The 267,330-nt window shown below is 40.7% G+C and overlaps 2 protein-coding genes across 3 annotated transcripts; both read left to right on the top strand.

Annotated features, from left to right (window-relative positions):
• The first annotated feature begins 21,692 nt into the window (after window positions 1-21,692).
• On the top strand, window positions 21,693-48,705 carry FOSL2 (FOS like 2, AP-1 transcription factor subunit). 2 transcript variants are annotated; one of them, XM_063304597.1, is made up of 4 exons: window positions 21,693-22,486; window positions 40,285-40,539; window positions 43,591-43,698; window positions 45,113-48,705. In XM_063304597.1, exons 1-4 carry the CDS (start codon window positions 22,388-22,390, stop codon window positions 45,620-45,622), a joined length of 972 nt encoding a protein of 323 aa, XP_063160667.1. In that variant the 5' UTR covers window positions 21,693-22,387; the 3' UTR covers window positions 45,623-48,705. The 2 variants fall into 2 exon arrangements, with proteins under 2 accessions (XP_063160667.1, XP_063160677.1); XM_063304607.1 differs by lacking the exon at window positions 21,693-22,486 and adding an exon at window positions 22,911-23,159 and having other exon boundaries at window positions 45,113-48,704.
• Window positions 48,706-123,007: 74,302 nt separating this feature from the next.
• PLB1 (phospholipase B1) lies at window positions 123,008-242,144 on the top strand. Its single transcript, XM_063304585.1, has 51 exons — window positions 123,008-123,086; window positions 123,522-123,573; window positions 125,743-125,817; window positions 128,403-128,465; window positions 130,264-130,346; window positions 135,079-135,157; window positions 137,539-137,643; window positions 139,870-139,965; window positions 144,522-144,590; window positions 147,745-147,825; window positions 148,032-148,098; window positions 150,418-150,476; window positions 157,585-157,658; window positions 159,049-159,092; window positions 161,270-161,378; window positions 165,706-165,757; window positions 167,593-167,673; window positions 170,081-170,146; window positions 171,716-171,816; window positions 173,123-173,204; window positions 175,779-175,883; window positions 178,858-178,953; window positions 180,145-180,216; window positions 181,429-181,552; window positions 183,188-183,246; window positions 184,600-184,673; window positions 186,324-186,367; window positions 187,950-188,058; window positions 190,373-190,424; window positions 192,263-192,343; window positions 193,736-193,801; window positions 199,991-200,091; window positions 203,196-203,277; window positions 203,604-203,708; window positions 205,304-205,399; window positions 205,841-205,912; window positions 208,223-208,300; window positions 211,105-211,165; window positions 211,865-211,923; window positions 212,349-212,416; window positions 216,937-216,980; window positions 219,866-219,965; window positions 225,301-225,352; window positions 228,800-228,880; window positions 230,159-230,224; window positions 231,152-231,246; window positions 232,198-232,279; window positions 233,532-233,636; window positions 236,188-236,283; window positions 240,216-240,290; window positions 241,729-242,144. Exons 2-51 carry the CDS (start codon window positions 123,559-123,561, stop codon window positions 241,948-241,950), a joined length of 4,023 nt encoding a protein of 1,340 aa, XP_063160655.1. The 5' UTR covers window positions 123,008-123,086; window positions 123,522-123,558; the 3' UTR covers window positions 241,951-242,144.
• Window positions 242,145-267,330: the final 25,186 nt, after the last annotated feature.

Below are 267,330 nucleotides of genomic sequence, written 5' to 3'. Positions count from 1 at the left end.
ATGTTTAAGGGACAAAAGAGTCAAAAGTGGAACTTTGGAGTTATATGAGGGAGGTTATCTCCGGAAGAAAGCAAAAGCTGCATTACATAGTTAAGAACTGGAGCATACTAGAGGTATTAAGTTTAATTACATAAATGTATTCCATGTGGCTTTGTGTACACTTGCTAAATTGTTGTATACTGTATATTCAACCAGTCTTATTCATCTGAGTAAGAGTCTGTGAGATAATAGTTAATACATTGCTTTTAAACAATAATGAAAAACAATCAGAAAATCAGAACATTGGAGTGCCAAAAGTATATATAGCAGTCACTAACTATATTGCCAAGGAGATTATTATTCCAGAAAAAAAAGGTAAGTATCAAATAAGCTAAAGTATTATACTGTTTAGCTTGGTAACTTGTGTGGGCCTTTACATCTGTGCAAATGAGATATAATTAGGCTTGCCTCTGGCTAGCTATAAACCTGCTGGACCTGTTTTTGCTTCTTCTGTATTATTGTGTATATTTTGCTCATCCGGAATGCTTATGGGCAGATAGAAATCTATATTACCTCTTACCATCAACCCAAACGATTGTTTTGCAAGAATGCACCTAACCACAGATAGAAATTATCACAAATACATAGATGGTGAAATGTAGGGCATGTTGCAATTTTATGGGTATATGTAACAGGGTTTGTATGGTATTGTAAACAAACTAACAAACAAAAAGGATAATGTGCATGAAGTCAAACATCCTTAAGAGAAAGGGAAAGAGCACTCACATTTCTATATAAAGCTATTTTTAGATTGTCACAGAGAAAAAAATTATCATTTCCTCCTGAGGTTGTAAATACTGATTCAGGAAATGATAGCTATTCTAGATCTGGGGTGAACAACTTTCCTTGGGCTGAGCATCACCCCAGCCTTTGAATGCCTTGTTGTGTAGAAAAAGAACGAATTTGCAAATCATTTTTTTAAATGGAATGAAAATGAAATTTAATTAAATATTACTATAACTTTTAATTAACATCACTGCTGAACTGTTACATTTTAATATGCACTTACATAAACAGAGATCTCCATCTCATCACATCCCAGTTGCTTCCCAGGTTTAGAATGAAGTAAGAAGTGTGTGACCATAAAACTCCCACCCCCATTGCCTCATATTCACCATCTCTCTTTCTCTTTTGCTGTCTCACACACACACAAGCACATGTCTTTTAAAGGGGAGAGGATGAGACAGAAAGGTGGCACTCCAGGAGTTTGTTGCTGGTAGGGTATAGAACCTAGGAGGATGTAGGGGAAGTAACTGAGATATGAGGGGGTTGATCAACTGGGTTACAAACTGAGTATTATGTGGAATCCCATATGTCAGGGGAAGGATGAAGAATTTTGCTTTTTAGGTACTGATTATGTGCCATCAAGTCATTTTTGACTCCTAGTGACCATAGATTTTCTTCATGACTTTTTAGATTTTTTTTTAATCTGTTCAATCTTGTCCAATTCTCCTAGACTGCCTGCACAAGTCCCTGCAGTTTTCTTGGCAAGGTTTTTCAAAAGTGGTTTGCCATTGCCTGCTTCCTAGGGCTGAGAGAAATTGACTGGTCCAAAGTCACCCAGCTGGCTTTGTGTCTAAGGTGGAACTAGAATTCATGGTCTCCTGGTTTCTAGCCTGGTGCTTTAACCACTACACCAAACTGGCTCTCTCTTAGATATTACTGATCTACAATTCCCATTCTCCCTCACTGTTCAGCACACTTGCTGGGGGGATGTTCACAAACATCCATAGGGCTACAGGTTTCCCACCCACCATAGAATGAGTTTCCTTTTCCTCTTAGTAAAGAGCTCTAATCATTTCCTCCTCCCACTATTCCCACCGCCACACGCACACACACACACAATAAATGACACCAGTCTAAGAACCCTAGTGAATGAGTGCCTGCCTGTTTTACCAGGTGAGGAACATGGATACTTCAGGCAGAAACATCTCTCTTGAGTGAAAATGGTCATCTAATTTGAGCAGTAAACTCACACAACAGCCTACAAGGAACACAGGAAGGAAGGTGGATGCAACTTGGGAGCAGGCAGAGGGGAGGATAGTTTTTCAGGTACATATTTAGAATTACGATTTTAGACTTCATCGCTGTCTCCTGCTGTTTTAATTACAAACAGCTTCTGTGGCCTAAGAATGAATGGCTGAGTGCCAAAATGTGGGTCAAACTATAAATATAGTCAAATATGTTGAATGTAGCTTCGTATTTAATCCTGCAGGATTTTTTGAATTGCAAATATCAAGATCACAGTGCCAGGAGAAACATTCACATACTGTGCTAAGTCAGGATGTCTTAACCCATGGTTTGTGGAACAAGCCGTAGTGATAGAATGCTAAGCTGTCATGGGATGGTTCATATATTATGGTAAGCCAAAACAGATGATGATTTAGTATGGTATATGAACCAAGTTTTTTAAGATGGGGTTTTTTACCCTTCATGTTTCTGACCTGAGGAAAATCCAGCTTCCAAAAGTATTTTATTTCAGGGAGAAAAGCCCATTGGTGTTGGTCACCATTTTGTTTTTTCAGGATTAAGGGTAAACATACACGTTATGTGGCAAACATAATGGTGGAAAATATAATTGGTATTATGCTGGGTTTCCTGCAACTTTGTGGACAGCATTCATGGGGGACACACATTTTTAGACCAGCCTTTCTCAACTTTTTGACCCTGGAAGAACCCTTTAAATATTTTTCAGGCCTTTGGGAACCCCTGTACATTCAAGCTCAAATGTAGGCCAGAAGTTACAAAATTATTATATTTGTTTCATGTGTAGGCCTGTATATATGCATTAACAGTGTTCTTAAACAAAAAATGAAGAATGAAACTTACCTCTTTAATGTGAAGTTGCCCAAATTCGAAATAATTTTTAAAATAAATTGTGATCTCCCAGGGAACCCCTAGGGAGCTCTCGTGGAACCCTGGTTGAGGAACCCGGTTTTAGACAGTGCCCTGGCAACCAGCTGGCTTGGATTCCCACATGAACATACTCAGTTGTCAAAAGATGTGGATAGGTAATGCAAGCCCATGGTATTGCAAGAGACTTCACTGGATAATCTACTTCACATAGTTGTGAAAATAAAATTAAGAGAAACCTTTTATTTGGAGGAACAGTAGGATAAAAAATTAAAATGACAACTGCTATAGAGTTACACTGACAAAAAGGACAAGTGCTTACAGTTTGTGTTAGCAGCCATGTTTGGGAATCTGTGGGTCAAGTCAGACTATTAAACAGGACTACAGGTTTTTAGCTCTACAAAATCTGGGATCAGAGAAGGACATTAGAGAAAGCAGCAGAACACAAACTTATCCTCAATGCCCTGCTAAAAGATTTAATAGTTTTGTATCCTTACCTCTGCATCAGAGGCTGTTTCATGATTTTATTCCCTTTAGATTTCACCATTATGCAGAGAGTTTGTCTGGAAGAATCAGCCATACAGTAATTCTAACCCATCAAGACTTCTCTATCTACTTCTATCTCTACTGCTAAATCCATTTAAAAGGAAAGTGATAATTGCTGAACCTTTGATATCAAGACAAAAATACATGGTACCTTCTCCCCAGCTGCAACTTTGTGTTTGTCAGTGGAAATTGCACAAATGGCATCACAGAAGCATTGCCATATGTCCATCAGCAGCGATGTGTCCACCAAGTTTATTCAAATATTATGCAAATTAAGTAAGGAGTGTATGCAAATAAGCTCTGCAAATTAGGTACGACCCTCTGTCTCACAATATGTGTTCTCCCCCAGTGAATCTCTCTCTGTGCTGAACTAATTGGCCATTTCAGGTGTTACCATTACTACAGTTTGGGATCGGAGTTGCATGCATGAGGCAGTGGGTGTATTTTAACAATGAACTCACATTTGATATGGGTGGAGACAATTGGGATTTGTGGGATGAAGCTGAAATACATCTTTGGCATTGGTTTCAAGAGGGTAAGACGGGGATGGAAGGCAATGTAGTGAACACTCCTGTGCCAGGGATTCTCCCAAATAAATTTTCTGACCTACCTCAAACTTCTTTTTTTTAATAGTAATTTTATTAAAAAGTACAATTAAAAAGATAAAAATACAGACTGATAAAAAATAAGAATATAGTAAAGAAAAAGAAAAGAACTATATCAAGAAGTGACTTCCCCCTTCATCACAACAATTTTAGCAACTTATTGCCTTCTCTTAAAATACAACAAATGATCTCTTCTTCCCATATCCCATCTCTTACCTATAAACAAATCCTTAAAGCCTTGTCATTCAGTCCTGATCAGTAAAAGTCTATTAAGGGTTACCAGAGATAAAAACATATCTATTTTAACCTTGATCAAATAAATCAACTTTATATTCCTTCCTTTTACTTTTAACAATCTTGATCTTTAGTCCCTTTGAATAATGTCCTAGAACTTTATTTCTTTTCATTTTTCTTTGTCCATTCTCAAAAAATTCTTCAAAGCTTTAACAAGTCTCTTTTGTGAATCCAATATAGGAAAGTTATCCAGGTCACTCTTTTGGTTTGTTAGTTGTATATCCCTTTTAATTATTAGCCGGTTTCATCAGTTGGTTTCATTTGTATGTCCAGTGTAGCATCTTTTTACATATCATTCTTGTAGCCTATCATTTTTAAATCTACTTTCAGATCAGTCTCTGTCTTGTCTGGTAAAACTTGTTCCTCTTCCATAACAACTTTTAAATACATTCTATCTATAAGGGCAGACACTCTTAAAATTAACTTCTGGGTCCATTGTTCAAAAATATCTTTCAGTATGTCCAAAGTTAAAATATTCTGCTCCATTCTGTATTAGTAAGTCAAATTTAAGTGTTCTTCTCATTTAATTGTAATCTTTAATTCCTTCTGGTTCCCTCCAGTATCCAACCTTCAAAGTCCCATCCTATCATATTTTTTTTAAAGAATTCAAAACAAAACTTTTCCATGGGAAAGATTCTTATAATTAATTCCAAAATCTTATTTCAAATCCATCTGGACCCTTAGTCCATTTGTAACTTTCTAAAATCAGAGTTCTAATCACCCTTTTGCTGTTTATTCCAAAAAATTTTTTTCAGTGCTTTAATTTGTATTTAAAACTTCTTTTGCTAAGGATTAAAGGAAACTCACTCGGTGCTGTAAAACTGGTTGATCCAAAGGTTCCTAATAGCAAAAAGTAGTTAACAAGCAATTTCTAAAAGTGATTAGGGAAGGAAGGATGCGAATCCAGTGTCCTTTTGAAGGCATTGGTTTGAGCAAAAAGATGGCTAATCCCTAGTCTCCCATAGCTCTAAACCTGCTGGGGACTGCTGTCTTGCAGTCTCCTTGCAGGGAGCAACTGTCTGGAGTACTGTACTTGTGGCCGAACTCAAGTCCTCTCCTTGTCCAGAGAGGAATTACGAAGAGCCAGTCTACTCATCAGCTCTTCATTCTGCCATGGTCATCAGCTCTGCTTTTAGCGAAGCCATCTTCAGTTCACCATTTCTTCCCCAGAAGTCCCTCTACCTCAAACTTCTTTAAAAACATGAGAGTACAAGTGAAATTAAAAGCTGAGAAATATAGAGAAAAAAGACAAGGACAGACAGAGGAAGGAGAAGGGGAAAAAGAATGGGAAGATAAGGATACTGCACTTCTACTTGTAGTCCCAAATATTAAAACTATTATTTTAATCTTCACACATCTCAGTAATCCTAGGTTTGATTAATATGCATACCACTGAAATTCTTTTAAGAAATAAATAAATTTGAAAATACACGAAGAACTTCATTAAGATCAATGAGGATCAGAAACTTCATTCTGCCTTTGTATTGCAAAGTTTCACTGACCCAGCAGAGTCTTAAAATGTGGAAATTTTCCTTCTGTTGGCATTCCTGGTTCTGTTACTTTGTTCAAGTTAAGAGCCTAATCTACCCATGATGTGAGGCCCTGAGTATATAGGAATGATCATTAATTAAAGTGATGGTATTATTTTAGTTATTTACTTAGTTCTGCAAGCTACACTTGTGTTCCTGGAACATGTAGCACCCAAGCTTCTCTCATTTGCCTGTCAGTGTTCCTCCCTTGCCCTGAAACTTGGGTCTTAACTTGTTTAATGTTCAGGCAAGATTGGACTGAGCAAGCATGCATGTTATCTCTTGTTTTTTAAGAAATAGATTGGGTTATTGCTCAACCCAGGCAGCTCTGAAGACATGTCTGGGATACTAAAAGACAGGCTTGTTTAAAACTTTGGCCAAGTAATTTATTGCAAGAGAACTTTATCACTACCAGATCTCAATATGTTACATGCAGCTGATTCTTTTCTCATGAGATGAACTGCTTTGTGTATGTGGTATGTATATGAGCGCTGGTCTCTAGGAAAAACAAGTCCAGCTCTTAACTTCAAAAGCAGCTGAAACCACTGGAATTTTTCAAATGCAATGTACTGTGAGAGATTACAGTCATTCTTTAGAGCCACAGCAGCTGTAGGGTGGGTATGCCTGCCAGTGACAGGAAAGCAATCGTTCTGAGTGCCTTTTGGAAAACCTCATTAAAAAGTATCTCAGTACCAATTAATATTTCTACCTGCAAACACCAATGAGGAAAGTAGGAACAGGATGGATTAGGCTACCGAAGCAATTTCTTCCACAGAGCAATTTTTCTAAATATGGATACATCTTCCACAGAATAAATAAGGTGCTTGCTTATGCACTGTCCAAAAGGGAAACCCAGAAGGAAGGCAAAAGGATGTATAATAATTATATGTCCTAGATGCTGAGTTTTTATGTATCAGAATTATTTTAGAAAAAAAGCTACTCTGTGTTATTACAGCGTCTTGTGTGCCTGCTCAGCCTGTATTCCTGGTGCTAAGAGTTGATAGACAAGTCCAAAAGTCATGCTCTCCCTTCTTATAATTCTTTACCTTTAAACTGTCCCAGCAAATGGCAACAGCTCACTGACTTTGGCTGATCTTTCTTCCCTAAACAGCTAAGCAATACACTTGTATTAAAATTGGCAAGGTATGCTGTAGTATTAAGATAGTCCCAACCACCATTTTCATAGTTATATTTTGAACTAGCTAAAGTAATCCTCTGATAGGGGTGTCCGCAGGGTAGGGTCAAAAAACTCAATGTGTGATTGAAGATCTGCTTGTGTTTTATGTGCATTTACATGGAATCCATACAAAAAACAGGTAGAGCTTCAATCACATCACTGCAGCTGCCATCTTCACTTTTTTTGACCACATCCTGCAGATAGTCTTGAGTCCTCAAAGGATGTCTGATGTACTACAAATCACAGTAACTTAAATCAGAGGTGGACATTTTTTCTGCTAGGCCCTCCTCCTCCTCCTCCTCGATCACCACTACCACTACCACTATTACTACTTTTTTGCGCCTGAAAGCTCAAGAGGACGTAGTAATTTTTTCAAGATTTTGGAAGTTTAAGAAAAATAGGTCTAGTACTGTAGAGGCTTAACCTTTCCAGTTTGCCTATGTATTAAAACAAAAATAACAAACAATGTTGCTGATTTTCAGCATATGAAGAGCTGCAAAAGCAGTTCTGAGTTGCATGTGGCTCACAGCATATAGATTGCCCACTCTTGTCTAAAGCAAGGATAGGCAATGAAGTGTCTTTTATGTGGTTTGGACCTTAGCTCCACACTATTGCTGCTACCTATGCTTATTGAACAGAGCCTGGGATTGCTAAAACAGAAAATCCAGTACCAAGCAGTATCTTACTTTTTTAAATCTAAAATGCCAAAATGCTCTGAGCAGTTTTCTAAGCCTTCTTTAAATGCCTATCAGATTCTACATAGACTTTTAAAACACTATGATATCAGCCTATGTCCATGAGTAATTCAGAATTCTTTTAACCATGGCATGTTTTTAAAATCTTGCTGGAGAGATTGCTGACACATTAGTGGAGGAGGTGTTTTTACCCCAGTAACACTTCTGGTGTATCCGCTAAGTGTGTGGCTATTCCTTTTACATCTTAGATAAATTTTCTTTTCGCTAGTACACAATTGTGTCAAGCAGACACAATTCCTGACTGCATGACATACAATCCAAAAGGAAAAAAAATGATGGTCTTATTGCAGTTCTTGCACCCTAAATATAATGCAAAAAGATTGCAGCAAATGGTCTATTTTTATAGAACTAAGCACACCTCCCCTAAAAATAGGCACTGCATGAAACAAAACAACTAATTTGGGACCAGATCTTTTTTAGACACTAGAAAACAAAACATCTGCCAAGCAAAGCACATCAATAGGAATTTGGTTCATAAAGAGGTGCTTAATCATATGCTAAAAGGTTTCAGCTTGATATAGTTGCTGTTTCAAATCAACACTCCAAAGTGAAGTGGAATATTTTCTTCAGCAATCTCTCCCAAAATAGAAAATAACAGGAAAAACACCTTTCTTTCTGTGTAAATTTATTGAAAAATATTATTCCATCTGGTGGGATCAGAGCCTAACGGGATCTGATTATTGAAATGTAGGTTTTTCAGTTTGCACAATAAAGGGATGGGCTAAGTGCTTGACGCTCCTCTACAGAAAGAGCAAAAATATTCCATCTTAAGATACCATTTTAATAGCCTCCAGAGAAGCAATGCTACTGTATTTTTATTTCTATATTATTTTCCTCACATAGTTTATTTTCACTTTATGTCATAATTCTTGTTGAATGCCATAGATGGTTTTAACCTTTCTCATCTGTAAAAAAAAAAAAAAGGTAAGTGGGCTGTTTCTAACACACATGTTGAGTTACACAACATCCAAAGCCAAAGCTGACCTCCATACCCTTATTGTTGAAAAAAACTAGAAAAATGTAGAAAAGACATACTTCCGAGCCAGAGTATTTCTGGAGCATTAATATATTGATCACAGTGGAAGCTGATGTGTACATTTCTTACATTATTTTCTATATGAATTGCCAACAGTACATTGATACCATCTCTATTTTTTATAGAAGTGACATCATCCAAGCATCATGCATTCTTAATTTATAATCAGTCAATAAATATACACTCTCTCTCAGCCCAACTCACCTCACAGGGTGGTTGTTCTGGGGAAAATAGGAGGAGGGAGGAGTATTAGGTATGTTCGCCACCTTGAGTTATTTATAAAAATAATGGGATAGAAAACAAACAAACAAATAAATAAAATACACGATTGATGTTGAGAACAGGAAATGTTTTTCTTGGCTTATATCCCAGAAGTTCCAAGGACAGCCCAAATAGTCAAATGATGCATTTAATACAACTTTAGATGAACAGAGGCCACAAAGCAATTATAAGAGAAAAATCCATTAAAAATTACTATAGTGCTTCATTCATACACACTAAAACATCTACAGGGATGGGAATAAGAAGGCGTTGATCCTGCTTTGTGATCTTCAGGTGGTATTGGACTACTATACTAGAATTTGGAATTCAAAGAACTGTAGCTCTAGCACATCTGGAAACATCAGGTGAGGAAGAATGGGCTAGAATTTTCTTTTGTTTTGCATCATTTTGACATCTTCTATTTGAGCTCTCTGGAAATCTGTCAAACAGTAAGTGGTCAGTTGATTGCTATCCCACCGCTACAGTAAATGCATTGGAGAAAATACATTTTGCCTCATGTGGAGCATCATTGAAGTAGCTGGTCACTAGTGTTTTTCCTAAATAAACTCTTTCTAGGTATTATGTAGGAAAATCATTATCACCTCACTAAAAAGATACTATCTTCCTCACAAAATCCTTTGGGTGAATGGATAGATTTTGAATGAAATATCAAATAATTTGAGCCTGCCTCTGGGTGAAAAAGTTTGGTCTAGTGGTTAAGGCAACAGGCTAGAAACCAGGAGACCGAGAGTTCTAGTCCTGCTTTAGGCAGGAAAGCCAGCTGGGTGACCTTGGGCCAGCCACTCTCTCTCAGCCCAACTCACAGGGTTGTTGTGGGGAAAATAGGAGGAAGAAGGAATATTAGGTATGTTTGCCGCCTTGAGTTATTTATAAAAATAATAAAAGTGGGATAGAAAATAAACAAACAAACAAATTTACAAGAATATGAAGGATTCCTGGGAGCACTCCCGCAGAGATAGCAACCATCTCAAAGTGTTGGATACTTCTAGAGAGAAATTAGGATTTGCTGTCCCAAGTGTCAAAAAGTAACTTTGGCAGTTGGTAATATTCACCTTGATTTTAAGAGACAGGAAAGGGCCATTTGCTTTTCTTCAGGGAACAGATGCTTAAGGAAGCATAAGTGAGCTAGGAGTGAATACAGGTAGTCCTTGCTTACCAACTGCGGTTTCAGCGACCAAAGTTACAACAGGCTGAAAAAGGAGATTTACAACCAGTCCTCAAACTTGCGGTCACCACAGTGTCCCCATGGTCATGTGATCGTGATTCATGCACATGGCAACCAGCATGCATTTACAATGGTCGCAGCATCCCATGGTCATGTGATTGTCATTTGTAACCTTCAAAGCTGGCTTTCAACAAGCAAAATCAATGGGGAAGCCAGCAGGAAGTTGCAAGTTGCGGCCATGTTACATTGCATTTAAAGACTCACAGTGATTCATATAACAACCCAGCCAGAACTGAAAAATTGACATCGTAAGACAGGCACTGTCACGTGATGTTTCACTTTACAACCGCATCACTTAGTGACAGTTGCCAGTCCCAATTGTAGTCAGTGTGGATTACCTGTGTGTGTGTGTGTAATGTATATATATATTACATTACCTAGCCACACAGAAGAAATACATTTATTTCACTATATTTGTACTTCATTCAATAGCCCAAGAAACAGTGGAATGTCAGTACTGTAAAACTAACCAAAATATCCCCATTCAGCTTGAGAATGGTAGATGGAGATTACAGGAGAAAGAAAGTAGGAAAAGACTGAACTTTGTGCTCTGTAAAAATGAAAGCCTTTCATGGTGCTGACATACCTTTCTGGGGGTTTGATAGAACATAGCAGATTTGCAATTTGTAAGAATGCTGAACGCTCAACCTTACTCAATTTTTGGAAAACCAATCAACCAACCACAACACCCTTAAATATGAGATCTCACCCTCCAAAGAAAACCAAACCCTTGTAACCACTGTCTGCCCCAGAAACCTTTCATTGCAAGCAGTCTGTATGCAATAAGAACATGGAGAATCTACAGCATGTTTATTGGCTTGGAATAACTGATCCCAGACTGACAGAAGCAGACTTAGTAACTTTCTAAATGAAAGCCAATCACAGAAATAAAACACCAGCTCCCAGGCATACGAAAAAAAAGAAACGGAAAGAGGAAACTTTAACACTTTTGGTGAAAATATACGACTGGGACAATGGGTGAAGGTATTTTTATTCTGTCAGATTTTGACTGTCATTTCTTCATTTGAAAATGGTTGAATAGAAATCATATATTCACCTTTTTATTGACTTTGTACATGTATTGATTTTGTACAGTATTCTATAATAATATATTTAAACTGCTGGTAAGTTGCTTAGTGCTGCCCAGTAACCATACTGGTTTAAAATGATGGCACCTGGAATCCATCACAATCAGATAGCACTAGATGAAGGAAAACAAAATAAAACCAAGGCTTTGCTGCTGGGTGCAAATTGTAATGAATGACCCCTTTCCAGATCTAATAAAAAGATTGTGTGTGAGTGTGAGTGATTGTGCTATTAAATCTAAATTAAAATGCACAACTGGGTATGCAATATGCATAGAAACAATGAATTTTTCCCCTACTTGTTCCAAGTTTTCAAAGACTGTTGCATTTGGATGGCTACAACTGAGAATCTTATAGGAAACGGTGTACTTTTGCAGAACCCTATGGACCCAATACTCCGAATTGCGTGCAGGAAACTGTGGGATGTTGTCACATCTAGTGCTAATAGAGTCACAATAGAGTCACAAGAAGTGTTCCTATATTTACTATCTCAGCTGTGAAGAGAAATGCTGATCTTTTTCATGTTCCTGTTCAGACACACCACATGCTGAAGTGACCTGCACTTGCCCGTGCTGACAAATCATTGGTCTCCATCGAAAGGAATCTAGCCATTCTTGCTGCCAAAGAGTGTTTATTTAAAATACTTAAGAGAAATGTGTAATTAAGAACCAGCTTTGTGCTCTAATAGGCCCCTTTGCTCCAAGCCCTTTGAAAAATTAATTAAGTGGCACTCTACCTCTTTGTGGTAATGTAGATATATTAATCTTCTAGAAGGGGAACCTCGGGCATAGAAGAGTGTGGGATTTGCCCAGGAGAAGCTACATCTTTGAGTGAGTTCCCAACTCCTTACTGTAATTTGCTCCTTGTAAATTGTGAACTAACTGGATTCATCACGTGCAAAACCTACAGAAATCCAGAAAAAGCAGTCTTCTTTATTCTCTTGGTATATACATCAACATCTGTGCTGGTTGGGATGGCTTGCAGACTTTTAAAACGCAGTATACAAAATTGCAAGGAAACTGTTTATTCCTCTTTTTGAATAATATTGGCCAGATTAAAAAGAACTTGCATTGTCATCAAAAAGAGCTTCAGAAATTTCTGGCAGATGGAGGTAATTCTGCAGCAGAGAAGCAGCAAATAAAAACAATATTCTCTATCCCTGTTTTTATACAGCTGCTTTAAGAACATAACATTGGCTGTAATGCTTCCAGTGTGGTTGATTTTGAGCCCTGTATTTTGCATGGTTCTCCTTTTAAATGTCTAGTTTGGCAAAGGGGCTGTGCTATGGACATTCTGTTCTGATCCGGTGGCTGGTGATATCCAGTCTCTGGAATTCTCTCTCAAGAGAGGTCTATGGTCTCTAAGAAACATTTCCTATGTTTGTCTCAATGGCATGGTTTTCAGCTGTCCAAGTAATTTATCTATATTTTGGTTTTGGTTTATTCTTTCTGCTGTTTTATTTCTGCTTGTTTTGAAATTCTCAACTATTTGAACCAGCTAAGTTAGCTAATTGATCACACAAAAGGTATGATACAAACGCTTTAAAACCAACATGATTTGATTTAATCAATCCAGCTTACAGCTGCCTCACTCTAGGTGGCTTACAATATATAAAAAATATAAAGCAACAATAGCTTATAACAGAATTAGCAAGCACCCACATTGGAAAACAAGAAAACCAATACAGAATCATAAAGGACAAAAAGCACTGGGACTTAATCTAAGTCAGCCTTCTCCAGTTGAAGCCTTCTAGATGTGTGGGGACTACAACTCCCAGAATTCACAAGCAGTGAACTGCCCATTCTTGAAAAGCCTTCTTGGACTGAGAGACTTCCACCAACTTCTGCCCAGTCACAAGTGCTTTTGAGAATGGCACCTGCATGTTTTAAGTGGGTTTGTTTCTTCTCAGAAAGAATGGATCCATAGTTTGGAGGTATCAGATGATTCCTCACCAATTTAATAATTGAAATCTGCACCCCAAACTATGGGGACTGAGTATAGCTCCTGTTCCTCAACCTGTGCTTCTCTATCCTACTGTAGAGTTATTATTTTTGGAAGATCAGGTGACCCCTATGTCCAGGAGCACCTGTTACCAGATTTTGGTAATATTATTTGTTAAACCATGCTTTTATACTCCTTCAATACTACCAACTCTGAGCAGCTCACAAGTAAAGAATACCGTAAGACCACACAATAGGGGAAAACATTATAATCATACCAACCAACACAGCAATCCACAAATGCCTCAGTCCTCACATGTTCTGTTAAAGAGCCAAGTTTTTTAAAGCTTCCTAATTAGGGAGCTGACCTTGCTTCTGGTGGAAGGAAATGCTAAGAGCAGGGAGCTCCAGCAGACAACACTTACTTTACACTCATTTTGCGGGTGAGTGGGACTTTCAGGAAGCACTCTCTGCAGTTTCTATCTGGCGTAAGCTTACAGACAGTCAGACCCCAAGTCGTTTAGGACTTTAAATGGAACCACCAGCACCTTGAACGGCACCCAGAAATAGACCAGCAACCAATACAGCTCTTACACTACTGGTGTTCCGCCAGGTAAGCTTCTAAATAACTTGAGACTGGATATTTGCACTGTACTGCACCAGACATGGTTGACCGCAGAGATCGACAGAGGAGATCCTAGTCCATGGGCAAGAGGGATTAAGTTTGTTCGCTAACTGTGGACAGGACTTCTTTGTGTTGGCACCTGCCACTTAGAACAATGTTTCTCAACCTTGGCAACTTTAAGATGTGTGGACTTCAACTCCCAGAATGAGGAAAGGCATGGCTGGCTGGGGAATTCTGGGAGTTGAAGTCCACACATCTTAACGTTGCCAAGATTGAGAAACACCGACCTAGAATATTCTCCCCTCCCCTCCCACAATATTTGTGAGGCACTTTTTTACATTTCATTTATTACATTCTTGTTGAAGATTGGTCTCTTCAACCAGGCATTCTCTTTATGAATGGTTTTGTTTTGAAACATCCCCCCCTCCACTCTATAGACACACTTTACCTTGTTCTGTTTTATTACCATTTTTAAAGAGTTTTACTGTAAACTTGCTTTGTCAACACTTGCGTGGAAAGTAGCCTAAAAAAATACTAAATAAAGTCAGCATCAGATCAGGAGAGACCCATCTAAATACAAAAAATTACGTGACTCCTCAGCATATGATTCCTGCTTATCTAGATCACACAGAAATCACCTGAAAGTTAGGATCATAGCGGCAAGCTGCTTGCTTGCTTAGTTCTGTCTCACTCACCTGGGTGAGTGGAGGTGAAAATTTTCTTTTCCCAGAGGTTAGGAATCACAGGTAAAAACCTTTTAAATAAATAGTTGTAAGGCTGGGCTAACCACAATGGACATATTGAGATGCAAGAGAACAGGAAACCTCCACACCATTGTCAGGCCCGAGATTCATAGGTAGCTGCCTTATACCAAGTCTGGTATTAAGATTATCATCAGGATGATAGGTCCCTAAGTGACTTGCAGTAGATCAGCAAGATTTTCAGACTGCCTACTGTTTCAGCAAAAAATATCTCACCTGACCCTTATTAGGCTACTGAAATGAAGAAAGCTAAGATTACACAATGAGATCTACTGGATCAGACCAAATTCTATCTAGTTCAGCATTCTGATTCCACATGGGCCAAAGCTCACTAGCAGGATATTTGTGAGCCCCCATGATTTCTATCCAGAAGCATTTTGTCCCAGAAACTGAAGTCAATCAATGGCAATCATAATTAGTAGTGAACAAGAAAAGCCTTGTTTTCTGTGAATGTTTCGGGTAATCAGGAATTGACTTTTTGGTCAGTTTAATTATGGCATTGGAGACAAATCTCCAGGTACAAAAGGGTCTGGTCCAAAGGGTATTGGATGATGTGAGGGCTTGGGCTTCTAATAATGAAAACAAATTAAATAGAACCCACCAGCCTCAATTCTGCCTGACCTTAATATTCAGTGTCTGGCAAGTGTCTCCTGGGGTTTAAAGAGGAACCTTTTCTTGATCTACCTGGAGATGCCAGGAGTAAATCTTGGGAACTTCAGTATGTAAAACATTGAGTCATGGCCCTCTGAAGAACTATTTGATAGTGAATCAATACATGGAAATCTGTGAGCCCTGAGTAGTGTCACGTTAGCTATTTTATCTCAGCTTAAGTCGCCATTCTACAAAATGCTGAGATGATTGATAAAACCCAGGTAAAATGACCTGTAATTTTACAGGCATGTAGATTTTATTTTGTCTGGCTATAGTTCCTACAGTAGTCTTGTATTTCATTCTACTCAGGTGGTAGGTAAAGGTTTCCCTTGACATTAAGTCCAGTCGTGTCCGACTCTAGGGGGCAGTGCTCATCTCCGTTCAAAGCCGAAGAGCCGGCATTTGTCCGTAGACACTTCCGTAGTCATATGGCCGGCATGACTACACAGAACGCCTTTACCTGCCCGCCGAAGCGGTACCTATTAATCCACTCACAGTTGCATGTTTTCGAACTGCTAGGTTGGCAGGAGCTGGAACTAGCAACAGGAACTCACCCCGTCACACGGATTCGAACTGCCGACCTTCCGATCGGCAAGCTCAGCAGCTCAGCGGTTTAATCTGCAGCGCCACCGCGGTCCCCACTCAGGTGGTTTATTCGTTTAGTCGCTTCTGACTCTTCGTGACTTCATGGACCAGCCCACGCCAGAGCTTCCTGTTGGTCAACACCCCCAGCTCCCCCAGGGACCTCCATCACCTCTAGAATATCATCCATCCACCTTGCCCTTGGTCGGCTCCTCTTCCTTTTGCCCTCTACTCTCCCTAGCATCAGCATCTTCTCCAGGGTGTCCTGCCTTCTCATTATGTGTCCAAAGTATTTCGGTTTTGCCTTTAATATCATTCCCTCAAGTGAGCAGTCTGGCTTTATTTCCTGGAGTATGGACTGGTTGAATCTTCTTGCAGTCCAAGGCACTCTCAGAATTTTCCTCCAACACCACAGTTCAAAAGCATCGATCTTCCTTCTCTCAGCCTTCCTTATGGTCCAGCTCTCACAGCCATATGTTACTACGGGGAACACCATTGCTTTAACTATGCGGGCCTTTGTTGTCAGTGTGATGTCTCTGCTCTTAACTATTTTATCGAGAGTTGCCATTGCTCTTCTCCCAAGGATTAAGCGTCTTCTGATTTCCTGACTGCAGTCAGCATCTGCAGTAATCTTCGCACCTAGAAATACAAAGTCTTTCACTGCTTCTACATTTTCTCCCTCTATTTGCCAGTTATCAATCAAGCTGGTTGCCATAATCTTGGTTTTTTTGAGGTTTAGCTGCAAGCCAGCTTTTGCACTTTCTTCTTTCACCTTCATCATAAGGCTCCTCAGTTCCTCTTTGCTTTCAGCCATCAAAGTGGTATCATCCGCATATCTGAGATTGTTAATGTTTCTTCCAGCGATTTTAACTCCAGCCTTGGATTCCTCAAGCCCAGCATGTCGCATGATGTGTTCTGCATACAAGTTGAATAGGTAGGGTGAGAGTATACAGCCCTGCCGTACTCCTTTCCCAATCTTAAACCAGTCCGTTGTTCCATGGTCAGTTCTTACTGTTGCTACTTGGTCATTATACAGATTCTTCAGGAGGCATACAAGATGACTTGGTTTCCCCATACCACTAAGAACTTGCCACAATTTGTTATGGTCCACACAGTCAAAGGCTTTAGAATAGTCAAACAGAAATAGATGTTTTTCTGAAACTCCCTGGCTTTTTCCATTATCCAGCAGATATTGGCAATTTGGTCCCTAGTTCCTCTGCCTTTTCTAAACCCAGCTTGTACATCTGGCAATTCTCGCTCCATGAATTGCTGAAGTCTACCTTGTGGGATCTTGAGCATTACCTTACTGGCATGTGAAATGAGTGCCACTGTTCAATAGTTTGAACATTCTTTAGTGTTTCCCTTTTTTGGTTTGGGGATATAAGTTGATTTTTTCCAATCTGATGGCCATTCTTGTGTTTTCCACATTTGCTGGCATATAGCATGCATTACCTTGACAGCATCATCTTGCAAGATTTTGAACAGTTCAGCTGGGATGCCGTCGTCTCCTGCTGCCTTGTTATTAGCAATGCTTAAGGCCCATTCAACCTCACTCTTCAGGATGTCTGGCTCTAGCTCACTGACCACACCGTCGGAGCTATCCCTGATATTGTTATTCTTCCTATACAGGTCTTCTGGATATTCTTGCCACCTTTTCTTGATCTCTTCTTCTTCTGTTAGGTCCTTGCCATCTTTGTTTTTGATCATACCCATTTTGGCCTGGAATTTTCCTCCGATGTTTCTAATTTTCTGGAAGAGGTCTCTTGTCCTTCCTATTCTATTGTCTTCTTCCACTTCCACGCATTGCTTGTTTAAAAATAATTCCTTATCTCTTCTGGCTAACCTCTGGAATTTTGCATTTAATTGGGCATATCTCCCCCTATCCCTGTTGCCTTTTGCTTTCCTTCTTTCTTGGGCTACTTCTAGTGTCTCAGCAGACAGCCATTTTGCCTTCTTGGTTTTCTCTTTCTTTGGGATGTATTTTGTTGCCGCCTCCTGAACAATGTTGCGAACTTCTGTCCAGAGTTCTTCTGGGACCCTATCTATTAAGTCCAGTCCCTTAAATCTATTCTTCACCTCCACTGCATATTCCTTAGGAATATTAGTGAGCTCATATCTAGCTGATCTGTGGGTCTTCCCTAATCTCTTTAGTCTGATCCTAAATTGTGCAAGAAGAAGTTCGTGATATGAACTACAGTCAGCTCCAGGTCTTGTTTTTACCGACTGTATAGATGTCCGCCACCTTTGGCTGCAAAGGATGTAGTCAATCTGATTTCGGTGTTGTCCATCTGGTGAAGTCCATGTATAAAGCCGTCTCTTAGGTTGTTGGAAGAGAGTGTTTGTTATGTAGAGTGAGTTGTCTTGGCAAAATTCTATCAGCCTATGTCCTGCTTCATTTTGTTCTCCCAGGCCATGCTTACCTGTAATTCCAGGTGTCATTTGACTGCCCACCTTAGCATTCCAGTCTCCTGTGATGAACATAACATCTCTTTTAGGCGTGTTGTCCAGTAGGTGCTGCAGATCCTCATAGAACTGCTCTACTTCAGCTTCTTCAGCATCTGTGGTTGGGGCATATATTTGGATCACTGTGATGTTAGATGGCTTGTCCTGAATTCGAATTGAGATCATTCTATCATTTTTTGGATTGTATCCAAGCACTGCTTTAGCCACTTTACTATTACTTATGAAGGCTACTCCATTTCTTCTGTGGTCCTCTTATCCACAGTAGTAGATCTGGTGGTCATCTGATGTGAAGTGGCCCATTCCAGTCCATTTCAGTTCACTGATGCCCAGAATGTCTATCTTTAATCTTGACATCTCACCAATAACCACATCCAATTTGTCCTGGCTCATAGATACTCAGGTGGTAGTGCAGCCAATTTAGAGAAGTGTGTGTTTCCCAGGAATTCTGGGAATTGTAGTCCCAACACCTCAACTCAGGTTGCAGAATGCTGTTTTACATTACTGCTACCAACTACAAAATAAGGTACTTGTATGGCAAATGTTACCCACTACAACGATATACTGATGTCACATCTTGTGAACAGTTCCTGACTCAACATGTGTATTAACGATTTCAAGTTGTAAAGCCAAGATGAGTGGAGGAGTATGTCCCTTTGAAAACTCCAACATATAACACCGTTTTGTGGAATTCATAGAGTTCCTTGCACAATATTTGAGTATTTCTTGCTCTTTATGCCGTTTCCAAGATGTCCAGCTTTCGTTTTGATCTACGCAGTGAGCTAGCAAATGGGGGGGGGGGGGGGGGCTAAATGCAGTTCATGTGATTTTCAGCGGGACCTCCGTCCCTTTTAAATACACATACCTTATGGTATCTGAAAGCCTAATTGGGGCAAATCAGCCTTCAAAACAAAAGAATAACTAAAATTTTTAAGGCGACACTCGAGCCACTTTGGGGTATGATTTCCACCGCCAGTTACTTTGCCACGATGGCAGCATTTTTACACAAAAGCAGGCGGTCCATTGCTTTGTAGACACTTCGGGATCCATCTGTGTCTTGCCCGAGATTTCCTCGTCCCCTCCGTTTTAATTATTTTGAACTACTGATATGATCTTTCCTTAAGCAAAACATAGTTTCCATATATACAGGGGTAGCCGTGCGCACCTAATTTCCTGGAGAGCTGCTTTTTCTAAAAACAAATATTCGGGCAGACGTAATTCTCAGCGGGAAATTCCATCTTCCGCCGCCCCCTCCCTCTCTCCCTCCCTTCCCGCAACTCCGGTCTGGGCTGAGCAGATCTTTGCCCCCGTTACATTTCCTGCCCGCTGCCTCCCGTCCTGGCAGCGTCACCGCTTCGCCTTTTCCTTCGCGGCGGGCGCTGCTCGCGCAACGCGTTGCAAGGTTGCATCACGGGCCGCCCAAATTCCTCAGAAACTCATTGATCTCTGGGGACTGGGCAGTAGCCACGTCACTTTACTGGAAGACAACCGACTCGGGTAACTCTGTCGGTGCGTGCAAAGCAGCACACAGCAGCAGCACAGCCGCTCCGCCTACAGGCTAGCCGGCCCTTACTGGAAGGGGCGTGGCTTTTGCAGCGAAGAAGGGGGAGTCTTTCTGGTCGGGCTCCAGACGAGGTTGGTCCGGGCCAAGCGCCCGACCGGAGCCGAGGAGAGCGTCGGCTCCCCCTTCCCTCGCTGCAACTTGTTTATAGTTTACGGTAGGCTGTCGGCCAGGATCGTAGGAATATGGGTCGTCTTGAAGCTCCGGCTCGGCTCTCCTCCATCTCAAAAGGCTTGCGCCGCTTGGCGGTAGTTAGGAACATATCCTGTAGCTCCGCGCCGAAGGGCGGAAAGGAAGGCGCCGGCAATTTACCCGTTCTGCGCACACGCGTTCCCAGATGCTCTTGCTGATGCGATTTTGTTCTTTTTGGCAATTCCAAGCCGATCCTGCGCCTCTTGTTTACTCCGAAATAACAGCAAATTTATTTATGTCTATTTATTTACCCTGGGCTCCGTGGAGTCCACGTGTTGCAACCTTAGGGTGCAATTCTGAACGTGCTTACTCGGAAATCGGTCTCCCTGAGTTCAACAGAGCAAAAAAGAATAATTGCAGCTTTGCATAACGAAGACACGCACACGCAACTATTCCGTTGAGTTTTTAATCCTTCAGACGAACCAAAGGGCGAATAAACGCCAGCGGCCGTCAAACAACAGATCGCATAACTTCCGAAAAGCAATAGCAGCAATAGGAATGAATCAAGAGCCCCGACAAGGCGCTGCTTAAAATAAAGCAGGCGAGCTCGGGAAATTAATTATGAGGTCAGAAGAACACACAAGCTCAGAAGCCTCGGATTATATGGCAACAAGAACAGTAATAATGCCTAGGGAGATGGGGTGTGTGTGGTTTGATGGAATTCTACGCGGAATGAAGCTTCGGCAAGGCTACCTGGGATGTTCCCATTGTTTCTCAACTCCACCGCCCTTTTCAGATACTCCTGTGGCTAGCACACCTACTGGAAACCCCCCTCCCCTTTAACATCCCACCTAAATTCAAAACTCCTTCGAGCAAGCCTCGCAGCATCCGGAACGCAACTTTTCCCCACTCCTTCTCGCCTGTCCCAGCTTCCCGAGTCGCCCTTGAGTTCTACAGTCGCTCCCGCGCAGCACGAGGTGCCCCGGGAAGAATTAGAGACGCTTCTTGAAACCGCCCCCTCCGCCTTTCCTGATAAGATTCGTCCCTTCACTGAGGTTCGATCTGTGGCAGGCGAGCAGGGAATCCCTCTCTGAACGCGTCATTCTAACCAAGGAAACCCGCGCTCGCGTAGTACAACGCAAATGACCATCTTTGGCAACCGCGACCTGCGACAATGGAATAGACTAAGCCGAGACATGGGGGGGGGGAGAAAAATAATTCCGGACCAGGCAACGGGCCGGGTGGCGTGGCGAGTGGGCGTGAGAACGCCTTTACGAGGCGCCTGCCTACCCGCCGTCAAACCGTCTGTGTTCAGTACACTGGGTCGGGTTTAATGGCCGAGTGATCCTGCCCTCCTCTCTCTCTTCCTCCTCCCCCCTACCAAGTGGGAGGCTCCGCGTTGCGAGGCAGGGCGTAGCTAAATTGCAAGCTTTGACGTTTGCAAATCCACATGGTACAGATCTTAAGAAGAGGCGATGCAATGAGATTCGGGATTTGAACTAATGCCATTGCACTGACTCATCCAGGGAGAGAAAAGGATACTAGATAGAGAGGCGCTCAAGGGAAAGAGAAGGGAGGGGGCGCGTGTAAGCAGGGGGAGAGACGAGCTCGCCTTCATGGCCGAGAAGGGCAAAATCAAGAGCTAGATCAATAATTCAGTCGAATCTTTTCAACAATAAGTAACTAAAGAGCCTCAAATCCCGGGCTGAGTCATCCAGTCCAGTTCGAGCAGGAAGACGGCACTTTTCTGAAGGGCTTAATTATACGGGAGGCAACGATCCTCCTTAAAAACTACAGAGAGATCGAGACCTTGATACCAGTAGGCAGGCAAAGTGGAAGGAAGGGAAACAAGACACGTCCAATTTTCTTTAGAAATAAAGTCGCATTTGGAAAGAACTCTTTTCTTTTTTTAAACCTGTTATAGTTATGCTGATGTTCTTAAGAGACTCAATGATTTGGCTCTACAGGGAGTGAATTTTACATTCTTATACGTGGGAGGTTTGGGATGGTTCTTCTTTTTTTAAATCCCACAGTCCTGTTTCGAGAAAAAAAGATCAGGGCTTGCTTAAAATAGAATCAAAATCCAAACCGCCAGCTACTTCCGTCTTCATCTGAGTGCGTGTGAAATCGAAGGTATCAGTTATACTATTGGAAACAAGACAGGAAGGGACAGAGCAAGTGGGAACGACGACTAGGAATATTTTTTTATTATTATTATCATTATTTCTCTCCTGCTTGCACCTCGGACAATGTACCAGGACTTCCCGGCAAATTTTGATACCTCCTCTCGGGGCAGCAGCAGCTCTCCAGGGCATCCGGAAACTTACTCGAGCATCACAACTCAACAGGTAGGGGCCAGTCCGAGCACCTTGTCGCGGAGTTACTAAGACCCGATTCTGGCATCCAGGCTCTCCCTTTACCAGGAGCTGCACTTTCTTCTCTCCTAGATTTATCCTCTCTCCCGTTGGTGATCCCGTAACAGCAATTTCCCTTGGGGAAAAAAGCCGCTTTCTTTCACTTTATTATCTGAGGAAATATACTGTGGCTTCGCGTGATTCGGCTCGCTGTTTTTCTTTTTAAATTGTTTCAATTATTGTCTCCCCCTCCTCAGCGCCTCTCCGTCGCACACTTTCCCCTCACCCTGCGAGCGCTCCCCCCCCCCCGCCTGCCTTCCGCGGCTCGCAGCAACTCCTTAATCAAATAGTAAAGTTCGCTGACCACACCCAGTCCACCTCCTGTGTGCGCGCCTCGACCTCTCCCTCAGTCGGAGATTAGAGGGGAGCAGCGGGCGACGCGTCTCCTTTGGCCTCCAGTCCAATAGCCGCCTCTCTGTGCGCTCACACCTTAAAAGGAGGCGGAAACGGCCGCCGCTTTGCAAGAGTTGGGGCGGTTGCGGGTGAGCGCGAGCAATTTCTTGGAAGCGGGAGAAAGCCTTTGGAAGTTGGTAGGCAAGAGAAAGCCTGGTCGGAGTGACAAGCCCAATGCGACGCTGAGCCACCGATTAGGCGGCGCGCCGTTTAAGTAAGCGGGGTTAGGGGCGGGCGGGTGAGCAGTTCTCTCCCTTGCCTTGTTTCCCTTTCTCCCTAGGAAAGGTCTCCACGGTTGTCCGTCCGCTTGTGATCCTTTTGCCAGGACTGCCGAGCCCTACGCCCCTTCTTTGGCTGTTTTGTTTTTCGCAGCTTGTGCTGGCCTCTGGTGGAGTCCAAGGCGATCAGGCAGAGGCGCGTGGTGGGGGGGAGCTTTGCTTCTCTTGGCTTCGGAGTCTCTTCTGGGGGGGAAGTGGTGTATCTTCGGTCCATTTTCCCCGGAGGAGTTCAGTGTCTCTTGAGTTCCTCCGACGGGGAATCGGGGGGAAGGGGAAACCTCCCTCGGCGAGAATCTGAAAATCCCGGGCGAAGAGAAATCCTGAGCGGCCATCTCAAAGTACACGGCCATACGCGCTAGAGCAAAGGGTTGGGTGGGTGCGACGGCCGGCGGCATGTTTTTCTGGGAATGAAATGTCTAAAGGGGAACAAAAGAGAGGAAATCATGACTAGTCTTGTGGAACTGTTAATACAGGATTCGACTGGAGTGTAAACAGTATAAAAGGGACATGTCCTCGCTCTTCAATCACTGCCATTGGGAAAGAATGCCAAAATGTCTGGTACCTCAGCTGGAGGAGGGCCAGAGAGAATTCAGTTTCTTCTTTAGACTTTTTAGGAGTGCAAACCTAAAAGATGAACTAAGTCCATCTTTGGGTTTGCTCAGTGGGATCCCAAAAGAAGTGAGTAGCTTGCAAACAGCAGGCTAAACATAGTTCTGGTAGTCTATAATGTTTACTTAGCTTGACTTCTTACTATGGTCTTTCCAAAAGTTCGGATTCTGTGGCTGTGGGGTGAGATTCCCTCTACAGAATAGCAAGTAATCAGCTCTGGTGATGGACCATTCACAAGAGCTGAATAAGCCAGGAGCCCCCAACCCTTTTAAGCCACTGGGCACATGTTGAGAGAAAGTTGTAGGTGCACTTAACAATTTGGAGAGGGCAGTAGCGCTTACCCATTCACAAAATGCCTGCCAAGATGGTTAGGGCCAGTCACAAAACTCCTATTTTACAGAACAAAGTGTAGGTTACCATGAACTTTATCTGTGAAGGCAAGAATAAACTCTGGACCTCAAAACACAACATTTCTGCTTTGAGCCCACAGACTTCTACTCCAGTTCCCATTTCACAGAGGGCAAATTGAAGAGGCTTAGGCTCAGAAATAAATAACTTTGCCAGATGACTACAATGCAGAGGTGTGGTCTGAATGTCAAGTGCCAAAACATGTATCTGCCTCCATGAAGCACAACAAAATACTTTTTTCACATAATGCAAACAGGTTATGTTTAAAGAAGCACACAGAGCATTATACTCCCACGTATAAGAAAATCTCAGACAAAAAGCACACCACACCAAAACACACAAATGAGCTAACATGCTTATACTGCATCACATGATGGGTTGGAAACTGGTGCTTTGCTTTGCAGCTATTTTCCAGCAGATGTTTAACTTAAAGAAAAAGTTGGTAAAAATGATTTTAAAATTAGGAGGGGCAATGAGCCTTAGTGCTTCTAAGGACACATCTGTGAGCCCAGTGGTATCCACATTGAAGGCCTCTATAACCCCAAGGAAGTTGAGGCTCACCTGAACCCTTGTTGTGAGAGTAAGTCACTCAATCAGGGTAAGAGAATGAGGGAATGAAGTCAGTTGCAGTTCATGTGACTTTATGGAGCGATGTATTTTCTTTATCTGGGTTGCTCACTCCTCTACCTAAGGTTCTTATCTCCTTATTTGAGAAACACACGTTTGGTGAGAGAGGGAATTGTGAAAGGCACCAGTTCTTGGGGACAGTCCAAGCCTTACATGTCTGTTCCTAGGAGGAGCCACATTGGGAGTCTCTTTGAACTGCTTTACTTCCTGAGTTTCTTCAACTCAGATTAGTTGGGTTTTTTCAAATAATATTTTTAGGGTTTGTGAAAAATAAAACATGAAAATAGAGATGCCTTCAAGAAATGTGCCAGCCTACATAACTGCCAAGACAGAATTAAAGGTTCAGGATGTGGCTGTAATATATTTGAAATACTATTGTGCAAATCTAGAAAAATGGAATCCACAACTGTAGTCTAGAAAATCATTTCAAAGTCCTGAAGAAATATAGGTTATTTTCATTATAGTTGGCCTGTGGGAAGGAGCTGGGCAAACTGTATGTAGACAAAATTAGGCTACTTGGGGCAGTTTACAAAAATTAGACATTTTTGTGAACATTTATTTAATGTGCTGGTTTTAGTTTTCAAAACTGAGAATAATGCACCTGCATTATTTTTGTTTTTGTATTGTCTAAACTGATTTTGTAACTAGGATGAAAAAGTATATATCAAAAGTTGTAAGACGTAGGAAAAGATTGGTTCAGTTGGGTGGGTTAGATGAAAATAGTGCACTTCTGCTCCACTTATTGGAAATGAGATGGCGTTCTCCCCCCACACACCCCCTTTTACAAATACTTGTCTTCAATTTTCCAAGATAATATTTCTAAAATGCAAAATGTTTCCTTAATATTTGTAAAGGCTTGCGTTTTTTACTATGACACCCACCCACTTTTATCAGTGCTTTACTTTGGTAAAAGTAGATTTGCAGTGGACAGAATTTGCACAGTTGTGGAAGTAATTTCTTCAGATTTCCAAAGAACCACACACTTCTTTTTCTAATTCTTCATCAAAATTGTTTCTGATTCCAGATTTCCCCCCCCCCATAATTATTTGTGCAAACAATTTCCATATTAAAATAAAAGTAGCGTTTTTAGGATTCCAAAGAGGCTGCGATGCTTTTGGTTCGAAAAGGCAGAAATTACAACTCTTATCAGAATAAGCTTGATTGAAATAATTAAATTTACTTCTCAAAATGGGTTTAATGTTAGTGTCATTAGCTTGACTTGTACCTTACCTTGACTCAAGTTGTCCCACTAGATATTATATACACAAAGCAGTATGGCTTTCTGAATGGAAAATTTAGAATCTAAATTCAAAATCTGATATGGGATTACACATATTCCTGTTTGTTTTTTTAATTTCAGTACCTTAATGATGGCAGACTTTCTGCGTGGTTTTGTAAATGCAGTGCAACACTTGCTTTATAATCCCATCTAATAAATGGTCTTACTACAAACCTAATTTACTGAAAAAAGTATTCTTGCAATGGATTGTAAATCATTATTACATCGAAAAAATGGAAAGAGAGTAAATGGTTTTTCTGCTTTAGCCGGAGCATATTACTGTCATTAGATTATTGCTGCATTGCAAATTAGTGAAATCTGCCAGGTGAATTCTACTTTTTAAAGTATGGATTCTCCCTCTCTCCTCTTCTCTTTTATTTTAGCTCGGATCGTTTGCCCTTCCATGAATTCTAATGCTATTTCACGTTACAATCTGTAGTTCTGTGCTGAAACGCTGTTTAAATGATAGTCATTTCCATAGGCAAAATACAATCCTTCCTGAATATTTCCTGTCCTTTCACAGGAGGCAATTCAGTTTGGTTTCTACTTTTTTTTAACAGTTTCTCCCAGAAGGAGTTGGAATGTCTTCTTGTATCTGCTCCATCTTCAGGAAAACAAGGGAGGGCAATTACTGTTTTCCTTTGGTATTCAGACATTCCTTGGCTTGTTGGTATTTATTGTTGATTGGGTTTTGACCTTCAGAATGCAAGTTCTTACAGGGTCTGAGCAATCTGGCTACATTTTTGGGATACTTTATTTTGGTCAGCGTCTGGTCTTGAATGATGTCAGAACTTGAAGAATGAGGAATATTTCCTGCTGGAACTGAAGTCTGATGGCTGGTTTTTTCCCCGCCTTTTTCTCTCAATTTGCATCTCTCCTTTTTCCCCCAGAAAGCTGCCTTTTCATTATAGGCAAAAATTATGGCTTCTGTGAAAGGCATTGCACAATCTCCTCAGTTACACAAACTTATGATATTTCATAACATGTTTACATCAGCTGTCCTTGCTTTTCTCCCCCTCCCCCCATGGCTTTCTTATTACTTGTGCGGTACGGGTATAAAGCAGCAAGAGGAGGAATACAGCATTTTTTTACAATAAGCTAGATGTGCTTTTTTGTGTCTGTGCTTAGATTTTTTTTTTAAAAAATTGCCCTGTGTTAAACGTTGCTAGTGATTCCAGTCTACGAGATTCCATACATCAAAGAACCTTTTTCCTTTTTACCAGAAATGACTCTCTGTGCATAGCAAAGATATCTCTTTGGTGCCCTCTTTAGGCTAATCCAAATAGATTTCCAAAGATTATAGATAATGGAAAGGAGTCACTTACAGGAAGCATGTGGAATGGGTGAGGAGTTTGTTTCAGATATACAGTATGTTAAAAATTCCCATGTGGCTCAAATTATTGCTGTTGAATTTCACAGTATTTATATACACGTTTGCCTCCAAGTTTCACCTTTTCTGAAAAAACTGTTCACTTATACCTAGGGGTTAAACTCATCCCTACACACTGTTGTAAAATCTGCTCTCTGTGACTGGAGCTGCTCCAGGTGCCTCTACCTCACTCAGTGAAGATACGGATTGTGCTCTTCAGATGACTGGCCAGGCAGCTGACCAGCTCTTGCCTTCTCATTTGCCCACTATTTGTTAGCAGTCTTCCAGCCTGTTGGACGTGGTGCAGGGTTGCAGCCTTCCGCACCATACATATGACCACACATCTGCCCATATTTCTTACCCAGCTTCAGGTGCAGATCCAGCAACTTTATTTACTTAGATGCTACCCTTAGCCAAAAGGCCAAGAAGTAACCCATTCTAACTGTGTTAGAGGTTTCCTTGTACAGTTAGAGGTCCTGAAATTCAATCTTGTCCGAAAGTTGTTCCTTCAGTGTTTGCTGGCAGTTCATGGTAATTGTAGCTGCATTCTAAGAGTATTTTTTTAAAAAGTGGGATTGAAATTTTATAAAGAAATGAAGAACAGCTTGGTCAGAGAAGGGTGCTGTGTATACACCCTAAGGCACTACTGTTATGTTCCAAGTTAAATCAAGACATGACAGTCATGTCAGAATAGATTCATGTATGGTTTACATCTGATTATTCATTGAGAATATGAGTTTCTGCAGTGTCTTTTGCTTTGATTCTTACAGATGTTGCAGATCAAGCAAATCTGATCTTCAACTCAAGAATTCATGTTTCATTACCTTCATACTTTATGTCAGTTGCCTGATAAGAGAGAAAATGTATTGAATTCCCCCATCTATCCTCAACCTTTTTTTTTTCCTTTCTGCATGCAAAGTGAGGCATCTTGTCTTTTGAAACTAAACCATTGTTGCCTTTTAATTGCTGCATTTGTAAAGTGCTCTGTTATAATAAGTTATATATGAAAATTATACTGTTCTCATAAACTCACAGTACAGATAAACTTGCGGTTAATGAATGTATTTTGATATTTTATCCTGGGACTTACCTTGAATATACCCTGCAAGATTAAGGATTTGAGCCAGAAATAGAATACTGTATCATAAGAGTTCAGATCAGATAAGAATTTATCTTTTAATTCAGTTTACTAATTACAGTAGTAAATGTGTGACCATCACTGTAGTTGGTGACAGGCTGAGCTTTTCAGTAAGAGTGCTGTCTCAAGTAATGTTGTGAAGCAATGGGAAGAATGCAACAGATCCATTCTGCCATGAGGCTGATGGGGTGGCCTCAGACAAGTCACTCATTTTCTGGCTAAGTATCCTCATGGAGTTGTTGTGATGGTAAATAAGATCATGCTAAGTAGAGTTGCAGAACACAGTTTGTGCAATAAATATGAGCCAAAAGGATGTTCAGGTTCTTCTTATCTTGCCATTGGCAATATCTCTTATTAAGAAGAATGGCCTCAAACATAGATGGTTACTTATCATGGTTATTAATTCTAGTGTCAAAAGAGTAGTACATCACTTACTAGTGGGTGCATAGACTAGGTGGCTACTATAGGACAGAATACAGGACAAGGCAAGTCTTTGGCCAGATCCAGCACTGTTTTCCCTACATTCCACAAATGCACAAAGACTCTTCTTTGCTTTGAGTTCTGTAGCTCCACGGTCTTCAATTTTGCATTCTGGTCTGATAGTTCTAGATTCTCCTCTGAATGAAAAAGATTTGCAGCTTGATGTTTTATAATTAAGATACTAACTTTTTCATCCTGGGGAAGGCTTGCTAAAGAATATCCATTTGGGCCTGAAGTGTGCTTCACTGAGGAAAAAAAATTCTACTGAAATGTGAAAGAAAAATAGTATTAAAAAGATTGGAATTTTTACAGCCAGATGTGCTGGGAATTAATATGTGTGTGTACATAAGGAGGGGTGTACATAACCAGTTTCAGATCAGGAACCTAATATGTGTTGGTGCAGGGTCAAATTTTCATATTATGATCTCATCTTTTTCTCATCTGTAGAAAAAGTGTCAAGTTATGCAAACAAGCTTGAGTTATAACAGGCAGTCTCAGAATCAATCCTGACTCAAATTCCTTCTACTTGGTTATGAGCTCTCTTGTTACTAGGGGCATTCCTATTTGCTGCTATGACAAGCTATTGTTGCAAGGGGATTATGTGCATACCTAAAAGGTCAACATTCAGATGTGTATATCTAAAAGGTATAACATACAGAAACATACAGATGTGTGTATCTAAAAGGTCAACATACAGACCATACTGAGCCAGTTTGGTCTGGTGGTTAAGGCAACGGGCTAGAAACCAGGAGACTGTGAGTTCTAGTCCTGCCTTAGGCATGAAAGCTGGCTGGGTGACTTTGGACCAGTCACTCTCTCTCAGCCCAACTCACCTCACAGGGTTGTTGTGGGGAAAATAGGAGGAGGAAGGAGTATTAGGTATGTTTGCCGCCTTCAGTTATTTATAAAAATAATAAAGGTGGGAAAGAAAATAAATAAATAAAATAAGGGCCATAACAGTAGTTGCAAAGAATACTACATCTGAGCCACTTCATTGATTTTTGTCCCACAGTTGTTTGGGAGATGTTTATTTCTGACTCCTCATCTAGGTAATTTAAATGACCTGTAGGATAGGAACTCCTGCCTTAACATCTGATGTCACATAGGAAGCGTAGTGGTGCTTCCATGATGGCTCTTAATCCCTTTTTCACTCTTGCCCAACTCAGTTCAGATGGGTTGGAACTAAATAAAGCAAAAATGCTCTCAAATTGAGCTCTACTCTTGGTGACTAGGTATACCTATCCATGCTGTTTCCTTGACAATAGTATAGAGATGATTTGTCATTGGCTTCTTCCAGGATATTGTTTTGACTTCCCAGTGGAGCCCACAGCCCTGGCCCTGCTTAGCCTCTAAGCCTTGATGAGGTCTGCTAGAATCTTAAAATCCTCAGTCCACTAGATTTGATTATGCGTCAGTGTCAGCTCTTAGCGACCACATAGATAGATTTTCTCCATGATGAGCTGTCTCTGACCTGGTCTTTCAGGTCTTCCCACTGTGTCAATGCTGTAACTGAGTCCATCCACCTTGTTGCTAGTCATCATCATCTTTTCTTTCCTTCTACCTTTCCCAGCATTAGAGCCTTCTGTAGAGAGCCAGGTTCTCACATAATAGATTTGTTTGATTGATTCGTTTTCTTGGCTCTCTATGGTATTCTCAGGAGTCTCAAGTCCCAATCCGCTGGAATCCCAATATATATAGAGAGAAAACCAGGTTTGGTCAGGCTGCTTATTTCATTGTCTAAAGCACACATATTAAGATGCTGAAACAGCTTGTATAGATTATTGGCTTTATGTCCTCATGTGAAAGAAAGGTGCATGTTCCAGCATTTGCATTGTATGTCTCCTTGGTTCATGTGACATCAGCCATGATTTTATAATATAACACCAAAGAGCAGCATTTAACTCCTAAATATGCTCACTTGGAGGTTCTGATGAATAACTTTCTTGTTGATTACAGGAGGGCAATTGGTTCTGGGAGTAGCAAGACTTCGAGTATTTTAAGCTGAAATCCATTGTTAACGCAGACTTCTGCTTTACAGTGGGGCTTTTTCCTTCCTTTGCAGTCCCTCCCACCCTTGGCTTTAACTACCGATTCTAAAATGTTGACCTTCCCAAGCAGGTTGTGTGGATAAGGAGAGGGAACTGCCATCTGTTTCTGTCACCACTGGCATAAGAGGAGTACAGTAGTCCATTCAATTCTCCCCTCCTTGTTATCTTGCTTATGTTGCATGAGCATTCTGGAAAATAAATGTGTGTTTTTCTCCTTATATCACGTACCTTAACAGTTAAGGCTATTGTCATCTCCACGGATCATTTGCATCTTCAAGAGACAAATTCTGTATAGGTAGTTGAACTTAGTTTGGATTTGCAGGACAGTTCTTCTGTTTTTGTTTAGTTAACTAGTTTATTTTACTTCCCTTAATGTCATTATATCAATCAGAACAGTGGGGATAATTTTCAAGTATTGCAAATACTTTCAGTTAAAGGGTTTAAAAACCCCATGCTGGGACATGATGGACCTGTAAGCCTAATCCAACATTTGTTGTCTCCTTTTTACAGAAAAGCATTCCTTTTCTTCTGTTCCACCCCCCCACCCCCCCACCCCGTTTCAGGGGCTGCCAATTGTTTTCTTTTATTTCCATTGCCCCAGCATTTGGTGCTAGCATAAGTTCCAAATTTAGGCTGAGAACAAGGTGGACTAGCATTCCTTTAATTTTATATTAAATTTAATTTAATTATACACACATGCACACACACACACACATGTACGTACACACACACATTTTTGAAAGAAATTATTACCTAGTGCCTTTTAAAAATCTCCTGTGTTTTGTCTAGACAGAGGAAAAACCTTCAGGGAATTTTTCTGATGTGAATCCCAAAACACTTTTTATAGGGTATTATTAAAGAATAGGCACATAAATCTGCTTCAGCTGGAGGCATCTTTACATTCTACTTTTAAAACTGTCTGTGAGGCTCCAGACTAGACGTGTTGAACAGCAGTACTTTAACTGGGACCATAGCTTAAAATCCCATGCCATATTGGTGGAACAGGCTCCTGTAAAACTTCATTTTATTTCATTTCATTTCATTTGCCATGCTTTGCCTCAGCTTGGAACATACAAAAAAAAGTATTTGTACCTTATCAGTTATTGACATTACAACTGATAAAGCAATAAATAGGAAAAGTTAGATAAACTACATTATTGGAATAATCTAAAACTGTCTCTTAAGGTTTGTTTTTTAAAGGCTATGTAGTGTTACAGTACAAGTATTGTTATTTTTCTTGCCAGTTTGGTCTAGTGGTTAAGGCTCTGGGCTAGAAACTGGGAGACTGAGAGTTCTAGTCCCATCTTAGGCAGGAAACCCGGCTGGGTGACCTGGGGCCAGTCACTGTCTCTCAGCCCAACTCACCTCACAGGGTGGTTGTTGTGGGGAAATTAGGAGGAAGAAGGAGTATTTGGTAGGTTCACCGCTTTGAGTTATTAATAAAAATAATAAAGGCGGGATAGAAAAATAAATATTGTTAAGCTTTTTTAGAAGGAAAGAAAGATTCCCTCAAGTTGAGCTGGACTCTTGGTAACTCTATGAATCAACCATTCAGCTTTCTTGGCAACAGTATGGAAGTTTTTGCTGTCGTTTTCTTCAGGGATGCTTTTGGACTTCCCAGTCCAGCCTACAACCCTGAGATTCCCTAGTAGTCTCCTGTCTTAGCAGACTAAGTCCCACTTAACTTCCAAGCTCAACGCCATTCAGATTCTGCCACCAACATAACCCTTCAGGAATATGTGCTTCTCAGTTTTAAATGTGAAATGGTTTGCTTAAGATTAGCCTCTCTTTTTGCCTTCTAAAGAGCCAGTGATATTCTTTACCTCATGCCAGTGTTTCCTTAAAGAGAGTTTTATCATTCCATGAGTCAGTCTGTTCTTTTGAGTTACTGTTTGGTATTCTAGGAACAGAAACAATTGAGTAGAATATGATTGGGTTGCATGCCGGAATTCTCTGGGATGAATGATTAGAAGACACTACTTTTTCCTCCCCCGCCCCCCAGGTATTGGCTGTTCAACATGTCACACAGAGTGAAGTTGTAATGAAGGGGGGCAAAAAGCACTCCCGGGGGTTTAGATAAGAAAGAGTTAAGGAAGAGTTAATAAAGCAGTCAATCTAGAGAGTGGACAGAGTCTATCAAGACCCAGGAAGCTCAAACTCTAAGCAACCAACCAAAAGCAAGCCAGTTTCCCTTCTCTCTCAGGTCAGTTTTTGAAAAGGGAGGAGCCCAACTCCATATATCCCTTCTTTTTTCATCTTCCATCAGGAGAAGAGGGAATCTCTCTCAGCTGGCTTAGCTCTGAAATGAAGATTGAGCAATCCAAAGAAATAGACATCAGTGGAAATGTGGAGCTAGAGGCAAATTAAGGTGTGTGTGTGAGTGAACTGATACACATGAATTGATCAGAGCTGTTTGTTGCTTTGTATCCTTAGTCATATTTTGTTTGTATGTGTGTCTGAATGTGTATTCATGCCTGGAAGACAGCTGTGAGTTAAACTCAGATTTTCAATTTGCTTCCTTTCATTGTCTTCAATTCTATATAATAAACAACTTGTCCCTTTTCCCAAACTCTGTAGTCTTATTTTGACAGGGAATTTAGCATACCAAGCATCCTAGCCATTCTTAGCTACAGAAGCCCAGACTGGGGGCAAATCTCACTTGCTTCGTCCTACTGAAAGCATAAGATAATTTTTTTCTTTGTAAAGAGTGGGGATAAAACTGACCAGACATCCCCCTTCCCCAAGTCTGGGGGAAGGACTCTGGAGGAAGGACTTAGGGAGACCAGAGGGCCAACCCACCACATCCTGGTAGATGTATGTGGAAGACCAAAATGGAAGAATTCTGCCCTCTTATTGCTTTAGGTTGGGGTGTGGACCTTCTGATTTTTTAAAATTCTATCTTTAAAAAATCTGCATACTGGAAAGCAATACTTGGCCACCTTTGGCCATATATGGACCTCCTAATGTTCTAGAGCAGCACCCAGAGTCTCTACCTGAGAATGAATGAATGAAAATAAATAAATAAAAAAAAGACATTTAGTATGCCTACTCCTGATATTTACCCAGGAATAAGTGCCATAGCTGTCCTGGTATATGTAAACGAGTGCTACATTTGTTCTTTAGACATTTAAAAAGTCAGATCCGAAGAATAATAGGAGATTATTCTTTGGGTGACAACAAAACCTTGTCTTTTAATAACACAGCTATCTCTATTTCTTCATTTACAAGCATCTGCTATTAATGACAGATGTGTCATCAAACTGCTGCAACGATGTACACATTATTCTTGAGTAACCCTTTATTCAGAAGTAACTTAATCCCTGCATCTCTCTGATTTAATTACTTTTTTCCCTCCAATACATGGTAGCTTCTGGTTGTGTTACCACTCTCCTACTATATGTTATCAGTAGTTTTATAAAATTCTATTTTGTTTCTTTGGTTGCAACATTTTATTGCATTTTCTATACTTCTGATGCTGGTTGTTTTCCAAAAGCTACAATTAGTTCTCTAGCTAGTTGTAGGTCTTTCTTATTGCTATGGTAAAGCCCTTTTATTTTATTTTATTTTTTATCCCTCCTTTATTATTATTCTTATAAATAACTCAAGGCAGCAAACAGACCTAATACTCCTTTGCCCTCCTATTTTCCCCACAACAACAACCCTGTGAGGTGAGTTGGGCTGAGAAAGAGTGACTGGGCCAAGGTCACCCAGCTGGCTTTCATGCCTAAGGCAGGAATAGAACCCACAGACTCCTGGTTTCTAGCCCAGCACCTTAACCACTAGACCGCTAACTCATTGCCACTAGTGTGCCCACTGGAAGGCCTTTGTACTTTTCTATCACCTGAGCAAGTTTCCACAAATCATTTTGCTTAACTTCCAAAAGTGGTAATGTAGTTGCTTCTTACAATGTTTTTTTTGTGTGTGTTTTTCTTGTTCTCAATTGTTCTGCACATTTTCTTCATTACATAGAGGATGTATCAAAGCCCTAATACTGGTAGTCTTGACTTTAAATGTCTGCCCATGAAAAGTTGGGCTGGTGATTTGCCAAAAGACTAAATCTGATTTAACTTTGACTTTTTAAACATCCTTTTAACAACATGCATTGCTCTTTCTGATATGCCATTTGACTAGGTATAATAAGAATTGGAAGTAGTATGTAGAAAACCCCATTCTTTTGCAAATTTACACTATTATTTTGAACTAATCTTAAGGCTATGGTTATTTACAACTTCATCTGCATTACCATGTCTAGTAGATAGTATCACTCCTTATTTTCTGCTGTAGTCTTTTTGGGAGTTCATAGTTTTTTCCCCATTGGTTATTTACAATTTTAGGATTTTGTTCCTTTTTCGCCCACCAATAAGTTTTGCATACCAATCAATTATATCCACTTATTTAGTCTGTCTTGTACTTTTCCCCCAACCAAGTGGGTTAGAGTTAGGGTTATCAATATTATCTTTGTGAAGTTATGTACCCATGCTGTGATTGCAACAAGGATATCGCAGCAATTGATTATGTCCACAGTGACCAAAGTCTTTTCTGACATGAGATTTTAACACTAGTGGCAGGCAAAAAAGGAATTAAGAGCCCATTTTTATTTTTATAACAAGTACATTTGAACTGTGGCCTTTATTTAAGCTCACATACCTAGCCAATCAATTGCATCTATGTCCCTGCTTTTACATTATTCTTAAATTATGCTCCTAACTTTGTTTAACAATTATTTTTTTAAGCAGACCCCATAGTAGTGCCACAAAATCTAAGAACTAATTATCTGTGTTACTACTATGAGATCTCTTTTAAAAACTAAGTCCTTGTAAATCCTTCTCTCTTTAGTTCCTGTGAGCAACATTCTGCTGGAAAATTATCTTTTTCTGAATTCACAATATTACCTTTCCAGAGCTGTAAAACACCATCCGACAACATAGCATCCTTGGAGTCTCTCAATTTAGAATCAGAAGTAAACAAATAAGATATCAACAAATAAACTACTAATTCAACTTTTGCAGTATCAAATCATCTGGATATTTTGTTTAGAGCTACTGGTATTGTTAATTTCTTCCTTTTTGTGTAAGTTTGTTTGTGTAAGCTTATTTTTCTGCAGAGTTAATAACCATCTGGTACAGTATATATTAACTTAAAATAGATTTTAAGCGTTTATGATCTGTCTTTGTCTTCACTGTTTTTTTTTAAATAAATAAACTGGTGACATTTTGTATAACTGAATACAATATCTAATGTTTCCTTCTCAAATTGTGAATAATTCTGCTATTAGCTATCATGGCCTCAAAAACATATACCACTGGTAAATTATCATAAATAAATGCTGCTTCCAAACCAAAATACATTGCTAGCATCCATAATGTAAAGGAGTGTGCACTTTAGCAAAGTAAGTAAAGAAAAGTGTTATCTCAAAATATCCTTATTCATATTCTTTGGATTGAAACAAATCCTAATTTGTTCTCTACTTGATTTTTTTTCCACATTTACTACAGCACCTTCATCTGTTTGAATACTCTTTACATCTTGGCTCTTAACATAAGAGATGTCTTTCTAGGAGCACAAATAATTGGATGGACCTTTGGATTTCATTTAATAGTATAATAACCTGGTAAACAACCCAGTCCTTGAAATACATCTTTATAATCTCCAAAACTACTATTGCTTTCTTTTATTACATTTACACATTGTAGAGTTCATTTCTGTCATCATCTCCGTACCTAAATCCTCTTTTGCATCAAAAATTGTTATCTGGAAAGAACAGTATGAAACTTTTATCTCTGTATTTTCAAAGAAGCTCACATTTCCTCCCATACTTAATTTCTGCCCAGAGTAGTAAGCAATCTTGTATTTGATTTTTCCCCCCAAAGATTTAATTTCAAGACATTATAAACATTTATAAACAAGATATTAACTTGTGCCCCAGTATCTATTTTAAAGCTTACCACTTTACAACTATTCACATTCAGTGAAACGTACTAGTCTTTGTCCAAATAATTAGAAAATGAAAGTTGTAGTTCTTCCTGATAATCTTTTTTCAGGCCATAATATATAAATTTCTTTAATTTGCAACTTTTTGCTCTTTGTCCTACATAGTTTTGCACTGGGAGCCAAGGATGTGTAGTGAGTTGGGCAAGGAGTAGAGAGGCCTAGGTTCTATTTTGCCCTTATCCACAAGGAGGATAGAGTACTCTGTGTACTGACTTGAATTCTTGATTTAAATTTCAGGATAGACACCTGAAAAATAAATAACATGATTAAGTTTCCCACATTTTCTACAATCTTTTTCTGTATTCTGGGCAAGCCTGAATAGTATAGTAAATAACACAGTGCTGCAAGGTTTCCTAACTCCTATTCTTAACTGTGGCGTTTGAAGTTGTTTAACTTTCAGTTTATTTCGATAACATCTGTAGTGTTAAGTTGTTTTTGTATAGTCCCAAGTGTACTCAGTAGATTTACTGCTATTTCTTCTGCTCAGAAATATCTATTGTGTGTTTTTCTTCCCAGAGTTAAGTCCCAGCCTCTTGGTAATCTTGCTTGTATTTTACTATCCTGTTTCCACAAACACAAGAGAGTCTTTCAACTGACAAAACTCACAAGTCTGTACTAATAGCTTTAAGTCAACCACATCAACACTGATTTCCCCCCCCTTCTTTACTGATATATCCATGTGACAAATGGATGCATTTCATAAGTAACCTCCTTTTTTGGTCCATAATATGCTTCAAACCTAAGAATCAAAACTTGTAACTTTTATCTGATTCTTCATCAAACTGGAAAAGCTCTGTGGGTTTTTCCCCCATCAACACTTAGGAATGTTGTTTGAAGTTTTTCAGTCTTCTTATCTCTACTAGCTACACCAAACAAATCTTTGCTTCCATGTTTTCCAGTTTTCTGCAACTTTACCTTCAAACATCAACTTACCTGGAGGCTTCAGCTAATCCATACGAGTGCAATCTACCCCAGCCATTCCTGACTTTGTGTTATGTTTGTTCTTTAGACAAACATTTTAAAAGGCAGATCCAAGTAATATGAAAAGGTTTATTCTTTAATTGGAAACAAAACGTATTTAATAACACAGCTGTCTTTATTTGTGTTACAGGCACATTGCTGTTAGTGACACAGGTGCCATCAAATTGCTAAAATAATTTACACATTATGTTTAACTATTACTAAAAACTAACCCAGTCATTATGGGGGAAGAGCGTTTGCTTCATCTAAGCACTTTGAAGAGGTTTTGTCAAGGCAAAGTGTCCCTAATGTGTAAGCTTCTGTTTTGAGTGAATTAGTTTAATTCACTATTAAAATTCAAGTGTATCCCTTGTCTTTTGTCCCTTAAATTGCTTTCTACAATAGTACATTTTAGCTGAAATACATGAAGATCAGTTAGTGCATCTATTTCGTATAAATTGTTAGCTAGTCATTTGCAAATTACAACGTATTATCGTGCCCAATGCTAAAAAGGAACCAAAGGCGTTTTTCTGTTTAAGTGTCTGCTCTCACTTCTGGATTTTTTTAAACAAACCATTGGCTGTTTCAATCTATAAAATGAGAATCAAAAGTGTCTAGTATTTAATGGGTCTAAAGATTTATGCTATATTGTTTCCCTTGCAAATAAATATCTTAGGGTTGTGTTTGTTTTTTAATTCATACACTAGAAAAGAAAATCCACACAAATAAACTCATAATAGAAAACAAGTCATGTGTGTATTCATATCCTACTATACAGTTGAATTTTAATATTTAAATCAATATTAACAGTGAGGAATATAAACATATAAAATAGGGAATGAAATACAGATTTTTAATTAGTCCTTCAATTATATACAATGCTTGTTCAGTTATAGAGGTCAGTTCTTCAGGTCATTGCAGAATAGGTAGATAATGGGTGTCCTTTCAAATACTTTAGGATTAATTGGCACGGTGAGCCACAGCAATGTCCGGAAGGATGAAATTGCATCTTAATAAACTTCCCTATTATTACAATAATAATATGCTCCTATATAAAGAATACTTCTGAGGAAATATTGTTTCTTTCTGCACATAGCATGAAAGCCGGCTGGGTGACCTTGGGCCAGTCTCTCTCTCTCAGCCCAACTCACCTCACAGGGTTGTTGTTGTGGGAAAAATAGGAGGAGGAAGGAGTATTTGGTAGGTTCTGTGCCTTGAGTTATTTATAAATATAATAAAGGTGGGATAAAAATAAATAATCATATTACTTATATGCAAATATGTAAAATATTATGTACTTATATATCTTCATCACGTATACATCTAAAGCTGCAAAATTTACCATTGTGTGTTAACATTACACAAAAGATCAACATTCAAAGAATAATTCCTCTCTGAACATCTCCTAGCTTAGCTGCTGAAGCACCAAAAAGTATGTCATAAGTATTAGAGTTGAAGATGGAGAAAGATACAGTTACACTGTGTTTAAACGTGGGAAGTGAATTCATTTAGACTGTTCCAAGGCCACAATCTAAATCCTAAAACTTTAAAAACCAGTGAAATATAATCTGTATCAAGTATAATATTCTTGATCTCACAGCCCAGACACTATATTTGTCTGGATAAAAATGTGCTGAAGAAAAATTAGGTCTACTTACTTGGAAAAAATGTATTGCATAAATTAGCTCTAAGTTGAAAACAGAAGTCAGAAAAAGCATACAACCATCACTTTAATTAAATTTAAATAATAAAATAAAACAAAATCTGACTAATGCTGAAATCATGCAGCAATATGGAAATGTCTGCTATCTCATGGAAATCTTACGAGATTTCATGTAATATTGTTGATCCCCAGCAATGAAAGATTTGCCAATTTCTTTATTTAAAGAGCTTGTACTTCTAGTAGTACAAAGCACATTCTTTGGTTATTAAGGTCCTGACTTAATCACTGGCATCTCCAGTTAAAAGTATTTTTCAGAGTCCTCTATTCCAGTTCATGAAAGGATGCTACTTTCAGCAGGGATGCACAGATGAATTAGATGCACATCATTTTCATTTGGTGAAAAAGCAGTGCATGAAATTGTACTGGTGTTCTTTGACATCACTGTGTTTTCATTTAAATAGGTTACTGATTTCTCTCTGTGTCTTCTAGAAATTCCGGGTCGATATGCCAGGATCGAGCAGCACATTTATTCCTACTCTGAACGCGATAACCACCAGCCAAGACCTACAGTGGATGGTTCAGCCCACTGTGATAACCTCCATGCCAAGTGCCTACTCTCGCTCACATCCCTACAGCCATGCACTGCCCAATCTATCTTCAGTTACTGGACACACAGCCCTACAGAGACCTGGTGTTATTAAAACCATTGGGACCACCGTGGGCAGGAGGAGAAGAGATGAGCAGGTAGCTCCACTATTTAAAGCAACTAGCAGAATGGAATTGATGCTGAATGCAACGTTTCTACGTCAGTAGCTTAATGCTTCAAGTGTTGGTGGCATCTAACAATAGGTTTATGGATTACATAAATCTAGTTTGAAGGGATACTATCTTATATTTCAGCATAAAAAATCTGTACAAATCATAGGTTACTAGTTCAGCACATTTTGGTGTGAGACCTTGCATTGTTCCCCAGATTTTCCAGTGAAGGAATCTTGAATAGCAAAGCTGGGAAGTACTGAAGATTTATAGAGTTAAGCTACAAAGTTGACACGGGCCGTGACTGACAGCTTTCAGCAAGCTAAATTTTTAGCCCAAACTGATGTGATACCTCTGCTTAAGTTTTCATTTGCTTTAAGGCTTTAATGGGGTCTCCTTCAGTGACAATTTACTGGAGTGAGTGGATTCCAAAAGCATTGGAAAGATTCACTATCTTGTTTTTCATTGCAGCTAAATTGTTGGTTGTGACTCATGTGTAAGGCTTAAAATAATGCAAAATGCCATTCATTGTTGCTTGGTGGATATCTACGCAATCCAGTAACAACTTAAGGGGAATCCAAGAATCTTTTGTTGAATAGTTACCAGGGATTCTGAGCAAAATGTAAGCTTGAAAGTCACTAAGTGGATTACTAAAGCCAGGTATTTGGCTTTATCACTGGACTAATATTTAACTTTTTTAAAAAAAACTTTCTCTGTTTGGAGATTCATAACTAAGAACTACAGATCTAGGGAGATGGAAATACAATATGAGGCTGCAAGTTCCGTCCTAGAAATGTAAGGACTGTTCTGCTGGAAATGCCCAAAGCATGCCAATCAGACCTTCCCACAGTAGCCAACCATATTCCTCTGGGTAATCCATAAGCAGGCAAGAGGTAATAGCAATCTCCTGCTGTTCCTGAGCAACTAATTTAGAAATAAATATATACCTGAACTTGAAGGTAACATGTTACTCATTATACTAAGGCATAATATGGTTTCTGTGCCTCTGGTTTAGTGTGTTGTGCAAACCTACCCATTATGGCATAAGGATATGTACAACCTCGGCCAATATCGCAAATTTAAACCATGATTAAAAGAAGACCTGGCTTATCATGATGGCTGAGTTCTGCCCTAACTGTTACAGCTGATCGTTACTGTGTGGTCCAGTGATGAAGATGTTGGACTAGGAGCAGGGCAACCCACAGTCTAGTCAACCATCGGTCACAGAAGCTCACTTACCTTGAGCCAGTTGCTCTCTCTCAGCCCAGCCTACCTCATAGACCGGCTGTTGTGGGGAAAATAGGAGAGAGCACTGTGTATATCACCTTGAGTTCTTGAATGAAAAGTAAGATATAATGTAAAGATATAAATCAAATAAATGAACAGTGGTGTTCTCCATGATCTAATCCAAAGCCATTAGGGCCCATAATTAGTGTGATTCCTTCTGATTTTTGAATTTATATGATTCCTGGTCAGTATAGTTGATAGCTGTGCTTTGGTCCAAAGAATCTGGAACCTGAGCATCCACAGAGGGTTCAAAATCTGCAAGATGGTGGGTGCAGTGTCCCAATCAAAGCTCTGCCCCTTTGACTGCAACCATCATCTTGCAGATTTTGATCCCCCACCCTCCACTGCTGATCTGGAATGGATCTGGTTGGACCTTACCTTGGCTATTCAGGCATAAGGAAAAGGATCAGAGAGCTAACAACAGGGATGAGAATAGGATAAAACCCAGCCCCTGGGCATGGGTACAGCTCAAGTCTTTTGCACTGGAGTCAAGTTTCTAATTTCCAGTTTATTACTGGATTCTACAAAGAAGTTTAAAGGATTAGATGCTTGACTAGAATAAGAAAACTTTTGGGTAATTTATTCCCTTTTCATTGGAGCAGATGGTTAACTATAAGTCAAGGAATTGCAGTAGTGTTAAGATAACTATTATCTCTGCCAAATGTACAGGTGGGAGGAGAGGGCAGAGAAGTTATTAGAAATCTGAGTTTATCTACAATCCAAAAAAGAATTAATCCTCCTCTCTGGGCTGTGCGGGGGCATAATGAAACACACTGCACCCTCCATGACATTTATTTCCTATTGCTTAAGGGCTGCCTGATGATGCAGGAAATGTAGTGTCTTATCTTAAAAATCAGAGAGGTAGGAGAGGAAAGAACTTAAAGGCAGCTCTTTTGATTTGATTAGGGTCATTCCAGTTTGTCCAGCCCCCACCCCCACCCCCCGACCTTGGCTTCTGACCTTCCAGTTAATGACTGTTGTCCTAGGAGAAGAAGCACATAGATTTTTTTTTCCTAAGAAAGAAAAACTTGCAACATCTTCCTATGCTCTTACCTCACAAACCACCCACATTGCGAAACTACTGGGAGACTTCTATCTTTGCATTCTGTCTTAATTGCAGATTCATTGTTTTCTTGCCCAATCTTCCTGTGGTTTCTTCACTCCTGTGCTCTCCCACCACCTTGCTATCACTTTTTCTTTCTCCCCAGTGGCTCCAGTGCTATATTATATCAAAGCCCTGATAATATCTTAAAGTTAGAAAGAGTTTTTCCTCAGAGCCCATGGATCCATATCAGGGAGCCTCAGGTCTGATATCCAGAATTGCATTATTCAGCTAGTAACAATATAGCTTTTGAAGCAACTAGCTTATCTTCATCAGTCCACAGGCCATAACTACTACCACCTTCCAGGCTAGTATAGTGCTTGAGGTTAAGAGGTTGGACAAAAACTGGGGAGACCCAGGTTCAAGTCCACCTTGAGTCATGGAAGTTCACTGGGTGACTTTGGGCCAGGCAAACTCTCTTAAACCAATTTGCCTTATAAAGTGGCTGTTGTGGGAAACAAATTGAGGTGGGAGTGTTGTGTATACACTGCCTTTTGCTCCTGATGGAAAAGCAGGATAAAAATCAGTCAAACAATAAATGAAAGGTGAAAACAAAACCATGTATTCATTGGTTGACTCACATTTTTCATTGATTCATCCCCCAAACTGCCACTTTGAACTGATGTTTTGTTCTTTTGTTTGTCATACAGTTGTCACCTGAAGAAGAGGAGAAGCGAAGAATTAGAAGAGAAAGGAACAAATTAGCAGCAGCTAAATGCCGTAACAGGCGCAGAGAGTTGACTGAGAAACTTCAGGCAGTATGTATTTGCATGAGTCCCCTCCTTTCTTGTCATGTCCATTGTTCTTTGAAGGATAAAGATGAAGCCTTAAGCTCAACACATGGTGACTTCATGGACTATCTATATCATTTTCTTGATAACATTATGGACATAGTTTGCCATTGACATCTTTTGTTTTTGACTTTTCACTCTAACCTATAGTCTTGGGATTTCCAAATAGCCTTCCATCCAAGTGCTAAAACCGGTCTACCTCTGCTTACCTTTTTGAGGTCAGCCAAGGTCAGCCAGGTGCTGCCATCAAGCCGGATAATCTTTGTAAACAGGGCATATAATACTCTGATTTTGTGGCCGCATGATACAAGGTGATCTAACGTTTTCTGGATTTTTGTTGGATACCATGACATTTCAAAAACACTAAAGGCTTGCTGAACTGCTGCTGATGTTGAGCGCTGCCTCCTGGGGATTCTTGCCATGGTTGGGTGGCTTTTGGTACATTGTAGAAGTTTTGGAGGAGAAGAGAAATTTATTGCAGGTCCAAATGGTTGTTCAAAAGCTGCACATCCAGTGTCTTCATTAGGGGATGGGGAAAGTGCTGGGAAACTGGTTAACAAAAGGAGAAGAGTAAAGTAGTAAAGCTGAATATGTATGAATAGTGATCTACCCACTTTTCCTCATGTTGCTTATACCAGGTATCATACAAGTGTGGCGGAGCAAACATCGAAGGTGTACCAAATTACCTAAAATACAAGCAAATGCTCCTGTTCCTCTCTGTTTTCTTCATGGCCAGCAAAGGAACTACAATTATCTCAAGCCTGTTTTGCATGCATATCTTTTTGGGGATCACAGTTTTCCTGAAAGAATGCATCCATGCTCAGTTGTAGCTAAAATGTGGTTGCACCCTTACTTGTAAGGCAAGTGAGGCCATTTATCTCACAGTCATTTTGATTTTTATCTATTAAATTTATACAAGATTTATCAATACAGTGAGTAGATGCATATGGATAATGGTAACAAGTGACAAAGGTGTTGTCTCTAGGGAAACTGAGTACTACTTTACTGTAAAACACACACACACAGCAATTTTTCTTGGGAATTAAAATTTTGTAAATTTTGAATATCCATGTTTTTACCATTAAAAAAATATAGTGAGCTTTCCTCAGCAAAGTTTTTGTGTTTTGATTGATTCAACTTATTTATGCTTTCAAATCTCTGTTTAGCCTTTAAATGGCCAGGCATCAGTCCCTAGGCAGTTAACAGAATCACTCAGAGCACCTAGTCTACCTCCCTCCCCTTTCTGCTGCCAATGCATAAAATATCCTGCCACAGTTGCTAGAAGTGAATTGAAGCCTGTTTATCTTGAAACCCCCTGCTTGGAATGCTAGTTGTTGTTGCTGTTTTTCTTGCTGACCACCTCCTTATCTTGGATCTACAGGAAACAGAGGAGCTGGAGGAGGAGAAATCAGTGCTGCAGAAGGAGATTGCTGAACTAGAGAAGGAGAAGGAGAAGCTGAAGTTCATGTTAATGGCTCACAGCCCCATGTGCAAGATCAGCCCCGAGGAGCACCGAACCCCTCCACCCCATAACCTCCAGGCCCTGCGGACTGGAATGAGCGGTGCTGTGGTGGTGAAGCAAGAGCCTGTGGAGGAAGAGATCCCCTCTTCCTCTTCTGATCCTGAAAAAGGGCAGAGATCTGTCATTAAGCCTATCAGCATTGTTGGGGGGTTTTATGGAGAAGAGCCACTCAACACACCCATTGTGGTGACTTCAACTCCTGCTGTCACCCCTGGAACATCCAACTTGGTCTTCACCTATCCCAGTGTGCTGGACCAGGAGTCACCACTCTCCCCATCAGAGTCCTGCTCCAAAGCCCACCGGAGGAGCAGCAGCAGCGGGGATCAGTCCTCTGATTCCTTGAACTCTCCAACTCTGCTGGCACTGTAACCCTTTAGCCACCACTCCACCCAGTTACTCTTGGGGGGAAAGCCCCACCTCAAGATCAGAGACAGCACAATGGCATTCAAGCACAAGGCCAAGAAGAGCCAGGAAAGGAAATGATGTTGCTCCAGATATTTCCTGAGACAGGAAGAATAGAACAAATGAAAGCCAGATCGGAGTGGAGTTGGTGAGCAGCAGTCACAATCCCAGGACCCAATGGTGAGGGGTTTCCCTCACTCACCAAGTACTACAGTGGATGTGACCGTCAGTAAATTGCTAGCCATTTTCCTGTTAGGCTGATGAATGGACTGTCTGACCTGGCTCCTCCTCCTGCGCTAAGTAGTACATTCCAGTTAGTTGATCTCATTTGGGCCTTAACATTTTCTTGATTTTTGTTGGATACCATGACATTTCGAAAACTCTAAAGGCTTGCTGAACTGTTGCTGATGTTGAGAGCTGCCTCCTGGGGATTCTTGCCATGGTTGGGTGGCTTTTGGTACATGGTGGAAGTTTTAGGGGAGAAGGGAAATTTATTACAGGTCCAAATGGTTGTTCAAAAGTTACACATCCAGTGTCTTCATTAGGGGATGGGGAAAGTGTTGGGAAACTGGTTAACAAAAGAAGAGTCTCCTTGAAGACAATAGAGAGCAGTGTGCTGTTTGTGTCTACAAAGGCTGTATCTGCAACATACCTTTGTCAGTGAGCCAGGAGTGGTGCCAAGAGGGCTGGGGAAATGCCAGAGTGGGTTTCCACTAAGCCTTTGTCTCTGGCATGAAGTCTTCTGTAATTAGTGTTTGTCAAATCTGTTGCTGGACCCTATGTTTTCTTTCCTTTTGGCTGCCAGCCACCTTGGGTGTGATGCTGCCTCCTCTGAAGTATGCCAGGCTCACGTGCTGGTGCTGTTTCTCAATCAAAGCCACCAGCTTCCAGGTTGCAGATGGTTGCCTTTGCACAGTGCTACCATTCTTCTCGTGATTGATCAGGAAAGGGGATTAATTGAGGGAGAATGTGCAGGAAGCTAGCTGGCAGCTCCCTTGGAGAATTTTTCCCCTTTGGCTGCATTTCACTCATCAGGGCCTGGCCAGGGTTGTGTGTATTGCTGTCTGATGGTATCATGCCAAGTTGGTCCTTTGCCCCTTTTCTGGTCCTAGAGACAACTGGAGAAAAATGGACTGTCGCACCTTGCCTCCTGCTGCACTTGGTCTCCAAACTCTTAACTAAATATGGCTGTTGAAAAACCTGTGCTCACTACTGAAAAAGGCAGCATGATTCACTTCTGTACATCCCCTGCAGTGCCAAGCAAAAACTTGTTTAATGTAACTTTACTTAAAGAATATGCAGCTTTTTGCAGGGATGCTCATAGATGACTTGGAGAGAGGTTTGCTAGATCTTCATGTGGTAGAAGACAGTTTTTACTCTAAAGCCTGTTCTTTGCAAAACACCTCATTTAGCTCAAGTTAATGACAAGCATATTAATGACTGGGCTCTGCTTTAATTTTCTTTTATGTGATCTCTGGGTGAACTAGGCGAGGAGGCTGAGGGATTTTTGACCCCATTGTGCTCTTCAGAGACCAGCTTTTTGAGTTTGGGCAGGACCATCTTCAAACCATGTTAGCTCCTATAGTGAGCATTCTTGCCTCCCTCCAAGCTTTGCCTTAACAGCTCCACTGATGTCAGTGACCACATTCCTGTTTATTTTTAATGCATCTGGATCACAGCCATATTTAAGAATATAATGCTAGGCTATTGGTACATAGAGTTTCTAGCTAATGAAAGTTTTTAGAATGATCTAGATTGTTTTTTTTCCAATAAGAAAAGTCAGATTCAGTGACCTGAATGAATTCCAGGGAATTTGAGTACTGTAAAGGTAGTGTTTCTTTCAAGTGGAGCTCAGCCCTTGGTTATTTTGTGGACATGTCTGTGTCATTTTCTGGACAACAATAGTGGCTTGCCTTCTTCAAGGATGGTTTTGAACTCTCCACTCTAATCTGCAACCCAGGTTTCCCTAGAGGTCTCCCAAATCCTGACTAGGTCCATCCAAACTCCACTTAGCTTCCAAGCCCAGAAATGGCTGGTAAATTTGTATTATCTATTTTTGCCTATGCTGGCCATAGGGCGGGAAATCTGGATTATTTCTGGCCACTGGTACTTGAGCTGAGTATGTCTAACTGCCAAATATGCCCTAGACACTATGTAACACTATCAAGTTTCTCTTTACAGCAATAAAAGCCAAACATTTGCTTATAGGGGGAAAAAAAGGCTGTACAAACTGATTTTTCTAGCTGTTATCTCCTATAACACACTCTGTTCATTGAAATAATTTAAACCAACCTTCCCAATTAATGCCCTACGTGCAACACCACGGTCTGAGCCAGAAGTCGTCTGGCAAACAATGACAGTTTTTCTCTAAATGTGTTGAGTTGTGTCAGGTTGAGGAAGGCTGATGTAAACCCAGAATAAAAAGTTTTGGCCTCTTCTTGCCAGCGCTTCTCTGCCTTAGTGGGTCAGAAATAAAACTGTGTCATGGCCCACTTGGCCCAGTCTCCATCTTCTTAAGTGTTAATGGAAAACTAAAGGGTAAATAAAATCAAATAATCTGACCTGCCAAGCTTGGAAGTTCAAGGATTATTGACAGAAGAGGATGATATTCCATGAATTTTCTTGTTCTATTAAGTGTGCAAATAGCATAGGTATACAGTTGCATGTTGAATCTATGATCTTGCCATCATTCTGCAGATAAACCCGCAGCTAATACATGCTTACCAAGGAGTGTTACTCCAGAAAACCTAGAGAATTGAAGAAAATACCTGAGTAGTGACCCTTTTGTTCTAGTTCAATAAAGCAGCAGATGATGGTGCTAAGATCAGTCAGTAGATGATAGGGGGAGTTTATGGAAGAGTTGCCTTTAAAAAATATTCCAAGCTTGGGTGAAGGAACAGCAGTCCTAAGTGATGTTTCTAGATACCTAGACTTCTGTAATTGGTTCTGGTAGTAGTCTCAGATCTCTCTCCAGATAATTTTAGCTTGCTTCTTGTTTCTTTTTTATACCAGTGGGTTTGTATGCTCCTGTTGGATGATGGTTCCTAGCAGCAGTAACTTTATGTTTTTGCTTCATCCAATCTTGCTGCTTCAAGCAGGTTGAAGTAAATCAAGCCGTTATACTCTTCCAGTAGATTATGCCTTTATGGCTAATACTTTCGGTCATCCTTATTGTACAATTGGTTCATTATTGTGTTCAGATTGAGCACTGCCATATTTTGGGTAGTCAAATCCAGCTTTCATTCCAGTTTTGGCTTTTGTTTGACATCTTTTTAAATATGTACATTTATTCATTTGAAATGGCATATTGTGCATCTTTCCTTCTGCTGTACAGGTGTAACTGCTGTAAAATGTTTGCATGGCACAGGCTGTTGTTTTTTAGCTTTTTCTTACTCTTTCTTCCACAAGCTTGTGGTCTACAGAACAATTGACAGAGACCTGTGTTTTATAATTGTCCCAACTCGCTGAAAGTGACATAGTAGTAGGAATAATTTAGCTTTTTGAAAGCAATACAGGATGGCATTTTATCCACAGCTGGTGGTGATAAGTAACATCTCAGTTTTAGTTGTCTGTGGCATAGTTCTATGGGTAACAAGCTTGTGTGTCAAGTCCCAATAACAGCTTTTGTGCAATAAAGCAAACTTGAGAAGTTTTGTAGATTAGATTGTACCCAAAGCTTTTACAATCTACAGGATTTATACCAAACTTGCAATGTTTAGGTCTCTGATCTGGCAATGTTTTGCCCAGCTACTTTAAAATTAAAGTCTTATATGCATGCCTTGATAGAAAGCAATTCCTATTTTTGCAGTATTTTGGAGAAAACATAGCATTTTTTTTTCAGAGAAAAAAATCTATTTGTCTCCCAACACTAATGCATTTTCTCACTCTCCTTAACCTCTTGCTTCCTACCAATTCCAGTTCTAATGTTTATACTTGACCTTTTCTTTCCATTAGAACACAATCCAGCAAACACTTTGCTTTGCAACTTCTGTTAATTTCAACCTATTTTGCCTTGATGACACAACTAGGGGTGGTGTAGTCACTGAGTTTGATGAATTTTGCTCATTAAACCAGCAGAGTACTTGTGATGTAACAGGACTCGAGGCATCATATCAGTATCAATTGGGTTTTTAAAAATTCTCTATCATATTGTTTTATTTAATTGATCCACTAAGTTCATCTGAACTTAGCAGTGTGCTGCTTCTGTATTCCACCCAATCCTAAAAACACTCATTGATTTCTTATTTATTGGCAAGCCAACATCTTTTGTGCCTGCTCCAGTGAATCTACCCACCATTAATTCAAACAACTTGTGTTCCTATTTTTTATGCCAAAATGAAATTAATCAGAGTGGGTCAAATATTTTAAGAAGATGCAAGTGATCCCATGACTTTCTCGTTTTATACATACACACACACACACACACACACATACATACATATGTAGTATATGTGTGTGTATATATATATCTAATGTTTGCATCTTTTTCTTTGCTACAGATCTGAATTTGAAAAAGTTATTTTTCCTACTGATCTTTTAAATTCTGATTTTTCTTTTTTGAATAAAAAATAATTACACATGGGTATGGGTTAATAATTTCTCCCCTTCCTTTTGTATAATTTTTCCATGAGTTGGCTCAGTGCTTCATTTTGGTTTTTGCTGTTGTTCAAATCTGCATGAATGTCTGTTCTTTTTAGAAATGGTGCACATATGGTTTACTAGTCCCAGTTTCATGTCCTTTTTATTCATGAGAATTAATTGTTTTCTTGGGGTGTTTTTCATTAAGCCATAAGTATCTAATGGTGTGCAATAAACACTAGGCAAGTACTTTAAAAAAGGGTCGGTATCTCATTCGTAAAGTATGTGCTTTGCAGGCAAAAGTCTCCAGGGCTTCTCTAGGTAGGACTGCCTCAATTGCTGAATGAAACTTAAGTCACTTTCTGTTTCCTCCAAAAATCTGTGGTTCCTATGACGGTGTCAACATTCCATTTAGGCGGCAGTTTTGCATATCAGTATAAATCCCAGTGCATGTTTTATTCCAATTCATTAAAAATCCATTCTGCGGACAGAAAGATCTGAATCGGCTAGCAGAATATGATTTAAATCCCACAGTGAGAGCAGAAATTGTGCCCTTCCATTATATACATTGGTTTCTTTTGTGTGAATAAGTTGGGTCTTTCTCATTAATGACAACATTGATATGATTTCATATTCAGGCTGGTAAAATAGATTTTCTAACATTTAGTGCACATCGTTGCTCTTGGCTTACACAGATGGAAAGAAAATCATGACAAAAAACGGGAAATCTGCAAGAACACCAAACTATACACGGTCATACATATTTTCTCATTCTGGAAAATGAAGCCAGAAGAACTGAAGGATGTAAATGTTTTTATGTCTCTCTCTGCAAACCTCATGAGATCAATAAGAACCATAAGGACTCGGGAGAAATTTGGAGGGAGAGAAGCCCAAAACTTTCTTACCTATATAGGTAGGGGGGATTCCCCAATATAAAATGTGGAGAGGAATGGTTTCTAAAGCTGCATTTTCAGTCTTATGCAGATCATAAGTTAGAGCAAGAAGAATTCTCCCTCAGTACAAGAGAGGAATCAAAACTACGTTTCTGCCCTAAAAATGGTCCTTCCTTCCCACCCTATTGAATTTTAAGACTGTTCTGATTTCTTCTTTGTGGCTGTTTTGATGTGGAAAAAAAAAACAATTATGTGTTGAAAATAGACATTTGGTCTGTCTCAGTGAGCGGATAAATGTTGTGTGTGTATATAGATTCTACGATGTAGTCCCAATAAATATTGGTCAGAAGTGCATCTTCGTTAGCACAGTAAATTAATGGTATAAAATGAAAGAATGCTTTCGGATAAAAGGGCCTGATTCTCTTTTTGTTTATGACTGTGATCTTAAATGCATTCACCTTAGATGTATGTACACCAGTGATAAAATCAGTAGAGAAAATTGTTTCAGTGATCCAATTTTTGCCACCATATATACAACTCCATAGAGATCTTTATATTTTTTTCCTTCCACAAATCCAAAGTTTTGTTTTCCTTTTTCCCCAATATGGGGTGAAATAAGTTTTGATAGGAGTTATTTAAATTGGGAGCCCTTTTCTGAATGTCTGTGTAGATCTCTCACTGGCAGAGAAGCTTGCCTGAGTGGTCATCTTCTTATTTTCTTGTAATGCAGGCCTACAATATTTGCACTAAAATTACAAAAATAATGGTATGGAGGTGGGTGAGAGAAAGCTTGCTGCTATGAAAGAAAGAACTTAAAATAATGGCCATGCTTTTACAGGTTTAATGTAGTACCATTTTGTAAAATGAAATCAATCTAGATGGAAAAGAATGAAGGTTTTATATATATGTGTGTGTATGTGTGTATAAAATTATAATTATTATTTTTTACTTGCTGTTCATTTCCACATCCCATTTGATTCTATTCTGTGTTCTTTCATTGCTACTTTTGTGATTGTGTTCATTAACTCCTGTCCCCAAGTTTAAACACTTGTAAATGATGCTTTCATGGCACTGCGGACACCTTTTTTGTTTGTATAGTGAGATCTAACTGGAGTTCTTCTCTCTCTTCAGTTGAATTCATTAAAAAATCTTTGTTATGACCAACTGAATGCTTACATTTTCCTTCTCTCTAAACAGGAATGGCTAATGTTGCCAGTTGCTTCTTGGTGTGGTAGTTCAGAGGGGATCGTTCATCCAAAGGAGGAGCCTCTGAAATTCAGGACTAAAGGTGATCTGGGAGATGCTAAATGCTTAAACTCTTACGTGTGACAGCATTTCACCAATATTTCTGCCTTTCTGTGCAGAACAGACAAGGGATAGTATAAGAAAGGTAGTGGCCTCATAATGGTTATCTGCACCATTGAAGCATCCCTGCAATCATAAAAGTTTTAAAAATGTAATTCATGGTGAAAATAACAAGTGCTCTATACAAGTCTGCATATCCGACATTCTTTCCTAAAGAAACAACCTTGTGTTTTGAATGGCTGCACAGGAGTGAGACAGACAACCAACACGTGTCCATTTTCTTGTCACTTGGATTTTTTTTCTGCTGCACAGCTTTTAAAGGCAGTAGAATCTAGGCCAAAAATATTTCCTCTCAATATCAGGGTTGGAGACTTTTATGCATGCGCACACATGCATACACACAGACATACCTCCATGACACATCTGGAAGGATGCAGGAATTTTTTTTTAAGAAGCTTGGGCAGCTGGGAATAAAGATGCTACCTTACACAAATTGTTTCTGTGATTTCTTGGTATCTGCAGAATTTGTTTTGCAGAAATGTGAAGGGCTCATTTTTAGAGTGTAAAGACGAAGTGCTCATCATTATAGATCAAGCGCATTTGGTGAAATCCTTTCTCTGCAATTCTTAAGAGTGTCTGAACCTGGTGATCCCAGTTAGTCATGCTGGATGCCATATGAGACTCAAAAGGAGTCAGTGGGTGACTTGTAGCAACCAGTATGTACATTTACACATTCCTTCAGAGGCAACTGTTGTGCCTGATGGTTGTGAGACTGAAAGTACTGGTATGCAGTACTATATGTGGAAAATCAGTGATTAACTTAGTTTTGATGGATCCTTTATGGCTTCTACTGGACCTGAGTTGCTATTCTTGGTGACAGTGGGTACCAGCAGATGATTGGAAGCCTGTTCAGCATTACCATATTGAGGGCCCTGTGGAGAAATGAAATGACATCTTTCCAAATTCTTTTTATTCAAAGGAGAGCTTGGAGCATGTGTTGACAATGGCTTGGCCCTGATGATGACCCAGGAAGCTCACTTGTTATGCTAAGTGCTGCTGCTGTGCTTGACAAATGACATTAAAACAGGAGCAGCAGGCCAAAGGACATACAGCGTTGCTACTAAATTTTTGGAGGGCAATAAGCACTTTGGTCTCTATTAAAAATGCTTCTCAAAACACCTTCAGAGGATGTCTGGGTGCGATGTACATGCTGTATTCTGTTCTGGCATCATTCCAGATGAAGCAGAAGTTGATGCCATTTCTAATCCAATTGTTTTTGACCATTCTAGGTAATGCAGGAAAGAAACTCTATGCTACTTAGCAAGTTGCTTGATAGCAGATCAAGCAAGTTATTTTTCTAATATTGTCTATTTAACTATTGTCTGGGAGAGATAACCATTACCTGCTCTTTTTTTAAGTCTAAAGATGTCATAACACTTTTTAGCACAATAAAAAAAAATCACCAAACTTAGTCCCACACCCCATGCCAAATTTAGCGTTCTCTGCTAACAGTAAGGATTGTACTGGTCAGATATGACACACTTGGCTTGTATGTCACAAGTGCAATCCATGTTTTGCCCTGGGTATGTCCCTTCTCTTCTAGGCAAGATAGGATTTCTAATCTAGAGACTACTTTGCAAGCCAACTTTTTGTCGCTTACATCTACCAACTAGAAGGCATATGCAATTTATACTCACTTAGAATTTAAGGAAAAAATGCTGTCCAGTTATTTCTGGATTCACTGATGCACACCATGTGCTCCACTTAGAGACCCTATTTGTCCAGAGTTTTCAAGTAGTGTCAAATTGTTTTTCTTTAAAGATTATAAGCATTATCTGCACAATTCCTACCTAAACTGTCTTATCAGCTTCAACATACAGTCCCACAAATTCTAGCATCTCAGCGCCGTTACTATAATTTGGATCTGAAGGATGAAATTATATGGCAGTGCAAACCTCATGATTTCAACCTCCTTTCTGTGGGAAGCTGAGTTAATCCACCACACTTTTCCTTCTCACAGGAGTGTTGTTATTTTGGTGCCTCCTTTTCTTCCTCTTCTTAATGCCCCAAATAAATATGAAAAAGGCTTTCTCATTAGCAGTTTGCTTTTGGAAACTGCTTATATTTACATTACTAACAAAGGATAAAATGATTCTATAGTTCCTGTTTGGATGGTGATTTTCAGTGCCTAGAGTTGACTGACTTGGAGTTTGGAAAAAAAATCTTGTCTTTTAAAAGATGCACACAAAACTTGATTTTTTGTAAGGAGCATCATAGCTTGCAGAAAGCCTGCTGTAATGGACCAGACAAAAATAAGGCCAACCAAAGTTTATCATGTAGCCTGCAACATTTCAAGATGCTTAGATTTTTTGTTTTAAAGACGGGTATTCAATAAACAATTTTAAAAGTGTCTAAAAACATACCGGACCAAAATCGTTACGAAGTTCTTGCTGCTTCATTCGTACAATTCAGTATTTGAATAATCCCCTGGATGATGCCACCTCCTGTTTGTCTGATGGAGCTTCTCAATTATTGTATGTAACAGGTGTTACTGTAATTAATTGTCCCAGTTAGAAGGGCTTGATGCATTTTTTAATATAAATAGTAAAATGGTCTTCATTTTGGGGAGGTGGAATAATTGTGGGCCATTTCCCAACCATTTCACTGAATATTAAGAAACTGGTATCTATCAGAAAACTATCTCAAAACTTGCTTTCAACACATGTATAACTTACACCTATTGGTTACTAGTGAATCAAAGATATGAAATTTTGTACATTGCTTGGCGATGTTCACGCAGCAGTTCACTGAGGTAGCTGCTCTTTCATTTCAGTGGTTCATCCCTTGCAAAGGATAATGGATGATGAGGCAGATAACAGATTATCTGATTTCTTAGTCCCCTTTAAAGGACAGTGGGAAGCGATCAAGGTGATCACCACTACACGGAGTCAGAAGGCTTATGCCTACTTCCTTTCTGCCCATTTTCCATAACTCAAATAGAAAAGAGAGAAAAAAATTGGGTGCCTAGAAAAGCTCCAATTTTTCACGGCTTTTCTAGGACAGTGCATCTCTTTTGAAAGTAAGAGGAGAATGCTAACAACCCACCCAACCCTGTTCAGACAACACAGTTGATCAACAAATTGGGGAAGAGTTCCAGGTCAATACTATTTAGGGCTTGAGATACAGAATAAGTATTGTGGGAAAACAGGAACAAAACAATTATATACAGATCCTCCAGACTGTAAATGCCACCACTTGTCAACTAGACCCATGCCCCTCCTGGCTGGTGAAGGCAGCCCAGGAGGGGACGTGTGGTTGGGTCCAAGTGATGGTAAATACTTCCTTGAGAGAGAGGGTATTCCCGGCAGCCCTCAAAGACTTTTGCCCAGTCTCCCACCTCCCCTTTTTGGTGAAAGTGATTGAGAAAGTGGTGGTGCTGCAGCTCCAGAGGACCCTGGATGAAATGGATTATCTAGACACCTTTCAGTCAGGTTTCAGGCCCGGTTATGGGATGGAAACCACAGTTAAGTCATAACCCATGGTTTCCAAATGACAGCTAGGGCCACATAATGGGGTTAGGCCAAATTTATAAATAAATTTATAAATAAATAAATAAATAAAATTATGTGCATAGTGCTCTGTAAGGCATACTGAAATCTCTCAATTTCTGGTTTTGAAATGTTTAGCTGTTGGTGGTTAAAACTGATCTGTTCTGTGTCAAGTTACTGGTACTAAAGGGCTGGTTTAGGGTGCTTGCATGGCATCCTAATGCCCTGATCCAGTTAAGTGTGTCATGTAAACAGGTCATTGTCAACATATGTAATTGCTACAAAATACTACATAGGGACAACATTCTAGAGCACAGAGTTAAAAAAGAAAAACAAAGGAGGTGCTTGTCAGCAGGATCAACTATAGTTTTCACTCTTGAAAATAGGGCAACAGCCATGGAAGTGCCACACCCATTTGGCCTGATTTCCTGTTTTGAAAGGTACCGAAGTCTCCTCCCTCAAAGTGGAGATATTAAAAAACCTATAACAGAAGCCTCCTCTCTCTTGCAGTCCTTTCATGATAAATCAGAGAAGATTAATGTAGCAGTGCAATATATTCTGGTCATCTCCTTGCTCAGCTGTGAGCACACATCTTTTTACTCTCTGCTGATAACTCAGATGGAATAACTGAACCTGAGCTATGTTATCTGGATGAAGTCACCATGCTGCACTCAAGGGTGGCTACTGTTTGGCTCTGTCTCTGTAGGAGATGTGGACTGGCAGAAATACCCTGATTAAATTAAGCCCAAAAGACAATTCAGATTAAGGTATTAATGTTAGCCTGAGCAGCCTCAAGACTTCTGAAAGAATGGTTGTGGGAAAACGGAAAGCATGTATCTGAAATTGCAGAATCTATCGTAATCAGGAAATAATACATTATTATGACAACATCTTCCATAAATCAAAGAACAAATCAGAGAACAAGCATGCTGATGATGCAAAGTCTGAACTTGTTAGTTACTCAGCTGAGACAAATCTGAATAACGGATGTTGATATTATTACCATTACTACTAAAATTAAATTAAAATTTTACTTTTATTCCAATAACTTTAGGGTAATGCCATTTAATCAAAATTCTTAAGGTAATTTAACATGAGAGTGACTGACCTACAGTAAGTAGCTCTATGACCTTCCCAGGTGAGCAGACACTTGAATTTTGACCACTGCAATCTTGCTGTGAACATGCTGTTGTCTGGTGAGTACTATTCTCATTATCATACAGGCATTAACATGACACACCCATTGAACCAAGGTTCATTTTAACCACAGTTGTTAAGTCATAACCCATGGTTTCCAAATGACAGTGGCTAGGGCCGCATAATGGGGTTAGGCCAAATTCAAACAAACAGCATTAGACCATAGCAGGATGTTTAAGCACCTGCACTGTGGAAGAACAAATAACACTCCAATTTTTTTAAACCAATTGATACTGAGATAAATGAATACAGTCCCCAAACAGCCAGATTTTGGAGTCATTCCTATGACAGTCCTTTCAGCTGGCCTTCTCCAACCAGATGTCCTCCAGATATGTAGGATTACGACTCCAAGAATCTCCAGCTGCTGGCCCTGCTTGCTGGGAGTTTGGGGGGATGCAATCAGGGTCATTTGAAGGAGGGGGGTTAAAATGGCAGTCTCAGCTATGCATATAAAATTCCACCTCTTTTTCATGTGCATCCCCACGCACGTAAAAAGGGATAGGGCTTTGGACACAGGGTCGTGACCACCATCTTGACTTTTTTGAACCCTCCTGCAGACAATTCTGGATGTGGGCCAACACCAGGTTAGGGAGGATTGTTTTAGGCATTTCCTTCCCGGAATGGAATGTTCCTCAGTATCTGGACAGACCTGCCAATGCTTCAGAATCAGAAATAGTAATCTACGAAAATAGAAATAGGGACATATTACCTCAATGTCTTATAAAGCACAGTGCATAAAACAGTTTCCCCTTCTATTTTTATCCTCCCCCCAGCATATGTTCTGTCTCTCAAGCTTTAAAGGAATGGTTTTCATATAATTCCAATCAAACAAGACATCCAAATATTTATTTCTTTTTGTGTACTTTATTATATTTATACTCAGGTTAAGGAACTTTCTACAGCTGAGTTCTGGGAAAGGTTTTGGGGGCCACATTTCAATTTCAGTGGCACTAAATCTGAAGGGGGAAAAGCCAAAAAGACACTCCTAAAATAATTAAGGGCATCAATTCTCCTTGAATGCCTACTCAGTAGTCAGAGCATATGTTGAGAAAAGATGCTTCTCTGCACACCTATTAGGAAATGAGTCTCCCTAGATTCAGGGCAGTGGATTCTCATGTTTGTATTTACTACATTGCAGCCTTCTTAAAGGGGATTAAACAACGAACATGCCACAGAAATAACACAACAGCCCCCTCCTTTTTTTTTCTGCCCAATATAAAACCATCTGTGGAGCATTTATTCCTCTATAGAATTCTCTGATAAATTGCTCTTTGCTCAAAGGTATCTATGTCTATTCATTGGTCAGTTCAACTAAGCTCAATGAGACTTAGTGCCAAGTAAAAAGCTATTTCAGCAATCCTAAACAGCATTAAACACCACCAAGCAAAATCAGAAGTACTGACTTCATGGCAACGGTTTCTGAAAAAAGATAATAATTCCTTTACCTCCATTCCTCTCTTCTGAACATTGTCTTATAATGTATAATACCATCAGGGACAACGTATTTATAACATATGCCTCATCAGAACTTTAAGATGGTTAAATTCACTCATAAATTTCCCTGCTCTGCCCCTTGCCATTGCTCAAGCAAATATTAAATTCCCAAATGTAAAGAGAATAGCAGCTCTAGACTACAGAAAGGAGATAATTGGTTAAGGTTGAAAATTCACTGTTACTGGGGCCTTTGCTCTGAACTGGCTTCAAAAAGAATATGCTTCCAGCAACAAGAGGAGATAAACTCTCCAGTAATAAAGTGGGCATCAAATGAACATGGCTTGAAGAAGCCTCCTGCAGAAAAAAAAAAAAAAATGTTTTGAAAAGCAAAGTATGGGGAAAACAGCAAGAAACATTTCTGAAATTATTGATTTTAGGTTTTTAGGGCCCAGGGTTTTCTAGAACAGTGTTTTGTTATGGGATTGCAATTTGAAAAGCATAATGGTCCTGCAGGAGCACCCACGTGTGTGTGTGTAAAAATAGGAAGATTGGCCACAACCAATCCAACGTGATCAAAGCCCTCCCCCCTTACATTGCATCACAATGCACAATAAAAAGGAGTGGAGCTTCTATCACAGAATCACAGATGCCATCTTGACATTTTTGATACACCCTGGTGGATGCCCTGGAAATGTGTAAGTTCGTTGGAACGAGATGTTCCACTTCCAACCAGTCATTCCGTGGTCTTCAGCCGTGTAGATAATAGCATGCTACTTAAAAGTCAGAAGGAAGAGCTAACTGTTGCATCACAGCTGACCTTTATCTATCAATCTGTTGCATCACAGCTCCAAGACCCAGACAGGTTGGGACTGACAGCTGCTCAGACCCACATGATCCTTTACTTCTGCCTAATTGCATGCTCCTTTTTCTGCCATGTCCTCACACCTTCCTCTGATCCCCAGCCAACCTGAAGCAGTCTTAACTCACCCTTACATAGGCTTTGCTATGGAAACAACCTGATGCCCTTTACCAACCATTTTGCCAGTGGGGCAGTCAGGTGACCCTAGAGGGCATACCTAGCACCTATGGCTACTGTAGGGTAGTGTGGGCATACCCCTCTCTGCCAGTGCTTGGGCCTGTCTTTCAAGGCCATTCTACTTTGGGCCCAGTTCTAACCACGTTGGCCCCCCCACCCCTGGTCCCCATGCTCACTAGATCTCTAAGCAATTCTCCAGCTAATAGACCTGAATCAATGATAACAGCAGCTGACCAGAGGTGTGGGGCAGGTGGAGGGGGGAGAAGGCAGAAGGCTGCAGAATGGAAGAGAAGAGAGAGACATTTGTTCTCTGTGGTGCAACTGCTCCTGTGTCTGTCAATTTGTTGTTCAGGCGATTCTTGAATGGTGCTAAACCCCTGTCCGCAAGGAACCTGATTATCAGCTCTTAAAAGCTCATCTGGGGCAGGTTCTGGATACCAATTTAGCGCTCTTTCAGAAGCGATTGTTGTCTTTCTTGTGCAAAACCAAAGTGAACTTTGATAGCTAGATAACCCTGCCAGATTAGCACTCTGACAAAACGCACCCTGCCAAGCCCATCCCCATCCCATTTTAAGGAGAATGATTCAGGGTTATTTCCCGACCAGCTGATGACATTTGTTGGTAGGGGAAGGAAACAGAGCTAGAGGAATCTACCAGTCCCTCTCCTTAGTGTGCCCTATATGCCTAAAGAAGGGTGGCATCATTTACTGGCATCATGCCTGTAGGACAGACATAATCAATGAGGTCAGCAAATTTTATGCCAATATAGTTTTCTGCCAGCTTAAGGGCTGGTGGATAGCACTTTAACTCAGCCATGAGAAAGAGATGTAAAATCAAAAGAAACTCCATGAGAAGGAGAATGTGAGAGAATGTGTTTATGCTTGGTATTTTTGTCCTGCTGTTCCTCCAGGACCTCAGGATGGCACATAAAGGTTTTCCCCCATTCAATTGTTTTCCTCACCTCAGTTCTGTAGTAGAGACTAATCTGTGTATTTCTCTGCATGATTGAATGGGAGACTTGAACCTGAATCTTCCGCTTTGGCCCTTTAGTTACAGTTTTCCATTGGCCTAGGATATCCTTTCATAGTTCATGCTGACCTCCATATGGAGAGAAGGCTTCCTGGAATGCCTTTTCAGTGATTTTTTTTAGGAGCACCTAAAGGTATCTTCAGGTAGCTTTAGTGGCATCCATAGTGTATAATCTAATATAATGTATAATCTAGGAAATTACTTGGCACTACTATTCAGGGCTTTAAGAATCATCTCCATGTTTTGGAAAAAAGGCTTTGGGATTTGCAAGCCAGATCTGAACTGAAAAGAAATTATGAGAGACTGATAGCTCTAGTGACATCTTCACTATTTCTTTACCCTGGCCTCAGAAGCTTCTAAAGTAGGGACTGTGACTATAGTTGCTAGAGCTGCCCAGCGCATAGTAGTCAGAGACAAAAAGTTGCTTGGGAACCTGTGTTGCTGAGAAAGTAGCATCTGTCTGCTACTCCTTAAAGCAGCTGTACCTTTCCATAGGATCATAGAGACGTCCACTTCAACTGCAATACAAACCCAGGAATATACAAGTGGGTTGAAGGAGTTGAAGACAGATGCTACATTTGGGCCCTCAGGCACTCCCTGAACAAATGACATCATCAAGGTGAGGAACAACAGGAGTTGACTATAGACCCTTTTTGAATTATGGGCCTGGAGAGCTCTGAATCTTGCTCTCATATGAATTCTCATACTGTCCAACCAGTTAGGAATATCTGCCAGGGGCAGGGATGGAAAAGATCATTTAAACAACCCCCTTTCTCTCATCCTTGGTCCATCTATCTGCAATACAGTGATAATAATACTGAGTTACCTTACAAAATGTTGTAAGGATTGCAAATTGCAGTAAGAAAATGCGGGTGAAATGCTTTATACATATAACAGAATGAGATACAAATGAGAATGAGATAATTGCCTCCTCAAGTGATAGAATTAACTGTAAAATGTTGCATTTTATAAAGGGAATCACCTTTTAAATATCTCCCTCCAGTAAAAACTTGTTTATGTAGCACATAATTGTGGGGAACAGGTTAGGTTAAAAAATCATCTTCCTCCGTGGTGTGCTAAATCAGGAGCAGGAAATCTGCAGTCTCTCGAAGATTAGAAAGGGCTTGTGAAGCCTCTTGGTCTCTTGTGAGTATATGTAATGTCTTAAAAAATCCAGTTCATGTTTTTGTAGCGTTGGTGACTGGGCAGAGTTTGGGATTCATCCAATCGAGATTGTAAAAGTAAAAATTAAGAGCAGGAGAAGAAGCTCAGTGACCAAGTGATATTTAATTCTGCTGAGAAAACATGTTTTTTCTCTTTTTACTGAATTCTCTCATTCTCACAGTACAAAAAAGTGCCTACAGATGGATAAAACTTTCTCTCTGGGAAAAAAAATCCCCCCCATTTAGAGGTTCTATCTTCTATGGTGCTGGATTTTCGTCATTTCTATATTGCAGCTTTTGTTTACTCGTTCTACAGAACATGCTTCTATTGCGGGTAGTCCATTTTGTGTCATCACACAATCATAATATGGAAGAAAATAATTCATTCAAAGGAGACTTCTTGATACCACCAAAGTGACATCACAGCTGCTTTTCCTGCCTGGTAGGATTGTCTGGAAAGTCATTCTGGTGTAGTGGTTAAGGCACAAGGCTAGAAACCAGGAGTCTGTGGGTTCTAGTCCTGCCTAAGGCACAAAGCCAGCTGGGTGACCTTGGGCCAGTCACTCTCTCTCAGCCCTAGGAAGGAGCCAATGGTAAACCAGTTCTGAAACCTTGCCAAGAAAACTGCAGGGACATGTCCAGGCAGTTGCCAGGAGTCAAAAACAGACTCAAAGCTCCCCCCTCCCAAAAGAAGGAGGAGGAGGAGGAGGTGGGGGAACTTCTGTGGATCTTCAGCTTGTCCTGTCGTTACAGACTTTATAGGAACTCTGGAGGAAAAAAATGCCCTGTCAGCATGGAAATGAAGTTGGTTGACATATAGAATTTTACCTGAGGAGTGCTATAAAGACAAACTCTCATGTCACCTTAACATAAGTTGTGTTCTGAGGTTTTGTGTTTGTAATGATTTAACTGAGGTGTTTATGGTTATTACATTTTAATTTACATTTGCTCTGCATCTCTTTTAGCAGAACAAATATCATCATCATCATCATCTAAAAATCTGAGATAGTCAACCTCTGAATGCTCCAATGTGTGTGGAAGGAGGAGAGAAAGGAAATCTTACACAAAGAAAGACAGTTTGTCCCAGAGAAGAACAGGTACCAAACCTTCTCTCTGATATCTATCTTATATGGGCAAGGATTTTATTTCTGAATATATTTTGGATGGAAGAACATTTATTCATCAAAAATGCTTGCAATAAACAAGGTTAGTAGCTTATCTGCTGTTGAATAAAACTGAGACAATGATTATCAGGATAGGCTGGGTGGTTTTCAGCTGGGAAGGGAACAAAGAATCCTCATGCGCAGCCTTTGAATTAAGGAAATACTTTGAGGTAGTTCTTCCCTTCTTCAGCTGCTTCCCCTTTCTTTGGAAGGAGGAAGCCTTTCAGAACCTGCAAACTTCAATGGGAGTAGAACTACTGTATCATCCTATTTCTTGAATTTTTCTCTATTCATCTTTCTATTATTTTGTGAATGGATACAACACTATGTCTTTGTGCATTCCAAGTCCTTATAGAATTTCCTGTACTGTACTTTAAGGGTGTCTGGTATGTGTGTCATGCAAAGCACATAAAAAAGAGTGGGGCTTTGAATGCACAATCACAGTTGTCATCTTGACTCTTTGACCTCCCTGATGCACCTGGCCTCACTTTGCCATGTCCCCTTCAGCCTGATGGAGCAACACTATGACATTACTACATCTTAGGCAGCTTTCTTACACTGAAGTAGACCATTGGCCCATCTAATTCAGAACTGTCACTATTGTGACTAGGAGAAACTCTATGGCTACTATCGGCATTGTCTGCAGATACCAGGGACTTAATTGAGGCCCTTTTGAATGCAAAGGGTAAGCATTACCCTTGGGTTACAGTCCTTCCTGTCTTCTTCCTTACCTAGGTAAAGAACAAATTTCTTCTCTTTCATTACAAAAAAGAAGTAACATCTTCATTTCACTGTTACTATGAAGACTAAGCCTGCTAAATTAGATGTCCTTATACACAAGGAACTTCTCTATCCATACAGGCAGCAAGCAGACTTCCTTGTGGCTTTGGTCTGGCCATGTCATCACTTCCAAACTTACTCTTGATAGTTTGAGGTTCTTCCTCAATAATGAGAGGAGAGCCTTTTGGCCTTAGGGTTTCATTACCTGGCCCCCCAAATTGTATAAATGTTTCAGCCATGTCCATACAATTTTCTTGGGAACAGTGCAGAAGGGATTTGTGATTGCCTCCTTCAGGCTTGATTTTGAATTCTTTCTCTTAAATGGGTTGGCTTCCTTTATGCCTACAGAACTCCACCAGCCCTCAACCACATTTAGGATTTCCCTTAACTTTACTCCTCCCCTTGCAACTTTTCTGGCAAGTCACCTTACCAGAAACATGTGCTCTCACCAACATAACTATCAATTAAAACTACTGAATTACACTATGTCAAGGTGGTACCCTTGGGAGGATCCATCTAATTAGGAATTTGCCAACAAAAGTAGGATGGAGTAGGGAAAAGTGGAAGAGGTACTTTACTTTTGCTTGTTTTGAGAGCAGATTGGGGGTTTGCACAGACCTGAACTGATAATACTAGGGAATTATCACTAACTCATCTTAATGCCTATATTGTAATACCTGCTGAGCTTGTATATTTGCAAATAAAGAGATTACAAGTTTGGTATTGAAGCTGATTTTACTGCTCTTCTCCCTATTATGTGGATTCATTTAAGCCTTGACCCAGCAAAATTTGGATATAAGCTGCACGTTGGAAAGACTTCATAAATCTTCAGTGTTTTGTTCCTCAAAGAAAACCAGTCATGAAAGACTGTCCTGAATTGTCTGCCCCTCAGGAAGAGAACAATATTCTTTCGAAAATAAATGCCTATAAAAATAGGCTCTATGATGTTAAATCTGCCTGGAAGTGACTCCAGTCTGCACTGGAAGTCTTGCAATCTTCCTTATTTATTTCATATGCTCACAACAGATCTCTAGAAACAAAGTCCAAGGCTAGCGCTGTGGAAAACCTTGGGTCACAGCAGCAAAAAAACCTCATAACACTTTAGAGACTCAGAGCCTGTTATTTGTTATTTACGCTGTTGTCTGAATAGCCCGGTAACCCCAATTTTAATCTCTGTTCTCTTGAGGCTGGTCTGGTCGTGTTCCCAGGCCCTGAATTATGCCAACTCATCCTGCTTTTTTCAGTACCACAAAACATCTGCAGGCAGCAAAACACAAGATAGAAAGGACAGTCAGGACAAGGCATCAGCTCTTTCAGCTGACACAACAAGGCCGGATTGCGCTAAGGATTGCTGGTGGCGAACAGCTCCTATGGAGTTGTTGTGGAATAAACTTCCTTGCCACAACAAATCTGCCAGTCCTTACAATGGTCTATGACCCTTTTGAAACCTTCTTTTCTCTAGAGGTTTTCCATGTTATGCTATTATCATCTTAAGATAGTGTTGCACACTCTGTCACCCACTTTCTTCTAAATTTAAATAGGAAGGAGCCATAGCATTTTTCAATTGTGACTAGCTGTTTTTGCATGGGGAAAAAATAATTTGTACAGCAACTAGGATTGGCACAGTATGTAATAGGGGAACCTTGTACTGTCAGTCTAAACACGTTAAGCATGTACTTCCTCATTTCTGAAATTTAACAATGAAATTCATTTTCCTCCTGATCTCGCTTAATTCCCAGCTTACATTAGTTCTTAGACTTGCCAAAGGGCAGTGAATTTCCAGCTCTACAAGGAAATCCTTAAGTGTAAAACACAAACAAAAATACTATTCCCATAATTTCTGCTTACAGGCCAGTACAATAAGCTCAGCAGTTTAATTGAATTTTTCTTTTAGGATGTCCCTCCTCTCTGCAAGTTCTCCTCCACTGAGACCTGCATTGCACAAACAACAGGGTGTGTTTAAACACATGCAGAGCAAAGCTGGGGGATGAGGATGTAATAAGCCCAGCACCAGAACAACAGGAAGTGTTGCAATTTGGGACGAAATAGGATAAATGGGCTGCTCACTGTGATGCAGAGAGAAGGTGAGGCTGCTGTAGCCGCTGGTGTTGCAACTCAGGGGTGAGGTTTCTTGGTTCAAGTATTGCAGGCTTTGAAAATGAGAACTGTACATTTGTTCTTGGCAAAGAGCAAGAGCTGAGTTACCTGCATCTGCACCTGAATGCATATAAACCCTCAAAGGTAGATGTTGGAAGTGAAGAGTGCAATTAAGGTGGCCAAATGGCCAGATTTTGCCCTCTCAGAATTATAAGATGCAGAACTAGAGAACTTTCCAGCTGATCTGGTTTTTCCTGTCAGTGCACATGCACAGCTGTGACTTGTCATAGGCCAGGCATGTACGTAAAGTTGTCACAGGAGAAAAGGAGAGGCAACATGTTTGTTACATTACACATGCTTGTTTAATGTTTCCCAGACAGGTCATCTAAGCTTCCTTCTCATTGGTAGGAAAATATTTTTGGATACCCTTCCCCTACTTTGAGCTGACCAGATATTTTAGATTTAGACCCCCATAGTTGATCATGTTGGCTGGAAGGTGACAGCAACTGTAGTACTATACATATGTAGGCCTGTTACACAGTAGTCCCACAGATTTGATCAATATTCACAAGGCATGACTTCTGGCCTCTGATTATTTCCCACTTTCAGAGCGCTCCCATGCAGAGGATTCATGGTGCTACTTGTCAGAAGACCCTGGGCAGTTATTCCCTCATTTTCTTTTGGTCCAGTGTATATGCATGAAAAGAAAGAAAGAAAAAGATTGAAGAAGCAGTGGTAAAACAGAGGAAGATTACAACTGGATATCTCAGCCCCAGGCAAAAAACCCCATGAATTAAGGCAGGGTTATTGCCCAACGAAAATATTGTCCTTAAGTACATGAAGACGGAAGAAAAACACTGCCCCGTTTCTGGTTTGTTCAGCACAGCTATAATTAAGGTTGGTGAGTTGACTGTACCTTCTCTATCTTACTAAAAAGCATTATATGGAAATCCTTGATTAACTAAAGCCATGATGGGTGGTATGGATCTGTGTATATAGGCCTATCTTGTGAAACTAGTTTTATCTGGGTTTCCTTTCCTTTTTCTCATCTCATACCTTACGTGTCTTTGGTTTATTATGTCTTACTCCTTTTCTGCCCTCTACAGAACACTGGTCATCCCCCAAGGGAAGAGAATGGATGGGTAGGTATGGATGCTTCTCTGTACCATAATTCACACAATCTCCATCAGGCTGAGGCCACGGTGAGCAATGTAGGGTGTGCTAGGGACTCACTCCCATATGTATATAGGCCCAATCCAAGAAGAGGGTAAGGCTGGGGAAAAACTAAATTTGATCTAATTTCTTTCTTCTATATTAACATTTATACCACACTGTTTTATATGGTAGTATATTATGTTACAGTCTACAGGGTTTTAATATCAATATCAATTACAATTTTACTTATAGGTTTTAGTGATAAAACCTATAAGTTTTGTAATTGATATTGATATTGTAACTTTGTGTTAGTAATTCTCATCTTCAGTTATTTTTTCCTTTTTATATATTTACATTTATACCACACTATATTACATGATATTACACTGTAGTTTACTCTTAATATTCACATACAGATTTCAATGGGGTGGTGATTTTACAGATTTGTGTTAGCAATTCTAATACATCACTATTTTTTCATAGCCTATAGTAGGTCCAGGGGGATTCAAACATTTTTAGGCCATGGAACTCAATTAGTTTAGTTTTTTGAAAAAGTCCTGAAATCCCTGAACAAGAGTCAAAACTCTAGTGATAGAAAATTGGCTATATTCAAGTGAACCCCATCAAATTCTCACTGAACATTAGATTTTCACAGAAAACAGTTTGAAAAACCCTGGTCTAGACTGTTCAAATTGGCATGGTTATAAAGTTTTATAGCTCTAATGTTATTTTAGGCTTGCCAATGACTGAAATAAAGAATCAGATTAAATTTTAATTCCTCAAGAGAAATCAGATATAACATGTTTTATAGATTGTTTACAACTCTGTCAGTAATCTCCAAGATAGACAAATCATCATTATAATAAATGTTGGAAATGCCATGATTCCTAAGCACCAGTTTTCTATAAGTGGTGCTCATGATAAATAACTCAGAAGTACTAGAAAGAAATATATTGTACTATTCAGAGAATTAAAAAAAAATAAATCTGAATTGAAACCACATTTTTTAAAAAATTAGGCATAATTCCAGGACATAACAACAAAAAATATCACAATTTATTAAGATACATGTTGACGGCTAAGAGGGTAAACTGAGCACAACATTGGAAGAGATAAGTTACCAACAGTATCGAATTGGGAACTTAAACTTGGAGAATATGCATCAATGGCAAAATTAACAGCATATATTCACAATAAAGGTTTGACCAAGTTCAAGTAAGAATGACTTCCAAACATATATATATATGCAGCAAGGCAAATTCAGAGTTTAGGGTATAAGTTTTAAAGGGGAAAAGAATTGATTAAAAAACTGAAGCGAGAAATATATGAAACTTTAAAACATTTATAAATATTCTATATCAGTCAGAGTACAACAAAGGGGGAGTTAAAAATTAAATATTTAGTCAATATTGTTTTTAGTAGATTTTCTTCTCCTTTTTTCTGTTAAGTGATTTATCTTTAAATAACAAAACAGTGGAGATATTGGCATTCAGAGATTTTAACCGACCTTTAAAATCCTTTTCCTTTTTATTAAAATAATGTATTCTGCTTTTTCATAATTAATTCTTCATCAACAATATACTGAACACCAACTGTACAACTTTTGCAGTTTCTTTGTCCACTTATAGATATTCTACCTTGGCATTATTATTTTTTCTTTTTTGCTTGTCTGTTTTTGATTTTTAAAAAAAAGATTAATTAAAAAAAGAATTTTAATTCCAACAATATTAAATTAAAATATTTAACTAGAGCTACAGTGATTGTGCCCACTACACAGTATGTAACAGCTGGCACATTAAAATGTTACAATTCAGTGGCAGGTTTTGCGGGTGGTTTCAGGAGAAGCCATTTCCAAGGCTTTTGATAGCTTCATACAGTCCTGGGCTGAGAAAATATACCCCCTGCATAATGTATGAATACACCTGTATACTGACCAACCAGAAATCTGCAAGCTGGTCATGGGGAAAGTGATGCTATGCCTCTGCTATTTCCAGTGCTGGTTGATGACTGAGAGACCCTTGTACAGGAGCATCTGTGATCAAAAAAGTCAAAATGGCACCCCTGACCATGCAGTCAAGGCCACAACCTTTTTTATGTGCATAAAAGGATTGGGGCTTTGATCTTATGTTGGTGGATATCATCTTGACTTTTCTGATTCCTCCTGTAGACATCTCTGTCCTTGAACCTGGAGACAATAGGCAGACATCATGAATATTGGCTATTGACACCATTATCCTTTTAACCTAGATAAGCTAGTGGCTATCGTTAGTGCTTAGAACGGTCTGTAAATTAGCTCCATGCTGCAGAACGATGTACCTGTTTTGGGCAGGCCTGAAACTCTTTCTGATCAGTTTTAATGGACGATTCCAGATTTTGGCTGGAGTGGGGGAAATGATTCTCTCTTGCCATTTTTTACATATCATGCTAATTTCATATGACTCAAACAAAGGAATGATTGTTTCCAAAATGGGCATGCTTAACCACACATCTCCTAAACTGAATGTAGGCAGATGGGAGTAGTTTTCCTTTGACATGTGTGGTTCCAGGGGAAATTCCATTGCGCATGCTTAGGAACCATACATAAATAGGTTCAGAACATTCTAGCCGTGCTTAAATATATTTTGGTCCTGTGATCAAGTAAAATAAATATTCATTTTAACTATTTGGGTATCAGCTTTCAAGACAGAATAGCTGAAATTCAATAGCCTGAGTTACATACCAGATTTGAAATGAAAACAAAGACACCACTAATCTTAACATGCCAGAATTATTTGTATCGATTTACAATAAGTACATCTTCCTGTTTCTGAGGTCTCCAGCAGCAATTTCCTTGCATTTGATGAATTGTGTGTTGCTTGTTTTCTAAGCCTGCATTGGCCACCTGTTTGTGGTGAGCTGGTATCATGACTCATCTACCAGAAGCAGAAGCTAAATTTTGCATCCCACAAAATTCTTCAGTGTGGGTTGGCTGATGGCTTGCAAAATATCAGTTTCTTCATGAAGCAAATGGCTTAAACAATGACTGGGACATGGACCAGGAACTAAAAGCTGGCCTATCTGGATTTACCATCACAATCCGAGGGCATGTTTGGAGATGCAGCTCAATGTTTCTTATTATGGGATGTATCATCCGACCATCTACTTCAGAGACTTGCTTCCCAAAGATGAAATGTAAAATAATTGCCGAAGTGGATTGCAGGTAGAAAAAAGTGAGTACAGAGCAGACCCACTGCTTTGAAGATGAAATCGAGGAAGGAGATAAAGCCAGAGATGAATATAAATTCGATGTAGTCACAAATGGCAATATGCTAATCACAAACAAGAAAACCACATGTTTGCTTAATGTATTGTGTGACTCCAGCCTGCCCAGAGCAACTTTTGGAAACTCTTCATACTCAGGAAATATTTAAACTTTTGGAGTTGCTTGTTTTCACACCCTATGCTATAGTGGTTAAAGGGTTGGACCAGGGCTGGAGAGACCCAGGTTCAAGCCCACCCTTTCAAACCTTGGACGCTTAGAAGAGTGAATGCTGCCTTGAGTTCCTACACAAAAGATGGGATATAAGTCTACAATATATGAATAAATAGTTTGCCATACCTTGTCCCAAAAGACTATGGCTACCATATCCAGGTGCAAAAAACTGCATACCACTAGACGGAAGCCAGGAGGTATGACTTTCTGTGCAGCTCAGAGAAGGTAACCCAATAGCAGTGTTTCTCAACCTTGGCAACTTTAAGATGGGTGGACTTCAACTCCCAGAATTCCCCAGCTAGCTGGTTGGGGAATTCTGGGAGTTGAAGTCCACCCATCTTACAGTTGCCAAGGTTGAGAAACATTGTCCTATAGAAGGCAAGGAAAAGAGCAGAGGCACCACCGAGGGGACTATGAGATCTAGAAAAAGTTGGGGCTGCCAGATCTATCTACTCCCTAGTGGTCATCCATTTTCTTGCAGTCCAACATGGTAGGAAATGGTTAACAGCACTATGTTGCTAAATTAAAGAGACTGAACACACTTCCAAATTTCCTATAAATATAGTTAAGTCTTTTGTTGTTTAATTGATTAATTACCAGCTGTGCTGCTGCTCCAGAAAAAATCCTGCAAAGAGAGCCCAGAAACATTGCCTTTCCCCAATGGCAACAACTCCCACCTCATGTCACCTGCTGGCTCCTTGGATTCCCTATTTCCTCCACAGGTCAAGACCACATCTTCTCTGGTGGATCTGTGGAGCATCTTAGCCTCTTGCCTGCCTAATGGATTTTTTTTTTCCATCTCATTGCAAAGCAAGTATGAGGAGGCAAAGTTGATGAAATGACATCATCATGGAGTCCTGGTCAACTCCTCCTATTCCTTGATAGCCCAGATTTGTAGGGGTGGGTGAGAAACGATGGTACTGTGAAAGTGCCTTTATATGCTTATAAGAGGATATAGGATTGCAATCTGAAGTTGTTTTTGCAGGATAAAGATGATATACAGTAGATATAGATATATAGATATAGATTCAGTTCCTATATGTGTGTCTTCATTATTAAATCAATATTTGTTTTTACATTTTCATTCAAAAGAGGCCTCTCAAGCACCACCAGGTATCCAACATTAAAGCAGATCCAGGCTAAAAGTCATTAGACAATCCAATTCGGTGCCTCTTTTTAAACTGAGCAACTAATCTTTCAAGCATGTGGAGGCTTAAGTCAATTATACTTAATGTTCATTTACTCAGATGAATACTCAAGGTGGCTAAACACATGAAAAGTTAGATTAATACTGAAATGAATAAAACTGAAAGACTGACAACAGTTGCATCTTGGTTGTTCTAAAGGCAGTTGTGATGATGCTCTTAAAACATTGGTTTACATGAAACAGTGTATTAGTTTCAAACAGCAGGGGAGGATGGGAAGAGAAGTAGCAAAAAAATGACATGGAGTTAATTCCTCCCCCATAATAAAGTGCCAACTTGGGTTGGAGACAGAGCAATATTAAGAGACAATAGAATGGAAATGGTGGAATGCAATATTTGAATGGATGCTGGGCTGGCCCCCCTCATGATGGCCTTGAAGGCAGTGAAGACCATCTTCTAGTGGCCCTTTAGGAATTGACTGAGCACTGTCTGGAACTGGATCTTATTTGTTAATGTGATCATTCTATGTTTTCTTTAACGTACTTTATTCTGATCTGCTGATATTGCAGTGGTTTTATTTGTTTTACTGAGTTATAAGCTGCTATGAGTTGACTATGGTCTGGCAGCATATATGTTCAAATAAATCAGAAAAATACAAATCTGTAGTGGAAAAAAGCCTTTAAGGAATCTCCTTACACTATTTATGCTGCACATGAATCAGTGGAGAGAATAAATCACATTCTTATAAGCCAGAACCTCTAATTACGAAAAGAGTCCGGATTTTATTGGAAATAATCTTCCCCTCTCCTCTATTCAAGGAATGTGATATGGCCAAATATGTCCCCACAGTTACTGCATGGATGATGACTCATTCTTTTGTCTTCCTATATTGTAGAAATGCCAGTTGTCTCCACTTTCAACAGGCCTGGTTCTAAGGAAACCCATTGTGGGCAAAGAATGCCTTGGAGTGCTTGGAGAATCGGGATGAAAAGGATTGTAACAATATATTACAACAACGCTGTCAAATCTCTGGCCATTGATTATGAGGACTTAACAGCACCATCCCCATCTAGGAAAGAGGAACTGGTGGAACCCAAATAACAAACATCTGTATGGGAACGAACAAATTGAGTGGAGGAGGGCAGGGAGAACTTCTTAGTGGGGAGTATGCATGCTCAGTGGATTCAAAAGCTTCACTGCAAAAAGAAAATGAAAAATGGGATGGGAAGGAGGGAGGGAGGGAGGGAGGATGGAGAGGTGGAAGAGGGTAAGGCTGAGGAAACTGAGTGGAAGAATGAATCAACTCCATACTACAACATCTTGTTGCAAATTCCACATATGTATGTGCCATTAATCCAAGAACAGCTTCCATGTTGCCCTGGAACAGAAATTATCCAAGTGGTAAGTTTTGGAATTAATCCATCCACAGATTCTCCAAGTGCCATGCAAAAAAAAAAAAAAAATGCAATGAGATATAGAACATCCATGAGTTGATGAAATTTAGTATCTGCTTTGTACTCTGTTATATGAATCACCTTTGCTTGGCCAAATTGTATCTTACATCAAGCAATATATGAAAAAAAAACCACATGAGAAAATTTTCCTTGGAATTACAAGATATGCTATTTACCTGAGAATTAAAATCAAATTAATCTTATGTTTGTTAGATGACAATCTCAAGTAGTTCATTAATTGTCCAGCTGTTCCAAAAGGCCAGGAAACACACACCTTGTCTCTATACTCCATGTTCCTGTTTAGCAAGGATATAACTCAGGGTGTGTGTCCCCAATCGAATGCCACACCTAGGGCGTAGTTGTGAAGACAGTGTATAATTATTAACCACACAGACTGACCCAAGGATTGCACAATCAACTCAAGCCCCATTTCAGAAGTGTGTTTTTCTTGTGCACTTTGAAATGCAAGGACAAAATAAAGCCTGTTTTAAAGTATACATCAAACAAATTGTCTCACTGAAATAGGTGTTCTTATAAGCTCTATTAGACATTGTAATACACACATACACACTGCATGATATAGAATATGGAAGATTATTCTATCTCCATTACCATTGTTGTTGCTGTCACTGTTGTCCTCCACGACTGTCGCCCTTCCCCTGTTTCACAGAAGCTCCCATATAGTTCAGAATCCAGGCTTTGGACAATGATGGGCCTCTGTTAGAATATCTAATAAAAGGCTTAAATCAGAATTTAAAAGCAGCCTCTTATGTACTTGCATTATTGTATATAGGCAGCTGGAAAAGTTAACAATAACAAATAGTACTGCAGTACTGCAGTACCACAGTACTCTTCTATTCTTCCTGTCCATAAGATCAGTGGTTGGTAGGTAGGTAGGTAGGTAGGTAGATTATTCCTAAATAATTCCAGGCATGGGTGTCCACAGCAACTGGAGGGTATACAAAAAGATGATAGAACATGCTTAATGATGGTGCGATGCAAGCTTTGCCTCTTACATACTCACATGGAACACCACAACACAGGTACACAAGCATCATGACCCATGCTTAATCATTTGCCCCCCTTGTTCCTCCAGTCTTAAAATCAGACTGGCCCTAGATGGGCCAGTAGCCTGGGACAAATCTTAATTAAGTGGGAATGTTCACTCTACTCCAATATATATCTTCTACCCAAGTTTTCTCAGGGAGCTGTGAATTTCTGAAAGAAATTTGAAAACCCTTTTTCTCAGTTAAAAAACAATAGCATCAAAAAGCAGCACTAACTGTGTAACCCTCTATATTCTGCTTCAAAATAAGCCACATTCAGAAAGAAAGTAAATCCCAAGATATCTATTTTGTGCACACTATTTGCACACTACCGACTGAGCTCAGTAGGAGCTATCATTGCTCTGAATTTTATCCTTTAGAAGTCTTAACCAAATGCCTTCCTTACTGGAGGTATGTAAGATATATACTAGGGGCTTTAGTACAATCATTGTATCTTGACTTTCAGAGTGACTGACACTAAGATTACAATCTTTCTGGTGCCAGGGTTATAACTTCTCTATTTGCCCTGGCACTGAAAGGTATATGTCAGCTCAACCTGCTGGACATTTTTACAGTCTTTTACTGCCTTTTAATCTGCAGTTCTTATAAAAGATATTATTCATCCCTCTGGATTCCACCAAACGAAAGGTTGTTTAGAAATATTGTACTCAGTTTGTAGATTTTCTTGAGCACAATTAATAGATGAAATTACTTCCATGTTATACAGCCTGAAATAACCAATACATGCTGAATTTTCATTAACCATGGTGCTTGATCAAAGTAGAAGTTGGTTGCTATTCATCATTCTATCTCTTTGCCCCAGCTCTACCTCCTACAATCCTATGCAAGAAGTGTTAAGCAAACTAGTCAAAAATAAATGCAGAATTGGGGTAATCAATACATGATCAGCTTTGAAAGTTTGAAGACATAGAAGCACATCAAATCTCAGCTTCCAGGAATGTTGAATAGTATTAATCAGTTCCCATTTTTTAGGAATTAACTAATTTATTGTCCTGATATCATGATGGAGCAGACAGTTTAACTTTTCTGCAGGAGCTTTTATAGAAAGCTCAAAGTTGTAAATGGGCTGCTTTTTAATCACCAAAAAAGGGGGTGATGAGAGATGTTCATTAGTTTCTCAAAACTGATAAATTAAAGAATCAAAAGGGCCTCAGGCTAAGTTAATACATTGCTTCAATGTTTATTTTTATTTTTATTTATTTATCTAATTTGTCCCCGCCCATCTCCTCCCATCGGGGGACTCTGGGTGGTTTACAACAATCGATTAAAAACAATAAAATACACAGAATAAAATGCAATAATAAATAATATAAATAAAGGTAAACATAAAGAAACCAGGTGGTGAAGAATCTAAAACAGTCCAAGTGTGGGAGGAGTGGTCTATAACAACCATCCCCATGTAGATCTATTCCCCTCTCCGCCCCGAGCAAGGCGGCAGAACCAGGTCTTCAAACTCCTCCAAAAGGCCAGGAGCAATGGGGCCAATCTCACCTCTGGGGGCAGCATGTTCCACAGGGCGGGCGCCACTGCAGAGAAGGCCTGCTTCCTGGACCCCACCAGATGAAATTCTCTTACAGACGGGGTCCGCAGCATGCCCTCTCTGCTTGATCAGGTGGGATGGGTTGATGTAATGGAGAAGAGGCGGTCCCTCAGGTAACCTGGCCCCATGCCATGTAGGGCTTTAAAGATAATAACCAACACCTTGAATTGGACCCGGAGGCAAACTGGTACCCAATGCAGCTCACGCACCAGTGGTGTTACATGTGCCCTTCTGGGGCACCAAAAAGAGCTCGTGCAGCTGCATTCTGGACCAGCTGGAGCTTCCAGATACTTTTCAAGGGTAGCCCCATGTAGAGCGCATTGCAATAGTCTATCTGAGAGATAACAAGGGTATGAGTGACTGTTCGAAGGGCCTCCCGGTCCAGGAAGGGGTGTAACTGGTGCACAGCACATAGCTGCACAAAGGCTCTCCTGGCCACGGCTGCCACCTGCTCTTCGAGCAAGAGTTGTGAGTCCAGGAGGACCCCCAAGTTACACACTGGGTCTGTCTGGGGCAGTGCAACCCCATCCAGAACCAGAGATGTTAATGTCCCGGATACAGAAGAACCATTAACCCATAGCCACTCAGCCTTACCAGGGTTCAGTTGAAGCCTGTGGTTCCCCATCCAGGCCCCCACAGCCCCCAGACACTCAGAGAGGGTAGTCATGGCATCACTTACTTCACCCGGGATGGAGATATACAATTGAGTATCATCAGCATACTGATGGTACCTCATCCCATGGTGACGGATGATCTCGCCCAGCGGTTTCATGTAGATGTTAAAAAGGAGAGGGGAGAATACTGATCCCTGTGGCACCCCACAAAGAAGGGGCTGTGGGGCCAATCTCTCCTCCCCTATCAACACCGACTGGGATTGGCCCTGGAGGAAGGAGGTGAACCAGAATAAAACTACATCACCCACCCCCAACTCCCTGAGCCGCCCCAAAAGGATACCATGGTTGATGGTATTGAAAGCCTCTGAGAGAGCAAGGAGAGCGAGGATGGATGCACTGCCTCCATCCCGCTCCCGCCAGAGATCATCCATAAGCGTGACCAATGCCATTTCTGTCCCATAACCGGGCCTGAAACCTGACTGAAAGGGGTCTAGATAATCAGTTTCCTCCAGGACCCTCTGGAGCTGCAGCACCACCACTTTCTCAACCCCCTTCCCCCAAAAGGGGAGGTGGGAGACTGGACAAAAATTGTCCAGAACAGTAGGGTCCAGTGATGGCTTCTTGAGGAGGGGGTGCACCAACACCTCTTTAAAAGTCGCCGGAAACACCCTCTCTCCCAAGGATGTATTAACCATTGCATGGACCCAACCACATATCACCTCCCGGGCTGCTTTTACTAGCCAGGAGGGGCACGGGTCTAGATGGCATGTGGTGGCATTTACTGTCCGTAGGATCCTGTCCACTTCCTCAGGTTCAACAGGATCAAACTGCTCCCAGATAACTGGGTAAGCCAGTTCCCCTGGTATCTCTCCAGACCAAGCCTCATGCCTGGAGTCCAACTTGGAGCAGATCTGAGTGATTTTGTCCTGCAGAAGCTCAGCAAATTCCTCTGCATGGTCCTGTAGGTGGGTCACTGAGCCCACCTTCCCCAAAAGGGATTGGGTGATCTTAAATAGGGTTGTTGGGCGGCATTCTGTGGATGCAATAAGAGCGGAGAAGTATTGACATTTCGCCGCTTTTATCGCCACAAGGTAGGCCTTAATAGCGGCTCTTATCTGTGTTCGGTCGAATTCAGTCTTTGTCTTCCTCCAGCAGTGCTCTAGGCATCTCTTAACCCTCTTCAGAACCCTCAACTCCTCCATAAACCACAGGGAGTGCTGGGTTCGATGGGACAAGAGAGGCAGCACAGGCGCAATCCTGTCCAACGCCCCGGCCGCCTCCCTATTCCAGGCTGCAGCTAGGGCCCCTACTGGACCATGCAGTAGATCACCAGGTATAACCCCCAGCTCCCTCTGAAACCCTACCCAGTCCATCAGTCACCAGGGGTGGACCAATCGAATGGGTCCTGCCTCCCTGCGGAGGGGGGTGGCATAAGAGAATCTCAGGGCCACCAGGGCATGGTCTGACCATGACAAAAGGGACAGCTGTAACTCTCCCCTCAGATCACATTGCTAGTGCTCTGACAAGAAAACCAAGTCTGGGGTGAGGCCACTGTCTCGAGGCAGGTCCTGAATTATCTGGGACAGGCCCATGGCTGCCATGGTAGCCATGAACTCCTGAGCTGCCTCCGAGGCACGCCCCAGGGATGGCAGGTTGAAGTCCCTCAGAACCATGAACCTTGGGAACTCCACCGCCAGCCCTGAGACAGCCTCGAGCAGCTCAGGCAGGGAGGCTGCCACACAGCAGGGAGGCTGGTACAGCAGCAACACTCCCAACTGTTCTCGGAAGCCCAACTTGAAGAACAGGGTCTCACAGCCAGCCACTTGTGGAGCAGGCCCCTGAAAGACACAAGAGACTCTCAGATGACAACAGCCACCCCTCCTCCCCTGCCCTGGAATCTCGGCTGGTGCCATACCGTAAACCCAGCTGGGCACATTTCCGAAAGGGGCACCCCCCCTTCAGGGCCCAGCCAGGTCTTGGTAATACATGCCAGGTCTGCCCCCTCCTCAGTGATCAAGTCACATATGAGGGGGGCCTTGTTATTAACTGACCTGGCATTAAAAAGCAGCAGCCGGAAACCAGGGCCCCTATGGATCTGCTGACCAGGGCCTGGGTCTGAGTGCAGAGGGCCGGAACACACCACCGGTAGCAAACACTGAGGGCGTCTTCCCCGAAGATGGCCTGCCCTCCGGCTCCTGCCATAACAGCCCCTACCCATCACCACCTGAATAATGTGCCCTGCCCTACAGCCCCCAGTGTCTCCTGATCCATTAGCCCCCACTCCTGGACCTCGGGAGTCTCTGGCTCTAAGTAGGGCTCCCTCCTTCCATTCATACATCCTTACTCACAATCACTCACCCACAGAGCGATGGTAGGCCCTCCGGCGCGCCACTTCCACTCTCGGCACCGTCAGAGCCCAACCATCACCCCCCCCCATTTGCTATGCCCCCCCCTTGAGCTCTCTCACTGCTCAACAGGGGGCACTCATTCATTCTTCACCCACCCCTTGTCTCTCACTCAGGGGGTGAGTGCCCTTTTACATAAAACACACTCCCAGACTCCCCCTCTCGTCTCTCACCCTGGGGAAGAGTCTCCCATTCACTCTGGAGGGCCCTCACAGCTTCCAGACACCTCAGGGGTGGTTGGGGGGGATGGGTAAGTTTTTATTACTAAACTCCCCACTCCTCACCAAGACGGTCTGCCACACCAAGGCCAACAACCGGTCACTTTCTTCTTCTCTGGTGCAGCCCGAAGCCCCTCTGGCTCACCGGGGCTCACCAAGGCCCGCGCCACCAGGGTTTGCGTTGTCAGCCAAAAAGGGGTCAAAAGATAGTCCCAGAAAGCCCCAGGCCCACAAACCGATGCCACCCCAGGTCACTTCGCCAAGGCTCCGTGTGGGTGAGGCCCTCCAGAGTCTGCCACACTGCCAGCCCAGTCTACTGCTGCACCGTCGACCCAGTTTGCTGCCGGTCCAGTCTGCCGCCACGTCACTGACCTGGTCTGCCACTGCACCGCCGGCCCGGTCCGCTGCCACGTCGCCTGCCCAGGATTAGATGCCAAAATGAATGTGAAGCATCTCCCACCTAAAGCAGCGACCAGCGTTTGCTCTCGGTCACCATCTTGGATTGTATGCTCAGTTCATACAATGCTCTGATCAAATGTTTCCTCCAAGCAGCATGAGAAAGGAGATTCACACATAAATGTCACTTAAATATATAATGCAGAAAAAGAAAGAATTAACTACGGCTTTGGGTTGTAGCAAACTCATCTTGTATCTCATCCTCATATAAATCTCTTACTCTACTGCATGTACTTGGGACAGGATTACTAGCAGAAAGAGTGCTGTTCCCTGGCACTACTGATGGCTGGAGGGAATCTTGCCACTGAAATAGGGACATTGCCCACCAATGTGATGAGGGGATCCATCCATATGTAGGATGGTCCACCAGAAAGCATTTTAGAGCAGGTCCTTTTCCTATTTGGCTGGAAGTGTAGCTTCTGTGCTTGTTCGTGCAGTTGGCAAGCACTACTTCTGCATTGCAAATATTGGTTCTCCTGCTGAGATAGCTGTATTATTGTTCCCAAAATACGGCTCAAATTTTATTTTCTGAAGCGGGTCCTTCAAGCAGAACTCCTACCCTCATTGGGGTACAGTAGATTTAACAGACCGTTTTCATTTCAGCAGGGATACTGTATTTGGGCTGCAAATGTTGGCCATTAGACAGAAACAAACAAAAACAGAGAATGACTTGTTGAGGTCATCTAGAGGTCATCTGGATCTTTGCAGGCCAGATCTGATAGTCCCAATTATAGCCCATTCAATAGGAAAGGCAGGGCTAAGCTTCAGGCCTGCAACCAATTTAAATATGCAGAGTGGGGATGACAGCCAATAATGTAGAAGATCTTTTAAAGATAACTTCAAATGTAGAGGGAGAAGAAAAAAATTAGATAGAGCCTGGCCTATCCTTAAGCAGAATAAAACGATTACCTGGGGCTATCATATCTGTTCTGTAACATTTGGGATGTCCACTAGATGACAACAGTTAGAATCCTATGTGTTTCTTTGCTACCATCTACTGGTCAACTGTATAATTGCAGCCCAGATATGGTTACAGAGGATGAGAGTAGCAGCATGATGCAGGAGGAGAGAAGTCCTGTACCCTATTCTGCCCCTTCACATGTCATGGAGAATTCTATCCCATGACTATAGTAATGTTGAAAGACCTATTTGCCAATTAATCTGCTTTTACACAGGGAATGGGAGGGAACGCTCTCTTGTCTTTTGCTCATAATGTACTGGGCTGATCTTATAGAGGGTGTAGTATGTATGTGTGAAGTAATTCAGTCACCTCAGTGGGTTAATCTAGTGACTTCTACATACGGCTAAACTGGCTGTCTTGCTGACCCTGAGGATTGTTGAGGTTCTTGGGTGATGATGGCTAGTCTGGAGATGCTTTGGGAGTAGCTAATTGAGTTCCTATAAGAGTAATTGTTTCTGCATTGATTGCTTGATCACTTCATTGTTTCTAGGGATACCCAAGATATCTATCAGTCTCATACCTGCTGCCCTTGGGTATTAGCTAATAGTCTTCCTGGGGTGTCTTTTGTCTTCAAAAGCAAAACAACCCCTTTTTTACTTCTCAATTGATAAGTACTGTTGGCAGGGCAAAAATTGATCTATAAGCACAGTCGGAAGAATTGCAAGGACTTTTGGAGTATTGAGAGGAATGCAGATAAATGCTATTGTTCCCCCCTCCCCCATTCAACTTTTCAGCAGAAATGCCTGTCTCTTCCATGAACCCTGAGCTGTGGGCAAGTGAACTTACTCACCCTCCTTAGAGCAGACTGCCAATGACGTACAGAAGGCATTAGTCACTCCTTGTGCATCACTCAGCTTTCCAGAAGTATGAGCAAGAAGGATATCAGGGCTCCACCAAGAAAGGGAAGTGTCGAGAGGCAAGTTCGGAGGTGCAGATCTCTTTATTAGTGCTACCCCTGCTGCAGATATTGCAATCTGGTGCTGTCTGCATGTTAATACACAGGGAAATTTTTTAAAACTTACCTTAGAGGTCTGTGCCCAGGGGCAAGGAAGAGCTCCTGAGTTCTTGAGAAGGGAAGCAGAGGACTGATGTACAGAAGGTTCACAGCTAAGGGTCCCATTTTGCAAGATATGAATATTATAGACAAGCCTGTGAAAAATAAGAGGCAAGTCTTCTCTCTCTCCTCTCTTTCTCTCTCTCTCTCTCTCTCACACACACACACATGTCAGCACAGACACAAAATGTTACTATGTGTAGGCTTATTACTGATCTCACTATCTCACTCAGAACCAAACAGCCAGATAAGATGTGGTATGAGAAATCTGTGGGAAAATATGAAGTAGTTTTGGTGGGGAGGGAACTGGGAATTTTCTGATCCAAAACCTGTAACTTCCTGCAGCCACCCTCAGTAAAATCATGAAGAAAATACTCTTGGGAAATCATGCACTACAGCATCATATCTCATCTGACCTTGGAAACAGGCCTAAAATAATGTCTTTGCTTAGTGAGCATTGCTAAAGGTTGGCCTTGTCAAGCACTGATTATTTATTTCACAGGCTGTGATAGATTGTACTCCAGGTATTGATCCCAGCCCTAATGAGATACTAGAACGATACTAGGCATACATGCGTGAAGGGAAATGGGATAACTCCACAGTTGTTCTTCAGCAAATCTCGCTGATCCCCATCTGTGGCAGAAATTCAATCATGCCCTTTTTGAGACCCAAAATACTCCCTTTTACGGTGTTCCTCTGATAATAGTTGCTTATGATTGAGGCGAAAATCTTCATAGAATCATAGAGTTGGAAGGGGGCATTTAAACATTAGGTGCAATATCCTGCTCAGTGAAATAATGTAGACATACCTGACAGAACACTGTCTAACTTCTACCTGAACACATATATGAAAGAGAGCCCATCTTCTCTCTGGCAAATTGATTCCACTTTCCAATGGCTCTTACTGCTGAGACGATTTTCCTAACATTTCATTAGAATCTGTACTTTTATACATTATTCTGAGTCCTACACTCTGAAACAGTAAAAAACCCCCAACAACCCTATTCTTTGATCTTTATCTGTGTAACATCCTTTCAGGTATTTTAAGATTCTATTGTGCTTGTGCCCCCACCCCCAAGCCCCCTGTCCTCTCTTTGAAGACAAAACATTGCCAATTTCTTCAATTTCTCTTCAGAGGGATATCCAAGAACTTTTTCACAAGGACTATTACCAAACATCCTCCATTAAGTGTCCTCCACCCTATGCCTGTTCATTTAATTTCTGTCTCCTAAGTGAAGAATTTTGCATTTGTATTTGTGAAGTTTCATTGTCTTGTTTTCAACCCAGTTCTTTAAACTGTCAAGGTAACTGAAAATTAGATTCTGTCTTTTAGAGCATTAGCTATAAAGATCAATTTGAATTTTATTTCTGCCTTCTAGGACATTAATATCCTATCCCATCCAATTTCATGTCGTCTGCTAATCTGATAAGCATTTGCTCCAGTTCTTCACTCCAGGAATCAATAAATGTATTGAAGAATGCAAGACTCACAGCTGAACTTTGTAGCACACTACTTGACACTTGTAACAGACCTGTAATTCTTGGTATGGCATAACAGTGCCCACAAAGCTTCTGATAAATTGTTCTCATACTAAAAAGCCTGACTCCACAGAATTCTGTTTAGATTCTGTTTTCCAGGGAGAAAAACTTCTGCCATGCAATCCCATTTATTCAGTGATACAACTGATGGTGACATGAGACTGAACCTCTATCATTCCACCAAGGGTCCTTAGGAAGACAGGTTTATTTAGTAAATAATAAAACAACAGCAGCGAGTCTGCCCCAAAATCTAGTTTTCCATTATCCTCTACATTCTATGGAATTGAGCTTAATGTTGCAAAAAGAAGGAAGAGGAAGAATGAGTAAAGAAGGTTTGCCTAACAACATTTAATTAGGAGGCCGCCAGGATCTCTCTCCAACTTCACTCTCTGCATGGAATCCTGAACCTGTGCTAAAATACAAGAATTTATTCAAGGAGGCAATAGGTAATTAGCTTAAAGAGGTTGAGTGCAATGATTTTATTGGGATTCTGTGTGTGATTGTTACCTTCCCTCATTTTTCTATATGTTTTTTCTCAATTAACTCCTTATTTCTAGAGATTTGGCTTAATAAGTGGATTTGTCATTAAAACCTCCCCTGTGGCAAAACTGTACAGTTACACCTTGGGTTTCAAGACTGGCACAAGGTTTGTTAAGTTCTGTTTTCTTAGATTTGAGCAGAAAGATTCCTTTCTATTTTCCTACAGTGTCATGTTCGCCATTTCAATGTGCTTAGTACATCGTAACGGTTCGCATGTCATTAAGCTGATGCGTGTTTCATCTTTGCAGGGAGGACAGTTCTTCCTACTAGAATGCTTATCTCTTGGCTGCAAGCTTGGAATGTATTTGGGTTATCTGATGTGTTCAAGGTTGCTTTCCCAGGCTAGAAGGGATGACGGTTAACAGCACCTGGGATGGGTGGTGTTGATGCTGCCAGGCGGGAGGAGGGGTTACGTTTGCAGCGAGGGTTTTTAGTTTGTATTTGGCGCGCTTTCTGTCATTCTCAGCTTTCTCTGTACTTGTCACAAGTTTCCTAATAAATCAGATTTCATTTAGCAACCTCTTGTGAGTCTGAGTATTTGGACTGGGCAAACATTACATACAGCTGGTCTGAAGAGATAGTTTCTTGAAGGAATGGCTAAAAACTGATGGACAGACTAGGGTTTTAGAAGGTTCAGCCTGACTGGTGGCAGCTAAACAGCAAACAAACAAGCAAATTATTTATAGCATACACCCCATTAAGCCACAGTCCAAGCCCAATCAAAACCAACCATAAGTATCATTTATTGGGAAATCCTTGGAAGAAGAGGTCTGCTAGGGAGCTTTTAAATTATCGCCACTCCAACCATATTCTTCAGCAAAGGATCATTACCTTGTCATGGTGCTGGAGCTTGAGCACCTCAATGATGCCATGAGCTAAACCGTGAAGGGCCACCCAAGACGGGAAGGTCATGACAGAGAGGTCAGACTAAATGTGATCCCTGGGGAAGGTAATGGCAACCCACCCCAGTATTCTTGCCATGAAAACTAAATGGATCAGTACAACCAGAGATATGTCGGTATACCATCGGCAGATGAGACCCCCAGGTCGGAGGATGGTCAAAATGCTACTGGGGGGGAACAGAGGATGAGTTCAACTAGCCCCAGACGTGATGACGCAGCTAGCTCAAAGCCGAAAGGACGGCTAGCGGCCGACGGTGCTGGTGGTGAACGGCGAATCCGATGTTCTAAGGATCAACACACCATTGGAACCTGGAATGTAAGATCTATGAGCCAGGGCAAATTGAATGTGGTTATTGGTGAGATGTCAAGATTTAAGATAGACATTTTGGGCATAAGTGAACTGAAATGGACTGGAATGGGCCACTTCACATCAAATGACCACCAGATCTACTACTGTGGACAAGAGGACCACAGAAGAAATGGAGTAGCCTTCATAATTAATAGTAAAGTGGCTAAAGCAGTGCTTGGATACAACCCCAAAAATGACAGAATGATCTCAATTCGAATTCAGGGCAAGCCATCTAACATCACAGTGATCCAAATATACGCCCCAACCACAGATGCTGAAGAAGCTGAAGTAGAGCAGTTCTATGAGGATCTGCCGCACCTACTGGACAACATGCCTAAAAGAGATGTTATTTTCATCACGGGAGACTGGAATGCTAAGGTGGGCAGTCAAATGACACCTCAAATTACAGGTAAGTATGGCCTGGGAGAACAAAATGAAGCAGGACATAGGCTGATAGAATTTTGCCAAGACAATTCACTCTGCATAACAAACACTCTCTTCCAACAACCTAAGAGACGGCTTTATACATGGACTTCACCAGATGGACAACACCGAAATCAGATTGATTACATCCTTTGCAGCCAAAGGTGGCGGACATCTGTACAGTCGGTAAAAACAAGGCCTGGAGCTGACTGTAGTTCAGATCACGAACTTCTTCTTGCACAATTTAGGATCAGACTAAAGAGATTAGGGAAGACCCACAGATCAGCTAGATATGAGCTCACTAATATTCCTAAGGAATATGCAGTGGAGGTGAAGAATAGATTTAAGGGACTGGACTTAGTAGATAGGGTCCCGGAAGAACTCTGGACAGAAGTTGGCAGCATTGTTCAGGAGGCGGCAACAAAATACATCCCAAAGAAAGAGAAAACCAAGAAGGCAAAATGGCTGTCTGCTGAGACACTAGAAGTAGCCCAAGAAAGAAGGAAAGCAAAAGGCAACAGTGATAGGGGGAGATATGCCCAATTGAATGCAAAATTCCAGAGGTTAGCCAGAAGAGATAAGGAATTATTTTTAAACAAGCAATGCGCGGAAGTGGAAGAAGACAATAGAATAGGAAGGACAAGAGACCTCTTCCAGAAAATTAGAAACATTGGAGGTAAATTCCAGGCAAAAAGGGGCATGATCAAAAACAAAGATGGCAAGGACCTAACAGAAGAAGAAGAGATCAAGAAAAGGTGGCAAGAATATACAGAAGACCTGTATAGGAAGGATAACAATATCGGGGATAGCTTTGACGGTGTGGTCAGTGAGCTAGAGCCAGACATCCTGAAGAGTGAGGTTGAATGGGCCTTAAGAAGCATTGCTAATAACAAGGCAGCAGGAGACGACGGCATCCCAGCTGAACTGTTCAAAATCTTGCAAGATGATGCTGTCAAGGTAATGCATGCTATATGACAGCAAATTTGGAAAACACAAGAATGGCCATCAGATTGGAAAAAATCAACTTACATCCCCATACCAAAAAAGGGAAACATGAAAGAATGTTCAAACTATCGAACAGTGGCACTCATCTCACATGCCAGTAAGGTAATGCTCAAGATCCTGCAAGGTAGACTTCAGCAGTTCATGGAGCGAGAATTGCCAGATGTACAAGCTGGGTTTAGAAAAGGCAGAGGAACTAGAGACCAAATTGCCAATATCCGCTGAATAATGGAAAAAGCCAGGGAGTTTCAGAAAAACATCTATTTCTGTTTTATTGACTATTCTAAAGCCTTTGACTGTGTGGACCATAACAAATTGTGGCAAGTTCTTAGCAGTATGGGGATACCAAGTCATCTTGTATGCCTCCTGAAGAATCTGTATAACGACCAAGTAGCAACAGTAAGAACAGACCACAGAACAACGGACTGGTTTAAGATTGGGAAAGGAGTACGGCAGGGCTGTATACTCTCACCCTACCTATTCAACTTGTATGCAGAACACATCATACGGCAAGCTGGCCTTGAGGAATCCAAGGCTGGAGTTAAAATCTCTGGAAGAAACATTAACAATCTCAGATATGCAGATGATACCACTTTGATGGCTGAAAGTGAAGAGGAACTGAGGAGCCTTATGATGAAGGTGAAAGAAGAAAGTGCAAAAGCTGGTTTGCAGCTAAACCTCAAAAAAACCAAGATTATGGCAACCAGCTTGATTGATAACTGGCAAATAGAGGGAGAAAATGTAGAAGCAGTGAAAGACTTTGTATTCCTAGGTGCAAAGATTACTGCAGATGCTGACTGCAGTCAGGAAATCAGAAGATGCTTAATCCTTGGGAGAAGAGCAATGACAAATTTCGATAAAATAGTTAAGAGCAGAGACATCACACTGACAACAAAGGCCCGCATAGTTAAAGCAATGGTGTTCCCTGTAGTAACATATGGCTGCGAGAGCTGGACCATAAGGAAGGCTGAGCGAAGGAAGATCGATGCTTTTGAACTGTGGTGTTGGAGGAAAATTCTGAGAGTCCCTTGGACTGCAAGAAGATCCAACCAGTCCATCCTCTAGGAAATAAAGCCAGACTGCTCATTTGAGGGAATGATATTAAAGGCAAAACTGAAATTCTTTGGCCACATACTGAGAAGACAGGACACCCTGGAGAAGATGCTGATGCTAGGGAGAGTGGAGGGCAAAAGGAAGAGGGTCCGGCCAAGGGCAAGATGAATAGATGATATTCTAGAGGTGACGGACTCGTCCCTGGGGGAGCTGGGGGTGTTGACGACTGACAGGAAGCTCTGGCGTGGGCTGGTCCATGAAGTCACGAAGAGTCGGAAGCGACTAAACGAATAAACAACAACCAACCATATTTCACTCCAGATCATTGAGGAAATAGATGAGTACTCTAAGCATGATTTTCAAGCCGGCTATTTATTTACTTAATTGCCATGCTATCCAACCCACATGTGACTAGTTTGCTCATTAGAACGTCAAAGGCAATTTTGTCAAATGTTTTGTAAAATCAAAATATATGATGTATACTACATTCCCACAGTCTACCAAGGAAGTTACTTGATCAAAAATGAGATAAGGCGAAGTCTGCCAAATGTGGTAATTGCCATGTTGTTTTCCAGATGCTTATAGATCGAGCTCTATGATCTGTATCAGTGTCAGAACGTCTATAGTTTCTGGGATCCATTCCCCCCTATTTTTGAAGAGAGGAACAACAAACAACATTTACTTTCATTTACAATCATCTGGTGCTTCATCAGTTCCACAGGGTTTCCCAGAGATAATACATAAAAAGTTGGACTAACCATTAACATGTTCCTTCAGTACCCAAGCATGTAATTCACCTGGCCCTTGAGGTTTAAAAAATGGTATTCAATATGTATCCTTTTTTACTTCAAAGCTGGCCCTTCAGTCTGCTTCTCACAGTTACCAGGTGCCTGGTGAAACACTTACCCTTACATGGGAGAAGCCTGCACAGAAACTGGATTTGAGTAGCTTTTCTTTCTTTCTTATCTGAATCGTTTTTCTGTCTTCACTAATCAAGCTTGTATATTGATCCTTTTCTCTTGATTTTATTTCAAACATATCTAAACACATTCATTGCCAGCTTCAGCTCATTTTGAGCGTTCACTTTCCTGATACCGTCTCTGTGTTTCTAGGCTAATGGTATCTTCCCTGACTTTCTTTTCACCTCCCATATGTGTCTTTTTTTGCTTTCAGATCAGCCCTATCCTTTTAGTATAGCTACAATGGTTTCTTCTGCTATCCTCTATTTACTCACCTTATTGGAATTGTTTGCAGATGGCAATTGTGTTTTTTAGTATCTCCTTTTTAGGAATTCCCACTATATTAAGCTCTGTCTTCCAATGGCTTCATCTCCCTAGAATCCTACTTAATGTTTTCAGTTAATTAAAATTCAATTTTAAAAGTGCAATATGTTCATTAGATTACTTTCAGCTTTAGTTTCCATTAAAAGCAAGAATTCCAGCATTAATTGATTTATTTGTTAGATTTATAGTATATTCTACTTTCCCACTAGGAAGTCAATGCAGGATACGCTGCACCATTTCCTCCTGTTTTTCTTAGAACAATCCTGTGGGTATGTTTGGAGAGAGAAATGTTTGGCACAAAGTAACCCAGTGAACCATGATTGATGGTGCTGTTCCTAGTCATAATCCAACATCTTAACCATGGTATTATGCTAGTTCTTTCATTTTCCTCACAGTTTCTGTTATTCCCACTTCTTTGATTGACAGCCAGTGTTGATCTAGGAACACTGATCCAAGTTAAGCTGTTGGACGAGGAACAAGGAGACCCAGGTTCCCTCAGCCATGGAAGCTCACCAAATGACTTTCAGTCAGTCATCCTCTCTCAGTCCAAACTACTTCACAGGGTGGTTATGGAAAAAAACAGATCTTGTACTGTGTTTACATACAAATGCCTATCAAAACAAAACAAAGCAAAACAAAACAATCCCAAAACCTAAATACCAGATTAGTATCAAGTGAGGACAGCTAATACTCCTGCTCCTTCCTCTACTTTCTGAAGGAGAAATTATCAGCAAGACAAGGCAGGAACGAAAGAATTCTTCTAAAAATGGGATGATCAAATTACCCCATTACTACTACTTACTCTTTGAAAGATCCGCAGTTTGTTTTGGAAGGCATCATTCATATCTCCATGGTTGGGGCAGGCAGTAGTACACACCATAAAGAGCATTAATTTATCTGTGTTCACCTTAAAATGTGCATTCCTATTACTACATTATTATTTGTATTCCTATGTAAAAATGTTTGTAGACTTTGCAAGTAAACGTAACTACAGAGTATTATAATTAAATATAGACCAGTTTTTTCCTGGATCCAACATGTAAGTATCTAAGCATTCCCCATGGGCATTGGAATAAATGCATTTGTACTGAATAAAAGTCCATGCTTATGTCCCATTGATTTTAGCTGGTTTAATGCTGAAACATGTGCTGAAGTGCCTCACTGTAGTGTGCATGTATGCCTAATTGCTTTGCTGGATGGCAACCCTAGACAAATGTCAGACAAATTACAATCATCTCCTCTTGGGGGCATGGTGACTCCCCATTTTTTTAAATAGATGAAGTAAGGAACAAGGAGATAGGCCACCAATCCCATTCTTGAACATGGACTGAAGATTTAATGTGAATAGACACACTTTTCACCAACCCAATGATCTTTTGATTTCATGTGAAACAAGCATCATTCTCTGGAATGTAGTTCAAATAGAAGAATGTGTCTTCTGTGTCTACATTCCATCTTGGGTGCCATGTGTGAGGTTACAACTGCTTGACCGTCCGTGATCTGACAGTATAGTGTCAGGCTGTCATTTTGTGTCATGTCATATTAGTAACAGGCTCTCAACAATTATGCAGCCATGTGAGGGAATCTCCCCTCCCACTACAGAGATGTGACAGCTAGACTGAGACCAAAAGGAGCTTTTAGTATCCCACACTAAGTAAAACTGGTGCTGCAACCTGGGATATCATGAAAGACAAGTGCCAGAGTGCAAAAAAAGGGCATTCTACTTTATCTGAATCTCTTTGCTAAATTTTCCGTATTTCCCACTTACTGTCCATGACATAGCTTCACATAAAGTTGGAAATATTTTTTTTAAAATAAATATACTGACATTCCCTTTTCAGAGGGGAAGGCATGTTAGTCTTTTGCAATAAAACAGTCCTCTGGCACTTTAGAAACTAAGTCATCCAACCAAAGTTTATGCCAGACTGCATTTATTTGTCTTTAAGGTGCAAAAATGCTCTTTGGAAATCCCCTTCAATTTTAATTCAAATATTCCTATCCTTGCACAAATGTAGTTCAAATGTAAAAGAAAATGTTATGAACAGACTTGAGATAATGTTAGTGGGCTTAACCCACCAAGAAAACCTAAAGAAAATAGTAGGGACAAAGCAATCACATAGACAGATTTTTTTCCATGAAAATCTGACCCTAACTTGGTCCTTTGGGCTTCCCAACAGTGCACCCATTACCACTGTAACTGAGTCCACCCACCTTGTGGCTGGTTGTCCTCTTCTCTTTCCTTCCACCTTTCCCAGCATTACAGCCTTCTCCAGAGACCTAGGTCTTCACATAATGTGTGAAAAATAAGATAATATGAGCCTGGTCATTTGTGCTTTGAGTGAGAACTCTGGCTTGTATATAATAATCTAGCCATTCTCTACAATAGTAAAATGAAGAAATTAAATTTAAATAGAGAAACTCTCCTCAAAGCAGCCCAAGGAGGAAAGAATGTGCTGAGTAGCTATGGAATGTGGACCAAGAAAAGCATAATTAGCTGAGTGCCCCATACTGCAATATTATGCTATGGGACTTCACTTAACATATTTCAAAGTCCCTTCCCCTGTAAAGAAGAAACACAACAACTTAATCAACGAGGAGGATTGAGAGAGCCAGCCCAAGACTAGGGATAGCCATATCTAAATCTTTAAAGATTTTTATGTTAAGTAATATTTAGTCTGATTTTATAACTGGATTCCATGTCCAGAGAGGGTTCACTAAGTGTTCTGTTTGCTTGTTACTATGCTATGCCTTTGTATCTTGCTTGCATGTTGGGTTTTGAAGGGGAAATGATGATTATGATATTGAAATAATTAATAATGACCTCAAGTTTGCTCCCGGAAAATCAATGGCTTGAACAAGGAGAAAGCTTCAGGAAGGTACAGGAAGACCATAAGGCCAGGTTGTATGAAAATCATTCTGTCCATTTGCAAAACTCAAAGGTTTGCATAACTTGATTCCCTTCTGTGTCTAAAGGGCCCATGCTGGTGCACAAGTCTAGGTTGCAGTCTCAGGACTTTTTGTCAAAATCCTGGATTCCCTGGTAAATGAAGCATGTGGAGAAAAGAGACCAGCCTTCAAAGAAACAATATAAATACAGATCAGATTTTATTAGGGAGCAGCAGGACTTCCCTGTGGCTACAAACTTATGGACTTGACAGACAATGAGTCAACCTGATGATTATTATTTTCCCTCCCTTTCTCTTTATCTCTGAGATAAAGAGATATTAACCTTTTCCTTTCTGCCTGTCAACAAGCATGATCCTTAAATCTGCTTTCTAAAGATTCATCCACATAATTTGGTTCAGGGTGTTCCACAAATGTACCAGAAGAGTGAATATGATAAGGCACGACAAGAGTGACCTGCAGAGCAGGTATCTTTGGGTGACTCAATAAATAAAGGGCAAACTAGAAGCAACACTAGAAAAAAAAAAAGAGTGGGAACTCATTCATGAGGTGGAATTGCTTTTGTGACGCACGTCCAGTTTAACTCCAATAAAAATAATTACCATCACCGTTGGGTATGTCCAAATGGCAAAGGATTTTGTACTGCCTCTGAAGAACCAGTCTGTAGGCATACAGAGGGAAATACACTGAGGCCATGATTATGGTAAGCGTCAAACCTTGTTTCAAAGTCTGACTATATGAGGAACTTCCTCCCTTCCCATTTTTGGTCCAAGAGGCACATTTGGAATCTGACAGCATATTGTGGATAGCCTTGCAAAGTGGTCGCTGTATGAGAGGGCCCGCATATTGACAAAATCATTACTATGGGGAAATAGGTAAGCTTGCTTATTGCCATCTCGAGCTTGCCTTTGTCATTTTCTGGATAGGATGGACCCACTTCCAGACAAAACCCAGGGCTGCAGCTACTCAGCAATTTTTTAAAGAATGCCTAGAAGCATTCCTGGAAATAAAGGTGGTTCTAGCAGCTGGCCGCCTGTTTCTCAGCTCATTATAGTGGCTTCTCCGAGTCACCTTCATGCAGCTAACTAGACTTTTGGCTGAAATTGTATCAGCTTATGCTTCCACATGTCAGAAAAGAAGGTTTGCCTACTTTTCAGAAGGGGGGAAATATATAACTGAAAATTCTACTGAACTTTGACATATATACATACATACATACTGCCATTCTTGGCTCAGGATTTAGAAAATATTGTGGTTTCCACCCACATTTAGAGATAACAAAGAGTCCTGTAGCAAGTTGATGATGTATGCATTTGCTATTGCAGAATTTTTTGTGGATAACAGTAGGTTATTTCAATAAGTCCAGAGGTACAATTCCTTCTTGTTTTTCATTTGAACCAGCTTTGATGTAGCAGAGTGACAAGCTTTTTGACAGCTGCAAGGGTATCTCTGGAACAGCTCTGTGTCAGGGCAGCCACGCTCAGAATAAGACTCAGACTCACTTAGAAGGTCTAAGGATTTCTGGTTTTATTTGAACGGTGTGCGTGCAAAGAGAAAGACGGGAATCCTTATGTGGTGACAGGGTGCCCCGTTTATACTTTGCTGGCAGACGTCGTGCTTCTCCACCCTCGGGCCAGGACTGGATGGGTGCTTGAGACCTCGATGTGTCAGCTGATGGGCGATCCTGGCGATCTCCTCTGTCTCCCTGTCTTCGTCCGGACCAGGTGTGTCCTCTGAAGGTGTTTCCCCGATCTTCTGATAGGCGTTAATTACTGCCTGATGGGTGCTCCCATTATGTTGGGCATTACTCTGTGGATATGCGTGCCTGAGGGAGGTGTGAATGCATCCCTGGGGGACATGGGAAGGCATTCCCCTTGCCTTTTGATGGGTGCTAAGTTTGGTCTGAAGGGCTTATCTATTGTGTTGGGGGTTCCCTTCTGGATTATGGGTGCTTGAGTGATTTAGGGATTATGTTTATCCCTTCTTCTTACCTAATGTGCATGTTCCCCGTTGTGATGCACATATGCCTTGCAATGGGGAACATGACATGCTGCCCCCCAAAGAAGATCTTAGGGTGCTGGTTTGGATGGGTATGCTTCATGGAAGTTCTTTACCAATCTTTTGGCTGAGACATGTTGGGCTTGGACCCACTCTGGGTGTGGGAAATGCCTCCATTTGACCAGGTATTGTAGCATGCCCCTTTGCCTCCTGGAGTCAAGTATTTCTTGGATTTCAAAATGCTGTTGCCCATCTATCATGATGGGTGGAGGCGGGGGGGTTTCTGTGTGCCATTTCAAAGGGGTGGCTGGTTTCAGGAGGGCGCAGTGGAAAACTGGGTGTATGCGCCTTAGATTGTGGGGTAAGTCCAGTTTGAAAGTGACTGGGTTAATGATTTCTGTGATGGGGAATGGTCCGATAAATTTGGGTGCCAATTTCTTGGAGGGCTGTGGGGATTTGATGAACTTAGTGGAGAGGTAGACCCTATCTCCCACTTTGTAGTTCGGTTGCACTGCCCTGTGATTGTCTGCAAACTTCTTGTATGTAGCTTGTGCATCTGCCAGGGCTAGCTGGATGATGGGCCAAACCATACCCAGTTGAGCTGCCCAGTCATCTGGAGAACAGGGTGGGGTGTCTGGTTGGGGCAGTTCTGGGATTGGCACAAAGTCTCTGCCATAAACCACCTTGAAGGGTGTGTGACCTGTGCTTTGGTGTACCGTGTTGTTGTAGGCCACCTCTGCAAAAGGAAGCAGTTTCACCCAATTGTCCTGTTGGTAGTTAATAAACGCCCACAGGAACTGTTCCAAGGTAGAGTTGAGGATCTCTGTAGAGCCGTCTGTGTGGGGGTGCCAAGCCGTTGACAGTGCTTGCTTCATGCCAATGAGGTTTAGGAACTCTTTCCAGAACCTGGAGGTAAATTGTGTGCCCCTATCTGTCACCAAACGGTAGGGGGTGCCATGGTGTCATGTTCGCCGTTTCAATGTCTTTGATACATCGTAACGTTTCGCATGTCATTAGCTGGATGCGTGTTTCATCTTTCTCGGGAGGATGGGAGTATTTATCTTTTGGCTTTGCTCTGGAATGTATTTGCATTATCTACTGCGTTCAAGGTTACTTTCCCAGGCTAGCAGCTCTGACGATTGCTAGCACCTGTGACGGGCGGGGCTGTTACGAGGGAGGTGGGATACGTTTGCACCAAGGGTTTAAGTTTGTATTTGGCGCGCTTTTGCTCATTCTCAGCTTTCTCTGTATTTGCCCTAAGTTCCTTAATAAATCAGATTTCATATAGCAGCCTCTTGTGAGTCTGAGTATTTGGGCTGGGGCAATCATTACATAAAGCTGAGAATCTAAGATCCCAACTCCGCTGGCCCCTGTCCAGGAAAAGGCAAGTTGTCTAACCCTGTGAGGGAGAGTGCCAGCGATGACCGAACCCGACATCGTGATGATGGAAGAAGGGGAACCGGACTCGACCATGAGGCGACCCGACCGACCGTCCCAAGTGGGGGAGCTGTCAGCCATCCTAGAAGAGGCGAGCTCCGAGTCGGAGGGTGAAGCTGGGGGCATGAAAACTGCCCCGGAGACTACCGTAACTTCTCCGGGTGAGCTGGTCACCTGGGATGAGACCCAAGGGGATGTCTCGGTGGCGGGGGCCCATCCTGGAGGCAGAGATACCCATTATCCCCCACAGTGGTTCAGGTGCAGCCAAGAGAAGGCTCCCCCACCCCGGATCGTATCCGAGTGCTGGAGTCAAAAATGGACTCGTTGGAAACTATACTGAAGCAGCTGAGTCTAGATGTGACCTCGTTGAGAGAAACCCGGGAAGGATCAAGCCAACGGCATTCGACCCCTTCGTCCCATGGGCAGTCCCCGGAGCGGCGACGGACGGTGCGGAGGCACGAGGGGGACCAGACGGTCCAGATGGAAATAGCAGCATCGCCGGAGCGGCCGCCCCCAGGCCCCGCGCCGCCGCTAGCCCGGGAAGCGCAAACCCCTGTAGCCCCGGTGGCGGGGTGCAGCCCGGCGGGGGGCGGGATGAGAGACTTCCCTGTCAAGTTTGATGGGGATCCGACCAAACTCTCATTTTTCCTGACGAATGCTAAAGCCTACATGGAAGAATGGGGGTCGCTTTTTCAATCGGAAAAGGCAAAGATCATCACCATTGCCACCAAACTGAAAGGGAGGGCGGCAGACTGGTATGTCCAGATGTGGACTGGAGAAATTCAACGAGTTTCTCTGGGCATTGAGGCAACACTTTGAGGATCCCCTGGCGAAAGAGAGGGCAAAGCGAGCTCTGAAAGAACTTAAGCAGGGGTCAAGATCCGTGGCTGATTACGCGCTAGAGTTTAAAGCGCTTGCTGGGAAGGTGGATGACTGGTCCCAAGCCACCATCATCGAGTTATTCAAGGACGGCCTGAACACAGAGGTGCTGCGCTGGTCCTTGGGGAGGGACGACCCCTATACGCTGTACGAATGGATCCAGCTGGCGGGAAGGGCTGAGCATGCCCATGAGATCTTCGCCCATCGAAAGATCGCCAAATTGGGGCGGGAGGTGAAGCCCAGTCGCCCACCGAGCACCGGGGGGCGACCAGGGCAACGACCCTGGGACGAGGAGCGAGAGAAGCGGTATGCAAAAGGCCAGTGTCTGCGATGTGGTAAGGAGGGGCATCGAGTGGCGGCGTGCCCGAAGGCAAAGGGAGCGGAACGGCTCGGCAAGCCGCCGACGAAGTCCCCTGCCCTGCCGAGGAAGCAGAAAGCCGCGGTGGCTGAAAGCGAGGGAGACGATGTGATGTTCTACGAGGATGAGGGTGAGCCCGAACTACTGCAGCCGGCGGGAAATGCCAGCCACCTGCTTTAAAGGGCGCCGCAGGGCAGGTGGTGGAAGAAGGGTGCGAGCCTTCATCGGTGAGTGGCAGTTACCGCATTCTCACGGTGAAGTTGAAGTTGGGCTCCCGATCCAAGACTGTAGAAGTATGGGCCATGATCGATTCGGGGTGTTCCCGGTGTCTAATGCACCCCGATGTGGTAGCGGCTCTGGAGCTACCTACTTTCCCTTTACAGCGACCCATTGCCTTTACACAGCTGGATGGGTCCATGGCAGGGGGCAAACCGGTCACCCATTTCACAGGGCGGGTAGCCTTGCAGCTGGGCAGCCATCAGGAAGGTTTGTCTTTTGTCGTGGCTCCAGTAGGGGGTCCCCTGGTGGTGTTGGGGGTGCCCTGGTTGGTTCAGCAAAATCCCCAAATAAACTGGGTCTACCGGACTATCACGTTTAGGGATGGGTTTTACCAAGCGACAGAAGGGAAGGGTGCCCCAGAGGAGATGGTGGGGGTTGCGGCAGCTGCGACTCTGCATTTCCCGGCCCCTCCTCTGGAAGGCTTGCCGCCGGAGTACCGGATGTTTGCTGATGTGTTTGGCGAAAAGGAAGCAGATCAATTGCCCCCTCATCGTAAAACGGATTGTGCCATTGAACTGGTGCCCAACACCCAATTGCCCAAGCCAAAGATTTATTCCATGACACAAAAGGAACTGACTCTGTTGAGAGACTTTGTGGACAAAAATTTGGCGCGCGGATTCATTGAGCCAGCGAATTCACCGGTGGGGGCGCTGGTTCTCTTCCGCCCAAAAAAGGATGGGACATTGAGACTTTGTACCGATTTCCGCGGATTAAATGCCGTCTCAGTTTCCAATAAATATCCCCTGCCATTGATCAAGGACATGTCACATCTGGCTAAGGGAAAAATCTTCTCTAAACTCGATTTAAGAGAAGCCTATTATCGTGTACGAATCAAGGAGGGCAATGAGTGGAAAACTGCCTTCAATTGCCCGTTGGGTGCATTCCAGTATAAGGTGTTACCTTTTGGTTTGGCCGGGGCCCCTGGGGTATTTATGCAATTGATCAATGAAGTACTGCATGAGCATCTGTTTAAGGGGGTATTGGTGTATTTGGATGATGTATTGATTTATACTGAAACCATGGAAGAGCATGTCTCTCTGGTGAAAAGGGTGCTGAGTAAACTCAGATCAGCAGAATTGTATGCCAAACTGTCTAAATGTGCATTTCACCAGACACAAATTGACTATTTGGGGTATAGAATTTCAGATAAAGGCATTGAAATGGACCCTGCTAAGGTGCAGGCTATCATGGACTGGGAAAGTCCCCGCACCCGCAGGCAACTTCAAAGTTTCCTGGGGTTCAGTAACTACTACAGATTATTCATAAGGGGATTCGCTGAAATTGCCTTGCCACTAACCAAATTGCTCCGAACCAAGGGTTTGGGAGACACTCGAAGAGTAAAGAATCCAGGGGCGCTGTTGCGCTGGACGCCTGCTTGTCAAACGGCGTTTGAGCGGCTCAAGGCAGCTTTTATCAAAGAGCCCATTTTGCAACATCCTGATCCCTCGAAACCTTTTGTGGTTCAGGCTGATGCCTCCGATTATTCCATTGGGGCATTGTTGATGCAACAAGACGGGACAGGATGCCTCAAGCCATGTGCCTACCTGTCCCGCAAATTCTCCGAGACTGAGCGACGTTGGCATGTATGGGAGAAAGAGGCATTCGCAGTAAAAGCCGCGTTAGAAGCTTGGCGGCATCTGTTAGAGGGGGCGAATCATCCCTTTGAGGTGTGGACTGACCATAAAAATTTGGAGGCTCTTAGCACCCCTCGAAAACTGAGCCCGAAACAAGTCCGTTGGGCTCAATTTTTTAATCGGTTCAATTTTCAATTGAAGTTTATTCCGGGGAAAAAGAATTTCCTGGCTGATGCGTTGTCAAGACAACCTCAGGACTCTGGGGCAGCGCCAGAAGTGGTTAGCACCCTGTGGATGGCACCCCAATTGGGTATGCAGGCTGTGACGCGTAGCCAAACGCGCGCGCAGCAGCCACCCGCTGCAGACGCCGCCCAGCCGAGCGCTTTGTCAATTCCTTCCCAGTTGCAACAAAAGTTTCTAAAAGAGCTGAAAACTGATACTTGGTTGCTTGCAAATAAAGACAATGTTACTTTTGACCAAGGCTTCGCTTGGAAATCTAACCGCCTCTATGTCCCTGAAAGCCTAAGAAAAGAGGTGTTACTACGTTCACACGATGACAAGCTAGCTGGTCACTTCGGGTTTGTTAAAACCTTACACCTTGTTTGGAGGCAGTTCTGGTGGCCCACATTACGCAAAGATGTCAAGGACTATATTGCCTCCTGCACTGTTTGTGCGATGTCTAAGCGCAAGGTGGGGAAGCCTCAGGGGCTGCTGCAGCCGGTGGCTGCCCCTTCTTGCCCCTGGGATGAAATTTCCATGGACTTTATTGTTGAATTACCACCCAGTCAACGCAAAACTGTCATTTGGGTGGTCAAAGACTATTTCTCAAAACAAGCCCACTTCATCCCTTGCGTGTCCATTCCGTCGGCACGTCAATTGGCCCGCCTATTTCTGGTACACGTGTACAGGCTACACGGATGTCCCTCCCGCTTGATTTCGGACAGGGGCACACAATTTACCTCACAATTTTGGCGGGCGTTCCTCAAATTGTTAGGAACAAAGCAAGCCCTGTGCACGGCGTGGCATCCCCAGACGGACGGGGCCACAGAGGCTTTAAATTCTACTCTGGAGCAGTACCTTCGAGCTTTTGTGAATTACCAGCAGGACAACTGGGTAGACCTCCTCCCTTTTGCTGAAGTGGCTTACAACAATGCGGTTCATCAAAGCACTGGCCAAACCCCATTTCGTGTTGCCCAAGGCAGAGACTTTGTACCTATCCCGGATCTACCGCAACCTCCAGGCAGATCAACCACTCCGGGTGATTGGGCAACGCAACTGGCAGACTCCTGGCCGATGATTCAAAAGGCACTAGCTGATGCACAATTGGATTATAAACAGTATGCTGATCGGAAGCGTGCCCCTCAGCCGGCATTTCAAGTTGGGGACTCGGTTTACCTTTCCACTAAGTTCATAAAGTCCTCACAACCTTCCAAGAAACTGGCTCCTAAATTTGTGGGTCCTTTCCCCATTACTGCTCAAATTAACCCTGTGACTTTTAAACTTGACTTGCCTCATAACCTCAAACGCTTACACCCTGTTTTTCATTGCAGTTTGCTCAAACCGACTATTCATTCTGACCGCTGGCATCGCCAACCTCCACCTCCAACCCCCATCATGATTGACGGTCAGCAACACTTTGAAGTTAAAGAAATTTTGGACTCTAGACGCCTTCGCAATACTCTGCAATACTTAGTTCGTTGGAAGCATTTCCCTCATCTGGAGTGGGTCGCTGCACCAGATGTGGCTTCCCCTGTCCTAGTTGCCCGTTTCCACTCTGCTTATCCCACTAAGCCGGGTCCCTAGGGGTATTTTTAGGGGGGCGGTATGTCATGTTCGCCGTTTCAATGTCTTTGATACATCGTAACGTTTCGCATGTCATTAGCTGGATGCGTGTTTCATCTTTCTCGGGAGGATGGGAGTATTTATCTTTTGGCTTTGCTCTGGAATGTATTTGCATTATCTACTGCATTCAAAGTTACTTTCCCAGGCTAGCAGCTCTGACGATTGCTAGCACCTGTGACGGGCGGGGCTGTTACGAGGGAGGCGGGATACGTTTGCACCAAGGGTTTAAGTTTGTATTTGGCGTGCTTTTGCTCATTCTCAGCTTTCTCTGTATTTGCCCTAAGTTCCTTAATAAATCAGATTTCATATAGCAGCCTCTTGTGAGTCTGAGTATTTGGGCTGGGGCAATCATTACACATGGATTTTGTAGATATGGGTGAGGAACAGGTGTGCCAGTTGCTGTGCAGAGGGGATGAATGCACAGGGTATGAAGTGTGCCTGCTTGGAAAAATAGTCTTTTACCACCCAGATTACGGTTTTCCTTTGGCTGGGTGGCAGGTCGACTATGAAGTCCATAGAAATCTCCTCCCAGGGGTGGGAGGGGCTTGCTACTTTCTGCAGCAGTCCTTGGGGTTTCCCCACCTTCTGTTTAGACCTTGCACATGTGGGGCAGGATGTTATGTAATCCTTGACGTCTTTTCTTAGGGTGGGCCACCAGAATTGCCTCCTGATTAAATGTAAAGTTTTTACGAACCCAAAATGTCCAGCTGTTTTATCATCGTGGGAGCGGTTTAACACCTCCGCTCTCAATGGTTCTGGTACGTATAGGGCTTTTTGTTTCCATGCGAGCCCATGCGTAATAGATACATGGTGTTGGTTGTTTTGCAACCATGTATCTTTTTCGAGGGCTTGGGCGAGTCTTTGTTGCCAGTCCTGTGAAATTGACCTGCACCTTCCCCCGTTTGCCGGTGGTTGCTCTGAGGCATGTCGGGTTTTAGTCTGGCTGCGTGTGACAGCAGGGCAGCCAAGCTGTGTGTCTGTCCATGCAGTCCCCACAATGTCCGGTGCTTGGCCAGCATCTTGAGGTCGTCGAGAAAGGGCATCTGCCAGGAATTTTTTCCTCCCCGGGATGAACTTAAGTTTAAACTTGAATCTGCTGAAGAATTGCGCCCAGTGTACTTGCTTTGGACTGAGGCGTTTCGGGGTGCTGAAAGCCTTTGCGAGGTGGGCTAGAATGTCCTTTATTATGGGCATGGGATATTTATTTGAAACGGACACGGCATTGAGCCCGTGGTAATCTGTGCAGAGCCAGAGGGACCCGTCCTTCTTTTCCCGAAAAAGGACCAGGGCTCCGACTGGCGAGTTAGCCGGTTCAATAAACCCCCATGCCAAATTCTTGTCAATAAAGTCCCTTAATGCCGCCAACTCCCTTTGTGTCATGGCATATATTTTAGGCTTTGGTAAGGTTGCCCCCGGGATCAGTTCAATGGTGCAGTCTGTTTTTCTATGGGGGCGGGGGGAGTTTGTCAGCCTCCTTTTCCCCGAAAACGTCAGCAAAGTCTTTGTATTTGGCAGGCAGACCCTCCGGGGTTTCTGCCTCCAGGTGCATTGAGGTCGTTGTCGCCCTCTCCATTGCAGCGCGGGGAACCCGATCTCCTGTGGGTGCTTTGTAACGCCCGTCCGAAAAGGTGATCTCTCTTGTTGCCCAATTTATTTGGGGGTTGTGATGCCCCAGCCACGGGATCCCTAGTATGAGTAGAGGTTGACCCACTGGTGCCATGATGAAAGGGAGGCTTTCCTCGTGGTTGCCGAGCCTCATCGCAACTCTCACTGTGTATTGGGTGACCGGGCCCCCTCCCGCTGCTGATCCATCCAACTGCGTGAACACCAGTTGGTGCTGAAGTGGATAGCAGCGGAGGTTAAGCGCGGCCAACAGGTCTGGGTGCATGAGGCATTTCGAACAACCCGAGTCGATCAGCGCCCAAACCTTCTCTATTTTCTCCCCGTGGGCCAGGGTGGCTCTCACATATAGGGTTGGGCAGTTGTCACTCACCCCAAAGTTGTTGTGCCCTTTGTTATCTTCCACCTGTCTTTTGGCGCTCTTCAAGGCAGGTGGCTGGTGTTTCCCACCGGTTCGTCGCTTCCGCTTTCCTCGTCATCGGTGATGTCAGGGAATTCCCTTGCCAAGGTTTCCCCCTCCGCGGCTGGCCTTTTCTTTGGCGTTGGGGCTGGTTTGTTGGGAACCTTTCCATGGCTGTCTCTTGTCTTTGCTTTCGGGCAAGCTGCCACCTTGTGGTTTGCCTCTCCACACTTGAAGCACTGCCCCTGGGCAAACCTGCGCTCTCGTTCCTCCCCCCAGGGTCGGGTCGCCGGTGTTGCTGGAGCACCGCCGGATCGGGGTCCTCTGGCTCTTGCTGCAGTTTGTAGGGACCTCTGGACGTGCTGAAAGGTTTCTTGAGCGTTCTCCGCCTTTCCTGCCAGCCAAATCCATTCGCGGAGGGTGGTGGGGTCATCCCGGTTTAGCGCCCACCTTAAAACATTTAAATTAAGTCCCTCCTTGAATTTTTCCATGAGGGTGGATTGTGACCAGTCCCGCACTTTGCCCGCAAGCGCTTGGAACTCGCTTGCGTAAGCCGCCACGGAGTGCTGTCCTTGCCTGATTTGCCATAGTGCTCTCTTCACCGTTTTGGTCTTGAGGGGGTCTCTGAAGTGGGAGTCCAGAGCAACCAGGAACGCGTCCACATGTTTGAGTTCTGGGGCGTCTGCCTGGCATAGATGGACGTACCAGTCAGCTGCCCTCCCCCTGAGTCTGTTGGCAATGGCGTTGATCTTTCCCTGTTCTGTCCGGAAGCAGGGTCCGTATTCAGCCATGTAGTTCCTCGTGTTGATGAGGAAGAACGACAACATGGCTGGGTCGCCATTGAATCTTGCCGCGAGGTCTCTCACTCCCATTGTGGGTGGGCTCCAGGGCGCCTCCAGATGCGTGGTCCTTCTCCCCTCTGGTAGGAAGCTGTCGTCCCGATGTGGGGATTCCCTCGCCCAGGCTCCAGGTGGTGTTGGCTCAGCATCCACTCGCCTCCAGCCTCTTCCCAGCTGACGCCCTGCAGAATGGGGGGGGGGGGAAGCCCTCTCCCAGGCAACCCAGTGCGGTGTGCTCTGGCGTGGTTGGCTCCCTCCTCCCGTGCTGTGCCCTGCCGCTGCAGCTGCCATGCTTCGGGGTCAAGCGGGGGTGGGGATGAGCTTCTGGCGCTCCATTCACACTCACCCCGGTTGCTGCCTCCGCGCTCCAACGCTAGTTCTGCAAGGAGCCTCTCGATCCGTGCCAGGCGTGCTTCCGTGGCTCCGCAGCACGAGTTCTCCGTGGCGCCTCCCACGGCTTGCCCGCTCTGCCGGCGATCTCCGCCCCTCGCTGTGGGTGTGTTCCATTGCTCCCACGCCACTTCGACCATCACGGGTAGGGATTCCCCCATCGCGTCAAGGGTGACCCATTCTGCCTGCGATGCACCGGTGGTCGCCCCGGTCACGTTGCAGCTGGGTTCCTCCCCCGCTGGGCATCTGCTGGTCCTTACCGCAAGGTAGCGGGTGCTGTCGCCGGTTCCCGGGTGCCGCTTCATTGCTGCGTTGATCCCTCACAGACAAGTCTGGAAAGGTGCTAGCGAAAAATTTTGGGGGGGATTCCCGTCTTTATGTCAGGGCAGCCATGCTCAGAATAAGACTCAGACTCACTTAGAAGGTCTAAGGATTTCTGGTTTTATTTGAACGGTGTGCGTGCAAAGAGAAAGACGGGAATCCTTATGTGGTGACAGGGTGCCCCGTTTATACTTTGCTGGCAGACGTCGTGCTTCTCCACCCTCGGGCCAGGACCGGATGGGTGCTTGAGACCTCGATGCGTCAGCTGATGGGTGATCCTGGCGATCTCCTTTGTCTCCCTGTCTTCGTCCGGACCAGGTGTGTCCTCTGAAGGTGTTTCCTCGATCTTCTGATAGGCGTTAATTACTGCCTGATGGGTGCTCCCATTATGTTGGGCATTACTCTGTGGATATGCGTGCCTGAGGGAGGTGTGAATGCATCCCCGGGGGACATGGGAAGGCGTTCCCCTTGCCTTTTGATGGGTGCTAAGTTTGGTCTGAAGGGCTTATCTATTGTGTTGGGGGTTCCCTTCTGGATTATGGGTGCTTGAGTGATTTAGGGATTATGCTTATCCCTTCCTCTTACCTAATGTGCATGTTCCCCGTTGTGATGCACATATGCCTTGCAACGGGGAACATGACACTCTGCTTGATTTAGCCTGTTCTATCTGACAGGCTATGTTAAACTCCCGGTACTTATTTTGCAAGAGTCAGCGTAACTCAGTCATTTATGTGATGGCTCCCTTAATTTTGGAAATGGCATACTAGTACTCCCTAACTCTTTCTAACAAACTGATGAGAGCCTAAATAAATAGAATTCAGCTCTCAAAAGCTCTCCATGTCATCCCATTTATGCAAGGCACAGTTGGTGAAAACTACATTGTGTCTTTATCATTCTGTCAAGGTTTGTTAAGAAAGTGGGATTAGGTGCTCGATAATTTCTGATTTACTGGTTAGAGCCAAGAAAGGCAGCAGTTTGCTCAGCTGGGCAAAACAACAGTTAGTTTACTGAAAGAGGCTGACTTTCAATTATCTTCCATATTTTATACCACTGAAAAAGTGTTTAAAGAAAAAAAAAAAAAGACATCTCTATTTCTTGGGTTTGGATAAGAAGATGTAAAGCACCTTCCTTTCTTCTTTTCCTAGGATTGGGCTGAAAGGAGAAGGGTGAAGAACTCCCCAGCTGGACAAACTTGGGGTGCCAGGAGATTCAGCCCAACTGGGGCAAGCTGTAAGTAATTTTTACTAAGGAACCGTTGGAAGGAGGAGTCTGCCAATGAAGTTTTTAACTTACAGTACACCCCATCCCAATCTATTGTAACTTAATAAAAGGACCAAGCAAATAATAGAAATCACTTGCAGATTCATTTTTGTTTATTCATGAGTACTTTATGCTTTGCATTTTCAACAAAGTCTCTAGAATTTTCCAAGATTTACCTACTATGATCAAGTAGGTTAAGGAGAATTAGCTACAGGACAAGGTGTTGATAGCAGAATGGCCATGGCTTGGTGAAAATTAACCACTTTTCTGTGCCTGGGTGGAACTTAAAAGTCCTTCCCTGTTCATCAAGATCTTGGGTTTACATCACAAAGTGGACTTGCTAGTACTACTTTTCCCCACTTTCAGCTCTTTTTCCATCTTATCACTGATCTGTTCTTCTGTAACTTCCAGATATCATTACTGCAACGTGCTTTTCATGTAGCTGCCTCAAAGATTGCTTAGTAACTTGAACTAATGCAGAATGCTCCTGACACCCATCAGAAGGTTAGATAAATATTTGCATCCTGCTCAGATTAAGGGTGTTAATTTTAAACACTTGCACAGTGTGAGAGATTTGTATCTTCAGTTAATCTCTCTCACTCTCTCCCCCTCTTCTCGACTCATCCACTTAGATAGTGACAGTCCCACAAGTGATTTACTTTTGCCCTACAACTTAAGAGCCATGGAAATCTTTGCTAGAATTTAGGGGCAAGGAGAGAATATTGCATGACACAGAATGTCTGTGGTTGAACTTATTAAGAAATTAACTTTGGATCCTAATTCAGCTTTCCATTCACAGAAGCATTTGTATCTAGCCAAGCAGCCTGCTGGGCAGAAGAGGGGGAGGAGGAAATTTCCATCAATTCTTTTCTGCTCCAGCACATTTCTCACATGTATGCCAATCCAGGTCTGCCTATCAATCACACAGTGATAGTTGTTCACTTCTTCTCCCATCTGAGCCTGACAATGACTCTAAAACTGGAGTAGGGACCATCCAGTTTATCAAGGTCTAGGTAAAGCCTTATTGAGTTCTAACACATGAAGACACACAGGGGGAGAGCTCCCTCCACTTTCCCAAAATTGTTTCCCATCCCTGAAATCCTTCCCCCAAAAGAGATCTCATCAAGGAGGACTCTGGACTTCAGCCCACTTTCGGTTTTGTTTCTGTCACACTCTTGTGTGTAGTTCACAGCAGAGTTCTCCTAGAATTTGCAAACCTCAATATACAAACTTATCTTGGCTTGGAACCTTGATCTTAAAGACCAGGGGCCAGTTAGCTAGAAGTCTGCATGCTGCTGCACAGAGTGGTGGCCTGCCACTGACCATTTCCATGCAACTGGGCAGTTGGGCATGGACCACGAAAAACTACAATTGATGAGAATGAGCCTTAGGGACAGGTACATGAGGTGAATCAGCTTTTACATTCCTCCTTTAAAAAATAATCAGTTCCATCCATTTTGAGAACTGCTACACTTTAAAGTAAATTGTCTCTGTAGTTGAGCTTAGCTCTTGGAAACTTCAGGGGCAAGTCCATGTCATTTTCTTAGCCAGAGCACAAAAGTGATTTGCTACTGCATCCTTCTGGAATACTTTTGACTCTTCAGTCTATCATATGGCCTTAGGATTTCCTGGTGGTTTCTCACCCAAGTTCAAACCAGGTCAGAGAAGAAAAGTTTGAAATAAAATAATGCACAAGTGACCTCTAGTGGGTACAAGTTGACTTTGAATTCACAATACTGAACCTGTATAATTTTGCTGACCTTTTAAATAAAACTTCCATTACCTATTAAAGGTATAATGATAAGAATGAAACTGCCTGAGAATCAAGGTATCACATAGGCTACTAGTAATTTCTTGTTGAAAGTAGATTGAAATGAAATTAATTTTCTATTTCCCATGGAATGAGTTGCACCTTTACATTGTAATAATTTACCACCTGTTTTTAGAGGGACTTGTTTGCTAAGTATGGTTCTCTCCATCTGGCCAAGCATCTAAAGAAGGGTTGCTGAAGATCTCCCCCCCCACCAGCAAAAGATACAGAGGTCATTCCACAGTAGCCCTCATGCTCTGGCATGCTCTGGCATGCTCTGCCCTTAGTGGTACACCTGGCTTCTACCCTTCAGTCATTCCCGAAGGTTCTGAAAACCATTTTGTTTCAAAGGGCCTTTGGTCCCTAGCAGGATGATGGGCAACCATCTAATTGTTACCATTATGTGGCTTGGATGACCCCAACCCTGTTGGCAATTTAGGCTAGAGAAGGAGAGAATAAAAAAGAATTCAGCTGAGTTAAACAAATTTGGGCCTCCAGGGCCAGATGGACTACATCCTAGGGTTTTGAAGGAATCAGAAATGATTGTAGGACTGTTCTTGGTTATCTTGGATTGCTCCTGGAGGGCCTGCGAAATCCCAGAAGACTAGAGGAGAGTAAATATTATCTCCTTCTTCAGAAAAGGGAAGTAGGAGGATTATAGACCTGACAACTTGACATATACACTGGGAAAGGCCTCAAATTATTAAGTAGCATTTTTGTGAGCACTTAGAGAGGCAGGGTACAATTAACAGGAGCCAGCATGAGTCTATCACAAACACATCATGCCAGATTAACCTTATCTCCTTATCCAATAGAGTTTCTAGATTAGTAGACTGGGGAATACTATAGGCATAGTATAGGTGTCTCACCAAAGCTATCGATGCAGTCTCTCATGGTAAAACAAGGGCTAGGTGATACTACTGTTAGATGGACTCACAATCAGCTGAATGACTACATCCAAAGAGTGCTCAATGATGCCTCCAGTTCAGCTTGGAGGGATATATCCACTGGAGTGCCACAGGGCTGTGTTTTGGGTCCTAGCCGGTTTGACAGCTTTATAAATGACTTGGATGAGGAGTGCTTACTGAATTTGCAGTTGATACGAAGATGAAACAGGTGCTAACCCTTCAGAAAAAGAGCGAGAGGATTGCAAAAGATCTATATAGGCTTGGGCAGTGGGCCGAAATGAATAGGATGACATTGAACAGGGAGAAATGTAAAGTCCTTGCATCTGAGTGAGAAAAAAATAAGGCACAAGCATAGGATGGGGGAAACCTGTCCTGGCTGTAGTACATGAGAAAAAGATCTGGGTGCCTTTGTCAACCTTGAGTTAAACATGAGCCAGCAGAGGGATGCAGCTGTTAAAAAAGTAAATAAGTGCATTAATACGAACATAGAGTCCAGATATTAGGATATAATTATTCTACTCTGCTCTTATCAGACCCCACTTGGAAGACTGTAGTCCAGTTCTGGGCATCACAGTTCCAAAAAGACAGTGATGAATTGGACAAGATTCACAGGAAGAGTACCAAGATGGTGGAAACCAAGTCCTATGGATCTGAGAACGTTTAGCCTATGAAAGATATGATTGAGATAAGATATGATATCAGTCTTCAAATATCAGAAGCAGTGTCACAAAGGAAAGGGAGTGGTCTTCTTGTTTGCTGCTGCAGAGGGCAGGGCCAGAAGCAATGGGTTAAAACTACAAGGAAGTAGGTTCAGTCTAGACATCAGGAGGAACTGCCTGACTGCACAAGCTGTAAGCCGGTGGAACAGGCTGTCACATGAAATGGTGAGTTCTCTTTTGCTGGAGGTTTTCAGACAGATGATGGATGGTCATCTGCCAAAGTTGTCTGAGAGTATGAGAGGAACTTGCAATGAGCAGGAAGTTGGACTAGATGACATCTAAGGTCCTTTTCAACCATGTGACTCTATGATTCTGTGTTTTTGATAATATAACTACTTTAAATCAGATCATTTAATAAACTCCAGCTTTATTAAAGGAGGAATTTAAACTGCAAAGTGTCAGAATATTCAGTTAAAATACTTCTTGAATTTGCAGTTTGGTTCAGATGTGTCTCCTGAACCTATACACTACTAAAATTTTCCTGTTTGTGTGTCAACTTTAACTGGGTGAAATGGTGCATTGTAGGGCAACAATTTTTGAACCAGGGTACCTCAAATGGGCTAACTTACTGACTGCGTCCAAAATCTGGGACCCATGACTCCCATGGAATTGAAATTTGGCAAATTTTATAAAACATTTTATGACATAATACAAAATGTCATAAAACATTTCCTGTGGTCAGCTCCTGATGTTTGACTGTGCTATTCAGTTCAGATTGGCTGCTTTCAAGCCAGATACACCTCTGAATATCTCCCTGAATTTTTAAGAACTTTTCCAATAGAAGCTCTGCCACTGTTGAAGGCATTGAGGAATCTGGTAAGGAAATATCTCTGAAATGATGACCCAACAGGTCATGGGTTGTCTAGTTATAATTACTAATGTAATGTATTGTAGTTATATCCACCCTTACATCAAATTTTAATATGAACAATTAAAGTTTATTTGTAAGGTAGAAATTAGTTATCTTCAAGAACTGAGGAATAAAGAGCTGGAATATCCTATACTAGTGATTCAGTGGCAAAGGTTCTTAACTTCTATTAAATACAGTATATCTCCTTTGATCATACGGTGAGACTAATTCAACCCAAACTTCTTTTCCATGTCTATTACATTCCACAGAGAATATTCCAAAAGAGCTGGTTACCAACTCCATTGTGTTGAAAGTGTAATATGGATGAGGACTTACGTACATAACATCGGTTAGTTCAATTAATATGATTTTGGTCTGGTATTCACAGATTTTAAATATGATGCTATAAAGAGCATTGTTGCTTAAACATACAAATATGTTTTTGACTTATAAACCAAAAATGTAGAATGGATCACTATATGAAGAATTACAGATACTCGTTCAGGGCTGGAAAGATAGTTAATCTGGAGCTACAAGGATACTGTATGCTCACTTCCTGTTTATGAATGGGTACTTTGTCAATGCAGTGAAAATATTGATCAACATTATTTCATGTGTCATTGTTTAATGAGTTATATAATTTAGGCTGAATGATACCTTTAGTATATACTGTAATATGTTCCCTCCCTCCCTTCCTTCCTTATTAAAGAAGAGTTAGAATCCTTAAACATGGAACAAGCCTTTGCAACGATGCTCGACCTGCATACATATCATATAACACAGAAGAGTGAAATATTTAGTCTGATGCCCATCAGGAGTGTGGCCTGAGGGCCATGTCCCAACTTACACCGAACCAAAAACATGCCTGGGCAGCATCTTTTTTTCAGCCATGGCCCCATGACATTACCTTCACCTCCTCCCCACCCTATGAGTGAGGCAGCTTCAAATCATCCTTAACTGCTTATTGGTGTTAAAGTAGTATTTTTCCTCTTGTTCTGGTTCAGGGTATCTTGTAGTGACTGGGAACAGAGGCAAGACAGGCAGGAGAGAGATTGGCAAATTACATGCTGCTGTAGTTTTTTGTTGACTCAAGGATGGGTGGAGAATACTACAGCTCAGCAGTGGGGAAAGGCCATCAATCTCTTCTCTTGGACAAAATGGTTTTTAAAAACTCATTTAGATGCTGTAAGTGTGTGTAAGGAAAGAGAAGAAGAGGACCACCAGCAGCAAGATGGCAATGGGGGTGCTGTGGGAAAAGCTAAAGGACCAGGTTAGTGACAGGTCATCATGGAGAAAATCTATCTACAGGTAGTTCTTGCTTGACAACAGTTGGGACCAGAATTTAGGTCACTAGGTGATGCAGTCATTAAGCAACTCCAGATCTGATTTTATGATCATTTTTGCAGTGGTCGTTAAATGAGTCACATGGTTGTTAAGCAAACCACATGGTGTTAAGCGAATTACATGGTTCCCTATTGATTTTGCTTATTGGAAGCCGGCTGGGAAGGTCGAAAATGGCAATCACATGACTGCAGGATGCTGTAACCATTGTAAATGTGAACTGGTTGCGAAGTGCCTGAATTGTTATCATGTGACTGTGGGGACGCTGCGACGGTCGTAAGCTGCAAGTTGTTTTTTTCAGTGCCATTATAACTCCAGAGTCACTAAATGGGTGGTCATTAAGCAATGACTACTTGTATGTGGTCCCTAAGAGTCGACACTGACTTGATGGCATGTAATCAATCAAATGTGTGTACAGGTAGTCCTCGCTTAACAATCATTCATTTAACGATGGTTCAGAGATATGATGGGGCTAAAAAAGTTACTTACGTCCCATCCTTGAAGTTATGACCATTGCAGCACTCCTGTGGTCACATGATTGCAATTTGGGTGCTTGGGAACTGGCTTGCATTTATAACCAGTTGTGGTGTCCTGCAGTCACATGATCGCAATTTGTGACCGTCCCAGCTGGCTTCCGACAAGCCGAGTCAATATGGAGCCATTGATTTGCTTAACAACTGCCGCAATTCGCTTAAGGACATGATTCACTTAACAACCAGGGTAAAAATGGTCATGTGTCATGTTCCCCGTTTCAATGGTTTGAATCCATCGTAACGTTTCCCATGTCACTTTCATGTTCCATGTCTGTCATCGGCGGGGAGGGGAATTTCAGCCGTGCCGGGCTGTAATCTCCATGCTGCTATGCAGGAATGTGTGTTTGGGTTATGACATGTATTCAAGGTTACTTTCCCAGGCCGATGTGGGACGGTTGCTAACACCTGGGAGGGGGTGGTCGCTATGCTGGGGCGAGGGGCGGGATTGGGTTTGAAGCGAGAGTATTTGGTTTGTATTTTGCACGCTTTTGCTCATTCTCAGCTTTCTCTGTATTTGCATACTATTCCTTTAATAAATCAGTTATCTTTAAGCTCGGGCTTGTGAGTGAGTATTTTGGAGTAAGCAACCATTACATCATGAAAATCAGGTCTGGTCATGTGATGCCTTGCTTAATGACTGCATCACTTAGTGACCAAAATGCCAGTCCCAGTTGTGGTAGTTAAGCGAGGACTACCTGTATGTGTGCATGTGTGAAAGCAATAGAGGGTAACATCAGCAGCACTCACTTATGTTACCCAGAATATCACTATGTCCCTTCCTCACAGAAAGGTTGTGCTAAGCTGGGATGAGCATCACACCTCTGCATCTCAGGATGCCATAGATCTTCCAGAGGGCTTTGCAAGCAGAGCTGGTTAACTCTGAGCTCTGCTGCACCTCCACATGAAACGCTACAGTATTTCGTCTGGAGCAGTGGGGTGGGGCAGTTTCCTGTGGAGAGGAAGTACCCATCTTGTCTCATCTTCCTACTCTTGTAATTTCCCTCCTTGTTTTAGATAGGAAAGCACTACTTTGCCTTGCCAGCCACCCTTTATTAGACAGGAGCAACAGAAGGCATAAAAGCAAGTGGGAAGCGAAGGGCTGTGGCTGATTTTTCTGTCTCCACATCGACCCACTCAATGATCTCTTAATCCTCCTCTTGTTTTCTCAGTCCCCTGTTGCAGAGGGTGCACAATGCAGCTGTTGGCAGTGTGGAAATACACTTTGTTTTTCTTTTTAATTGTGGGTGCAAAGCCGGCTCATTATGCATTTAACTTTTTGAGGCACCTGTGATTTTTCATTATGTGCAGCAGATGGCAGCAAAGTTCTTTGAATGTTCACTTCTGTTTGCACACTGGATGATTTTTTTTTGTTTTTGGCAGAGGAAAACAAACAAATAAATAAATCTGCCTTAGAAATCCATGACATGGCAATTAGGATAGTCTTATTGGTGATCTCTCTAAAATATACAAATATGATGCCCTTGGGATCCAGCAACCTCAAGTCATCATCCTTTAAGAAAGACCAGGTTGTGCTGTGTGCTGAATTTACTGTGGAAACATTGGTTCACATCTTCCCTCAACCATGAAGCTCAATGGTGGGTCTGGGGCCTCACTGATCCTACAAGGCTGTTGCAAGAGCTAGAAGGGGAGGTGCCAAACACATGTTGTCCTCAGCTTCCTGGAAGCAGAGTGGTGAGTGGTTTTCTTCAAACCTTTATAAATTTGAAAAAAAAAAAACCTGTCTGGCAAGATGTCCAAGATGGCCATTCCCTCTTTGGCCAGGACATCTGTGATCTTCTGCCACCAACTGGTTGGGTTAAGGGCTCATCTGAGGGTAGAGGCAGGTTGGATGACTTGAGTCCAAACTACATGTGGGAGAACCAGCTTGGAGGTAGGCCAGGCAGCCCTTCTTCTCTTGTTGATAGCAGTCCCTCCAGACACCTGCCAGATTCTTGAAGACCATGGAAGTACATGCAGTACATGCATCCTCAGGCATCAGCCAGAATGGTCCGCAGCATCCGAAACATTTGTTAAAATGACAAAAGCAGTGTTGTGCTGTTATGATGCAATCCCTGCCCCTTTTGAACATGTGGGTGACATTATGAAGCACATGCAAAAACATCAGAGCTTGGGTCACCATAGAACATCATTGCTTCTACCATTCACCCCTTTTGAGACAGAGAGGGAGAAAGAGAGAGAGATACATGAAAAGGAATGTCTACATTTGCATTTATTTTATAGGGTGTCCCATTCACTGAACTGGGGTGAGCAAGCCGCAGCCTCCCAGGACATTTTGGAAGTCTACAAAGTCTCTCTGGTTTGTGCTGCTAAAACATGGCCCTAGAATGCCAGTTTTAACACTGCATGCCCCCCTCCCCTTTTTGGAGGTTAGATTTAAAATCTAACTATCTATCTATCAAATTTTTATCACTGCCCATCTCCCCCACATGGGGGACCCTGGGCGGTTCACAATAAAAACGATTTAAATTTTCAATAAAGTCATAAATACAACCAATAATCAGTCAGCATAAAATGCAATAAACTCCAAGCCATGGCAGATCTAATTCAAACCATAAGGGAATAAAACTGGTCTTCAGCTGTTTTCTGAAGTCCAGGAGGGAGGGGGCTAACTACATCTTGAAAAGAGAAAGAGAGAAGGAAGAGATGGTCAGGAGAGAAACGGACTCCTGGCACTGGGTGAAGCTCCTTTATCTGTCTCACTGTCCTCCCTAGTGGCCAAAATAGACTCTCTGGAGCCAAGACTTGATGCCATCTCCTCCACCCTTAATTCTTCTCCCACTCTTCTAACCCATGTGAGCCCATGAACGGAAAAGGAAAGAAATAGTGGGGTTAGAGGGAGTGAGTGTTTCTGTATATACAGAACAAAAAACATAAGGACAATGTTAGTAAAAGCTTTTTTTAAAAAAGAAGATGGTTCTATCATATTCCAGATTCTTTAGCACAGCCCACTGTGAGGTTTGGAGCCCTTAAATTCATATTTTCCAGGTTATAAGATTGCCCTTTCAGTCAAATAACAGGAACTTCTCTTCAATAAATTCGATTTTCTTTTTTAAAACTGAATTAAGGGTTTGAATGCTGCAAAGACTCACCCCCATTGAGTGTGTTATATTTAAGCCCCTGTGTGCGCTGATACTATATTCCAATATTGTCACTGTATTCTATTGTTAGGCTTTAAACCCCATGTTTTGAAATATTATCTTACTGGGATGTTTTCTGCCTCTTGGGTTCTTTTCTCAGAAGTGATGTTTCCGGAAAGAATGAAGTAGGAAATGTCTAAACCACTATTGTGCCATTTTTGTTGTGTTCCTTGGCTCCTGACATTTCCTCTCTCTGTTGTCAAATACAGAGTGGAACTTGTACAAATTTCAGGTGAGTGTTGAGGGAAAGAAGCTGTTCTTATGCACTAAACTAGTAAGCAAACAAATTAATTTAGTGGGGATGATTGTGTGCTGCCTAAGTATAGTTGTGAAATGAATGGAAATCCTCAGGAAAAAAACAATAACAATGAAAAATGATTAATTAAATTTGCTGCCCTTTCGTGATGCCCAAAATTAGCTCCCTGTGAGGCCATTTGTAAGGAAAGCTTTAAAAGGTCAAGATGCATATAATAGTGCATATAAAAAAAAGGAGGGAACTTTGAACATAAGGTTGTAGCCATGCCAATGGTAAATTAAAAATGTATATAGTGAATAATCTTGAAACACGTGCCTTAAAGTGCACTGATTTCCTGACAAAAACTATTGCAGGAGAACAGCTGTTTTCTCCCAGGATATGTTATTTATTTTCCCCCTTCCCCTGAAGATATTGACTCTCCCAACTAAGGAAAGCAGGTTAGACTTGTTTTTTGGTGGTCTAAAAGGAATGGTCCTAGCAGTTAGGGAAATGATATTGCTTAGATGTCTATTCTGTACATCAGAAACATTGTGCATTTCATCCGGGAGGTAACAGTAGGAAAATGCCAGTACTTCCAAAAATCACCAGATTGAAGAAAGCTTTAGAGCAGTTGTATCCAGGAAAAGCTGATCTTGATATAAGTGAGGTTATTTATGTTCCTTGTTAAACAAGAGATATATTAAGAAGACATGGTTTACCAAAAAAAAAAATCTTGATCCTATCTTCTCAACTTCATATTATTTATAGATTTTCTCTATACTCCAATCTGACAGACTGACATCTGGCACTGGAAAAAATCAACAGTGGTGCTTCTGACGACATTGACTGATAATCCAATTTAACATACAAGAAAATAAGTGTGGAAATAATCTTATCTATAAGTTCTGCACAAGTGATATATTCACACAGGTTTATAGTTTGCGTTAATCAGACTCATGATACCGGATTTTTAGTATACTGAAGGTGTATGTATAGCAACAATATTCACTTCATTGTGTAGTTCTACAATATCCCCTCTCCACTTTTTAATTTAAGACCAGAACGGCAACCCCCCAGTAGCAGAGCCATTACCGTTATTTCTCTGAGAAGCAGAAAAAACATAGCTGTTTTCCAGCTAGGTGGAAGCACATAGCCAGCTTTGACTGATCTCAAAAGGCTAGGTAGGACCTAGTTAATAATTGTGAATTGTGAAGATGCACACTCTGCAAGTCTGGAGTAGCTATGTCCAAGAACTCAGTTTCCATCCAGAATTCAGATAAACAGTGCAAACTTTGCAAGAATTTAGCCATACCTCTATAGATAGATCTACAGAAGTTCTGTATCTTGGTATTTACAGATACCATTCAGGTTTTCCTCTATTAAATTCTCAGGAGATAGAGAAATGTAGTTCTCCGTTTTGTAATAGCATAACATCATAAAGCAGAAGTTTGCAAATACAAATGATCAAAGAAACATGCACTGAGGAAGCAGGTCTGCTTCAATCTGATGACTACAGAAAAGGGATTTTCCATAAAAAACATATAGAAAGATGGGAAATTACAAAGCATGGTTGGTTGCTAATTAAAGAGCACTTGTCCCTTTTTTATTCCTCCTTCAGGAAATAATGATGTATAAAGTACATAACACTTTTCTTCTTAGGCAGTGGCATTGAAATGTTAATATTTTATCACTTCACTTTTAAAGGCTGCACTTTCAAAAGAGAAAAGGGCAATAAATTTTATGACAGCTAAATTATCTGCTCACTATGTTATAAAAACTGCTAGAAGAGAAGACAATTTCTTGACCATATGTGAGTCATATGGTAAAGCAAAGCTAATACCGTTCCAGAAGTTTTCTTTCATAAAGGAGCAAAGCATGAAGGAGCTGCTGTTCTTCCTCTGGCTGCCCTTTTTCTTAGGTAAGGCACTGCCCTTTATACCTTTTCCAGATATAACCTGAAACATAATTTCAGCAATTCATCTGAAAGCGAAGACTGATAGGAACACCTCTGTGAGTAGAAGATGTGATGGTTCTATATGCTGAAGCAGATAAAACTTACTAAAAGAAATACGGTATGGCAAGGTAGATCCTATCTGTGAAAGGAGCTACTGTATGTCGAAGCATTAGAACTCTAAAGACAGGTGTGGGTGGTTTTCCGGGCTGATGAGAAATGTAGGGACATAGGAGTGATAGCAGTGAGGCACAGCTTCCTGAAAAAGATGCTTTCCCCAGCAAGATTTTGGATTGCCCGCTGCTGTTGGAATGAAATGCAGAAAACTCTCAGGTCACATAGCATTGTCTCTCCCGTCTTCATTGTTAGCAGAATGAAAGAGCAGGCAAGCTTTCATCTCACTAAAAAATAAAGCAAGCCTTCACTGCTGGTTGAGTTCACATGCTACCTCTGTGCTACTTATACACCATTACGACTGATGTGGTTTCTCTCCAAAAGAATCTGTTGATTGTACTGGATAAATACGAAGACTGGCAGACACCAGTCTCTTGGCCCTGGCAAAGGTGGTGCTGTGGGGTGTAAGTTCTACAATTAAGAGTTTGACAGCAGAAGTTCAAAATAATAGAATTTCAGTAATTTGTTGTAGACAATCTCCATTTTTACACATTCTATGCAATTGACACCCGCCCCCCGCCTGCCGAAGAGAGAAAGAGCAACAAGATCCTATGCAGGCTCCATTGATATTTTTAATGTAATTGTTTTAGATATCAGATGTTGTTATTGGAAGCATTTTTAAGCATTTTTAAGAATCCATAATCCAATCATTAGCAAGTGTATCTATTTAAACTTGCCCTATTGTTTGGGTAGAAAATGAACATTTACAGGCACAAAGCAACCATATGACTCAATCACTATGAATCAAAAGAAGGTCAGGGGAGCAAGGAATTTAATAATACATTTTTTCTTAAAGGGACTGCAGCTCATATTCTGACAATCAAGAATAAAATGAAAGAAGAAATGGAGCTGGAAGTAAGTCATTGTTTCTGCACAACTGCAAGATGGAAAAGGCTGTCTGACATCTTTCAGACTTGATCTCCATTTAAATGTGGCTCTTTGGGACTGGGAGAGCATATGCATGAAGCCAGAAAGGATAGTGCTCCCAGGCTCCTTACCTTCCACTGATCAAATCTGACTGGCCTGGCTGTTAAATTTAATTTCAACAACATGAGACAGCAGCCTCTATTAGTTAAGCAGGGCAAGCTAGTTTAGGGTTGTAAGACAGGTACATATACCAGTTTCTTCCACTCAAAGCTAGGCGCATCTTTATGTATAGTAAATCAGAAAATTATGGGAAGCAGTGGTGGTGGCATCTTCCTTGTAGATTTTTTCCTGACATTTTCTGGTTGCCCTGCTTTGTTTAGTTAAGTACACAGTACAACTTGTCTGAGGCATATTCTAGTAGCAGAATATTAGTATGAAAAAAATGTGGATTGGGAGGTAAAAGCCCAAAGCTGCCTTTAGTAAATAATGAAATTATTTGGGAAGTTTTAGCGACATGGTCTATTGGAAAATATTTCCTGGAAGAGTAGATGAACTTTCTTGTTTTAGTGCTGTGGATCTGATTGTCCATTCCATTTTTATTACGTGCCTGCATACTGTATACTTCAAGCGTTCAAATTTTCTAAAACACAACAATACATACTCTTTTTCCTACAGCCTCTAAGGGACTTATGGTACTCCTGCAAGTTAAAAAGTTCTTCTCTTCAAGCTTCATCTTCAGGTATTTATATCTAGGGAGCATATTCAAAGTAAAAGATAAGAGTTATCTTATTGGGTACAAAATATGGGAATCAAGTTTACTGTACTTATGCCATCCAAGTCCTAGATAAATCATCAGGGGAAAACTGTTATTCAGGCCATAAGAAAATGAGAAATAATGGGATTGTTCTTATTCCTTAACAATATTTTTGTTTTATTATTATAAAATATTTCAGAGCCATCCTTATTATTTAGAACGATTTCAATCAAATGTTATCTGCTTTGCACATAGTGTTTAAGTGTGTGTGTGTGTGTGTGTGTATGGGTGCGCAAACACAACATATACATACACTGTATCTACTTTCAGAATAAAGCAATATGCATGTTTAAAAAAATAATTGTATTTTTTTTTGCTTTGCCTTTATTTTAATTGAAATAAATGGAGATAAGGAAAACTATTACAGTACTTGGACAACTGATAGCTTATGTTTTATCTCTTCAGTTCACACCCTGCGACCATCAGACATTAAAGTAGCTGCTGCTATAGGAAGTTTGGGAAATGTGAGTATAGCAGTGAATTCTGTTGAAAAGGAATTTTGCGGAAATACAGTGGTCTTTACCCCGATAGAAAAACTGCCATTCAGCTGAATCCAAGCAAAGTTGCTGACTTATGAACTGGTTCCTGCAGCCCTGCTCAGGACTGCTTGATCTGCAGCATTCATTGTTTTTCTCTACCTATCTATCTGATATTTTCTCTTGCGTGAATTATTGGCATCTCAAACTCTAATCATCCAAAAGGATTTGTAAAACCTGCCTTTCTCTCATGCTCTCCTTTCTTCATACATTTTCTTTTTCTATTGGTAATATTGTAGTATATTAAAATGGCAGAAAATCTTGGCTTAACCCTTTAGTGCATGTGTCCTTTAATTCTCATATTCAGTCCAATGCCAACTAGTGTCTATTTTCAATGATTTCCAATGGAAAAATACAGTTCTTTCTCTTCGCTCGTTATGCAGAATATTTAATTCACAACCCAATCAATTTTCAACTTGACTTTCATATCTATTCAGGACTCTACCTCTAAAACAATTCACAGTGTTTGTCATTCCAGTCATGTTCCTGTGAAATGCCTATATATGCTTTGTTTCCATTCTCAGATTAAATACAAATAACTCAAGTCTGGTTTTCCAAGCCATCCATGATTTTGTTCCTGCTTTATTTTTCTGTTCATGTATCCCAGTCATCCCTGGCTAGAACCTTCATTTTTCCAGCTCCACCATTTTTAAAGAAATCTTGTCCCCCGCCCCTGAAAATTTGTCACCAGAACATATTTATGACACCTTCTCTCTTATTTTCTTCATATGGCTTCTCAAAAAATCAGCTTTTCCATAAAGAATAGTTTTTTTTTCTTCAAGGAAAATGACAAAATCTTTGTTAAGGAAGTACTTTTATTAGGTCAACTAAAGGTTACAAAATGGTGTGCAAGCTTTTGACATTACAAATTCTCTTCATTAGGCAAGTGTTTTTTGAAGTAGGAGACCAACCATTGTTTCTTCATCTCAGCAGTTCTTCTGGATGCGAACTGGCACCCTCTTCGTACTTCTTCTGCCTGGTCCTTGCTCTTCCTTTCTTCTCTTGGGGTTACAGATCACAATGCTGGAGCAGGCACAGAATTCATTGACATCATAGAATTCCCCTTCCATTGTAGACCTAGAAACTATGTCTCCCTGACTTTCTCCTTTTCCTCACCATTTCTTTTCTGGTAACAGTTCAAAAACAATGTTGCCCTCATCTTCCTTTTCATCTTTCTTTACAGATGGGACATTATGGAACAGAGCAAGCAGATCTCCTCCAAAGGTACTACCTTTTATTATGTTCATAAAACATGTTATTTCTTTTCCACCAATGTGCTTTGCAGATTTCCAGGTGCTTCCTTCACTTTAATAATAATGGAGCAAATCTGCCTGAGGCAGGAATCAGTGCAGAAGGAACACAATATTACAGCAAGAGACACCAGTTGCTGACAATCAGCACTTTCTGCAGGCCCAGTAAATGGAGCATATATATGACCAATCTAACTGGTGAGCTGTTCCAATAGAGAATAGCTAAATAATCAAATATATGCCATATATTAGGATAATATTTCCTTCATTTGTGACCGAACACTGGGCAAGGGTACTAATGCATCACATACTATCTGTTTCGTGTATCAGTGTAAAATATAAAATATACAAGTTTATCCAAATGTATTTTTAACATTATGTCAAAAATAGAAAATATTTGCTGGACAGCTTTGATAGCTATCATACAGTGTGTGAATTGAAACTCTACTGCAGCGGAGTCTACATACTGATATATATAAAAAAGTCTGCATATAACTTTATTGTAGTATTGAATTCTCTAGTTTCTTAATAGGAGTTATGAAAAATAAATAAAGCTAAAGGAATTCAGATCCAATGGGATATGGCACCAAGTGCATGAAGTGGTAGACTAATATCCGATTAGATGAGGAAAATGGAAGAAATGGTAAGATTGTGAGTAGAGACATGGGAAGGAGCAGTAACTTCCTTTCTCTGCTTCCTGATTCTAAATACAGCTGCCCCACATGCATCATCCTTCCCCCTATTTTTTTTACTATAAAAACCAAATAGACCTCCCAGGTGTGTGTATGTGTAAATATGGAGACAACTTAGAGCAGGGGATAAATATAAGGGGTGGGTGGGTGGGTGGCAATCTGCATTCCCTTCTTTTCTACAGCCCTTGGATTCATTTCTGATCATGATTTTTGAAAAATGCAATTTACTGCCAATTTTAAGTGGATTAATGAGTAGGGAACAGGGAATTTCTCTGCTCTCAATTGCCTTCATTGAAAGTTACCTTTTCTCATCCAAATGGCACAATAGACTATCCAAGGCCATCTGACATATTTTAAAGTAACATTTAGTGTGTCCTCCATTTCTACATTGAATAACAGAGATTGAGATTTTAATAGCCAGGAGGAAAAAATAGATGATTGTTAGACTCAAAAGTAATCCCTTTTAGGCCAGCTGTTTCTTTGTTAGGACAACCCACAATCAGAGTAACTGAGAACAGCTTTCAAAGGTAATATAGATATTATATGGAGGGGAGGGAAAAAAGATGAAGCTTAATATACAGCCACTGTGCCCTGGCTCCATTATTACTCTATTCAAAGGTATGATTAATTGGTATTTCTGTTTTTAGCACAGAACACGACTTTACTCAGGCGAGCATGAGAATACTAACAGGTATGTCTTAAATTCTTGACTGAACATTATGTTGCTTAGTGGTCAGTTAATTTTAAGAAGGGAAATGGTTCTTACCATTTTGCTTAGCCTCATTATCTTAGATAATTAAAGCTGATGCCAGTCTTGTAGTTAATCTAACTCATTCCTTTACTTTGTCCAGCAAATTTAGAACTAGAACAATGGTTCATGAGCATATTGAAGGTGGTCTGTGGGAAGCAAAAGAAGATAATGTAATAATACTAATACAATCCCATACACTCCTTTTTACATTATACTCAGTGTTACATTAATTGCAGTGTAGTTTGTTGTGCAGAGGGACGCGGTGGCGCTGCGGGTTAAACCGCTGAGCTGTCGATCGGAAGGTCGGCGGTTCGAAACCGCGCGGCGGGGTGAGCTCCCGTTGTTAATCCCAGCTCCTGCTCACCTAGCAGTTCGAAAACATGCAAATGTGAGTAGATCAATAGGTACCGCTTCGGCGGGAAGGTAATGGCGTTCCGAGTCGTCATGCTGGCCACATGACCCGGAAGTGTCTATGACAACGCCGGCTCCAAGGCTTAGAAACGGAGATGAGCACCGCCCCCTAGAGTTGGATTCGACTGGACTTTACGTCAAGGGAAACCTTTACCTTTACCTTAGTTTGTTGTGCAATATAATATTCTCTGAATTTAAGTAATGGTGAATCATTGTTCTTTGTACATGTGGGGTTAGAAGGTGGGAATCCAAACAGGGATTAGTGGATTTTAGCTGCTATAATTCAATGTTTAAAATTATTTATGTGGTGGTTTGTAGAAGCTTTTGATGACAATGAGTAGTCCATATAATGGAAAAGGCTGAGAACTGAGCGTTAGCTCTTCAAACACATACCACTAGTCTTTGTTTCTAGACCTTCAGCGTGGAAGAGTCATTGTCTCCCTAGAGAAGGTGTTTTATTACTGAAGTGGGTTTTCCATATTCAAGTCCATGTGATCCAGTCCTGACCTCTGGGGCAGTGGAAAAGAAGTCTTTGCTTATTTTTAAGTGACATTAGAAGAGGCATTAGAAGCATGCCATCATATCCTCCATTAATTCTTCTTTTTCTCCAGGCTGAATCTGTCTGTACCTTTTAATCTTCCCTCATAAAACTTGATTTGATTAATTTTTGCCCACCTTTACTGTCTGTCAAATTCATTAAAATTTCATTCATGTCGTTGGAAGTACTGATGAAACTTTACCCCGTTTTGTGTTGTCTGTAAATTTGATATATATTCTGTCCATCCCTTGATTGAACTTGAGAGCGGTGAACCTTTGGCCCTTCATCTATTGCTGAACTTAACTTCCAGCAGCTCTTCCTACTGAAAAATAGTGCCCAAAATACAGCCATATTTCACCCACTTTCCTTTAGCATGATGAAGAATCAGGAATCAGCACTCTGAATATGAACCAACTATACTTTTTGTCTGTTTTGCAATTCTTTTTCTTTTAGCATTCATTAAATAATATAAATCTCATCCTTAGCCAATCTCAAAAAGTTCCGCTGAGTTAAACTTGGTTAGTACTAGGATGAGAGATGAGTTAAAAATTCTAGGGTTGCAGACTAAGAAGAAGACCATGACAAACTATTTCCAGTTGTCGCAAAAAAAAATGACATGGATGTGGCCATGAAGCCTTCAGGGTTCAAGTTCAACTTAAAGGAAATATTGCTTCATTATATTAGAATTAATATTATTATTGCTTGCCATGGTAAAGCTCCCATTCTATTCTTCCTTCTATATCCATTAAAAAAAAACAACACTCCCACAAGGTGTTGCCCAATGGTTTCATTGTCATGTTTACATAAGCAATTCCAGAGTCTGTGAATAAACTGATCTAAGTTTTTGTCTTTCAGCTCTTATTAGGAAGTTTAATCCTTCCGTGCAATATTACTCTTCTTTGGGAAACAATGGGACCTTATCAAGAAATGGAACTACGTGAGTTCGTCTTTTATGTACAGGGTTGCTTCTTGTTCACCTGGGTATCACTATTTCAGTTATGAGTGATGCAGCAGATTACAATCCCATTGGAAATTTCATTTTTTTAAAATATGTTTGTCTAATTGATTTCATTTGGGCTATGAATGTTAATGGACATTTGATGAGAATTTATTTCATTTGGGTTATAAATTATATCAAGAAGTTGAAAAAGCATTGCAGAGAACCCAGATTCTCTCTCTGAATATTGCACATCTTTGTTCATCCTCTTTGCTTTTGGCTTCTGAAAACATCATTCAGGAAAGGGCCATTTCATGCTATGCAACAGCCTGGTTTCCATGAAAATAATTCAGGATAGATTAAAATTCATCTTTCTACCTGCAAAGAAAGAACATTTACCTGTTTGACCATTTCTCTCTCTGATTTGTGGCACAGTGATCTTTTGGATCAAGCAAAAGAACTTGTGGAGAGCATGAAGGAGATCCAGGTATGTGTATTATAACACATTACAGTAGAATAATCTGCTTATGTTTATAATAGCTTCTTGAATATTCAATGCTGGCCAAAAGCCTTTTCATCCCTGTAGCATATATGTCTCGTACAGCTAACACATGTCTTCCTGTGCATTGATCTCTCATGTCACAGTGCAACTTGTGTGAGAGGATGGGCCCTAATTAACTGTAACTTGAAATTCTACTTTGGATTCTCTGGATGGATGGGGACACTGACATTTTAAGTTTGACTTAGGGTACTGTTGGAAGAAAATCTTACCAAGTCCATTCTGAGCCAGGAATGAAAGTACTCAGATGATTGCTTGAACAGAGGTGAACTTTATTGTCCAACAGCATGGTACAAAGTCTGCTGGTCAGAAGTGGCCACATTTGTATTTTCCGCACAAGCCCCTTATATAGGAGAGCTTGGCTATTGTTATGCAAAAGTATTCCCGCCCTCTAGGAACTTCTGAAAAAGTGCACTTGGTTTCTTGGCAGGGAGCGCTGTCTATGAATTCTAGGAAAGTGCAATTCACCAGATTTCAGAGAGGAGGCGCTCTGTGGTCAGGCTCCCTGCTGTTTGTGGTTTCCTGTTCTCAGATAGTCAAGGTTCCCTGCTGGGGGGCGGTAGCTTTGTCTCCTAGCTTGGAATGTTCACCTTCGAAGGAATCTTTTGTTATTCGATTATGGAGATCTGTTTGGCTGGGGAAGAATGGTTACCTGGATGGGCTCTGCTAATTTCTGGAAAGAGCAACCTTTTATTTTACAAGGTCTCTGATTAAGTCTGAAGGGAATCTTTTGTCTAAATAGTTGGGGCTTCCTGTCACATTTTAATCTCTTGCATCCTCTTTGTATTGTATTGAACCCATTCTATTTTGTAACTTTTAACCTTACCTTGCTCAAGGAGGGGAAGCAATGTGCAAACAGTGTTTGAGGAAGACAGCATGGTGAGGAGGGAGAGATCTTTTAATTTCTTCTCACAGTACACAAAATGCTAAGGAAACAAAGACATGGAAGACTATCAGTTGAAGCTATAGTAATATTCCATTGTCTTTTGCTTTATCATAACATTATGGTGGTCAAACCTTAAAAATTAATATATTTATATAAGATGGGGGCTAGATGTATTTAATTCTTGATCAGATGGAACCAGAGCACACATTCATATTTTCCCTTTAATTCTGACAATTGTTCTGAAATTTTAAAAAGGCCAGCTAGCCTCTTCATTTATCCATTAACAAGACTACCTAAAATGTACTATGATAATGGAAAACATTTTTAAAGTATCAGGTATGTTAATATCCAGTTCCCAGCTGGTGGGAAATTTTGAAGACGTCTAGCTTGGTGGGAGCCATTCTCATTACATTCTTCTATGAGAGACCCCACTCTAATCACTCCCATCTTACCTGTGTACTATTCAACTGTTTTCATGACAGGAACTTTCAGATTGGAGTTTTTTCTAATACTTAAACAGATGTTGTTTTTACAAAGCTCAGACTATGAGGAATCTATTTTTTTCTGTGTTGGTTCTCCACAAAGGTTTTGGTAGAATTGTGGAGAGGATGCAATGCAATCCTTTGTGACTGTAACTTGAAGCCTTCATCCTGGTTTGTTGTTATCACTACCTTGATGTACCTTCTGTGCCTGTAGCCTCCTTGGGGCAATTTGATGACTAGGTCACTACCTACCAGCCATTTTGCCCTTCCCAACTTTAAACCGTATTTTTTGTTTTGGCCTTGATTTGTTGAACTTGTCCTAGTGCCCCAGTTCATATCATCATGCTGCCATGAACAATGGCTTACATACTGGCTGGGTTCATGGACTGGGCTGAACCAAAACCAGTCAAGTCGTATGGCTGCTGCTCCAACTCTCAATGGAAGACTCCTGGCATGAAAGAAAATAGGGCATTGTACCATAGCAAGTATAGTCAGCTTAGCTTAGCTCTGACACAAATCTTGAGGCATTTATATGGCCCACAACAAGACTGGGCTAGAAACCCTGCAGTAAGGAGGTTCAGCTGCTCATGTATTAATAGCTTAACACAGTTAAGTTTGCTAAGTTTATTGTCAGGGGTTGTGGCCGTTCAGAAACATTGAGGATGGATATCACTTGCTCCCTTTCTCCTCTTCAGCTGCATTGTGACAACTTGTGTTTTTTCCCTTTAGTCATTTGACTATCAAAATGATTGGAAGCTAATCACAGTTTTTCACCTGTGTTCTTCACAGAACTCTGACTCCCAGGTAAATAAGAGGCTTATGTTTACTTGACAAATTGACCAAGAGAATGGATTAAAGAACAATCAAATGGTGGATTTTGATGTTTCCTTGGGTGGCCCCAGCTTTCTTTAGAATATACAAGCCATTCTAGGTAGGAGTATCCAAAAGGGGCAAAAAAGTCAAGATGGCAGCCATGACTATGTGATCAAAGCCCTACAGTGCATGTAAAAAAGGGCTGGGGTTTTGATTACATGGTCATGGCTGCCATCTTGACTTTTTTGACCACTCCTACAGATGGCCCTGGATCTAGGCAGTGACATCTGCAGGGTCTTGCTGCTTTTGTCAGGATGATAAAAGCTGTGCTACTCATGCAAAATTGCAGTGCATGTAAAAATGTGTGGGGCTCCATTGCAATGCTATGAGACTGTTTTTCCTTCTCAAATAATGTTGTTTTTTTCCTTTAGTGGTATATTGCACATAATAGTTTGTTTTATTAAAAAAATATGTCATTTCCCTAAGTGATAAGCTCAGCAACTTTCTCTTCTTGGAGATTTAATCAAGTGTCTGCAAATTAAAATTTGTAGAGATAATAAACATTCTTAAATATGTGAATAGTAAATTACTTACCTCCCACATTTTCTAAAATGCTAGGAATACCACAGTTAATAACTTAATATGGAAATGTCCTTTCATTTATGCTTGCAGTCTGTCAGGTAAAATAGCAGGTAACAGATGAACCCAAGCTTCTCTCCTGCCTCTGTGTTTATGAACTTACATTTCTAGTCTAGCCCAATTTTGTTTTTGAGTTCTAAAACTCAAAGAAATTGAGCACATTTTTATATAATTAGGTATTTGCAGAATTATAGCACCTGAAGGTACACATAAAATACAAATAACAACTGGAAGATAATGCAAATCATATACTTTTGTCAAAATCTGCACTAAAGTCAACCACGTAGAAGATTCTGAAGCCAGTGCAATTCTCTCCAGTACTCAAAACAGTATGTAAAGCTGACTCAGAGCTTTTTCAGAGACAGAAGATACCAGTTAGTTTCTTGGGTACGGATATAAATTAAATCCCTGCCTATTGTCTCTCAGATAATCATTTCTAAGCCTGCTTGAGCAGAGGTCTTCATTTTCTTTGAAGGATGTGGTTGAGCATTTAAGAGGCAAATGGATGCTTTGTTCCATTTCACTCTTTTTAAAAACTCAACTTCTTCTCCCAAAGCAAGCCAGCAGCTTGCTTCAAGACACTGACACCTAGGAGACAGTGAAATGTAATCACTGTGGAATTAATCTGTCTGGCATTACCACCTTTAATACATTCACTTTTTACAAGGAATCCCGACAATACTCTTGCAAACTAGTTGGATCCATGCAAGTTCCCATTGCTGAACAAGACTTAGTGCTGACAAATGGAGATGGGGTGGGAATGGGAGTTGTGTGTTGGCTTGCTGTTAAGGAAAATGCCAGATGAAACTGCCCTTTAATTCCACTTTTTTTTCTTTTTGTTTTGTCCTGTCCTGTGCTGAAAAACTCTCCCTTGGCACTGCTCTAAATTGAAAAACAAATCCCCTTAAATCATAGATCAACTGATGGATAAAAAATGCTCTCAAATATCAGTAATCGATACCATCTCTTTCACATTACATCTATGTATAAATAAGTAATGTGCAAGAGATTGGCTTCTTATTTTCATCTTGTCTGAATGGACATTGAGACTTTTGTTCAGTCTCTTGCCATGCAAATTTGAAAGACAATCTATGATGGGACAGTGAATGAAGGATACGATTAGAAGTAGAGAGGGGAAATAACGATCCTTGGCCAATTGCAGGGCTGGGCCATTTGTAGCCTGCAAGCTTCATGCAACTATTTGGGGACTATCACCATTCTCTCTGAGTTTTGGATATCATACTGCTGAAATTCCACAGGAAATGATTTTCAACAGTATGATCTCTCTCTCTCTCTCTCTCTCTCTCTCTCTCTCTTGTGTTTAAATAAAAGGAATAAGAACTATATATTTAGGCTTAACATACCTACTTTGCTTGATACTATCCAAGTTGGTCCACCATCTTTGGTGTTGTCACTGCATTGTTGTCATGGCCTCTGAAGTTGATTTTCATTTTTTAAAAAAAAATTGTGCCAAGTCATAAAAAGATTGCTTGTCCCATACCTAACAAGTAGCACTTCATAGGTTATTGTGTAAACTAAGTCATAAGCCTTGGAATTTGTACATGATATTGGTCTTCACAAATCCATATTAAATATGTGTTCAAAATATAATTTTAGCACAAGGAAAATCTGACAGAGTCCCTGTAAAAAGTATCTGCTACAGTTAGGAATTAAGGTTTAGTCCTAATATTATTTAATGCAGGAAAGGAGATGGTTAATCCATAACCATATGTTTTAGTAATTAAGACTGTGACATGATAAAAAATGGAAGGTTCCCACTCTTTTCAAGACATATTTATAGAACGCTTGAGGTTCCTTTTCAGGCTGGTGAAATGACAGATATGGGAGGCAGAGATTATTTTGAAATGTTTGATTTAGAATGAAAAAGGATTGCATTCTTGGCCACTTTCTTATATAAATTGTTTTATTTTGAACAGGATATTTCCCGCCTCAAGAGCATAAAGAAACTTGAAGGAGTCTTGGATTTTTTATACAGAGAAGTATGAACATTTTCCCAGATTCAATACTGTTGAAATTCTGGAGTCATGCATATAAGCTTATGTATAAGTACAGTTATGGGACGTTATGGGATGCAGTGGTGCTGCGGGTTAAATTGCTGAGCTGCTAAGCTTGCCGATCGGAAGGTCGGCGGTCCAAATCTGCGTGACGGGATGAGCTCCCATTGCTAGTCCCAGCTCCTGCCAACCTAGCAGTTCGAAAACATGTAAATGTGAGTAGATTAATAGGTACCGCTTGGCGGGCAGGTAACGCGTTCCGTTTAGTCATGCCGGCCACATGACCACGGAAGTGTCTACAGACAAATGCCGGCTCTTCGGCTTTGAAATGGAGATGAGCACTGCCCCCTAGAGTCGGACACGACTGGACTTAATGTCAAGGGAAACCTTTACCTTTACATAAGTACTGTATATGCATATGCATATGTGTATGTGTGTGTATGTATGGGTGTGTATATATGTATGTGTGTGTGTGTGTGTGTGTATGTGTGTGTGTGTGTGACAGCCAGTGTGACATAGTAGTTAAGGGAGTGGGGAAACCCAGTTCTAGTTCTCCCTTAGGCATGGAAGGCAGCTAGGTGACATTGGGCCAGTCATTCTCCTGCTTTCAGCCCTAGACCGGAAAGTTGAAAAATACCCATCTACTAACCCGTCCTGGACCAGCAAAATAGATTTTGGTATATGACAGTGTTTCTCAACCTTGGCAACTTTAAGATGTGTGGATGCTGGCTGGGGAATTCTGGGAATTGAAGTCCACTTTTAAAGTTGCCAGGGTTGAGAAATACTGGTCTATAACCTTCAATCAAAGGGTATTCATCCTGTAGTGGATTGATTCAGGCTAATATTACTACTACTATTACTACTAACGCTATATACACACATATATACAGACATACAGATATAATCCTGCCCACTGTTCTATCTGTCCCAAGATGGTTTATAGTGCAGCAATAAATATTAGCTCAGTTCAAATTCTTGAACAAATAACTTTAATGAATCAAAAACCTGTAAAAAATGATAGTACTTATAATGCAGCCTCCTGCCCATTTATAACATCCCCAGTGGAAAAAACACCTGATTGCCTAATTTCCTCACACTGAATTACAGAGGCAGTTAAATGAAATGAAGTTAAATGCACATGTATTTGTGTGCATGGAACAGCCTTCCCCCTCAGGTTGGGGAAAGCTGTTTTGGAGCTTGAAAGAAAGGGAATAGGAACCAGTCTCAGTGTCACACAGCCTTCTCATTACACTTGTACATCACCTCTGTTGTATCTAGTTTCACCTACAGACAATTTGTGTTAATATCATTTCACTATACAGTACAACCCAAGAAACTTACAACTACATTATTGTCTGTGTACAGTTATGCCTATACATAAATGGCATGTTTAACCTGGATACTCAATTGTTCCATTTTCTGGGTTCACACAATACACTAAACTCACATGAACCAAATGGGTTGGGTGTGTGCAACCTGCTCAGAAACTAACCAAGAGTGATACCAACCAAGCTTAGCAAGTGGGTGAATCTATTTGGTAGGTCTTCACCTGACTTAGATGAACTGGTCATATGAATACTACCAGAGTTGCTCTTTCATTGACTAAATTAACATCTGCTGTCTTAGTGAAGCTTCTTTTCCCTTCCCCACTCCTGAAATAGTAAGCACGGGTGTGAGGCCACAATAGTTTTCATTGCGAGCAGTGAAGATTGGTGATAGAAATCCTTTTCTTTAATAGGAAATTATTAAAATCATTCATTTGGCTGTTCTTCTATCACTGCAGGTTCCTAAAGTCTTTGTCAATCTGGTGGATTTTACATTGCTCCCGGTCTCGTCTTGTTCACACACAGATCTGAATTATGTTAGGTAACCCAAATTTCTTCCATTTATAAACTGAGAGATTTTTTTCCCCCTTCCATTTTAGGTATGTATTGTTGTTTTCTACTTTCTTTTTTTTTCGGAGGCTTGTTCCAAAATATTTCTGTACAGTATGGTTTGGCAAATCGATTGTGATTCCAACAGAAGAGAATATCTATAGGTCAGGGTTGAACTGTGGAGTCCTTCGTGCCCTCTGAGCTTGGTTGTGCACTGATGATGTTACCTAGTTGGTTAATGAAACATCTGCAAGCAAACAGCCAAGCTCAGAGAACACCAAGGTCTCCATAAATTAATTGTGATTTAGGCTGTACTTGTAAAAGCTTTCACTCTGGGCCATTTTGCCCACTTCCATATTACCTTAACATGTATCTTATATACATATTAATTAGCACATGGTAGCTGAGCTTTCCTTAGTGTGGTGCCTTTCCAGAATTCCCAATTCGCAGCATGACAGTTGAGGAGTTCCCAAGTTAGGGAGTTTATTCTACTTTCTAAACATGTTGAACACAGGCTGTGTGATCATTGGCATCCAGTAGAAACCACAATGACTTATTGTGAATTATGATATTGTGTGAATGACAAATTATGAAGTTTGCATGATAACATGATTATATTCTGTGTAAGCTACTGAAAGTCTGTTTGATTACAGCAGGATAGAAACATATTTAATAAATAAAATAAATAAATGTCATTTCCCCCCTTGCTGTCTCTCTGGACATTTTGCTCTGTGGTATCAGATATCGGACTAGGATTGGTAGACCCAAGTTCAAGTCTGCTCACCACCATGGAAGTCCTTCAGCAAATATGGGCCAATCACTTTCTCTAAACAGAAGTATTCTTTTTTTTTTCAATAAGAATTTTATTAAGTTTAGAGCACAGATAAAAACTACAAAAAAGCAAAAAACTACAAAAAGAAAAAAAACTAAAAAAGTGAAAAAACAAAGATGAAAAAAAGATGTTTTAAATATCACATAAAGAGGTGACTTCCAACTTTTAACAGCAAAATACACAATTTCCCATAATCAATCCCTTACTCTATAATAGACCAAAATCACATTATTTCTATAAATCATTCCATTTGCAGATTATAAAGATCACTAAATACAATTGTTCCTTCCCCTCATACTAAAAGAAAAGAAAAGAAAATATATAAACCACCTAAACAACGTCCCCCCTAAAAACATTTATTTAATTCCTTCCTTCCTACCACTATTCTATACATTTCTGTTTACTATAATAAAGATCAAACTACAAAAACATATACATTTTCTGCTCTTATAATTAATATTTCAATTATTACAATCTTAATCAAATTAAACCTAAAACCAAACATATATTATTTACCTTATTAATCTTAATCCAAATCATTAAAGAAAAATAACATCAAACAAGCCTGAAAAGCAATCCAAATAAAGATTTTCAAACCCGTACCCCACTTCAAAATAAACCAAAGCATTCACATTTTTCCACAGTACACACAGGGCATTTTTCACAAAAAGACTGAACATCCCAACTGCCCCCCTTAAATACTCCAACTTCTCAGGAAAAAGCCTCCCATAGATAACAACCCCTTTCTTTCCATAACATTCCATCAGAACAGCAGCTTCACTGATAGTTTGCAATTTGATCTGTTCCTTTAAATTCCTCAAGTCAACCATCCAGCCAACATCTGGCATTTCAGCAAAAACTTTGATCTCACTGTTAATAGAAACATTTGTATCATTGCTAAGGTCTTCAGGATCTCCTTCCACAACATCTGCAGCCAGATGCCACATTTCAAGGCTGGTATTTTCTACAATGTCCCAAACATCTTGTATAATAGCTTGACAAGAATTGGAAAGAATCTGTTTGAGGTCTTGATGGAGCTCTGAGAATTGCTGCCTGAAATCTTCCATGTCTCATGCAGTAAATTATGGTGCTCCCTAAGTACTTAACCAGGGAAAGTAAAGGTGTAATGGAAAGTTTCCAGAACTTTTTACATATTAAGTAAAGGGCTGATAAGATGCAGTTCCCCAGGAAAAAATAGCAGCAGAAAACTGAAGAGTCAAAAAACAGCAGATTCAACATGTAGGAAAAATATTAAAACCTTACAGAAGTAATAACAGGGAGACAAAAATTACTTTTAATCCTCCTCAATATTTGGATGAAAACAAACCAAAACTTAAAAAGATTTTTTTAAAAAAATAGTTCCAGAAATAATGATAAGCACCAAGACAGTTCGCTTCTCCTTGCCATAAAAAGCCTCTCTTAGGGTACATAAACTTAAAAAGATAAAAATTGGCTGATTTAGAAATGGGGTGGCTGGTCTGAGTGTCCCTTTAAGGCTACAGCATGGCTTGGAAATGATGGCATCCCTGTCTCCCAGTGGCTCTTACCTGATTAGCATGAATGCTGTTTGTGATCCTCAGACTGCAAGTCGCCATTCCAGAGAACAAATGGGGTGATTTCGAGTGTTTTCTAGTCTGTGAAAATGCTCCTGGGCTTCAGGGAATGCCTGCCTGAGCCCAAAAAAGCTGCTGCGTTGTCAGTTCTGTCCATGGAGCCTGCGGACAAAGCTGTTTAGTCCACTATGTACCCCACTGGAAGCCCTACACAAGGGTATTCTTGAGGTGGAGGAAAATGAAAAGAGGGAGAACTTTATATGCTACTCTGAGGCCTGCCAAAAACATGAAATGTAAATAGAACAAACATGTATTTATGATAGATTCTGCTTCATTTGAAGAATGCTAATATCACTGGAACAACCCCCTCAAAGAACCCCACAACCCATTTTCTTCTAAGAAAAAGTGGGCTTTATTAGTAGTTATTTATTTTTGAAGAATAAAGATGCTTTTTAGTAGTGGAAATAAGAACTCTGTTTCAGGCCATTGGAAATAAACCTGCTGATTCCCAGGACCTTTTACAGCCTGTCACATTAATGTGTCATTTGGAAATTATTTTATATGGATTAAAAAAAAAACACCCTAATTATTCAATTTCCCAAATTTCCAATACTCATCTTTGGGATTCCTTCCATATTTGAATGGTAAGTTCATGTCTTTGGTGTATTTATTTATTTAACAGCAATTCTAGCCCTCCAGTCCCAAAAGACTCTGGGTGGCAAGTTGTCATCACTGGAGATGGAACCTGTTGGGTCAAAAAGCTGCTTTACATCACAATTAAGAGCACTTCTAGATGAGGTGGTTTTGCCTCTTCTATATTACCTCGGCATGGTTGATGTTTGAATTGATTTCCTTCTGACTCAGCTGAAGGGCTGGAGTTCTGGAAAAGTTGGGGGTGGGATATTTCCCTATTGAATGAAATTTTTCCTTCACGTTCTCTGGAGTCCTCCTAAGCTTAGGTCACTCTAGCCCAGAGCTTTCCAAACTTTTCATGTTGGTGACAGACTAATTGGCTGCAGGTGCAGCTGCGTCACCAGAAGTCATGTGGAATCAGCTGTTTTGACATGATTACGCATATTGCGCATGCGCAGTACTGGTATGATCCCTCAACCGCGTGACACATCTACACACTGCAGCCGACACACTAACGTGTCGCAACACACAGTTTGGAAAGCTCTGCTCTAGCACATCCTGCAAGGGGCACACTTGACAGACTGGCATTCCCCTCTCAGCAGTCCAGCCAAAGGAGCAAGGGAGAAAGTGACAAGATTCTCTTTCTTTTGGCCAGGAAGGAGCCCAATACAAAACATCCAGTGGCTTAGCCTTTTGCTCCCCTCCCCTTCCTTTTCATTTCTTTTCATGTGGAGTGGCTGTGTACTGATTTTTGCTGCTGCAAGATCTGTTCCTCCTTCTTGCTCCTTGTTCTCAGCATTGCAAAGCTGAGAGGTTTGAAAGTAATTGTAGACTGTCTTCAGATTGCTTTTGAAGAATTAGTAGATGGCTGAAGAAGGATTTTTAAAAATATGTGTTGGCTCTGTCTCTCTCTCCTCCCCCTCTCATTCTGCCTCAAAGAGTACACTGCAGTTACATATGTGATTGAACAGAAGGAAATACGGCTTGGATTTATAGCACCTTGGGTGTATGCTACATATCAAAGGGGTTTGGGTGAGATAAGCCTAGTAACCTGTAAACTGGCATATATGTTGTACATGACTATGCACGTGTATTGAATATAGCACACTGGAAGTTGTTTGTTTGTTTATGGTATCGACATTTGGGAATCTCAGGATTTCAACTATAAATAAATACATAGGAGATAATGCTACCAGATGAACTTTTATCAAGGAATTACCATGCCAGAAAAACAAAACAATACTAAGAGGAAAAGTAGTGATATGCAAAATATTTTGAATTTGAAATGTTTGGAGCTTGAAACTTCCTATTTCAAGTTAAAGGCAGCTGTTCTGACCTTCCTGGAGGTGTTCCCATTCTGTTCCAAAAACCTGGAAGTATTCCAAGCTTGAACAGCTCTCTGAATAATTGATTGGAATGATTGAAACAGCACTGGAATACTTCTGGGAAGATCATATCATCCAATTTTGAGCTTGAGATATTTCAAATTCAAAACATTTTGCACATTCCAGGGGAAAAGATAGATTAGCCAGTTATGCCAAGAAACTGCCTTCTGAAAACACCTACTTTTCCTTCGCTAGATTTCAGGAGACTTCATGTTTTAAATAAGGATTTTATGGCTTTGCATATTTTTGCTTTCCTATTGACATGTTTACTTTGCTTTCCTATTGACATGTTTACTTTGCTTTCCTATTGACATGTTCTAGGAATATAGTTCCTAATCCATGCATTTGTTTCAACAACTGTTCCAGACTGGATGAGTGTGTATGGAAATGGTCATATCAGGTGAGCAACATACTGGGTTTAGTGAAAAGAGAATGTTCCTCCAGTTGTATATTACAAACAAACAGACAGACAGACAGCTCTTTTTTAGTGTTTCATATTCCTTTCACATGGCATCATCCATTTCTACCAAGGAGCCTATTGTGGCCAGTTTGAGAGTATTTGGAACAAGATGCCAAAAGATTGTTGGTTGTGTATGTTACATTGAATCAATAGAGCCCAGATCAGACATTTCAATAAAGATGCTAGTAAGTCCAAGTATAGCATTTAGGAATCTTTATTTAAGAAACTATATGTAGCTTTTCTAAGCAGAAGTTTTCGTAAGGTGACCAACTCTTTAATGTATTGTTTAAAACTCTTTTTAAGCCAATATCTAAAGAGAATGAAGTAGAGCAGCATAAAATGAATCCTCAGACCCAGCATATAAAACAATAAATTCAATAATAGTGTTTGAACAAAGCATTCTCACACAAAGCAAATTCAATAGACCATACCTATCACATGACAGGACTCACATGTGTGACTTTAATATAGTTACTGTGCCTCTTACTCTATTTGTTTTAGTTTGGCTGACTTTAATTTTGCTGGGTTTTGACTGCAATAAAGTTTTCATAGTTTGAATTGAATCTCCCCTTTATTTGTTTTCAAAGCAAACCCATTCATTACACAAATAAATAAAAACCTGTCAAATCTATTAAAACCCACTGCCTGTAAGCACATGGTGTGGGAGAAAATAGAATGGAGGAAATTCAGAGAAAATTGGAACTGAAGCATTGGAATCCGTTTAGTAAGTTGCCATTCGTAGTGTCTCATCATTGGTCCAGCGAGCTCAGTACCATTGAGCTGGCTGGCAACAGCTCTCCAGGGTGTCATAGAAGTTCCTTTCCCAGCCCAGTTTAGTGGATTACATTAGCCCTTCAAAGTAGTCCAGAGAAGCCCAACCATGAGTACTAACTCTGTCTTTATTGTAAGGTTACATTAAGCAAATCTTGCAAGACTGAAGCTATTTCTCCCTTCCTTTACTTTTACTTTCCAGAAAACTAGGGAGGGCCCCTTCTGAAATGCTTCTCACACCTCTCCTCCTGCTGTGAGCTGAGATATCTTTTACATGCTGGTTATCCAGTCTGCGGCTCTTCCTCCTGTCCCCTGAGTCCATTCCCACATACCATTACGATTGCCTGGGAACCTGGGCTTGCAAAGCATGTACTTTGTCACCAAGGAAGCTTTGAGGAAAACGTTAGATGTCAGGGAGTTGATAGCTGTCCAGTGATAGTAACTGCAAAATAGGCATAGGGCTACTCAATATCCTACTCAGCTTCCCCAGAATATTAATACTATTAATACTGGACTAAGATATCTGGACTGCAAAGATTGGGGTGAGCAGAGAGCAGAGACCATCTCTGTTGGAGCAGAGAGTTACAAAAACCTAGCTCTTTACCGTCATTTCATGGCCATCCAGATTTTTTCAAGCCACATATGATAATCATAGTTTAGACATTCATAGGTGATGACAGTACAATAAAACTCTGGGCTTTTTGAAGTCCTTATTATACACATGGCTCTTCTACTGCTATATCTCTGTTACCCAGGCTTTGTTCTAATTTACATGCTAATGTACTACTTATATTCGCATGCCCAGCCTACAGTAAAGCAACAAACATTCCTGTCACGTCTTTAAAAATGGAAGCAGTCATTATTAAATAATACATTAAATAAAGGGTAAACGTTGGATTCATTCTAATTAGGGACAGATGAAATTCATTCCCCACTTTGCCTGTTTGAATACTTGCAGCTGGAGGGATCCTAGCTTCACTCCCTTGGGATTCTGAGCATGTTCATCAACGTACTGCATTTCTTATCAATGTTCATGAGCACTTCTTGCTAAGCTACATGCTACAATCATGATTTTTTCCCTGTCAGAGGAAAGCAATGCCTGTTTGTTAAAAACTTAAACCTGAGGTGAGAACTGAAAATATGGATCATGTTGGATGTAGCTAGCTTAGTTGCCAAGCTGATAAAATTGATGAAATCTGCTGCTAAATATGTCTGATTATTTAGAAGTGGCAAGAGCATCACTAGGATGTCCTCATTTCTGAAATCCCTCCAGGATATGGAAAGTCTAGTGTGAAATCCAATTGCCTTACTAGGCATATGCTTTTCTAAGAAAATAGATGTATGCAAAACATTTCATAGTTACTGGCTATTTTTAATGGTTATTTGAAATAGATTTTCCCCTATTTCTTTTATATTTTGACTATGTACTTTTATTATTCAGATTTATTAGGTGTAATAAATGGATTTTATTTAAATCAGGGAGAAATGTGTATATTGGACTCTGTTCTTTGTGATTAAGAAAAAAAAGCTCCTGTTATCCCTTTCTGCAGGATGCTTTGGAAAAGCTGCTGGCATCTGAAAAGTATGTCCTAAAGAATGATTTCACTGTGGTTCTCCAAATTTCATTTGAAGAAGCAGATATGCCTCTCACAACAGTAAGATTTGCAACTCTCTTCTTTTTGGGCCTTTGTGTATATGTGCGCCTTTGAGTCATTGTTGACTTCTGGCAACTGTCTGGACTAGTCCCTGCAGGTTTCTTGGTAAGATTTCAGAAGTGAAATTCTTGGCTCACCAGAGTTGAAGCCAAGGATCTTGCTAGACCTCATCTGCAGATGCCAGGAGCTGGTCTTTTGGCAAGGATGATTTAAGGCAGTGTTTCTCAACCTCTGCAACTTCCATACACCTTAAAGTTGCTGTGGTTGAGAAACACTGATCTGAGGAATTGGGTCCCAATGCAAGACAGGCTTAGAGCCACCACTTACTGTATGCACAACCCTGGAGTAACATTGCAAAGGAAGTCCTGGAAAATGAGATATTAAATCAAGATTTTTGGCATGGAGTACCCACAGAATCTGAATTAAAATTAAATCTAAAAGAAGCACATTGACCATAACATATATTACGATATGTGTTACCATAAAAATGGTAAAAAAAAATCAAATTCTTCTTTAGAGAGACATTTACTTCCCTGGGTAGAGAGAAGTTGCTGTTATTTCTAAATTGCAATTATCCATGCTTTCTGCACTTTATGCTTCTACAAAATGGCTGGTGAAATTGCCTCTATTTCAGCTACACAAAGAAAACAGAACAACAAATGTTCTATCATGATGTGAATCCTCCTGTTTCTCCAAATACCTAGGTGTCCAGTTAGTCCTATTCTCTGTTTTTTGTCCTTTAGCCAATTGCCTGTTAAATTTTTTATTTCCTTACCAAGTTCGTTTCTGAGCCGGGACCAAAGAAGCAGGCAATTGCATGAAGTTAAGTTCTTTATTCTTCACCCAAAAGCAAAAGCAATGACAGCAAGCTGTTAAGTGGGCGATCACGCAGGACCCCTTTCTTTCAGCACATTATATACGTTCCATGCAGACTTTTCCTCTGAACCCAGTGCTTCTACATTTAAACAAGAATGTCTAGGGATGGACTTTCTGAAAGTCCAAATGTACAACATCAACTGAGTCACCTTTATCCGCATGGCTGTTCAAATGCTCAGATGATGCTTACTGCCTCCTGCCTCCTGCCTCCCTCTCTCCCTCTGGGCACAGCGGGCAGAAAATGGGGTGCAGGAGGAGAGGGTTTTCTCTCCCTGTCCCCTGCCTCTGCAGCAGCGGCCATCCTTACACTTAGTGCCATAAGCCTCACACCATTCTGCTGCCTGCCTGGCCTTGTGCAGTCTGTATGTTCAGGAGCCTGTGCAGCTGTTGGTTCAGCCAGGAAGACAGTGAGTGGAGCAGGCATAAAGGAATGGCAGCACCAGCAGGTGGTAGGCAGAGCACAGGGAAGAGTGGTGTAGAAAGAGTCCCTGCTAAGCCCACCTTTTCTAGTCCCCCTTTTAAAGTCACCTTGGTCCTGGGTTTCTGCAGGACAAACTCTACTATTTATGAACACCCATTCTTGTTATAAGTCGGATGACTTATAAAAGGGTTGGAAAGTTAGATTCACCATCAGGAGGCACTTTGGGATTTGTTAGACATGGGTAGCCAGATGTTATTCTATGGGGTTCAACCCCTCTATCAGGCATTGAGCTCATGGGCCACTACACTTTAGAGGAGTATATACAGTGCATTAGCTTTAGGAGCTGTGGCGCTCACTTGCAGCAAGAGTTGGAAAGAAGACCATGAACTCCTAGGTGCCAAGTTGTCTAAGCTTTGCTGGCAGCACAACAGTCATGAATATTGTAGACTTTTATGACTGCAAAAAAACAGAAGAAAAAGGATACTAAAAGGCTGGAAGGACACCCATTCACCATACGATGGACTGAAAAAGCTGCTTCCTTTTCTAGATGAACAAGCTTTTTACTGCTGACAGCCCTGTTTGGAGGATTGTTTATAAGTTTATTAAATTTCCCATTTTTCTATTGTTAAGGAAAACAATTTAAATGTTAATAATTTAATTGTATAATGCAAGACACATGTTAGATTAATTTACATAGTATATATGAGATGCACATTTTTGTGGGTTTTTTTTATGTATATATATTTTTTTTACCAAGAAAAAGAGAGTTAGATTTTAGTCATGGGAAAATAATGTTGGAATCCAATTCTTCCAGTCTATTGCAATTAATGCATAAAGTACTTGGGTTGGCTGGGTTGCCTTTTAACTTGTTTTTGCCCATGAATGCAAAACTATCATTTGGTACTGCTCCATTCTTAATTATTTTGCAGGTTAAACATGATAATGATTATTCAGTGAAGGAGGCACTACTGAAAATCTCAGGGGAAATATGTGCTGCTGTAGGAGTAGGACTCTGGAACAATATGGTAAGAGGCATGAAAAGACATGGAAGACCTCACAGTTTTTCATTCTAAGGAGAGAACTGGAATAGGAATGGGTATGTCCCCTTTTTCATGATGACGCTTTGAGATAGTGGCTATTCAGAGACAGGTCGTCATACTTGGTTAATTTGAATTCAGGTATCCCTAAGCCAAATTTGTTGTTCAGACTACTATACCTCATTGGGTATAACTTCTTCAGCCTGGTTTCTTTTCGATGCATTACATTTCAACTCAGCTGCCTCATAAAACAGGTATTAGTGGCTTCTGCTGTTAAAAGATGAGCTCTAACTTTTTTTGAATGTGGAAGTCCTTCATTTTAATGACCCTTTTTATCTGATATGCTAGGACAAAAGTTTAATCCTTGAATCAAGGTTGCAATCTTGGATGACAAGAGCTGCCCTTGGTTATCTTGATCTCTCTCTCTCTTTTGTCCATAAACACACATAATGATGTCAAAGTTCTTGTCTCAGCCCTCCATTTATTGCAGGTCAGATGCCCTGATAAGGGAATAAAGGGTTGTATCCTAGATTATGTATGCCTCCTGAAGAATCTGTATAATGACCAAGTAGCAACAGTAAGAACAGACCACGGAACAACGGACTGGTTTAAGATTGGGAAAGGAGTACGGCAGGGCTGTATACTCTCACCCTACCTATTCAACTTGTACGCAGAACACATCATGCGACATGCTGGGCTTGAGGAATTCAAGGCTGGAGTTAAAATCGCTGGAAGAAACATTAACAATCTCAGATATGCAGATGATACCACTTTGATGGCTGAAAGCGAAGGGGAACTGAGGAGCCTTATGATGAAGGTGAAAGAAGAAAGTGCAAAAGCTGGCTTGCAGCTAAACCTCAAAAAAACCAAGATTATGGCAACCAGCTTGATTGATAACTGGCAAATGGAGGGAGAAAATGTAGAAGCAGTGAAAGACTTTGTATTTCTAGGTGTGAAGATTACTGCAGATGCTGACTGCAGTCAGGAAATCAAAAGATGCTTAATCCTTGGGAGAAGAGCAATGACCAATCTCGATAAAATAGTTAAGAGCAGAGACATCACACTGACAACAAAGGTCCGCATAGTTAAAGCAATGGTGTTCCCTGTAGTAACATATGGCTGCGAGAGCTGGACCATAAGGAAGGCTGAGAGAAGGAAGATCGATGCTTTTGAACTGTGGTGTTGAGGAAAATTCTGAGAGTGCCTTGGACTGCAGGAAGATCAAACCAGTCCATCCTCCAGGAAATAAAGCCAGACTGCTCATTTGAGGGAACGATATTCAAGGCAAAACTGAAATACTTTGGCCACATAATGAGAAGACAGGACACCCTGGAGAAGATGCTGATGCTAGGGAGAGTGGAGGGCAAAAGGAAGAGGGGCCGACCAAGGGCAAGGTGGATGGATGATATTCTAGAGGTGACGGACTCGTCCCTGGGGGAGCTGGGGGTGTTGACAACAGACAGGAAGTCTGGTGTGGGCTGGTCCATGAAGTCACAAAGAGTCGGAAGCGACTAAACGAATACAGAACAGCAACATCCTAGATTATTAAATTTGATTTGTTTTTTTTTTAAGGAGAGGATTCACTACACTTGAATTCTAATTCTAATTTAAAATCTGACATAGACGTTATGTGAGCTGGAGAACAGGTTGTTGAATCTCCCTCTCCTTTTTTTAACCCAATTAAAAAGTTTGTGATCGACCTTTTCCTGTATTTTAAAGGAAAAGCTTTTGTGTGAGATTATAAACCCCACATTTCCCAAGTGGCAATTTTCCATATCCTGTTCATATCTCCCTTTTAAGCCAGTTCTTACTCTTCTTTTCATAATTCTTCAATTCCATATGAGCACCTCTCTGGATGTTTCTGCATTAATGGCTTCTAATACTACTGATCAAGGGATATTATACAGCTGGCCTATATGTCCTCTCTTAACAGAATTATCACGATAGGAGAAAACCGAAGAGAAGCAGTATGAAAACAAGGGAGGCTGTTGCCAGATGAAGGCATTGCCCACAACATGCTATAAATGAGGCAGATTTTACAGACCTTGAGGCTGTTCTTGGACAATGTTGAAATAGGAGGGAGAACACTACTTTAACATGGTCCAAGAACTGTTGTGCTTCACTATCCAGGTTCTCTTACTTCCAGAAGAAATGATCAGAGGTTTTTCCTTTTGTGTTGTTTGCAAGGCTGTAATCTGTACAAGATGGTAAAATGTCTGATACTGTCAGAATTTTTTTTAAAAAAAAAACATGAAGGAGACCTTATCTGGTCAACTTGTCTGACAAAGCGGTGTGATTGCTCCAGGGAAAAGAAGTTCCTTGTGGAGAGTTTGTTTTTTCTTAGTTATTTATTAATTTTCATTTACTTATTTGTTACATTTTTGCACCACCTGGATCCTAGAGACAAATATCTTGTTCTATGAATGTAGCACATAGAAGAGAAAAAAAATAATCAGAAAAAGAAAAGTGATATCTGTCTATATCAGTGGTTCTTAAACTGGGGATAATTACTCCCCAAAAGGGTAATTTGGGCATATCCTGGGGTTAATGAATCAATTTATACCAAAGTGCTTTGTAAAACAGCAGAGTCTGGATTTTTTATGCAGGTAATGACATTGATTAAGACTGGGAAAGGGGTGATTGGGTCAGTTTAAGATATCTATATATCTGTATCTATATCTATCTATATCTATCACTGATCTTCATAATGACACTGATTTTCATGAATTCAAGCTTTCAATCTTGAATATTCATATACAAAATCATTTCTTAGATGTAGGTCTGTAATTCTGCTGGAATGAGACATAAACATGAAAGTGTTTGAGAAAACCCAATGTAGTTGATTCTGGATAATTCTCAGTTAAGAGCCATCACCTTCTTCTCTATTTCAAAGAGGTTAGAAATTCTAGAACAGTCACGTTCCCACCGGCTGCACTTTTCCCAGCTTCATCAGAGAAAAAGTGCTGTGATGAAGCGACCTTTGAGGAGATAAACACCTCTGTCCTCCTGCATACAAGAAGAGTAAAACGTGTTTGTCTGTGCAAATACCACTATGGTTTTTGCTTCTGTTGGCTGACATGCAAGTGCTTCACTGACAGCTCTTCTGTGGATCTAAGGACTTCAAATATTCTTCAGTTTAGAATGCTTTCTGAACCTAACTGGGTTTCTACTGGAAGTGCCTTAATCAACTCAGATTTCCTTCACACTGTAAACATGTCTCCTGACAGGATACCTACTAGTCTCCAACCATTGTTGTACCGAAATCACAGTAATGAGGACAGATTTTATATCACCTCAGTGATGGTTGGGTGATGCTAGAGAATGTTATAGGTCCCTAGTATGGATCCTGTCCAAGGCAGCATTACTAGTATATAGCACTATTTTCAGGCTGGAGGGAGGGGGAGATAGAAAAAGATTTACAGGGCCCCAAAAGAAAATGTTCCTCCAGGAACAAGGCTGAAAACTGGTGCATGTTTTTATTTTAAAGGAAAGATACGTTTTCTGCGAAGACTGAATGCTTGCTTCCTTAATTATTTAAATATCTGAGACTTATCTATAGGAGTTACAGCCACCATCAGGCACTACTTCCCACAGATTCAGTGCTTTCCACATGCCTTGCTTTCATTGGTATCAATTTTATAAGATCTTTATTTGACCATCAGGTCTTACATTCAGCTCTGTTCCTTTGTGCTGTGAACCTCAATGGTATACCTCAAGCAACTTCAGCTTTCTTTTTCAGTCTGCTCCTTAAAACACAGATAAGTCCCTGAAAATTATTTATGCCTCATAGCCTACTATCTTTAATTTCTTTGGATGGATCCCAAAATGTTGGGGAAGCGGGAAAGCAATTGTCACCCCTTAAGATACAAAGAGTGAAATGTAAACAATATAATAACTTTTTTGTTTGAGCCATAGTCTGTTATTTTGACACCAGCGTTTAGACTGGTGTGAGGCTCTTGACTTTATTTTTACCTTGCAAAGTGGGGAAAAGCACCTTTTTTCTATCTTCCTTAAACACATACCAGGAATGGAATTGTGGGAAGGGACAGGAGAAGAGGCATTCCTTTACTACCAGAAAGCAATGGTGTTAACATTCTCCAATTTAGTCCATTCTGTGTTTATTACTAAGGTCAGATTAATAGCAGAAGCAGAAAGGCTTCATATAAACTGATTTAAATAAATAAACATGGTATTCTCAACACTACTGGTGGAGTCTGGGATTTCAGGGATGGATACTTGTAATGTTCCTTCATCTCAGCATCATCAGGTTATATAAATTGTGGATGAAATTCTATGAAGAGTAGCTTGCTTTCACACTGAAAAACTAGTTTTCTATGTCAACAACTCATTCATTCATTTTCATTCATGTTAGGTTCATTTTAGTCAAGTGCTTCAGCTAAGAAACACCTATTGCTTGTATCATCAATGCTCAGAAGCAAGGGTGTTACCCTCATGATAGGGTTTGCAGGTTAGTCCTGCAAAGGAACAGGACTGAGCAACTGAGTAAACCTCACTTACTGTTTGCCTTCTGTTTTTAATTTTAGTTGACCTCAGTTGGTCAGAAGAAGCCTTATTACTTCACAGAAATACCTGATCCAAAATGTCCTTCTCAGGTAGGAGAATATTTTCTACATGCACTTTTAATATTACTGTATCTCTTTTTCCAGAGAAATACTTACTCTAACCCAGGTCGGGCAACCTGTGTGGCACTCTTATCTGTTAGTGAAGCACAATACCTAGTAACTACAGCTAACATGGCTGATGGCCAAGGATATTTGGTGTTCTATTTCGGCACTTACAAGATCAATTTCCACCCCTGCTTCAAACTAAGTTTTTTTATCTAGTACCTTCCAGATTTGTGGATGACCGAAATTATTCTCTAACACATCTGGTGGACATCAAGTTCAGGACGACTGATTTAAAGAAATTTAAAGTCTTCAAAGTCTGTATTATTTCTAAATATTGCAGATAATGTTAGAAAAAATCATTATTTGTGAATTTCTGTAGGAGTTAGCCTATTTGTATACCCCAGCGATATGCAGATAGGATTTTGCATTTTTCCCCATTTTGCAGTACTTTATTCACTAAAAAGAACGGCAATATGCACATAAAACATGTGGTTGAGGGCAAAATATATTTAGAAATGCATATTTAGAGGCTTTTTTTAAAGAGATAAATCTGAATGCATATTTGCATATAATTTTAGTACACTTTTAAATAAAAATCTAGGTTAATACAAGAATGGGACAAAATTGACAAACTACAACTCCAAAGAGAGAGAGAGAGAGAGAGATCCATCCATCCATCCATCCATCCATCCCTAAATGTATTCTGTAACTTAATTTCCTTTATGGAACAAGTAAATTGGCACATTGTATCCTCTGACCAGCATGATTTAATAACACTGCAGTATAGTCCAAAAACTAATAAACAGTTTAATTAATCCTAATGATTAAAGGAAAGCAATAATTTTCAAGCAATATACCCCTTGCTGTGGAGCAATAACAGGAGAAAGGTGTTATGTTTAAATCTTGATTCCAGTTTTTTTCAGAAACATCTGATTGGCCACTGTGGTGATATTATGCTCTCTTGTTCTGTAAAAATACTCCGTAGCAACCATTTTGAGCGTAACTGTTCTAGAGCCATTTCAGGCTGGCAATCCTGTAGTGATAGAACAATGCCATGTCCCTTCTTTCTTTGCTCATGCTTTGTGACTGGCTGATGTTTTGCGCTACAGAAAAAAGCCAGATAAGGCTGCTTAATCATGGCTTGGAGGTGAAAGAAGGCCAGCATCATGGGGACAGGGGGTAAAATTGGGGCTTTGTCATTCTAGTCATGCCGTAAGTAGCTAATGAAACAGGGTGGCAATCATCACTATGTGTTGTGATAAATGAATGTCCCAGAAGAGGAGCAGTGAATTCCAGTGTCTAACTCAGGACAACTGAACTTTTGTCAAGTCATTAACATTACAAGAACTCAAATTTTGGCAGCCAAGGTGGTGGCAATTTCTTTTTTTTTTTTTTAAATCCCATGAGAACATAGAAAGAACATAGAAAGTTAGCCAATTGTCTGTCTTGCCCAGGGTAATCTACAAAAACTGGCAGGATTCCCCAAAGTTTCACACAGGACTTTTCCAACCTCCCAAGAGATCCTGAGTCCTTCCTGTGCAGAGCATGTGCTTTACAACTGGGCTATTGCTTCTCTCCAACCATTTTGGTCAGAATTGCAGCAGCTGAACAGACAGAAAAAGCATGTTCCAGAGTAATCTCAGTGGGCTTTCAAATGTGTTCCCAAGGATGTTTGTTCATCAACAATGCATCACTTCTTCATGGTGCTAATGTGACATTGAAAATAGAAGAGGTGTTTTGTGCTCAGTTGTGCTTTCCAATCAATGTATATTTTTCATTTGCTATTCAGTTAAAGGACAGACAAAACTGGATCCAAAGGTCACATCTCAAAATGGTTCTATTAGAGTTGCTTGTTTTATCAGATGCTTATAAAACTGGTCTTCTAAGGGTTGTACTCTTCTTTAAAAATAGAAGAATAATGCCATAAAATAGAAGCAAACCTCTATAACGCAATAAAATTACAAATGCAAGATCCAATGTGATAAAAATTAAATGCTGAGTCAAAGTAATAAATATGAGGCTGTAAGCCCAGTCATGAAATAAAATAGCACTTAAAATCACTAGTGGTAGGTTAAATGGCAAAGATCTGAAATGATAAACTTAACTTGGCAATGAACAAAAGGAAAAAAAAAACACACCTTGAATTTCCCAGGGGAAAAGGTTCCATGATCACAGGGCCATCAGCAAGAAGCTCTTTCTTCTAGCAGCCTTCCCTCTGAGCTTTGAAATAAGGGGGGGAGGCACCTGAGAAATAGCCTCCCATGATTATTGATTATTGAGCTTGAGCATGCACATAGAAAAAGAGGCAGGTACTGAAGTCTAACCCATGAAGAACTTTAGAGAACCAAACCATCATTTGAGCTTGGAAAGGCAAACTTTGACACTTGGTTAAGTGTCACTACAAGCCACAGAGGATATTGTGATAGAGCACCTGATTCCAATTAAAATCTTGCCATCAGATTTTACATTAGCAGTTATTCCTGGATTATTCTTATGATAGCTCTGTGTACAAAAGCTGCTGACAAGTCAAAGAGAATCAGCCGAGTTGCACTTCCCTTGTCTCTTTCCAAGAAATATTCATCCTGTAGGGTGACAAGCCTCTTTCATTGCCAAATCCAGGTCTGTATCTGACCAAACTATCTCATTCAAGGAAGTTTAGTTCAACAATGCACCTTGAATAAAAAGTGGGGAGTTCACAAGGCTGATTTAAATTACAATTGCATTTTGAGAACAATTTAGCAAATTTTCCTAATCCATATAAACCAAGGTGTGGCAAAATAACTCTGTTTCACTGCTAAGACAAAGAAATATGGCTTGGGGAGTTGCATATATAAGAGAAGACTTCTGGGTGTTACGTTGTACTCATCTTTTTATATGGCATGTTCTGTCCCTTCCTAAGTGCATCTCTTCTGCATCTGGGCTGCTCTTACTGCTCAGTAGCCCTGACTTTCTCACAGACCTTGATCATCCATGGAGAAGTCGGATTGTGCATAATATACGTCTAACACTTGGACCTCTCTCTGGGGATTGACCATAGTCATTTTTCATCAGTTGAAATTATTGACTCTGCTCTGATGACTTCATCTGCGGTGCCAAATGATTACTTATTTCAACTGCTTTCACTATCTTATCTTTTCAGGAATACCAGTACATCTTCACATACAGGAATAGTAATTACTCACCTTTTCCTGTGGAGTCACAGACCGAAGCACAACCTCAAGTATGGAAAACATTGGTTGCACAATATTTTATTATTATTGCCCTTGATTGGAGATGAAAGGAGGTTTGGCACAAAAACATTTCATGCCTCATGAAATTCTTTCCTAAGGGGGAGACTACTTATCCTGTCTGTTCAATGCATTCATCTTTCCCTGTACAGGAATGTTGAAGGCCATCTAAAATTCATTATTTTGTGTCTCTTTTCAGGAAAAGAGCTTTGGGACTCTTATTCCATGTTCTGACCTCAGCCCCTCCAACACAGTTCCTATCTCAGGTACAGATTCTGTTTATGAGTTACTTCAGTCTGCAAGTTGAGGAATCTCTCAATATTTATTAAGACAAAGATGGGAATGTTTATTTATTTATGAGCTTGAGGAACACTAAGCAAGTATGTTGGGAATTGCCACCCAAACTTAGCACAACTATAAGTAAAAATATAAAGTCTTTTGATAGACTTTATAAAGTAGAATGCATTCCATATACGGAGGAACGAATATTGCTAATAGTTTCTATAGTAAAGAATAGTTGGTGCTGAGAACAGGAGATTTTTTAAAAGATTATTTATTTCATTTATATTCCCACTGCAATCAATATTACTCTTGACATAACTGTCTTTTAATACAAAATCTGTTCTCCTGTAAGTGACCTGAAAAATATATAATGGTGATTCCGGTTTCATTGAAATGCGGTCCTCCATTCATCCAACAATTTGATTCTCCACCATAGGTCACTCATCAAGAACTTGATATTTATTATGAGATCAAGGATGTGAACATATATGCTTAAAATTTAATACTACTTTAGATAAATCTCTGCTTCTGATGGGTCAAGGAGGATAGAAAATTGAGTGCATAATGTCATTACAGAGCACCATTTAATATTGCAAAATCTAAATGAGTTTGCTAAGCATAGAGGCTCAGGTTTTGAAAGTGTAATTATAGGTGGTTCTTGTAGAAAAGACATAGTGAGGATTATTGGCTTGAGTTACTCCCTTCTATAAATATACTTATAGGATAGATTAGTAGTTGTGTGCATCTTACACAAGTATTTATTTCTAACATTATCACAGTAGGACATTTGGTATCAAGATAAATCCTTGTCAGGTTGTGATGGCTGAGGATAATGGGAGCTGTAGCCCAAAGCAACATGAAAGGTCCCACATTAGGGAAGGTTTCTTTATTAAGAGAATGATCAATTATACTACTTCAGCTCATATAGGACAATTATGCTAGATAGAGTTGTTTCTCCAAAATACTGTAGTATACTAAAAATAATAATAATCCAGTACTGAGCAATAGGTCAGAAGGAAGAAGGAACAGCATTAACTGCTCCTCTTGTTTTGTTCTTGGTGAAAAAGAACTTCCACATGGTGAAGACTGCATCAGGTTGAAAGCTTTTCTAGACTTCTATGATACCATAACATTGAACAGGATCAAGACAGAGCCAATTAATTTCTTGCCTAGCTGTGGAGCATTTGAAACTACAGTAAAACTAGCTGTTCAGCTTAATTTTTAAAGAAAAGCAGCTTTGTAGAGCTTATGTGTAGCTCCTGCATTTCAGGTTTTTCAAGGACAAAAGTGCTGCAAAACCTTTGGGCTCATTATCTGCAGGGATTGCAGGGAATGGCAGGGATACATACATACATACTTACATCCATCCATCTCTAGACATTATATGAGGATGTGGATGGTGATGGCTGGGACAGTGCAAGCAATTTATTTTATTTCTCTTTTTCATGGAATGAGATTGAGGCTGCAGAATGGAAGTCCTTTGCCTGTTGTTTGAGGAATGTTTAGAAAGCTAGAGGGAGGGGGCCTAAGGTCAAACAGATGTTCAGTTCAAGATGCCCTACCTTATCATACATTCATTTTGCCCCATTGGGTGATTTCTATGTTGAAGAGTTCTGATTTTGGAAAGAGCCAAACAGGGATGGCTGCAAAGAGATAGGCAGCTCCAAAATTAGATGTCCTCTTCCAACTTTTGAGTGTGGGGGTGGGGGTGGGGGGAGGGGCAATCTGACCAACCCTGGGAATCCTGTACTGTAAAGCTATTCTAAGGAATATAAGATTGCTTCCTTTGATACATTTTAGGAATCTAAGCATTTATATGAATTTTCCCATTCAGTTAACATATTGTTAACTTGTTGAATTGCTAATGATACAAACTTGTTCTCAGATGTATGTTATATATTGACTTTCCAATGATTTTTATATAGAAAAAGGGGATTGAAAGGGTGATTTTGTATTTAAAAAGGTAGCTTTTTAAGAGATATTTTGGCTTCCTGCCAAAGGCTTCTAAATCATTGGCTAAAGACTGCCAAAAAACCAAACCATTTAATTTATTTGTTTTGTAAAAATATAACAAGCAAATTATTTCTTGAGTAATAGCTAGGATGTTGAATCAATTTCTTTGGAGGAAGAATTGGGGAGAATATGGTGTTCTGGTATGAAGCATGAGTTGCCACTGAGTTTCAAAGTTTAGCTGAACATGACTTTTAAATAACATTTCATGTTCTTACAAATTCTCCCAAAGAAGTATATTCCTAACTGTAAAGATTTTCTGAAACTTCTATCATTCTCTTTCTTTTTTATAGTTCATAACTTGAGGCCAGGAGACATAAAAGTTATAGGTGCCCTTGGGGACTCAATAACAGTAAGTGTGGACCACCAAATGTACAGTAGTCTATTAGACTGAGCAAAGTAAAAAGCATTTTTGAATTCTAATTTGAAAAAGGAGGAACAAATTATCTTCAAGGCCAATTGAATTTTCGAAGCTTTCTTCTGCTATACTCCCAGGATGCTGGGTTATTAATCTCCTTCAGGCTAGAAATGCCATCTCTCTTGGCTGTTTCCTATTTCCATGTGCTAACTAATATAGCATAATGGGCACTGCAAACATTTTTATAGCAATGAAAAATAAGCATCCTGACTATGTGGTAAATAACCTATCTGAGATAATTTTATCCTCAGTAAGTGGCAACTCTGTAACTACTAAGCAGACATTTATGTTGCTGAGAAGTTGTGTGAAGGTCAGTTTAGACATGCTGCTACTTTTGTATGGAACACAGACCTTACCTGTGAAGGCTTTGTGTGAGTGTCATAACATTAAAAAAAAGTCTGACATGAGCCAGCCCAGACACTTATCTGCCACCAGTGTGTAATCCAAATAGTAGAAATGCCAGTGTATGGGTATTGAATATACCCTTATTTCTTTTATCTCACCATCTCCTCCAGGGAGTTTAGAGTAGTATGTAAGATTATTTTCTTTCTTTTTATAAGAATTTTATTAGATTTAAGACAAAGATAAAAACTACAAAAAAAAAAAAAGAAAACTAAAGAAGTGTGAAAACACAAGATAATTTTTTTTTTTTTAGAAGTTACATAAAGATTCTGACTTTTAACAGCAAGGATATATAACGATCTTCCATAATCAATCCCTTACACTGTATTAAAACAAAATCACATTATTTCTATAAATCATTCCATTAGCACAATATAAATATCACTAAATACAATTGCTCCTTCCCCTTATTTTAATATATATATATATATATATATATATATATATATATATATATATAACAAGACATTTATTTAATTATTTCCTTCCTACCACCATTCTATACATTTCTGTCTACTATAATAAAGATCAAACTAAAAAGCATATAAATTATCTGCCATTATAATTAATAATACAACAATTATAATAATCTTCAGCAAAGGATCGTTACCTTGTCATGGTGCTGGAGCTTGAGCACCTCAATGACGACATGAGCTAAACCATGAAGGGCCACCCAAGATGGGAAAGTCATGACAGACAGATCAGACTAAATGCAATCCCTGGGGAAGGTAATGGCAACCCACCCCAGTATTCTTGCCATGAAACCAAATGGATCAGTACAACCAGAGATACGTCGTTATACCATCGGAAGATGAGACTCTTAGGTCGGAAAATGGTCAAAATGCTACTGGGGAGGAACAGAGGATGAGTTCAACTAGCCCCAGATGTGATGACGCAGCTAGCTCAAAGCCAAAAGGATGGCTAGCAGCCAACAGTGCTGGTAGTGAACGGCGAATCCGATGTTCTAAGGATTAAAACACCATTGGAACCTGGAATGTAAGATCTATGAGCCAGGGCAAATTGGATGTGGTTATTGGTGAGATGTCAAGATTCAAGATAGACATTTTGGGTGTCAGTGAACTGAAATGGACTGGAATGGGCCACTTCACATCAGATGACCACCAGATCTACAGATCTACTACTGTGGACAAGAGGACCACAGAAGAAATGGAGTAGCCTTCATAATTAATAGTAAAGTGGCTAAAGCAGTGCTTGGATACAATCCAAAAAAACGATAGAATGATATCAATTCAAATTCAGGGCAAGCCATCTAACATCACAGTGATCCAAATATATGCCCCAACCACAGATGCTGAAGAAGCTGAAGTAGAGCAGTTCTATGAGGATTTGCAGCACCTACTGGACAACACGCCTAAAAGAGATGTTATTTTCATCACGGGAGACTGGAATGCTAAGGTGGGCAGTCAAATGACACCTGGAATTACAGGTAAGCATGGCCTGGGAGAACAAAACGAAGCAGGACATAGGCTAATAGAATTTTGCCAAGACAACTCACTCTGCATAACAAACACTCTCTTCCAACAACCTAAGAGACGGCTTTATACATGGACTTCACCAGATGGACAACACCGAAATCAGATTGACTACATCCTTTGCAGCCAAAGGTGGCGGACATCTATACAGTTGGTAAAAACAAGACCTGGAGCTGACTGTAGTTCAGATCACGAACTTCCTATTGCACAATTTAGGATTAGACTAAAGGGATTAGGGAAGACCCAGATCAGCTAGATATGAGCTCACTAATATTCCTAAGGAATATGCAGTGGAGGTGAAGAATAGATTTAAGGGACTGGACTTAGTAGATAGGGTCCCGGAAGAACTATGGACAGAAGTTTGCAACATTGTTCAGGAGGCAGCAACAAAATACATCCCAAAGAAAGAGAAAACCAAGAAGGCAAAATGGCTGTCTGCCGAGACACTAGAAGTAGCCCAAGAAAGAAGGAAAGCAAAAGGCAACAGTGATAGGGGGAGATATGCCCAATTAAATGCAAAATTCCAGAGGTTAGCCAGAAGAGATAAGGAATTATTTTTAAACAAGCAATGTGCGGAAGTGGAAGAAGACAATAGAATAGGAAGGACAAGAGACCTCTTCCAGAAAATTAGAAACATCGGAGGTAAATTCCAGGCCAAAATGGGTATGATCAAAAACAAAGATGGCAAGGACCTAGCAGTAGAAGAAGAGATCAAGGAAAGGTGGCAAGAATATATGGATGACCTGTATAGGAAGGATAACAATATCGGGGATAGTTTTGACCATGTGGTCAGTGAGGTAGAGCCAGACATCCTGAAGAGTGAGGATGAATGGGCCTTGAGAAGTATTGCTAATAACAAGGCAGCAGGAGACGAACAGTGGCACTTATTTCACATGCCAGTAAGGTAATGCTCAAGATCCTGCAAGGTAGACTTCAGCCATTCATGGAGCGAGAATTGCCAGATGTACAAGCTGGGTTTAGAAAAGGCAGAGGAACTAGTCATCAAATTGCCAATATCCACTGGATAATGGAAAAAGCCAGGGAGTTTCAAAAAAATATCTATTTCTGTTTTATTGACTATTTGACTGTGTGGACCATAACAAATTGTGGCAAGTTCTTAGCAGTATGGGGATACCAAGTCATCTTTTCTGCCTCCTGAGGAATCTGTATAGCAACCAAGTAGCAATGGTAAGAACAGACCACAGAACAACAGACTGGTTTAAGATTGGGAAAGGAGTACGGCAGGGCTGTATACTCTCACCCTACCTATTCAACTTGTACACAGAACACATCTTGCGACGTGCTGGGCTTGAGGAATTCAAGGCTGGAGTTAAAATCGCTGGAAGAAACATTAACAATCTCAGATATGCAGATGATACCACTTTGATGGCTGAAAGCGAAGAGGAACTGAGGAGCCTTATGATGAAGGTGAAAGAAGAAAGTGCAAAAGCTGGCTTGCAGCTAAACCTCAAAAAAACCAAGATTATGACAACCAGCTTGATTGATAACTGGCAAATAGAGGGAGAAAACATAGAAGCGGTGAAAGACTTTGTATTTCTAGGTGCAAAGATTACTGCAGATGCTGACTGCAGTCAGGAAATCAGAAGATGTTTAATCATTGGGAGAAGAGCTGTCCTAACAGTCAGAAATCATGCTGAGACGAGGAGTGGGTCTCTAGTGTTTATTACTGCTACATGAAACAGAATCCTAACAAACTGAAGAAGCGCGGGAAAAACCCAGACAGATAAACCCCAAAAGTTAAGGCGGGTCTGATCTGTGTCTCTTTGAATGGCTGCTTAATTCCTCAGTACTGCGCATGCGTTTTCCACCCTGGATAGAGGCCCCTTCCAGCTCGCCATCAGTACTCACGACAAGAGCAATGACAAATCTCAATAAAATAGTTAAGAGCAGAGGCATCGCACTGACAACAAAGGTCCGCATAGTTAAAGCAATGGTATTCCCAGTAGTAACATATGGCTGCAAGAGCTGGACCATAAGGAAGGCTGAGAGAAGGAAGATAGATGCTTTTGAACTGTGGTGTTGGAGGAAAATTGTGAGAGTGCCTTGAACTGCAAAAAGATCAAACCAGTCCATCCTCCAGGAAATGAAGCCAGACTGTTCACTTGAGGGAATGATATTTAAGGCAAAACTGAAATACTTTGGCCACATAATGAGAAGACAGGACACCCTGGAGAAGATGCTGATGCTAGGGAGAGTGGAGGGCAAAAGGAAGAGGGGCCGACCAAGGGCAAGGCGGATGGATGATATTCTAGAGGTGATGGACTCGTCCCTGGGGGAGCTGGGGGTGGTGACGACCGACAGGAAGCTCTGGTGGGGGCTGGTCCATGAAGTCATGAATGAAGTCAAACAAGCCCTAAAAGCAATCCAGATTAAATATTCTTAAACGCTTACCCCACTTCAAAATAAACTAGAGCATTTACATATCCCCACAATACACACAGAGCTTTTTTCATAGAGAAATCAAACAGCCCAACTGCCCCCCTTAAAAACTCTGACTTCTCAACATAAAACCTCCCATACATAATAACCCCTTCTTTTCCATAACATTCCATCAGAAAATCAATTTCACCTATGGCTTGCAACTTGATCTGTCTCTTTAATTTCTTCAACTCGACTATCCAATCTTCATCTAGCGTTTCAACAGAAGCCCCAATCTCACTGTCAGAAGAAGCATTTCTATCACTATTAAGCTCTTCAATTTCTTCTACAACATCCCCAACCAAAATGACACATTTTAGACCTCATGTTTTCCACAATGTCCTGAATTCCTTGTATAAAAACATGACAGGAATCACAAAGAATCTGTTTAAAGTCTCACTGGAAATATGAGAAAGTCTGATTGAAATCCTCCATGTCTCATGCAATAGATTATGGCACCCCCTAGGTACTTAACCAGTGAAAGTGGGAGATAACAGAAAAATTCTGAAATGTGTTTACACAAGTGAAAATATGATAACAGGCAGTTCTCCAGGGAAAGTAGCAGCAGAAAGCTGAAAGGTCAAAACAGATTCAACGTGTAGGAAAATGCTAAAATCTTCAAATTTAGTACAAAAATAATAACAGGGAGATGATTACCTACTCTCAACCTTCCTTGATATTTGGATGGAAAGCAAAATCCAAAACTTAAAAAGAATTTTTTAAAAAGAAATTAATCACAAAAATAAGGATAAGTACCAAGAGAACATGTTTCCCCTTGCTGTAGAAAGCCTCTCTTAGGTTACACATACTTAAAAGAAAAATAAATTGAGTGATTTAGAAATGGGGTGGCTGGTCTTAATGTCCCTTTAAGGCTACAGCGTGGCTTGGAAATGATGATGCCCCAGCCTACCAGCTGCTCTTACCAGTCAATTGCAAACACTGTTTGTGATTTTCTGGCTGCAAGCGGTGTTCCTGAGGACAGATGGGTGATTCCGAGTGTTTTCCTTTCTCCTAAAAAATGCTCCTGGGCTTCAGGAAAACCATGCCTGACCCTGAAAAATTGCCATGTTGTCAGTTATGTTTGCAGAGCCCATGAGCACAGCTGTTCAGACCACCATGTTCCCACTGGAAGCCAGATTACTTTCAACTTGATGCCATAGGTTAGACTTAGAGCAGGGTTTCTCAACCAGGGTTCTGTGGCACCCTAGGATTTCACGAGAGGTCACTAAGTGTTCCCTGGGAGATCACAATTTATTTTAAAAATTATTTCAAATTTGGGCAACTTCACATTAAAGAGGTAAGTTTCATTCTTTATTTTTAGTTAAGAACACTGTTAATGCATATATACAGGCCTACACACAAAACAAATATACAGTAGAATCTCGGTTAACTGGCACCCATGGGGATTGGCAGATGCCGGATAAATGTAGTTTCCAGTTGCTTGAGGGTTACTATTAAAAATAGGCACACCAAGTTTGGACTTGCCTTTCTGCTGGGGGAGTTTGGGGCAGTACGGTGTGGAGTGGTGCAGAGCGCTGGGTTTGGACTTGCCTTTCTGCTGGGGAGAGTCGGGTTGGCGTGGTGGCCAGGTTTGGGCTTGCTTTTCTGCTGTAGGGGGATCAGATTGGTGTGGCACGCCACACCAGGTTTAAACTTACCTTTCTGCTAAAAATTGATTTTATTTAAATTTTTATTTAACTTATTATTTCTTCATTTTTTTGCCGGTTGCTTGAGAGTGCCGGTTGCTGTCATGTTCACCGTTTCAATGTGCATTGTACATCGTAACGTTTCGCATGTCAAACTAAGTTGCTGATGCGTGTTCTGTCTAGGAGGGGGCTGTGAACTCCTTCTGCTGGGTTTGTTATCTGTGTTCAGGGGAATGGAATGTGTTTGGGTTATCTACTGTGTTCAAGGTTTTCTTCCCAGGACATCAGCAGAACTCGTTACCAGCACCTGGGCTTGGGGAATTTGAAACGGTTGGGAGAGGGGAGGGATTACGTTTGCACTGAGGGTTTTTAGTTTGTATTTGGTGCGCTTTTGCTCATTCTCAGCTTTCTTTGTATTTGCATACTATTCTTTAATAAACCAGATATTCTTGAGCTCCTGCTTCTGAGTCTGAGTCTGTTAGGATAGGCAATCATTACAGTTGCTTGAGTTTGGGTTAATCTAGATTCTACTGTAATAATTTTGTAACTTGTGGACTATATTTGAGCCTGAATGTGCAGGGGTTCCCCAAGGCCCGGAAAATATTTCAAGGTTTCTTCCAGGGTCAAAAAGTTGAGAAAGATGGCTAGTCCACAGTTACTCATTTAGCTTCATTCTTGATTGGGGTCTGAACCTGGACTTATTTTGCCAATTTTGGACCCTGAGTACTACAGCCAGTACTCAAAGTACAGTAAGATGAGATGCAATTCTATTCCTGCTCTTTTCAGAGGACCTAAAACAATATGACTTCCTTTTAACCTAGATAAGGGAGTATTAGGTATGTTCTCCATACCAAATTCATGACCATTACTTCATTGATTTTATTTTAACTAAGGATTCTTATATTGGGCCAATTCATTTTTCATTCTGAGTCACCCCGTTATGAAGAGGCACAATACTTTCAGATTTCTTAAGGGCAAAAGTTGGGAATATTTCCTGAGGGTCATACTGAGTCACCGGGAGTCTCTCTAATCTTGACTTCTGTTTGTTCTCTCGGGCATCAGGCAGCAAATGGGGCAGGATCTTTGCCACACAATATTATTGATGTTCTGACAGAATATCGAGGCCTATCATGGAGGTGAGTGCTGTAACCTAAATGCTTTTGATTATCCAAAATCTGCAATCTGTTTTGTATAGCTTTCTTTTCATGGGCATTAGAGATCAACCTCAGTTTCCCCCCTGCTCATATGAACTATCAGAAGTATGTTTCTACCCTGTTTTGGAGTAATCTTCAAGTTGTTATGCTTACAATTTGAGTTAATCACTTCAGTAACAATTTCGTGGTGTTCCATAATGATAAGTCAGCACAGGTCTACTGGCAATAGCAGACAGATGCCCAAAGATTGCTATACAATAGTTCTGCTCAGAAAAATTGCTACAAGTTATAGATTTAAGTTGTAACTTAGGTACTACTTTTTAATGTACAATTTAGCAGAGCTGTTGGGAAGTTTATCTTCCATGACCCTTGGATTACCCCAAGCTGCTGTTTCTGCTCCTGCTTCTCTGCATATGAGGCCCTTATGGATTAAGCTTCATAGGAGGTGATTTGGTTATTTGCCATCCTGTCATTTGCTTTAAAAACAAAATTGGTCAGTGCACTTTCTATCAGAGGAAATGCAATTTCAGATTGAATCAATATTCAGGGGACAAGTAAAAGGAAGAGGGAAGTGGAAGAACTATTTTCTCCTTCTGCCTTCCGCCCTCCCCCCTTTCTCATGAGTATCAAAGTCTTAAAGCTGGTATCAAAGATGGGAGTCAAAAGTAGTAACCTATTGGGATGAAATAAAGGGAATATGGATATATAAATTAGCAAAATTTGGCATTATTGAAAGAGGAAAATATATAATATACTCAAAAATCAGAAGTAACTGATGGAAAACAGTCCTGCTCAACTCCCTGTTGCTCTGTTGAACACTTCAAGCTTCTGATCTGGATGATCTTCAAAGGTGGTATTTTCCTTCATCCTTGCATAGTAGTAGATACACAGATAAATGAAGCAATTACGTAGTATTTTTAAGAAAAATAGTTATCACTTACTGTAGAGATGCCAGATTTTTAATCATGTCCTATATAACAGGTTGATATAGTTTATGATTCCCAACCCCTCAGCAGCCTTCTATTGTAGCCTGCCAGTCACATTCCACTTTATTTGGGCATTCTAAGTAGGCAGCAGCAGCAGGAAGCTGATGAACCTCTGGTTCATCAGAAGAAAGATCCTGGGAAAGAGCTGAAAGCATCTGATGCTTTGCTGAAGCTGAGTCAATCTGGAGCCAAGAACCAAGAAGCCCCCTTAGATAGATTCCTGGGGGGCCGGAGGGGGGGGGATGTCCCATGTCAGACTCCACAGCAAGTAAGAAGAGATTGTTGAAGGTCTGAAATATCACGGGGAAGTGTGAGACTGATTCCAAATAAAGCCTCCTTGTTTGCTTTCTTTTTCTTGTTTTTCTCACCCCATCCCAAATCTGCAGCATTGGTGGAAATGAAAACATAAAATCAGTCACAACATTAGCAAGTAAGTGCCTCTTTCCTAGAGGTTGGTGTATTTGCAAAGCTGTTTCATAATTTATGGAGTAGACTTGAGAAAATGTTTAGCAAGCTGTCAGATGAAACCACTTTGCATTCAGGATCCAGGACAGGTAGGATGTAGAAGGCAGAAAGCTGCTGAACCTAATGCTGTAATTTGCTGTCATGTTTTGCATTTATCATTTCATAGGTTCATAGTTGGTTCTATATCCCACTAATAGTAATATTATTACTATTACTATTACTTTTGTTGTTGACATTAAGCAAATATGCAAGCATCTTATTTGTCCTGAAGTTCCATATTTATATTTAATGGACAAAAATTGCTTAGAAACTCAGCTAGGATATCAGTGGATGTCAAACTGCAGGTAGCTCAAAGAACTCAGACACTGAGAAGAAAGGAGAAGAAATGTGTAGCAAGCAGTGGGAAATGTTCCCCAAGCAAGCCCCCAACAAATTGCATTGCAACAGATAATAGTCATCAACTTCAGCAGTAGCTATTCAGATACCCCTGCTAGCTCAAATGTGGCATTATGATGAGAACCATCTCCGCTTGGTTTATCCCCCACACTTGATATTTAAACTATTTTCAGCTGAATCAGTGCTAGACCCTCTTCAATCCTGCAGGTTACTACAGGGATATTGGGTGGGAGTGGGGGAGCTGGAAGACATGGGCCCAGTTCTGTCCATAGTTCAGTATCTGAAATATTTATGTTCCATTTTATTCTCTGAGTTAATAATCGTGATACTGATCCCATTCTTAAAGCTCTCTAAGGGTAATAAAAATTAAGGATGTTGCATGAAGAAATGCTGACCATTTGTTTGTCCCAAGACTACCGCCAATTAATTTCATCAATTAATTAATCAATTGATTCATTGATTCATTCATTTCATTCATTAATTTCATCAATTGATTGATTAATTCATTCATTCATTACCACCAATTAATTTCATCAATTAGTTTCATTAGCTCTAGAGTTCTGTATTACAAGAAATAGGAAAGAGAAAATGTTCAGTTCATCCACTGATTATTATTGTTTATTATTATTTTTATATTTTTTATAATTTTATAATAATAATAATAATAATTATTATTATTATTATTGTATTATTCCTAATTTGATAAACCACAATTATATTCCTCCTTCCTGATTTTTTTTTTTTAAACAAAATTTCTCTCTCCCTAAACTTCAGGCTCATAGCAAAGATGTTAAATCTTTTTTGACATTTTTAGTTGCCCTTTATATTCCATGAAGCAATGAGAAATTCTGCATATGATGATAATATAGGTTTGTATAATGATGTAAGATTTTATTCTTCCTGGCATTGATTCCCCCTGTGTCCCACCCCCAGGCTATATCTTCCTTTCCTTTTCCTGTTCCTGCCTGGGCAGGGAAAAATAAATAGCAAAATACTTATAAAACATTATTTTAAAAAAGCATTGAAAAGTACAGCTGAACAGACTGATCTACTTTATTTTAAGCAATAGAATCCATTACAAGTTGGCACCATAAACTATAAGTTTTTCCTAGGTTGACATAGAAGAAGGTACTATAAGAACAACCTTATCTAAAACAAGTTGCATGCCCAATTTCCAAACATGAGAACCATCTAGCTCCCATCTTTGTTGGTCCTCATCCAGTCCATGACTGAATCCAGACACTAATTTAACACCTGCATGGGCCATTGTGACCCAGATAATGAGCAGATCTGGAGTTGGATATCATGAGCTTTTTAATGGACCCTTTCAAAATTTCTTGTTAGCCTCTTCCACCAGCTTCACAAACCTACCCAAAAGAATGATGGATAAGAGAAAGACTTTTAGGAGCCCACAAATGCCAGAGTCAAACAGAAAAGCGCCAATGCTATCTTCAGCAAGTGTCTGAGCAGAATCATCATATAATAGTGTGCACTAGTGTAAATCTTCAGAATTGGTACAGCAAGACATCATGAAAACTGGGATATATTTCTCTGTCTATATGTCAAGAATGACCACAACATTTTTTGTACCCAAACCAGGCTAAACACAAACTGAAATGTATCCAGATAGAGTGTATCACGAGATTAGTTTTGGGGGTGTTTTTTGTTGCAGCCACTGCAACATCTTGAGCTGCTTTCATATCTAAGTATAAAGCAACGTATAATTCACCTTTCATTCTTTCCTAGACATACTTCGTGAGTTCAATCCTTCTCTGTTGGGCTTTTCCATTAACAAAGGAAATCAGAACCAACCTAAAGCTCACCTGAACCAGGCTGTGCCAGGAGCTCATGCTGAGTAAGGGACCAGAAAGGTGTTGGGAGGATCTGTTTGTGTGTGTGTGTGTGAACATGTGTATATAAACTGGGGTTTTGACCACATGAATTGCACTCTTTAGCCTTAATTTGTATTTGTGCCATAACTGAGTAATTTATTATTTTAATATCAAAAGTACCATTTAAAAAACAACTGAATAACCAGAGATAAAAATTATGTTTTTATTACTTTGGCTTAAATGATGCTCCATTTTTGAAGACTTGGGGCAGTGTGGGGAATGTCAATTTACAGCTAGAGAAAGGGTAGTCTTAGCTACCTCACTTTCTCTAATGTTAAGGTTGGCTCTAATTTATGATAACATTTATTTGTGATTTAACTTAGGATCATTGCAATTTTTCTGCCAAGGCAAATCATTTCTGCTGAAGATCTTTTTCATAAGTCCCACCCTTCTTTCCTAGGAATTGTGTTGCAAAGGTACATATTTCTAGCATAGTATTGTTCTGGGCCCACTTCCTCTTAGCCTGCATCTCACTCGGACTCTTAATCTGTCATCAGAATACATCAGCTGCAGCAACCGGTGCGCCTCTCAGTGGTGTCTGTGTTGGGCAGGGGTGGTGCTGTGTCAAATGGGTCAGTCTGACAAAAGGAGCATTGTACAATCATGGCACAAGGCCACCCTCTTCTGTATGTTTGTCATGACAACACGTGCACATCCCAAAGTGGTATGCTGGCACTGAGCTGTTTTTGTTATTTTTTTATCCCATCAGCCCCAGTTTGGAAGAGTGGGAGAAGTAGTTCCAGCAGCACCTGAGGGCCAAAGAACTGCCCCGAATGCAGTTCCTCTTCCTACTCCTCCCCCCCACCTTAGTGGAGCACCATTTAAACTAGACCTATGTCAGATATTTTCTGCAGGCTTTTTCTTGTGCAGCTGCACTGCTGAATGTATTTCTGTAAAGGCAGGTCCTTAGCTCTGTCATAATACTTACATCTGAAGAAAAGAAGATGGTAATGGAGGGGGGATGCTGGTTGGAATAACCATTTTTATTCCTGCCTTTGGCTGGTCCAATTTCCCCCACTTCTACCTCCCCAGCCCCAGACAGCAGCAGTGAGGAAACTTGTGTGGTGACACAAACCATTGCAGAAAGGCCATTCACTGCGTGGAAGTGCTCCATGAAACCTGCTTGCTTGCTTGCTTGCTTATTTTTTATTCCACCTTTATTATTTTTATAAATAACCCAAGGCGGCGAACATACTTAATACTCCTTCCTCCTATTTTCCTCCTATTAATGCCAGTATGTTTCAACAAGGGGCTGTAGGTTTCCACTTTTTAAATTTGCGTCACCATTTCCGAAGATAAACATAACCACTGTCCATTCTCAGTATCTTTACAGCTTGTAATTCTGCTCTCTCTGTCTTCTCACTCCACGACACAAGAGACTCTCTCAACTGTTTTAGCCAGACTGAAGAGGTGTGTGTGAAAAAGGAAAAGAAGCAGACTCTAAAACCTCAGGCTTAAGGAGCTGGGGGAACAGTGCTGCCATAGTGCTTGATCAAAAGGTTTTTAGCTGATGAGATGAATCCGTTTCCAAGGTGCTCCTGATTAATTTAACAACACATTTAAAACCCAAGTGTTATTAGCTATTTTAATACCTATAGTTCAACTTCCGGTTGTCTAGTGCCATTTTGGAAGAGGTTTTTGATCAAAGAGAAAGTGTATTATGGTGTCTGCTGATTCAGTTCTGAGGGGGAGCCTGGATTTCCCCCTCTAGGAATTGAGCCATTGTGAAACCTGGGGCTTGTCATGTCCTTTAACCTTACCTTCCTGTCCAGAAAAGGTGATTAGAAGCATCCAGGGTGTAGATCTATTACGTATACACCTTTCTTTATGCTCTTTAAGCTCTCATTAGAGCCAATGCGATATCAAATGACCTGCCGTTTAGAATACCTTTAAAGCTAGATGTCTTGGCTGAATGCTAGTGGGAAGTAAATGGAGGAAATAGTTGGTTTAAATTATTGTCAGTGAAAAAAAGAATTCAATTCTGATTGAAATAAACATTAATCCTCTGAATTCCAGAATCATGGTTTGTTTAAAAGAGCCAGTAAAGCCTTTTAATCTCCTCTACTGAGGCACAAATGAGGATGACAAGGCAGGAGGGCATCTGAGCCTACAGGTTGTCATCATTTATCACAAGACAGAAAGCCATGATTTCTTGTCACATCTAGGCCACAGCAACATGTGATAAAAGGAAAACACCAGCCTTCCTGTGAGTATGCCACGCAACATCTAAAAGCATAGGAGGTGCTTTTTTTTCCAGAACTTGTGCATCATTCATATGAATGTTAATTCAAATTTAATCCGTTGCCAAAGTTTGTACGATTAATAGTCTAAAATATCTTTGGTCAGGTAACAGTTCTATTTCAGACCATGTTGTGAGGAAAGCAAGGTTCCAGTAGTCTGTCCAAAATTATAGCTCTGTTAATTAAATTCTGCCTCTGGGGTACAGCTACAATCAGTCTGTAAGCATCTTGGAAAAAATGGGGTGATTACTAACATTTATCACAGAACTGTGCTTTGGAATACCAATTCTGTGCCCAGTCAGTAGAGGAGGCCAACAAGTAAAGAGAAGCTTATTCAGAAATGATTGTTGGATCTGTCCTGCGATAAAATATAAGTGTTCCAAGGCAGACTTTCTTACCGTTTGTAATATTACTTACTTATTGACTGATTTGTTCATTCATTGATATCCTGCCCTTTCCACAGAGAACTAAGGCAGCGTACAAGTGCCTATCCTCCAGCAAATTACCCTTGCAACAACCCTGTACTGTGGATTAGAATGGGAGGTATTGAATATGGCCAGAACTAGGTATAGATAGTAAAAATCCAGATGACCACTAGATGGTAGCAATGAGCATTTTCTTCACCTCTTTGCTGCCATCTAGTGGAATTCTGGATTTTTGCAGCCCATATCTGGTAGGTAATCCTAATAACCAAAACCAGCCAATGAGCTTTGTAGCAGAGTGGGGAATTGAGTCTTATCTCCCCAATCATAATTTATGTTCTAATTTAGGAATAGGCAACATGGGGCACTCCAGATGCTAGCAAACACAGTGCCTTTTCTTTGAAACTCAGCCAGAAAATGTATCTCCTGTACAGCCACTAAATACTATGCTACAGACTCAGTTGCTGCTCAGGGATGCTTCTAACAGGTTAGTGGAAGGAGTTGGCACAGTGCTGATCAGATCTGAAATTTGTACAAAAGACATGCTGTAAAGGTATACAGTAGGATGAAAATACAAGTTGACTTTGGTCAGTGCAGCATTACCTGCATGCGAGGTTCTGTATTTTTAAAACATGTGAAGTACTAGTATTTCTAACAGTATTGATTTGAAAGGTGGATAAATGGGGGGCAATAGCTGAAGACGTAAGTACATAATAGATGTGATAGTAATAGGAACAAGTAGGCTATAATATTGGGGAGCAACTGCCAAGATATAAGAATCGTGGGATATAAGGTCAATTCTTATGACTGTCTTAAGCCATTAAAGCAATATTTGGTCATATACACTTTCATCTGTGGATCTGTAGATGCCAGAAAATTTACATTTGGAATGTTCTAAGGGTGTTGTCACTTTACAGTCACTATTTCTTTATATAATAATGGGCATAGCAGCTTCTGGTGAACATCAGTATCAGCTGTCATAGCAAGGGTGATTGCAAAAAGTCAACCATCTTTAAAATAAATGCTCCTTTAAAAAAATGTTGTCAACATGTTTTAGCCAGTATGTATAGTGCCCTTGATAAAGAATCTTGTCTGAAACACATCAGACTTTTAGACCATAAAACATTTTCTCTGGCACTTTGGATTTTTTCTTCCCCCCTTTCGCCTCTGTCTATAGTGATACAAGCAAAACACAGGATGCAATAAATCTACTTTATCTGGCCCAGACATTCTACAGAGTCCTGTTGCAACCTCTCATGCAGAAACAACGAGCAGACTCATTGCTCTGTATTCTTCATGTAGGAACACACACAGGGCTATGCAATGAGCACCAGACAAACTCTCTGCATGCAAGGTGTCAATTACTATTTCGCTCAATTGAAAATCTGGTTACATAAATTTGTGTTGAATGAGGTATCTTTTTATGGGTCATTTATAGTAGTCTCCCTGCCATTATTCATCCTTGTTCATAGGTTCCAGATTGCTCCATTGTTTGCTCGCAAAATTCATCTGTGAACTAAACTCTATGTCACTTGAATTATTATTTCTGCTTTGTGTTTTCAGAATGACATTCCAAACAGCTATGTTGCTCCTAACACTCTGATTGCCTTCTTTGTTTTCCTTTTTAGAGACATCCCATCTCAGGTCAGAAGGCTAATAGATTTGATGAAGACTGATTCTGTGAGTTTCTGCTGAAACAAGCTTTTCTTTTTGACAGGATATTGTGACTTTTTTATTGTCCACAAAAAGAGGGAAGATAGCCTGTTTGGTCTAGTGGATAAGGCAATGGGCTAGAAACCAGGAGACTGAGAGTTCTAGTCCCACCTTAGGCAGGAAAGCTGGCTGGGTGACCTGGGGCCAGTCACTCTCTCTCAGCCCAACCCACCTCACAGGGTGGTTGTTGTGGGGAAATTAGGAGGAAGAAGGAGTATTAGGTATGTTTGTCGCCTTGAGTTATTTATAAAAAAAAATAAAGGTGGGATAAAAATAATAAAAATAAAAATAAATAAGATGAGGTTCTGCCCTTTTGCATCTAATTAGTGGTTGCTACCTTTAATTGCTTCACTGAGAAAAGAAATAGATTTGATCCTGTGTAACAGTTTAAGGTCATCTTGGTAGCAGCATCTTGCCAACTTTGGCTGGTCTCAAAAACCTAATCAGAGTTGGACTGGAATGGCAGACACCAGGAAATCCTGGGGTCGTAAGTTAGGCTACCAAGTAAAAAGCTATCCTGGAAAAAGACAATGGCAAACCACTACCATATTATTACCAAATAAACTGTGTGAGGTGTCCCTGAAGTCATCAGGAGCTAAGCTTGATTTGAAGGAGACTTTATCTTTAATAATTTAAATTTGCTTAATTGACTATTGCCATTCCCAGTTAATCAGGCAACATGCAGTATTTTTGCAAAGTAATTGTTTGCATATAAGCAGTTAGCAAAACTACAGGAGGTGTCATGAGCACTGATGGCGAGCAGGAGGGGGCCTCTATCCAGGGGGGAAAACGCATGCATAGTGCTGAGGAATTAAGCAGCCATTCAAAGAGACACAGATCAGACCCGCCTTAACTTTTGGGGTTTATCTGTCTGGGTTTTTCCCACGCTTCTTCAGTTTGTTAGGATTTTCTGTCTTGTGTAGCAGTAATAAACACTAGAGACCTACTCCTCGTCTCAGTGTGATTCCTGACTGTTAGGACAGGAGGCAACTAGATGCCATCTCACAAGAAACACCCCACTTCCACTTTTGTACAAAAGAAAATGCCCTTTCTACCACCTAGAAACAAAGCATACTTTCCTTTTTATTTTAAGTTTTCAAATATAAATATAAATATATATATCACACTCTGATTTTTTCTGTGTCCAAATTTATGCAAAACTAATTTGTTTAATTAAGATTCATTGAATTGGAGGTGCTTGCTACTCCTCCTGGCCACCTGCCTTGGATTGCAGCAATCCTACCACAGTTTCTAATTAGATCTGAAAACATACCTGAAGTACACGGTAAATCTTAAGAGTCCTCACTCCCCTTAGAGGCTTTGCCCCATCCGGTCACTGAGCAGGCAGTACTGAAAAGTGAGCCCAAGACATTGCACCTGCAAAACCTACTACTAAGCTTCAGCACTTCAGTGTTGGTGAAGTATACCGTGGACTAATTACCATCAAGTGAATTCAACACACTTCTGAAGACCGGAGTTGTACAGCCAAGTTCATAATGAAATAGTATCCTAAACAACCAGGCATGGGGATGACATTCTTATAATAGCAGTGCTTTGTAGCAGTTGGATTTGAAATAGGCCTCTGCAAAAGAAATCGGTGATTGCTCATTTTACATACCTGAATAGTACATTAAGACCACATTTAAGATTGCTGCCCTGGTTTCCTAGCTATGTGCTGGTCTAAAAGAACAAGCTGACTGTCCCCCTAAAAATAATTTTATTAACGCTTTCTAAGATGTTGGTTCAAGTATTTTTCTTTGCTTTCCTTTATGTATATTCTCTTCCTTCTCCTCCCAATACAGAAAATAAATTTCCAAGAAGACTGGAAGCTTATAACCCTTTTCATAGGAGGAAACGACTTATGTGATCATTGTAATGATCCTGTAAGTTTCTACATATTTTACAGTTATTTTTAATATAATATATTCTTTTTTCCCCATTTTCCCCTCCCCCATTTTTAATTTTTTTGTGTACCTAAATGCCCATCTACAGATGAGCAGGAATTGTCCAACTGCTCTGTGATATATGTAAGAATATGAAGTGTACAGTACCTCTCCTCCACATGACTCCATTGAATATTAGAAATGCTCCATGTATTGTCATACCTGCTGAATAACATTCAGATTGACAATGGGACATGGTAAGATAAGCATTCATTTTTCAGGAAACTATCACAAACATGGCAAAAAATCAGAAAGATTGGAAGGAAACTTTCGAAAGAAAGTTCAAAAAGGTACTGGTAGTACCTTTTTGAACTTTTATTCAAAGGCATAAGCTTGCGTAAGCTACCATAGACTAACTTGGCTCTACTTCTACAATATCACAAAGGTGCGAACTCTCTGTCCTAATAAGAAATCGAGTTTTATACCTTGCACTTCCACTCTGTTGATAAATTATCGAGATTTACATTGTGACTGGCTCAAAACCTGCTACTGACCCTTTTCTGAGACCCTTTGTAGCTGGTTCAGTGAAAACACTAGCTTGAGATGGCAGCCATTCTCTCCTGCTACCAGATGCATTTTAGAAAGGGTGATAGTGGTCCATTGCTGAGTCAGTATTTTAAGGAAAAACAAGTATACGTTCATGACTCTATGCAGGGCCTCACGGTCATTCAACCTGAAGATTCTGTTTCATGGAATTTCATATCTTTGAGACCTTCCACTGATTACTATATCAGTGCTACTTCATTTTACAGATAATTTTCTGTTGATAAAGGCAGATTCCTACAGAGCTGATAATAAACAGGCAAGGTCTGTACTTACGCAATGACAGTCTAGATCCCTAGCAGATCTGCCATTTGTGTACCTTGTTGCAATCCTTTGGATCAAAGCACTGACATTACCATCCCTTTTTAGCTAAGCTAAGATGATAGTGAAGTGTTATTTATGGATGCCTCCAAGTGATAAAACTTTCTTTCTTTTGGTACTCATCAAAGTACTGAAGAATGTCATTAAATATGTATTTCTGGGTAAGGTTTCACAGGTTTGAGTTATAATCTTGGAATGGCTGGGTAACACTTAAATGTTACTTCTAATTATTATTTTTAGCAGGTTATTTGTAGCTCCTACATGAAAGAGGTTTTATGCTTATTTAGGCCTTCTGATTTCTCCAACCGTTCAGTCTTCCTTGGGTAACTGGATTAACTCTATTTTGCCGATGTTCCATTGCACGTGCAAAGAACTCAGTGTGGATATGGAACTACACTACATATCTACAAGAGGTTTTTGCTCAGCTTCTATATTTTTGAGTATTGTTTTGCATTAGTATCAGGATGAAGTGAATTAAATGATAAGCATAAGTACTACACTTCATGTTAGCCCAAAGGCCAAGAACGATGAAGTGAATAAGATAATCTCCTTAATTTAATAACAACCCACAGTGAATAGGTTCTAAGCATGCATCATAAATGTTTCAGAGCATCATATTTTGTTCTGGTATCCTGGAAGCTCTGTCCAAACTGTCCTATACTTGGTTTCCCTGCATAGTAAATTTTGGGTTGTCCTCATAAGATCAAGGTCATGCTTTGAAAACACTGTTTGCACACCTGGCATAAATGATGCGGGAAGTGGCTTGTTTCTGAGGCTGGCTGGTGTACCTTCCCCCTCTCTTCTCCTTCTGGGGCTTGTTGTGGTTGAAAATGGCTTTCCTCTTTCCTGAAATGGTATCAGGAGCTAGACAGATAGTCAGGTGATGGTGAAGGGGGTAGAAGCCTTTTCAGCTCTTTCCCTCTGGTTTATGCTCTCTGTGAGGGAGGGGGACAGAGGAGAGGCAGAAAAGCTCACAAAACACAAAAGACTGCCTAGACAAACTGGGGAGGATTCTCTATTTTCAAAATAGTAACTTTTGAGTTACCATTTAGGATATTCTGTTTCTCTCCAGACCATGTTTTTCTTCAGACCATTCTATTCTGGGGATGCAGTTTAATGGTTTCCTGAAGTAAACCCTCTGAACTGGTAGTGATTTGAGGTGTTACGAGGATGCTCCAGTTGCAAAACAAGTTTCATCTGGAACATTATGTTCAGAACACTTTAAACTGCTTCCATTCTCTGCCATGGTCCATACCCAGATTGATGCACATCACTACTTTTGACCCAGTTAGTGTGACTGTGTGCTTCAAAACACAGATTATGTCAAGCGTATCATGGGAAGAGAAGCATTATGTCATCTGCAAAAGGTGCACATTAGTATAAATTGCAGCTTTCAATTGCCAAATGTGCATAAATAGTGGTTAGGAAGAGTTATGAGCAGGTTATTATGCACAAAATTCACTGCTATCCTTTTCTTTCATAGGTACGTTATTCTCCTGAGAATTTTATAAGGAATATACAATCAGCTTTGGATATACTCCATAAAGAGGTATCAAAGGAGACTCTGCTATCCTGACTTTTCCTGGCTGGGGAAAAGAGTAATGATGGGGTGAATGCTTAGAAGATCAATAGGTTTCTTTAGGACTGTGGCTTCTAGCCTATGGTCTACAAGGGATGCCTGCAACGGTACTGCAGGGGAGTTGTGCTGTAACTGCAAAAATAATTTTAAAAAATTAAAGGGTCCCAGATCTCATAAGATCACCAAATCTTGCAAAATAATGTCCTCGCTCAAAATCTGGTGAACTTGTAGCATTCTTCATTTCCATAATTTTTAAAATATTTACAATTCATTTTTATTTAATTTGGGGATTCCATTTGCATTACTGACCCCTATTTTTGAAATGCTTCTCAAAAGCTTTTGAGGACTGCCACCATTATAAGTAGTTTTATAAACTGAAATCAACATATCTGAAGATAGCCATGTAAATGTAGCAGCAAAGTGAATTAAAATTGCCAGGAAAATTAACATGTTTTCTATGGAATCAACATTATGAATAGGTGGCAGGTGAGTGAGCACCTTTGGGAAGAACATTTCAGAGCATTACTGAAAAGGGTGTTTCACAAAATCTCACCCATCTTAACTTAAATGGTGGACTTCCCCAAGGACTTCTGCTTAAGATCTTGGTATATTTATAAGCACATGTGGGGAAAGGCAAGCCTCCAGGCACCAAGATCTTAAGCCATGAGTTTTAGAACTCATGCAGAGTACTTTGGATTGGATCTGGGTTTTCTGATTTTTGATGTGCAGTCCCAAATGCAGGCATGGGCTCTATGACTGTCAGATGCTTGCCACTATACTCTTGCCTCTCAATCATTATTTGCACTCATGGATAGGCATGATTTAGATGAGTGTTCATGGGCGTGCATGAGTGCCAACCTACTGTAAATCATTCATTTTAGAGAACTTTCCTTAAAAGTCTGAATAAAACCAGCTGTAACGATTGCCTTACTCAAATAAAATGCTCAGACTCAAAATCTAAGTTTAAGGTCTGGTTTTATTTAGAATAGAGCGCAAACAGAGAGAAAGCTGAGAATGAGAAAAGCGCGCCTAAACTCAAACTAAATAGCTCCGTTTCCAACAACGACCCCCCCCTTACATACAGAACAATCCCACATTCCCAGGTGCTCCTAACGAGCTCTGCTGATTGACGGGCAAAAAGACCTTGACATTTAAGAGATAACCCAAACACATTCCTTCCTGGCACAGCCCTACACATCTCCCCATACAAGGTTTATCAGCAGCACCCTCCCAGCCAGGAACACGCATCAGCACTCTGGCATGTGAACCGTTACGATGGAGCGAACATCGCAATGGTGACCATGACACCAGCCAGGGAGGGAACAATTGTGTTTGTAACTCTTTGCTTTCAAAAGGACCTTTTCCTTAAAACCACTGATGACCAACTTTCTCCAGTGAAACAGGACAGTGCTAAGCCTCAAGACTCTTTGTATTATGAAGATTGGGTCATCTGACAATTCTGTGTGTTACATTTATAACAGAACCACATGCCTTGTGAACTGCTAATACCCATTCTGTTTTACATGTACCTCTTTGCAGGTCCCTCGAACATTTGTGAACCTGGCAACAATCCTTCATGTGACACCTCTGAGGAAGCTGTATCAGGAGAAGCGCATTTACTGCCCAAGATTGATTATGAGGTTTGAAATGAATTGAGATTGTGATGGAACTGGGAAAAATCTCCAATATTTGTGCTAATCGTGTCTCCTCTTAAGCAATTGGTTTTTACTAATTTTGGTTGCTGCGATATGGAAATAGAAACCTATTACACACTATTTGTCTAAATGTATAGAAATAGTCTTGGAAGGATCATAGATTACAGCTCTGCAAATTTTTTTGCACCAAATCTACTCCACAGAAGATACAAAGGTTTGCAGTGGAGGAGGGTTAGGCAAAAAATTGCGTTTCCCAGTTTTTTTCTGCTGGCAGGAATATTCTGAACTATCTACCACAAGGCTTCTGCTCATAGAAAAAACAACAACAATGGATCAAACCCAAGAAGCATAGCGTATTATGGAACAACAATTCTCAATGAAATCATGTGTGATACTTAATTCAATCAGAGCAGCCAAAGTTCTTTGAGCATAAAATGGGTTTTACAGCATGCATAACATGAATAATAAGTAAACTGGGCCCAAAGAAGAAGTCCCAGCCCTGCATCAGCTCACTACACCCTTTTTGTGTCCAGAACATGAAACAGTGCCTCCAGTATTTGTCTTTACATTTGGGCAGGTTCATATGAAAAGATCCCAGGGCAATGATTACATAGTTCTGGGACATGAAAAAAGATTATTTTCTCCCTTGTTCTGGTCTGGGAGAACATGCCAGACTTGAAATATTCTTTGCTGTCACAAAAGATAATGGAAGTGCAATGCATTACCTGATTCCTATTTTTGGGAGCTGTGTGCCTCTTAGAAAAGGAAAATCTTGTGTTGACAGCAGAAGGTAAGAAGAATCAAAAGCCTATGCATATTGGCAATCTGTTCCTACAATATCTAACTAGATATATTTATTCCTATTAACATTTATATCTTGCCCTTCTTTTGCTAATGCATCACTCAGTTGGGCTAGAAAGCATTAATAAAGCATTAAATTAAACTGATTAGAATTTTTAAAAACTGATAAAAATTTAATAAAAGTTAATAGAAGTCTGCAGACAACATATTCAAGTAAAATGTACTGTCTGCCAAATGAATGCCTTCTTAATGAGGAAGGTTTTAACCACTTAACCTTTATTCCTCTCCATTCTGTATTGAATGAACGTGTTATGAAACAATTGTAATTAGGAGAACAACTGATATATTTACTCTTACACATAAAGTAAAGGGGGGTACTGAGTAATTGAATACTATCTTCAGAAGTTTCCAATCTTTGTTTATGCCTGATGGAAGGATTGAGGAGTGTGTGGTCAGCTTGAAGAACCGTGTGCCATTTTTCCCCCTCTAGAGTATTGTGTCCATGTGTTTTGAAACCTAAAGACAATTCCTCTGAAATTGAGAAGCTGGAGTCCTTTAATCAAAGGTATCAGGTAAGGAAAATCTATTGTAAACAACATATAGCAGTGTTTTACACCTCATCCTCTTAAAAACTGACTGTGAGCAGAATTAGGTATTTTCTGCAATGTTAGTAACTCTGCTTTGGGATTTGTTTTTAACAATGAAAAGCAAGTTAATTAAAAAATAATAGGTAACGATTTAAAATGTCAAAATTACATTTGGTCTTTTTCATACCCTCATTTAAAAACTTCTTTGCAGTCCTGGGCCAACATTGTTGTTTATTCGTTCAGTCGCTTCTGACTCTTCGTGACTTCATGGACCAGCCCACACCAGAGCTTCCTGTCAGTCGTCAACACCCCCAGCTCCCCCAGGGACGAGTCCATCACCTCTAGAATATCATCCATCCACCTTGCCCTTGGTCAGCCCCTCTTCCTTTTGCCCTCCACTCTCCCTAGCATCAGCATCTACTACAGGGTGTCCTGTCTTCTCATTATGTGGCCAAAGTATTTCAGTTTTGCCTTTAATATCGTTCCCTCAAGTGAGCAGTCTGGCTTTATTTCCTGGAGGATGGACTGGTTTGATCTTCCTGCAGTCCAAGGCACTCTCAGAATTTTCCTCCGACACCACAGTTCCAAAGCATCTATCTTCCTTCACTCAGCCTTCCTTATGGTCCAGCTCTCGCAGCCATATGTTACTAGGGCCAACTTTAGGAGGTAAGATATTTACTCAGTTTAGACATCCCACCCATTCACTCTGTGAAACACACAGCCCAACCCTATGCACATTTACTTACAAGTTCAATAAGCTTTGCCAGTAAATGGAAATTCATCATCATAATTCCATTAAGTGCAGGAGGCTGAAAGCTGCAGTTATACCCACACTTACATGGAAATAGGCTCCATCAAACGTGTTTAAAAAAATACTTTGTATTATATAGGTGGCCAATAAAATACTGACTCTACTGAGAAAAGTAAGACTATGTATTTGTTTTTCTGACTAAAATTATCTTAACCTGTTTTAAATTCCTTTAAAGCCTGTAAGCCCATATCTGCTTTTTGTGGGTACAATATGTATTTAAACAAGGAATAATAGAGCTGCTGTTTGCTCAATAAATATCAGATGCCTGGTTAGAAGCAAAGCCTAATGACTTGAGCTTTGACATGTGGCTTAGTTTGACAGTCAACAAAGAAGAGTTGACTGCAGTGGGGGCAAAACTGGAATGGAACAGTCAACTATTGTCTTGAAGGTACAGATTCTTTTATTACTGGGAATCTCTGAGGAAAAGACCTAGAAGCACAAGTGAGAACTTAGAGTTGTGCACACTAGAGCTTGAAGACCACATCACATATTACATGGAGCTTTGTGACAGATCCTCCCTATATTTCGTTCAGATTAAATTTAAAGATTCCAATTGTTTTGCAGAGCAATAGGTATGTGAAATTTTGTGGACAATTTTAATCAGAAAACCAGATTAATTTTTTTTCCTTTGAGCCTCTGTAGACCTTGGTTATTTTTTGTTGGCACAAACTCTTGCTTCACCCTTCCTGCTGGCTTCTAGTTTCAAGCTTGCCATCTCCTTTCCCTTCATCACAGAGGCCCAGCATTCTACTTTTGAGCTTGGTTTTTCCTGAATGTACATTCAGAACTAGTTTTTCCCCAGTTAGACCACCTTAGGAACAAGAAGTCAATTCATCTTCCCAACTCACACAACAGTGGTATGGCAGCAAAGAGGTTGGGAATCCTTCTTGAGGATTTAAAATGAACCCTTAAGTAGCTTTCCATCATAGCAACTTCTGTGTGTGTTTGTGTGGGAGAGAGAGAGAGAGAGATTGCAAATCACTAAATAAATGCATAAAAATACATGTACTGAAAAACATGGATCAGACAAATTGTGGGATTGAGAAGAGGGATTAATTTTTAATCTATGACCTGTGGTATCTTAAAGGATGGGAAACCAATTAGATGATGTCCTTTGCATTATCTTATGGGTCAGCTGGAGGGAAAAAGCACTAACAGGCTTATGCTGTTTATTGTGTAGTCTTGAGTTTCAAGGTCCATAGAAGCATAGACAATTAAGGGTTAAGTTCAAACTATTTTGTGAAGGATAATGATAGTGAGCAATACTGGTGATATGGAAATGCCCTTAGATCATGTACTGTACACATACATTCAGTTCCCTATGAAAGAACTTGAAGGTAATAACATTCTCCCCCGTTTATCTCAGAGTTCTGATTGCTATATTTGGTGGTATACTACATCTGGAATAAAGATGTAGCTCTCCTTTCCTTGCTTGCATGGATTCTGCAGATCAGATCTGAAGCCTAGCTGCTTTGCATCCTCAGCCACAATCATCTCTAGTGATCAAGGCTAACACTCTTAGTCTTAAAGGATATGATCTGAAAGCCAGTCAAAGAGGATTGTTGGTCTACATGGACAAATAGACTCAAAGCTGCTCTGAAAAATTGGCAGCTTTCCCCACATGAACCAAAAGAGTGGTTAAACACTATTCCTTGTTGTATTTGGTATGTTATCTTTGTGGTATCTGCCTCCCATTTCATTGTTTAGCAGCTCTAAAACGAGCAATATTTTGGGTTTTGTTTTGTCAGGAAGGAACTCATCGCTTAGCTGAGAGTGGAAGGTATGATACAAGAGAAGATTTCACTGTGGTTGTGCAGCCGCTGTTGGAAGAATCAGACATGCCTTTGACTCTGGTAATTGCAGATGTATACGTTACACTTTTACTCAAATCATTGCTAAGAAAACCCATATATTTGCTTTAAGAGTTTTGATTGCTATCCATATTCCTAACATCAGCCATTCATTTCAAGTAGTAATAAGGTACCAGAAAATATTTTTGAGAACTGTAAATCATAGATGGGGCTTAGCTAACTTAAATACCGTTGATTTCAATGGTCCCTTTTCATCTGACTGTGTCTGAACCCAACTCATAGTGTGGTGATATTGGGAATCGCCTGGGTAGGAGAAGGATAGCAAAGCCATGGTGGCTGCAAGCAACTGTGACTTAATGGTCAGCAGGCCAAGTTGCCAAGCATAACCTTGATTAGGTAAACCTTGGGTAGAAGGCCCAAAATTCAGTAATATATATATAGATAGATAGATAGATAGCTGGATAGATAGATAGATATAGATATAGATATAGATATATATTTATAATTTAAATTTAATTACTGCCCATCTCCCCCAAAAGAGGGACTCTGGGTGGTTCACAATAAAATCAAACTACGGTCATAAATGTTAAAATCTCATAAAAAACCAGATACATTACAATTATTATAAAATGCAATAAATAAATATAAAATCCAAGAGGCTATAAAAGTCCAAGCTGGTGGGAGGGACTCTAGAGTGCGAGCCACTCCTAAGAATGGTTACTCACTTTCCTGCCCCAGGCAAGATGGCATAACTAATATGAATTAGTTATCTTGATTTCTCCCTTTAATGTGAGATGGTTAAACTCTCATGGGTCAAGCTGTACAAGAAAAATAGACTAAATTTTGAGTAATTAATGAACAAACAGAAAGTAATTCTAACAGAGACAGGATGCCTCAGGATGAGGTCCCTACATTTTTAGCAATATCAGGGAAAGACTATTTGGGCTAATCTAGCACTTCTTCTGACTTGAATTGTAAGTTGAAAACTTGAAGAGGACCATTTATAGCTCTTGTACAAATGGTAAGTACAAATTATAAGCATCCAATCATCTCATTTTAAAGCAAGGGTGGCGACTTCTGACAAGACAAAAACTGCAGCCCAGCATCCTGACCTTCTGACAGGCTGCAGAAGGCTGTCTGGTGATGCTTTGACATTCATGAGAAGGAGCATGGCCAAAATATTTTGGCCTGTTTTGGGGCAGTTAAGGGAGGGAGTAGAACCAGGAGCCAACTGGAAAGCAAACTATGGTTCTTTGCTTTCCACCTTTCCCACTGTTAATCCTCCCACCCCACAAAATCCCCCAAACTGGCCTGAAATGGTGCCATTGCATTTGACTGTTTTGAAAATTAATTCTGGCAGCATGATCTCAAGGTGCTAGAGGGCTGCATGCATCCCATTGTCCACTCCTGTTTTAAAGCATATAAAAGCAAATCTGAGAAGCTTTGTTTTTCTGAAATATTTTACCACTTAGTCATCTCAGCATTACAATAAAATACTGGATTTATCCAGTACTCCTTACTTCTATTCTTGGGCAGAAGCTGTTGAGGATTTTCACAATAGCAATTTCTAGCATCATCCAGCTACTGTTACACAATAAAACACTAAAGCAGACAGGCTTCACATTGCTCAGTTATGGCTGTGGGATATTACTGTTCTTTGGGTGATATGTTTCCATAATCAATTCAACACATAAGGAATGCAGTCTTCTAGTTCATATGGAAACCATTGTGTGACCACAAAGAGTCCTGGCTGAAGATAATCATGCTGTATCCATGGAGACTAGTTTTTCAATGACATCTACTAAGGTGTTGAATTTGACATGCAAATGTATTGCCTGAACAGGGCTACTATAAATTGCTAGGGTGGAAACGCTCCTAGAGCAGGTGAAGAAGGCAGTGAACAATATCTGCAGTTTATGATTACCAGACCTTGAAGAGTTCTTTGGAAGTGTTCAAATATAATTTATTCCTCATCTAAGTAAATTTGTCTTCCCTATTTTCATCTTAAGTCAAAGGAGACTTTACAAGAAATACACTTTTCATTAAAATGCATAAACTAGCCACTTTTTCAAAGTTCAAAGATTTTCTTTAAAAAATTGTTATGGGATATGTATTGGGGCACTCTACCAGCTTTCTCTCAAAGATCACTATTCTGCTTCCCACCCCTTCAAAATAAACTACACAGATCAAGCATATTTTTTTTTAAAAAGAAAACACGTTTCTTGGAATGTATAGACTGCATTCTATACAATGACTTTTGGTAAACCACGCTCTGTCAGGCCAATCTCCTTCACATAGTAGTTGCAAGGATAAAGGTGGAAAAGGGAGTACAATGTAATATATCACTTCAGTTTCAAGAAGAAAGATGGGATATAAATCTAACAACCAAGAGCTGCTTTGAAGGGGATAATGCAATATCTTTATGCACCTTTAGCCTCAACAGTATCCATGACCGTTGTGGTGGACAGTCATCAGAGGTTTCCCTTGACATTAAGTCCAGTCGTGTCCGACTCTAGGGGGCGGTGCTCATTTCCGTTTCAAAGCTGAAGAGCCGGCAATTGTCCATAGACACTTCCGTGGTCATGTGGCCGGCATGACTACACGGAATGCCATTACCTGCCCGCCGAAGTGGTACCTATTAATCTACTCACATTTGCATGTTTTCGAACTGCTAGGTTGGCAGGAGCTGGGACTAGCAACGGGAGCTCAACCCGTCATGCGGATTCGAACTGCTGACCTTCCAATCGGCAAGCTCAGCAGCTCAGAGGTTTAACCCACAGCGCCACCACGTCCCTCTGTATACAATATACATTTAAGTTTTATACCATATATACAGTGCAGACTGAATATCTTGAATTGGATAATCATTGGTTTTCATGTTTTTTTGTCCCTCAAGTGAAGTGGGCTCTAGTTCTTGAAAATATATTTGGCAAATACATTTTTGTTTTTTTAACGCTCTGGAACAAATCAGCAGAGTTGCCCGTATGGGCATAATTATGTCTGATTCTTCCTTTAGGATGGGTTGCCAGATTCTTCATATTTTGCCCCAGACTGTTTCCACTTTCACCAGAAGGGTCACTCCCAGGTTGCTCGAGGGCTGTGGAACAACATGGTAAGAGGTTGCTCTAGATGATTTTGTCTTAGTTACGTTCTTAAATCTCTGAGAACTTTAAATGTGTGTATTTTATACTAACATCATAGGCCAAGTATAATTTAAAAGTCAAAAGAAAACATTGAATGAGTGCTTGAAGTATGTATGTATGTATGTATGTATGTATGTATGGTTGGATATATCACATCTATAGTAGCTGGCTTTAATTTTATGCTTTAGGCAGGTGAAGTAAGAAGATCATATGTTGAGAATTGAAGAATATCTGCTAGGTTAAAAGCACTAAAACTTTAAAATGTCCACAATAGAAGAACTAACAGGACATGCCTACCCTGAAAGTATATTGTTTTCTGACTATGGAGAGATGCTGGTTAATCACATTCATTGTGTGCGTAGTTTCCCAATGGATTTTTAATTGGATGTCCACTTGTAGATTATTAGGAACATAAGGATTTAGGAATCCTGTGTTATGATACTTTATTGCTACCACTGACAGCCACTGTTCTTGCCCCCCAAACCCTCCTAATTGCATGTATACCACCCCTGTGAGTGTTCTCAACTTTGCTGCCAAGAATCCTCTTGAGTTAGTTGGTGCTTCCTCCCTCTCCCCCAGCTAGTAAATTGCAGCGTACAATATAAAAAATAGCACTCCATCTAAAGGTTCCCTCTTTATCTTCTTTATTGCCTCACCGTAATTGTTAAGAAAAAAAATAGGTTGATGCAGATGGATAGGGGATGCCACCTTGATTCTGGAGGAGGTAGTTACCAGGAGGTGGGTGAGGTGGCACTTCCCACCAGTGGGCAATGGGCTACATTGTAACTCCAGAGGAAATACAGCAAAACTGACTTTGCAATGTTTCTTCAGCTGATTTATTTGGAAAGTTAATTGTCCCAGTTTGCTAAGATTTACAGAAGACCTACAGGGGTACAGTGCCTGGATTAATGCAGTCCTTTTGTTTGGAAAGGGTCTGAGTCAGACTTTCTTCTGTACATTACATCTTTAATATACTAAAAAAAATAGCAGGATTGATGATTATACAGTTCAAACCACAACAATTATGTATTGATTTATCTAATTCTCTGAAGGTGGTGTAGATTACATTTTGTAATGATTTATGACACACACCCCTGCATCTTTTATTTTTCTTCTCTTGACCCATGCCCTACACCTTTTCTTGTTATTATCTGATACAGTTGGAACCCCTTGGAGAAAAGACAAAAATGCAGATGCTTGAAGCTGAGATAACACTCAAATGTCCAAACCAGGTAAAATGAATTTTCTTAGGACTCTATAGTACAGTGCAATTTCTACTATTATTTCCTTTCCCATCCTTGCTCTGCAAGTGAGACAAATATTTCCACTATCCTGTTTCTTTCCTACAAACTGTGTAAATCCTGCAAAATAGAGAGAACCCCTCTAACACTCACTCACTTGTTCACTTAGATAGAGGAAAGGAACCATTTTGGTGAAAGTGCTGTTTGTCTGAGGACAGAGCTCTGAGTATCACATAGCCATTTGGTAGAAGTTGCCTTTAGATGTAGCGTAGATTCCAACAACAGAGTTAAGGTAAGATTCAATGGCAAAATTTTCTAGGGTAGCCTTGATTGGATGCTGATACTAATGTATGTAGTAGAATTGTTCTGTAAGCAACCTAACCTCACTGAGGAACTTCTGTGCATAAAATGAGACACCAAGGAAGGTATATGGGCCTGGAAAGTGAGAGATGACTGGAGGGAAAGTGTTGACGTGGATCCATCTGAATTCAGTAGAATCGCTCACTCACTCCAAGGACCTGACACAGCAGTAGCCTCTGCCATTGTAATGTCTAAACTCCTGGAAGGCAAACATGGATGAGAAGATGTTCTCATGTTGGTCTGCTTTAGGTGCTGCATCTACAGTGACTGCCTAAAATGTGTGGTTTTCTACATTGGCTCTTAGAGAATGTGCTGACCTACAGAATCATGATGATTTCTAGATGGAAGCACCACCCAGAGTTCTTGGGTTTAATTGAATAAGATATCAGGAGCTGCATGATTTGCTCTCCTGCTGATTTTTTTTTTTTAAGGTAACAAGCTCCTGTTAGGAGACTAATCAGATCAGGGCTGTGATTCTGAAGGACAGGTAAATTTAGTCCCATGCCTTTCCCCCCAGTCTGAATCCCACACTTAAGCAGTTATTCATCCCACAAAGTACCTGCCTATTTTTTTCTGAAGATCAACAGTAATTGAGATGGTGGGGGGAGATGCGTGAGAGATTTAGATTAAGAGAAGTTAATTTGTTCTCTGAAAAACAACAGTGTCTGCTTTTATCCTTGTAAAACTGCTGTGATCTCATAATCTGCTATCTCATCCAGCTGGTCCCTAATCAGACTGACAGAGGTACAGATGACTATCTTGGTTATTTGTAAGACAGACTTGCCTCTGGAGGGCGCTTTGGGACCATAGTTTCATTTTGACTTGGCTATCCCTGTTCTGTAGGCCCATCCATATTTAATGACATACAGAAACTGCAACTATACTTACACCAAGGAAAATACCCCTGATTATGGAAGCCAGATGCTGTGCAAGGATAGAGTACCATCCATCAAGTATCCTACTTCAGGTAATCTTAGCTGCTTGACACCAAAATCATCAAGAGACATCACTAAGGACTAATTTAAATGTTGCTTCTCCTGCCAAAAGATAATTAATATAAAATATCACTGTTTCTCAAATTCTATATGCATTTTGCTGTATTTCCATCAGCGATACATACTTTTTAATAGATAAAGTTGCAGATATGATCTGTGGCAATGACCATTAACAGAGGTAGCAGGCCTGGAAGAATGTAGTTAAGATATTAATAGCGTATTGTAATCCCTGGGGAGGAGTCCTTTTAAGGAAATATGGATTGTTTATTTATACAAAAATAAAGGTGTAACTTAAAGATGTGAGACTCTTATGTGTGAGTAACTCTGACAGAGTTTAATTGAACTTATTCTGAGATACACATTTCAGAATAAGTTCAATTGAACTCTGCTGGAGTTACTCACGTATAAGAGTGAGTAATTCTTACAATCTAATTTATTGTAAGAAAACTTATAAAGGCACCTTGATGATGTTGGCTGTGACTTACACATGCTTCTGTTGTACTACATTCATCCTTAAGACTTCTCAGAATTTTTTCTGCAACATATCAGAACAGCTGCTTGCATTCTGGACTGAGTTTGCATATCTTGTTGAAATATGCTGATGCAATATTTGTCCAGCTAGTTCATTAGTGTGCTTGCTTATGCAGCTGAAAAATTCAGATAATTTGTAGGCTCAGCTGCTGTTAAATAATTCTAACTTTGAAATCCTATATGCATTATTATACTATTTTTTTCTTAATAGTATGAATACTTTACAGGTAGTCCTAGTTTAGCAACTGCCTTATTTAGAAACTGTTTGCAGTTACAGTAATGATGAAAAAGTAACTTTATGACCAATCCTCGCATTTACGATCTTCACAGGGCTGTAAAGCCAAGGAAAGCTGAAATAAAATCATAAGCACAGTCGTGTTTTCACCTAGCAACTGCTTCGCTTAACAACCAAATTGCCAGTTCCAATTGTGGTCACTAAACAAGGACTACCGGTATTTATTTAGCATATTTGGAAGCTATTAACTTCAATAGCTATCAGGGACAGAATAGAACCAGTGGAAACCATGAATCAGTAAAGTAACGCAGTACTAAAACCACATAGGTATGGTCATTAAGACAAATTTTCGGAAGAAGTGGTGAGAGAGAGCTTTTTGGTATGGGGGAAAAACCAAAGTTGAAAGAACCAGCCTTTCCCCATGCCAAAAGAAGAATGGTCCTGGATCACAGTGTTCAGGAACCAGAAGGGAGGGGCATGCTCACAGTAGCCTCAAAGGGCCGATAGGATCTGGGCAGAACCCAGAATCTGATGGAGTCATCACCAGTATCAGTATACAGTAGAGGTGTCATAGATTGATTATACTGGAAGTACAGGGAAAGCACATCTTGTAAACTGGGACCATTACATTCAAATGTATGCTGCCTCTGCAGAGTACTGGGGGTAAAACAAAGGTTACATTGTGAGGGCACGATCTACAAAAATTATGAATAAGATTTTTTAGTGCTGAAATTAACAAGAGCTGAGGATGAGCCTTCCTGCAAGAGGTTTAATTACAATGTTTTTTTTCTTTGTTCTTTTCTCTTCTCTCTCTCTCTCTCTCTCTCTTTTTGCTTTACAGTGCATAGCCTAAAACCAGCTGATGTGCAAGTAATAGCTGCCTTGGGAGATTCTTTGACTGTAAGAAGCACGGTTCTTTTGCCCTTTTTCTCCTAGAAGAGCTGCATTACACTTTGCTTGCTTAAAATACAGAATAGCGGGTTCATGTGCTGGCCCCTGGGAGATGCAAAGGCCACTCCCGCTGTGCAAATGGAGCCATTAGTTCATCATAAGTCCAAGCCTTAATGAGACTTTTTTTTCTCTGACTCAGTATGAACCCATCCATTATGGCTCAGGTTTTCATGCAAATCCAAACAGGATGGATTTTTCAACAAACCTGACAGCCTTAATCACTTGATTAACTAATTCCATCAGGCATTGATAGCAGTTGCTTTGAATCCAAAAGGGAAACACCATCATTCTGTTACTTTATCCCTTACTCCCCCAACTTGACCAAGGCTGGGCTACTGGCATGAGTGGCAAAATAACACATTTAAGTTACTATTGTTTTAATAAAGCATGACAGAGGCTGACAGTGAGGAAAAACCAAAATCAAGTGTCTTTTTTTTCATGCAAATGCAGAACTTTAAAAATCGAATGTTCATAGCAAGAGTTGGGATTTCAGATGAGGGTCACAGCCCTTAGTAGAATGTCATGTGTTACAGCTGTATGGACAGCTGTGCAGCTCAGAACTGTTCTGGGTACATCTAAGTGCCCATTTTGTGTAGATGAGGTGGGAGGGAGATTTAGGGTGGCATGATTTCCTGATTGCTCTAGGATGGGTGGCAAGCACAGTGCAGCAGTTGTGTGGATGTGGCCTACACCAGCGGCATCCATGCCTAAATTTTCCCATTGTTCTTCCCAGTCATCTTCATTTTCTCCGTTTGTTGCATCCTGTAGGCTACCAAGCAGACCTCTGTTCTTGTTTCACCTTCATACATATGCACCAACCCCATTTTGCCTTCTCTGCATTCAACTTCACTGAGTAAATACTGGGACAGCAGTAGTACAAGAGCTCACTGGACTGATAGTGTGACACTTCTCAATCAATTTCTCAGTTTATTTCTTCATTAATCTTGCATCCTACATATAACATTTTAAAACACTACTCCATCCATAAATCTTGTTGATGGAACATGTACATGGCCCCTCTTTTGGAGCTTTCAAAATGTCATGCAGGGGAGGCTTTTACTACTACTACTACTACTACTACTACTACTAATTATTATTATTATTATTATTATTATTATTATTATTATTATTATTATTATTATTATTATTATAATATAACTTGCTGACTAAAAAGGGTCAGGTGCCTGTGTCCCAGGAGCCAAAGACTTAAATGGGTAGTTTCATTTGAGCAGAAAAAGAAAAAGAAAACTCGAAATATGTAAATGGTCAAATTGTTCTTTCTTTCTGCTCTTTCTGAGACAGGCTGGTATTGGCGTAGGGTCAGCACCAAATGATATGCTGGATATGCATACACAATATCGGGGTCTGGCTTGGAGGTAGGTGTGGTGTCTTTGGGCTCAAGTCATGGCTGGGTTAAAATGTTATCTAACTGTCTGTGAGCCAGCAGAAAAGTCTGCTGATTCCTATTCTGCCCCAATGACGGACTCAGCCAATGTCACGGTCCTTGCTTGCTCATTGCAGTCTGAGTTCAGGGAAGGAATTGGTGGATTCCCCTGCATTAATTTAACAGCTGGTGGGGAAAACGAGCACTTACGCTTCTCCCAAATGCAGAAGTGGGGCCAGTTTAGACAAATGCTTAGAACAGCAGGTTTATCCACCTGTCAAGTTACCCAGCTAACAGATGGCGGGAGCTAAGAGGGACCCAGGGTATAATGGGAGAGAGTTCTGTCAGTGCTTCTTGTAACTTCTCCTTCACCCTATTTTCATAACTTTAATTATTGCAATGGACTCACACATGAGTGCTAAAACTATTGCCCTAATCAGATCAATGCTTCCAAGGACAAGTCTGAGGCCACTGCAATTTTCAGGCTGTTTGTTACTTATGTCCTCTCTATTGGGAGGGGCAAACTCCATTCCAGCTATGAAGGTACCAGAACCAGAGTGATGGCTGCTGTCATAACATGTGGGCCAATCACCATTGGGCAAGTTTGGAGTCCATTCCAGTGCATGCGTTCTCCATGGCCAGCCAGGGGTTACTTCCAAGTGTGGCTGGCACGAAGTCTGAACTAGACTCCATTTTCTTTCAACCCTGGTTGGAAATACAACTTACTCATTATGGTTTGCTCCTCCCCCTCCCCTTGCTTCACCCCATATACCCTTCTTTGCCTGTTACCTGTCAACTGGGTTCACATTCTTTCAGAAGAGCCTTGCACCCATGTTTAGAGGTAGCCCATCAGGTAACAGATGTAGAGGAGGAGTTGGGCAGAGCAAGAACTTTGCAAGAGCTCCCTCCCATTTCCCTCCATGCTGCTTCTGTGTGCCTGTTACTTATTAGAGGAACTGTTTCTGAACATGGGTTGAGCGGTCCTTCAGAAGATCAAAAGTACACTCAGCTAGGCTATTTCTTGAAAGAACATTAAGCCCTTCAGCAAGGAGGACACTTTATTCATCTTGCATTTTTAAAGCTCTATGTCTACAGGGCATAATAATACCAGTTTGAAGCAATTTAACCGAGATCACATCTCAAAATTCTTGAGAGCTCTTATTTGCTGATGTGCTAAGAATATTTTACTATGAATCCATATTCCACTCCCTGTAGAGTTACAGCTTTCAGAATTTTCTGAACCTCTTTACAGCTGCTATCCTGGATCTGCTATGCAAAGGAAGGTTTAAAAAGTTGCTCATTCCTTCAAAATAAAGGTGGCCTTTGTTCTATAGAAATCTGGGTATGTCTTGGAATAAGACATAAATAATAATTGGCCATGTTATGTGAAGGTTCCCATTTGTCGTCAGCAAATTCAGTTCTTGCTCAGATCATATAAGCATTAACATCCCATAAACATTTATTCATTTATAGACCTTGTCCTCACCATCCTCTCTTTTCCCTGGTATCTATATTCAGCATCCCTCAGTTTCAGTTATCATTCTACCTAAATTGCATTTTTCTTGAAAAAGAAGGTGCTTGTCACCAGTTCTCTTTTTCACTAACAGGGGTTTGGTGTCTTTCTTTCTTCTTCTTATTGCAGCATTGGAGGAGTTGCTTCATTAAAGAATGTAACAACTTTACCAAGTAAGTCAAAACCTAGCTTCTGCAATTGTGCTGTGTGAAAATAGCAGTTGCTCCCTCTGTTTATTTTTATTAAGAGTAAATGACTCAAGAAGAATGGAACCCACAGTCAACTCATGCACAGAACTCAATTTTGCAGTTGATATCAGAGTTATTCTTAAAATTAGATATTGTTTCCTGACTCTGATCAAACCAAAATATCATTTTATCTGTAGATGGGAATAGGACAGTTTTGTTTTTTCAAGGCTTTTATTATAAATGGTCAGTTTACTCTGGATTTGTTAATTATAATTTATGATTAAATTGAAATCCTTCAATACTTGTCCTGCTTTGTTACCCTACAAATCTTCAGAATCACCCTTGAATTCAATAATATACAGTATATCCCATCTCTCCAATTACCATACTAGTGAATAAGATGGCTAACATTAAAAAATCTACCATATTTACTCAAAAGGAAGCCACTTTTGAATTTAGAATACACTCCCTCCCCACAAGGAAGAGTAGATAGAAAAAAATGAAAACAAATTAAAATTCTGTGCAATACCAACTTCTCTATTTTGTCAACTTTAGATTGCCAGCTCCAGCTGAAGTTAGTCCTGTGATCTCCATATCAATAATGTGTGTGTAATATATGTGTATGCATATATGTTGTATATGTATCTGCCAGAAGTCACACTCCAAACCAGGCAGGACTGTGTGCTAATGTGTACTGCCTTTAAAATGAAATGTATTGATTTAATTTATAAACAGCATTAATTTCCTATCTATATATACCGACCATTCTTTCTTTCACTTGCAAACCACACTCATGCATGGAGGCCTTTCTCTTTCCACAGAAACAGCAAAATAAGGGAAGCAAAAGCCAGGAAGCTTTTCCAAATAATTTTTCCAAATTGCAGTCGAAGGCACCTGAGATACTCACCAGACGTTTTTTGTATCAGCATCTCACATCTCACCCTCTATGCACCCTTCTTTTGCTGCCCAGTAATCATGTTCTTCACTTTAGGAAACATAGGAGAAAAGCCGTACCTCAGAAGTGCAGCACATGCTTTGCATGTAAACAGCCTCAGGTTCAATCTCTGGCACCTCCAGTAGGGCTGGGGAGAAGAACTGGAGTATTCCTGCTGGCCAGTGATCTGTAAAGCAGCTTTTGATGTTCAGACATACCACAAGGGGTGTTAGTCAAGAAATGGCCTTGTTACTATTACAGGTATATGCTTGAAAAGACTTCTTGCTCCATGGGGACATATGACAGGACACCATTTAGGTCAGTGTTTCTCAACCTCCTCAACTTTAAGCCGTGCAGACTTCAGCTCCCAGAATTCCCCCCGCCAGCAGGTTGCGGAGGTTGAGAAACACTCATTTAGGTCAACAGCTTCCTAGTGAGCTAATTTTGCTAATTTGCTCTGATACATTGTTAGCCCTATGAAGTACATACAGAGTAGTATCTATATTCTACTAATGTACACAAAGATTAGTGAAGAACAGAGCATACCTTCATCTAGTAATTGTGAACTAAATTTTTCTTTAAAGAGGTCCTTTGATTTTTTCCCCTTCTTTCGTGGTTTGCCATTTCTTTCAGATATCCTTCGTGAATTCAATGCTAACCTCATGGGTTATTCAATTGGTATCAGTGAAGTAACTGAGACAAATGCCTTTCTCAATCAGGCAGTTCCAGGAGCACAGGCTAAGTATGTTTTTTTTCTTAATTTGTACACACACAGTGTGCAAAATGTTGTGTTCTGGAATATTTCTATCTTCTTCAGGATCACATTGATTTGACCATTCTGGGGGCAGTGCAGCAGTTTTCCAGTAGCAAATTTTCCAGAACAGGAAATAGCTCATGGTTTCTTGATATAACCTAGGCAGTTCTAACATGAAAGGCTGTTTTCTTAGCCCCCAAATTGGCAACCTCTGTGGTCTCAAGGGTTGAATTAAACTTTGGGACTGCATATGTTTGGGATTGCAGGCATACAAACCCATGTACATACAAACTACATTTATTTTCCTCTCTCCCAGTGATCCTGAGAGAATTGCTGGGAATAACCCACTTTCTTTCCAGTGTTTCTGTTTGCTAATTTATGGTTTTTATTCTAACACTGTTTAGAAAGGCTGGTAGGTCCTGGAGAGCAGTCACATTCTCTTTTGTTTCCAGTAATTCTGCTTAAGGTTGCTTGTTTCCCATTGATTTCTCTGATGATCAGCTGGCCTGGGAAGAACAGAACGTTGTGTTCCTGCTGCTAGTGATAGTGGAAAATCAATGATCTGTTTATCTTGATCAGCTTTCGGGTGAGAAAAGTAGGTGAGACTCCCTGTGGCTCCCTGGCACACTGATCGCTCACCTTTGCATTAGGCAGGGTGAAGCAGCCAAAGTGACAAGTTTGAAAATGTCATGACAGGTCAGAAAATTATTTGTTATTAAATGCTTTATTATTGTATTCTTAATTCTGGGGATTGTGAGAGGTGTTTGAGGAATATTCTGCTTCATGTGCCAGAATAACTTCTTTGGTTTTGGGTGCTACTGATCCACTTCGGGCTGGAAAGTGTCTTGGGCCAGTGCTAAAAGACATGAAAGGGACAGCCCATCAATATTATCCAGCACTTTTATCTTGGGATTATAGTGTAAAAGTTCCTTTGCTGGACATCTCTTGGCTTCCCTAAGATGTATTCACAACAGAAAGATGTGGAGGAAATAAGTTTCCCTCTTTCCCCTTTTTCCATAAGCTGCCATTATGTTCACTGATACTATTGCAGCGCCTTAACTCTTAACATACTTTTGCTAGAAGTCATTTGCACTCTACGTTATCTAATAAAGATAAAACAGACTTGATATAATTCCTGGATTTTCACCTAACAGCTAAATACATAAAAGAATTATCAAAGTTAGCTATTTATCTCCACTGATACAAAGCTGCTTCAGGAAATATCAGAACATCCCTATGGGTGGGAAATCTATGAAACAGAACAAATCAAGGAACAGACCCACAGCTCACTTCTGGTTCTGGGACTTCCTAAAAGGTGCAAAGGGTTAGCTCCTCTTTCATTTTTCATCATTATTAAAAAGGTAAAGGTTTCCCTTGACGTTAAGTCCAGTCGAATCCGACTCTAGGGGGCGGTGCTCATCTCCGTTTCTAAGCCTTGGAGCCGGCGTTGTCATAGACACTTCCGGGTCATGTGGCCAGCATGACGACTCGGAACGCCGTTACCTTCCCGCCGAAGCGGTACCTATTGATCTACTCACATTTGCATGTTTTCGAACTGCTAGGTTGGCAGGAGCTGGGACTAGCAACGGGAGCTCACCCCGCCGCGCGGTTTCGAACCGCCGACCTTCCGATCGACAGCTCAGTGGTTTAACCCACAGCGCCACCGCGTCCCTAATAATAATTCATCATTATTAGGATGCTTCTATATAATAGCTTCAGTCAGGAACTGTAGTAACTCAAGAATGAGGTGGTTTCAGCATGCTGCTTTGTTGCCTTTCTCCTCCTCCCTTCCATCCATCCATCCATCCTTCCATCTCCTTGAAAACACAATAATTTCTAATACTGTTAATATTGTATGCACAACTGAAAGCAAAATACCATCTGATTTTGCACTTTACCTTGAAAATAACAGAAGCATGCTCAAATATTCATAGCACATATTTCTACAGGGGCTGATCATGTTGGATGGATTATGAAGCTCCCTGGCTGTTAGACATGAGTCATCAACCACTTTCGCTGATGAATCACTGCCTTTTTTCTCAGAACTATTTTGCTTATCCCCTTGTAAACAAAAGCAATATAGGACGGTCCTATATTAAAGTGCTCCCATGGGGGGACTTCCATACAATGCTTTTATTGTGCAATTATCCTAGGCTTGTTCACTATGTTTTATTGGGGGAGCCACAGTGGAATATGTATTTCTGATTTTACTGTTGCTTTTTAAAAGAGTTTTTTTTTTAGGTCTGTTTTCAGCCATCTGTTCTTTATCATCTTGATTCATTTTTTTCTCATTTTTTTCTAGGGATTTACCAGACCAAGTAAAGCGTCTTGTAAAAATAATGAAAAATGATTTGGTAGGTTGGCAACATTCAAGGAACTTATTTATTTGTCACTGTTGCACATGCCCATATGGTGGAAAGCTGGGGGTTTCAAATCTCTCCCATAAGCTTTCTGGGTTTTCATACCTGGTTCCACTTCCTGCTTTAGGTTAGCAGCTTGGTAGTTTCTGCTGCCTCCATCTACCAGGAAGTTCTTCACCTGACATTCACTCTCTAACTCTGGTGCGTGTGTGTGAGAGAGAGGGCTCTCACACCTACAGTATGCAGTCGTTCTGGAGATTAAAAGGTCAAAAAGACAAAAAATAGAAATATGTTCAATAAGGCTACTTAATGTAGAGTCATGTGACTAAAGGTTTTTGGCTTTTTCCCCCTCCTTAGGAGATAGACCAATTTCACCAGACATAAACAAAATCAAACATCTTTAAAAAGAAGAGAGAAAATATAACTCCCTTTTAAACTTTAAACCATAAAATGCATGCATTCAGAATTGTAGAGAAGGAGTTACAGAGTAACCTTGATCAAGGTCTACATCTAAACAGAAAACCCACAAAAATGCAAAATGAATGCACTGGGCAGACTGCAAAATCTTCCTTCCTTCCTTCCTTCCTTCCTTCCTTCCTTCCTTCCTTCCTTCCTTCCTTCCTTCCTTCCTTCCTTCCTTCCTCCCTCCCTCCCTCCCTCCCTCCCTCCCTCCCTCCCTTCCTTCCTTCTAAATGGTACAACAGCCTTAATTTCACATGCTAGCGAAATATTGGTTAGGATCATCCAATGCAGATTAGATCCCTACATGGAAAAAGAGATGCCAGATGTTCAAACTGGTTTTAGAAAATGCCAAGGAACATGAGACATTATTGCTAATGCACACTGGATAATTAAGAAAGCCAAAGAATACTGAAGAGAACTCACTGGGTGCTTCATTGATTATAGAAAGGCATTCCATTGTGTCAATCACATCAAGCTGTGGAATGTGCTCAGAAAAATGGGAATCCCAGAACATCTCATTGTCCTCATGAGAAACTTATATACAGGTCAGGAAGCCACATTATGAACAGAACATAGTGAAACAGACAGTCTTCAGGTTGGCAAAGAAGTGTGACAAGGCTGTATACTCTCCCCTTATTTATTCAACCTATATCCTGAATTAAGGGAAGCTGGATTGGAAGAAGATAAGCATGGTTTTAAAACTGGAGGAAGAAACATCAATAACCTATGCTATGCTGCTGACACTAGCCTGATAGCTGAAAATGCAAAGGATCCTTTTCATAAAAGTCAAGGAGCACTGTGAAAAAATGGGACGAAAATTAAATATAAAGAAGACCGAACTAATGACAACATGTAGAACAACCAGCCTGAAAACTGACAATGAAGATACCCAACTGGTAGAAAGCTTCTGCCTTTTAGGATCAACCATCAACAATAAAGGACAGGCACTGCAACAGAAAAGGCACACATTCTAAATTTGGAGCGATGACAATTCTTAACTGATGGTACCCCCAGCATGCCTCTCCTGCCAGGCTGAATGGGACAGGTAGAGATGATCGGAGAGAGGCAGTCCCACAAATAACCTGGCCACGTGCCAAGGTGATGCTGGTTTATTACAAATATGAAGTTCTCTATAAAGAGATAGAATTAGGATTCAAATTATACATATCAAAAGTACATGACACAGAGGGAGTACAGTATCTCTCCCTCATGAAGATGTGTATTATGTTCTTAGCAAGCACCCCAGAATTTTGTGAACAGTCACTTTATGCAGAATCACAGATACTGCTTTCTAAAAGTATAGCCTGATGTCCTTAGATTTGTATGGATAAACCGGAAATGATATACTGTATTTTATTCTCTTCATTCAGAAAATCAAATTCGACACTGACTGGAAAGTCATAACAATATTCATTGGAGTTCAAGATCTGTGCAACTATTGCAAAGATATTGTGAGTTTTTGGAACATTTATAAGCCAATATTTTGGTTTGTGGGGAATTATTAACATTACAACTTTATATTGGAAAACACAAAGTTCCATAGCTGAACAGCCTATTGATAACTATATGGCTCACTTGGAAGTTGTGACAGTATTTGTATACTAGTACCAGTGAAAAGATTAGTTATGTAATCTGAAGATTATTCTGGGGTAAGAACAAAGCTTCAGGTGTAAAGTGAAAAGAGATCACTCCTTTTCCCCAGCTACTATATTCTGGCCATGGTTTGATTGTAATTTTCTATAAACTCATGACAATTAACTGATAAACTCTCTCTTCACTTTATGTAACTCTCCTGGGCTACTTTGATGCTTCAAAAGTGCCAGAGTCACAGAAGAAAAAATAGGACAAGTGTCCTTGGTCTTAGTATGCTATCTCAAATTAGTTTCAGAAATACTAGAACAGGAAAATTAGGGAGTCTCATAGATTTTCAGAAGTTGCAAGATATAGCTCCTAGTATCAAGCCAATTTGTCAGAACCTGTTATTTATTTACCATTATGAAAATGGAGTGACTGACATTTTCTTCTTTAAGCTTTGGAAAGTTTCAGCAATGACTGTAGTATCTTCTTCCTTGTTATGAAATATAGTAAACGTATCTTTGCTTACAAATATACAAATGGAACATTTTTTTAAAGGTAGATGGCTAATCCCTAAAAATATGCTGGTTGAATTTAGTTTTAAAAAAATACTGCCCACTCTTTGACTCATTTTTTTCTCTTAGTTAAGAACTGCCAAGTTGTTATATCTGTGCTGTTCCATGAACTGAAATCTCTGACATTCCAAAAGCTAGTGACAGTTCTAACCATTGAGGACTGAGCAGAAATTAGCTCAGGTGACTTTATACCTTCCATTCCCTGCCCTTCTCTGGTCAGACCCTGAAGATCTAAAACATTAATTTAACCATGCTAAACCAAATGCAGTTGCATCTCCCACCCCCCAATTTGAAAACCTGTACAATGAGGGGTCCCTCTCATGGAATATATTCTGTTGAAAGTGGTTATAATTTTTCTTTCAAAAACTTTGATGGGTGTCACCAGCATTTAAATGCTTGAGGGGACTTAACAATAAGCCTATTTACTATCATTGAGGTATCCAGATGATTAAAACCAGGCATTGTCTTTCTATCACAGTTTTTAATTAGGTCATACTAGTTCATTATTGCTTGTGTCATTGTCTGATTTGGTTACAGTACAGTACCGTACATGAATCCCATGTTATGTTTTCCAATAGAGGGCCAACTTGCAAGAACAATCACATATTTTAATTCATATATGCTGCAACAATTCACTTAACTTCGCCTTTTCTATAATCGTAATAGTCTCTTTCCATTTCTCCTCTCAATTAGAACCACTATTCAGCGGTAAACTTTTCAAATCACGTTCAAGAAGCGCTTGACTTGCTTCATACAGAGGTAGGTGGTGGTTGCTCAGAGAACATCTGTTCATTTTGTCTTGCACAATTGTCTATTTTTTGCTGATTCTCATTCAATAGCCATGTGTCACACAGCTTCAGCTGAGGACACATCTCACTCCATCTGCAAGGAGACTGCATTTTCTCAACACTCCAGTGGCATTATTTTGTTGCTGAGGAAATGTAATTCTTCTTCCCTGTATTGTCAACTGCAAAATGAGTACTATGATACTGGAACACAGTTACACATGTACCACAAGATCTTTTCAGACCTAGTGTAATGATTGCCTATCCTTCAGCAAAAGGCAGGAGATCAACCCAATTGTCCTGCTGATAGTTAACAAATGCACACAGAAATTGCTCAAGGGTCGAATTAAGAGCCTCTGTAGATCCGTCAGTCTCAGGATGCGACACAGTGGACAACGCCTGTTTAGTGCCCACCAGCTTTAAAAGTGCCCGCCAAAACTGGGAAGTAAACTGTGTCCTGCGATCTGTGACCAAGCGGGAGGGGCTCCCGTGGATCCTGTAGATGTGGATTAGGAAGAGGCGGGCTAATTGTTGAGCAGACGGAATGGAGGCACATGGAATGAAATGGGCTTGTTTAGAGAAGTAGTCTTTCACCACCCAAATCACGGTTTTTCTCTGACTAGGAGGCAAATCGACAATAAAGTCCATGGAGATCTCCTCCCAAGGGCGGGAGGGACTGGCCACTGGCTGTAGCAAGCCTTGCAGTTTGCCCCCCTTCCATTTTGACATGGCACAGACAGGACAAGAAGCAACATAGTCTTTGACATCACGTCTTAATGTAGGCCACCAGAATTGCCGGCGCACCAGGTGTAAGGTTTTCACAAAGCCAAAATGACCAGCCACCTTATCATCATGAGATCTACTCAAAATCTCTCTTCGCAAACTGTCAGGGACATAGAGGCGGTTCTGCTTCCATGCGAAGCCTCAGTCAAATGTAACATTGTCTCTATTCACTTGCAACCAAGTGTCAGATTTCAGTTCGGAGAGAAACTTTTGTTGCAATTGCGAAGGAACCACCGGCATTCCCCCAGCCAGTGAAACTGAAGCTGAGGGCAGCTGCGCACAAGTCTGACTGCATGTGACAGCTTGCAACCCCAACTGGGGTTCTGTCCACAGTGTCCCCACCACATCAGGTACCTGGACCGAATCCTGGGGCAGGCGGGAAAGCGCATCAGCCAGGAAGTTTTTCTTTCCCGGAATGAACTTCAGTTTAAAATCAAAGTGGCTGAAAAATTGAGCCCAACGGATTTGCTTAGGGCTGAGCTTACGGGGCGTGCTAAGCGCTTCCAAATTTTTATGGTCAGTCCAAACCTCAAAAGGACATTTGGCCCCCTCTAAGAGGTGGCGCCATGTGTCCAAAGCAGCCTTGACTGCAAAAGCCTCATTCTCCCAAACATGCCATCGCCTTTCCGTCTCGGAAAATTTGTGGGACGAATAGGCACAGGGCTTCAGGCAGCCTGCAGCATCCGCCTGCAACAACAGTGCTCCAATGGAGAAATCGGACGCATCCACTTGAACCACAAAGGGCTTAGTGGGATCAGGGTGTTGCAGAATAGGTTCAGCAGTGAACAGGCTCTTACGTTTGTCGAACGCCAACTGGCACTCAGGTGTCCAATTGAGCAACGCTCCCGGGTTCTTCACCTTCCGTGTGTCCCCCAGCCCCTTTGTTCGTAATAAATCAGTGAGAGGCAATGCAATTTCTGCGAACCCCTGGATGAACTGGCGATAATAGTTGGAAAAGCCAAGAAAACTCTGGAGCTGCCTGCAAGTACGCGGGCGCTCCCATTCTAAAATAGCTTGAATTTTTGCAGGGTCCATTTCAATACCCTTGTCGGAAATTCTGTACCCCAAATAGTCAAGCTGAGTCTTGTGAAATTCACACTTAGATAGTTTAGCATAAAGCTCAGCCTTTCTCAGTTTGCTAAGCACCTGTTTCACCAAACGCTCATGTTCCTCCATTGTTTCAGTATAAATTAAAACATCATCCAAATAGACCAGTACTCCTTTGAACAAATGCTCATGTAACACTTCATTGATCAATTGCATAAACACCCCGGGTGCCCCCGCCAAACCAAACGGCAAAACCTTGTACTGGAACGAGCCCAGAGGACAATTGAAAGCAGTCTTCCACTCATCCCCCTCCCGTATACGTATACAGAAATAGGCTTCTCTCAAATCCAGCTTAGAGAAGATCTTCCCCTTGGCCAGATGTGCTAACATGTCTTTTATTATTGGCAAAGGATATTTGTTCAATATTGATACCTCATTTAATCCGCGGTAATCTGTACAAAGTCTCAATGTCCCATCCTTCTTTGCACGGAACAAAACAGGGGCGCCTACTGGCGAATTCGCTGGTTCAATAAAACCCCTGGCCAAGTTTTTGTCCACAAACTCCTGCAGCGCCGCCAGTTCTTTTTGTGTCATGGCGTAGATTTTTGGCTTGGGTAGTTGTGCATCAGGGACCAACTCTATGGCACAATCAGTTTTCCGATGAGGTGGGAGTTGGTCTGCCTCTTTCTCACCAAACACATCTGCAAAACTCTGGTATTGCTCCGGTAAGCCCTCCAGTGGGGTGGCAGCGAAATGCGGGGTTGCTGCCGCCACCCTCCCCACTGCAGCCTGCAGGGCGTCGTCCTCTCCAGGGACTTGGTAGAAACCATCCCCAAAAGTCAAAGTCCTGTGCACCCAGTTTATATACGGGTTTTGCTGGACCAACCAAGGAATCCCCAGAATGACCAAAGGACCCCCCACAGGCGCCACTACAAACAGCAGCCCCTCACGGTGGTTGCCCATTTGCAACACCACCATGCCCGTGGAATGGGTGACTGGCTTCCCCCCCGCCGTAGAACCATCCAGCTGGGTAAAAATCATGGGACATTTTAATGGAAACCTGGGTAACTCCAGAGCAGCCACCACGTCAGGGTACATCAAGCAACGTGAACACCCTGAATCGATCAATGCCCACACTTCAACAGTTCTTGTGCGGGAGCCTAACTTCACTTTCACTGTCAGTGTAGGATAGTTGCCACTCACCGAAATGTGGTCGCGCCCTTCCTCCACCACCTGCCCAGCGGCGCCCTTTAAAGCAGGTGGCTGGCATTTCCCGCCGGCTGGGGCAGCTTGGGCTCCCCCTCGTCCCCAAAATAAGGGACTTCCTCTGCCTCGGTCTCAGCCAAAGCCGCCTTCATCTTCCTGGCTAAAGAGGGTGACTTCCCCGACGACCTTCCCGGACGTTCCTCGGTCTTTCCTCTCGGGCACGCCGCTGCTCGGTGACCTTCCTTCCCACATCGGAGGCATTGTCCCTTCGCGTAGCGGCTCTCTCTCTCCTCTTCCCATGCACGTTGCCCAGGCTTCCCAGTGGGTGCAGCGGTGCGGGAACCCTTGCTGAGCTTAGCATATTTCATCACCCTTCGGTGGGCAAAAGTTTCTTGGGCATGCTCAGCCTTCCCTGCCAGCTGTATCCACTCATACAAGGAGTCTGGGTCATCTCGCCCCAGTGACCACCTTAGGACTTCCGTATTTAGACCATCCTTAAAAAGTTCTATTAAGGTGGATTGGGACCAATCCTCAACTTTCCCAGCCAAAGCCTTAAATTCCAGAGCGTAGTCTGCCACCGATCGTGGCCCTTGGCACAGCTCCTTCAATGCCCGTTTTGCTCTTTCTTTAGCTAACAGTCTTCAAAGTGTAATTTTAATGCCCACAGGAATTCCTCCAACTCCTCCAACTCAGGGGCCTCCGATTGACACAACTGCATGTACCAATCGGCCGGCCGCCCCTTGAGCTTAGTGGCAATGGCATTAATCTTAGCCCTTTCTGAGCAGAAGCACTGTTCCCATTCATCCATATAACTTCTTGCATTGGTAAGGAAAAATGACAGCTTGGTTGGGTCTCCATCGAATTTAACAGTAAAGTCCTTTACCCCCACTCCGGGTGGTCCCTTCATCACAGCTGGATGATCGGCCTTCCTCGTAGCCCCCAAAGATCTCCACTCTTGAGGAGGGGACCTTGAAATTCTCACCCACGGTGCTCTCACTTCCTCTCGGTGCCAGGTCCTACTCCTTTCTTCTGGGGAAGGTGGGGGCGAGGAAGGAGTCAAGTACCTATGGCTGGACTCCTCTCTCCTCCTCTCTCGGGGACCCCAGTCCATGGACTTTTTTCAGAACGTAAATTCTAAGGACTCCAATTTAGCCTCCAGCAGTTTTATATGTTCAGGGGTTTGGGATCCCTCCTTTTTCTCTTGCTTCACCACAGTTGAGGACAACGGGTACTGCTGCTTCCAAGACGTTCTTGACGTCCCGGGTAGGGCTCCCTGTGTCTCATCCCAGGTGATTAACTTGCCTGGCGACTCGCCGGTTGGTTCAGGGGCTCTCTTGCCTCCAACCTCCTCATCCCCGATGCTGAAGCTCGACCCCTCCTGAACTTCTGAAGTCTCTCTGGGGGGAACTTTTTCCGTTCTTACCACCATAGAATCAGGTTCCCTCTCGCTCGACTCCTCGCTTTCCATGGCTTGTGGATTTGGTTTGCTCATTGCTAGCACTTCCCCTCACAAATAAATCTGGAAAGGGGCTAACAGAAAAATTTTTTAGATTTTCAGATTTATGTAATGATTGCCTATCCTAACAGAGTCAGACTCACAAGCAGGTACTTAATGATATCTGATTTATTGTGAGAATAGTATGCAAATACAGAGAAAGCTGAGAATGAATAAAAGCGCGCCAAATACAAACTAAAAACCCTCGGCTCAAAACATAATCCCTCCCCTCGCCGGGCCATAACAAACTCCCCCCGCCCCAGGTGCTGGTAACCTGGGAAAGTAACCTTGAACACATGAGATAACCCAAACACATTCCAACCCAACAGCCAACAGATAACAACTCCCTGAGATGGAATCCTCCTCCCTTCCCAGATCAAACACGTATCAGGTAAATGACATGCGAAACGTTACGATGTACCAGGAACATTGGAATGGTGAACATGACACCTAGTATACATTCCTCCCTGTGATGATGTGAAAGGTCTCCTGTGCAAGCACAGAGTCATATCTGACCCTTTGGAGGGATGCCGTTTTCATGATGTTTTCTTGGCAGACTATATTGGGGTGGTTTGCCATTGCCTTCCCCAGTCGTCACCTTCCCCAGCAAGCTGGGTACTTGTTTTACCGACCTCAGAAGGATGGAAGGCTGAGTCAACCTGAGCCGGCTACCTGAGAATCCAGTTTCTGCTGGAATTGAACTCGGGTTGTGGGGAGAGTTTCGGTTGCAATACTGCCACCTACCACTCTGCGCCACACAAGGCTCTTATGTTCCTCCCTACCTCAATCAAATTCCAATGTTTCAATTTTACTGTCTCCTTTATGCTGGGTTATTATCACCATATAGTATGTTTGTGGAGTATTCTGCAAGTTGGAAAGGATTAGGTTCCACTTGGAAATATGCTTTGCAGTTGCAATAATAAAAGGATATTTATTTATTTCCAATCAAAGTGAATATTTGTAGCTCAGGGTTGAACTGTGGAGTCAAGGAACTCCCAAAGAGAGAATAACACCGCCACCAACACAAGCTGGACAAACTATGGTATACAAACAGAGAGCAAGGCCCACTCCCTTTTCGCACTGAAGATGTTGCCTAGTCTGGCAATGAAATGTCTGCAAGAAAACAACAAGACTCAGAGAGCACCAAGGACTCCATGTTTGTTTGTTTGTTCAATTTATATAGCCACCCATCTCAAACCAGTGACTCTGGGTGGCTAACAATCATATCTTTCATACAAGCAAAAGATGTAAAGCCAAGGAATCATATGCTTCAGTGTTTAGTGGAATGTAATGAAATGGGCACAGGGATATAGAATTTTCTCAATAATTATTGTCATTAGCTATGATCAGTAGTAGGTGAACTTAGCACATCCCCATTGACACAAATAATTATTTTCTGGTCCCAATCTTTCCTGACCAGATCCCTCCAGATATGTTGGGCTGTAACTCCGTTACCTGTGATATTGTAAAAAAAACTTTTCAGTGCAGAGATAGGAAAGTGAAGGGAATGCAAAGGGAATCTGGCAAAACCTGATAGGAGGTGAATTAACTTTGACAGCAGCTTTGACAGTGCTATAGAACGGATACAAGCCCTGTGTTATATATAATATAATTTGGATAATTTTTTTTCAGGTGCCTAAAGCTTTCGTTAACCTGGTCGAGGTGATGGATCTTCTCCCTCTAAGACAACTGTTTCTAGACAGCAGATTACCATGTGGTGTGCACCTAGCAGAGTAAGGCAGTTCTGGCACCCTCCAAAGTCTTCAAATAAATGAATAGCCATCCAAGCTATTCATTTATTTGAAGATCACTTAGTATCCAATGACGAGTTCTTTGGAAGCTGTGTAAGAAACCTGTCTGAGGTTTAGTGACAAAGTGAGGATTGCAACCTACTAAGGCTTACACACAGACTTTACAACCAATATAATACAGAAAAATGCCCCACATAAGACTACATTAAAATTCAATGACATCTCATTTTGCTGATGCATTTTCTCTGCTAAGTCACGATTCAGCATATTTCTTTAAAGATAAACCTGAGATGTTACAGTACATGGCTTTTCCTGTGATGAAGCTAGGCATTTTGGATCCAGTACAATCCTCTCTGGTCACTTCACTAATTCAGATTTCTCTTGTATAAGTGAGACCTGCATACTAATATATTGCTGTTTTGCATTTCACTACTTTACATCCCTCTTCCCCATTTTTCCTCTGGCTTTACTTCTTAACATTCATTGGTCACTGAATACATTTGACTCTCATTCGACTGATTTGGGATCCTCTCCCTGTTAGACTGTCATTCTGAAGCTGTGTTTCTCAACCTTAGCAACTTTAAGATGAATTCCCCAGCAGAGTTGAAGTCCACCCAGCTTAAAGTTGCTGAGGTTGAGAAACACTGTTCTAAAGATAGGGGAGGGTCTTTTTATTTTGGATTGCCACAGACCTGCTGATGCCTTCCTGTTGTGCTTTTGCCATGTAATTTACAGACATTACAGCCTCAGTCAGAAGTAGGGAGAACAAAGTTTCCTATTCTAGATTTCAGTGAACAAGTAAAATGTCAACAATGATACAGTAGAATCTCGGTTAACTGGAACTCAATGTCCTGTTCAGACTATGCAACCAGGCAGAGTAATTTCAAAAATACTCTTTATTAAATAACTATTTACAATAATTAAGTCCTTGAAGCACAAAAACTGGATTCAATCAAGCCCAACTGGGCAACAATAAGACAGTGGAACAGGACTCTCCAATGGGAACTGGATGGCTGGAAGACTGGAGCACAAGGTGCTGATGAAGCTGAGGGCAACAGGACTCAAACTGGAACAGTACTTGAGTTGCTCTGGTGCTGGAACACTGGGTGGCTAAAGACCCACGTTGGACTGGAAGCCGGTAACTGGAGTCTCGAAGCAAGACTAAGAACCGGGAACAAGGAAGGGCTCAACTAGATGCTCTGGACTAGGCTGGATTCCCTGAACTGGAGACTTGGAGCAAGACAGGAAACTCAGAGCAAGGCTAGACTCGGCTGGAAGCCCTGGACTAGGTGGGATCCTCTGGACGGGAGACTTGGAGCAAGGCTGGAAACTCAAAGCAAGACTAGACTCGGCTGGAAGCCCTGGACTAGGTGGGATCCTCTGGATGGGAGACTTGGAGCAAGGCTGGAAACTCAAAGCAAGACTAGACTCGGCTGGAAGCCCTGGACTAGGCTGGATTCTCTGGACTAGAAACTTGGAGCAAGACTGGAAACTCGGAGCAAGACTAGACTGAGATACAGGTTCACAACAAGGTAGGTGTGAAACTCCTGAGCAAGGTTGAGCACCCAGAGCACGGTTGGACGGAACTGAAGACACCTGCGGGATTGAGAATCAAAGGCACAATGAAGCTGCACAGAAGATTGCAGAGTTTCAAGGCTAGATGCAAGGCTGAGATTGCTGGGCACAGCGAATACAGAATCCTCGATGGCAGTAGAAGCAGGATTCAAGTCCTCTTCAGTGTGGAGCAAAGGCGCTGGTTCCTCTTCGGCAACAGACACTGTCTCCGATGCAGGTAGGGACTCTTCTGCTGAAGCTGTGGGCTTGGAGGATCAGTTGTCTCTGGCCACTCGCTCTTTGTGCGTCTGCCTTTTATCCCAATCCTTCATGTGCCTGGACGCTTCTGCAGCCAATTGGGCTGCCTTCTCTTTCATGTGCTTTTCTGCCCATTGTTGGCGTGTGCTGATTGGAGGATTTGAATCCTCCCCTGAATCCTGGCCAATCAGCGCTTTGGACTCTTCCCATGCTGCTGGCTCATCCTCTGGTTTTGTTTTTCCGATTTCAACCCGGTAAGTTTCCATTCCTCCTCTGACTCAGAAGGAGTTTCGCTTTCTGAGTCAGAGGCAGGCTTGACTCTGACACTCAAGCAACCAGCACAAAAAATGAAGAACTAATATGTTAAATAAAAATTTAAATAAAATCAATTTTGAGCAGAAACTTGGAGTGCCACACAGTGCTGATCTGATCCCCCTACAGCAGAAAGGCAAGCCCAAACCCAGTGCTCCATGCAGCCCCTGCTGACACCCCCAGCAGAAAGGCAAGTCCAAACCTGGCGCTCCGTGCCGCACCTCCCCAACTCCCCGCAACAGAAAGGCAAGTCCAAACCCACTTTTTTAAATGTAAGCCCAAACTCACCCCTCTGCCAGAAGGGGATCGGCCAATCCCTCTCTAGCAGAAAGGCAAGTCCAAACTTGGTGTGCCTATTTTTAATAGTAACCCTCAAGCAACCAGAAACTACATTTATCGGCATCTACCAATCCCCATGGGTGCCGGTTAATTGAGATTCTACTGTACTTGAGAGCCTGACCCACAGCATAATAATAGATATTCAGGCGCTTTTGTTGAACCAAAGGCAGGGATACCTTTATGAGGAATGGCCTGTGTTTGTAGCTTGACACTCCCTCTTGCTCTCCCTGTCCTCCCCCACCCCGCATTGATTACAAGTCACTGATAGAAAGCAGCTGTAATACACAGTAAAGCCTTCAATGTGTGGGGAAAGGGAGAGGAGGTAGATTTTGTGCTTATTCTGTGAGAATATTACTTTCCTGCAACTCTTGTGTGGTAAAAGGATGAACCTGGGAATAAAAATGGCTATGGCTGAAATCTTTTGCATTTTTAATAATATTTTATCCACATTCATCATTAAGGGTACAGCACTGCTAAAACCTTCATATTTCTTTGAAGAAAAGAGGTACATAGATATCGAATTCCTTGCTAGAGAAACTGAGTGTTTACTTCCTGGATGTATCATACTTTTTTTTTTTTGCTTGTTCCGTATATGCTTTTTCTTCCTTTCTTTTCATGCACAGAGATCAGTGCAGTTGCCTTCTCACCGTTCAAGAAGGCTCATCAGACCTTGAGATGATGCAGGAGGCAATCAAAGCTTATCAGGTAGGAGTGCCATGAATCAGTCCTGCCATTTTGTGGATTGTCCATTATACAATCTTGTTACACTGTTTCTAAATAACACATATTACATTTGAATGTCATAGAACATAACTTAAAGCTACCAAGCATTTTAAACAAAATGATATGTCCCTCAGTAGCACCCATATTATGCCATGTTAGAATCCAAAAGAGTTTCTGAATATTTTAGATCATTGTTTTGGATAAAAAGCAAAAGGTTGATCTCCTGTTGCCATCAGTTAATGGAAATGTAAAGATGTGATCTCAGCCAAGGAACTGAAGGATGGACCTTTATTTTTATTTTTTCACAGAGCAAAATACAAAAACTAATGAAGAGTCACAGGTATAATACTCAAGAAGATTTTACGGTTGTACTACAGCCATTCCTCCGAACTATTTCATTACCTGTTTTACAGGTTTGTCTTAGATTTACATTTACTTATTTTATTTTACAAATTTTCTGCTCTTCGTTACAAGAACAATACTCCCAAAGTGGGGTACAAAATAATATCAGTAACAACAGCAGTAGCAACATCCCACCTTCATTTTGTACAACTCAAGGTGATGCACATAATGTTCCCATTTCTTATTTTCCCACAACAACAATCCTGCAAGTTTAAAATAATTTAAAGTGGATGCATATATTTATGAGATCCTGAAGATGTGAATGTAAAATTATTGTGATGTGTTTGGATTGAGGCACAAACTCCGGGAAACGTTCTTTACAAATTCATGCTTTAACCATAAATAATGGCAAATGGCAAATGGCATGAAGAAACAGATCTGATCTGTAGGAGAGTTTCCTACATATCAGCCATTGCTACAGTGCAAACTCACAGATCATACATAGCATAATCCCAGCAGATTTCCATAGATGGCTGTTCTCTGAAATGCAGTAGTTTAATAGCTTGTGTGCTTTGGATCCATTTCCTGCTTTTTAAAAGCCATATTTGTGGACTGAAATCCACAGCATAGATTCCTAGCATTATACTAGGCCAGATTCTGCATTTCTTACTTAGAATTGAGAATAGATATATCAACACTGAACAAACAAGACTGATAGCATATCAATAGAAATAAAAAGCTGTCTTGTTATGGGTTTGATTGACAGGCAGATTATATTCTTACCATGTAGAACTTCCATATTTAGAATAATTTCAACGTCTATTTTTTCATAATATGTAACTATTTCTTTGCTTGTATAATGTGCTTTAAGAATTTATTGATGTGACAGCATTTTGTACTGTGTTGTGCACCCTTTTGATATATACTTTGCAAATTTTTTAGAGCTTAAGTGACTGCTTTTAAAATGTTTAGTTTTCAGGAAATAAGAAAAAAAGAAAAAGGAACTCTATTCTGTCAAAGCCAAAATTCAAATTTGCTTGAAAGAGTTCACATTAAAACTCATTTAATCATGTAGATTAGGGAATGCAGCCAATCCTGACGATAAAGAACCCATGCGTTGCAACATTTATATTAGGTTTAATGGAATGTTCATTTTAAGCAAACTGAGCATCTTTACTGCTTTGTAATCTGAAGTCTTTTCACTTTTTAAATCTCTAATGGATCAGACCAATTACTTCTCTAATACTGTTCCCATAGTGGTCATTCCACTACCTATTGAAAACCCACAAGGAGGACATGATTGTAACATCACTCCTATAAACAGCTACTCAGAGGCATGTTGCCTACCACTTCCTCAAGTTAGCCAGTATCGTCCATAAGTTTGCCTAATCCTCCATTAAAGCTATTGAAGTTGGAGTCCATCATTACTCCTCATGGTCAGGAATTCCGTAGTTTGACTCTGTAAACTTATCAGTCTGCTTGAATCTCTCGCTTTTCACTTCATTGAATGACTCTGGATCATGACACAGGTAAGATAAAGTGTTTACATTAAAATGCCAGTTCTCTTTGAAAAAAATAAATATTATTTTGGTTCCTATTTGGCTTTGGTTTTTTTTTTTTTGCATCTTTAAAAACATAATAATAATGATGCTTTCTTCATTTCCAGGATGGGCATCCAGATATCTCCTTCTTTGCACCGGACTGTTTTCACTTTAGTCAAAAATCACATTCCCAACTTTCTAGAGCTCTCTGGAATAATATGGTGAGACACATACTTCAGGGGTATAATTCTTGTTTGAAATGGCTATATTGTTTTATTTGGAAGTGTGTGTATTCCTATTAAAAATCCTATTTTCATTTCTGGTAGTAGGTTGATAACTTGTACCTCAAGACTGGTGAAGCTGATTGAATGCCAGTGCTTTCACTGGCACTGTGATTTTCTCTCCATCCCCATTAAGACTGGACTTTTTTTTCTAATCCAGTCTTAGATGAAGCTTGAATTGGGTAACTGTTCTGTTTTGTTCTCAGAATTTTATGGGCTATCCTGCAAGAAGATACCCCATTTGTAACCTTTATGTTTGCCCACTGCTTCTTCTATCTTTTTTTCTTAGTATGGAAAATCTGTGAAAGAGGTAAACCAAATAATTGCATGAGACCTTACATAAAAAGAACTACATAATCATATCTTTCTTTTCCCTTCCAGCTTCAGCCTGTTGGAAAGAAAGACGTTTCCTTCAGTTTTATGGATAACATAACACTGAACTGCCCAACTCTGGTAAACATGATACTGTCTTCCAGTGGAAGGGTTTTGTGGAAATAAATAGGTATATAAGGAACAGCCAAGAACATTTGAATGCCAGCAATTTAACAGTTCATGCTTTATTACGGACAGGCCTCCTTTGATGGTCTTGTTCTTTGAGGACCAAGCAAATTCCCAAGTAATTTTTGTGTTGTAGATGGAAACCCTTGGTCGTATCCCTCAACTATTAGGTTGAAATTCTAGACAACTTTACTACAAAACAAAACATAATGTAGCTTCTGATTCTGAATAGCATGTTTAGGATTACACTATTAATTTATAAATAAATTATTTATGTCCTGGAGGTCACATATTCATGTACTAGATAAAACAGAAATCTTTCCAAAATATGCTCCCAGATTTCACATGGATTCTGCCAAATTCTTCTGTCCTTCATGACTCCTAGGAGGAATTAATGGTCTTAGTTCTGGAAAGTCCTTATCTCACTTATATACAGTATTTTAGTGGCATAATTATACAGATTAACAGCACAATCCTGTGCAAGTTTATTCAGAAAAAAGGCCCATTGTAGCATATTTCTAGTAAATAGGCATAACTGCAGCGTAATGTAGGTATTTTAAATTAAGGTTTTTATTTTATTTGATCTAACTAGCTAATTTATGGGATTAGTCTGCTTTATTTAATCTATGGAACTTCACAATCAGAACTGGAAAATATATGTAAGATTATGCAGATCTGCTGTGGACTTTGGTGGGAGGAGGCAGCTCTACCTAATGTTGTGGGAAAATGTCCTTTGATTTTCCAGCCCAAGCCATATGCAAGATGGCCAAACAAACACATCGTGGCCGAGCGATGTAATGGTTAAATATTGCAGTGTTTCTCAACCTTGGCAACTTTAAGATGTGTGGACTTCAACTACCAGAATTCCCCAGTCAGCAATGCTGGCTGCAGAATTCTGGAAGTTAAAGTCCATACAACTTAAAGCTACCAAGGTTGAGAAACAGTGAAATATCGGGCCAGGACGATGGAGAATTAGTTTCACCCTGAGCCATGAAATGTGACTGAATGCCTTTGAGCCTCACACTACCTCTCAGCCCAGCCTACCTCTCCAGATCATTGCTGTCAGGAAAGAAAAATGGAGAGGAAAGCACTATCCATGATGTATTGAGCTCTTGGAGATATAAATGAAGCCAACAAATAATAAATAGCCTCCTATACAACATGAGGCAATTGGACCAAGCAATATTTTTTCTATCTGTTTGTTGGGTGTAAATGCAGTCAGGGCTACATCTGTTAAAATTTCTGATGTGTTTTTCTGTGAGATATACTGTATGGTTTAAAACACAACACAGTAAAATCATTAAGATAAAATGGCTGTATTATTTTTTTAAAAGATGATGATTTGGGGGGATGCAACACTCATCGTTGGTTACAACATTTTGTGGAGTGCCAACAAGGTAATGATGATCTGAAAAGTGTCTCTGTAGCCTTTGCAAATCTTGAAAGGGTGTTTGAGTGAAGCTTGCAGATTTGTTTATCTGTGCAGTGTCTCCATTTGAACATTGGAAGGAGCTCTGGGTAGCATCTTTTAAAACACTGCATGCACAAAGTAGCCAAACGTTTTGAGCTAATGCTCATATTTGCCCTTTGGTAAGTGTGTAGGGAAATGGGTTTCTTCATACTTTTAGCAAGGGAAAGTGAGCATAGCTTGGAACACAGACTTTTCTGTTGTGAAATTAATGGGAAAGGTTAATCTTTTAAGGCCTGCGATTGCATGTAACAAGTTCTAACATATGCTGCAAAATGCTACTAGAATTTGAATTACTAAACAGCCTGTAGCTCTACTTTCCCTCTTCTCTGACCATTTTATATGTCAGATAAGCTTGCTATCACTCTTTTGCATTATCTGTGAATTATCTCATAAGGTGATGGCTCTTTCTGGCACAGTATTACCCACTTGCAGCATTGTGCAATATTTTGGATTTGCTGACAAGCAATATGATGAAAAGATACGAACTTTTCTTTTTCACGCAGCAGATTCCAGACAATGGCATTTTGTGCCTTAGCAGTTATCTGAAGTAGTCTTACTATGGAAGCTTGTCTCAGTTCGAATTTTCCAGTTGTCTCCATTATTCAAATAGAGTGATCCCAAAATTTCCCCCGTTTTTTGTGAGAGAACCATTACTGAAGCACTTCTGTTCAGACCTGCTAGACTTGCAGACTTGGCTACAATAAACTTTCTGATCAAATGGCTTGAATCCCACTTCTGTCCTTATTTCTCTGTCAGAATTTTGAAGCTTGGCATTCATATTCTTTCTCTTTTAGCAAGAACCTTTCCTGAGTACCTTCAAAAACAACAATGCCATGAATCCAACAGAAGGTCCTACCAAGTTGCCAGACCAGGTAAGTCCTTTATTATTTATTGTGCATTACCTCTCTTAGCTTAGGTCACATTTTCTGGTATCTACAGGATGTTTTCACTTTTCAGGTTAGGGCTTTGCAGTGACAGTTTGAGACCTGTAAGAGTCTGAAGCTGTGTTCCCATTTAAGCTAAAGTTTTCCATAAATGGATGCTTATTGTGGTATGTGGCAATTTCACATCTGAATTATTCTCCTCTTTTTGCATGGACTATCTGACACCCAGGTTTATTCTTCATTTGCATTACAAGTAGCCCTCATGAGCCACCATTCCATTATTGTGGTTTTGCATATTTGCTGTTGGTAAATTTAACCTGGATCTCATTATTTGCGGTAAGGAGTTTGCATATCTGTGGGCGTTGCACATGATTCTATCTGGAGGACCTTTGATGTGGTTTGGAGGCATTTAATGCATGGACAAAAAGGTAGACATGTTTTTACACATGTATAAAGTATGTTTTTCAAGATCTTGTCAGCAGTTTCAGTATTTGTGGTCTGTAGTTTGGCATGGAACCATTGCAAATAATAAGGGCCTCTGGGATTTTGGGTAAAGAAGACCCAGCACTGATAGAAGTTATCAGAGGAAATCTGTGATGAGATAAGCTTCAGTTTTTTTGTTTGTTTTAATGAGTAACAGCCATAGAATAGATAGATATGAGGGAACAATCCTTGGGGAGGAGGTACTCTTTCCCATATCTATGCTGTTTTCCCAATTTAACTTTTCCCCAAGACAATGTTATGTTTTGTAGAGGAATCCTTGTGGGAAAGGCAGTTATTTCATTAAGAAATAACCTACATCCAGTCTTCATACCCTAACAATGTGATTCGTGAGTCTGAAATATGCCCAGCTATGTCAAATGATTCTGACCTTTGATTTGACAAGGCAAGGGATAAATCTATGACTTGTGCAACTCTGAGACATGTTCAGTCAGTTCATATGGAAGAGTCAACTTACTAGGGGCTTTCAGGCAAAAACAGTTTTCCAAGAGGCCCACTGTGGTTGAGCTGCTGAGCAGAAATCTGAGCACTGAGCATATTGGAGGACCATTAACTTGTCATGTATCATCCTTTCTGAAGCCAATTCAGTGGCCTGCTAGAACCACTGAAATGGAGCAGAGCTTATAACACAGCTTAGAAGCTGGCACAGAAAAAGAAAAGTATCTTAGATAGCTTCAATGAGCATGCCAGAGAAACACAAGTTATTGCTCTTACACATTCAGTCCCCCCAAGCATAAAGAATCACACGCTTAGACATATTAGGTTAAGAAGTAAAAAGAAGCTTACTGACTTTATTCTTTGTTGCTTCTGCTACATCCATCTTGGTGAAAAAGATGAAGTTCCTTTGTTCTTCTTTTCTTTCTAATTACATAGTTTGCCCTAAACTCTCAGCCCTACAGCTGCCAAGAGGTGTGTGGAAAAAAGGGGCAGAATCCCTCATCAAGGCCCAAGCACATGGCCCTGATGAAGAGAGCAGCATCCATGCTGCCTCTCCCTGGTTGGAGAAGGGGGAAAGAGAGAAAGAGGAAGTGGGAGTGGCAACAAACAGCTTCCTCAGAGTTTCATTTTGGGCAACTTAAGATCAAACCAGTCCATCCTCCAGGAAATAAAGCCAGACTGCTCACTTGAGGGAATGATATTAAAGGCAAAACTGAAATACTTTGGCCACATAATGAGAAGACAGGACACCCTGGAGAAGATGCTGATGCTAGGGAGAGTGGAGGCAAAAGGAAGAGGGGCCGACCAAGGGCAAGGTGGATGGATGATATTCTAGAGGTGACGGACTCATCCCTGGGGGAGCTGGGGGTGTTTACAACCGACAGGAAGCTCTGGCGTGGGCTGGTCCATGAAGTCATGAAGAGTCCGAAACGACTGAACGAATAAACAACAAATTTACAAGTTAATGAGGCATGCTGGATTTGCCAAAACTTCCAACACATTTTATTATTTTCCTTCCTCTACAGTATATTCAAATATAAAGACTTGATTATGATGTACCTTGGGGGTGGGGTTGAAGAAGGGACTGCTGGGTATGACTGTTGAATAGCTAAACTTACTGTGAATATTCATGCCAATCAGTTAATTTTTTTCCAATACAGCACATAAGAATAATTAAATCATAAGGCATGTCATTAACTTCAGGCACAGAGTCAGGCACAGAATAACCTGTTCATGGAGTCAGAGAGCTGTATCTGTATCTAACGGAAGCTTGGTATCGCTCTTTTATCCTCAGTTCTTATCTGTAAAATGTTATGAATTGCATGTTTTCAGATAAGGTTGTTTGAAGACCCAAACAAAAGGAAGATTAACAATCTTAGTGGAACTTTTACAAGGGCACTGTCAACTGCTGTTGTTGTTATGGTCCTTTGAGTCAATCTTGATCTCTGGTGACTACATGGACAGGTCCATGCAGTTTTCTTGGCAACATTTTTGGAAGCAGTAGACCAGTATCTTTGGTTAGTATGATCACCCCAAAGCTGCTGGCTTCATGCCTAAGAGAGGACTAGAATTCAGGCTTCCCTGCTCCTATTTCAGCATCTTTAACCACTACACCAAACTGGTTTTCAATGTCAGCTGTGGGCAATATTAATGAATAATGCTAGGTATAATTCTACTCCTGGGATGAACCCAAGGATGAAGTCAGTAATTTCAAGTTAACTTCTTGAGGCATAGAAATAGGATGTAGAGCTTCCTTTGAAACAAGGTTCACGACTAGATTTGTGGTAGTCTCAATACATTACATCACATATGAACAAGTTCCATTGATATGTTGACTGCATTTTGTTTTTAAGAACTGGGGTAGCAATCTGCCATGTTCTGTACAGAATGAATCCAGAGAAGTCCCCACATCAGGTGAGAAATAACTGTACATACAGTAAAAAGAAAAAATAACATATTTTTCTCCTCTTCCTCCTCACTCAATGCAGACTTGTGCAAAATGTTAGGGCTTGGGGAGAGAGTGACAACATAAATATCTGTAGTTTTCTATTTTCCTTTTCTATTTTTACATTTTTAAGCATTTTAGTAACTCTATTTCCGGCTCATATTTCTCAATCAATGAATGTTTAAAACGTATTTTAACTTAGCTATAATATGTTCAGGGTTAGTATGGGTGGAAGTACAGCATACAGTGAGACTGCTTAAATCCCATTGACTTCAGTGGAATTTCAGCTGCCTAATAATATGCAGGATGGTCCCCAAAGACAAAATTAATTGCCAAATTGGATTACAAAGGTAGTGAAGAATCTGGAAAAGATAAGGCATATTTATGTTATAGTTTGGCAAGCTAGGCCAGTTCTGAGTACTGTTGATCCTTCTGTTATATTCTTCTCTTTTTGTACAACTCAGTCCTGTGCTGGATTAAATGGAGGTAAGCCCAAACTGTGTCTAGTAGGAGTTATGCCCACGTAACGGGACAGAACTTCTAAGATTTAAAAGTGTTTAACTTACCTTTTAAGTTGTACCTATCCCTACAACATTCAGCCTGTTTAGCCTATTAGGATATCTTGCTACTGTATAATACTCTTCCTCAATTTCATTTCTATTTTTTAGTGCACAGGCTGCAGCCAGCTGACATCCAAGTGATAGCTGCACTTGGTGATTCAATGATGGTAAGTACGTCCACATCTTGAGTAATGCTTTTCTTCCTAAGAACTTGAGCATCTCAACTTATTAACTGACAACCAGCAGAATGTTAATCCGAATGTTTAGTAAAGGAGACTTCACAACCAGCCAGCGTAGCTGGAGGTATGAAATGTGGTGGCAAAAACAGAAAATAGATTCTGTCAGCCAGGTCAAATGATGAACACCACGAATGGAAATATTAAAGTCATAAATTGAGCACGCGCTTTTTGTCTTGCCTACTTTCTTTAATAAATGAAGGTTTTCTAGAGCATTCTTCTGTGTTGCTTCTGGTAGGTTGATAGAGTGGCCTCATCTGCACCTGTTACCCAGATGTTAACTTTCTGATTCTGTAAGAAACAATAAATTTCTATTGGTTGCATTGCTATTTTAATTTTTTCCCCATTTTTAATAGATTGCTGAAGGAGCTAAAGCAATTGGTTTGAATGATGTCAAAACAGCTTGGAGAGGGCTTTCCTGGAGGTAAATGTTTTTTCCCCAGATTTCTTCCAAGTTCTACTAAAAACCTTTTCCATTACTGCACTCTTCAGGAATGTTAAGACAGCAAGGCCTAGAATTTCCAGCTGATAGCCCCATTATATCTGGAGAGTATCATGTTGAGTAAAGCAGAACTAGAATATGGAACTGAAGGCACTTGGTTGAAAAGTTAAGGTAATTATAGAGGTGAAAGAAATGAAAACAGGCTGCATTATGGGAAAGTTGCATCTTATGTCATATTTTCATCCCCAAACTTGCAGTTTGGTCTTTCACAACAACTTATTAGGAATCTTTTAACAATGTATTGCCATCTGGCCATCTTTAGTATGGCTTACATTTCTATCACAAGCTGAGTAAATAACTCCTGATCTGATCAAGATTTGAGATAATTCCTAAATCATTAAGCCTTCACTAGGAGTGGCACAAAGCAATAATAGGAAGCTTGCCTAATGCTGATATGTATTCATGTAACATGCTTACATTAGAAACAATATCACCAGTTCTCCTCTACAGATTTCTTCCTTGAATCTTTGTGGAATTGTTTATTGGTTTAGTCGCTTCCGACTCTTCGTGACTTCATGGACCAGTCCATGCCAGAGCTTCCTGTTGGTCGTCAACACCCCCAGCTCCCCCAGGGACGAGTCCGTCACCTCTAGAATATCATCCATCCACCTTGCCCTTGGTCAGCCCCTCTTCCTTTTGCCCTCCACTCTCCCTAGCATCGGCATCTTCTCCAGGATGTCCTGTCTTCTCATTATGTGGCCAAAGTATTTCAGTTTTGCCTTTAATATCATTCCCTCAAGGGAGCAGTCTGGCTTTATTTCCTGGAGGATGGACTGGCTTGATCTTCTTGCAGTCCAAGGCACTCTCAGAATTTTCCTCCAACACCACAGTTCAAAAGCATCGATCTTCCTTCTCTCAGCCTTCCTTATGGTCCAGCTCTCGCAGCCATATGTTACTACGGAGAACACCATTGCTGTAACTATGCGGACCTTTGTTGTCAGTGTGATGTCTCTGCTCTTAACTATTTTATCGATATTTGTCATTGCTCTTCTCCCAAGGATTAAGCGTCTTCTGATTTCCTGACTGCAGTCAGCATCTGCAGTAATCTTTGCACCTAGGAATACAAAGTCTTTAACTGCTTCTACATTTTCTCCCTCCATTTGCCAGTTATCAATCAAGCTGGTTGCCATAATCTTGGTTTTTTTGAAGTTTAGCTGCAAGCCAGCTTTTGCACTTTCTTCTTTCACCTTCATCATAAGGCTCCTCAGTTCCTCTTCGCTTTCAGCCATCAAAGTGGTATCATCTGCATATCTGAGATTGTTAATGTTTCTTCCAGCGATTTTAGCTCCAGCCTTGGATTCCTCAAGCCCAGCACGTCGCATGATGTTTCTGCATACAAGTTGAATAGGTAGGGTGAGAGTACACAGCCCTGCCGTACTCCTTTCCCAACCTTAAACCAGTCTGTTGTTCCGTGGTCTGTTCTTACTGTTGCTACTTGGTGGTTAAACAGATTCTTCAGGAGGCAGACAAGATGACTTGGTATCCCCATACCACTAAGAACTTGCCACAATTTGTTATGGTCCACACAGTCAAAGGCTTTAGAATAGTCAATAAAACAGAAATAGATGTTTTTCTGAAACTCCCTGGCTTTTTCCATTATCCAGCAGATATTGGCAATTTGGTCCCTAGTTCCTCTGCCTTTTCTAAACCCAGCTGGTACATCTGGCAATTCTCGCTCCATGAATTGCTGAAGTCTACCTTCCAGGATCTTGAGCTTTACCTTACTGGCATGTGAAATGAGTGCCACTGTTTGATAGTTTGAACATTCTTTAGTGTTTCCCTTTTTTGATATGGGGATATAAGTTGATTTTTTCCAGTCTGATGGCCATTCTTGTGTTTTCCAAATTTGCTGGCATATAGCATGCATTACCTTGACAGCATCATCTTGCAAGATTTTGAACAGTTTAGCTGGGATGCCGTCGTCTCCTGCTGCCTTGTTATTAGCAATGCTTCTTAAGGCCCATTCATCCTCACTCTTCAGGATGTCTGGCTCTAGCTGACTGACCACACCGTCAAAGCTATCCCCGATATTGTTATCCTTCCTATACAGGCCTTCTGTATATTCTTGCCACTTTTTCTTGATCTCTTCTTCTACTGCTAGGTCCTTGCCGTCTTTGTTTTTGATCATACCTATTTTGGCCTGGAATTTTCCTCTGATGTTTCTAATTTTCTGGAAGAGGTCTCTTGTCCTTCCTATTCTATTGTCTTCTTCCACTTCTGTGCATTGCTTGTTTAAAAATAATTCCTTATCTCTTCTGGCTAACCTCTGGAATTTTGCATTCAATTGGGCATATCTCCCCCTATCACTGTTGCCTTTTGCTTTCCTTCTTTCTTGGGCTACTTCCAGTGTCTCAGCAGACAGCCATTTTGCCTTCTTGGTTTTCTCTTTCTTTGGGATGTATTTTGTTGCCGCCTCCTGAACAATGTTGCGAACTTCTGTCCATAGTTCTTCCGGGACCCTATCTACTAAGTCCAGTCCCTTAAATCGATTCTTCACCTCCACTGCATATTCCTTAGGAATATTAGTGAGCTCATATCTAGCTGATCTGTGGGTCTTCCCTAATCTCTTTAGTCTGATCCCAAATTGTCCAATAAGAAGTTTGTGATCTGAACTACAGTCAGTTCCAGGTCTTGTTTTTACCGACTGTATAGATGTCCGCCACCTTCAGCTGCAAAGGATGTACTCAATCTGATTTCGGTGTTGTCCATCTGGAGAAGTCCATGCATAAAGCCATCTCTTAGGTTGTTGGAAGAGAGTGTTTGCTATGCAGAGTGAGTTGTCTTGGCAAAATTCTATCAGCCTATGTCCTGCTTTGTTTTGTTCTCCCAGGCCATGCTCACCTGTAATTCCAGGTGTCATTTGACTGCCCACCTTAGCATTCCAGTCTCCCGTGATGAAAATAACATCTCTTTTAGGCATGTTGTCCAGTAGGTGCTGCAAATCCTCATAGAACTGCTCTACTTCAGCTTCTTCAGCATCTGTGGTTGGGGCGTATATTTGGATCACTGTGGTGTTAGATGGCTTGCCCTGAATTCGAATTGAGATCATTCTGTCATTTCTTGGATTGTATCCAAGCACTGCTTCAGCCACTTTACTATTAATTATGAAGGCTACTCCATTTCTTCTGTGGTCCTCTTGTCCACAGTAGTAGATCTGGTGGTCATCTGATGTGAAGTGGCCCATTCCAGTCCATTTCAGTTCACTGACGCCCAAAATGTCTATCTTTAATCTTGACATCTCACCAATAACCACATCCAATTTGCCCTGGCTCATAGATCTTACATTCCAGGTTCCAATGTTGTGTTGATCCTTAGAACATCGGATTCGCCATTCACCACCAGCACCGTCGGCCGCTAGCCGTCCTTTCGGCTTTGAGCTTGCTGCGTCATCACATCAGGGGCTAGTTGAACTCATCCTCTGTTCCTCCCCAGTAGCATTTTGACCATCTTCCGACCTGGGGGTCTCATCTTCCGATGGTATACCAACATATCTCTGGTTGTACTGATCCATTTAGTTTTCATGGCGAGAATACTGGGGTGGGTTGCCATTACCTTCCCCAGGGATCTCATTTAGTCTGACCTCTCTGTCATGACCTTCCCGTCTTGGGTGGCCCTTCACGGTTTAGCTCATGGCATCACTGAGGTGCTCAAGCTCCAGCACCATGACAAGGTGACAATCCTTTGCTGAAGGAATACTTTGTGGAATACTGATCATTTTATATATAAAAAAAACTATTATTAAGAGAGTGATTGTTATTACACTGACATTTGGAGTAAAAATACAATGAGATAATGCCTGTTATTAAATTACTTAGTTCTTTAGGTAAAGGTAAAGGTTTCCCTCGACGTAAAGTCCAGTCGTGTCCGACTCTAGGGGGCGGTGCTCATCTCCGTTTCTAAGCCTTGGAGCCGGCGTTGTCATAGACACTTCCGGGTCATGTGGCCAGCATGACGACTCGGAACGCCGTTACCTTCCCGCCGAAGCGGTACCTATTGATCTACTCACATTTGCATGTTTTCGAACTGCTAGGTGAGCAGGAGCTGGGATTAACAACGGGAGCTCACCCTGCCGCGCGGTTTCGAACCGCCGACCTTCCGATCGGCAGCTCAGCGGTTTAACCCGCAGCGCCACCGCGTCCCATACTTAGTTCTTTGCCTAACAGCAAAATCCAGCCTTGCTTATTTTTGTGCATTCAGTTAGGCTAGTTGCTAGTTTCTGTCTCAAATTACTTTGCTGCTTTAGAAATTATGGCAAACATATGTTACTTAAGCTGATTTGAAAACTTTCTCTGAATTCATACATGCTGAATAGTTTATCTTGTAAGAGATTTTTTTTTCCAAATCTATTGTCCCCTTTCTGCAGTTGTTCTCTCTGACAGATGGTATGTGCTGGGTATGGTATTAACACTACTGACTAATTCTGTGTATTATCCTTTTTCTAGCACTGGAAGTGATGGAAGCTTAGAGACTCACACAACTTTATCTAGTGAGTAGCCAGAAACACACCAAAGTGCAAGACAGGAATACTCATAACTATACCTAAAATACATTTTAAAAATTATGAACTATTGCTGTCTACATTTTCTTTCCTTTTTTTAGTCATGCATCCTACTCCTTTATTTTCTGCTTGAGTCAAACCACTGTTTGCCATGACATTCAAAGTCATACATTATTATTAGAGTGACCTCTCCATGCATGATTTGATAGTGGTTTGTAAAGCATGACTTACAGTATAATTGGCCATCAGTTTTTTTAATAATAATTTTTATTAAATATTACAAAGAAAAAGATAAAAGCTAATGCCAACTAAAAAAAAATAACAGAGCAAAAAGGAAAGATGGAGTGCAGAAAAGAAAAAAGAATAGAAAGAAAAATAGAAAAGAAAGGAAAATTATTGTAAAGAAAAATAAAAGAGATTGATAAAGAAGTAACTTCCCCCTTTGTCACAACAAGTATAAATAATTTTAGAAACTTATCACCTTCTCTTAAAATACAACAAATGATATCTTCTTCCCATATCTCATCTCTTATCTATAAGAAAACTTTAAAGCCTCATCATCACTCAGTCCTGGTCAGCAAAAGTTCATTAAGTGTTACCAGAGATAGCAACATATCTATTTTAACCTTGATCAATTAAACCAACTTTATATTCCTTCCCTTTACAGTTGGCCACCAGTTGTGATTTAATTCCAAAAGTAGGGAAGACTTAATTCCATCATATGAAGAGGTGTGTCAGCTGTGTTCCCATGGCACACTGAACTGGATCATGAGTGGAACGAATCAGTTGTAGGGTTAGGGAGGAACAGGTTTAACCCAAAGCAGACCAGGGTTTGTTTGGAATTAAAGTACCTTCTCTGGTCAGCCATCAGGGGAACACCATAATCCAGTCAAAAGTAGAGCAGTTGCCCAGGCCTGGCCACTCAATATTCCAACATAAAGAGCTGGAGGTATTATGTGGGTAGAACAGATAAGGTGTCTCCATGGTAGGACTTATTGCAGTCACATGCTTCCTTGAGTACAAAGGCCAACCCCCCCCCCCGCCCCCCCAAATTAGGTTAGTCTGATCAAAGAGATTCTTTTTGCAAGCACCAACAGTGAGTCCAAATGAGCAGGGCAGGGGGCGACCCACTCAATAGACACTGTTGTGCCAAAACCTCCTCCTACACTTCCAAATGTAAATAAATGGCAGTACTCCATGCAATGCTATTTGGTAGCCCAGCTTGTGTGGCAGGTACTTAAGATGGAGTTTGGCATTTGCTGGCCTGTTTCTGAAGGCTTGCTGGTCCTGGTTGTGTGTCCTTGCTTCTAGGAATATGCCCTGAGTTACTTCCTAGTGTTTCCTCACTTCCCCATTCTCTGCCTGCCAAGTGGTCTTATGCCATGCCTTGGGCCTGTTACTTGTATTTCTCTTTCACGCTCCCTTACTTGGCCTGGCATATGCCCCTTAAGGGTGCGTCCTTTGCTGTTGTTTTTCTTTCTCATGGAAGGCTTTGCTTTCCATGCAGAGTATAAATGTGTTTCTCTCCTCATGGGCAATTTGGGATGGAAAGATTGGGAGCTGGGGAACTGGTATGGTAGGTTATCTACTTCCCTCTGGTGGCATTGCATTTGTGTGAATTGTTGCTGGGGGTATTTCCCTTTCTCTCCCTCCTCCCCTCTTCCACCTACTGCCAGTTACCTGGCCAGTGGGAAAAAGAGAATTGATCTAATTGAACTTAAAAATGCAAGGGGTCATAGGATATCAGGCAGAAAATTAGTAGAGACTGTGTTATAAAATGCCAAATTTTGGCCCAGTTATTGTAACCATGTGTTTTGGCAGAACCACCAGTAAGGACATCTGACAGGGCATGTGACTAAAAGGGTCAAAAGGGTCATGGCTGTATTAGGTAATTAAAGAAGAAAACCAGGCAGCCATCTAGGATGCTAAAAATTCCAGGGGTATATTCTTTAGCTGAGTTCCTTGAGAGTAACCGCCTTCACCTTCAACCTGGAACCACCATGATGAGATAAGATTACAAATGGGATAGTAACTGAAAGTGAAATAAAATATTAGCATCCTGGTCATTTTTTTAAATCATTTGTTATACTGCTGCTACCTCAGTGTAGGAAATGTTTTTTCTTTTAATCTAGCAACTGACATGGCTAGTGACTGTCTGATCTATGATAAAAATCCATTTTCAATGCTATACATATATTGTACTTTTGTTCCCATATACTTTAAGTGGAAGGAAAAGATAATGTGTGAAAACATATAATGAGTGAAATGTCTCACACTGCAGGAATTCTGAGAATTGTAAATCTTTCATGGCAGAGATGGAGGAATTGATTCCATCAAGTTAAATTTGGAGGAAACTATCTCACAAGTGCCCTTCAGCACTGATAGTTTTGGACCTTCAAGAGTAATGGAATCAAGGAATTTTGTGGGAAGTACGTGGCTGTCTCCTACATTCTAATTATTCTAATCTCATTTTTTGTCCCATTTGTGAAGATGTTTATGAATTCTGGTAAATCTCACCTATTTCCACCAGTCAAATTATCTGTAACATGAAGAGGACCATGTTGTACCTACTTACTATGTAGCCATTCAAGTGAATTGCCTATCCAAAACAGAGATGGCACTTCTCATTTAGTAGTCAGTGGTGGATGAACACATAGGGAACCAAATATAGACTTTTACAAACTGAGCATTCATAGCTGTCTTTTTTCTAATAATTATCCAGAATAATTATGAGAACTTTTATAAAATGTAAAGTAACCTTCAGTGATTTGTAAGGACTCAGAACCCTTAAAAGCAAAACCACCAGTGGGAATGGGATGCTGGTTCTTGTTTACTGCAGAAACATTGACCTTGAGTTTCTCCTTCTCTGTCAGATATTTTGAAGAAATTTAATCCAGGCCTCACTGGTTTCTCCACTGGTACCCAGAAAGAAACTGCTGGGTTCAATGTAGCTGTGGGGGAAGCCACAACCTGGTAAGTTCCTTTAGGAGACATTTGAGCAAGGAAGTCCATGACTGAAATACTAGTGAAGTGTTTAGCCTCACTAAATCATAGTATATTCCAGAGAAATCTGAGGATTTTTCTTAAGATTAATTATCCCACTAGTTGTTTGTTATAGTCACCTCTCCAGAATTTGGCATGCAAAAGTATCACCTGAACAAGACTTTTGATAAACTTGCTGGGGAATTAGAAGATTTGCAAAAATCCAGAGAGCCAATTAATTACCCACAGCATGAACTCATTGAACAAACTGATGAAATAACTTCCAAGTAAGCTATATAAGAAAGTGATTTAAAATTCATTTAGAATCCTATTCTCTGTTCTTCGTCAAAGTCCTGTATGCACCACTGATGCTATTATTTTGTAAACCATTCTGAAAACTTTATTTATTCAATTTGTATGGCTGCCCATCTCAAACAAGTGACTCTGGGTGGTGAATGATCATAAAATCAATTAAAAACCAAATTACAATCACAATACTAAAAATTAAATACATACAGCAGCCGAGAAAAATATTACAATCCATAGATGTTAACATAACCAGGAAACATGTCAGGCCCAGTCCAAGTACTTCAGAGAATCAAGCCAACCAACTTCAGTTCTTTATTTGCTCACACCTATAGACAGAATCTTGCCAGACTAAAGTTACTCTACCTAACCTAAGGGGAAGTAACTTGGGAATGCTCTAGGTGGCTATCTGAACCTCTTAGTTTTCCCACATTCGCTTTCTGGACTGCATCCCTTCTTATCTTGCCCTTCTCCTTGGAATTTGCTCCCTCCTTCCTGAGAACCAGCAGCATTACTGGAATCCACCCCAAAACAGGGCCTTTCACACACTTGGGACCCCAACCAGGTCTTCAGGATGTTACAAAAAGATCAACAGGGTCAGGGTCAGGGTCATCCTAATCTCTGGAGGGAGGGAGGATGTTCCAGAGGGCAGGAGCTACAGCAGAAAAGACATGCCTCCTGGTCCCCGCCAGCCAACATTCCTTGGCTGATGGGACCCAGAGCATGCCCATCCTGACAGACCGGATTGGATGAGTAGAAACAGCTGGGAGAAGATGGTCCCTCAAGTAACCCAGTCCCAAGACATGAAAGGCTTTAAAGGTGACAACCAGCACCTTGAATCACACCTGGAAACACATTGGCAACCGATGCAGCTCACAAAGCAGTGTTACATGTGCCAAGTAACCAACAACATTTACTACCCATGCAGCTGCATTCTGCACCAGCTGAAGCTTCCAAATGCTCTTCAGGGGCAGCCCCATGTAAAGCGCACTGCAGTAATCCATATGGGAGGTCATGAGGTCATGAGTGGCAGTGAGCAGAGTCCCCCAGTCCAGGAATTGGTGCAACTGGTGCACCATTCAAAAGTGTGCAAAGGCCCTCTTAGCCATGGCTACCACCTGCTCTTCCAGCAGGAGCCATGAGTCCAAGAGGACCCCCAGATTGTGCACCGGATCTGTCTGGGCAGTGCCACTCCATCCAGGACCAAAGGTGGAAAAACCTTGACACTGGAAGGCCCAAGCACCCAAAGCTACTCAGTCTTGCTTGGGTTGAGCCAAAGCCCATTGAGCCCCATCCAGGCCCCTACAGCCTCCAGGCATTGGGACTGGATCTCCACAGCATCACTCAGGCAGCCTGGGCTGGAGACATAAAGCTGGGTATCATCAGCATGCTGACGATACCTCACCCCAAACTGTTGAATCACCTCACCCAGCGGCCTAATGTAGATTTTAAATAAGAGGGGAGAGAGGACCAAGCCCTGTGGCACCTCACAAAGTGGGGGCCATAGGCTGAACCACTCCCCCCCATCAACACCATGGAACCGACCCTGGAGGAAGGAGGAGAACCAGCACAACACAGTGCCACCCACCCCCAACTCCCGAAGCCAGTCCAGGGGGATACTATAATTGATGGTATCGAAAGCCATTGAGAGGTCAAGAAGAGCAAAGATGGATGCACTGCCCCCATCCTGCTCCTGCCAGAGGTCATCCAAGAGTATGGGATGGTCATCCAAAGTCTTCAACTTTGATGAAGAACAGAGAATAAAAATCTAAATACATTTTAGAACTCTTATATAGCATACTTGGAAGATACTGTATGTTACCAGATTGTGCAACAAACTGAGCTTCCATTAACCCAGTTCTTTTGAAAGTCTGGCCATAAGGAACACAACAGAAGTTGGTGTCTGCTTGATTCTATATTTTTAAGAGGTCTGATCTTTAATCATGTGTTATGCAGAAGCAGAGCTTTCAGAATTTATCTCTGCTATTAAATTGTTTAAATTTAAATTGTTTTGAAATGAATAAATGACTAAGCTCTATTTGTTTAGCAAGGTGCATCTGTGCCACAAGTCCACAAGAAGTTGTGATGATGCCAAAATGACAATGTGCAAGGCCATAATAGAAATGTCACAGTTATATGTTGTTGTCCTGATGTCTAAAACAAATACATAAGTTGTGGCATCTGTGTGATGACATTGTCACACGTGTTTCATCATTTGCTTTCCTGTCTTCCCTACTGCCAATGCCCATGATCTCATGCCAACAATTCCATGGATTTTTCCAGTCTTGTGATTCCCATCCTTGAGGCTATCCTTAATAGCAGCTCTCTGTTGTCCCAAACGTATTTCTGTTCTCCCTGTTGATTTCTTAACTACTTCCATTTCACTTGGTAAAAGCTGAATCCTGGCCAAACCCAACTGATTTCTATAATTCTGTCTTCCTTGGAAACATTTGAGCTAGTAGATGCCAGTTCAGGTCTTCTGAGTGGCCATCCACTGCTGGGCTGACAGCCAACAAAGTGGGATTAATTCTTGGCAAACTCATGAACCCATATTCTGTTCGTATAGCACCACAGTTTTAAGATATGACTCTTACCTCATTAAATCCATAATTGCATGTGTTTGTCATAGACAATTTAACTACAGTAAATTAGTCCACCATATTCTTTCTCATTTCATCTCAACCCTCTTAGGGTATAAGTCTGAATTAAGATCTAACCATAATCTCTTACTATTCAAACTTTTACAGTATTATACCTGTCTAAATGCATTTGATAACCCTAGACATTGAAGTCCCCATTTGATAGCTTTTTGCCAAGCACTAAATTAACTGCAGAGGGAGTTAGAGGTTAGTAGCATGACTGTGAAATAGTCATTGCTTTCAAGTACAGCCTTGAGAATGTAAAGCTTTAAATTTCAGTGCAGACTGTCAGAGCCAATCCTTCCACACAATTGTTGATCAAAGCTTCTCTGCTCTTTGACAAGAAGGCAGGCAGGATGGCAAGTGGGTGCTGTCTTCCAATATGACTGTTCACCTGCACACACACACATTGCTCTTGGGGTGACAGTTCATAAATCAGAGAAAAGAAGTGAAACCACCCAAAGTGAATGATGCCTGAGGAACTTGATTTTGGCAGATTCCTAGTATACAAAACCATCTGATCTCATCAGTTAATTAACTCATTCTATCTATACCCTGACTTTACTTCAGGAGTTCCAGGTGGTGTATCCTCCTGCTCTTTCCCTCCCAACGATGGTCCTGTGAGTCTGGTTGGGCTGCGAGAGAGTGTCCAGTCCAAAGTTACCCAGGATATTCTGGGGCATTCAGAATGGAATTGTGATGGTTGCCTTATCCTAAATAAAACGCTCAGACTCAAAATGTCAATTCAGGTTCTGGATTTATTTAGGAAAGAGTGCAAACAGGTAAAAAGCTGAGAATGAGAAAAGCGCGCCTAAACTCAAACTAAATAGCATCTTTGCAAACAACACCCCACCCCCTCCCTCACATACAGTTCTCCCCACATTCCCAGGTGCTCCTAACGAGCTCTGCTGCTCAACGGGCAAAAAGACCTTGACATTTCAGAGATAGCCTAAACACATTCCACCCGGCACTGATCAGCACGTCTCCTGTACAAGGTTCTCAGCAGCACCCTCCCAGCTCGGACACGTATCAGCACCTTGGCAAGCGAACCGTTACGATGTGGAGAAACACCAGAACGGTGAACATGACAGGAATTAGCTTTCAACCTCTCTTGATGGTGCAGTGCTCTTCTTCACAGTTTAAGCATATCAACATCATGTTTTAAATAAGTTCTTTTAAAGAAAATATACATTTAAAATGAGCTTTCAGATGTGTAACAAAATGTGGTTTGAAAGGCTTGTTTTTAACTGCAGTATATAAAAGTGATACAAATATGTCTTTTGAATCTTTTCAGAAGCTTTACACTGAAATAATATCATTACTTAAAGGAATGGGGGCACTTGTTACTTTTTCTATTATCAGTTACTAGTGATGGTTTTCACACAATCAGTTAGACCTGTGCAACAGAATACATCCATTGTAGTCCCACTCAGCCATGCCTGGATCATTGGCCTGGTTCAGGGATAATGCTAAAAATTTATAAATATAAAATGTGTATAAATTTATATTTATATAAAATATAAAAAATATATATTTTACACTTTTATATTTATATATATTTATATTGATACTGTATTGTTTTAATGACATTTTATTCTTCTATTTTTAATTGTTTGTAAATCGCCCAGTGTTGTTATAATATGAGATGGGCCATAAAGAAATATGACAAATAAATAAACAAACAAACAAACAAATGTGCTTTATTTGCTTCTACTTTAGCATAATGGTGATGCATCTGTTCTGGCATTGCTGTATATAAAAACCCAATTGAAATAGCTGGTTCAACTAACAATAGCTTAAAAACCCTTGCTTTGTACTTCATGGAATTATTATAAGTATAAATGTTGGGGAAGAGAAGCCTCCTAAAAATATATTTCAGGGTTTGGGATCTGAAGCAGAGCTAGATTCAGTTTTCAACGAGGGCTGCAGTAGACCTCAGGGTCAGTTGTAATGACTTTTTAATGGCAAAAAAATTCATAAATCTGATCATTCAGGTGCATGAGAAGAGTATGTTAAAACTGAGAAGTCATGCAAAAGTAAAGCTCATATTTTGTTAACAGAAAAATAGCTTCCTGCTATTTTTTCATTTCATGCAAGAGGACTCACCATTTTCATGAATTACAGGTTCCCTGGATATATTGCTTATTTCAGTACATTGGTTGCACAAGAAGGTGGTTTATTTTCATCTCTTTTTTTTGTAATGACTTTTGACAGCTAGAGAATTATTAGAAGTAACTCTTCAGGTCACAGAATGAAAATCAGCTGGGAGTTCTCAAATCCCAGTTCTTCCCTCATGATATAGCTCACTCGCAGTTTATTGGCTTCATTGAGCTTGCAAGTTCAAGATACGTGTTAGACATTTTTTCTTCTTTGTCTCTTAGGAATATCTCAGCCCAAGCGCATGAATTGGTAGAACTCATGAAAAGTAGCCCGGTAAGTCTATGCATTTCAGAAGCCTAAAGAAAAATCTAGACTCTTCTGTGTGAAGTAGTCTTCCATAACATTGCACAGTTCAAGGTAATAGCTGTGGTCAAGATCTTGGAATCATTATAAAAAGGTTCTAATACCCTTTTAGTGTAATATAAATTAATCACTGCATGATGCATATCTACAGCAGATTATTCTATGTTACAATGATATTAAGATTGCTGCTGAAAATGTCCACAGAGCAAATAGCCCTAGAAGATGGAAACAAATGGGCAACTTATATGATTTATGGGAAGAATCCTGTCTCCTAATGTGGGATGGAGAGACACAAGGAAGAATGCCTTGTTGAACCCAGTTATCAGAATCAGTTTCTGAATTAAAATAAAACATATCATGCATGTCAATTTAACACATTGCAAAGAGTGGAAGTTATTTATTCCTCTTGCACTCCCAAGAGTGGTGTGGTGAGATCTCCAGATGTGCTTTTAGCTTTGAAAAGCAGTGGGGATGCCAGTGGGTCAATGAAACCAGTGAGTACCAAGAACTTCCATTTGCTCCTTGGATCCAAACCTATATCTCTAATTGTGACAGTTTTTAGTGCCAACAGGTAAAAGGGATGGATGGATGGATGGATGGATGGATGGATGGATGGATGGATGGATAGATAGATAGATAGATAGATAGATAGATAGATAGATAGATAGAAAGGGTGGGGGAAGAAGAGGGAGAATTCTGGCCCATCCTTCTAGCTTTCAATCCTTTCTACATGACATGTCAGGATACTTACCAATCATTATAAGCACTACCTGCCTACCTTCAACTAACTGCAGGTTTATATTATGCAAAATAACAATCCAGCTACAGTCATGTCAGAAACTGAAGTAATATTGCTTTATGTAAACAAAGTGGACTCTGTGAGTTAGCTCTGTGAGTAGAAAGAAGCCCCCACCATATAGTATTCAGCAGGAGACGACAATGGTTTACCTTGCTTTTCATGTCTTGTTGCTTATTGTCTGTACTTTTTTGAGATCTTACTTTCTTCAATAGCTCTATTGCTATCCACATACCAATCTTTTAAGCTGTGCACATGCTAAATTCCAGAAGTATCCATCTCATTCAGAGGCCCTAGAATCTGATCAAAGCTCCCTAGCAACTGTATGATTCTTTAAATATTGATTAGGCCTGGCTTCCTCTACCTTTCCTAATATCAGCCACTTAGGAGATGTTGCAGAAGAGAAAGAAAGCAGGCTACAGGGCTGTAGGAAACTTTGCTGGAATTCTGATAGGTTGATTGATCTTTGTTTTCTGCATATAATTTGAATTCCATCTTGGTTTGTCCTTATGAAGATTAATCCTATCTGAACAAACGTATGCTAAATAGTATCTGCAGATGACAGATGCTACAAAACTGTTCTTACTAAATAGAAAATAAGAAGCAAAAGACATCTTTAAGATGCCTAACATGGTACTGGAACCTATGAGGAAGCCTGCTTTGTAAGGTTTGCTCCTTCAAGACTTGGGTCCTAGATAAGCAGTTTCAGTACTTAACAGTGAGATAGCTCAGGTAGCAGGGACATAGGACATCAAGAACATGGTAGAACAGTGTTTTAGCTCCAAAACGTTCCTTATCATGTGGGTGCAAAGCAAGAAAAACATATACAGTAAGTCACCTTGAGCAAGGAATTACTCTGCCTTGATTTCTCACATTCAGAGAGAAACTTCTTAATTCCATAATCTATGCATTAATTGAGAACATGAAGCACAGATAAAGAAACATGTTCTTAGCAGTTGCCCAACATTCATACAACTTGTTTTCCCTGGATTTCTGTTTGAATGTCTTTCAGACACATTGCCAGACTTTTTTTTTAATGCAAGCTTTTTAGGGCTGATTAGAGAAAGAGGAAGAGATGAAAACATCCCACCCTAATCCTTTTAGTTTAAGAAAGGAGCCTGGGGAGGCTTCTGGGTGGGGAAAATGGCAGACTGATGCATCTCTGAAGAATGGGGACAACACAGAGCTTCTCAAGACAAGGAGAAGCTGAAGAAATTGCCCACCTGTGCTCTGAAACCTCCAGGCACCTCATGAGTAGAGTGCCAGGAGCCAAAGAAGAAAGATTAAGCTCACAGCCTCAAGCGGAGCCTGTAAAGGATGCTGGGTCCATCCAAACTCCACTTTTGAGAAAGGAGCCTGGGCTTAGGGCTGAGTGCCATCACTCTATTGATATCTCATTTTGTGCAGCTCTGAAACAAAAGGCAGAGCCTTCCAAAACACAGGACTGGGTTAACAGGTGTTGAGAGCTTTCTACATAGTTGTACATTTGGTTATCTATGGCAGCATCTTTCTTACCTGGGCTGATCTCAAAAAGCTAAACAGGGTCAGATTGGGATAGTACCCAGATGGAAAATACTAGGCAAGACTGGGAGATTGAAAAAAAAATCTCAGAGGAAGCCAATGGCAAATCACTTCATATTGTTCTCTCCCTCCCCCAGAAAAAAAGTACATGCAAGTGTCGGTGTTGTCATAAGGAGTTGAGCTGGTTCAAAGGAGGCTTTACCATTATTTTTGACATAGCGAAGATATGTAGAAAAAGAGAATTAATTTTCCTTTCTGCATTTTCATGTTTCCTCTCATTTCCCTCTTTCTCCCCCTTTCTCCCTCCCTTTCTTTGCCTCTGTCTCTGACTATTCCTGGGAGCAGCCCAGTGGAAACATTGACATTTAAACAAAGGTCAGAATAACTGCTGGGTTCCAGAGATCATGATCCCTGATTACAAAACAGAAAGAAGTGATGTCAAACACTGCAGGCATCCTTTGAAGTAAATGTGAGCTGAAGTAATAGGCCAAGGAAAGAAATTCGATTAATGAGACAAGAAATCAGTGATTCCCAGGCCAGGATAGATTCACCAGCACTGCTTGTCATGTGAACTTGTTGCTCTAAAAATAGCTCCATCTATTCCTTCCTGTCTTGCATGTAACAGAATGTTTTCCACAGAATTACAGCTCTCCGTGTTTCCTATAGTTGGCTGATCCATGATGTAGGTTTAGCAGTTGCCAGACTTAGCTAAGTACCACTAAGCCCCCAATCTCAGGAATACAAATGTCCCTCCACCACAAGGCATTCACCTTCTTTCTTTCCACCATTCCAAGGCAAGGATTCTCAGTGCCTGCAGCTACTCCAGTCTGTTGTTCATTTCAAGAAAGAAAACTAGCATTTAGTAATTGTCATTATTAATTTGAAAAAAGATGAGCTTTAGAATCCACTTGAAATATGTCCTTCTTCCATGGAACAGACTTGAGGTCTACAAGTCTAAGTGTTACCATCAACAGCCTCTGTAGTTCCAGGGAACAGATTTGAGGGGACCATGGCAAAAGTACTTGAGGACATCTCTTATTATTCCCAAAGCATCTCTAACATCTATAATATTGAATCCCATTTCTTTTATTCTTCACTAGAACCTCAACTATAAGGAGGACTGGAAGTTAGTCACCATCTTCATCGGACTCAATGACCTGTGTCAATATTGTTTAGATAAGGTATGCAAGCAGAAAGTATTACTTCTCCCATTTTACAGGTAAATATATTTAAACTGAGCGTTCTTGATCCTACAATGGCATCATTCTTCAAATTCTAGCTATGTGATAAAATGAGGATTATAATTCACTTTTGTGTTGGGATATAGTGAGAATTTTAAAGATGGGATCCACCTGTTTTCAGCCATTCACAACAATCCCCTGTTTATTTGCAAAGTAAAATTTGGAAAAAGAAAGAATTGAGAAATCAAAACATATCAGGGATTTTTTTTTTTTGAGAATTCTGTAAAGAAATTTACAGAGGAGTAGCTGTTCTGCTGCAAAACAGAAGAATCTTCTACATTTGAAAACCAATTTGGGTTCTTCATTTTTGTGTCTGTACCATGGTATATAGAGTTTCTGTAGAACAAAAGTACAAATCTACAGATTTATTTTAACAAAGATCGTATCAGAAGAGCCCAACAGAGATTCAGATGAAAATATTTAAATTTGCTGTTTGTGAATTTAATTTCAAAATCATAAACTATATTTTTATAGATTTCTGAATAAACACTTGGAACACTACATTTCAGATTTTGAATATTATTGCAAATTATGATATTTTCTTCCCTGATTTAAATATATCTGATGTTTTTTAATATAAGGACTCCAAATTGACTTAAATTCAAGTGTTTTAATTGGTTGGGGCAACTAAACTGCTTTCTGGCAGTTTTATAAAGCATTAAAATAGTCTTCCCGTTTCTGTGCCCTCCAGATGTGTTGAACTGGTTAGCTAAGGCTGCACTAAACCAATAAAACCATTAAACGAACTGTATAACCAATATTGAAGGAAAGATTAATAGCAAAAATTAAAAGTGAACGGAGCAGCAATATTAAAATTTCAATATTCTAATTGAGCACTACTGAAATTCAGATTAAATAATATTTTTCATTGTCTGTCTAGAAAGGATAGGACTATAAAACAGAGCACTCTGTATTAGCGTACGTTCCTGTAGGAAGGGGTTTTACAGCTGGGGTACTGTGAAAGGGATGCCCTGTCTTGACTTCATAGTACCTTAACATTTTTAAGGAGTTAGATAAAAACCAGAATCTCAGAAGATAATTATAATCTATGATAATTCTAATGTTTTCTAAATACATGGAACTTTTGTGAATATAAAATGTATCCTATTTATATATATAAAACTTAGGGAAATCAAGCTGTTTCATGGTCCTTCCATATGGGTGAGCATTAAGGGTTGTCAGAGATAGTTGAATAATCTGGTATTCTATCTTCTGCAGGAGGCGTATTCAGTGGAAAAATATATAAAACACCTCCAGGATGCTCTTGATATCCTTTACAAGGAGGTAAGAGTTTGAGACACTCTAGAAGGCTGAATTCTTGGCAGCTCTATTAAACATTGCTCACTACTTCTGGCATTTCCATGATTAGGTTTCATTCCCACCATTCTGTCCAACCAGCTGGCACTGGTACAAACATCACTGAAGGGTAATCCAGTGACTTTGAAAACCAGTGGCCAGGAACATGGGTGGGATTGTAATATGAGGAAAGTGACACCACGTTACTATATTTTCTTCACCTCAGATAACATGGAACTGGTTCCCTAAAGTGTACTGTAAAAATGAAGACCTTCTGCTTGAGACAGCAGATGGCAAGTTTTTTTGCTGGTTCTGTGGATTTCCCAGGTTCTTTATAGGTGCCGGTTTATGGATATTTGTGAAATAGTTCAGGAAAGGATGGAGTAGAGTTTGTTCAGTTATCCTGAGGTCATGGCCAATCTGCAGTTTCCCTTCTTCTATCACCACCTTTCAATTCTACTTAAAATCCTGAGCAAAAAAGAACCCCAAAGCTTACAGGTCCAGTTTCAGCCTGGGAGGAGGTACCATGTAGCTTCCTTCCCAGTTGCTCTGTTTTCCCCTTTCCTTCCCTTAGTCAAAGTAGGTGGTATGAATGTGTGGTCTGTCATGCTGATAAAAAAAGCTCTGAGCTGCCAAAATTATGCAGTCAACATTAGTACCTGCAGAAAGAGCAATGTGCTTTAGCAGACACACCTTCTGGTTGACTCAGTTTTAGCTATAATGTAAATATTATGCATAACATATTAGTGAAGCGCAATAGCTTATTGCTGCTCATCTTTCTCTACGTCCCTGTCTGTGGGTTACACAAAGGCCAGGTGCTTTCAGAACCAATCTGTGTATATATCCTCTCTCTGTTGTTTGCTGACTAGCTTGTGCTTTGGGGATCAATAAAGCTGGTTATTGTAATTCCTGCAGCTCCCTCGGGCCTTTGTCAACATGGTGGAGATAATGGAACTCACTGGACTGCGTCAGATAGAAAGGGAGGAATCCGGATGCATCCTTTCAGGGGTGTACGTAAGCAGATCATGCATAGCCGTCTGTACTGAATTCTATTTTTAGGACTAATCTGTATCTTCTTCATTCATAAATCAGCCACAAAGAACGTTAAAATCTGTGCTCTGTCAGATACTATTCGATCTGGGAACTGTGAGGCAGCAGATGCTCTAAATATAACATTGGGTGCAGTTTTTCTGTAACTCACATGGGAGCAGCTTTCATTGATTTCCATTGGAGATGCAGCTACTTAAGAGAGATAACTTTGAGTTCCTTTTTTTTTTTGTTCAGATAATAACAGAACTGAAATCAAAACAGTGTTGGAACTCAGAATTTAAAAGTATCTTGATTAAAATATTTTCTATTTCTTATCTGAGTAATCATGTCACAACAAACTCATTACTTTCTGCTGGGGGGAGTGAAGTGTTCATGTTGCTTGTTTCATTCTCCAAGGTAAAAACAGTGTGGAACTTCCAGATCCAGAAATATGACTTCAATATTCTTCTTGGAGGCTTGCCTGGGATTTGAACAATGGTTCTCCACATGCTGATGAACAGCTCTAAGTAGCATTAACTGCCTAGCTAATAATGTAGAATTCTGGAAATTGTAGTCCAGCAACAGCTAAAGGGCCATATGCTCCTAAGCCTCAACCTCCAATTCAACAAGCCACACTAAATTCCCATCAGGCAACAGTAGACTTATGTGCCAAATTTGCTGCATGCAAACTGGCATCCTCCGTTATAGTAACAATGCATATCTTCAGCCTAGAATTGAAGCATATTGTTCTGGTCAGTCTGTTATTAAGCCAACAACGATCTGGTAAAAAGAACTCACATTTTCACCATTGTCACCTAAATGCAGAAAATGATATTGAGACTGACATGGATCAGCATATATTAGTATTTTTTTTCCTAAGCTCTTTAAATTGTTTTGGACTGGTCTTCACTTTCAATGTTTCTCACTTTTAGGAGCCTTTGTCGATGTTTTCTAAATTCTCAGGAAAACTCTCCTGATCTGCAAGAAATGGAGATAATTAACAGAAATTTTCAGGTAAAAAAGGCATCCTTTTAAATAAACATTATAGGGATGGAAAACAAATCTGTCATGAACTTCTTTTAAAGTGATAGTGTGATCTACCAAAATAGAACTTGTCATAGATGGATGTAAATAAAATTCACAGAGAATGAGTTTATTAAGCCATTTCTCAGATCAAAAAATTCTTTGCAAAAAGTGCATATTTGGAAATATTGCATGGGAGAAAAGTGAATTTGGGGATGTTGACTTTAAGGACAACTGTGTGTAGTTTGGCTTTTTTTTTCAATTTAAAAAAATGTAGAAAATTTGACAGAACAAAGTTGTACTTGAAAGTGGTACTCAGGTGGAATGGGTTTCGATTGATCTGCATCTCCCTAATACTAGATACATGAATGGTTTGTTTATTTTCTAGGTGTGGATACTAGAAGGCAAAAGAGCACCATCCATATATGAATGGCTCTGGAAAACCTTAAGTCCACCAAAACAAACACACTCAGTTTAGGAAGAAACTTACAGTAAATAGTCTACCACTGAACATGCTCAGTAGCCATAGAACACTGATCAACTGCTTTAAAAGATGGGAAAATCAACCAGGAAAGGGGGAAGACAAAACAGAATATCCTGGGAAAAGACAAGGATTGGTTGCAATAGAAGCACTGTGCGCTACATGTATTGTTTCAGGTTCCATTTGTAGCTTGAAGTTGGCAATCCTCAGAATGATGATCACCCAAGATTTCTTGTTTCAGCAGTTGCCTATCCATTCTTCTCCCACATAAATTCACTTGTGACTCACATCAGACCCCAAACTCTTTCCCATTATCTTTTCTCCATCATTGTGTACCAATTTTTATTTTATATTTTTCTAAACACTTACTTGCAATATGATTTGTGCCAGAAATTTAATGAGACATGGCAGAATCTTGAGTCTTTGGGTCTAGTGACACAATTATGGAAACTCCTGCACTGAGAACCTCAAAAGCAGTGTCTTTCCATTTGTCAGAGAATTATAAGGAAAACTCTTTTGCAGAAGGCCCTTGACATTCTGGATTACTGTAGAGCTGAAAATACAGCAATTGAACAGAGCTGAAAATACAGCAACTGAACAGAGCAGGTTTTTTTTAAAAAAAAAAACTTATTTCAGGAAACAAGTTGGGTAGTTTCCTATGGTACTACCCAGCTTGCACCACCATCTTTCTGTCTGAGTTAGCGTTTGTAAACTGGAGGAAAAAAATGACCTTGAAATTTACTACTACTTATTCCCAAACAGGATAAAACTACAATGTTGATCAACAGCGGCCGTTATGATCAGCGGGAGGATTTTGCCATTGTTGTGCAACCATTTTTCCGAAACACCTTCCTACCGCTAGACAGTGTAAGTTGCTGTTTGTTGTTGAAGCATTCATCATTACCCTCTAATCTGTTTTACTTCATAAGATACACAGGGTGAGGATTACATCTTCCTTATAACCATGTTCTCTGCCTGCACTGCAAGGGGAACTGCAAAACAGAGAAGCAAGTAAGCAGAACCATCAATTCCCACCATTGTCCCAGAAACAATGTAATTTAATTCCGTTGATCAGATTTGAGGCCCTAGAGAATCCGTATGAACTGAGTTTATAGTTTCTAGAAGGCAGGGATTAACTGATTCTGGATCTCAGAGACAAGGAACAATGTCTAAAACTAATATGTTACACTACACTACACACACACACACACACACCCAAATTACCATGTCTAATTAGAAGTGTTGACTAGGCAGTCAGAAATGTAAGCAGTGTTAAAAAAAATAAAGAATACTGACCTAACAGGCAAGGATTTCTATGTGAAGTTAGGGCAACCCATGTTACAATATTTTTAACAGGCCTACCAAAATGATACCTGGGTTTAAGACATACTTTTTTTTTTAATCCAAGTGTATACAATTAAATATCTAAAATAACTCTTTCCAATTCTAGCATCACATCATTTTAGGCTTGCTCTGCATATCTCACTACCATTCCATCATTTCTCAGTTGGTGAATTGGAACTGAAAAGCTGAACTGCTGAAATAGGTTTTGAGAAGATGTCAGGTGACAAGAAAGCTTGGTGTTGGTGATTAACCTGTAATAACAGACTTCCATACTAGTATCCACTTCATGTTGCTGTAACTGAAAAGCGTGCTCAAACTTATCAACTTATTAGAACTCAAAAATTATCCAATAAAACAATAGAGCCTTGTATCATCTTATATATTTAACACATTCATTACAGCATAACCTTATGTGGACTTAAGTCCACCAGATTTAAGGCAAAGTTTATTGCCTTCAAAAATATTCATTCCTACTAAATTGATTTCATGCACTTTTAAATTTTTTCTCATCTTTTCATTTTTGAACAGGTACCTTATTTGCTTTCCTTCCTTAGCCACAGAGAGCCAAAATATACTTCGTCTTCAGTAAACTTATACCTCTGATTACTAAAGTGTCCCAGGAGATTACAAGAGGACAAAAATTCTCAATACAAACCAAAAATATTGAAAACAATTAAAAACAACATATAACATTATTTATTTATTTATTTATTAAATTTATATACCACCCATCTCATTGTAAAAGCAACTCTGGGTGGCTTACAAATAGAGAATCATAAAAACCATTATAAAAATACAAGACATTCAAGAAGGTAAGGGAGAAAAACTAAAAGGTGGAGAGAGCATCTTCAAACCACCAGCCACCCCCAGGGCTGCCTATCACTCTCGGATCCCCAAGCTAGTTGGCAGAGCCAGGTCTTGATGCTCTTCCGGAAAGCCAGAAGAGTGGGGGCCAACCTCACCTCACTGGGCACAATGTTCCACAGGGCAGGGGCAATGGCAGAAAAGGCTCTCCTCCTTGACCCCACCCGTCGAAATTCTTTAGCCAACAGGATCCGTAACATGTCCTTACTGCCGGACCGGGTGGGATGTGTCAATGTAATTGGGATGAGATGGTTCCTCAGGTAACCTGGGCCCATGCCATGAAGGGCTTTAAAGGTGATAACCAACACCTTGAATTGGACCTGGAAGCTCACTGGTACCCAAGCAGCTTGCACAGCAGAGGTGTTGCATGCACAGCCCTAGAGGCCCCCATAACTGCCCATGCTGCGGTTTGTTTTAGAAGCAAACAAAGAAGTTAGACCTATCTATTCAGCAAGGAGTATGTTCCAAAGAGCTTGACCCCCTTCATCAGAAAAGCCTGCCATTAACAGGAGGCATAATTCTTCAACACATGTCCAATGAATGTATACTGTACAGTATGTGTCTGTGTGTGCTGGAGGTGGGGATCATACAAAATGAGGCATTCTTTAAAATAGCCTACAAATAAATCATACAGGGCTTTAAAGATGACTATGTCAGTGCTTCATCCTATCTGTGAAGGTCTGTTTATGTAATTGATAAGAATCAATGCTGACTTGGTGGAACATAATCAAATGTCAGGGCTAAATTTTCACTCAGAAGAAAGATAAATGCAGGGGACTGGATATGGATTTTAACCCTGTGTTAGGAGGGGAGGCCTTTAATATAGACACCCCCCCCCCTGCTCTTTTATTCAAAGTAAGAAAAAGCACAGTGGTAGCTGCATCCCATCTATTAAAGGTAAATATTTATCAAAATTACCAATTGGAAAAGACTGTCCCCTTGGTTCTTGCAGCATTCTAGCCCTACACATTTCAGACGGTGAGGTTTACACATTATGAGAAAAAGCTAATTCATAACTGGTGGCTGCTGGAAGAGCTATATTTATGCAGAATAATCCTGTAACTTCTCTTGGTAGGTAAGGTTTGACTAGCAATTGGCTCAGAAACAGGAGACAAGGAGCCAAAAAGTACATGAGAAATGCCAGATCCTTGCTAACAAGGAATAAATGATTTTCTGAAATGGAATAATTATGTTTTGTATTAAATCACAGGAAGGGAAACCAGACCTGAGTTTCTTTGCAGTGGATTGTTTTCATTTCTCTGAGAGGGGTCATGCTGAGATGGCCATGGCACTCTGGAATAATATGGTAAATGAATCATAGAATCACTGAATTGGAAAGGATCTCAGAACTCATCTAGGGCTCACCCTCACAGCCATCCTGATGTGTTTTCCTCCTGTCCTTGAGATTGAAGGAGACTAGGTTGCTGCCCAACAGCCTACTTATTACTGCACCTCAGTAATGAGACTGACTGGTCAGTGTTGCTGCTCTTACACAATTTAATAGGGGTTGTTTCAGGGCAGAGATTGGTGGATTCCCTGCCATCCTGTTCCCTTCCACCCAGCATCACCTACTGGCAGAAAAAAAACAACCACCAGTCCTTCTCCTGAATATGAGGTGGGATGTTTGCAACATCATTCTTATTTGCTTCATTTTGCTTTACTTTGATATTGGACTTTCATTGTATATGCATGATTGATCTTTAATTTTGCTGAAGAAGTTCTGAACTGATGGGGCCCACATTTCACCTGGGGAGCAGGTGACCTGCTTCTGCACATGTCTTCTCCTTTCCCAAGGCTGAGCTGGAAAAAACAGCTCCATATCTGGAGAGTTTCCCCACCATTCCCACTGGCCAATCAACTGCTTCTGTTCTTCTGGGAACTGGAAATCGCATCATGATGGCTTAAAAGTTCAAGCCATAGGAATATTAATCTGATCGCACTTATGGATAGAGCTTTTAAAAACACACAACGTAGCCCAGAGGAATTTTAGTAGATTTCAGTGGTTGTAGTGGGGCAAGGAAAGTTAGAACATCAAATGCCAGCCCCTTAGTAAAAATTAGTGTCAGCCTTCACTAACATGGTGCCATTCAGATGTGCTCCATTTCAATTCCCATTATCACTAGACAGCATCACCTTTAAGCTGCAAGTACAACCCCTTTAATCAATATCCATGGAGGTTTGAACTGCAGTTACTTTTTCTTTCTTTGCAAGATCAGCCAATACTGTAAAGATGACCTTCCTTGCAACCTCTTCAGAACATGATTGCTGAAAATTGACTGCATAGTTTCCCACCATTCTGAGACAAGAAATACATGAAAGTATTAGTGTAAAAAAAAAAGAGAGAAATACGCCTGCTCATGTGATTTGGCACCATTCATTTTTTGGCTATGGGCTTCACAAGTATCTTAACTGTACCCCGTGGCCAGCACAAAAGGCTGCCCACTCCAAGTGAAAAAAAAAAGTCAGGGCACACCTTTTGAGAATAATTAGGAATGTAAACAATTTTTAGAAGGCTTTGAGGCTTATCAAAAGAACTAGGCAATGTTTATTGTTTAATGTTTATATTATAAGAAACTGGGAACAGCTTACAAAAACAACCTGAGGTGTTTTTCTTTGCTTTTTGAGAATGTTATGATCCAAGTAACTGAGTGTATTTTCCAAACCAATCTGAGGATAACTCAGGCAGAGGGACCTTTCTCTTTTCCACCTAACTACAGTACCAGCATGCCCTGGCAACATCTTGTTTCTGCTTTGTCCCTAGCCATTGAGTGAGACAGACGTCCTTAGCAGCAAAAATTTCCCTCTTATTCCGATACCATCCATTGGCAGCTTCAAGGGGCCTAAAATCTGTTAGACTTTGACACCCATTACTTTGGAGAGAAATTAGCTGGCTCCAGTAACTGAAAAGAGGGAGGATATGGACCAGTGATGGAGACAGCAAATGCAGATACTGAATGCCAGTATAATTTTCTGCCAACTCAAGGATGAGTGGATAGTATTTCAAATTATTAGTGAGGAAAGACCCACTGTGATAATTTGTGGGGTTGAAATTGCCTTGTTGTTCCAAAGTTTATGCACTTTTGTTCCTTGGTTAGAAAATCTCTGTTTAGAGTTGTTTTATTTTCTAGAATTACTGAAGTGTTATACATTTCTTAGGCTAGTGACTCTTTCCTAAACTTTTTGTGAGGAATAAGAACAGAAGCAGTTTTTTTTTTTAAATTATTTCCCTCCCAAGGTTGTTCTGGGTCAGGCAATGTTGGAATCTCTCATGGAATTCTCTCTATTGTCCTACCAGTAAAGACTGCAGAGGATGTATGCCAAATCAGCACATTCTCAGCTGCTTTTGCCAGCCACTTTCCTCAGCTTCCCAAAACTGTTTAAGTTGCTCTGGTCTGTGTCGATGAATGGTGTTGTCTTCCTGGGGAGGGTTTGTGTGTGTACAAGTTCCCAGAACCAAAAACTCAGGGTTTGTGTTGATTAGTAGGGCTGGGCAATGCTTTGGATTTGATTACGGAAAGGTCCTTTGTAGTGTTTGGGAGTACAAATGCATCATCTATCAATGAGTCATTAAAGCAGAAGCTGATCTAATGAGCTGCTTAAAGATGCTGTGCTCTCTGCCTGTTTCCCATGCTCTCCAAAGCATTGCACAACCCTTTTGTTTGTTAACCTCCACAATAATGATGAGAATCAGCATGACCCAATAGAGAGAGAGATGAGATAACCTAGATTAAGATGCCTCATTTCTTGCATCTAGTTTGGTACTGCCTACTTTGACAGCATTTCCCCAACATTTTGAAAAAGGGTCTTTTTTGCCAGGAATGGAACGTGGGAGTTTTTTTTTTTTTTTTTAATGAAAAGGGTGTATTCTATTACTGAGTTATGGAGTTTAGGGAAAATACCCTAAGGAATCACTGAGTAGTTTGGGGCTAGTGGCTGTACCTGTCTGTCTGTCTCCTGTGCAATATGAATGTACCCAAGTTGAATGTGAGGAACACAAAGTTAAGAAAAATGTATGTCATTAATAGCCTGCTCTTCAATATAAATATATATCCAAGCAATGACAAATGAAGGTTAAGAAAGTTATAGGAAAAAATCATAGCAATGTGACCAAATTCAGAAATGGTTTTGCCCGAACATTGCTGGGGATGTATGTCTGGTCACAGTGAAGTGTGCTTCCTGTTTTAAGGTCATTGTGACAATCAGTACCAAGAAATGGGTTGACTCTGCCTGACACAAGGCCTGAATTCCTTGTGTAGAGGAAGAGCAAAACTTCCACTGATTGCATAGCTTCTTTTGATGCTGCAGCCCATCCAAGCTAAGGTTTAGCCTGTAGGGCTGAGATAAAAGTGTGCCAGAGTTGTTCCCTCTTTAAGAGGAGGAAGCAATTAAGCTCCGTCCCCATCAGTGGGGAAGATGGAAATGAGAGTGGGCTGGAGTCTACCCGAAGGCCTTGGTTGCTGTCACGCCTGTCAGGGATTCTACACAAGTAGCTAGAATTCCATCTTAAGAAAACAACAACAAAAACAACAACACAATATTGCCTGTTGGCATTGTTGATTTCATTCCCCCTTTACATTGCACTGATTTTGAAGAGGGGTGCTGAATCACCTTTTGGCTAGCAGCCAGCTCATTCCTGTATTTCTGGCTAGCTTTGGGAAGCTAGGACACTAACCCAGCAACTTACGCTCACTTATCCTCAAGTGAATCCCATTAAAATAAGGATCAGGTTGCACAGGTCTGACTTCTTTCCATTCATCTCTAGCCAATTAAGCTCAACTACATATACTTCTCTTCCTGTCACAGAGAAGCTGACAGTGTTATAGCTAACATATATTCTAGCCCTCCCACATCCATTTATTATTTTGCCTTGTTAATTTGCCACTTAACATGAGCTCCACAGTTGCTTGTAACAAGCTATTTTTATTCCTTTGATGTAGATTTCACTTCTGCAGGCTTTTTGTGGCCTGCTTTCAGGAAGTGTATATGGTTACTTAGGTATTAAAAAGTTTTGCCTATATTCATAAAAGGGAGCCTTGCTAATATTTTCTGTCCCCTAATTATATAAGTACAGTCATATATTAAGTATTACAGTGAGAAAGAAGCAAGAATAACCAAGTGCTGCAATATAATGGAGCAATACATTATTTTTTAAGTGTGACTTTACAGTGTTAGTATGTGCCCATGATATGAAGATTATAGAATTCAATTTCAGTTGCAAACTATTTGTCTCTCTTTCAGCTGGAGCCAGTTGGTTATAAGCAATCATATAAACATTTCACAGAGGAAAGGCTGAAACTCAAGTGTCCAACCTCAGTAAGTAATGAACACCCTAGCTCTGTAACGTAAACATCAAAACACAAGAAAAGTCCTTCTGGGTCAAACCAAAAACTGTCTGGTCCAATGTCCTATATCCCACTGTGCCAAAGCAGATGACTCTTGGAAACTCATAAGCAGAACTTAAGCCTTTCCCCCTCTGTTATTCCCCAAACGACACATGGGGCCATCAGTTCCAGAGGTAGTACATATTTACCATGTCTGGGCAACTATTAGACCCAGTAACTATGCTTTTACCACACAGTTTGAATCTGTCCAACAACCCCTTGTTGAAAGCTTTCTAAATGATAAACTGGATCTGATGTTTTTTGTATGATTAGCACTGCTGTGCAAGATTTTAAAAAATAATAGCCATATCAGCCATATGCTTTCTTCTTCCTTCTTTCTCTGTAAAATAGAAGGGAAATTTACTGAAGGTTCTAGACCAAATGTCCCATTTTTTCATTGTTAACAGCAATTATTAAATGCTATATTTATGCTATAAATTTTCCCTAAAGTTGGAAATCTCTTTTAATGAGAGAGGAAGAGAGAGATTGAGTTCACAGACTACAGAAAACACTGCAAAAACAGACATCAGAAATAGATTTTAAGGAAATGGGTAATACTGTACAACAGAATTGGAAAAGATACCCGGGGCAAAAAGTGAAGCCTTTTGGCATGGATAGAGCATCAGGGAGAGAATAGTGACAGTAATCAGGTTTAAGACAGCAATGAAAAGACTTGGTCATCCCCATGCAAGCAGTAACAGAAACTCTCCTTACCTGTATTTCATCTGAGTTAAAATAAAATTTAAATTTATTAAACAGTGTCAATCCCTCATGAGATTTATGTAGCATATAAATGATCTGATTGCCTAAAAAAAAATAGATAGGATCGAGACAAGCCTAAACCCCTGCAATTCGTATTTGTCCCACTTCTGATAGAGCCACAGATGGATCTTCTTTTCAGAAAGAAAACGTTAGGAAAGGAAGGATGCCACAGGGCTGGGGAGGATTAATGAAAATTGTCTGGGATTTGCTTGTAAGCAGAATAACAGCAGGGCCTGGTGGAGAAAGGGAGGAGAGATTTTGCTACAATAAGAAAGAAGGATGACAGCTGAAGACTGAATGAAGAAGAGACCTCTTGGCCCTGAAAGGATTTAAGCAGTTCTGTATTCCATTATGCTGACAAAAGTACAGGGATTGAGGAAAGTTATCTTAACCAGGTTTTAGCCCTAAAGTCTTCCTTTTCTTCTTAAAGATTTAATTATGTTTACTTAGATTTGCATAGTCTCGTCTGGGCAGGATATGTTCCAATTCCATTTTTTGGTTCTCTACTGAGAGAAAATATGTTCCCTCTCATGCCATCAGAATAGAGCAATCAGTAGTAAAACAGATCATTCTCTAAAGGTTCTGCAAATGTTTTCTTTCTGCTGCAGGAACACCCGTATCTTTTCACATCAAGAAACAGCCAAATGCACAGTTCAGGGCTTGAAACAACACGCAACAGAGACAGCGTGCCTTACTGGGCTGTGATTATAGCAGCCGCAACTGGAATTTTGGCAGGATCCCTGATTGTTTGGGGTATGATGACTCAGAAAGTCAACAAACACCCAAGGGCAAGAGATGCAGCAGCTGAAGAGAAGTCAACAACATTTTAAATGTGCATCTGTACCAAAGAGTTTTAACGTATGCTACCACTAGCAACATGAAAAAAGTAACATGGAAGCTTTGCACATGCTATTTTTAACTAAAGTTTTCCATCTAAAAGTGGAAGGAATGACCTCATCCCATCTTGAATAGCCAGACCTCATGATGGCTAATGTTTAACAGTTATTCAAGATGGGAAATATAAAGAGATCTTACCTGGTAAATTAAAAAATTACTTTCTGATTTTAATTAGGGACACTTTTACATAACACTGTATTTATCTGATGGTTCTGCACTATTCACCAGATTTTACAATGTGTCTAGATCACATTGTCTCCCATTTGTGATCCTCTTGTCATCTCTCCAGTTGTAATCCTCTACTTTTTCCATATTTTCTCTTAGCTCCGAAGGTAAACATGGAATAATTGCACAATGGATTTGGAATGGTAGTTCACAGGAGCTCTCAATTTGGAAGCATCTATATTTGTTGTTGGTGTAATGGAGATGCCAAGTTTCCACAGTTACTAATTCATCCACTGTGATGGGGTCTTCCTCTGGGTTCATAGGATTCAATAAATGCTACCATGCAACTCTTTTGGATTCACCCCACCCCACCCCCATTTATTAATAATATAGCTCATAGCATCACTTCATTTTGTTTTCCCCAATCTAGCTCTATAAGCAAAATTTACAATTGGATAATGGCATTCATAGAAACAAAGGTTGGAAGGGACCTTGGAGGTCTTCTAGTCCAACCCCCTGCCCAAGGCAGGAATCCTCATACCATCTCGGCCATTCCAATGCTCACCTCCTCCTTTCCTTCACCTGTTGATAATGCTGCCACTTGCCTTTCTAAACTGCCTTCAAGAGATAACTTCTTTCCCTCTCCTGTTGAATATCATAGCCTAGGTTTTCCTGCCTGCTTATATGTTTGCAAGGTATAATTTTGCTCTAAGAAATGCACATGGTCATTTCTAATTACTTTATTCTGTATTTACATCCTGTGTTAGAGATAAGGAAAGGGCTGAATATATACCTGCAGCCATCTCTCAGAGTGGCACAGGGTTTTTCCCTTCGCTTTGGCTGGTAGAACACTTCATCTTCTATGATCTTTAACCTCTGAGGGATTATCTGTGAAGGGTAGACAGGGCCCCACAGTACCTCCCCTTCATCTGTAGTGAGTTTTCTTCTGGATCTCATTCAAAATCTCTCTTTTCTAGAACTAAATTTGAATTTAAGTCTACCAACAATAAATGTTCAACATCCACCACTATTTAGCTCCATCTTCAATCATGCCAGCCATTACACCTCCTCCATTAAAGTTCACCACCTAATTCTTTTTCCCAGAGTCTTCCCTGGTGTTCTTAAGACTCCACCACTGATGCCAGCCCAACAGAGGAACATTTTCCTATAAGAAACTGAGCTAACTGGTCATCTCAGCTTTCCTTTTAGCACCAAGTGTTTGTTTGAAGGACTGCACAGATATATGCACAGCCAGCCAGCAGAAAGCTGTATTACTCCTCTCCCCACTTTTTAGAGAGAGGGCTGGGGAAGAAAGCCCAGGCCTTTCACAGATTCATTGGTATCTGTAATGGTTGCCTATTCTGACAGATTCAGTCTCACAAGCAGGTACTTAAGGATAACTGATTTATTGAAAGAATAGTGTGCAAATACAAAGAAAGCTGAGAATGAGCAAAAGCGCGCCAAATACAAACTAAAAACCCTTGCTTCAAACCCGGTCCCGCCCCGTGCTCCCGCTTAGCAACCACCCCTTCCCAGGTGTTAGCAACCGTCACCCACATCGGCCTGAGAAAGTAACCTTGAACACAGTCAATAACCCAAACATACATTCCACAGTTACAGTAAGGAGATTACAGCCTGGCACGGCTGGAAATCTCCACTCTGCAAACACGGATCAGGAAAGTGACATGCGAAATGTTACGATGTATTCAGAACATTGAAACGATGAACATGACATACCGCCCCCCTTAAAAAAAATGCGAACTTAAGGAGCGGGTTTAGTAGGATAGGCAGCATGAAAACGGGCCACTAAACGAGGGGAGTGAACATCGTGGGCAGCAACCCACTCGGGATGAGGGAAATGTTTCCATTGGACCAGGTATTGCAAAGTAGAACAAAGGCGTCGAGAATCTAGAATCTCCTGGATTTCAAAGTGCTGCTGGCCATCAATCATAACGGGAGCAGGTGGTGGGGGTTGTGGATGCCAGCGATCCGAGTGGTGAAAGGGTTTGAGCAAGCTGCAATGAAAAACGGGATGCAAACGTTTAAGATTATGAGGCAAATCCAACTTAAAAGTCACAGGATTAATTTGGGCCACAATAGGAAAAGGGCCCATGAATTTCGGTGCCAACTTCTTAGAAGGTTGCAGAGATTTAATAAATTTTGTGGAGAGGTAAACTTTATCTCCAACTCTGAAGGGTGGCTGAGGTGCCCGTTTGGTGTCAGAAAAGCGTTTGTAAGCAGCTTGGGCATCAGCAAGAGCTTGTTTTATTTTAGGCCAGGAGTCCCCCAGATGCGCTGCCCAGTCTGCAGGGGATGAAGGAGGAGAGGTTGGGTGAGGCAGTTCAGGAATGGGCACAAAATCTCGACCAAAGACAGTGCGAAAGGGCACCTGACCAGTGCTCTGATGCACTGCATTGTTGTAGGCGACTTCAGCAAAGGGCAGGAGATCGACCCAATTATCTTGTTGATAGTTAACAAAAGCACGCAGATATTGCTCCAGTGTGGAATTAAGCACCTCCGTAGATCCGTCAGTCTCAGGATGCGATGCAGTGGACAGCGCTTGTTGAGTGCCCACCAATTTCATAAAAGCCCACCAAAACTGAAAGTAAATTGTGTGCCTCTGTCAGTCACCAAACAGGAGGGGCTCCCGTGGAGCCTGTACATGTGTACAAAGAAGAGGCGGGCTAGCTGTTGTGCTGAGGGAATGGAAGTGCATGGAATGAAATGGGCTTGTTTTGAGAAGAAGTCCTTTACAACCCAAATCACCGTTTTCCTCTGGCTTGGAGGTAAATCCACGATAAAATCCATAGAAATCTCCTCCCAGGGGTGAGAAGGACTGGCCACTGGTTGGAGCAACCCTTGGGGCTTACCAACCTTCCGTTTAGAGCCAGCACATACAGGACAGGAGGCAACATAGTCTTTAACATCCCGCCTTAGCGTTGGCCACCAGAATTGGCATCTAACCAAATGGAGCATTTTAACAAACCCAAAATGCCCAGCCAGTTTGTCATCATGGGAATGGAGCAAAATGTCTTTGCGCAAAGCCTCAGGCACATAGAGACGATCGTTCTTCCAAGCAAACTGGCGGTCAAAAGTAACATTGTGTAAATTTGCTTGCAACCAAGTGTCAGATTTCAATTGGGAAAGAAACTGTTGTTGCAAGTCAGAGGGAACTGGCAGACGTCCCGGACGGGGTGAAAGTGACGCGTCTGGTTGTTGCGCGCGAGTCTGGCTGCGGGTCACAGCTGCCAGACTCAATTGCGGCTCTGTCCATAGTGTACCTATCACATCAGGCACAGTGCTAGAATCTTGGGGTCTGCGGGAAAGTGCATCAGCCAGAAAGTTTTTCTTTCCCGGAATAAATTTTAGCTTGAAATCAAAACGGCTGAAGAATTGAGCCCATCTGATTTGCTTTGGGTTGAGCTTACGAGGTGCACTGAGTGCTTCGAGGTTCTTGTGGTCAGTCCAAACCTCAAAAGGGTGGGTAGCCCCCTCCAACAGATGGCGCCAAGTGTCTAAAGCAGCTTTAACAGCAAAAGCCTCTTTCTCCCAAACGTGCCACCGCCTTTCAGTCTCAGAGAATTTACGGGAGAGATAAGCACAAGGCTTCAAACATCCCGACTCATCTGCTTGTAGCAGGAGCGTCCCAATGGAGAAATCAGAAGCATCCACTTGCACCACAAATGGCTTGCTAGGATCGGGATGCTGTAGAATGGGTTCTGCTGTGAATAGCTTTTTAAGCTTGTCAAAAGCCACCTGGCATGCGGGCGTCCATTTCAACAACACCCCTGGATTCTTTGCCCTCCGTGTGTCCCCCTGCCCTTTAGTTTTAAGTAACTCAGTGAGGGGCAACGCTATCCCTGTGAACCCTTGGATAAACTGTCGATAATAGTTCGCGAATCTGAGGAAACTTTGGAGCTGCCGACGCGTGCGTGGTGGCTCCCATGCTAGAATGGCTTCAATCTTAGCTGGATCCATTTCAATACCCTTGTCTGAAATTCTATAGCCCAAATAGTCAATTTGAGATTTATGAAAAGCACATTTGGACAATTTAGCATACAGTTCAGCCTTTCTCAGCTTTATGTAATGGTTGCCTATTCTGACAGATTCAGTCTCACAAGCAGGTACTTAAGGATAACTGATTTATTGAAAGAATAGTGTGCAAATACAAAGAAAGCTGAGAATGAGCAAAAGCGCGCCAAATACAAACTAAAAACCCTTGCTTCAAACCCAGTCCTGCCCCGTGCTCCCGCTTAGCAACCACCCCTTCCCAGGTGTTAGCAACCGTCACCCACATCGGCCTGAGAAAGTAACCTTGAACACAGTCAATAACCCAAACATACATTCCACAGTTACAGTAAGGAGATTACAGCCTGGCATGGCTGGAAATCTCCACTCCGCAAACACGGATCAGGAAAGTGACATGCGAAACATTACGATGTATTCAGAACATTGAAATGATGAACATGACAGTATCTGTGTTACAGATAACAATCTCTGAGTCAGTCCTGTAGTTGGACAGAAAATCAGTTTGATGCTGTTTTTCTGCCTGATGTTGGACTGCAAACCTGTACAATGAGGGTGAGATACCAGCATGTAAGTCTTCTATTAGAGTACTTCATTTTTTGCTAACCAAACTAGTGGTTGATGATCTGTGATTACACCAAACTCATCCCCCACAAATAAGCCTTTAGACCTTGCACTGCCCACATCAGAGCATAAGCCTCTTTCTCTGTAGTATTGTATAGTCTTTCTCTGGGTAAGAACCTTTTTTGAAAGATAAAGAGTTAGATGTTCCCCATCGTCAAACTCTTGCATTTACACCACACCCAACCCTCCATCAGAAGCATCAACAGGCAAACAAATGGAAGATTAAAATACTGCCTTTTTAACATAGGGTAACTACATAAAGCAGTCTTTAGTCTTGAAAGCTTTTTCACATGGGGAGACCAGTGATCTTTATTAGACTCACTCTTACTACTTAAGTCTATGAGAGCTTTGTTCTGGTGGAAAAAAATGAGGTATATACTGTGTGTACTATCCCACAATTCCCAGGAACACTCTTACTTCCTTCTTGGTAGTTAAAGGCTGCATCTGTTGGACATCTTGAACCTTTTTTTTTTCCCCCTTCTGGCCTAACTTTTTGCTGACCCACAATATAACCCAGGTAATTTAGTTGGATTGAAGGCTAAGCTTGTTGCTTTAAGGCAGGAAAGAACATCCCATAACTGTTGCACATGTTCTTCCCAGGTAGTTCTACAAATAATGATATTGGCTAGATAGGTCTCAAAGAACTTTTCCCAACCTGGGAGAATTTTGTTAATGAGTCTCTGGAAAGTCGCAAGTGCTCTGTTAGAATCAAAAGGCATCTTTCAAACTGAAATGTTCCTGTGATTATAGCAAAGACTGTTTTCTCTTAATCTAACACAAGAGCCACTTGGGTGTAGTAGTTAAGGCACCAGGCTAGAAACTGAGAGACTGTGAGTTCTAGTCCTGCCTTAGGCACAAAGCCAGCTGGGTGACCTTGGCCCAGTCTAACATATTATCTACTCATGGTATAGGGTGGCTATTACACTTTAATTGAGATGTCTTTACTTTATTGAGATGTCTTAGGTCTACACAAAATCTCAGTACCCCATTAGGCTTAGGAACTAACACTGGGAGAAAGACCACTCACTGTGTGAAGGTTCAGTAACACTTAACTGTATCAAACATCAAATGATACTCAGTAGGGTGTTTAATTTCCTGCTCAGAATGTGGGGGGGTCCCTTACAGCAGGGCAAGTGGGTTGCATATAGATTTTTAAAAGCTATTTTTAGTATACCCTGAGTGTTCAGAGTGACAAAAATCTCTCATGACACAAGTTTCCCTAGGCACTTGTTTTTGGAATGCCTGCATGACCGTACAGGGTCACACAGAGATTCCAGGAAATGCTGAAGACATATTGTGGTAAAAAACCCAATGGGCAACACTATTGTTAGCATATCGAGAGCCAGTTTGGTCTAGTGGTTAAGGCAACAGGCTGGAAACCAGGAGCCTGTGAGTTCCAGTCCCGCCTTAGGCATGAAAGCCGACTGGGTGACCTTGGGCCAGCCACTCTCTCTCAGCCCAACTCACCTCACAGGGTGGTTGTTGTGGGGAAAATAGGAAGAGGAAAGAGTATTAGCTATGTTCACTGCCTTGAGTTACTTATAAAAATAATGAAGGTGGGATAGTAAATAAATTATATATATATATATAAGCATTGTAAAAAGAAAAGAACTGAACACCCTATCCCTACGTTTAATAAAGTAGACCACCTCTTTCCCAATCATGAAAAATCTTGAAAATACCTTCTTCCTGTGCCAGAAAACCAGAAAAAGCAATACCTGTTTCATACAGAACATAGAAAGGCTTCATATTTTGTGTATGCTCTGAATGTAGAGTAACCAGTTGTGCCCCCTCCTCCCGCTCCAGGGATGTTTTTAATCCCTTTGTAAAAGGCTCGCTGCCCAGAATGTTACCCTATTACTGTGACAATAAAAAGGAGTAAATTTTTATTGATTTACATTTCCCTATGAGATGGGGCTGAGAGACCAATTTTAGAGGCTGGACAAATTCAGGCAGGGATAGGCAATTCTTCAAAGAACTTTGCCTCAAAAGGATATAAAAATAACCAAACTTTAAATGAACCTGGAAGAAAATTGGTGTCAAAATAGTTGACACAGAATCGGTGTTAAATGCCAAGATGACTTTAAAGACATCTGAAGCATTCCACTCTAGTTCAAAATTCTGAAATGTCTTCAAACTCAGACCAGGTAAACAAGCTAAAAATAAGAAGGATGATCAATATATTCCAATATGTATTTTTGCCCTTCTAAATCAGGTTATTAGTTACTAATCTGTAGTAATTTAGATGTAGGTTTGCATGTGTGTATGTAGGCCATCCCATTCTGTTGCTCATGCAGTGAATGACCAATTGTTGCCAAGCCAACAATTATATTTGGCCTGCCTGAAACTATTATTTCATGCCTAGTTGCTTCTTGGGGAATTTGTTATTCTAAATAAGTAAAAATAGTTAAAAACAAACAAGAGCCCATAAGCCCGACTTCTGCCCATGCCTGGCTCAAATATGGATATAACCAAGGCATAAATAGTTATGGCAATGTCTTTTTTAAAAATATACAATCACATCAACCTAAGTTGGTAGAAGGCACCATTATCTACCAATGAATATCTTCATTCAGAAATGCCCAGAATTCCTAAGTTCAACCTTAAGCATAAACATGAAATAATGGCAATATATCGGCTGATGTGCACTTGCAATGCAGTTAATGCTGATCTTAGTTCTTCTTTAAGGACTGACACCCTTTTGTGATATTGCACAGCCTTGAGCATAAATAGCTATTGAAATGCTCAAACTTAATGAAAGACTACTTCCACACTACCACCTCTTCTCATATTCAGTCGCTCAAAACAGTTTAAATACAATTCCCAATTATGTCCACTGTCGTCATCTTGAAATACAGAGTATGAGGAACAAATCCTGGAGAAACCAACATTTATCTCCCTGCCCTCTCCACCCCTCCCCCACATAAAAGGGAAATATTTTTTTTTGTATTCCCATCCCCATTCTCAATCCATGCTATGTGCATTTGCCTGATTGTATGAAAAAAACATCTGAGCAGATCCTACTGGCAGAGTGGAGCAGAGAGCTGCAAAACAGGCCACCTTTTCTCCTTGAAATGTAATAGCAGGGTATCTGGAGGAGACAGGGTAAGGCAAGAGCTTTGCACATAGGGAAATGGGTTGCCCACAAATTCCACAGAGCTACAGCCCTGCAAAGCAAATAGTTTTACTCCAGTTTTGAATACATTGCAGCTGATGCAAATAAATCTTAACACAGCTGATATGGTGAGATCACAGAGATCTGGAGGTGCTTTTGATCTGGCATGGACTGAAGAAACAAACTACCTGAGTGCTCAGCTTGTGTATGTAATACTCAGTTCCACAACCGGGCTATAAATGCAGCTAATTGTCTTTAGCAACTCACTCCCAGCTTAGTTTGCCTTGCAAAAGCACGTGCCACTCTCAGATTGTAGGAGAAAGAACAGCATAAAAATATAAATAAATGTATTCTGTAAGCTTGGATTTACAGAAGTACAGATGTAGAAATGCACTGTACTGATTGGAGGTTAGCATCCAATTACAGTTTATAATTGTACCAAAGCAGCATCTAGCTGATTTTGGCTGATCTAGAAAAATTATGCACAGGTGGACCTAGGATGGGAAACCACCAGAAATCCCAAGGTTGTAGGTTAGACTGAGCAGCTGAAAAAACATTTTGGAAAAAGGCAATGACAACTCTCTCATATTTTTGCTGAGAAGATGATAGTCTTCAGACATTGAACTTAACTTGGAGTGTTTATTTACCAACAACTTAAAAAGCAGAATGAAAATAATTCTCAGAATGAAAAATAGTCATGCCTAAGGATAACTGGGGGTAGGAGGAACAATTAATTTTGTTAAAAGTACTTGGGAAAAACTGTTTTGAAACCCAGCTTCTAGCTTAGCTATATACTGAGTAAAGCACTTTCTTTTAACCATCCTGCAACTCTGATTACTCACAATTGGATAACTTTGGATTCTAATCTTAGGAGGCAGAAGACAGGATTAAATGATATACTCTGAGACCATAGACAAATTTACACATGTCCTTTCTCTTACCATGAAAGACAGACTCCAATGCAGCAATGCTATAGATTCACAATATAACAGACAAACCATCTTCATGCATCAATTACTGAGCAACAAATATCTAGATAGCAGCATCGCAAACATGGGAAGAGGTCTTAATCTGTTCCAGATTATTGGCCTATAGAATCTATTCCTCCACCTTAGCCTAGCTCCATTTACAACATAGATACACCTACTACATACCAAACGCAAGGACAACTGTTGTCCATGAGCAGGTCAGCTCATACATGAGCACTAGACAAATTAAGCAAACCCCCCCCCCACTAATCTTGAATGCATTTTTCTCTCACTCCACCACACACACACATACCCTTGGCTTTGCAGTCTCTCATTCTGGCAATACTGTTGGAGGCAGTATCAAGTGGACTTTTATTGATCTCAAAAAAACTATACTGAGTTTAACTTGGGTATTATCTGAATGGGAGGCCAGCAGGAAATTCCAGAGCTGTAGCTAAGACTGGGACATTGAAAAACATCCAGAAAGAAGGCAGAAACAGACTACTTCTGTACTGCAGCCAAGAAAAGTATGTGAATGTGCCCTTGCAATCAACAGGAGCCAAGCACAATTCCAGGGAGAGTTTGCATTACCTCTATTATCATCATCATCTTTATTCTGGCAGTTGATCAAGAAGTCTTTTTCCATCTGGCCCATAAAATTTTACACCATAAAAAGAACAGAAGCCTGGTTATTTAATAAATACTTATCTCACCCCAAATGGCATGTTAAGAAATGAGGCAATAAATAGAATGCAGCATTCAGTTGACAGTAAGGTGACAATTTCCCCCAAAATAGATTCAGCTTTTCCGCCAGGGAGCCCCAGCTGGTGGGTGGCCAGGGGTCCTTGAGTCTGATGCCTTCCCTCTGCAGTCATCGTTGGAGGAAAATAATGCCATGAGTGAGACTGCCAATTAGGCTGTGTAGCTGAGCTACATTTCACGGGCTGCTTTTGTTTACAGTCAACAATTAACAATATAATTGCTCTTGGCTTTTCTATCCAGTCTTTGTCAGCTGGTCTCCAAAACACTTTTGCAAATGTTGTTGACCTTTCTGTTGGGCTGCTCACCATTTTGCCTTCTTTCTTGCATACAAACAAGGGAGAATGGCAATGTTAAATATGTAGACACCCTTACCTTGGCAAGCATGTCCTGCTGCCTATTGTAACATTCCTGTGAGTTTATTTTAAGTGATTAAAATACTCTTAAAAAATACTCTTTACAAATAATCTTAATACTGTGGGGGGGGGGTGAAGAGGCAAGATTCTTTGAAGGGGGAGTATTTTTTGAGAGAGCTGCTTCCTTTCCTTGCAATTGCTGCTTATGTACTAGCAAGCATACCCCATTTCCCACCATTAATGAATGAATAAATTCAACATAGCTCCTGGCAGTTTACAAATAATAAAAAGAGAGCTAAGATAACAAATTAACAAAAATAATAAGGCCAATACCCCCACCCACCTGCATCCAATCTCTGGTGAGAAATGGACCAAATGCTGTATTGAACCATATGTTTTTCAAAGGCTTTTCTAAATGCAAGGCAAGAGGTTGCCAAGCAAACTTCTGGAGAGGCTATTTCACATGAAGAGAAAGAAACAGAAACTTTGCCTCTGGACCCCTCCGTCAATTTCTTTCATGGGAGGACCTTATGCATCACTTGCTGGGTAACAGTGAAAGATGGGATGGTTCTACTTGAAGGAGGCAGCCCTGAAAATATCTAGGAGCCAAGCTATATAGGTTAAAACCAGCCCTTTTGAATAATACCTGGATCCTATCAAAAGCCAGTGCAGTGACTGGAACACTGATGTTATAGAGCTATAATGCCTCTCATTAATGTTTCTTTTATTAAAATAATCCCTACTGAAACTGAAGTTATGGGAGTGGTGGCTTTACTTTTCATTCAGCCCTTGTATATAGATACATTTTTCATAAATTGGCCCCATAGAGCTGGGAGAACACTTAAAGCTGTCCTGATTCTGATCCCCACCCCCCTTGGTTTTACTGTATGTTAAATATACCCAGCAGGGATGCCATTTAGAAAAAGCAGTTGGGAGGGAGTCACTACTCCATCTGGATTTCTATGTTTAATTGACCTGTAATTTTGCCTTTGTGATGCTTATGTTTCTAGCCAACTCCCAGCTTCAACTGAATGAAAGAGTTACAATAAATAAATTGGCAAAGTAGGAATACATGCCACAGAAATCCCTTTGCTTATACAAAAAGCTAGCTATATGAGGTATAAATATTAACCTGAAAAAGACTTAAAAATCTGGTGTCTGTCTCCTTATGTACCTACCTAGGAGAAAGACAACTGAGCATAGTACAATGTCATTTTAGGTAAATATGCCTAGGACAAACCTTCACACGTGTTTAAATATCTTTCAGATCCCAACTCATGGGCTCATTCACAGATATTTTAAGTGACACCAATACTACCTAGCAGCTGGATATATATTATGCATCAAGAAGATGGCAAAACCTAGTAATTTTTGCTGACCTTGGGAAAGGAGGTGAGTCATCAAAATAGTCCAGCGAGAACTGAAAATGGCTGGATGACTCCTAAGATTTGGAAGTGGAAACCCAGGGAGGGAGGAACAGAACAGAGTAACTAACAAGAAAGGTTGGCTGATGGGAAATTTGAGCAAGAGCCGTTCACTTTGCAATGTTTTGTTACAGTCCCTCTTAGACAATGGCTATGACTGATGGGAATTTGGGTTCAGCTACATCTGGAGAGCCATACATTGCTTGTGCTGTATTAATATTTACAGGAAATACTAGTTTTCTGGGATCTGGATCACTGGAATCCCTGCTGCTTGTTTAAATGATTAAATCCCCAGGCATCGGTTACCCGCCAATGTCCTTTCCTGTAGTCATTTCTAGAGAAGTACCACACTGCTATTCATTATTAGATTCTAATTATAGAAATGTTTAGCTTGACTGCCCATGGAGGGTTGTCATTGGTTCCCACTTGTAATTGAAATGGGTAAGTGAAAGTTAGGTCACTCTGGACAGTTTGTTTGCCTAAAGCCAGGGGTGTCCAAAAGTGATTGGAAACGCATTAGCTCATCTCCTCCTACGCTCCCTCCTTCCTTCCTTCCTTCTTGGAATACATCCAGAAGAAACACAAAGAAGGGAAGGATAAACAAGAACCCTTCTGCCATTCCAGGAGCATGTGCTGACATCAGCTTCTATGAACCAGCATTTTCATCATTGCAGAAAGATTTCACAGCCTTACTTGGACATTTTCTGCACTCTGACATGGAAGTGGAGGGGACTATAAAGAGAAGGGCAACTTTTTTCCCAGAACCAAAACTATAATAATCACCAGTGATCATCCATTCCTAAAGTGTTCAGACCTGCTGGGCTAAAGATTTGTTTTGCCTTAATGTGCCAAATGGATATGGTTAACGCTAGGTGAAGCTAACCCATAAAAAGGAAGAGAGAGGAAAAAAGACAGACATTATCTCTTGCCATTCCATAATTAAATGGGCACAAACTTTTTTTTCCCCTTTACTTGTCTCCTTAAAAGCAAAGCAGTAGACAGTTGTGGGTTTTTGTTGTTGTTGTTTAATGAGGAGCATATATTAGGGCCCAGTAGAATCTGCAGGTAGAACTGCTATTTGAGACACAATTATTCTCTCTTAAACTTTCAAACTAATGCTGGACAAAACATTTCCATGCTTTTTTTTTATGAGTTGTCATACAACTGAATTAAAAAGAACTTGCTTTCAGATTTCTTTCAAAGGATAAGACGATTTTGGTTACATTCTCATGAGCAGGGTGTGGTGTTCTTACACCTGTTTTGTTATAAAGTGGTCAAAGAGTTTCAACACTTCAATCAAATCACAGGGGAAGAAGGCATAAAAAGACTTTTTCCACTGGGCTTTTAGAAATTGAAAAGTGTGGGCAATCAGGGAGGTTGCTTTGGGATGGAAAAAGATGTATCAGGGTATGTGTGTATGTATGTATACCAGTAGGAACACTCTGTGCCACCTCCAACCAGCAGTATCACTGGGATGGGGGGGGGGAGGGGAGGGGAGGCAAAGAGGTCAGTCTGATGAAATTGGCATTCTGTCATCACAACACAAACCCCCTCATTTTGTAAATGCATCATGATATCCCATGCAGGTACAAAATAGGTGCTTGTGGTGTGATGGTATGTTCCCCATTTGAGGAAATCAGCCATAACACGTGGATGCCAGTGCCTCCCACAATGAAGTAAGCTCCAAAACATCATCAAGAGAAATTTGAAGGAAATATTCAAGCAATTTGAGAATTAGATAGCCAAACAGAAGCTTTTGAGAAACTGCAGGGCAAATCTGGGCACTGTATCATTTCAAAATAAACATATTTAAAAGACAAGGGGGTGCAATTATAATCCCCCAAACACTGGAGATCGGATAACCAATGGGGTTAATTCTCCTGCTGGCAAGATCAGTAGAACAGCCTGAAATGGGACATTTTTGGAGAGGTCAGCTGGCAAAAAATTCATCTTTCAGTTTACTAGATCCAGCACTGCTTCAGTCTCCTAGAGCTCCCTCTAGAGTGATAGGCTATACCAGCCTTGAAACTGTAATTCATAATTCTTCCCTACCTCCTCCCATAACTTTCAGCTCTTCCCAGAGGATGTTACAGAGGATATTCCAATGGCAATTTATTCTATCTATTCAATTCTGCTGATGGGAAGCCATAATGGTGCCATATTGACCAATGAACAGGAAGCCTCAAAGAAAAAAGGTATGGGGTATAACCACAGCTGTTCTTTATGTCTGAAAGTTCTACTTAACTAACTTTGGTGAGAGTTCATTGCTACAGCAAGGTTGAAGAAGGAAAATGGATCAAACTCCAAGGGCTGTAGGCCAAGTCACAGCTTTCCATAGGCCTCTGGTTAGCCCCTTGCAGAGTCAGGATCCCTGAACATATATCTGAACTGAACAATCTTTTGGTCATGCAAAGCATGGCTGGCAGATCTTTTCTTTTGACATCAGCCAGGGATGCAAAGATATCTGTCCAACTGAAGCCAACTGAAGCTTACCAGTGACAGCAAAGGACTACTTCCCACAGTACCTTAGGAGCTGCACCTGCTGACTTAAAGACAAAGGGAGGGGGGATAATTTGAGTTGTCAGCATAGCAATTTGACCCCCTGCTAACTGCCAGCCTGTGATTTCGTACCATCCTGAAAAACAACAATTATAATAACAATTATTATAACTGAGTTTGCCCACTTAGCATTTGGATATATATTTATAAGCCACAATATTATCCAGTGGGTTTAAAAGGTATTTTTAAAAATCCAGGAACTGTTCTTTGTTCTCTTTCAGGTTTCATCTCTTCCCATTTCATACATTTGCTTTGCTGTTTCCTTCTAAATAGACGAAGAACACTACTGACCTTGTGGCACCATACCCTCAGTTGTAGGTCTGGGTGTACTTTGCCTTTGTTCATCCAGGGAAGGGAAAGATCTGAAGCTGGAACACAGTGGGTTCTATTCTCCATGGTGCCCAGAGATTGCCTTATTGTACATGTCCTGAAACACACTAGAGGGCAGGAACAGGGGATCAATAATAAAGGTGACAGTAATTACAAGCAGACTACAGCTGACGTAAATGGTCTCAGTTGAGCCTGTCAGCTGCTCTGGTGAGACAGCCTGCTGCAGAAAGTGAGATGTTTTCTCTGCTGCTACCTCAGCAAAATGCTTCCCAGGGTTGCTCTATCATTCTCCAGTGCAGCCACTCCCTTGGCTGAGACTGCCACTGCTAGGGTTCCGTCAAGGAGGAATGGCATCTCCACATCCTTAGTTGGTGTAAAAAGGGATCCTTAGGGCACAAAGGCCAATTGCCATGAAGATCTGCAGTGATTTATTTATTTATTTATTAAATTTATATCACCGCCCATCTCCTCCAATGGGGGACTCTGGGCGGTTTAACTTGACTTGCCAGCAGTGTTTTCGAAGATTAGCCCTGCTGTGTCATATTGCAACAAGTAGCCAAGTCATTGTTAATGCCTTGCATAGCTGACAGTAAAATTAAAGAAAAATTAAAAGTGGATTCACCCCCACATTTAAAGTTTTCCTGTCTTTGCATTGGCCTCTGCTGGGGCTGCCCCTGCTCACTCTGCCTTTGCATCTCACATATCCTTTTCTTTATGGGTTAGACCAGTGCTTCCCAACCTTGGCAACTTTAAGCTGGGTAGACTTCAACTCAAGTTGAAGTCTACCCAGCTTAAAGTTGCCAAGGTTGAGAAACACTGGGTTAGACTGTTAGGTGCTCAGAGATGCCCTGATTCTTAATTCTAAGTGGTTTTCTGGTTCACCTCTGTCTCAAGATCTGAAGAAGTGAAATTTCAGAGAATGGACAGAAGGCAATGCATCCTGCTCCAGCAGACATATGCAGCTAACACTGTACATTAGTACCGTGTCCATCAACCATCTAAACATTCTCATTGGTCATAGTAACTAGGAAATCTGGGACGTCTAGTTGAACCAGTGATGACAGCTGTTCTAGTACATTTAATGTAGGAATTTATATTAGTGGGATGTTTTTCCTAATTTAAATAGTAGCTGTGGGAATGGATTATCCATATAAATCATATTTCATTTTCTGTTCCCTGCAGGCTACTGTCCCTGCAAGTGTAATTACCTTGAAAAACAACCACACCCAATCACATAGCAGCTAGTTGTTGCTTCTAATTTGGTCCTAAAAGGCCTGAGGAAATAAAACAGATTCAAAGCACTGCTGCTGGTTAAGATTTTTTTTTGTAAAACCTCCAGTCTGACCTCTGGGTCTCTGAGCAAACTATTCATGGAGAAAGTTGTTCTTCAAGTACTTGAATCCCAAAGTGTTTCAAGTATTTGAAGATATTAATATTAGGACATCTCAAATGGTTATATGTAACTCTACAACTACCTTACTTAATGACTCAAGGATGGATGACTATGGGGCAAAGATCCTAATATAGGGACTGTCTATCTATCTCATGGGCCTTATAGGAAGGAAGGGTTGTAACTGCTGTTGATTGGGGGAAATGCTACCAATATTTTTCAGCAGTATTAGTCAGCCATACTGCTGATACTAGGGTGTGTGCACTGTGTACAAGTTTTGATTCAGAACATGACTCAGAACATCTGAAGACCTGCTTTGATTCAAACTAGGGCCATGTCCCCACCTGCACCTAATCACAGGAGAACTACTTCCTAGCAATCTCTTTTTTCTGCTGTGCCCACATAACATAGCCATTAATGAGATAGGCTGGAGTCCATACCTGTCTCCTAAGTAGAATCAGCCCCTTATTCTAATATACTGCAAGGGTAGTCTCAGGGTGAACAACAACTTTTCGGTTTTGCTACCCATTGAACTGAACTTGGAGGAGATCAGGAGGCTGGCAGTGACTGGGAACAGAGGCAATTAGAAGGAGGGTTGGCAAAGGGACAGCAAATGTCATTGCTAATATAGTTTCTGATGACTCAAGGATGGATGACTATGGGGCAAAGATCCTAATATAGGGACTGTCTGTCTATCGCATGGGCCTTATAGGAAGGAAGGGTTGTAACTGCCGTTGATTGGGGGAAATGCTACCAATATTTTTCTGCAGATAAATGTTCCTTATGATAAAAAGGTAGACTGTTAGTCACAGTACATTCCATTCATCACCTCCTTCTTAAAGAGCAACTTAGCTGAAGTTATAATTTGTTTTATTTATTGCATAATCTTTCTGCTCTGACAAGCACTCAGTGTGGCTAAGAACATTTAAAAACAAAAATAGAATGTTTGTCTTTTGTAGAGAGAGAATCCAACTTTCTGCAGCAGCCCCAAGTGTCAAATAACTCACAAATTCTCTCAGTTCAATTTTGGTTACTTCAAGACAATTTCTCTTTGCCTCATTAAGCCACAGGTTTGGTCTAAGGCACCCCACGTGCTTGGAATATGGGGTTTGGCTGAATCAACACTAGCTCCTATAATCTATTTATTCAGCATAGCCTTCCTCAGCTTGGTGGCTTTCAGATGTGTTCACACATTTAGAGGGCACAAAATAGAAGGCTGGCCTAGTCTGCCCCCACTTTTTTTTTTTGAAGTTCCTACATTAAAAAAAATGCTCACTTACAAAGTAGGACTTATACAAGTTTTAAATGCTATACAAAATGCTGCCACATAAAAATGCAAAAGGGTCCACATGGCTCATTTAACAAAGTCTGTTAACATATGCTTTCTGTTATATCCTGTAAACTTTTTGCTAACTGAACCTGAACAAAAGAAGCCCAGCTGTTATGGATTTTGGTCAGAGATGCATTTAAGTTAGGCTTTTCACACCAGTCTCATGTTTCAGTAATTTGTTTCAACCTGGAGAGCGATGTGGAGTTCTTTCATCTGTTTCACTTATCCCCGTATTCCAGTTCTGCTTTTCCATTTGTTTCTGACTTTCTTCTCCAACAGGGTGTACTTAAAATACAATTCCCATCAGATTGGTCCTATTGGAAAATGTAATTCAATGTGTATGGACGCATCTGGTCATAGAAGGTTGGTTTAAGGCTTTTCTACACGTTTCTCAAAGATTTGCACTAGTTGAAGTCAGATTAATACAAAGTTAATTTACTACAGGGACCGATTCCATATACATCACGAAACCATTAATCACAATTTATGAATTAGAATGGCTGAGTTCATACATTACAATACCAAACCAACCTACATAATTATGTGTTTTACTGTGCCTTTGGCTGCAAAAAAGATTTTCTCTTGAAAAAGATCTTGTGACTATGAGAAATCCAAATTTATTCATTTCAGAGCAGTCTTTAAAGTTGTGCTCAGTCATGCCCACTATGTCTTAGAGCAGTGTTTCTCAGCTTTAGCAACTTTTAAGATGTGTGGATTTTAACTCCCAGAATTCCACACATCTTAAAGTTGCCAAGGTTGAGAAACACTGTCTTAGAGTAACAACTTGAAAACACAGTGGGAAAAATGGACCTTTAGGACCAGGTAAAGCATAAGCAACCTAAGACAACCCCAACACATGCTTGCACAAAAATTGTTTATCACTTTTGAAATGGAAGGCATTTATTAATTGGTTTGTTGAAAGATAGGAAGGACAAACCCCTGTATCTGGACTACACAGAGCTTTCCAGAGATATGACTCTATTCCCTTGCAAACTGTGTTTGCTATTTATGGTGTACTCAAGGAACTTTTAACTGCTGAAAACCCAGATGCAGGCAAACCTGTAAGAAAGATGTACCATATTCCATCATAGACATATTCAATATACTACTGTAAATAAACTGACAGTGGGCTCAGCAAAGACCCATAAAAGTATATGTGATATGATGTCTTCCACAGATGCACACAGACAGATGTCCTTATTCCAAGAATTAAACAAAGCTCCCCTTCTCAGATTTCTCTTGGTTGCTGCCTCATGGTTGTTTGGATTTTTGCATCCCAGGATTGGTAGCTCAGAATTGGATCTTGACTTATTTCTTTTCTGGTTTCTCTTTTCCTTTTTGTTACACATGTGAGATAGGACACCTGATGTTTTTGCAGGATGACCTGTCATATTTCCCATCCTGACTTATACGAATACAACATCAGGCTTAGTGGTCTCTTTCACCAGCATAATATATTCCATGAAAATATCCACAGAACTATGTGATGCATATTTATGGCTTCTGACAATTAACACACCTATATTTCGAACATAGATCCACAAAAAGATTCCATCCACCATCTTCCTTATTATAAGTTTTCTGGTTTTCCTGGATCTAAAAATCAAAACAAAACCCAAAACATCCATGTTGTTTCTAATAGGATTAGGACAGCTTCACAACTGATCTCTATAACACATAGATGATGCAGCACACAGCTGTTCAACAGCTTATTTTGGCCAGCATTGGCCAATATAGAATGCTTTAGAATTCATCCCTCTTTAATAAACTACTCTACAGCTTTTCCCCAATACTATGTCCTCCCCTCAAGTTTGCAAAAAGCATTCCCATCATAAATTAAATTTTCCAGATTGTCAATTCTATCCTAGTTCAGTAGTGTCTATAGCAGTGTTCAGTTATGATGTTCTAACTGGCAGGTATGCCAATACACTCTGGACTTCACCAACCTTCCCCTTCCCTCTGGAATTATTATCTATATATTTGTGCCTTCAAGTCACTGTTGATTCCTGGCAAGTCTCTGTAGTTTGCTTTGCAAGATTTGCCATTGCCTCCTTCCCAGGGCTGAGAGAGAGTGACTAGCCCAAGGTCACCCAGCTGGCTTTGTGCCTAAGGTGGAATTAGAACTCCTGGTCTCCCAGTTTCTAGCCTGGTGCCTTAACTACTACACCAAACTGGCTCTCCTGGAATTATTGCTTTCCCCTTTGTCAGTGTCACCTGCTGGTCAGTGTCACCTACACAGATCATAGTGGAAGAGAATAGGCAAATAGGGCTGAGGGTTTAGGGCAAACTAAATATTTAGAAAGAAAAGAAGAACAAAGGAACTTCATCTTTTCCATCAAGATGGATGTAGCAGAAGTAACAATAAAATGAGTAAGATATTCTTTTATTTATCTTTAAACCTATGTCTAAGCATGTGATTCTTTATGCTTGGGAGGGCTGAGTGTGTAAGACCAATAACCTGTGTTTCTCTGGCGTGCTCATTAAAGCTATTTTAAGATAATATTCTTTTTCTGTGCCAGCTTCTCAGCTGTGTTATAAGCTCTGCTCCATTTCAGTGGTTCTAGCAGGCCACTAAATGGCTTCTAACCGAAGTCTGGTTAAATTCTGGACTGCGAACCAGATAAGGCCAGCACTGTCTGACCCAGGGTTGCTGCTGCTAATTTAAATGGCAAATGAGAAAAAGGCTTGAAACTTTTCCCTATCTCTTTCCAAAGAGCTTTGGCAACTACTTCATTTGATATGACTCTCTGTTGCAGTTTGCAGTAGGACAAAGCCATATACTCAACTCCTTAAGCCCACACAAATACACATGAATGCAAAACACTTGATGTTTCAGAAAGGGCCAGGAGTTACCATTTGGCTACTGAAACATCCTTTAAATTTCAGAGGTATGAAACCAAAAGGGTCTATTCTACTTACAGTCTGAAACGGAAGTCCAACAATTGGGTACAACTAAATAAATACATCTGGAAACAACTTCAGTAGCTGATATCTAAACTGATGATAGATAAGCCTCCCCCAATCTGACGCCCTCCAGATGTTTAGCATTACAACTTTCAGAACTCTCAGCCAGAGGTCAAGTTGGCTGGAAGTTCTGGGAATTGTGATCCCAACTTACCTAGAGGGCACCAAGACATAAAGCTGTAGTAGAGGACTTTCCTTGCTTCCAGGGTCCAAAACCCAAAGTGCTTCCAACTCTCTGGGGTTGATTTGATGTTTCTTTAAAATGCTAATGGGATGAAATACATCAAATGATTCATTATGCTGATGTAACTATCAGGGAGTAATATGGCAATATTTCTTGAAAAGTAGATACAGAAACAATCAGTAATCAGATTTTCAGCCACAGCAGTTGTTTGAAGCTTGTTGACTTATTTCCAGTACTACATGCAAGAACAAAATATTCTTCTCTCCTTACTCTCAGCCTAGGTGATCATAAGAGGAAGAAAAGTAGCCAATAGGCCTTTAAACTGTTCAGCAGATATTGTCTTTGCCATTATCATAGTTGGCCTCTATGTAAAGGCTTCTGTGTAATGGCCTAAGGTCTTCATACAAATTTCTTGGACTCAGCAGGTTGGGATGTGATCTCCTAATGCAGAGACATCATCCTTCCAAATAAAGAAGGGAGAAAATATGGAAGTTCAGGAATAAATTTAATAATTGCTTCATGTAATATGCAATATGCATATTAAGCCAATACTTCTGCATCATACATATTAAATCAATACTTCTTACATTCTGCAACCAGAAAATGTAACTGGAATAAAGTATGCACATCTATCAAATATAGCATAGGTTTCATTTGCCCATATTCTTATTGTGTTATAAATATAGGATTCCAAATTTATGATTGCATGTTCCTTTTTTTTCATTGAAGAGCTAGTGAAATTCTTGATAATTAAACAAAGGTCCCTTCCAGACTGCCCATATTTTCATTCCCCAAATCCTTGGAAACAGTTCCTCACTGGTTCACATTTGTTCTAATCATAGTTGACCTTGAGTTATCGAATTCCAGTATTTTTACCTGAAAACTGTCTTTGGACAATAAATTACAATAAAATTAAGCTATCGCTAAAATTAAAATAAAAATAAAAATAACAACTATCAGTGAACTTGCTAGATCTTGTATCCCAAATGCTCTTCAGAAAAGCCAGGTTTTAATGATTTTCTGAAAAAATAATTTTGTAGGAGTTATCTAGGGCAGCATATTCCAAAGGGAAAAGGCCACTGATGAGAAGGCCTGTCTCCAAGTTCCTGCCATCTTAACTTCCTGCAGAGTAGAACCCAAAGTTTCCCTTTCTGAGATGCTTGAAAAGATGGGTTGATTCCACTTGAAGATGATGGCCAGATAGGTATAAACCTATTTAGGACTTTGTAAGTTAGAATCAACACCATTGATTGCACCCAGAAACCTACTGGCAACCAATGTTGTGTCCACAATTTAAATGTAATGTTGCTGAAGTAGCTCTTACCACATGTTAGCTGTCATGTGTTGTACCTACTGTAGTTTCCAAGAGCAGAGGTTTGTATAGCATGTTACAGTAATCTAATCTGGACGAAATAAAAACAGTTATCATGGTAACCAGATAAAAAAGGAAATATAAACACAGAAGAGATTATATGTGCATTCAGATTTCCACTGTGGAAAAGATTATAGTATAAACAGTTGTGGAATACAGTTCCCCCATTCACTTCATCTCATGCATGATGTGCTATGCTGATAACTGGGAATTACTTTTGCAAGGAACCAACTACATGAAGAGAGCATATATACACATAATTAGTACAAAGCAGCATTTATTCAGATCTTTAAAAGAATATGTGAAACCTTGGAATAAAGACAAGGTATGGTACTGATCTTACACACTCAGACTCATGTACACATCCACACACAAAGACTGAGCATGAGAAATAATAGATTCCTTTTATACTGGAGTCCAATTGTTTCCAAACTGTATAAATTACTCTTTATACAACTGACTCATTCAACTTGTAATGTTTTTAAAGTGCACACCATTTGTTATACGAAGTGACAGACTTACTTTACCAAACATAAAATGATTAGGATATTTCTCATTGTGATCCTTCCCTTCCCTTCCCTTCCCTTCCCTTCCCTTCCCTTCCCTTCCCTTCCCTTTCCTTTCTGATTTTAGAAGTCAAAGTCAAATATGGGGATGCAGTATCTTGATCTTACATCCTTACAGTATCTTACATCCCAAAGAAAGAGAAAACGAAGAAGGCAAAATGACTGTCTGCTGAGACACTAGAAGTAGCCCAAGAAAGAAGGAAAGCAAAAGGCAATAGTGATAGGGGGAGATATGCCCAATTAAATGCAAAATTCCAGAGGTTAGCCAGAAGAGATAAGGAATTATTTTTAAACAAGCAATGTGCGGAAGTGGAAGAAGACAATAGGTTGTGAAAGACTTGGTATTTCTAGGTGCGAAGATTACTGCAGATGCTGACTGCAGTCAGGAAATCAGAAGACGCTTAATCCTTGGGAGAAGAGCAATGACAAATCTTGATAAAATAGTTAAGAGCAGAGACATCACACTGACAACAAAGGTCCGCATAGTTACAGCAATGGTGTTCCCCGTAGTAACATATGGCTGCAAGAGCTGGACCATAAGGAAGGCTGAGAGAAGGAAGATCGATGCTTTTGAACTGTGGTGTTGGAGGAAAATTCTGAGAGTGTCTTCGACTGCATGAAGATCAAACCAGTCCATCCTCCAGGAAATAAAGCCAGACTGCTCACTTGAGGGAATGATATTAAAGGCAAAACTGAAATACTTTGGCCACATAATGAGAAGACAGGAGACCCTGGAGAAGATGCTGATGCTAGGGAGAGTGGAAGGCAAAAGGAAGAGGGGCCGACCAAGGGCAAAATGGATGGATGATATTCTAGAGGTGATGGATTTGTCCCTGGGGGAGCTGGGGGTGTTGACGACCAACAGGAAGCTCTGGCGTGGGCTGGTCCATGAAGTCACGAAGAGTTGGAAGCAACTAAACAAATAAACAACAACAAGTATCTTGATGCAGCCAAAATATTTTAACATGACTGAGGAGGCTATGACATTTTCTATTCCATAACCAAATTGTTATGGAATTAGTGCGATACTGTCTGTCTGTCTGTCTGCCTGCCTATCTATCTATCTATACATACATGTGCACACACCGACACGAAGAACAATAAGAGACAAAGTGCTATTGATGTATATGTTATTTGTTTAAATTTGGAATTTATTATATCAAGGATCAAACACAGATAAGAGTATAATGCAAGCTACACAATACTTTACAGAGAGACACAGGACAGTTCCAGACAATAGTCCTTTTCATTGTCCATCTTCTCTAATTGCACTTTTGAAACAGAGGACAGCTTCAATGCACTATTTTAACTATTCAGAGTACCACGATGCTAGGGTTACCTCTATGCTGCAAGTCTGTAGCACTTGCAGAAAACCAACAGTCAAATAGATCATGACTTTCTTGGTTAAAAGAAAGCAGAGATATTTCAGCCAATCTATGCTCAACTGTTGGCCATTACCTGTTTTACTCTTTACTCCCTTATGTATCCTGCGGCCTTATTACTTCACCTACAGAAGCTGAGAAGTGGAAAATGCCAGGCATGTTCTCCAATAGCCATGTGGTCATTCACTTAAAGGACCAAAGCAGGTAGTTGCATTCAAGTGCTATCTTCTAGCCCTCAAGACAGCAAAAAGATAAAAACATAAAAAAAATGCTGGCATAAATTGTGCTGACACTGATTCTGTCACAAAAATGAGATTGTCAATAGTACAGTCCTTACTGATGTAACATGGGACAGGTTTAAGAAAGTAATTGTGGATTCCCCCAGGAGCTTTGTTTTGCCTCCCCCTAAGTATCACCTGCTGGTGGGAAAACAGCAACCAATGAAGGCAGGGTTGGGCAAGTACAGGCAAGTGCTTGGAATACATATTTAGTCACCTGTCAAACTGCCCAAGTAAAACATCACCAACATGGTGCCCTGAACCTGTTCCTTATCAGTCAGACTATTTCTGAATGTGGCTCTAATGCTTTTCTGAAAGACTGTTAAACCCATATCTAATAGAGGAGGGATGTAGTCATCCATTGCCAAAATTGTTTCAGAAAAAGTAGGAAAATACTACTTTAAAACTAGAACACTTGAGGATGGCTTCAAGCTGTTTCAGCTATGGGCTGATTGGCCAGTAACTCTGAAGTCAATTGCTCTTCTCTCCAAATCTCTGATACACATTTATGATCTGTCAAAAAAAAAACAACTTACATTTTTCAAGCAAAGAAACAGATGAGGATTAAAGCATACTGCCATACTATATATAGTACTTTAAAAAGAAAGAAGCAGGAAGACTTCCAGTGGGAACATAGCCGACTGAACAGCTGTCTGTGAGCTCCTTGGACAGAACTGACAGCAGAGGCCTTTTTTCGGGCTCGGGCAGGCTTTTTCCTGAAAACCAGAGCTTTTTCATGAATAAACACAGAGCTCAGAATCATCCCATTTGCCCTCCAGAACAGCATCTTGTAGCCAGAGAATCGCAGACAGCGTTCGCGATGATCCAGTAAGAGACAACAGGAGGTGGGGACGTCATCATTTCCATGCCGCTCTATAGCCTTAAAGTGACATTAGGTCAAGCCACCCCATTTCTAAATCACCCAAATTATTTGTATGTATGTATGTATGTATGTTTATGTACTCCAAAAGAGGCTTTCTACATCAAGAAGAAGCAGACTCTCTCGGTGCTTGTCGTTATTTCTGGATTAAGTTTTTAAAAATCTTTTTAAGTTTTGGCTTCTTTTCCCATTTAAAGATTAAGGAGGACTGAGAATAAATAATTGCCTCCCTGCTATTATTTTTGTACTGGATTTGAAGGATTGAACATTTTCCTACACATCAGATTTGCCGTTTCGAATCTTCAGTTCTCTGTTCACTTTCCCTGGGACCTGCTTGTTAGTGCTTTTTCTCCTGTTTCAATTTCACACGGACGTTTTCCGTTAACTCATTAACTCCGATCTGTGCAAGTCAAGTATCTAGGGGGCACCATAATCTACTGCCTGAAACATGAAAGATTTCAAGATTCTTTCAGAGTTCTGTTGTGAGCTTAAGCAGACCCACAAAGAGATCTTTTCAGATTGCTGTCAGGCTATTCTGCAAAATATCTGGGACATTGGGGAAGGTACAATTTCTAAAGTGTGTCATCTGGCTGAAAATGTTATGGAAGAAGATGAAGATTTTGACAAGGTGGAGATCTTTT

The sequence above is a fragment of the Candoia aspera genome, chromosome 1 (genome assembly GCF_035149785.1).
Source record: "Candoia aspera isolate rCanAsp1 chromosome 1, rCanAsp1.hap2, whole genome shotgun sequence".
Classification (NCBI taxonomy): Eukaryota; Metazoa; Chordata; class Lepidosauria; order Squamata; family Boidae; genus Candoia; species Candoia aspera.
Note: the sequence above shows the minus strand (reverse complement) of the source record. Positions and strands in the feature narration are given on the sequence as shown.

Coding starts and splice junctions, on each gene's coding strand:
- FOSL2 (XM_063304597.1), top strand. CDS start 22,388: ATGTACCAGGACTTCCCGGCAAATTTTGATACCTCCTCTCGGGGCAGC. Junction 22,487..40,284: donor CGAGCATCACAACTCAACAG/GTAGGGGCCAGT, acceptor TGTGTCTTCTAG/AAATTCCGGGTCGATATGCC. Junction 43,699..45,112: donor TGACTGAGAAACTTCAGGCA/GTATGTATTTGC, acceptor TTGGATCTACAG/GAAACAGAGGAGCTGGAGGA.
- PLB1 (XM_063304585.1), top strand. Junction 216,981..219,865: donor GACTCACACAACTTTATCTA/GTGAGTAGCCAG, acceptor CTTCTCTGTCAG/ATATTTTGAAGAAATTTAAT. Junction 233,637..236,187: donor CCTTCCTACCGCTAGACAGT/GTAAGTTGCTGT, acceptor ATTAAATCACAG/GAAGGGAAACCAGACCTGAG.